Here is a 243,793-nt window from a genome sequence, read left to right as displayed (position 1 = left end):
TTCACTGATTTTTATTCCAGACTTATCTCATGATAGCCTGGAAGACAACTGGTAAGATGCCCAGGTCAAACCCAGTCGCTCCCTGGAGCAAACGGCACCGTAACACCTTTATAACCCCTCCTAGCAAGTACTCGCCCTTACGTTTTGTAGGTTAACTTTGTATTTCAACCCTCTGAAGCAAAACTAGCGAGCTGTTTTACGACCTGCGGTACAGCCCCAAGCCCTGGGCACGGTCCAGCACGTGGGGTGACGTGTCCCATCTGTGAGGAGCTCGGCTCGCTCGGCGTATCGCTTGCACACACGGTACACAACATGACGCTGGGGAGGCAGAGCGCTCGCACTAACCAAACACCTCAAGAGGATGTAACCAGGAATATCTCAGTTGGCATAGGGGATTGGTTGCCAGTAATTAAGAGATCCTACTCGACTGCATGGGGCAGACCAAAAGGGCTAAGCCCTTTAGTAATCGAGAAGATGCTTCCCCAAGGGAAGAGTCCGTGGAACTGCCCAGGCAGCTCCCATTCGCGATTACAAGAGCGGGTGGTAAAAACATGCTCCCCCTTCTCCCAAGGATGCTCGAGGTGGTGCAGTTTCTTTTGTGTCCCTCTCCTTACAAGAAAACCATTTTAAAATAGCAAAGGCTCTCCGGGAGTTGCTCCTTGCCTTGCAGTCCTCCATGTCAGGATATTTAGGACGTAACACAAATCGTAGAGAACACACGTGCGATTGAACAACACGGAACAAACATAAACCTCAGTTGTACTGGTAATACACTCCGGCTTTCCCTCCCGTGCTCCCTTACACGTCCCGCACGTCGTTCTCACCATTTCATGGTCCACGCTTGCTCTGTTAGCAAAAATACATGTATTTCAAAATACAAAGCGCTATAAAACACCACAAGCACTGACAGCCGTCCACCCTTCCTGGCTCCGCTGCGAAAAGGAAGCGCCTTTCCTTCGCAGGGAACGTCTCGAAAAGCCTGGCGTCCGGGGTGCAGCCTCAGGGGCCAGCCATTTACTTGTTTCTCATGCTAGTGCTGGTTTCCGTGTAGCCTCCGGCCTCTTTAGTGATCGCAAAGGCCCTTCCCGCGGAGCGGTGCGGCAGCAGCAGCTTGTAGACTGCCGCCCTGTACTTCTTCGAAATGAGGTTGTAGAGGATGGGGTTGATGGAGGCACTCAGGTAGAAAAGCTGCAGGGCAAAGATGTTAAAGTACTGGGAGAAGAGCATCATCCTGGTGTCCTGAGTGTTTATAAAAATGATCCTGCCAATGTGGAAAGGCAACCAGCAAATTATAAAGGCCAGAATCACCACAGCTACAAGACAAAACAACACGTGCAAGAGTTAAGGAGCGAGTTAACTTATCAAGCATCCAGCAAGCTCTATGTCACGCGGCTGCTTTTGGAGGTTTTACAAATGGGTACGAATGAAATACAGAAATAAATAGCCTTGAGTTGAGAATGGGAACAGCATCAGGTCCAGCAGTGAGCCTTTGGATTAAAAGGCAACTGGCAAAATCGTCTGCTGAACTCCGACAGCTGAGTTTGCCGAGAAGAATGTAAACAGCTGTAACAGCACTGTAACATCTGGGCAGCACGGCCAGGACAGAAAGATTCCCCTCGGCACTGACTGCACTGTCATGCGTGTGATAAGAAAGGGAAAATGAAAACCTGAGCAAGAAGAGGTGTCTTTGAGGAAGCACCGAGCAGGCTGCGCCTTACAGAGGCTGTTCCTGTGCACCTACGTTGCTGTAAAATGCCGCAGGGTCAGAGCTGTGATGTTGCGTGGAGGCTCAGACATCCCATTTCCCACTGAATCTGTACTGTTGCTGTGTGAAGACCCTACTGTGTTAATCTGGCTGCTGATTTTTCCCCCTGAATCTCCCACACATAGCCCTGGACAGTTACAGCTGCAGATACTGCCCGGGTGGATCTCTAGCTTGAGGCACTCCAGCTATTCCTGTGGTCTTGCGAAGCTTCCTAACACAACAGCTTTAAAAGGTGCTTCATCACCTACAAACCTTCTTGCCATGGCCACATAGCTGGAGCAGATGAGGAAGAACCCAGTAAGCCTAAGGTTTAAAGGGTCACCTGTGAGGTAATGTGTTTCTCAGCACTGACTCCTACAAAATAAACTATCGTGTCCACATTTTAAATTATTCATGCTTATAAATGCATGTAAATAAAACAATCACTTGAGGAGGATCCTTCATCTTTCTCAGAGCTTAGAAAAAGCGATATAGCCAAAGCAAGGTTATGCCTGGAATCAATGGTACCTGCTCCTTTGAGATAAGCAAAAATCTTCATATAAATATGTATATATAGGACTATATAGACATATAGAGATTAATGCCTTTCAATTGCTGAAAACGGGAATGGCATCGAGTCCAATTATGAGTCTTTGGATTTGGACGGGTGTGTTTCTGTTGGCCAGCCTTGTGCCTTCTCCAGTGTAAGCACCTTCCTCAGGTAAGCCAGCAAAATGGGCTTAGTTTCTTTACTTTCTGCTACTCTATTTCTGCCCAGCTGATCGCATCCTTGGTACGAGAAAGCTCCCATGTAGATGACAAAACCCTTCCCACTGGTGAGAGAGCAAGTAGGGCATTTTATTTCATGCTCACTGATCGATGATTAGGATAATTTGTGTGTGTGTGTGTGTGTGTGTGTGTGTCAGATCAGTCACTATCTACAAACTTTTCAGTCCCTGGTCGGATTGGGACCCCCAGCTTTCCAGCGCCTAACACTCATTCAACGAACACGAGTAAGAAAATGAATGAAGAGCTAACGGCGCTGCGCATCAGCAGGAAGTGCTTCGGTACAATGCCACTTGTTTGGAAAGAGCCCTGAAGGGTTTAATTCTGGTCTGCAGCCTGCCTGGGCTGTCAGTGGGCTACTCCTGTGGAGGACAGCTTAGAAAATCACACTGCTTTTTTTCAGAGGCAGAAATTTGCCAGCGGGAGGTGGCTGGGACTGCCGGGATGCCAGGTTTTCTGAAGTCGCAGACCACCAAGAGCCTTGTATGCAATCCCGCCTGGTAAAATCTAAAAAAATGGGTATTGCTATGGAGCCAGCGTAGCTGCTGGCTGTCTGGTGTCGGAGAGTGGCACCCCTGGAGTGCATGGCTGGGTACCTGGTCTGTTCTCCTGCATTCCCCCCACCCTGCATGGGGTCCTGTGGATGCTTCTGCCCCATCCCTAAAGATGAGCACGGCCCCAAATCCTTCCCCCCCTCCCCACCTGCTGTGGTGCCCAGATGCTGCTGGTGAGGTGTGCAGGGGCCCTCTGAAACTGAGCAGCCCCAAAAGAAGCAGGTTTACGGCAAAAAATGGGGAAGGTGCTGCTGGAGAGACAGCTCCTGGGCGCCATCGAGGGTCTGTGGGACTCACCCAAGATCTTGACGGTCTGCCGGTGTCCCCGCTCCCTGAGGGCCGCGCTGGGGCCCTGCAGGCGCCCCTTGCTGCGCCACAGCTCCCGTCCGATGAAGCCGTAGAGGACGTTGAGGCAGAGGACGGGCAGGACGAAGTAGGTGGTGGTGACCCAGAACATGGTGGCCAGCAGGCCGGACTCGAGGGCCTGCGGGGTGGGCTTGCACTCGCGGCCGAAGTCGGTGCGGTTGTCGGGCTGCTCGACGCCCACCAGGAAGAAGAAGGGCCCGGCCGAGAGGAGGGCGAAGGCCCAGAGGGCGCCGATGACGGCCTTGACGCGGCGCTTGGTGACCACCACCTTGGCCTTGAGGGGGAAGCAGATGGCGAGGTAGCGCTCCACCGTCAGGGCGGTGATGTGGAGGATGGTGCAGTAGGTGCAGCCCTCGCTCAGGTAGTGCGAGAGGCGGCACAGCAGCTGCCCGAAGATCCACGGCCGCGAGCGCCACAGGCGGTACAGGTCCAAGGGCAGCCCCAGCAGGATGAGCAGGTCGGACACGGCCATGCTGCCCAGGTACAGGTTGGTCGTGGTCTTCATGTCGCGCTGCCCGCAGACGACCAGCACCGTCAGCACGTTGCCCACCACACCGACGGCGAAGAGCCCCGCGCACACCGCCGTCACCGGGATCAGCGCCCGCACCGGCAGCGCCGAGCACAGCCGCTCGTCGCACGGCTGCCCGGGCCACGACGCCTCGCCCTGGCTGCCGTTCCCCCCGCCGCCCCACACGGGGGCCGCCGCCATCTCAGCCCCTCTCCTCCTCCTCCTCCCGCTCCTCCGCCGCCGCTCGGAGCCGCCGGAGCTCGGCCCGCCCCGGCCGCCCGCCCCGCCCGAGCCTCGGAGGGAGGCGGCGGAGGGCGGGCGGCAGCCGCCGGCCCCGGGACCCGGCCTCGGGGGGGGGGTGGTGGTGGTGGTGGTCCCCGAGGGTCCCCGGAGCCGCGGCGTCGTGGTCGGAAGGGGACTCGGGGACAACGACAAAGAATGATGCTTTTTTTATTATTATTATTTTTTTTTCCACAGATTTGAAAGATAACTCTGCTACATCGGTTTTTTTTATGCATTTCCTAGGAGGCTAGACAGTTTTCGTCCCCGTGGAGTCCGACGCTTTACAGTTGCAAAGTGATATGTTTGGTAGTGTATCTATAACGTCTTAAAAAGTTATTTTTTTTATTTATTTTTTTCTTTTTGGAATGTACAGTATATGAGGTAAAATTAAGATTACATTAAAAACCTGTCTTCAATGCAGTAATACGCACTGAGGCTCAAATGGCAAATACGCTAGTAAATGACTATCAAAAATAGGAGCTCATTTGAATTTTACTATGAAAAACATAAGTCACCGCAGATTAACTGCAGTAACAAATCTTACCGCTTTTTAGACATTCAACCGTAAGAAATCTCTGGGCTTATTACACTCAACCTCATTTGTACTGCCAAACATGGCACTTTTAAGAAGGTTTCTAGAAAACACCTGTTATCACTGTAGTCTGTGGGAAGGTATCAGCCTATACATAAAAATGACAAATCGGAAAGGAAATGTAAACATACAGTACAGTTTAAAGACAGATCATCCTCGCCACTTGGAGGCCAAGTTCTTTGCCATTTCTTTTTTTTTAAAAAACAAAACTCAGCAACATTTTTTTTCTACAGCACAGATCATTGGACGTATAAACAATTACAATACATGCCCGTTATAAGAGAAATTCTTCAGAGATCTTCAAAGCACAAGACAGAGGTTCCTTTTTTATTATTATTAAGACTGACAGAAGTGTTTAATACCATTAAAAATGCTAAACTGAACACAACTAGAAGTCATTAATGATCCACTATCTCGTAACTCAAATAAATTAAAAATAGCTAATTACAAAGTGTATAACAAATAACGTAAGTGTGATGAGACAAGAATTTGTTTAAAGATAGGTTCACTACAAGCTTTGTGTCACTGGCAATCATTGACATCTAGCAAGATGTTCAATGGGATACTTGATAAAATTCAGTCTGGTCATTCAAGAACTCACAAATGCAAGCTCACAAAACATTGATGAGTTATGCAATTGCAAAGTGCTCTAATGCAACATTAACTACATGCAATCAACAATTTGGTACAGTATCCAAAGAGACATTACATTAAACATTAGGATCTCAAGAAAAAGCAGCTTTAAGTTTTCTGGTGCAAATTACTACACTTCGTCTCTGATTTGGTGCCCCAAAGAAAGAAAGAAAGATAGAAAAAAGAAAAAGAAGAAAAAGAAGAAAAAAAAAGAAGGCAGTGCTCGATTCTGGTGGATATGGCAAGTGAATGTCAGGGGTAACAGCAAAAATTCAGTAATGAATTTTATCTCAAAGATCTATTAACTAGCCAAAATCAGAGGGCACAGACACCTGTATAAACTGCATCCGATCAAAGGTCAACTTCAGAAATGCATTTTTAAATTTAAGTAACAAATCTAAAAAGTTCTCTCTCGCTCTCCCTTCTGTATTCGTAAGAAGTAAAAGAGGCATTTTTTTTATGAGTAAACATCAAATCCTGGGGGCAAGATAAACCACTTGTGCCATCCCCTCGTAGTCTTTCAAAAACATCTACTTGCAGTGAAGAACTCCACATTTATCAGGTAAGAAGCTTCCTTCGTGCACACTCTTCCATCCAGTTTATTATTTGCTGCCTGAGAAAAGCCCCTTCTGTTTTTCATCATGAATCCTGCTTCCCAAATAATTAAGACAAATGAGGAGGTAGAAATACAGCGCTAAATTGCTTTCACAGCATCAGATTAATATTGTATACAGCACAAGTTTGTTAAGTGTAAGTTTTAAATGCGTTCTACACATTCTTCCCTGTTATGGTAGTAACCCTTAAAAGTGTGGGCCGGGAAACCGTTTTTACACTTGAGTCTACTGATCAAACCCTTTTCGTTAAACACTGCTCGCCCCGTATGAAGTTTGTACTGCAAGAAGGCATATTAAAAAAAGATTGTATTTCTGTGGCTTGCATTCTACTAACATGTGTCAGCCTATACCTACCAGTAAGCTTTTTAAAGTGGCTGAAAAGGTTTGCATCAGTCCCAATGCCGGTGCTAAATGCCTGTTTTTGTAAAAGCAAGAGAACAGAATTATTTTTAGATTATGAGAAAGTAAAATGTAATGGGCAGCATTCTAAAATAAATCTGTTTTCTTCACTTTATTACAAAGTACTGGATGATAACAGCGATCAGAATGGAAAAGATAGCAAAAAGTGCAAGAATGACAGCAGCACACACTTGGTCGCTCTGTGACCATTGTGTCCTTGTGGTTTGCACAGTGTCCTTGTTGGTGCTTGCCGGTGGTTCAGTCCTCTGAGAGATGAATAGCACTGGTGCGCTGTAGGGGCCTATCAGGTCCTGATGACCTACTGCCTCCTGGCACTGGCGAATGGCACATGCACGAAAACGATATTCACAGTTCAGCTGGAGGCCTGTGTATCGGAACGACCAGTCCGGACCCTTGTAAATCTGTTGATAAAGAAAAAGGGATACATCAAGTAAAAATGCCATACGTACACATACATATCTCAATATGCTTTTCTTTAGAGAGACAGGATGAGAGAGCTGGGGTTGTTCAGCCTGGAGAAGAGAAGGCTCCGGGGAGACCTTATAGCAGCCTTCCAGTACCTAAAGGGGGCTACAGGAAAGCCGGGGTGGGACTCTTTGTCAGGGAGTGGAGTGATAGGACAAGGGGGAATGGCTTTAAACTCAAAGAGAGGAGATTTAGATTAGTTATAAAGAATAAATTCTTCACTGTGAGGCACTGGCACAGGCTGCCCAGAGAAGCTGTGGATGCCCCATCCCCGGAGGTGTTCAAGGCCAGGCTGGATGGGGATTTGGGCAACCTGGTCTAGTGGGAGGTGGGCTGGAACTAGGTGATCTTTAAGGCCCCTTCCAATCCAAGCTATTCTGTGATTCCATGGTAAAGGTAACTGTGTTTTCACCCGTGCAAATAAAAACGTACAGAAAAGCTTAAATACCAGACAGTGTCCAGTCTTTTTTGTGAAGCACAGGAAAAGAACCAGAAGTTCTCTTAGGTCATGATAAGGACACACTAACTAAACTCTTACAGAAGCTGCAATGTTGTAAGGTGTTTTTAGTGACTACTTACAATGTAAATACCACACCACTGGATATAATATCTGCTATCATATCACTAGATTTCAGGTAATTAACTACATCATGCTACTTTATTTATTAAGTCTAACTGACCCAACATCGCTGTAGCTGTTATTGCGTGTTTCAACTACTGTAATTTAGCCCAATAAGGCTTCTATCAGGAAAGCTGCAAGGAGCCCTTCCTGTGATTCTTAATTTCATCAGACCCCAAAACACAGATGACTTTTTTTAGGGTGTTCTCTGTGGGTGTCTCAGTTGGCTGGCTAACATGAGGGGGCTTTCAGGTTCAGTTCACAATTCTTCAGCACAGAGTGCCTAATTCAGTTAAATCTAAATGCTGGTTTCTCATTTTAATTAATTTGCAGCTATGCAAAGGCCCTGTAAAAGCTAATAAAATCCCATGCAGGCGCAATTTCTGTTAGTAGATGTATCAACAGGAACTAAGCTATTATGTGGGTAGCCTGGTAGAGTTTGATTTCCCTCTTCAAAACCCTTCATCTTTTTTCTTTCCATTATCTGGATTTATTTAATTGGTAGCAGGATACGGAAATATCACATCAGTTGTTTCGCCCACAGTTATTTTATTGTTATACAGTATTTCACAAGTGTAAACTGCCAACAATTCAATGAAAGAAGCAGGAAATCTGTTCTGATTTTGTTGCGTGAGGAGCTATTGCTGTGCCTGTGGCTACTCGTGGACTCAGCCCTCCGACAGGCTGGCAGCTGAGCATTACTGGAATCTACAACTGGTGATTATTGGAAAAAACCTTTTCTTATCTCAAGAAATTGCTGGCACAGAGACAGGACAGGTCACTGGAAGTGTGGCTTCAAGATTTTGCTAATTTATGTAATATATTTGGCAGTGAGCAATGAGACCACAGATACACATCCTACTCTGAACCGAAGCTGGCCAGCATTGCGGTAGATAACAAAAGAGGCTTTGAGAATGCTAACTGCAACAGGAGGGCTAAAGAACACATTGGGCTGTTGCTTGATGAGGTTGGTCACCTCAAAATAGGGATGAATGTACAGCAAAGTCATTTAATGCCTTCTTTGCCTCTTTAACACCTGTGATGGGCCCCGAGACCTCTGGAGCCTCTGGGTTGGAGGACTGCGACCTGGGGAGTGATAAACTCCCAGCTGATGCTGAACCTGTATGGGATTTGCTGCTCCAACTGAACACCCATAGTCTATGGGCCTGATAGGATTCATTCCAGGGTACTGAAAGAGTTGGCTGATGTTATTGTGAGACCTCTCTCAGGTATTTATCAAGGGCTGAGGCAATCTGGAGAGGCCCCAGCTGACTGGAAGCTAGCAAATATTGTTCCGATTTTCAAGATGGGCAAGAAAGAGGATCCTGATAATCACAGGCCTGTCAGTCTCACTTTGGCACCTGGTAAAAATTATGGAGATTATTCTGGGAGTTCCTGAAAAACACCTGGAAGACAATGCAGGCAGCAGTCAAAGCCAATGTGGGTTAATGAGGGAAAAGTCCTGCCTTACTAACTTCCTATCATTTTATGACAAGGTTACCCACCTAGTGGATGGATGGAGTGAAAGCAGTGGATTTGTTTTTTTTTTTTTTCTTTTCTTTTTTGCGAAGTTTTTGATACTTTCTCTTACTGTATCCTTCTGGACAAAGTGTCTAGTACACAGCTGCCCACATACACAATACAAAGGGTGAACAACTGGCTGATGGGTTTGGCTCAAAAAGTTGTAGTAAATGGGGGTAACGTCAGGCTGGTGGCCAGCCACTGGTGGGGTTCCCAGGGCTCTATTTTGGGGCCAGTTCTCTTCAATGTTTTCAGGAATTACCTGGACACAGGAGTTGAATGCATGCTAGGCAAGTTTGGGGATGATATGAAATTGGGAGGAGCTGCTGACTCCCTTGAGGGTAGGGAGGCCCTACAGAGAGAGATTAATAGGTCACAGTATTGGCAATCACCAACCATATGAAATTTAATAAAAGCAAATACTGGATTCTGCACCTGGGAGGGTGTGATCCTGGTTGTACACATAGGTGAGGGGACAGGTTGCTGGAGTGCAGCCCTGCAGAGAGGCATTTGGGGGTTTTGGTTGATGTTGACTCATATTGAGCTTACCAATGTGCCCCGGCAGCAAAAAGGGCCAGGCGTATCCTGGGGTGCATTAAGCGCAGCACAGCTAACTGGTCAAAAGAAGTGATTGCTCCACTATACTCAGCATTGGTGCAGCCTCACCTCGCGTACTGTGTGCAGTTTTTGGCTCCACAATGTAAGAAGGATCTAAAAATATTAGAATGTGTCCAAAGGAGGGCAAAGATGGAGACAGGACTAGAGGGTATGACTTACAAGAACTGGACTCAATGATCCTTGTAGGTCCCTTCCAACTCAAGATACTCTATGATTCTGTGATACTTGGTTTGGAAGAATATAATAAGATATTTTGGTTTCTCTCTTAGAGAAGAGAGGGGTGACCTCACTGCTGTCTACAACTTCCTCATGAGGGGGAGCAGAGAGGGAAGTGCTGATCTCTTCTCTCTGGTGATTGGCGATAGGATGTGAGGGAATGGCTTGAAGACGTGTCAGAAGAAGTTCCGATGGAATACCAAGGAAAAAGTTCTCACTGAGAGGGTGGTCGGGCACTGGAACAGGCTCTCCAGGGAAGTGGTCACGGCCCCAAGCCTGAAGGTGTTGAAGAAGCATTTGGACAATGCTCTTAGATAGATGATTTAACTCTTAAGTTGCCCTGTGCGGAGTTGGACTCTGATCCACACAGGTCCCTTCCAATTCAAAACATTCTAATGAATCTCTGTTGTACTCTAGCTACAGCCATGCCAGCTGGCATGGGTTACTATTCTCAGCACATTGTCTCCTGGGTTTTGCCTCAAGTTACCGCTTGGCCGGGGTGTTGGAACTAGATGACCTTTAAGATCCCCTCCAACTCAAACCATTCTGTAATTCTATGAACGTATGTCATTCTATTCTAATTCTACCTCAAATTTGTTTGCTGGGGTATTTATAGGATTGTTTCATAACCCCTTTAAGGGCCTGATCGATGTATACAGCTCAAATAGTGGATTCTTAATGCATTTTGTCTGAAACATGTAGGGAGCAACGACACAAGGAACTCAGCTGCCTGATCAGGGAGGAGAAGAGTTAAATTTTTGCAGGGAAATGGTAGTAAGTAGCATCAAATAGATGTCCCTCCATGAGGCAGATCAGTTTTTGTTCACGTCAGATAAAGTTCTCACCACCATGTTTAAGTACCTTAAGGGCTGTTTGCATGGTGTTTACTTATTGACTGCTTCCATACAAATTTCTGCAAACTACTCTTCTCATTTTATTGCAATTTATTGTGCTAACCTCTTCTGGAGATGCAAAAGGAATCATACACCTCGTTCTGTTTTCTTATTTCCAGACTTCAATTGTAACCTTTATTTACTTGTCCAGCTCATTTGCCAATGCACGACGCTAATCAAAGCATGACTTGAATCCATCTCTAGAAGCAAGTTCACTGACTGCACCCTACTTACATACTAACATTGCATTTGCAATTTTAGAGTTACAATAAGGAATATTTACATGGCAACATAACAAACACCTTGGATTACAGGTCAGCTTAGATTGAAAAATGTAATAAATGGACAGCAGTACACTACAATCACAGAATCATCGAGGTTGGAAAAGACGTTCAAGATCATCAAGCCCAACCATCAACCTGACCTACCGAGTCTCATCACTAAACAATGTTCCCTTAGACCACATCCATGTCTGTCAAAAACCTTCAGGGCTGGGGACTCCACCACTTCCCTGGGCAGCCCGTTCCAATGCTTGACCACCTTTCTCTGTGAAGAAAATTTTCCTAACATCCAATCTAAACCTCTCCTGGCACAACTTTGAGACTGTCTCCTCACATCCTGTCACTTGTCACCTGAGAAAAGAGATTGACACTCTCCCTACTGCAACCTCCTTTCAGGTAGTTGTAGAGAGCGATAAGGCCTCCCCTCAGTGTCCTCTTCCCCAGAAGTTACAATATATGAAAATATTAAGGCCTATAATCTACCAAAGCACAGGCAACACTTATTTAATATTGGCCTATAATAAAATTATAACATATCAGAACTAATTGTGCTTCCTTTCTGGAAGGAAACCTGCTTGCTTAATAGTGTGAAACAGAATTTAGAAGCCTAATTCCATGTCAATTATCAGGCAGTTTATAAGGAAGCTAAATAAGCACCGCATAACCCCTTTTAAATGCAGACTAATTTGTAATTTGGTATTTCAAACTGCATCTTTGGATAATCAAAACTGAAATCAACACACACTCTCAACTGCTTGACCCTGGAAGTTAGAGCATGCCATACTACTGAAATCTGCTGGTAAGAAACTAATAACTGAGTTATACAAAAAAACAAGCATTTCTACACCTGAATGTTTACTCTGCATAACTAGGGATCTTTCCTATCTGCAGTTTTCTATAGAGAAGTGTGATTTACAAAGTCAGACCTTTCAAAATATTGCTCAGCTTCTTCAAGAGCTCTTAGTGCAATTATAACTTTTTTTTTTTATAAGTCTTAATTCTGTACCATTTGCTGTTTTTTCTTTTTGCCAGTTCTTCCCATTAGCAGACAACTTCCTCACCACTTGAGGTGTCAAGTTGTATTTAGCAAACATCAGTATTACCCAGAGAGGCTGCAACTTACTGACATATTTATATTATTCATCTCTCTTTTGAGAATAGTTTTAGGAGACACTACCTAATATAATTTAGTAACAAAAAGCTACGTGGCAAGAGTTTGGTAGCAGGGGGGGCTGCAGGGGTGGCCTCTGTGAGAAGGGTCTAGCAACTGCCCCATGTTAGATCAGAGCCAGCTCCAGCCGGCTCCAAAGGGACCTGCTGCTGGCCAGAGCTGAGCCAGGGAGCGATGCTGGGTGGGCCTCTGGGAGAGCAGATTGAAGAAAGAAAAGAAAAAAAACAATGTGGCAGCAACTGGGAGAGAGGAGTGAGACCCAGCCCTGCAGCCCCCCAGGTCAGTGCAGCAGGAGGGCAGGAGGTGCCCCAGGCATGCAGCAGCAGTTCCCCGGCGGCCTGTGGAGAGGCCCCTGGTGGAGCAGGCTGTCCCCCTGCAGCCCATGGGTCCCACATGGAGCAGATCTCCACGCTGCAGCCCGTGGAGGAGCCCCCGGTGGAGCAGGTGGATGTGGCCTGCAGGAGGCTGCGGCCCATGGAGAGCCCCCGCAGGAGCAGGCCCCGGGCCGGAGCTGCAGCCCGTGGAGAGGAGCCCACGCAGGAGCAGGGGGTCTGGGGGGAGCTGCCGCCCGTGGGGGACCCGTGCTGGAGCAGTTTGCTCCTGGGGGATGGACCCCGTGGTACGGAGCCGTGTGGGAGCAGTTCTTGAAGAGCTGCTGCCTGTGGGCAGCCCCCGCAGGCTCAGTTCGGGAAGGACGGCATCCCGTGGGAGGGACCCCACCTGGAACAGGGGCAGAGAGTGACCGTGAGGGAGCAGCGGAGACGAAGCGTCAGGGACTGGCTGCAGCCCCCATTGCCCATTGTTCCCCTGCGCCGCTCAGGGGGAGGAGGTGGAAGAGGGTGGATGGGGGGAAGGAGTTTTTAGCCTGGTTTTAGTCTCTCACTGCTCTAGTCTGTTAGCGATAGGCAATAAATTATATTAATCTCCCAATGTTGAACCTGTTTTGTCTGTGATGATAACTGGCAAGTGATCTCCCTGTCCTTATCTCCACCCTTGAGCCCCTTCTGTTGTATTTTCTCCCTTCTTCCTTTGAGGAAGGGGTGTGAAAGTTCAGCTATGATAGAGCGCAGCTGCCCAGCAAGGTAAAAACACCACACATGGTGACTAACACAGTAATCTTAGATCTAAACTATTTATTGAAAACAATAATTGAAGAAACATACAACAACTTAAATATAGCCTACCTGTTTGAATTCTGAGTCTTTTCCCACCATGACCTGAAGGCAGTAAATAACTGGATCACCCTTCATGGGCTGCAGAACCTCCCATGTGATTTCACACGTATGATCATTTATTCTCTCTATCCTTGGTGCTGAAGGAAGATCACAAAAGGAACAACTAAGCTCCGTTTTTTGTCACTTAACATCACATTATCATGATTTGTATAAAAAAAAGTGCTGTTTTTTGTCTTAGAGAAGCAAGAGATTCATATTCAAATGTATTTTTTCAATGTTTTCTGGAACAAACGATACATTGGTCTCTTGCTAGTTTAAGTAACCTCTGACAAAAAGCAAGTAAAATTTGCTCACCGCAAATGTGTATCTCATGCAAGAAAATGGGCTGCTATGCTTACAATTATTCTAAATGTGTCAGAGAGAATTTTGACCTCAAATTACTCCAACGGCCTGGTCACTCTCTCCTGGTAAGCAAGGATTGTAAGTATAAACCTTCTTATGTCAAAGTACTTATAAATCCCAAGTCCCTCATTTCTGGAGCTAATATTTTAGGCTTTAGGCAATTACATTAAAGGTACACCATCTTACAGTCTCTACCCGCACTGTGAAAACAGCTTAGCATTCTACAGGTAACATAATACCACCACCAAATGTCCATCTTTCTAATTCCCACCCCACTCCACCCACCTTCAAAATAAAACCGAAAACACTGCAAAAGCCAAAAAACCCCACATCTTTACCTTTCAAGGCAGCTGGAACAGATTTGGGAGTAGTGAAAACATATTCTTGAGAAAGGGGACCTTCACCAGCTTCATTACATGCCTGAATACAAAATTTGTATGACGTTGACTCACTGAGTCTTTGTACTTTGTACGTATGACATGGTCCTCTGTATAAGGATACAAACCTGAAAATGGAAAGGGTGGCTTATAATAAATACAGAAAAGGACTTCTGAAGTAGCCAGATTATTGTCTTGTCTTGTAATTTATGTCCATCATTTCCCAGAACCTGATGAGAACCCCCAAAATATTTCAGACTTCAACAGTATTCTGTAATTCTGACACTATAAAACAATGAGCTCATTTTCCAGTGTTAGGCTTTTGTTTCTCATGACTCTGCAATAAAATCTCTTTTTACCACGAAGTACTACAGACTGCTTCTTGGCGAAAATGATCCTAAGCACTTTCAGGCACCCTTCTGTGCTTGAAATGAGAAAGGAGATAGTAGTTCTCTCCCTCCCAATGAACTGCGTGTACTATTTTCCTTCTGCCATCTACTCCCCCAACATCCTTAGCTTTTCAAAATTAGGCAGACTAGATTTTACCTATTTACACTTTAGCAGCTTTCCCTTAATACACTTAAATGGTCATGGGTCCAACCATCTCAGCTTACATCCTGATTTAACATGAGAGAAAGGATCCCTTAAAATAATAATTTGTACTACATGATGGCTTTATTTTCTACTAGAAATAACTGCATGTAAAGACAGCAGAGAAAGAATTCACTCCTTCCAATATCAAATATATAAAATTCACAAGACAGATTAGACTAAATACTATGACAAAATACTTAACAAAATGTGAGAGAAGAGTATGCCGCTATGAAACATTTCATTAAACTCTTCATACTGAACTGTAAACAAAAAGCTATGAAGTTTTTAATCTTGTACTTTGCAGCACAGAACAGTAGAGCCCTTCTGCCTTGCCACATGAGAACAGCTCTTACCTCTATTTAAAATTAAGCAAAGCATATGGAATTTTGCCCTATACTACAATTTCCAAGCACCAGATGACAATAATACTGAGCAGATTAAGGTGACGCCAAAACCAACCTTCCATTCTTATCCTCCATTTGAAGGTGGTACTGAATGGAGTCAGTTAATGCTTTTGCAGTTCCCTCTCCCCACTTCAGCTTGAGAGTCTGAGAACTGTATGCAGCACACTCCAGGCGAGGTGGATCCGGGGGAAGAGGCTTTGTTTTCAGTTTAATGGTGTGGCTGAAAGGACCTGCTCCAAGACTGTTTAGGGCTTGAATTCGTATTCTAGTATTCAAAGAGAAAGAGAATAAATTAACTAGAAATTAGATCTTAGAAAGTAATTGGTTATTTCCACCATTCGCATTCAGGAGAGAATAATGACACTGTACAGACATTACTTTCTATGATGAAGAATTTTCTCAATATTATGCTCTGAAAAGCTCATGAATATGCAGGACTGTCATTCTACTTGCCACATTTTAAGGAGCTGGATTGATTCAAAATAAAATATATTAGCATATTTGCATCATCCACGTTAGGGCAAAGATACAAAAGCTCTATCAGCTACTTCAATAACAGTCCATCTTCCTGATCCTGCAGCAAAGCCTTGTACCAAAATTTTTGATTGCTAAGAGCTACCAGCTTTGTACTTCTCACCCTGGAGAGATGAGGGGAAGAAAAGAAAACCCACCCCCAAAATATGCAGATCCATAGCTTTGGCTATTATATCAGGTGAGTCTGAGGATGGCTACAGGAAAATGTTCACGGCTTTTTAGAACAGAGCAGATTCATGTAAAAATAAAGGGATGGTGGGTGTACAGCTACCTCTCTTAGAAAATGCTGTTTTCACTGGTAACATACCTCCAGGTGTCAGCAAACACACGCCACTTTGGGTCTGCTTGGAAAGGGAGAGGGGTAATGAGAAGTCGAAGGACACATGGCTGAGGGGTTTGTAGACCTTGAGATTCGGGGATAATTTTTATTTTTTTGGGTACTCAATGGAAAACAATGCTACTCTACCGATCTCACAGGTAGCCATAGATAGTAAAGTGTGTCAAATCTCATTTTTCAAAGACTAAGGTTTGCATGTCTAAAATAGTATCTAGGTAACTGGGAAAAGGTAATCACAGTAATTCTATTCTGAAACAATCAGCCACACAATTTCAAAACACTGGGACAGAAATGTGTGTGTAGGTTTGTGGATAAGTATTTCTCCTTCACTATAGTAATATTTAACATTATATTAATTTATTATAGCCCAGAACCAAGGTTAATATCTGCAATTTTTTATTTGCACGAAGAGATGACAGTCCAAGATGTATTCTGTAAAAGCACTTTTATGGGTAGAAGCACAGAAGTACCTCTGCAGTGGAAACTTCTCATTTTTCAGTTTGTTGACACTGAGAGCAACAGCTCTTCAATTTGCCAGCATTATTGCTAAGTAATTATGAGGCACACAAAACATTTTAGTCTTTCAATCAGCGTTAAAAAGAAGTAAAAAATCTTTAACATTAAGGATTCATAAAATTACATACCCAGATGATACCCTAATCATACTGAAATCAGTGTGAGCTTAAACTCTGACTTCAGTAAGACTGACTTTAAGTTTTAACACAGAGGATGCGTGTTTCTAACAGGAATGTAGCATCCCTTCAGGCAGAATTATGGATTTCTACATTAATATCTTTCAGTATCTCTTACGTCAAACGTATGGGATGATTTTGGTAACTGAAATTCTTCAATTAGATTTCGAATTGATTGATAGATTTTCAAACCAATGTTCTTTATGCTGACTGCCACTCAAATACACGGTATTTCTGCAGAAATGACATTGCAAGATATGATGAGCTGTTATTAGATCAGACAATCCAGTCAACAAAGACTGCACATGGTCCTTCCTTGGATGGGTTTTACCTTCACAAACAGATTAGAAACCATCTATCTATAAAGGAACCTGTCCAAAAATGGTTATGAATCTGAACCTGTAACCTGAATTCAATTAAGCTGATGCATTAACAGATGCAACAAATCTACCACAATAACCAAATTAAAATGAAACATTCTTGAAAGAAAATAAAAACAACATAGCTCATCTTTTTATGAAAGTCATCATTACAAAGCTTCTTTTTGCTCCATGGTTAGGTACTAATGCTTCTCTGAGAGTAATGTGGACAATGAAAAACTATATGGAAACAAAGAATCTGCTCTTGTGGGAGAAACAGCAGGCTTCAAGTAGCTTTGCGCAACATACCTGTAGGTTGTATCTGGCTGTAAGCCGTCTATAAAATAGCTCAGAACCTTCCCAACAGTTATTGGTTGCTTATCTCCAAAGTCTATGCTGTAGCCAGTGATTTCAGATCCATGGTCGCAAGGTTTCTCCCAGCTTATAGCAAGGCATGTGGAAGGATAATAGTGCGGACTTTCCACTTCGTCTTCACTTAGTCCCCGAAGACAAGTCACAACTGCAGGTACAGATGCTGGAGTCATACATGCCACTACTTCACTGAAAGGGCCTGCACCCGCAACATTCACTGCCTGCAAATGCAAAGTAGGCCATGTTTTTACAGCAGGGGTGATATCTCCGCTTCCACATTTCACTAACAAGAGTTTTACGTTAGTTTTACATTTTTACCTGAACCCTGCAATAGTATATAGTGGCAGGCGAAAGTCCTTTCATTTCACAGTTGAGCCCAGGCCCACAATAAGAGATCTGCATGCATCCTTCCACACCACCCCATTCCAGTCGGTATTCTGTTACATCAGCTCCGTTACTCACTGGAACCTTTAAAATGGACAAAAAAAGCTAGAAGTTAAATTCACCACACCTGTATTATTTTTTCTATAAATCAACAGGACTGTAGGTAAAGTTTTATTTTGTTTTTTAAACCACAGCGAGGCAGAAAGGTCTAAACTTCACAGGAATGTTACCATCTGATTTCCTCCCTCATTTTTAATTTAATACGATTCAAATAAATCAGACCACATTACCAGCCTTGAGTTATCTATACTTTAAAAACACTATTTATTATTGCTGACTAACGTACACAAAGTAATTGTGATTTTAGTTGCATTAATACAGACATAATCTAGCATGCAGCATTTAGCTTAGAAACCTAAACAGCTGACGGCACGAGATGGTGGTCTTGAGAGGGTACAGTTCAAATCACGTGTACCAGACATGTCAGACTACGACATGAGATTACAGGAAGATATCAGTAGTCAATGAAGTAATAAAGAAAAAACAGCCAAAAAACACCCCCATATTAACAAAAAAAATTTCTTAGATCATGAAGAAAACTGAAAGAAAACGCTGTTGCTGTTTTGGGCTAACTATTCCAAGACAGCCATCTCACTGAGGTGCAAGATGAGGAGTAAGTGCTCCAAAGCATGTCTTTTGCTTTCCCCTTCCTTTGAAAGAGGAATATTCCCTACTTTCAGCATTGGGCTAGTTGAAAATAATTGACTGAATATAAACAGCATTTCAAAGGATAACATTTGATGTGACTGACAGAGACTCCCCTTCCGTTCTCTAATTCACAATGAGAAGTGTTCGGTCAGAGAACTGATGCAGCTGTAGATAGCTGTGCAATATGACAGTGAAGATGGAGACATTTCTCAATGTTACCACTATTGCTGTTGTAGCTGTAGTGGAGTTCACCTTAACAGAAATCAAGGAATCGAAGCCAACAAGTTCAGGGATGACAAACTGGGTGGGAAGTGTTTGATATGCTGAAAGGTACAGCTATCAGAGCAATTTCAGCAAGCAGGATCTGATACAAACCTCACAAAGTTCAACTAATGCAAAGGCAAATTTATAGTCCTGGACCTGGGACAGAACTATACTGAGGCTGAGGAGCAAGCTTACCAAAAAAGAACCTGGATGCAAGCTGAATGTGAGTCAGCAATGTGTGCCTGATGAAGGCTAACTACATACTGGCTGTATTAGCAGAAGAGCAGCAAGAAAGCTAAAAGGAGTAATGATTTCCCTTTGCTCAGCACCTCTGAGGCTACATCCCCAGTACTGTGTCCTATCTTGGGCTCCCCAACACAAGACAGACTTTGACATACTAGAAAAAGCCCAGTGGAGGGCCACCATAAGGGGAGTGCAAAAAAGATAAGGTTTATTTATATTAAGATGATTAGGCTAAGGGAAGATCTTACTGTTAAGATCTTACTTAAATTACTTACTGGGAGGATACAAAGAAGATGCTGCCAATTACTTCTTAAAGGTATACAGTAACAGGACAACAGGCAACAGTCACATCTTGCACTAAAGCACATTTTGACTGGACATAAAAAAAAAATCTACACCAGAATAGTTAGCCCAGAGACAGTTTTGTGAGGCTGCAGAATCTTCTTCCTTGAAGATATGCAAAATGTGACTGGACAAGGCTCTGAGAAACCTGAGCTAAATTTGAAGTTATCTCTGTTTTGAAAAGAGGGTTGAATCAAATGACATCCAGAGGTCCAGTCCTACATTAATTATTCTGCAATTCTATAAAGTCAACATCTAAAATTGGTCATATTAATCTTACCTGAACATTTCTTCAAAAGGGTTTGCCTTGTAGACAATTAAGGAAAGCCCAGCAGGGCTTTGAGATACCCAGTAGGAAGCATAAGCAATAGTTCAATAGTTTAATCTTTTTTTTTCAGTACAGTTCTGTAACTCAGATGATTGACTCCGTCTCAAGCCATTGAAAAGCTGTGTTTAAACAGTATTGCCAGAGAGAATCCTCCTTTTTACAACCTTAATTTTTTATCTATAGCATTTTTTTTAATCAGCCATCTAAATACTATGGGTTTATAGGAAGTCTGTGAGGCTTTTGCTACATTACTACTGATGCAATTATATAAAATTAAATCAGCTTATAAAAACAACGTATGTACAATAATCCATGGATGTATTCGCTCTGAGGAAACATAACTACATTAAAGAAAAAAAATTAAGAAGAGCCTGCATCACTCAGAAATGTAGTGCAGCAGTTGTAGCAAAACTCTTAAACAAAAGAATAAAGTAAGATCTCAAGAATCCACAGACTGCTGTTTTACAACTATTGTATAATGATATGATGAATTACTTTAAAGTTTTACCTACCAAGTACTGCATAATCAGGTAAGCATGTTTAAAAATGTGATTGAAATAGTCTTAAGCTTTTGAAGTTGGACTTAAAAATGCAGAGGAGAATCCTGTTAACACAGTATGTATAACATTGCATTCTTACCTCCCAAGACACCTGGGCACATGCAGCAGATCTGCATGCCACTTGTGGGGGCTTGCACTGATCTGGTGGTCCAGGCGCTGTAAGAATTTCACATTTTTCCGAGTAAGGTCCAAACTATTAAAAAGAGAGTTGATATAACTAACTGGAAATAATAATATTACTGCTTCTTAAATAACAGTTTTCCATAGCACAAGCATGTAACAGCAGCCTGAAACTCTGTATTACTTGATTATAAAATAAATCTCCGTGGACTGTGGATTTATTTCAGTATCTGACTACGCTCCAGAATAGCTGCAATGCTTGTTTCTATAGCAAATGCAATCAGAATAAATTTAGCACTTCAAACTCTCAGGCGAAAGGATTCAGAAGCATTTTCCCCTTCTTTTGAAGTTACGTATCTGCTACACCATAGCAGAACACTATTTGTAACTGCCTATTTGTATTTATCTAAAAGAAAAAAAAAAAAAAAAAGGATTCCAAAAATGCTCTATCTATAAACTGCTCTTTGGGGGATTTAAAAATTAGGTCAGTCCTTTAAAGCCTTAAGCTGCAGACCTCTCCACAATGTCAACTGGTGATGATAGTTTTTATGAAGCAAATGTTATCAAACAAATGCAAGCTGCCTTGCATTGTTTTTAAATCAGGATTTTGGACACATCATGAAATAAAGCTTGTGCTACAGCAACAATTGATTTAAACACAAGAGATATTTTCTCTCTCAACAAGAGAAAATATCCTTCTATCTGAGAAAACACGTACTCAAAAGTTAAACTAAACATTAAAAAAAAACAAACAGAAAATGCCGATTATGTTCTAGAACATGAACAGATATAAAAATAAAGAACAATCCATTTACGGAGATGCATACAGAAAACAGTTCACTACCTTACTTCACATGAGAATATTCAAGTTGCAACAATGCTTTGATGAAGTACTTAGCATTTCCTAACCTTTTCACAATGCTATAATTCAGGTATAAGACATAATTAGCTGTTTTCTCTTCCCGACATCTAAGAATCCCTTTGTTATAAACTGGTGTTTAACTGTTTCCACCCAGCAATAAGCTCCGTGAACCAAATTAATCTACATTAGGAAATCCTCATTTTAAAATCACTTCTAAAATGCTTCTTTTAAAAAAGATGTTCAACATCAATTGCACTTTCTGCAACTAATTTCATTTCAGACTACCTCCTTACCCCAGCCTTGTTAGCTGCTCGCAGTCTGAAGTTGTATATCCTCCCTGGAAGAAGGCTGCCTACTGTGCATTCAACATCAGAGCCTTGGTAAACCTCTCTGTGTTCATCAGTTTCTGTCTGAAACATTTCCAGACCATAACAGGTAATGGGTGAACCACCATCTACTTGAGGTGGTCCTAAAAATAAGAAAGAAAAACTTGTTTAATTTTAACACACAACACATTTTGATCCCTTACACTCAGGAACAGTTGTAACTGAATTACCCCAGCGCAGCTGAATTTCTCTTGCTCTTGGTCTACCCTGTAGCCTTGGAGGCTGGCATGGACCTGGAACGACTGCTGGTGTCTGCACCAGTAAAGAATCAGATGCCTACAAAGGAAAAGGGAGATTAATGAAGTCACCTAGGCCAAAACAAGCACTAGCAATTATTGTAACTTTTTATTTGTTACATATATGTTACATATATGTTACATATCCTTGAATCAGAAATAGGACCTTCCATTTCTTGAACTGTATCCTCAAATACATGAAGATGCTTAACTGACCTGGTAGGTGTTTATTGTAATATTTACATAAAACATTCTGCAGTGATCACACAATAGGCAAAATTAACCTTTGCCTTTGTGTATTTCTACACATGAAAAGGGCTAAATTAAAAGAAAAAAGTTATGTATAAACTCAAACTTACTACAGAAGCCTGAAATATGAATTATTTAGGGTTAACTCATTTTCTTTTCCATTAAACTGTAGTTTAATGGTTTCTAAAACCTCACTCTAAGGGTTGTATACTTCTTCCTGTGCAAGAACCTGTCAGAAAGCAAAGTAGGCAGAAATGACGATCAAATGCCATAAAATACAATTAAGATTTCAACTTTTTCAATTACTTAGTAATATGTACTGTGCAAGTGTGCACAAAAGTACATAGCAACATGCAACAGATAGCATTGTCTGTTTTGGATACAGACAGAAATGAGTCAGACCTGATCACAGGTTATTATCTTCAGTGCGATACAGAACAAATATGCCTGTTTCTGGACTGAAGCTGATAAGCCTTACAGTTTACAACATGGATGCATCTCAGAGTCTCATCTCACAACTCCTGTGTATGTATGTTCCAGTAAGAGTAGACTGGAAAATCTGCTGCTTTTCAGTTCCTTTGAAATGTATTATTGCACTGAGCAACAGATGCTAGATAAAAAGCAGAATGTTTCTCAGGAGGCATATAACCACGGCAAGCTGCAGAAAAGGCTTCATTACAGCTTTATTTACTATTCTTCTGCTGAATTCTGACACCTTCAAAAAGCATTAGGACTTCCTGAAAGTTACCATCTCCTTGATACTCAAATAATACTTATTCTAAACTAATGTGGGGAAGGAGGTTGGCTCTCATTGAAAGTTTCCAAGGACAAATGTGCACTTGTGGCTAGGTAACTGAGAGGTATACTGCCTTCCTCCTTCCCCTGTACAAAAAAAAAAAAGCAAGCTGAGCTATGGCAAGAGGGAAAGCATCATAGCTGTGCCAGCACTGAAGGAATGTGGATTTTTTCTTAAGACTAGGCGGCTATGGACAAGGATATCTTTACAGGAGACTTCCATACGGATGAAGAACACATGAATTTCTTATAGTCTGACTAAGCTGCTTAGTTTACTACACTGATCATGTTAAAAACATTAAATTTACACTGCTGTCTTGAGTTAGGCCTTGAGAAAAGACATTTTTATCAACATGTTGCACAGGAAAAGACACAGAATCTGTTTCAGTAAATAAGAAAAATCACTTGAAGCAAAATATAGCATCAGAAAAGAATTTTCGTATTTATTTCTGTAAGAAGTAGGCAGAAATTTGAACCACTGCACATCAATACTGGGAGTTCTTTGAGGTTCTAAATGGCTATATTGCTAGGCCATTCTGTACAATTACTGCTCTAACAATATTTATTAACTGTTGGATCCGATTTTCGTAAAGAATTGCATTTAAGAAAAATGTTAGCTAATATTACCGTGCTCTGTCCTCCTTCCCCAATGCAATATACTCGTAAGCGATAGGAACAACCAGGATTTAATCGGTCACACAAATGTTCCCTAGCAGCTCCGCTGTATATCGTGTCCCACTTGTTTCCTGAAAGATAAGAGTAAACGTGCAATGAACCAACGTGTAATTTACCACACTTCAGTAGCAGCCACAGCAGGTATCCTAGCTTCACCAAGTGTGTGTTTGTCAGAAAAAATTAAAGGATTGCTTTGTGTTTCCTTGAAAAAGATCAAATTATTTCGCAGATGCTTTCCTATGCAAATTTGTGTAGATCTGCTAAGTAGAATCTCTTCCTTATTTGGTATTCACACTAAATATGAGATAGTTTACTTTTTATAAGGTTATTATTACTGGGCCAGCAAGCACATTTAAACAGCATAACCAAATAAAACTGTAAAGACAGAAAAGCAAAAATTCCCACAGAAAAGAAACTTTCAATTACATCCTGTCTATTCATTTTGCACATTGTCAGTACTGCTTACAATTGATAACGCTTGTTCTTGTATTTTGGAACGGCCCAGCACCATCTGGAACACTGATTTCATTCTTTGCTTTTCAGTTCAATTCCTAAATGAGAAATTCTTCAGCACTTTCTTTCTCTCAAAGAGATGAAGCTGGGAAGCTGGGGCCTTTATATCAAATCTCCAACAATTTAATACATCACAGAATTTAGAGGGCTACAAATGTAACTTAGTGCACAGCTCATTCTATCTGCATGAAAGGCTCAGGTAAGCTCATTTCAACAGTGACTTAATGTGGACATGCTGTAGGCAAACTAAGTATTGAAAAAAACATGAGTGATACCTTTGGCAGGACTACAGTTACAATTTGGGGACAATGCACTCTTAACCTGACACAGCAAGAGAGGTATGAACTTTCATTCTCAGACTGTGCTGCTGAGTACAAGTAAGGTTACTTAACAGGTCTAGATTTTCAAATAATTTAGCTGGATAGCTCTATGCCCAATTTAGATAATTTGTTAATTTCCCCTCTGTATGAAATGACAGAAAAGCAAGCAGCAGAAATGCTTATTCCAGCTCCAGCACTATTCTCATTTAGTAGCAGTAAATGGAACATTAATGTTTTATTCATCTCACACATCCAACAGAGCTAAGTAGCCCTTTCTTGCCCTTACGTATCTGGAACACATCACTTGACTTCCAAAACAGAACACACCTATGTGATAGGTTAAGCACAGAGCATCTCTTTTGCCACAGCTTTATGGTATCTTCTTTCTAACACAGAGAAACAGAATTTCCTGGATGTGGGTTTCAACATCCTTATTTTTTAAAATTACAGTTTCTTGCAATAACATTCCCCATCATAATACATATCTTACTCTTCCCACAATTTATAGCTGAGGTGTCCACACAAAAAAGATCACAGCTGAATGCCAACATATACTCCTAATACTTACCATTTAAGCCTTCAGACATCTCCACAACATATGTATTTATTGCTGCTCCTCCATTGTCTTTTGGCGGATCTATCAAAAATAACAATATTCCAACAAAACAAGGTAAATCAAATTGTTTTGTGGCTTTTGGGGAGAATTAGAAAAAGGTAACATTGACAGCCAACTGGAAACGAGTGCTCTTTTGGACAGTTAGCCATAGCATCCTGCATCCTAGTTCAGACAGCTGCAAATCATTCAAATCCTCCACTATCCAAAGCTGCCAGATCACAACCCTACGATAGTCTACAGATGATGTGTGATGAGGGAATCAGGCACCTGGGAAATGCCACAGCAAACGTTTCGGTTAGTCTGAAGGCAGCCTGATTATGGTTTCAAAAACACAGATCCTAATGGCCCTGCAATTTGGACTGCAGATAGGAAAGTTCTATACTGAACACTTAATCTTGTAAATTTTTAGTTTAGCAGTAGAAATTGATTTCACTGTCCTCCTTGGTACGATATTGAAGGACAAGACAGGAAACTATAGAACTATCTTTGACACATAATTCTACAACTCTTTCTCAGAGCTGACTTAGAGAAGAGCAAAATGAAAATAATGTGGAAAAACAACATTTTTGACAAATATAAAGGCAGCTTTACATTTAAACACAGAAGAGCACTGCTGCATAATGTGTGTGCTTGATGAAATGTTGTTGGCTCTTAGACAAGTGTTACATATCACATCACACCTGCCAAATAAAATGAGACTTGTTATACGGCACACTGCACTTTTTTGGATGGCAGGTAGCAGTCAACTTACCCCAAATGAAAAGCATTTCTTTTCACATAATTATCACTCATGAAAAAAAAAGGAATATTATAGTTCATAATAATTACTGTTACAAGTTCTATATATAAATAAGTATTTTAGACAGCTTTCTATTTACAAATCAGATTATTTATAATACTTCATACATTATATGTTATCCATAATGGAACAAATTTCACACCTGAAATTTTCACCCTGATATAGCAAAGCACTCTGGAAAGATGCAAGACTGAATTTGCTGTGTACTATTCTACAAGTAGCTTTCATATTATTACTGTGAAAGAACACGATATTAAAACACACTATTATACAGAACTAGCTAAGAAGTTTAATTATTGTGACAATAAGTAAAACCTTCACCCATGTGGTTTACTGCTTCTCCTTCTCCTATTTCACAGCATAAGGGTAAAAAAACCCATAAGCTTAAGGAAGTTTCTCAAGATCCCTAATGAATAAAAGTATTTATCCATCAAAAGTAAACACGTTGAAGAGAGAAGTTAAACTTGGACCTTTTCGTTTGAAAAAAAAATAAAATAAAATTCATGGCATCTGCTTTTTGTGCCAGAGTAACATTAACTTCTTAGTACACAAATTAACACTGCAATTTTTTAACAACTGTAGTCCTCTTCTGTAACAGTCCCTATTACAATTCATGTATTATTCTTCCCACATAATTACACTATTACACTGCCACCCTAGGTATTTTGGATCAGCATTTTTCCATGATGGCTCAGCTGACTGAAGTATATTGAAGTAAAATCTGGCCTTTTACATATGAACATAAATAAAAAACAGAGGACTAACTCTAAAAAGAGCTGGACAATGTTCTTACCCCAGACTATTTTAAAACTCTGTGCATGAATTTTTCCTTTCACTGACGGTTTTGAAGGTACCCCAGGCTTGTCTGGGCAAGTAGCATAGTCTACTGTCTCACTTGGACTGCTTTTCCCTTCTGAATTATAGGCAATGACCTGTAAATACATAAAAATTATAATAAACACGGAACAAATGTAATGGCTAGTGGTATGCTGTTCAGTGTAACAGTAAGAGCAAATTAATTTATATGTATATGTACACAAATAGCTAGACAATAAACCACCAGGAGAAATAAATCTATTATGCACCTTCATTTTATAGTTTTTGGTAGTCTCATAGTGAGTCAATGCTGAAATTAAAAACACCTGTGAATTGCAAGAAAAAAATACATTATTAAAAAAACCAAAAAACTAAACTAATAATTGTGAAGCTGGAAGAAAAAAAATTAAATAACCTTTGATATCCTCCACATTTCAAATGTTGGTACATAAAGTTAGGCTTCTACTTAGGGCACATAAGACCAGCCTGACTGTAAAAGGTAATCAGGACACACAGCCCTCTGTGACACTAATGGAATCTGTGGGTGCTCAATATAGCACAAAACACTTCATTCCAAAGTGAAGGACTTGAGAACCCTTTTTTTTTTTTTTTTTTTTAAACAGCCCAACATACTCAGAAACTAGCTATGTTTAAGAACTACTCCTTTTTATTGTGCTGGACCTTTGGATCCTGGTGAGAGCAGCAGCAAAGGCAAATTGTTTCATGGGTTGCATCAGCAAGAATTTAGCCAGTACAAGGAGGGGTGTGATTTTGCCACTTTACTCAGGACTTTTCAGGCTAAACCTGCAACGCTGTGCCTAGTTTTGGTCCTCCCTGTTTGAGATGTTGAGAAACTGGAAAGAGCACAGAAGAGGGGCAAGCATGATGATTACAGGGTTGGAGAACCTGATGTAGGAGGAAAAGGCTGAAGAATTTGGGTTTACTTCGCCTAGAAAATAGAAGTTTCAGTGTGGGGGATCTAATCACAGCCCAATATTTAAAAGGTAATTAAAGAAAATATGAAAATACTCATTTTGCAAGGATATATGATGACAGGACAAAAGACCATGGGCACAAGTGTGTCAGGGAAAATTCCATCTCAATATAAGAAAATAAATTAACCACCACGAGAACAGGCTGTCCAGCAAAGCAGTGGAATTCCCCTTGCTGGAAATACTGAAGTCTCAGCTCAACAGGGCTAGTATAGGGTTGAACAGCCAGATCTAAGGCTCTGCTCTCTAGACAAATTTGGTCCAGGTGATCTCCAAAAGTCCCTTCCAACATAGACTTTTTTCTGTGACTCTAGGGAAACAAATTGCTGCTATTCTTTACATTGTAGTTGCGCAGTTAATTTATTGTGCATCCCCATTTGTTACAAGCAAAAACCTAAGCAACCTAAAAATTATTTTTACTTTTATTTTTATTTAAAAATTGAACAGAATCCAAATGGTAGGAGTAATGTCAGTAGAGTTTGAGAAGAGGAAATGTGAGCTAACATGCTTCTCAGACATTCTCCTGATATGGTTTACAAGATTAACAATCATCTCTGGTTGTTTTTGTGCCCTTACAAATGAAGTTACAAAGGCAGTTGGCATTTACGTATTATAATAAGGTTTCCAATGGTTACAAAGTTTCTTTCAAAAGCCTTAAGGAATATTACTACTAATTAAGTCTTTCTCCTGTATAATAAAAATTAAAGACCTGATTAACACAGTATTTGTTTCTCCTTTATGCCCTATGAATGAGTGAACAGAGACTTCTGTTTACAGTTTTGTTAAGAAAAATATAGTATAAACATTCATATTTTATTTTAATGACAAACTTCGGATGCTAAAGTTAACTGAGCATTTACCAGTGATGTATATTATTAACACGTAGGATTACTTCCAAAGGAAAACTATCATCAAGTCCTGCAAGAGCAAGTTCCAAAGTATCTAGCTGATTTTTATTTGCAATACATATGTAGCCATAACAGTCCTAGCTTGGTGCCGTCCTGAGCATACACTGCATGTTTCAAATTACGTAAGTTATCAATAAAATCCAAATACTCTAAGATTAACGCCTATTGGAACTTTTTCTGCTTCTGAAAAAAAACAGTCATTCAGAAGTGCAAAATATTTGTTATCCTTTCAAAAGGAGTACGTGTATGTTTTAGTGTTAACTCAAAACAAACCAACCCCTGATCTGCTACCTTTCGTACTGCAAAGAGACACTGTTCTTAAGCAGCTCCCAATTCTTCCTTATGAAATAACATTTTAGGTGCATGCAAGACAACAGCTATAGACATATTTTTTCTTATAGACTAGAAATGAGATCATTCTGACTCTGCTTCATACTTGGGGACACACATTAGCTTTATTGCAAAAGCCATGCTACCGTTAAAGAGTGACTGGATCCTCAGCTAGTAAGTTCAGACCCTCAAGATGTATAAGAATGGGTTCAGCACCACTGTAATATGACTTTTTTTTTTAAACTAACTTGGGTTCAGTGCTATGCTAACACTGATAAACTTTTTTTGATCAAAGTTGCTCTTTATCCCAACACTTTGAGACGTGTTTAGTGTCTATATGCAACAAAAAAGCCAAATAAAAAAACAACTGTTAATAACAGCAACTTATGTTAATTACACATTTCAAGATAGCTGCAACTGTTACGCCCTTTCAGAGGTCCCTACTCCTTCTACAGAGATGACTTAGGAAGCAGGCTTTGAACTCTTAGCTTTAAGAGATTGAAATTTTAAGAGAGACTGGCATCAAATTTGGTTTTCCTTTAAATAAGTCAGTAAATCAAATTTCAAGGTACTCTGGTACAAACAACCACCGACCAACCAACCCCCCAAAACAACTACGTGAAAAATCTTACCCTAAATTTGTATTTTGTACTGCGCCTCAAATTCTTCACCGTGTAGGTAAGATCTTCACCATCGTATTTTGGCTTGAAACCATATCCCTGCAAAATTAAACAGGATTACTTAAAACATTGTATTTGTCAACTACATTCTGTAACATCATTCAATATAAATAAATTACTGTGTTTCAGACTATAATTGTTATGGCTCTCTGACAAAGTAATTAAATGTAACTTCATTGTGTAAACACAGGATATTTTATTTCTACCATGTGAATCCGCAAGGAAGCCAAGTATAAAAATAAGGTGGTGGTGATGAGGGCGAGTGAGGAAATGAATTAACCATTCTCCAGTTCTGAAGAGGAGAAAAAACAGCAAAGAAAAATATATAGTGCCATGAGATATTATACCTAACACTTTGAAGGGGTAAAACAAAGGTGCTTATGCTGAAATAACATCTAGGGGGGCCACACTTCATGATGCAATTACTTTGATCCACTCTTGTGAGGCTTAAGTTCACATGCAGAGTCACAAGTTAAAAGTAGTCTAGACATCTTTGCAGGATTAGAGCTTAATCATACCAATAACTATTACCGTTGCAATAGAAAGGAGAAAGTTATGTGCCTTGGTCACTGCAATGACAAGTCTTTAGTTTTGTTTCAGAAAATACAGTTCCTTGTAGAATATTCTAGCAAAAGTAATCACTGTTACACTTAAGTACAACAACGTATCAAACACATTATAGTCTCTTTTCTTATTGAGAGTAGGTATTCCAAACTTACTGAGTTCTCATCCTCCATCTCTAGTATATATGAGATTCCTTCATCTGATGGTGTTCCTGAGGGTTTTGTCCACTGTAGGGATAACCAAGTAACTCCAGCATTAATCAGCAAAGGACTTGCTGGTGTGGTTGGGGCAGTGCCTGAGGTATGATACAGGACTTCTTCACTAAAACCACTGTACGTAAAAACAAACAGTATGTAAACTAACCAGACACAATAATTGACATCTAGAAAAACATCATTCTTACTAAACACAGCTATGACAATTTCTTGAGTATGTGCACAACTGGAAATTCCAAGCAGATGTCTTAACTTGCCCACGAATCTGTCAGTTATAAGCCATTTGAACAAGGTTAACATTCATAATTGAAAGATTCCTGTGTAGGACATAATTACAATGTTTTGCTAATTACATTTGTTTTGATTTTTCATATTAAGTCATTATTCTAAATCAGTAGAGCTCTATGTGCAGCAATATACTCATACCTATTCAAAATCAAAACATGAAGATGTGAAAGTGTATGTGGGAAGATTCCAAAATACACTTTGCTTCCCAGGCAGCAATCTATGCAAATTATTGTGTGCTTCAGGTATGCTCTGAAGTACCAGTTTCTATAGTGATTCAGAAAATAACAGAATAATAGTCTTATTCAATATTAAGTTAATTCAATATTAAGTTATTAAGTTACTTTAAGAGTTGGCAATACGAAAGTCCTATCACAGAACAAATGCAGTAGACTGTACACCGGTCTCTGAACTTTCAACCTTATCTGATGACTCTTAGATAAGCCTCCAAGTGACAAACCTTCTGTAACAAGTTACAGAAAAAGATCTACTGAGAAACAGAGGGATGCAAAAGTCAGTAAATGGGTACAACGCACAGATGGTGTGACATGTATCCATCTAGACTCTAAAAAAACATTCTCAGCTGGCATTTATTTAGAAATTTGCTGTTTCTACCTCAGATCTGAAGAAACGCAGGCTTGAGAGCTTGTCTAATTTTTTTTTAAACTGTATGAAACTAATGTCAAAGATGCAACTTTAATCTAAAAGCTAGACATCATCTAAGTGAGCACCAGGAAGTCTTGAAAACAAAAATCCTCAAGTGTCTTGAACAACAGAACCAGTCAAATATCTTGCGTGTCCAAATCTGACTTCCCTGAAAAATTGCAGTGTGAAGATACCCTGACATCCGTTTCTCTCTTACCCATTTCTCCTGTGAAGCAGGAAATGGAAAAGCGCAAAGCAAAAGAAAACTTAGAATTTGGGGGGAATAATACTTCTTCTTCTTGCCAAAAGTCACAAGCGAGAAAATCTCTGAAATTAAGATGGTACGGTACATATGCTGTACATACTTAAAAAAAAGTTCCAGCGTTACAGTTAGGCTAAGAAAGCATGAAGAGAAGCTAGACATACTAAACCTGTCTCTACTCACAACCAACTATTAAAGCAGTCAACTCACATGCAGATGCAAGGGAAGGGGGTGGGGGGAAGAACACCTTGAAAAGCCTTAATCTCTTTACTTGATAGAATTACTCCAGAACACATTGAAATCAACTAAAAGAGCTCCAGTAATTCTCAAATTTGAACCTCTCTTAACATTTCACTTAGGATACTATAATCTACTATAATACAACAATACTATACCTTTTAAATAGATTTTATTTTTTGTTTGTATTTTTATTTTAGATTTGTTTAGCCACAATTTCATGTTTGGTTAGAACCAAATTTAAAAATATGAGCAACTCAAAGAGAGAATATCCATTCTTGCTGGTAAAATCATTTAGAGAAAATTCAGTCTGCAGATACATAAGGTTCTCAACATATTTCATAAGGAATAAATTGTCACCCTATCCTAGTATATATTATTTCAAGAGACTTAAGTAATACCATAAAGCCAACATAATGCATTGTTATAAGGCTATGAAATACAGATTTAAAAATCTATTCAGCTCAATTAGTTTAAAAAGGGTACTTAACTGGTGACTGTCTTCCACCAGCTTACACCACAGAGGTGCGTAATATGTGCGGATACTCCTAGAGGGTACATTTACACTCAGAAGTAACCAGGGAACAGGAAGAGAACTTGAACACTGGACCCTGCTTAACTGTCAGCTCACTCCCTGTCTGCTTTTGTCAACAGTTCCAATTACATCTCATCAAGACAAGTCCAGGAGTAACTCAGAGAACGGTTCATTCCAGAAATATCTTCCAGAAGGCAGCAACATAAGAAAGACTGCGTTGGAGCACTCTGAAAGTCAGCCTAGCCCACTACAGTGTCCTCAGCCAGTGACCCAAAGCAGGAGCCTAAGGGAAGACACAGAGAACAGGTACTACATGCAACACATTCCCTGGGTGCTCTCCAAAGCCTCCCAACACGTCTCAGAGACCTCCTGAGCCAGCTGTAGTTTTCATGTACTTAGCCTGCAGAAGACTTCCTCTATCCAGCATGAATTACATCCTCAGGTCTGGATCCCTATTTTTAAACTGTCCTTCAACACTGTCGAGGCAGGCATTGTTCCCTCAAACACTCCTTTGTGCCAACTGAAGGACAGACAACACGCATTTCATGCTATAAAAACACCACTCCAGTGAGCCGCAGCACAGTGCTCAAAATATCTCAAACACAAACAAGCGCAAAATAGCAATTTCATGCTCGTGGCTAGAGAAGCCTTGATTTTATGCCACATAGGACCTAAACGTCCAAGTGCTACTACATAGTGTGGACACAGGCAGTCTACTCAAGAGGTATTGAGCCCTAGCAGTGAGAATATTAGCCAGCTTTCTTGCTTCATCCAAAGACCAAGAAGCATTCCCAAGAGATAATGTATCCAGTGGGGTAAGCCCAACCTGAGAAACTATTCCTTTTGTCCTGGTTTTTGAGTTCTTATATCTTCTACTGATGACAGATGCCATTCATTCACAACATACAAACAAAGTTTGGTGCTTTATAACTCCTGAAAAATAGCACTTCTAAACTTCTAAAAATAATGACCACATATCCTAAGCATTTATAAGAAGCTCTAGAAGCTCAAAAAAAATCAATGGTACTGTAATGTCATATTTTGTCCATTTCCCATGGTAACATCAGACTAGTAGACACCTCAGGTAAAGGGACATATATAGAAAATGGGACATGGCAGAGAGCACAATGTAGATACACCTACAGGATGCAGAGTGGGTTCTGCTGGGCTTACCTCCTGCTCCAGCAGAGTTACCACCATCTCTTTATACTGTCATTACTACAACTCTAAATTTAAGGAGGGCTGATCAAGCTCTGGTAAACTGCTAAACCAGCTTCAAGAACTACCTTACATCTGGCACCATGTCAGACCTCACTGGCACCCAGAGCAGCAGACAGCATGGTAAAAGTTACCCTCTGGCCAAACAACATCAGCACACCCGCAGCATTTAACAAACCATTCAATTCTGGCCCACTGGCAGGGTTGCTTCTCTTTCAGCATGACCCTCAGCATTTTAGCAGAAGTGCTTATTACATCAGACACAAAAGCCACAATTCTATTGAACCTGTGAGTCTGTGCAACGTAGCGCTTCACCAAAAATTCCATTACAAGTCAGAGCAGAAGGAAGCAAGCACAAGGTAGCAACCTTCAGTGGAGGTCAGCACGAGGCTACAAATACAAAGGCTGAAGCTAAAAAACCAGCACAGCCTGAGCTGATTTCACGTGAGAGCAGCTGGGCTGCCTGTGCCATGCTCGCGCTCCCCCTTTAGGTACAAAGGGGCACCGTGTACACAGGTCAGAGCAGGCTGTTTGGGAAATTAGGCTAAGTCTGGCAGAAGCAGCTGTGCTATCTGCAGGTGACAGCTGCTCATAAGAGGGGCTGAGATATGTAGCATTTATATGCTAAGTATGTACACATGTAGTGGCTGTAGCCATAATAATGCTTGAACAAAACTGATTGTGCCAGGACTCATTGAACAGCTGAGGTTAGAAAGGATCTCTGGAGGTCCCCTTGTCCAGCCTCCCTCGCTGAAGCAGGGTCAAGTGATTCGCAACGCAAATATAATCTGCAATATGAATAATCCAATCACATGCGGTAAATTAACTATGTAAATGGACAGAAGTCTTATTTCTTTAAATGCCATCATATGCTTTTCCTAAGCAAGCACACATATGCATGCAAATGCATTCCATAGTTATGAATACAACAGTAATATTTACCTCATCCCCATGTCATTTTTGGCTGCTAGCCTAAAGGTGTACCCCATTGCTGGTGATAGTTTAGTAATTCTATACTGCTTCTGTTGGCCATAATAACACTGGCAAAACTCTCCATTTCCTTTTCCCTAAAAAGGAATAAATTAATCACATTATTCACCCTATTAAATATGTGCCCATCAATTAAAGTAACACACAAATGTGAAGCAAACTCATTTTTGAAGTGTAATATAACTCAAGAAACCTTCCCGTAGTGAGGTTTTACATAAAACGTACATGTATTGAATTAGAGGCTTTTAAAATTCCTTTCCATTTTCCCATCTCCAAAGGGCTAGAAAGAAAAAACAGTACAGTTTCTACAGTTCTGCCATCTCTCTCTTGGAATAGCTGTCTGGCTAGGACTGGAACACATTTATGGGAACATTGCTGGCGCACCCCTATTATACAAAATAAAGGCTGTTATAGGACAATGATCTTATCTCATTGCTCTTGAGAGAAGTATTGGTGAAAAAGCCACTGTTAAGGGTGGCAGAATCAGGTAACTAAGAAATATTTGATACAATAAACACCCTAATAAAAAATTAGGGCGATAATCATGTTTTCACACTTGCTTTCAGAAATTATGTATTTGTCACATACCTCTCTCTATACAAGTCAAAATTTTGATACAACTCGATGTGCATTGTCACATACAACTACTTTTGAAAACCACAAAATGAAAAATAGAATAGAATAACTTGCTTACTTCATCCCATTCTAAAAGGTAACTGTGGATTTTAGAACCATTATCGCATGATGCCTGCAACAAGAAAAAAGGGAAATTAGAGCTCTAACTAGACACAAGATCACTCAAGGAAAGACGCATGCATGGATCAAATCATGACAAGACCAGTGGATGGCAAATGATGCTGCCCTTATATGACTGTTTCACTTGCCAAGACAGTACTATTTCTGTTTCTATCTAGTGAATGCTTCTATTTTTTTTTTTCATTTAGACCTTGAGAAAGTATTCTGGCAGCAATGTAAAATACTACAGATATTTTCTAAGCACTTAGATTGCACGTCTGTTCAAATCTCAGTCTTTCCAGACCACTTAATTTGCTTTGCACAAATAAGCCTATGTTCAATAAGAGAGAAAGAAATTGCTTCTACAGTACAGGAGGGGACCAGAACTCAAACCAGTGTCTCTGTTCAAGTTCATTAACTTTATTTACAAAGGCTCCTGGCTTTTCTGGGAATCTTTTTCTCTTCGCTGAAGTCCACATTTAATCCAATATACATACTTCAGTCACGGAAGTGTGGTTGAAACTACTGTTTGACAAAACTTCTGTTTCAATGAACTGGCATTTATTCACAAATCTGAAACTGCTAAAGAGCTTTAAAGATTTTTAAGTAATTCTTACCTTCCACTGCAGAGTAAGAGAATTTTTGGTCCGATTAGTTATCCTGGGCAGATTTGGAGTATCAGGCTCACAACTCATTGTGGTAAAACTCTCTGCTTCTGAAGGACTCCCCCTTACACAATTGCATTCCACTTGGACTCTAGAACGGAAAACAGTCAGTAACATTTTGCTTCAAAATCTATATATGCAATTTCCAAAGAAAACCGAGTATTTAGAATTAAGTTACTGCCTTGCTATCTCTTTATTAATATATTACTGTTACAAATACATAGCTGGTGAAAGATTCTTGGTCAACGAAAGCAATGCAAAAGTAGAGTCCTTTACTTTGGATGTACATCATTACCATCAGTCAGCTTTATTCTCACAATTACATTTGAAATACGTCCATTCTTTGCTGTGCTTTGGTTGGGAAATAATGATAACATCTTGCAGGCTCATTATTTGTTGTAGATGTGTAAGTTGATAACACAAATAATTCTTCTGCAAGTGCTTTCTTGAGAAATGCACAATGAAGCTGTTAATGTATTTTCTGAGAATCTTTTGCATTCCTTCAAGAGCTTGCTGAGTCTGTTCACCCTGTTCACCTTTTAGAAAGGCTGTGCACTAGCTCTCCGTGTACTTCAGAAGAATGAATTGTTTCTTCTCTCTCAAAGAGAAATGGTTTGCTTTTCTCTTAGCTTTTCTCCAAAACAAAATAAAAGATTATTTTCTGGCCTCCTCTGCCCTCCTCCCAGCTGTGTAGCCATACCTCCCTCTTAGGTGAACCCATATATTACTTTCTTCTTACTTAGTTTCTTCTGATTTACCTGTTCCTTTGAAAGAGAGAAAAAAACAAACCACAGAACACCCTTTTCTCTGATCGCTGGTTGCAGAAGGCCTTATATACTGGTTGCATGAACAGTCATAGGAAAACTGGCATTGTAGATTCCATGAACAGGGATAGCAAAATATTTGAACAGTGCTGCATACAGTTGTTTGTCCTTGCATATAGTTGCAAATACATAATTTGTCAGTTTTATCTTCGGAATTTAGCCTTTCTTGTCTTCCTTTTGGGCAATAGTTAGACTGGCAGAATTCTGTTTAATTCCTAGCTCAGGAAGAGCTTATATGGCTAAGTCATCTACTCACATGCTTCCTCTAAAAAGACCAGAAATAAGTAAAAAAGAATCTGAACATAGCCTGGTAGAAAACAACTTATACATGGCAAAAAGACCTAGGCTCTGACCTCTATGCTCCACACATTTTCAACTTAAAACATCATTGGGTAAAGTTCATAAACACTACTTAAAATAAGAACAAAATCACAGGGAAACACTTGCATATGAAAGAGTTTCAAGTCAATTCAACTCTTTCAAGAGTCTTCAAGCTTGAACAGTGGAATTAAACTGAGCTTGGGACATATTTAACAATATATAGGGGGGTCAGATTCACTGGTCTGCTGGAGCAAAGTGAAAGCAGTGTGAAGTGGCCAGTAGAAAGTTCTTGTGCAAGGCACCTCCTTCTTCTATTTGTGAGAAAATGGCATAAGGGAAGCATCATCTGTGCCTGGCTCAAAGAAAAGAAAATGGTCACTGTGTTGGCATGTAAAGTAAAGACCAAGTAAACAAGCAAAGACCACAGAAGTTGGGTGAGGCAGCAACAATCTCTTATGTTTTCCAAAATGGATTGTGTGGTCAAATAAGCCAACAACATTGACTTGAGAATGGCAATATTTCAACTATCATTGTGACTTAAAGGAGGATGTCAAGGGGTAAAGACAGTTTCTGAAGAATTCTGCAATCAAATATATAGACAGAATGAAACTTCGAAAACACTCCCAGTAAATTTAGTGAACAGAAAAGGAAGATACTCACTTTGCATGGTAGTCAGTTGCTGGCCTGAGATCATTTACAGTAACTTTGTTTTCTTCTCCACTGGAAAGAGATATGATTTTGTTAAAGAGATTGTTTCAGAATCACATATGCTAAAATGCAGATGCTTTTATCTTTGAATTTTATGGGCTTCCCTCATTTGGTTTCTGTTGTTTCGCCTCTTTTGTTTTTACAGAAAAATTATCTTCTTTACTCTGTAACAACAGCCGCACATATTGGAGAACATGCATGTGTATGCATGTACATGATTTCAAAAAAAAAGTACTGAATTACTGGATCCTGTAGAAGCATGAATATTTATAAGTCTTCAGCCTTGTAAAAATGATTATCTAAAACTGTAAACGGCTGCATATACCTACTTTTTAGAGCCTAGTAAGCAGAAAAGACACCTAAGTGACACCTATTACTCTGGTGTTAGTGAATCAGCTTATATTAGAAAAGCTCTTTTCCTCTAGCTCTAGGACAGGGATATCCAACTTGTGATTCATGAACTGCTCCTAAGAAATCCATGGAAGGAGACTAACAAATGCTAGCTAAACACTAGAAGATTTATATTTATTAGAGAGCTCTATAATTTTAATGGTAAATTTTACTGTTAAATGTAAAATACTGCTAAAGTAGCAAAAGAAAATGGTTAAAAACCATTGTGTTAGGAATTAAACAGTTTGAAAGTTTAGCTTGTTTTGATGCTACTCAAGTTGTGTTCTGTGGAAATCTGTTTCATATTGTACCACTGCCTCTTGCCAAGAGCATTTCCAGAGAAGGGAAGAATACCCTTACTGGGAGGAGCAGCATGTGCTGAAGTAAATAAATACATGCACAGTTTGTATTTGTTGCTACTTGTACACATCTTACTTCGTGAGAACCTATAATTTCTAGTGCAGCTGACTGAAGTACAGCTAAGTGGTATTAAAGCATACTTCCACAAACATCTAAACATATTCTAACTGTTGGTATAGACCTCAGTAATAAAACAGAACCATTTCTACTGAAAAAGTAACCTGTTTCAGAAAGAGAAGTTGCACAAAATTGCTAATTATTTCAATCTCCAAACACTGGGCAGATTTTTATGAGATTTTTAGCCACGCAATTAACTGCAACACTGAATAAATAAAAGAAAATGAACACCTACATATATACAGTTTTGTATTTTCCATCTTTTCCAGTATTTGAAATCATCACTTCGTAAGTATAAACCTCTGGTATGTTATTCTTGTCAGTGTCTTCTCCGACATCGCTGGATGGAGGTGACCACATAAGCAGTGCTGTTCTTGCCTGAATGTCTGATACCTGTAGAAATGTAACTTTTGAGACTTGTGCCCATTTAAATGCAAATAAAAACATTGCTTTGCCACATAGGGCCAAATAAAGGAGAAGAAAATCACACACCATTAACAGCTCAGAGTATTTATACTGATATATGATCTACTCATTAGTTTTCACAGATGAAATCAAGTTGGAAATGAACATCATGAGAAAGCTGCTATCCTAGGGCACAGGGCTGACTGCAAAGAAACTTCTAAGCAACGAATGCCACCTAGTGGGCTAGAGAGGTTAGGCACTGGAACAGGCTGCCTAGAGAAGTGCCAGTCACCATCCCTGCAGGTATTTAAGAGGTGCTGAGGAACACGGTTTAGTGGTGGACTTGGTATCTTCAGGTGGTGGTCGAACTTGATGACCTTATGGGTCCCTTCCAACCTAAATTATTTCATAATCTATGAAACATGAGATGATGGCAAGCATATATTGTGAAATCGGTTATTTCACTTAATGATAAGATTTCAGGTGGTTGTTTTTTTTGTTGTTGTTGCTTAAATATTTTGACATGACCAGCACTGTGATTTTATTACCTTCATGCTGACTCAGTTTTCATATGACATATATAAAAGCTCAAGAATTTCTCCAAAATGCTGGGCGTTACTGTAACAGGTAAACTCAACAACTTTCTCATTAGATTAGAATTTCTTTGGTCAACTACCCCAGCAAATATTTATTGATCATGATATGAATAGGGATAATCTTGTACTCTGTTAGTAAAGGGAATACTAGAATGTATCTCATAATGTGCACTGAGTTTGGGTGCTCACACAGAAGGCAGGCTCACTAAATGCATATATCTATTTCAACTTCCCAAAGAATTCCTGTGGCAATGCCTGCACAGCCCGCCCTTTGCAGAAAGGCCTGCATCAGAACAGTTGATGTGATAGAAAGGGGTACACAGGTTGTAGGGAACACCACAGTTACCTGCTGTAGTTAGCAGGTTGTAGGGAACACCACTGTTACACAGACATGCAATTAGGGTCACCCCATACTCCTGGAAGAACACATGCTGCAAGGGGCTGGTGAATGCTCTTAATTCTATAGGTGACTGCATGGGTATGTGCATGAGATTACAATTTCTTAGGATTTTTTACTGAAGGATGATGCTTAGAAATTTGTGGGTGTTTATTAATATTGCACATCTACTGTTGTGGTTTGTAAGTTGTGCCTACCTAATATTTCCAATCATTTCAAAAGAATTGACAACACATTATATGAAATGACTAGTTTCACAGTATCACTGTCATATATAGATTTAAAAAAATTTTTTTTTGAGTAATTGCTTTTGGAAATCTATTACTAGAGCATGAGAATCAAAATGCTATTTTCACAACTGGTGTTCTTAACCTGACTGGGTCAACTTCAGGAATGAAGCAGAGGAAATGGCTTATTGGTAACAATTTTCTTCCTAATGTCCAGGCATTATCTTTCATTTTACCAGTTAAGCCTACTTGCCCTAGCCACCGTGGATTTGAACACGAGATCTCCCCTTTTCAGCAATTGTTTCTTATGTATTTGAAGACTTATCATTTGTGTCTCCCCTCACTGGCCTAAATCTCTGATCATTTTCACTCTCCTCCTTGATTACCTCCTCCTGCTCCCTTATCATCAGTGCTTTGTCCAGAACAGTACGTAACACTTCATCTGATGCTTTACTAATGCCAAACTGTCTTAAACACTTCATATTACATTTCTCTTCAAACACCTCAGTATATCTATCTTCTTTTACAGAGGACAAGTCAAAACGGTTGGTATAAATGAGAGCTGGCATTACATCTTATTGGAACATTAAAACATTAGAGGTTTCAGCTGTTCACTACAGAGAGAACAGCAAGGGTGGAACATCAAAGACAACACTGCAGAGTAACAGACAACTGACAGAACTTTGAATAGTAAAATTAAACCTGGAGCTGAGTGGAAATCTGTTATATAGCAACAAAAGTCAACAGAGAACAGGATGAAATGTTCTTTAAGTCTCTGGCTGGAAGAAGAATTATCTTTAGTTATTCCCCCAGGACAATGTTTGCTGGTGAACTCATGTAAGCAAGAACTTCCATAAGATTTCTGACATAATAGATGACAACTGTTAATATTGTTTCATTGTGTTAGAGTTACTGTGTTATGTACCCAGCTAAAAATCAGTGACTATGTAGGTTGTTCTGGTTGTTTTACTCTGTGTAAACAGAGTATGTGACTAAACAATATTACGAAGATCTGAAGCTTTGCTGTGGCCAATTTGTCAAAGCTTAAAAAGCAACAGATAATGTAATTCAACATGCAGAAATGCAAAGTGAAAAGTATTTGCAGAAGCTGGGAATTAAGGACATCCTAAAGGTGCATGGAAAGCTGCAGTGTAATAAAAAAAGCTATAAAAAAATTCTAAATGACACACAAAAAGAGCTAACAGGATTAAAGACAAAAGATATTAAAAAAAGTATGAGGAAAACTCCAAGTCAGGCACTGCTCTACTACTTCTGGATGTAGAAGTTCAAACTATAAAGCATAATGCAGGAAAGCAAGAAGCGTTTAGCAGTTATTTCTGCCCTGTATTTGCAATGCAGCAGAAATCTGTGTCCACTCTATGGAACACTGTAGCTGGACTAGAAAATTAACATCCTGCAGCAAAAGCTCTGGGTCCAGCAGATGGTGCCCAGTGAAACCAAATGGCCTACAACAAACCAGGTGGTCACGTTAAACCAGTGGTTCCCCTTCAGTGATACACACTTGTGTCAAACCAAGCAGTGGCAAGAAGCCAAGCCTAAACTAATAAGCATTGGGGAGTACTGGGGAGTGAACTTCTCATGGAACAAGTGTAAGAGGCACGTACCGGAGCACCTGAGAGAACATGCTCAAAGGCAGAGAAATGAAACACGAGGAGCAACACTTTGCCAGGGACAAATACTGGAAGTAATTTCCAGCCCTATCCAACACCTGAATCCCACTGAAGCTGCTATTTTCCTTCCTGCAACCCCAACGAATCAGGGTGGTGGAGTGTAAGGTCCCCTGAAATATAGCTTGTGTGTGAGGGGTCACTGATCAGACAAAAAGAGAAGCAGTAAGAGTAGGACTGAGCAACGAGTTTTTTTCCTCTGGACCATACAATTTTTGATGCTAAATATTTCTTATGTTCTGGAGCTTTTCAGCCAACTCATATAAGTGTATGAGTATTTTCAACCATTCAGTTGCTAAAAAAAATAAATCACTGTTGCAAGCACATACAACTGAATCTAACTTAAGTCCTTTACAACTCATTTACAAAACATTAGATACTGCTTTTCGGGTTCAACTTGTAGCCGGCAGAATGATTTTTAAAGACAAGACTAGGTCCAGATTATGTCATATATACTTTAGTCAAGAATATTAATAACGGACAAAAGCAAAGTATCAAAAGATTAGTAATGGCTAAAATGAAGATTTCCTATGAAAAAGAATTCCCTGTTGTGTATATCCGCTACGGCAGTCTTAGATTACATCAGCATATACAATTACTCCACCTTCAAGTTATGTATGCATGACAGTCATTACTAATTACTTTACTGAACAAGTAATCATTCTGTATTGTTGTTTATCCTTGGTGATCAATAATATCCCAATACTTGACTTTCTGAACAGCAGCCAGAGCTTTACTGAGGAAAGCAATCACTCAAGTTTCAGAAATTCCCATCAGTTCTCAAGTGCAAAACATTAGCATATTTTCAAATATCACTGTGATATGAGGAGGAAAAAATTATTTTTGAAGAACAAAGATTAAGACCAGAAGAATCCTCTGTTCTTAGGTGACCGATCCAAGACACCGAGGAGTGACTTTTTCAGAAAACTTGGCATTACTTATTACTTCGTATGCTTATTCAGCAGCTGCAATTGATTGTGGCTGCAGCTCTGAGCACTGCACTTCTTCAAAGCAGATTACACCACTTGACTCGGGCCCTAGGCACTGAGGAAATTAAGAGGTGGCATGTCTTCACTAGCAGTGCACCTTACAAAAATAATCTCCTTATTAACCACGTGCCATTTGGGTCAAAAAAAAAAAAAAAGGAGCAGTTTTAATATGTGCAAGCTGGATTGCATTCAGTGACATAAGGTACTTAACTGGTGAGTAAGCTGCATCATGTTCTAAAAGCCCTGAAGCATACACAACATGCATGAGCTACAAAACATGATGTACTCCCAAGGGCTTTACAATGCCATACAACCAGTCCTCAAACTCCGAGAACTCTGAGTCCCTATCCCTTCTTGTCATTAAATACCCAGCCTTCAACTCCATTCTTCACGTTGCTTTTTGCCTTTCCAGGTCCCCTTGTCTTCTCTTCTGCCTCCTTTGCTGTTTGGTTAACAGATGTGATGGCTGGTGCAGCAGACTGCTCGAATGCTGAGGACTCAACACAGTGCCACCTGAGAACCACTCCAATTTACACCTGGGTAGAGAAAGTTCAGTTCCTTCCTAAGTACCGCTGCCACGTACAAAAGGACTGGGAGCCCAGAAAGAGAGATGAAAGAAAACGAAGATACGTTGATAAAAATAAAATACCTAATAGGAGTCTGGAGGCAGCAAAGCTGACGTGCCCTGTACAGCACCAGACTGAAAGAGATGTGGGAATGAGAGCACACCACACAGAACGCTGAGTTTAGATGTGCATGCCTTGGGCCCATGCACCAAGACATGGGACAGCCCAGGAGAGGTCACAGCCTTCAATGACACTCTGGGTATTCTGAAGGAGGATAAAGTGAGCTGAACAGCAACTGCATGATCGCCTTGACCACCACCACAGCCAGTACTCCCTGTGCCAGCACTGAAGTTCAACCAGGAAACAGGAGCTGACGATCCATCGAGAGAATCATGGCTGAATCCCCAAATACAGTGCTTCAAGCAAAGTATTAACCAAAAACCTGTAGAAATATTTCTGATGAGACCTACAAAAAGGTGGTGTTAAAAAATAATCTCCTGGTTCAGTTGTGGGAGGGTGAGGATAATATTTCCTTGGAGAAACTGTGGGAGGCTTGCTTCTGATCATGCAAAGCCTCAGGAGGCAATCCAGTCTCCCTTCCTCTCATCAGATCCCACTCCCCAAAGCTGCAACATCAGCTAGTCTTCCATCCACCTGCAGCCCTGACGGTCCCTGTAAGCCTCTCCAGGTGTTGGAAGTCTGGCTTTTTGCCTTGCGTGCTGTTTGCTCCGTAATAAACTACTACTGCTTAGGCCTGTGATGTTTTCTGAGGTCTGCAAAGACAGCACTTGCAGGCACACAGCTACGTGCAGCGAAATTCAAGAAAGGTCATGGTGGGGAGGAGAAATGGTGAAACATGCTTGCCAATAAGCCATGGATGGTTGGTTGAGTGCTGCAAGTAGAAGAAAGCAAAGGGAAACAGGACAGGTATGTACTGGAGCTATCGCTTTTTTGTATGTCCTCTACAACACAGTAGAAGTCACCACCTGTTGATTATACTTCTCACAGTCTCACTCTAACCACCTAGGATGCTCAGTTGTCACTCCCCACGGCAGTGCAGTCACTGATGACAACCCAGACTTGGATGCCCTGAGCAGGGGCAGAGGACTGTGCATACATCTCCAAGAAAACTGGTCCCCTCACTTCTAGTCAGGATAGAAAGTGTGATCCACATTCTCCTAAAGGCAAGAAAGTCACAGCTGGCACTCTCAAGATTTGAGGGACGCTGAGAATGCCACTGGTTAGCACGTCCCAGTGACAGCACAGTCCTGCAGTAAGTTAACCCTGCAGCAAAATCTGCTCCTGTGCCCATTCTGACGCAACAAGTGGCGAGATTAGCATGTGCTCCTTTGATAGGATAGACTTTCATGACCTGGAGCTAAAAGGGGTCTAAGGCACCAGTCCCTTCAGCTACACAGCCCTGAGCCATTCGCAAAGCAGATCACTTCGTACAGGGAACGGCAAGGACCATACAGAAAAAACACCATGTCACCGTGTTTAAAAAAAAAAAAGAAAGAAAAAAAAGACTATTTTAATCTCGCGCACAATGGGCCAGCATTAGTACTAAGCCTTCACAGCTTCACTTTGAAAAAGGAACATAATTCTTCTAATGCTATTTTGATGCCTATCTTCCTACAGTGCAATGTCCAACAGCAACCCTGGAACCTTGCACAGGTCTCTACTGCTTGATCTAACACTGCGATAGCGATAGGTGTTTAGTACCATGCGTGGAGATGAAATGCACAGCTGGGCAGTGAAATAACAGGCTGCAAAACAAAACCTCTGCTGGCAGGTCTCACGAGTACTTGCTGTCAAAAGGATGATGAGATTTAGGAAAGCTGGATTACACCCAAGCTCCTGGATAAGACTTGATGGTATCAGATGCAGACTTCGGTTCACTTCTCACAGCTATAATCCTTTCTGACCCTTTTTTCTCCCGTTTCTTGAAGTTTGGCCCTAACCACTGGTTCTCCATTCCAGTCTGTACTCATTTACTCCATACCACATGTCTTCCCTTTAGTTCCCATTGAAGTTCTGGTGCCCTTATCTCACAAACCATCTTTCTCAGGCAGTTTCAGCCTCTTGCTACTACTGCCCATTATTCCCACCACTCTCAATCTTACCAAGAGCAAAAATAACAAACAGAAAAGACACTTGTTCTCCCAGTAGATCACATGCACTGTTCTATTTGCTCCTGGTCTCACTTTCCCATCTCGGACTCCTCATCTATTTCAGGATCCCTCAGTCTTGATTGTCCTTTGGACCTGCGCTCCTTGCCAGGAGCTGTCTCTGCTCTTCTCTTCTTTTCTCCACCACACCTTAATCTTCATAAGCTTTCTTTCCAGTCCCACTTTCTTCACCTAAAATTCTTTTTATGACCACTCCACCAACTCTGGTCTCCAAGAACATCCTCTTCAGAGCTACTGAAGTTGACTGTCACAGCTACTATCTGCACCCCAGCAACAGCTAGGATCAGCTTACTCCTATTTCTTCATTTCATTTCTCTCAACCCTTTCTTATGTGATTTGATTCAGACAATTTCCACCTCCATGACAGGGGCACTGAAGATATGTTACCACGTTCTGATGTTTGGACACAGCAGGATCCCAAGCATTTAGGTCTGCCTGCTCAGCACCACAGAATCACAGAATGGCAGAGGTGGGAAGGGACCTCTCGAGGCCACCTGGTCCGACCCTCCTGCTCCAGCAGGGCCCCCCAGCGCAGGGTGCCCAGGACCCCATCCAGGCAGCTTGTGAAGATCTCCCAGGAGGAGACCCCACAGCCTCTCTGGGCAGCCTGGGCCAGTGCTTTATCAGTCTCAGTAAAGAAGTGGTTTAGTGGTAGATTTGGCAGTGCTAGGTTAAGGGTTGGACTTGATGATCTTAGAAGTCTTTTCCAACATAAATGATTCTTTGATTCTAAGTGCTTGCTGATGTTCACAGGGAGCCTTCTGTGTCTCAGTTTGTGACCATTGCCTTTTATTCTGTCACTGGGCACCACTGAAAAGAGCCTGGCTGCAAGAGCTGGGACTGTTTAGCCTAGAGAAGACAAGGCTCGTGGCAGATCTATCTATGAATATAAATACCTGAGGAATGAATGCAATGAAAAGAATTCTGCATAGCAAGTATTAAGACAATTTTAGCTTTGTAAATGTTAATATATTAAAAATGACTTCGGTTATTTGCACTTCAGTGAATGAAAGTTAAGTGAATTTTCATTACTGCTGAAAATTGAAGAATTGAACTTAGAGAAAAGGAGGTATAAATGTATAAAATAGCAACAGATACACTGATTTTATGGAAAGCTGCAATTACTTACCACTGGCTTGGCTATATTAGAAAGAAGTGCTTCAAGTGCTTTTGTTTCTTCATCCTTTTCTTAAAAAACAAAATCAAAGCAAACAAAGTGCCCATGAATCATTGTTCAGTGACTTTACACTGAAATAGCTCTTCAAATTCAACAATTGCATATAGACTACAGTATGTATAAAACACAACACCGTGCCAGCTTGTATTCAGCTAGGACAACATAAAACCAAAAAAGCTCCCAAAGTTGTTGTTCATTTTAAACTAGTCGTAAATCTTTTCTGTGATTTAACAGAATACAAAAAGCGTGGTTATCTTTTATTAATGTGTAATTTTAAACAAACTACTGCTCTGGAGAAGTTAACCTCTTGGCTGAGATATTTCCTATAGATTTCTCTTGGATGGAGTTACAGCCAAGTTACAGTAGTTTAAAATACCTCACTGCACATCAGCTGGAGGACTACCGGTGGCACTGGTGGCCTCCATCAATTACAGGGTGGCAAACCTTAGCTTAACCTTCAGTTTTATCTCAGGGAAAGGATTTCATGTGCTCTGCATCAGATGGAGGTACACCTAAATTTTATAGAGGAATTTTACAGAAAATGTTTTTATGTGTTTTCTCTCGCACAATATAAGAATTTGATCATCTCAGTAGTATTAAGTGCACAGGCTACTCGGTTTTGTAGGTGCAGATGGGCATTTTTAATTCACTTAAAAACTTTCCTTAAACTAAAATGTAAAAGATAGAAATGTGGGTCCCTTCCAACTCGGGATGTTCTACGATTCTATGAAACAAACCCTAAAAAAAAATTAAAACCAAAATAAAACAACAACAACAACAAAAGATTTCTGAGGTAAAATCTATTTACAATTTTATATTTCTGAGATTGTTCATGCCATTAAAACTAACTAAAATGCATTTCTAAATCCTGCTTGTTAGCACAAGTCTAAGTCACAGTACATCATTTTCCAAAAAGCTTTCTAAAATCAAAAAAAAAAAAGAAAAAAAATGGACTTCTCAATTTTTTGTATAAATACTTATAAAGAACTGTTAACATAATTTTTATAATGTATGTAAACAGAACGTTTTGTCACCTGTGTCTTGGTGAAGTCTGCTTATAGATAAATACCAGCTGTCTGAAAGTAAACTGAAGGCAAGACAGATGTCAGAGTGGAACTAGTGACATGTATACATCCAAATTTGGAGCAACAGTTCAATGAGTGTTACCAACTGCTGAATTCAGGTTGTATTATAAAGGTGTCCCTTGCTGCTAAGCTCTCATGCGGTTTTCATAGTTTTGTTCTCTTACAGCCATTGTTCCAACACGAGGTGCAGGCTGGTTGCCTTACCTCCATTCCATGTCTATCACCCAACTTCAAGACTGCCAAAGGATGGTGTTCTATGTACAAATGTTGTGCTCAGCCAGATACTGGACTTGCATATTTTATATATATATATATATATATATATACACACACATACACACGTAAATTATACATATATATACACACAGACACACGATTTTTGTTAACACTTACCTTCTACTTCTGTGTCTGTCTGAGAATTACTTTTTCCTTTACACACAGACTTGCTTTTGGTAGAACCTGTGCTTATGCCAGCTGCGTCCTGTCCTTTTGAAAGTCCATTAGGTTCACTTGTAGGAGAAGGACATTTCTGAGGAGATGATGGAGGACTATTTAATTTATCCTTCTGAGTTCCATGTCGATCTTTTAATTTTTTTTGTAACCTTTCATATGTTTTACTAGACCTTTCATCTCTAAAGTTGGCTCTTCCATGAGCAGGCAGAGTATCTAAATGAAAGTTAAAAAAAAAAAAAAAAAAAAAAGAAATAAATTGTGAAGGACAGAATGTAATTAAAAATCTATTTAAAAATGCCATGTGAGTTAAGTGTGTGCTTCTGTGCAAAATTACATCTATATTCCTATTATAAAACTGAACCATCCAGAAAGTGAACTTATACACAGTAATTGGACATTAACAACCTGTTAGAGGAGAAAGTGTAATCTTTCCTTCCCACATCCTTTTTCCGCTTACACAATTATTCTTAAAAGGTTTCTATATTCTTCCTTAAGCTGTAAGGTGCAGAATAAAGTCAACACACTACTTCATTACATGGGAGGAGACCAGCTCTGATGCTGAATGCAAAAAATACAGAAGTTTTACGTTTTGGAACACAACTAGATTTCTATTACTTTAATGGTGTTTCTGCAGAAATCAACAGGAAAAAAAAAAAAAAAAAGCACACCAAAAGTAAAGTACAACTGAAAGACACCAGAAGACCCAGAAGACAGGAGATAGTATGGCTAGGTCTTGTAAGGGCACTAGACCTGTACATGGTAAGCCGAGGCATTGCTGCAGCATCACCAAAGGCCCACCTCTACGTCAGAACATCGTTTTGGAAAAAAGTCAGTACTACACTAATGAAAAAAATTAAACCGCAGAGTTTTTCTGTCTAATTCAAACATTTTTATCCATTTCATCTTTATGCTTTAGCACAGTTTAATGACTCAATATTTAAAAATGGTATACCACACCAGCTCTTTCCTCAGTGTATTCCTATCCACATACATAATGAAAGCTCTTCCAAAAACACGTATTTCAAAACTAACATAGAATTTGACTTGAGTTTGAGAATTTAAAATTGCATTACTCAGTGAAGAACAGAATTATTTGTTATTCCTTCTGTGCTAGGAATTTACAGAAAGCAAGATGAAATAAAAACTTCCTTGCAAGAAGGACACAATCAAAAAACTGCAGATCTTTTCAGTCTCTGACTTTTTAAATCAGTTTAACTCCCAAAACTTTGGCAGACAGTAGTAGAAAAGCTGTATTTAAAATTTTGATTTTCACTACTATTAGGGAGTTAGGAGCTTTTGTTAGAGAACTACCACACTGTAAGCACGTTTTTCATTTTTTCCCCTTAAATTCAGATTCCTCGTATGGGAGCTGTAGGGTTCGACTTCTGAAAGACACAGCTAAAGTCAGTGGTCCACAACTAAATATGAAACCTGAAGCAAGTATCAAACAAACTAATGCGTTCCTAGTCCTCTACTTCCCTAAACTTAAGAGCATATTAAATATGTACTTAAAAGAAAATGAAAGAATCCCACATTATCACCCATTCTTTTATTATTATTATTATTATTAGTCTGGTAGTTTAGCAGATTATCACTGAACTCATATGTAAAGGGATATAATCTAGCAGCAGAAATCTACAAAAGTCTAAAGTTTTATTCCATTAAGAAGTATCCTTTTTACCTTATGCATTTAATTATCATGTTCCAATCTCTTAATTCAGGAAACTAAAAGCAAAAGCCTCCCATCTACCATCAACTAAGAAATTAATGAGATTGTAAGTACCCAAAAAGCACCTAATAATGTACTGTTATCAAAGTAATGCAAGTAAGAAACAAGGTTTAACTTAATACAGAAATACTAAGAATTCCAGCAAGAACAAGACACTGGTATATTTTTTATCTGACCACTTTGTACATCATGACTATTTAAGTGCAGTGACTACACGGAGGACGTGTTTAGAAGCTTTTAGTAGTATCATAGAACACAGAGAATCTACCCATCTAGAGTGACATGACAGTGCTCTAGTTTCCCTTTCCACAGCTTCTACCTTCTTTCTGTGAGAACTGCAACCTGGTATTATTCTCTAAAAGTCTTTCGAGGTCAGCACCTGCTTTAAAGCAGAAGTTTATGTAAAGAAAAGCAGGTCTAACAGAAAAGTAAATATTTATCTAACAACCCCACCCCTGTTAGTACATGCATACACTATGTCACTAAACAGTATTAAAGGCAGATAGCAATAGTACTTCCAAAGACACTACAGTATTAAGTTTAAGCGGGTAGCACCTGTTGGAATTTATGATTCTATGAATTCAATATGGACATTAGCCTGAACTTGCAGTTTTATGAAAATAGCATACTTTTTTTCATATGCAATATTGAGAACTCCTGTTTCAGGCTTCAAACAGATGGTATCTCAGAACACTGCTCAAGTATGGATTAAAACACTGAATGAGAGTGAAAACCATCAGTTAAATCACCACAAACACTTTCTGCACTGCTTTTGTGGGCAAATCCATAACTGATACACATAAAAAATAATCTGTATATTTAATGGATAACCAAATAGACAAGTCCATTTAATGAAAATAACTTCTGAAATACTAAGCTTCAGCAAAAAGACTGGCATCCTCAAGCTCCCATTGAAACCATAGTTGCGCGTGACTCAGCAAGTACACCAGCATCACAGATTCTGGAAACCAGTACAGCATTCCTTTGATGGAACTTGCAATACTTACTGAACTACTTACCCAGATCACCATACATTTGCGAGGTGTGATACTGCGGAATGTACTGCGTCGCTATGTCACCGGCCCCGGTCACTGGTGAGTACATATGACGTGGTGGAGGGGGTATCATGGCTGGAAGAGGAAGGAAGCCAGGCAGTGGGGGATGAGGTGGCCTGTGTATCACTGCGTGACCGCCAGGATGAAATTCTGGAGCCTGGGGAACCACCACAACCCTTCGAACACCGTTATCCTCAATAACCTGTGTAGTGAGAGACCACACACCAAAAAAGAAAGGCTTAGTAATGAGCAAGAGAACAAATATGTTGGGAGCGACAGTCTGAAAGGTATGTTTCTGTATATACTTAAACAAAACCAGCAATGGCAAAACCCTTAAGTTTGAGAAAAGGGAAAACACAAAAGGGTAGGAAAAAAAAAAGGACAATATAAGGGCTATCTACCTTCCTGTTAAGTGTATCAATTGCAATAAAGTGCTTAATTTCTCAATGTAATGAGGAAAAATACTGTTGCAAAATGTGAGTGCAACATCTTATAAACAACTAGATATATTTACGCCATTAACCTAAGCTTCTCACCAGGGCTCTGTTTCCACCCTCATTCATACCACTTGCATGCTATACTGCTCCTCCGATTTCTTCTACAGTGTAACAACTAGATGGCTCCCTGGAAGTGATTTGATGGGCAGGTGGACCTCACACCACATAAACAGAGAGAAAAAAGGCATAACAGTGCCTGGTCCTTCCAACATCCCCAACTCAGTCCTCCAATGATAACCCGGGAGGCACCTGTCAGCACCAGCAGCCATTGTCTGCATCAAGCTATTGAAGCAAAAAAACTACCAGGATGGTAATCAGCCCTCTCAATACTCCTTTACAACTCAGCATGCTTTAAAATAACTTTTTTTTGTTTGTTTTTCCTCTGTTACAGTACCTTGCAGCCTGAAAGAAGCCACATACTACTGAGAAAACAAGGGTCTTTGTGACAGCCTCTGCCAGACTGAGGCATGCAAAGAGGTTTGTTGTGCACCTGGAGGTGATCTTGGCATGATTTGCGTCAGATTTACTGTAGGATTAATAACCATAGCACCTGGGATGCGGGATGCCAATGAATACATCGTTCTCCACTTCCTAATAAAATGCCCCCAAACAATGCCACAACGAGGGCTGTAATGCAAGTTTCTGGATGTTTATCCAGAAAAGGAGGAGAGCAAGAAAGGAATCTGGAATATCAGGACAATATTCAAAGACAGGGAACAAGGCAACTCTATGACTTAAGTTTTCACTGGTATTTGGAATCAGGTGGAACATGCACATGTAAACCAGTGAGTCATCTGGGGCAACAGGAACAGATTGGGAGATCAAAGCACTTGGTGCCAAGCTGCTCTGACCTGCACTGTTAGAGCTTAATGGTCAAATGCTTGGCTAGATTTAGTCCCACGTCCTGGTGCGAACACTTCCACTATGTCTGTGACAGAAAGCTGCCTGAAGGATCAAACAGTGGTTTTACCATGTTACCGTTGGGGTTGGTGTGCATCTGGAATGGAATCTCTAGTTTAGTCCCGAAATCATCCTGCTAGCTGAACCAATGCAGGGTAAGTGAGGGTGGTCTAGGAAATAGTTTCAAAACTTCCCTACTGTAGTAAAAAAAGAAAACTATGTAGGCACAGTTACATGCTTCTGGTGTAATGTAGAACAAAGATCTTTACAGATAAGCAATAACATTCAGAAGACAAAAGTATGTACAAAATGGAGCTGATCCCACCTTACTTACGTAAATAGCAAGCTAGAAATCAATGTAAATTACTTAAGTGAACACAGCTTCAAAAAAAAATTATATATATACACACAAACCTACCATGTGACTTTAAAAAAAAGTTTCACTATTTTCAGTATACAGAAATTGTCTCTTACTAGGGAAGAGAAATTTTTCAAAGTTGCATACCTGTGCAGCCATAGCTGGTACCTAAAGGCAGGATATATATTAACAGCAGTAAAGTAAAGGAGAACTGCTGCTGTTCAAGGAAATTCTCCAAATGTAGTTTTCATCACTGAAATCCCTTTGGTTTACACAAGGAAATTGCAATTTATTACAAATTTATTTGCAGATAGTTTATATAGGAAGCACCTTCCTTAAAAACAGGCTACTTAGGTTATCAGCAAACCCAAGAAAACAAATAAATTATAAATAAAGTAACTCAGAAATAGACACACACATAGTTCTGGCATAGGCCTCTCTGGTTGTGTGAATCAACCGAACATCACTGGAAAATTCACTACAGGCACTGAATACAGTCAGCTTGGAGAGGATGAATGAAGATGTCTGTGCTTGCTTGCACAGTTCTAGAATTACAGTTCCAAAAGAAAAGGAAGGGAGAAGTAAATCAACTTATGAATTGCTTTTTATGTATGTGATATAAGAAGAATGTACGTGCTTTATTCTGTAGCTATCCCCGATGTCCAACAGAGGACAGTATGCTGTGTCAATGCCAAGCAGAAGTTGAAGCAAGCAGAGGTATAACAGAACTAAATGAAAATGGACAGACAAAATGAGGATGCTGAAGCTGTTCTTCCAGACTGATGGCTTTAGGCTTTTAACTGCCTTCCAATTTCTCTCAAAATGTATCTGAGTTACTGACTTAAAGATATGCTAAGCCTGAAGAAATCATGGAAGTTACATTGGTGGGACTGCAGTAAGTCCAGGGTAACTCTTAGCAACATCGGCATTTTTTTCCTGTTTGCAAGACCGCTATCAAATCCTCTAGCTTGTAACAGGAACTTCCAACACAAACCACAACAGCTGGTATGTTTTGTCAGCAGTAAATACTTCAGAAGCCTTATAAACTACAGGTTTTCCTGGACTATGACATTCCTACTCAGATGAAAACAGCAGACATGAGCTCACTCCACCTGTACTCTCAGCTGGAGAGAGGTGAGGCACCTTTGGTTCAAAAGTCAGAGAGCTGTGCCAGCACAACACTTGCCTGGACTAACAAGCTATGAAAGGCTAACAAGCCTGCCCCAGCAAAACTCGGTCCTTCAGCCTGCCTGCTGCAGGCTGTCCTCAAAGGGAGGATAAAGTGATTTCATAAAAATGATTCAGATTGTCACAGGTCACACGACTTTCTGAATGCTAAGTGCTTCATCTGCTGAAATGAAGTACTCAGGAAACATAGTAAAATTTCACACTTCAATTCAAAATTTCTTTCAGGTCTTTAAAAATGAATTCTAACAGGAATCAAGCCATTTTACTATGATTTGAAGATAAATGGACTCTCAAGATTTTTAATTTATTTCTCTTCTGCCTGTTTCAGAACTCAGCTATGAGAGATACATGAGCCAACTTTCAACAGATCAAAGGTAAAACCACGGAGACGCCATGGATCAGCCTGCCTGCCCTAACAGCCTTTTCTGCTACTAGAGGGCAATATTTCGTGCAGTTTAGATCATTTGTGCTACATCTCCTGGACACTGAGGACTTTTTGGTTGCATTCTGTGTTGTATTCTCTCCCAATGTACACAGTGAATCAGACGTAGACTGGTCTCAATAACAGAATATCATGATAAAGATTTACGTTATGGAGAGTGGCATTCACCTGCTCTAGTTTCCAGGTCTGAGCTACTAACCCCCGTGCTCATTCTATAGTTGGGGAAGAGAAACAGACATCATCTAGAAGGCCCTATATCTCAGCATAATAACAAATACAGGTGAGAGGAATTGTCCTTTTAATGTACTTTAAAGGATGTCCAGGTTATCTGGCTCACATTTAATTTTCAGGCATCTAAATTAGGAATCCCTTAGCAGCAACAAAAGCACAGCCCTACTTCAAGATAAGGCATGGAAACGTGTGTTGTATGGTAACTTATCCCCAGCGGACAGCTGATGTTTTTTCATGTTGTTTGCTACGCTTTTTCTAACTGATCTGTTTTACTCCTTATCTGCAGGGAACTTCCTAGACACAAGCTATGTACGTACATAAAATTACATTGATGCCAAGAGAAAATACCTGCTAACCAAGAATTCAGCACAATGAACTATCTGGGTCATGAGCTTTTTTATGTTCAGAGGGCATCTAGTACATTAGGATCCTGAACTAAATAAGGAAGTGTACCTGTTATTGTCATGCAAGTAGTTAATATATAACTAAATGGGCACACATACTGGCTCCCATCACAGAGATGTTATTGGACACGTCCCATTATTTACCTGTTTGATCACAGTGACTCCGGTTTGCCGGATTCATTTACTAAATCAGCTATTTCAGTTCTACTTCTATAATCTGCATGCACACAAATGAAGTAAGAATCAAAGGGACATACCTGTGGGGCATATCCAGGAGGCACATAAATAGTAGGCACTGAACCATTTGGGGACATCATTGGAACCTGAGCAGGACCTAAATGGGTTAAAAAAAGTAGCCTCAAATTATTAAATGGTGCGGTACTGAAAGTTCAAAGAACATACTGAACTGCAAAGTCTCTGTGAAAAATATACAAGATAACATGGATAAACAAAGGCAATGAACTGTACGGATAAAATTATAGCAAAGGGCACTCTTAGAAACATGAGACATTTAAGAAAAACAGAAACAAAGTAAAAAGTAATTCTCCAGTAGCTATTTCTCCCTTCTCTGTCAGCTCATGGAAGAACTTTTGGCAAAACTTCTTTGCACGTGACAAGTCAAAAGAAGTGTCCCAAAATGAAGAGGCAATAGAATAGACTTTACTACAGAAACAAATGAACAAGCAAACAAAAAAATGGAAACAAAATGCTAAAACCAGACAGTATGCAGTTAAGAGTTGCAAATAAAATTATTTACTAAATTGCTGCTCTGTTACCATGGGCTCAACACCTAAAATGGTCTCAGTACCACAGGAATGGTGGCAAACAGGGCACCAACTTAAAATCTCAGGGGAAAGAAAGCCAGTGTTTTACAAGCCAGTGAGTCTACTCCTACAAATGGTAAGAAGTTATGATACCACGATGATCCTTGTACCAAGAAAACCAGAAAGAACAGAATTCACAGTCACTTAGATAAATATGATGCAGTGAGGATGTGTTAAAGTGGCATTTGTAGATAAAGCACTGCCTGGAAAATCTGGTACCTTCAAAGAGCACAGGGACACTGTTACATGCTTGGGTTTTCAAAAAACTTTTGACGATCTTTCTCAAAGACCCTTTAAGAAGTAATGTTGCCTTTGGTTTAAAAGGGAAGAGGGCTTCTCATGACTAACAACTAACTGGACCAAGGACAGGAAACAAAGACGAAAAGTAAATGATCAGCTTTCAAAGTGGCTAGAGTGACCAAAGAGTACCACAGGCCTGCAAAAATAAATCTGTTCAATGTATTAACATTCCTGGAAAAGGAAATGAATGCCGAGGTGACAAATTCCTGGTATGCACTCAGAGAGCTGCAAAGGATCTCAGAGCACTCAATGACTAGATGATAAAAATGAAGAAGAAATTGTGCTGCTATGTGCAAAGTAACGCACCTGGACAAAACCGACAGAACTATTTATTTACAGCGCTAAGCCACAAATTAGCTGTAAACAGATTATGGAGTTATTACATGTATTTCTAAGGAAAAACCGACTGAGCTGTTCGGTGGGATTCGCAGAAGGAAAGAGAACACAAAATCATCACTCGCAGAACTGAGTACAAGCAGAACACATTACCCCAGGGTCTAAATTTATCCTGGACCTCAGTATCTTGAGCACTAGGTGCAGTGCCTGTCTCCATCCTTAAAAAAAAAAAAAAAAAAGACAACAGAACTAAAGAAGAGGCCATCAAGAGACCAGGATTCTTCCACCTGAAGATGGAGGAAAGGTAAAAGAGCAAGCAGGAGAGAAATAGTAAGAGACCTATAAAAATCACAAACTGCCTAAAAATAGGAAGATGGATCATTTACACTTTCTCATGTACAAGAACCAGAGGTACTAAATTAAATCAACGAATAAAAGGTTTAAAGTGGAAAAAGGAATTTCTCAGGAAATGCACAGCTAAGTTTTGTAACTCACTGCTTTAAGAACATTGCAGAAATGAAAGGTTACGTTCCAAAGCTATTCAACAAATTGAAATAAGTAATTCACTAAGAGCTGTAAAAAAATAATTAAAAAAAATGCTTTTGGTTCAGGAGGCTCAAAAGAGGAAAGTTATTTCTGTGCATTTGACCAGTTCTTATGCTCTCTCCTTTTGTATTTGATACTTGTCTCTATCAGAGCCAGGGCATTTGCATAGGCTACAAGAGGGACTGCATACAGATGTCCTTACATCCCCACATTTATCCAAAACAGGAACAATTCCTAGAGTTTAATTGTTAATGAAATAATGAAACAGGATGTAATCTAACTAGGTTTTGTGGCATGATGATGAGATTGGATACAAACACCCTAGGCTGCATTCTCTAAATTTCCAACTCAGTTTAGACGCTACCAAAAGCATCAACCCAACTCTTAGTGAAGTTTCAACAACACTTCTTCTGAAAGCGTGTTCATAGTTCCACTTTAATGTTTGATACACTGTGTTAAGGTCTGCAAACGAAAAGTACAAAGCAAATGCAAGGTGCGTTTTATCGTACTAGCACATCTCATTCTGATAAGTGTGAACTTGACAGCAAAATAAAGGTAACTATTCCCAAATGCCAAGAGTGGGAGAAAGGAACAAAAAGCATTCTATAAAAAATGAGGCATGTAATCAAACTTGACTCCACGTGCTATAGGGACTCCTTCACAATAGGATAAAAAAGTTTTGAAATATATTACCTAAAAAGAATCACAGCCTTGTTCTTGATGAAGTGTTAACCCGCAACAGTGGTGAGAAAGAAGAATTTTCAAGATGCGGTCTTAATTGAAAGATTAACTGAACCACGTAAAAAGCAAATAAGAGGTCTACAGTAAGCTTTAAGTTGAGAAGTGAACCTTCTTCAAGTTTTTGCTCAGGTGGAACTCAAAAATGTTTCAGTTAAAGTTTTCCCTGAGTACGAGGTGCTGAAAAAGAAGGACAGTCAAATGAAAAGTGGCCAAACAAGCTAAGAAGTGCTTTAGAGTATTATCTTAAAATAAATTCCAAAAGGTCAACAGCAACGGAAGCATATTTATTACAAGTTGTTCTTCAACCAAATAATGGTTTAAATTAATTCTTAAATAAGAGGATGGATTTTACACAGCTTGTATCTTTTTTCTTGTATAGCGTACTTGTGGTTTTCATAATGAATACAAGAAACCAAAGCTTTCATTGAACTCACCATTTTCAACTACATAAGTTTCAGGTAAATTAAGAATCAAGCCCACAATTATTTCAACTTCCATAGCAAACTCATCATGCTGGGAGGATGAAGGAACTCTGACATGAATAGCCTGTTTCTTTGTGAGCTGGTAGGTATTTCTGAGCTTTTTTGTTGGTGCTGTTTTAGATTGTTAAATTTAGACAACATTCTTTGGGTGTTTAAAACAAAAAAATAAGGTCCAGGTAAGTGAACTATACTTCTTTCCAAAGAGCACTCATTGAGTGCTTTAACTTTTTGTCTTAACTAACGAAAAAGCAGCTATCTCCAATCCAGTATAGAGGTTGATCCACAAAGCCATTCTCAGTATAGATTCATAATCTAGCAGTCACATGAAGGCAATATATGAACCTAAATGTACATATCAACTTGGAATGGAGTCAATTTAGCAGTTTGAAAACTTGCATCCTATCTTTAGCATTTTATGGTTCCAGAAAAAATGAAAGTATTTTTAATATTCGAGATTACTTCTGATATATTTCTGATAAGATTTGCAAGTGACTGCAGAATGAGGTTAGATTGAACAGGAATATTTAAGAGAACAGAAAGCACAGGAACAAAAGTTGACAAACTTTATGAAAAATTTTAATGGATACAGGGTCTTCGCAGCAAAGTTATTGGTTTCTTGACAGAAAGCACATTACCAGCTGCAAAACTATGAAGGAAAGTACCATGTATTTAAAGATACAATATTAACACTATATATGGGCAGAAATACATTTTTCCCCCTCCTCCATATGAAAACAAAAAATGTGAAGATCTTGGCTTTAAAGGATTCTCAAGCTCTTAGCTATTGATTGGACCGAAGCAAGACAAGGCCAGTGTTTTACCATGAGAGGTGGCTGGTTAAAAAGCACCAGTGGAGAACAGCCTCTGGAAGTCCTGCTAGACAAATATCTCCTTTTCTCTACTGCATGTAAAGGGAATTTTCTTCCTCCAAGCCACTATGTTGGAAACGTTGATGCTTTTAAGAGGAGGTCTCAAATCTTCTAACATACTTCAGGTAAACAAATTCTCTTGATATAGAAATGAAAAATAATGATAGTGGGAGGAAAAGAAAAACAACAACAACAACGCACCACACAGCTGTTTTATACTTTATTCCTGAGAAATGACTTATCAAATACCACAAAGCTTTATTCAACCCAATGTAACCCAAGATGTTTCGGTGTACTTCCACTTCACCTGCCTGAAATTTGCTACCTCACTGCTACGAAAGGTAAAAGCTGTAAATAAGGATCTTTAAACGAGCGTTTTGTGTTAATTAAAAAAAAAAAAACACACGCATACAATAAAAACCAAGATCCCTCACAAAGACGCCACAAACCTTCGGGCAGGGGTGGAAAGAAGAGGGAAAGAGCGGAGGGCTCCCCCTGCCCCGGGCTGTGTGAAGCCACTGATGGAAGCGGGCCGGAGGGACCGTCTCCATCGCTGAGGGGCCCCGGAGCGCCCTGCCCGCGGGGACCGGCGACATTTGCAGGGCCGCAGCCGCCGGTGCCCTTCCGGGGCACGGCCCGGCCCGGCCCGGCGCTCGGAATGGCCGCCGCCGCCGGGAGCCCCTCGGCCGCCCTGAGGGGAGCTCAGCACGTCCCCGCGCCGCCCGCCCCCTCGTGTCACCCCTTACCGCTCATTTCGGGCCGGGCCGGGCCGAGCCGAGCCGAGCCGAGCCGGGCCGGGCTGGCGGCTGCTCCCCGGCGCGCCGCGGCGGGCGGGCGGGCGGGGCGGCGGCGGCGGGCGGGGCGGCTCGGCACGGCACGGCTCGGCTCGGCTCAGGTGCGCCGCGGCCTGCTGCCGCTGAGGGAAGCGCCGGCCGCTTTTTCCCCTCACGGTTTTACTTTAGAGTTTTAGCAGTCGTTCGGCCTTCCCCTTTTACCTTAACGAGCGCAATTAAGCGGAAAGGGGTCATTACTCGGGCCAAATCCTTCTGTAGGATTTACCTGTCGCTGAACTGCCACCTCGGGAAGGGGGGCGCGCAAAGGGAGCGGGCCGCAAACAAATACTTTTTCCTCAGAAAGCCGCAGCTTTCTGATACTGATTAGTGCTTTGATACTGATCTGTGCGGATACTGCAGCTCCCGAAGGCTGCTATACTTAGCATGAGCCTAATGCGAACGGCGATGAATCACTGCTATCCCCAGGAGGAAATAGCATTCAGGATTTACTGCGGCACATTAGGTTAACTATGTCTCTATAACCGAACACCCACACTTTGACATCACGCAGGCGATGATATGCATCACTGACGCAAGCGCTGACAGGATCAAATACAAAGGCCAGAGCAGCTGAAACAATACAGCGCGCAGCTGACGTAGCAGCGCGCCCGGCCAGCGCTGACACGCTGCGGTAAATCAATAGTCCCAGATGCCACAAATAGTTGCACCACTCTTGCTCTTACATAATGGCCAAGACTTCAAAGTTTTATTTTGGGCTCCCAGCAGCTACAGTTAATTACACAAAAACCATGGTATTGACAACAAACGAGTGGTCTCCATTTGCCTTGTGAGCTCTGCCGGGAAAATAGTTCCAGATTGGTACTTCAGGTTAACGGGCACTAAAAAGTGTCACAAGGAACCAGGTGCTTTGCTTTTAGTAGGTGCAGTGCAATCAAAGCAAGGAATAACAAAAGAGAAAAGCAAACACAGAGCTTACTGCTAGGCCTGAGCTGGGCAAGAGGCGCAAGAAGGAACTGGGAGCACTGCAAGGACAGGGGCAGTCAGAAGACTTGAGTTTTCAGTGCTGTCAATTTAACATATTCCTTATGCTCTAAATTCATCCTGACAAAACAGTCCCTTCCCCCATCCATCTGTCTACTTTTGTCATCAAGGCTGGGGAACAGCCGCTGACAAAGCAGGAACAGCGATTTAAATATATTAATTGGCTACTAAAATCTTATCAGTAGGCTGGAAAACGCATGGAAAAACAAGGTAAAATGTTCATGTAATTTTGTTCGAAAGCAGGGGAAAAACATCAGTTTCATTCACGCAGACTTTGGAATAATGGATAAGAGCTGAAAGCCATAAAGCCTAACTACAGTGTTTCTACAGATTCCATCCTAATGAGATCCTGATCTTTCCCATGAAACCATACATATGTATTCAGAAAAAAAGGACACAAAATCCCTTCTCACAGGCAAACGTGCGGAGATGACAGATTCCCATAGCACTTCATCATTAATACAGCTATCAGTTTTCTTTTATAATGGCCTCACATATATTCAAAGGACAAAGGTAACAATGGTTTCTGTGTTCAAATATTAAACGTACCTTCATTCCAGCTGTATCTAAACAATGACCACTGTGCAATTTTGTGATTAAAAAAAAAGATTGCAAACTCATGCCTTTGAATGGTGCAAACTTCTCATCAAGAACTTACACGTGGGAGCTTGCAGAAGGATGATTTTAGTCTTTCTAGATACTCCGATAATAGAAAGTTTTTATACATTCTTTGTGAAGCTACTGAGGAGCACAGCAATCAACTCCATCCTACTTCTGTTTAAGAAATAAGTAACAATGAATCAAAGATGCTAATGTGGAAATACAATACAGATTTTTACTGTGCAGCCTAGATTATTAAATTGTTCAGCTTGCTTTGCTGTTTTAGGTTTAGACTAAGGGCAATTACTTAATAACTGTGGAAGAGTTATGTCAAAAAAATATGTTCTCTCTCCCTTGTAGTCTTCCAATTTAAATATCAGGTGAACCATAAGTCATTGCATTTCAAAGGGAGTCAAATGCGATATACCATCCTTAACACAAAGAAGCTTTGATGAAAATGTTTTTATTCTTAGCAGTAAGAATAATTTGCACTAACTGCACGGCGTATTTGCTCAGCTTTTTCTCAAAGAGAGTAATTTCCTAGCATTTATGCTGAGCAATATTGATCTGCAACTTCTTCAGACTAATATTTAATATCTGTACATAATGCTTAGTCATTTTCCATTTGATTCACATGATTCAGGATAAACCACAATTTAATCATCTAACAGTTGTTACCACTAGAATTTGTGCATTTTTAATCATTTTAAGCTGTTTGCACTGCAGACCAGTAAGTAAAAAAAAATAATAAAATAAGTTAAGCGCTACTATTGAAAACTGGTTGTAGCTAAGAGGTGAACAGCACAAGTGAGTCTCGACAGCCAGCAGTTGCTGGCTTGCAGACAGCAGCTTCTAGAAAAGAGCACTTTGGTTTGCAGAAGAGATTGTGGAAGGCACAGGCATTAACTTCAACCTCTTTTCCTCTCAGGCTGGTTGTGCCAAAAATTAAATTATGTAGTATAATTACTTGTAAAGGCCTTTTTGGCACCATTATATTCAAGTTATTACACTAATGGGTTATTTTTTCTGTACATACTTACCTGGCTACACTGATTTCAAACTAGAGGGCAAAATTATCTGGCATATTCTGCTGTTTCAGAATGGGCACTCAGAGAAGCCCCTTCTACTTCTTACGAAGTTCTTAATATTCCCACCTCCAAGTTATGTGTGTATATATGAGTGCATATCATGTGTTTGTATACATATTTACAAACACATATCTGCATACAGATAGTGCCTAAGAAAACCAACAGCATACGTACAAATGCTGAACCAATTTTACCAAATTCTAGAGTAGAGTATTTCAAAACTTTGGATGAAAATACACAGAAGAATCTGTGGATATAATCAAATTCTGTTTGTGCAACCCGTGATTATTAGAATACACGCACTGACAGAAACTTAAGCAAGAAATCAACACCAGAAAAGGTTGCCAAAAGAATATTCAGTGCCCAGCTCCAACTTTGATTTCTATCCAAGACAGACAACTCTGAAGACATACTTTTGGAGTCTCGGGAATCTACTAACAACGTGCACTTTCATTTGAAAACCTCTGAATTGTTTAGGCTTCGAGGAAATTACTAGACAAACACAGTGCATATTCAGGTGTTCTATTTAAAACAAAAACTAGCAGAACAAAAACTGTGGCGATAACACAATTCTAACATCTGAAATTCTTCTAGTATCAAAAATAAATACCACACACATCTATCTGTAAAGGGACCTGTCTGGGAGTGTTCATTCCTAACTGAAACAGACTAAAACTAAGTTAGCAGGACATGAGATATCTCAGCTTCCCATTGTGGTAAAGAAGAGAGAATCCAGTAATCCATTATTCTGCATGATTTAGCAGAAAGAGGGAAAACTAGGGAAATGTAGAATGACATTAGCTTCACAGCTACAGTTCTGGGGTCAGGCTATCTGGGGCAAAACAGGCCTAAATCACGTTATAAGCAAAGGTAAGAAATTAATGGTAACTATACTGATCTGAAAACCAAAATGAAACAACACAACAGCTCTGTCCCACTGAAATTTTGCTCTTGAATGTAAATCTTGCATTAGCTAATCTTGCTGCTGTGGTCAGATGAAAAGGTCTTCTGTAAAACAATGCAAAAAAAATAATGTCAACAGAGTTCAGTCCTACAAAGACTTCCTTTCTGTTCACACTCACCACATAAAATTATTTTTATGCCTAAATCACATATGTTTACTTGACTCCACCAACATAAAGACTCTACCAATAATCCAGTTCCAGAAGAAAATGTTCAGATACAGGCTTCTGAACTCCAAAATAAATTCTGAAATAACATTTTATTACATAGTTCTGTTTCAAACCATGAGGGAAGAAAACACTCCCCGAAGCTGACAATTTGAAAGGAGACATTTGGTAATGCAAAGTCCTTCTGTCATGGTACAAACTGTAGGGAACAAGCCTCAAGCAGACAAATTGCACAATAATGGCATATGACAAAAATGAGACATAAGACCGAGCTGAAAACATCTGATGTTACACACCTTACACTTTGCAACGTTTACAGCAAACATTTGGCTTCAGAGGGGTGATTCACCGGCTGCCTTGGAGGACAACTCTGTGCTTTTGCACATTTATCAGGGAGCCACCTCATAGCAAACGACACAAATCATCAAGCACAGACCGTGCGTCCCCGAGCAGATACTTGGTTCAGCAGAGTCTATCGAGTTTTCTGAGAGGAGATTCCTACTGTCAGAAAAAAAAAAAAAAAAGTCTTCCTGCTCAGTTAGTCGGTGAGCTGATTTCTGTGCTGTGTGCTAACCCCCAGCTTGTTCCAGTCTGGGAGAGTGCCAAGGACACCAGACCACGGAATAACCTGCCTTGCAAACACTGTCACCTCTGCTGAAGGTGGGCCACCAGGAAACCAAAGTGCAGCACACTAAGCTCCTGTTCATGCTACGGACACAGTGAACTCCTCTGATCAAGTTGCTAGATGGAAAATACAAAGCCAGCCTTTGAAAGGGGAACAAGAACCCAGAACTTCACCCAAATGTACAGGAATCCCTATGGAATCCCCATTACATCAATCTAGAAAGGCACACTGCCTTCCTAAGTAGTTTCCCTCTAGAACGGTTTTTTTTTGGGGGGGTGGGTGGGGGTGAAGATGCCCATTTCCAAAAGAAGACACGGAGAGAAGCCTAAACTCAGGACATCCCATAGCCTAATGGCCAGGGGACTCTGCTGGAATTGGGAGCTACAGGTTCAGGTTCTGCTGAACTCTGTAGGGCTAAAAACATCAGATCTCTATTCTGGGTGAGTGCTTTAACCAATTTTATGCTGCTACTGTTTGCATTTTAGGATAAACCAAAATACAGCGGATAATTTGAGATACAGCTTGAGTAAACAAATAACCTATCTTGCTTCTTGGAGAGAGGCAACCTTTACATACTGTCTGTATATTGTCTCTGCTCCAGTAGGTCTTTGATATCTGGTTTCTGCCTGTCCCCCTGCAGCCTCATGTTTTGTACAATTACAAGGTCATAGGGAATTCCGTGGTCAAAACAGAAGCAACGGACTCTATGCGCTTGCTAGGATTAGGCTGTGATTCAGTGGGTGACCCGTGCTGCACTGGGACTTCTGAAGTGAGAAACTTCTAAAATTAATACTAATGTAGAACCCAAACACCCTGAACGTACCCCCTTATGACGACAGTCCACTATGCACGCATCCTTTTGTCCATCTATTCAACAATAAAAAGACAAGCCTATGAACGCAGATACAACGGGGGATGCTCTGAAAAGAGTGGAAATAAATGACTCAAAAACTACAGATCTTGAAAATTCTGTATAACATAGCAGCTGGCATAGTAAGTACTTAAAACATTGAGATTAAGACTTCTGATTTTGCTAATGACTTAAGGTCAACAGGCGAGAATTTCCATGTTCAAAAGGCTTTGCAGCAATTTGGTCCCAAATTAAATAACCCCAATTTACGGTATATATTAAAAAACAAACAAACAAACAAACAAAAAACACTAATGTTCTCAAGTTAGACTTGGCAACATAGAATGGCACTACGCTTACTACCAACACCTGTGGCCTCTTCTGTAGTGGAATGTTTCTACCATTTCATACAGATCACAACATACCTCAAATAGTTGCCACTGCAAATCTTACATTTTACTGTTGATAGTGACAATGAAGTGTTTATAGGGTCTGGCTTAGTTAACAAAAATCATCACAGCCTAACTAATGAAGTCGTTTTTATCTTTTAAACTTGTTTCAGCATTTGAAATCTACAATTTTTTTTAATGTCTTATGTGACAAAGGCCCCTTCATTCTGCACAATGAACTCTCCACAGATCCCTTCAACAAGGAATTATTTTCTCCATATCTCAAACAAGTTACCAGACAGGGAAAGCATGTAAGCACAAACATTAAAAGTGTCCATGACAAAGATTGTTGTTGATAGAAAGCTTTCATCAAGGTTAATAAATATGTATTATCAGAAAGAAAACGTCTGCTAAAGCAGTAAGCAGGGACCAGACAAAGATAAGCTTATGCTGTTGCAGTGTTCTCCTCAAACTCAATTTGCTCTGTAACCAAATACTTTTTACAAAGTGAAATACCTACTGCTTTGGCAGCCAAACTGAACTCAGAGCCAGAAGGAACTATGTAAGGAATCTACTTACCTGTGCCAAACAAGAGGTAAGGGATGAAGCAAATAAGTTGGCTCAGACACATCGAAAATTGTCATTCCAAGCCAGATGAAAGGGAAAAAGGACACACTTGTACAGTGGAGCTCCTGACCAAACGTTATGTATGGATCAATATATCCCTCTTCTAAGGAGAGGAGACAAGAAAATTGCTTAATAGCTGGAAAGTAAATGTATCCTTTGTGCCAAAACCTTTTTATTGCTTCCCTACCGTCTGGGTGTAGATCTACTTTTTCTGTTGCTGGACCATCAGGGCTAAAGGACTGAAAAAGACTTCATGAATCAAGTCCATTCACCTGCAATTGCAGCTTCATTCCTCTTCCCTATTATCATGCATCAGGATCCATCACAGATGGATTGTACATAAAAGCATCAAGACCAATCTTATAAAAAGCCAGTTCTTTCACCCATATGTCTCCCACTGGGGTACTATTCTAGAGCACCACTCTCCTATGTAGCCAGGAGGTTTCTTGTAATTAGCTAAAATGTATTCATAGCCATTTGACATCCACTTGGCTCTCAATAAGCTCTAGCATTAATTTTATTATTTTTTTTAAACCCCTCATGTTTACCTATCTATTCCTAACAAAACTCATTTTTAGCCCAACAAGCCAAGCTCTTCCAGCATCCTTTCATAAAACAGACTTCTCATTCTTATGAATATCTTAATCTCTCTTTTCTACAACAGCTGGAATCAGTTTCATTTCATCTTTTGTAAACATGAACGATCAAAATACAGTTAAGGTCTCAGCAGAATCCTGTAAAATCCAACTAAACATCCCAAGCTGTACTAGCTATGTCTGCTCTGATGCATTTTATGATCACAGTAACCTTTACAGATACATTACACTGGAGATATACTTATCTTGTGAACCAAATAGCTTGCCTGCTTCCTCCTCCTCCTTATAAAATTGCAAATGATGAGATTCCCGTTTATAATTTATTTATCTTATGCAAGACCTTACACTGTATATAACTGCATTTCATCCAGTTCAGGGGTACCATTCAAACAACACTCCTTTAAACAGTTGATGCACATTCTTGATCTTTTACCACTTCTGGAATATAGATTCCCTAGGCCACTGCAGTTCCCTGGTTCATCAGCTTAGCTGAAATGCCAAGTATTTCTAGAATTATCTTGATAGCTGAAAGATACCTGAGTGCCTTAGTTACTGAGTGGTTAAGAAGGGATAGATTTATATTATAGGCTTGCTGTGTATCACGCTTCAGCATTTGATCCTTTCCTATTTCCTCCACAATTTAGAACCTTAAAACAAACAAACAAACAAACAAAACCAACACACTACATGACTAAGGTTATATTGAATCTGCTGAAGCTCTGTAGAGCTACAGGTCAAAACCATTCTGTATTATGCTTTGAATTTTGCTCTACGGGGATGGGAAACACACAGGTATCTGGTCTCAAGACTGTCATTCTTCACATCTGTGTTTTCTGGTCCTTTTATTTGCTTTCTACTGGGCTCCACATCTCCAAAAGCCACGTCCTACATAGACACAGCCTTACCTGGCATTCAGCCTCTTTTTCCACGTGGCATCTTCCCAGGCACTTCAGACCTTTATCTAGTTCTGTGAAGCTACACAGAATTGTTTACCTGCCAATCTACTACTTGTCCACACACAGCAGCACAACACCACCATACAACAGGAAGATCCAGAAACCTGCATTTATATGCTTCTGAGAAAACCCAGAACCCAACACCCTTCCATTTATGCTGTCACCAAGATGAGACTAGATTCTTTCCCATAAGAAATAAATAACAGACGTGCTTTTCAGATAAGAGGTTGAGGCTCAGTAACTGAAAAACTATGATAGCATATTGAAACTTTATGAACGTAATGCACGCTTGGAAAGCTATTATGGCCAAATCGGTGCTCTGGAAGGTATTTTCAATGTTAGAAGATGAACTGGGGAAAAAACCTACAGATAAAGCTGTGTGGGTATATGAGTAAGATTCCTGGTCTAGTATGTGTCATATATTCTGCTTGAAAGGAACACAAGAACACTTGAGAGTGTATATAGCTATAACTAAGAGAAAAGATGGGGTATTTCCAAGGTACCTTTTCTTCCTTTTTTATGCAATATTTTTATTAAGAATTGGAAAGGTGCAGCAAACATAAAAACACACCTTTAACAAATATGCTATTGAAAAGACTACATATATATAATGTCAGATTTACAGCTTGTGTAGAAAGGCACTGTTCTAATGCACATAGGCTAGCAGTCCATAGTAAAAAACAATCAAACCATCAATCAATCTCAAAACCTCAGTGCTTGCAAGTACTGTTGTATCTGTATCTATTTGCAGTACAAATATGGGAGTGGAAGTTAAGCTCACACTAGGCAGTCTTCTGCATCTTTGTTCAGCGTTTGTTAACAGCTGATGAGTTAGATGACTCTTCAGTTTTAACTGAGCTTAAGTGATTGATAAGATTAAACTTCTTTTATCCAACAAAATGGTTCTGTGCTTGATCACCAAACAGGAAACAATAAATGGAAAGTTTAAGAAAAAGTAAGAAAAAATGCCAACTGAAGTATGTTTGTTATTTTCTAAATCCACCTGTTACTTAGGAGTTTTACTGAGATGTCTCTTCTCTGCAAAAACCAAAAAGCCCAGCTCTGTCAAAATGGCTGAGGATGTAACACAGCAGAGCACTTCACTTTAAGACAGTCCCTTGAAAGACAGCATTTAGCACTTCTGAGAAAAGAGAGAAAGAGTAAAAGGCTGACAATTCTCTGTAGACCCATCTCTTTCTCCTTCCCTCTGTTGTCTCCAACTTTAATTCTGATTCCGAGAAGAAAGGAACGCAGTATCAATAAGGTACAGCTCCTTGACCTAACAGTTCTTTCCCTAGTTTGGGACTTTCTCTCAGCCCACGGTCCTGTTGTGGTTTTTATTAAGCACAGTCCTTCTACTTCAAGTGACCTGCCTGTATTTCATAAGATTTTTCTACAATTGTTGCGATGCATTGTTACGAAATGGTCATGATGACAACCTTCGCTATCTTATTCCCAGTAACTTACTTGTATTTTATTGAAACTACAACTACATATTAAATCCTCCTATGAATCATCTATGAAGTAATAATACACCCTATAGGTTTGGCATTTATAGGTCTTATTCCAGCTCTCTTCCCCCAGCCTCTATTTCCCTATTTTGGAGGCACAAGCAGACAGAACCATCTTGAAGGCAGAAAAGCTGCTATACCTGAATACTCTCCATTTAGGTACTTCTGAAATATTTACATCTAGCAGTACCTCCTTGACCTGAAAGATCTGGAGGAAACATAGTAATAAAATTCTTGTTAAGAAGCACAGGCTGTTCTGCTTAGGTAGGACCCACTTTTTTTCTTTTTTAAAGAGGGTGGGGAACAGACAAAATACAACTTTCATAAGTCATTGCAACTGAGATATAACAATGTAATAACTAAAAGTTTTACAAAGCCCATAGGAAATTTGAAAATGGGGTTTTGTATCACTGGAGAGTGTAATATATGTAATAAGCCATCTTTTCTCAACAAAATATTGGGCTGTAAGAAAGTTCTTTCCTCAGCTTCTTCAGAAGTTACATCCATCTCACCTATGAATAAAACAGTCAAGATTATCCAAGGGAAATTAATATACACAGTATGAAGATGGGCCATATGTCCAGCACCAAAGGGAAAGCAAGAGTGAAACGGACGGAGAAAAGGCTACTGGAAAAAACAAATTGAGAACAGGCACAGAAAGTAAATCATACACTCACAGAATAGTTGATTCATCAAAAAGAGTAGAGGGTGTAATCAGTCGCTCCAGTAGCTTGACCACCATTAACTTGAGAAACTTCTGTAAGTTACTGGGTGCTGCACAGTCACTTGAAAAAAATCTGAGGCTGTTTAGATGGTGTCCTAGAGCACCTGCTCCAGAAAACTGCATTTTTTCAAGTTGCAGTGTGACAAAAGCCTTTTCTTTGAAAAAAAAAAAAAGAACAACAGCACTTTGAATAGCTGTATTTACTAACAGTGAATCTGGCCTTTCAAACTTTATTTGAAGACCCATGTAATTACACTGTTTCTTAATGGCTTTAAGTGGCTGAATAGACATGCTTGTAATTGGTCTTTAATTCACGTTACACAGTAGCTATTTATATTTGTGCACAGCTAGCCTATGTGCTTGTAATGGCCTTGTTACCTTCCTCCCTATCTTCCTTCCCCTCATTTGGATAATAAACTGCTTCAGATGTAAAACAGATTGCTGCACGAATGTCTACAAAAGGAATAAAGCAAAGGGAAGTTGTATCACCATGATTTCGATGAAGTTCAAACGTGTCACGATCATGTAAGCCATGCAAGCTGACAAAACCTCAGTCATCTCAACAGTCAAAAAAGACTGCAACTATCATCATCTAACTATTAATAACGCATGCACAGCCATATCTGTCGGGCCATGTGCTGCTGATTCATCCATTAGGGAAAAAAAAGCAAAACTATGAACAGAATAATAAAAAAAATCCCTGGATTCGAAGTTGCAACATTCACATGGGTATTACATTCTGGCAACAAAACAGTATGTGGACCCAAGCAGATAAAGCAGTTGCACAGGTGAAAATAAAGGGAAGTAAAGGGAAACCAACCTCCAGGTCTCCTTCTACAGGTACTCTCTCTACAGAACAACTTTTAGCATCAGAGGAGAAAGAGAAAGCATAGAGGCAGGACAATGCTGGCATCTTGCAGGCATCAGCAGAAGCCTGCTTGGCCTTGAGGAGGTCTGGAAAAATACCAGCTGGGAGAGCAGCTCCCCAGGCCTGGAGATGTTGCTTTCCTTCGTGGCCTGCCACCCTTCACAGCTACCGTGTGCCTGACCAGGAGATAAGGCGACCAAGACTACTCTTTGGAGTACCAACAGAACAACAGTAAATCAAACTCAATTGGAAGTTATTTCTTAGTTAACTTGAGGCCTTTGATAGAAGCCTGAACACTTTCACAGCTGCAGCTATACTTCAAGGATGTAGCAAAACAGCTTGGATCTCAAAGGGTGGAACTATAAAGAAACACCCTGGGGTCTCATCTAACAATTTGTAGGATTTCAAACAGATGAGACACCAGGCTGTATTCCTACTGTACATATGGTTAAAGAAGATCTAACAAACACAGTGCTTAGGCACAAAGTTGTAGCCTTTTCATTTTTACGGAACGCAGTAAAAAGACAGTTTAAATACACTGCTTCTTAGTTTCTATAAAGCACAAATTGTTTTTAAAGAATTAATCAGATAAGGAAATGGAGTAATGTTTTTCTATATGGGGGCAGTGGCTGATTCACCACAAGGCTGCGCTGCCATCGCGAGGGACATCAACAGGCTGGAGAAATGGGCTGACAGGAACCTCCTGAAGGCCAACATAGGGAAGTGCAGAGCCCTGCGCCTGGGGAGGAGCGACCCCAGGCACCAGGACAGGCTGGGGGCACCCAGCTGGGAAGAAGCTCTGCAGCAAAGGACCTGGGGGTCCTGGTGGACACCAAGGTCAGCGTGAGCCAGCAATGAGTCCTTGCTACTAAGGAGGCTGATGGTATTCTGGGTTACATTAGGCAAAGCATCACCAGCAGGTCAAGAGAGGTGATCCTTCCCCTCTGCTCAGCACCAGTGAGGCCACACTTGGAGTGCTGGGTCCACTCTGGGCCCCCAGTACAAGAGAGACATGGACATGCTGGAGGGAGCCCAGCAGAGGGCCACCCAGGTGAGGAAGGGCCTGGAGCACCTCTCCTGTGAGCAGAGGCTGGGAGAGCTGGGACTGCTCAGCCTGGAGAAGAGGAGGCTCAGGGGGATCTCACCCAGGGCTGTGAATCCCCGCAGGCAGGGGGCAAAGAGGCCGCAGCCAGGCTCTTGTCAGGGGTGCCCAGCGCCAGGCCAGGGGCAGTGGGCACCAAGGGGCAGGCAGGAGGCTCCCTCTGAGCACCAGGCAGCACTTGTGTGCTGGGCGGGCGGCTGAGCACTGGCCCAGGCTGCCCAGAGAGGCTGTGGGGTCTCCTCCTGGGAGAGCGGCACAAGGCGCCTGGACGGGGTCCTGGGCACCCTGCGCTGGGGGGCACTGCTGGAGCTGGGCTTGGGACAGGTGACTTACAGAAGTCCCTCTCCAGCCACAACTATTCTGACATGCTGTGATAAAGTAAAAAAAATAGCTATTTTCATGAAATTTTATGATTTTATTCAACCAGATTTCATCCAATTAAGATTCAATGTTATGAGCATAAGTTACTCTAAATAGCATTGTCAATTAAGATCCTAATAAGAAAAATGCTTTTTTTTTTTTTTCAAAATTCTTTGCCTTTATCCCTGATTTAGTTCAAACAGCTAATCAACTTTCTTCTTACGTTAGAAACTAACAAGAGATCCTGTATCAACTTACCCCTCCTTTTGTTTCATGAAGCAAGAAGTACAAGGCTACTTCTTTTCCATCAGTAAACAGTCAGAGAAGAAATCTGATGACCTGATTACAGAGCCAGGGGACTTAATCTTCTCAGACACAGACCCATCAAGCTTAACATCCTTTGCACAGGACTCATCCAAGTGGTTCCAGACTCACACTGCCCACACTAGCAGCTAAATCTCAGGAGCATGAGTTAATGATTTACAAGCTTGTGGGCAACACATTGCTGACTGCGGTCATGGGAACCGACTTTCAGGTGCATTCTCCAGTTGCAACCAAAGGCCTCAACTCCATCCCAACATGTACCTCCATTTACGATGTGAGATGTTAGATGCTCATGGAAATGGATGAGCTCAAACAGCTTAAAGGCAAAAAGTTCAGGGCAAAGACATTCATTGTGGGTACAACTTTGAAACAATGCACTCAAGTGAGATGCTTTCAGGATGTAGCCTGTCTTTTTTCAGTTTCTAACAGCCAGGCTTTAGCTCCAGAATGGAGACATGTCATTTAAGTATCTGGACCTGTGTGTCTGCATGCAAGTTAGGACCTTACACTCCTATTATAGCAAGTGGAGATCTACTTAGTGCAGACAGTGGAGCCTGAAGAGCTATTCAGTTCAAACTGATGTCAGCTGAAAAGCACTGACTGCACTGTAGCTAGTGACTAAACCTTCACTACTTATAATGGGAGCTTAGATCCAAGGCCACATATAGAAACACATTTAGACACCTAAAATTAGATGTCTTAAGAAAGCAGCTGAAGCACTGATATTTCCAACAAATGTATCCAGAACCTTCCTATAGTCAGGCTGGGTCTAGTTTATTGAAAGGAGGGAATAAAGGAGGAAATTGGAGAAGATACAAGGAAAGTTTAACAGATCGGAATATATAGGAAAATGGAACATGAAAAGGACAAACAGACTGAACACTTTATGATGAATATAGTAAATCACAAACTCATTCACATTTCAAAACGTGTGAAAGACAATATAGAATAATGCCTAACAGAAGAATGAGAAAGTAACAAACCATTGAAAAAACAAAGCATTAGAAGGCATTATAAACTTGTTTTATCCGTACAAAGATATTAGATATATTTGAAGAACATTTCAAATGGAAATCAATGATAGAAAAATTAAGTTTTCCCTAAAACACTTTGCAACAAATATGATTAAACATCCGAATTAATGTTTTCCCATTTTAACCTGGTTTTTCATTTCCTACTGCAGATGGTGATAAAAACAAGTCTGATTTGCTTTTGATCAAACTTTTGCCAAGTTTAGTTTATTCAGGGAATGGCACGCTTTAGAAATCTCGTATTTATAAACCTAACGAAATGGGCACAACAGTAATGCTAGCTGCTCTAGCTTTTCGCAGCACGGTCAAGTGAGCTTTTCCAGCAACAGCTTCTTGGAGGGTCCCTGACTGCCTCTTTAAGAGCTGGGGGAGACTGGGGCCACGAAGTCCCGCTCGCTTATCAGCCTTAGTGAAGGAGAAGGTCAGGCAGTTCCCAGAGAAGGGGGAGTCTTGGGGCCGCTCTTAGAGCCGATTGAAATAACAGACTTCTGAATTGCTATGGCTTATTCTGACCTTGTTTTACGCTTCTTTGCCGGTTTTGTTGTGTTAAACTGAATTTTGAGAGATGGTCCTCTCTCAATTTTGCCCTATTGCTAAAGAGGACTACGGAATCAAGTAGACACCTAAGCTAGTTTTAATTCATCATACTACTAGTAAGAGAAAAGCTACAACAGCACGGTTTCAGGGCAAATTTTCCCTGCCAATGATATTCAAACTAAGAAGCAGATTTCTCCTATGTGCCAAAGCCAGTACCTGAGCATTCGACATATGCTAGAGCAAGGACTTGAATTCATCTTTGTTTCTTTACTTTATCAGAAGGGGATTTCCCATATTTCCATCCAACCTCCATGCTAATCTACCTGTACAAGGCAGAAGAGTGCATCTGTTCCTCAAAATTTGCAAGGGCATTCATGCAGTCTGATTATCACTCTAAGTTATAAAAAAGCCAGTTCCCTACTTACAATTATTATGTCATATTGTGTCCAAGTCAAGGAACCATATCCATGTTTCATGGTCATTTTCTTTCCTTAGCATCTTCTTTTAACACAGAAGAGCATCAAGTCTCCTCTGCAGTCATACTTGTGCATGATTGACTGGTACCAATGTTATTTTTAGTTTGACTGTAGGCACCTGAAAATGCAATTACCTATACAAATTTTAGAAATGGTTTCATATTTAAGGCCATTTCCAAACAAAGATGCCTTCAATTTAAGTGACTCCTAGACTCAGCTTTGAAAGTCCTCAGCCAAGAGTTAGATGGCTTTAAGTCATTGTAGTTTGCTGTGACCTCATACTTTCAGTTGACTTGTTTTAGCTTTTTTCAATGCTTTTATAAAGCCCTCCATATATTTGCGACAGAAATTAACATATACAAGAGGATGTGATCTAAGTATCCATATCCAGTTTCAGCCTTGCATATTATGTTTAGTCTTCTACACAGCACTCACATGGAAGCAATGGATAGAAATCAACTTGAGATGATATATCATTTAGGGGTTTTTGTTTTGTTGAAATGAGTTGATGTATACAACCTTACATCTGTAGCCTTCAGAAGGCTACAATGTAGAAAAGCAGTAAAACATCTTTGAAGAGGAAAAGCACAGCAAATACAGTTACCTGTGTCATCACATAATATCCCAGTACCAAGAAACCAGGACTAGGTAAATGGAAACTGATGAAAAATTACTTCCCTCTTGGGCTACAGAAAGGAGGTATCAGATTCCTTGGGTGGCTCCAGTAACCGTTCTTAATGGGAGCAGAAACACTGAGCACTAAAAACCAAAAAACACTCATATGGGTTAACTTGTATGGGTTCACCCAGACTCGCAAGTTATCTAAAATACTAGAGATGCTCAAGAAGAGAATTCTTAATATTTTTTGCTAATTTGCTCCATTAATACAGATCTATGTGAATGTATGTGAAGCATACGTGAATCTACACGACGTATGTGAAGCATGGGCTGGACTGTGTGGAACTTCAAGTTGGTGATGGCAAAATTGAGAGCCTCTGGGTAAGGATTAAGGGACGAACAAATAAAGGGGATGTCGTTGTGGGAGTCTATTACAGACCACCTGGCCAGGACAACAACGCCGAAGAATTATTCTTTGCAGAACTACGAGATGCCTCGAGATCAACTCCCCTTGTCCTTATGGGGGATTTCAACTTACCAGACGTCAACTGGGATCACCACACGGCTGACACGAGCAAGTCCAGGAGGTTCATAAAGCACCTAGATGATAACTTCTTGGTGCAGGTGCTAAGGGAGCCAACTAGGAAAGGCGCCCTCCTAGATCTGTTGCTGGAGAACAGAGAGGGTCTTGTGGGAGACGTGGCAATTGGCGGCCGTCTCAGTCATAGTGACCACGAAGTGGTTGAGTTTAGAATTTATGGTGACAGAAGGAAAACTGTCACCAAAACTTCAGCCCTGGATATGGGGAAAGCAGACTTAAGGCTGCTCAGGGAACTAGTCAGCAAGGTCCCCTGGAAAACTGCTTTTGAAGGCATTGGCGTCCATCAGTGCTGGTCAATCTTTAAGCACTGCCTCCTAAAAGCACAAGATCAGGCGATTCCAAAATATCGGAAATCAGACAAGCGGGGCAGAAGGCCGGCCTGACTGACCAGGGTTCTTCTACTGGAGCTTAGGCGAAAAAAAGGAAGTGTACAGCTGCTGGAAGGAGGGTCAGGTGATGAGGAAGGAATACAGGGACACTGTTCATGTTTGTAGGGAGAAAATTTGTGTGGCCAAAGCCCAACTAGAGTTGAAGCTGGCCATGTCTGTGAGAGATGATAAAGGTTTTTTTAGATACGTGAACAGAAAAAGGAGAACCAAAGAAAACATAGGACCGATACTTGATGGGGAAGGTCTCCTCACAGACAATGACATAGGCAAAGCAGAGACATTTAATGCCTTCTTCACCTCTGTCTTCAACACTGATGATGGGCTTCGGGACCCGGGGTACCCTGAGCTGGAGGACCATGACGGTGGGAATGACAAACTCCCAACCAGCCCTGAACGTGTGCGGGATTTGCTGCTCCACCTGGATCCATACAAGTCCATGGGTCTGGATGGGATTCATCCCAGGGTGCTTAAAGAGCTGGCTGACGTCATCGCGGGACCTCTCTCAATTACTTTTCAATGATCTTGGGAATCTGGTGAGGTCCCATTGGACTGGAAGCTGGCAAACGTTGTCCCAATTTTCAAGAAGGGTAAGAAAGAAGACCCTAGCAATTACAGGCCTGTCAGTCTCACGTCAGTGCCTGGTAAAATTATGGAGAGGATGATCCTTGAAGTTACTGAAGCGCACCTGGAGGACAATGCAGTCATTGGTCCCAGCCAGCATGGGTTCATGAGGGGTAGGTCCTGCCTAACAAATTTGATTTCTTTTTATGATAAGATCATCCATCTAGTCAATAAAGGAAAACCAGCTGATGTGATCTTTTTGGACTTCAGCAAAGCTTTTGACATGGTTTCCCATAGGATCCTATTGGACAAAATGTCCAGCATACAACTTAACAAAACCATCATACGATGGGCGAGCAATTGGCTGACAGGCAGGGCTCAAAGGGTTGTGGTAAATGGGGCCACATCTGGCTGGCGGATGGTCACTAGTGGGGTCCCTCAAGGCTCCATTTTAGGGCCAGTCCTCTTCAATGTTTTTATAAACGATTTGGATGTAGGACTAGAAGGTGTTTTGAGCAAATCTGCCGACGACCAAACTTGGAGGAGTTGTGCACTCGGATGAGGGTGGAAAGGCCTTGCAGAGAGATCTGGACAGATTGGAGAGCTGGGCAATCACCAACCACATGAAGTTTAACAAAAGCAAGTGCCGGGTCCTGCACCTGGGACAGGGCAACCCTGGCTATACGTACAGACTGGGCGACGAGACGCTGGAGAGCAGCCCTGCAGAGAGGGATCTGGGGGTTGTGGTTGATAGCAAGTTGAATATGAGCCAGCAGTGTGCCCTGGCAGCCAGGACGGCCAACCGTACCCTGGGATGCATCAAGCACGGCATTGCTAGTTGGTCGAGGGAAGTGATTGTCCCACTCTACTCTGCGCTGCTGCGGCCTCACCTCGAGTACTGTGTGCAGTTCTGGGCACCACTGTACAAAAAGGACATTGAACTGTTGGAGAGTGTCCAGAGGAGGGCAACGAAGATGGTGAAGGGCCTAGAGGGGAAGACTTATGAGGAGCGGCTGAGGTCACTGGGCCTGTTCAGCCTGGAGAAGAGGAGGCTGAGGGGGGACCTCATCGCAGTCTACAACTTCCTCGCGAGGGGGAGTGGAGAAGAAGGGGACCTATTTTCCGTTATCACCAGTGACAGGACCCGCCGGAACGGTGTTAAGCTGAGGCAGGGGAAGTTTAGGCTGGACATCAGGAGGAGGTTCTTCACAGAGAGGGTGGTCGCACTCTGGAACAGGCTCCCCAGGGAAGTAGTCACTGCACCAAGCCTGTCTGAATTTAAGAAGCAATTGGACTGTGCACTTAGTCACATGGTCTAAACTTTTGGGCAGACCTGTGCGGTGCCAGGAGTTGGATTTGATGATCCTTATGGGTCCCTTCCAACTCAGGATATTCTATGATTCTATGATCTATGGATTTAAATAAATATTGTCTTATTCTTCAACTTTGTCCACTGCTAAAGCTGACATTGAGTAATTTAACAAACAAGATACAATATATCTAGAGGTGATATCACCCTTAAAGACAACATGGGGTTACCTGGCACTACTGCAGTGCCAGGTAACCTCGCGCATTCTCAGATCACCAGAGAATGACAGCATGTACTTCCTTCGATGCACACAGTGGGTTTAGGGTTTGGTAATAAGCTCTGGTCTTCTCGTGAAAGCAGCAACTTCCAATGACCACTAGCAACTAGGAAAGTCCCTTCTGAGGGGTTTGTGACAACTTGTACAGAATTTATGACCAGATCAACATTGGTGTTTAACCACCTCAAATAATAAATTAATCTTACATAAAACTCAACAGCTAAGCACCAGGTGTTACTTAGAACAAAAAAAAGTCTATTTTTTTGTTGTCATGGTTCAAATGTACTTAGACAGGAGTTGCATTTATTTTAAAATGTTCACCTTGGTTGCTTTAATGCTATCTGAAAACAACCAAAACCACATATCAGACCCGGCAGCAGGTAACAACTTTATTCATGTAGCATTCTGGATAATGGGCAGGTATGCTCTTCCAAAGCTGAAAATAAATTTTAGAATGAAATAAAGTTTGTGCTTCACTACTGTAATCTTAGAATTGATATGATTTTCCTCTTTCCCTCTTGACTTAGTTCTAAACACTTTTAACAAGCATTTTATTCTTTAAAGGGGAAAAAAAAAGAGGTTAAGATTGCTTAACTTCTATCCCAGAGATAAACCTTAAAACTGATACTTCATTTCAAAACATGAAGTATTTATGACTCACACTAATTTACATACCTTTTCTTATTTTATTATGAAAATGCCAATTTTCCTTTGCAGAGACATATATAACATGGTCTCTCATTATGTCAAGTAACATTTAATAGCCCTTAGCTGCAACTTGGGACTGTTATAAAATGTGCTCGAGATGAGTCATCTTCATTCACTTATTCTGCAATAGGAAGAATTCATGAATGAATGATCTGCAGTAATTCACTTCTACAAAGACAGCCCATTCATTTATTTCAAACCTGGCTTTCTGAATCACTGCAATGTAGCTGATTATTTCACTTTAACAGAAGACAAAATTTTGCTTAAGGAAAGTTTCCACAGAAGTCTGAATATTTCCAGTATGTGCGAACAGTTTCACAGATCTAAAAGAGCTCTTCTGAAAATAAGCACTTTGGTCTAACATATGGATACACAGGCAGATACCTTCCTGTCTCTCTAGCAAGAAAATCGCACTGTCTTTAGAAAGCAACCCTGACAAATGGTTTAAATTGAAGTTGTGTTAAAAGAGTGGGCGGAAGTCATTGCTATCAGACAAACCACTAGACAGCCAAACAATATTTTATTAAATCACAAGTTGGCCCTTGGTACAGAGAAATGCTCATTTAAAGTTGCAATTAAGTCAAAATATACACAACGGAAAAGCAACTAAGACCTAAGCTGTCAACTGCAGAAATACAAAATAAGCATGCTTGTTATTTTATAAAAATATGCATGCAGTACATCAAGAAAAAATACACAGTCATCAAAACTCTGTCAAAGTAAAGGAAAGAGATTAACCAAGGAGGAAAGATCCCTCAGCAACCACTGCTCTTTTGTCAAACCTACAGATTTTAAACTAGGAAATAAAATGTCCTTTTCATCACATCTTAACTGCCATGGAAGAGGCACAAGCTAAGATGCCACTTCTCACCTACAGTTCCAAAACATTCAAGGCTTTATAGATCACCTATGTGAGTTATACCTGCAAACAGCCAGCAAGTCAGTACAGAGACCTGAGTATAAATGTACTATTTTCTTCAGAAGCTTAGCTTTCAGAGAAAGCACGGTGTGCTCCTCTATTAATTGGTACTTTTCATTACTTCATTGATTCAAGGACAGCTCTAAAATACTCACTTTATTCACACTTATTCACACCTCTCCTTTCTCCTGGAAAGACAATGACTCTTGCTGTTTTCAGGCTGAGTACTTTTACCCTATGTACAGAGCATCCAAAGTAAGGCTAGTACTCTTTAGAAATAAAAGAACTATGACAGGAACAGCACAAAGACTGATGGATGGAGCACCTCAATTTTTCCAACAGACAGAGATATGGTGCAAGAAGTATATAAAATGGTTAGATTTATAAAGAATCCACACTGGCTTCAGCAGATACTGCAATCTCAACATGAAATGACCAGCAATAAAGCACAAGGGACAGAGATCTAGAATCACTGAAGGAACCGTGACTTACCAAGTCACCCACATTACCGCATCTGTGGATCTGTATTTCTGCTGGGGATCCATCCACAAGCAGCTCAAAACCTCTCAACCTCCTTTCTTATGTTTTTGTACTATACTTACATAATCTCAATTTAAGCATATGATGATGCAAATTGCCTTCACAGAACCTGAAACCATTTCAATCTTTGCTCAATGCATAACATGCCAAAGTCTTAGTATCCTTTGTAATCTCACATTTTTTCTCCCTTTCCTTAGGTACTTTCAATAAGATTTTACTCTACAGAGAACCTAACCACATATTTGTAAGGCAACACTTTGCTAAATATAGTTTAGAATACAGACTTTGAAAAGTAGTACTTGAAAATTTTCCATTCCTTAAAAAAAAAAAAAAAGTTAATGTTCAACATTAATCTGAAGTCCTTGTTATCTGTAGGATATTGAACATCCTACCAAATACTAAGTAAATGAAGCTCCCAAACCAGTTCATTCTAGAAAGCAAACATCAGAAACTAAGAGAGATTTGTTTGGTGGTCACTTACCATTCTACCACAAATAAAGAAGTGTTGGAAATCATTCATGTAGCTTTACAAGTATCATTTTGAAGGGGATAAGGGAATATTTTTAACAAAATATTACGTGCATTTCATGGAAAAAGCCCTATGCTTGTACTAATAATGCTTTTCTTCAGGTGGATTCTGAGCGTGATACAAGACAACGACATTAATTACATCAATATGCAATGTACTTGTTATACGTAATCGCAGTATTTCCGTGAGCAGTGTGCTGTCTTTGCAGAGTAATATGCAGATACACATTTTTAATGTATGTATTACAACGTCTTTTTACATAGTACATCACAGAGAGCAGAAAATGTGCTGTTTGTTGAGACTGAAGTCAATACAGTCAGACAAGAGAATAAAGATGGGCAAAGCCTGACAGGGAAACAAACTGGAAAACAGTATTATTTCACATTCTGATGACTAAATCAACTTGCTACTAATAGCTTCTCCACTCAGTTTCAGACATCTTTGTTTCTCCATGCCTTTTTCTTAAATAAGCATTTCTGCATGTTTATAATGCTTCCCCAAATTGTACTCATTACGTATTTCCGCAACTTTAACTTTGATTTGACCTAATAATTTAGTGCATACAGCGAAGAAAATAAGAACAGGGAACTGATGTGAGGTTTCCTTCTTTAGAGTCAGCACAATAGTCTCTTGTAGCTGTAACCCATTTTGCAGACTGGGCATCCATTTTGCAGCAAAGTCAAGGGCAAACTGTGTTTGAGAAGTTGTGTCAGAGCAAGAAGGACCATCAATACCAAATTACTCTCTACAGTGTGCACTACATTCACTACAATCATTCACTTTACAGAAATCTGTGCACAGAAGCTGTTGGGAAAGTAGGCATTCCTCATTAGTGCAATACATACCATGAAAAAGTACAGCATCACTTTCTAAAGGAGTTTCTTCTTTAAGCTGGAGACCCAACATGTTATAAATGTAAGAAAGATCTATTGACATAGCCCTTATAACACAGGGACATCTCAGAGCGGCAAAAACAGACCAGAAAAGCTATATTCATGTGAACATGTCTAACTGATGCTGTTCTAAGATTATGGAACGTACAAACAAAAAAAACCTCTAACTTATGATCTCTGTTTTATTACCAACTATAAGCCATGTTTTCATATACTGGAAAGGAGAAGGACAAGGAGAATGCCCATATAACAAGTGGTTTGCAAAAGTTGCAGGACTTTCCAGTAAAGTTGTAAAAACCATATCTGAGTTTACTCTTAATGAGTACCAGTAAGAATTGTCTATCTAATAAATATTCACTCTCATATTTAAAGCGCAGATAAATCAACAGTTGAATAAAATCACAATAGCAAGCTGCCTATTTAGAAAGCAAGAGGAATCAGGCAAAGATAAAAGCAGTATCATGAAAGGTTAGAACTCTATTTGTAAAGATATGATAGCAGTATTTTCGCAGTTCATCACACACACTTTCTACTTTCAAAATTACCATGCAAGGAAAATGACAAATCAATTTTTCTCCTCACTAAGCCCATCTGATAAATCAAAATTAAACCCACAAAAATGCAAGGTATGCCACTCCTCAATGTTGTGTGCAATAGAAGTTAAATACAATTTTTATCTTTTTTTTTTTTTTTTTTTTAAAAAAGCACCTTAAATTGCAGGACAAAATTACTATGTTGCTCATAGATATTGCAAAGCAACTATTACAGATACATTTCAAATAACGAAGTATAGAACTGTGAGCTGCAATACTGACCGACTTGTGGCTGAAATGAAGCAACAAGAATGTGCAACTGGCACAGAGTTCAGAAAAATGGCACTAATGAACATGTAAACTTTAAGAATTGTCAATGTAAAACTAATTACAGTTCAAGGCCTCCTTTTAATCAGTTCACTTGTAGCCCAAGGACGTGCCTATGACACTGGAAATAGACCTTTTGTCTCAGACTGAAAAGATGGGGAAAAGGAGCTGGAACTTCAACTTCCCAGGACAGTATCTGCTGGAGCTGAGCCAACGTTCAGGAAAAAAAAGGTAGGATTCATTGGCCCAGCAGATAACAAGCAAAAAGAAAAAACAAAAAAACAACAATCCACTATCTGAATCTGTGGATACTCTTTTATAACACAGTAAAATGGTATTCTAAACAAGAGCAATATCTGAGTTCTCTTTTCTTGCAGCTGCAGATGGGCTCGACTTGTAGGTATTTTCATTCAGAATAGAAAACAGCATCCAAACTGACCATTGCGTATGGGGACACTATGCTTAGATGAAGTGTTTGTATTTTGCAGCTGGATCTTGCTAGAACTCAGGAAGGACACCAAGTGATGTCCCTAGAGATCCCTAGGTGTCCTAGAAAACTAGCAATGGGATAACAGACAGTTACTGCTGGGATGGGCAAAACGATGTCCATATGATAGCAACAATTGAAAATACAAACTGAAACCAAATTAAGAACTGTAACTTTTGATTTGAGGTCTATGCAATAAACGAGCTTAGTCAAAAGTTGCTACAATAGTACTTGCCTGTTTGGTCTGCAGACTGTAAATGTCGTGTTCCTGCCCTCTCTGGCCACCCCAACAAGGGAATTTAATTTTAACTAATACAGATAAAAAGTACGTTCCTTATGGTACCGAAATGTAAATCCAATGATGCCTAGGCACATAATCTTTTAGGTCTTTAAGCAGCTTTTGTATTTAAAATTATTTTCTCTCAGTCTTTTACCTTCAACACCAGAAATTACCTTTTATTTATCCTGATGCAGAATCAGGAAATATTAAAAAAAAATTATCCATTTTACCTGTAATGCACTGAAACTGTCCATCTTCTCTTCTTATTGTAAATGCTTCCCCTGGATTAACTTGCACAAGAATAACCTTAAAAATAAAAGAGTGTTCACAACCATTACACAGGAATACGTTACAGAAATCTGTTATGTGCAAAAAAAAGTTTTACTGGGAAAAACACTTTTTTTTTCTGGTTGTTAAATACATTTTCCATTTCACATTGTTTGCTGCCTTCATCCCCACAGAAAAGTACACGTACAGATATTTTTAAACGTATTTTTCCAAAGAACCTAGGAGAGAATAAAAATGGGTAAAACAGTACCTGTACAAATTTTATTTCCTGGACTGCTTAATATAATTAAAATACTATTTCTACAGCTTAAATTACTCCAACAAACCACATTAACTTCAACATAAATCAAACCCTTACATAAAGTTTCAGAAGAAGCCTAGAACTCAGTGTTTGTATTTTAAACATAACTGCTTGGCAGTTTTCAACACAAGGGAAATATTGTGCAACTTCCTTCTTTTCATGATCCAAGCATGTTTGCACATTCAGTAATTATAAAACATTGTTAGAAGTAATAAGAAAGTGCACCAGATGCACAGCATGAAACAGTATGTATAATTTAATCCGCAGAAAGCTGTTTATCCTAGTTGTCTTTTTGTGTTCGGTGTTTTTTCTTGTAGTTTTGTTGTTTTGTTTTTAGACCAAGCAAAGTAGAATTGATAGAAAAGCACATTCAGCTGAAAAACTGCAAAAAGTTGACATAAACCAAAGCAGAAGCCCATTACCATTTTAGACTTCTGCATTCTCCTTAGAAACCTACCTTTCTGAAATAAAAAGTTTGTAACCATGAAGAACCCAGCTAAAATTATAAACAAAAGAAAATAAAGAAGAGCAGGTGCATTTTATAATTTCCTTTCTGGGCACATCTTCAGTCTCACTTGCATGTGCCTAAATACAGTAGGTGTCTCCCTCCTGATGTGAATCAGAGGTAGATCTCTATATAACTATTCAAGATTTTGGCCAAAAAATTTACTCTGTTAGTCTGCTAAAGTATAATTGGGCTTGTCGCTGCTTCTTTACAAAGAAAACAGGAAACTTCATTGCTACTCATTTTAGGAATACTGAATCTTCCTCTTTTGTTTAATTTTGCCTTTTGCTCTGCCTTTACATGTTCAGGCTCCCTTTTTTGTGCCCAAAATAGTGAGGAAAAGGCAGGAATCATATGAATTCCTCCTCCTGTTAGAACAAATTTACAAATTCCTTGAAAGATGACAAGTTTTACTCAAACATATCTGCAAATTTCATGAGATTTGATGGATGTTTACATTTTCAAACTTGGGTCTACGGGGTTCAATACCAGTTTAGCTCAGTTTTGGTCATGCACGTCAGAAATACTACCTTGAATTGTTTCATGTTACTAGAGTAAGATCTCTTTTCAGAAGCTTTCAGCTCTTTGAGGAAAACAACAATGAACTGTATCACTATTTATATTTTATCATGTTGAGAAATTTTCCTGATTATCTAAACTGTGTCAGAATATAAAACTCAGTAACAGTTAGCATTTAACTTACCCTAAACTTAGAAACAAGATTTTAGAAGTGAGCTTCAAATGAAGCTTGTATCTCTTCCAAAAATATTCTATTACAGAGTTTATTGAAAGGGTTTGTAGTTAGTATTTTAGCATGTGGATACCACCTTCAGACCAGGATGGAGGGAAATGTGAGTGATGAGTTCTAATGTCTTTTTCAGACCTCCCAAGCAGATGCAACTTTTTGAAGACACATATTTCATTGACTTACTTTCTCCTCTTTGCTACAATTGAAAGTTTTAGCTTGAAATTTAGCCTGGAAGTACTTAAAGCTTTGCAGAGGCATATAAGAATCCCTGTCCATCCACATGTACGGAAAAGTAGCCAGATTTGCATAAGTGCTTTGGGTGATTTAGGATGCCCTGACTTCTGGAAGCAGCCATCCTGGCTGCAGCTGGCAAGTGACGTGGCAGTCTACAAGTGTCACCTCAGTGTGCTTGGTGTCCACAGTATGAACTACGAGAAGCAGGAAAAGTTGTAAAGGTCTCAAGTTTTAGGGCAACAGCTGGAATTATTTATTCCCTTGATTACTTTGAAGTAAGATGGAAGAGGGGATGACTAAAATTACTCCATTGTTCCCATTTCTTCAGTGCTGATGCCTGGCTGAGGTTGGTGGCCTAGGTAATGATGCTGCTTTGGGAACCTGCTATTCCTCCTCTTCCAGAGGCCTGCCCCAACTGCAGCAAGTAGGCCACGTGCCTCTCGATATTCTTTTGGAGTGTTTTCTCCTGTGTGAAAACCTTTGTTGTTGGCTTCACAGCACCTCAGAAGATAAAGGCTCAACACTCCAGCCATGGCGTAATGCAGGGAGAGTGAGCACTGGTCAGCACTGGCTGTGCCATGTTGCAATGGGTCTACTGACGAAGACCAGCACTGCTTTCACACTCGTGTTGTCTGTGGGTTTTCCATGTCTCTGAGGGCATCTGAATCCCAACCAAGAGGGTGGTGAGCGTGGCTGACCTAATGCACATTAATTAGATGCTCAGGTCTCAGGAAGAGGAAATAGAGCTTTTTTATTTTTTTTCCCAATGGACTATTAGTCTGCTTGTACTCATTTGACTGGCTCCCACTTTCAGCCTTGCTTTTATGTTGTACATTCCCATTTATATTTTACAACTGTTCCAATATAGGCTGTATTTTGTTGCTAAGCATGCCAAAAGAGTCTGAATCAGGGCTGTAGCAATCTCAGAAGTTTCAAAAACCACCGGTTTCAAAAGCCTTTGTTCTGGAGTGAAGTGTGTCAATGTGACCAGTCCTACTTCTCTGCCTCATTGCTGCTGAAGCCCGGGGGTCATCACTGCTTTAAGAAGGATATTTTTGACACTCTCTCACCTCCTGAGTAGATACAACTTGTATGAAGAAAAATTAAAGCTATTCCTATTTACAGAGAGACTGGTACGCTTCTGGTCAGAGGATATACTACCAAAGAGAGACAATCACTCCTAGGGATTCACTCTTACGTAATAAAAGTCTGCTGCACATCATCAGAGATGCAAGAAAATCTCTCTAATGGAAAAGGTAATATGGATCTTTCACAGCATCACGGTAGGCAAATAAAACTTACACGCTGCTACTATTTATAGGTCTTTCACCTCATTCTCGAAGACTTTGCAGAGGCTTGCACGTCTCCTTGCCCAATGTGCTACCTCATCAACCCAGTGGTGTTAAGAAAATTGAGGCTCTCGTCTTTCACAGTGAACGTTCTCGATCTCAATCTCCTTCTTCTGCAACATTGTTGTTGGCTGGGACTTAATGAAATGCTTTGGAAAACTTTAATGGTTGAGTCTCTTTTCTTGTGCCTCATTCTTTTTGTGACAAATCCTGTTGCTTTATTTGAAAGCTCTGCTATCTGAAAGGCTAAACTTTCTATCAAAATCTAAAACCCCGCTATCCAAAAGCCAATATGCATTATTCTATCCACATTTCTGCTGCCCTCTCTTCTCAAGTAACTACAATAATCTGAAAAAACTTGTCATGTGCCAGTCTCAGTGGGAGGCACGTTCTACACAGTCTTCAAATGCCATTTCTCTTACTAAATCAACAAAACACTAATTAAGGACTTCACAAGCTTAAAAGAATAATGGGAGCTTAAGCCACTGAGTCCTTGATACAGGCTCTACGACCCTACAAACATATTTAAAGCACCACCAACTATAAAAGATAATGAAATTTAGAAATGTAATTTCTCAAAGCTAACACAACTTTGACAACATATTTTTGACTCGAGAATATGTTAAAGTATTACTACTAAGAAATGGAGTATTAGGTCAACTAATTTTGTGTCATTTTCACTAGGACTCTAAATTGTTTCCATTAAGCAGCTATTTAATAATGATCCACATGACCTCAGTACAGTTCCTGATAAAAAAAAAACCAACAGTACAGAATACCTTTTCTGGGGAGATTAGCATACAAGTTGAAAATACACAAGTGGAGCTACACATTTATCCTCAAAACCATTATTGCATACATAAAACAAAATGGCCAGCTCACATGGCTAAAGCTTGAAATATCTGTAGCATCAGTGGCCAAAGTCTATCACGGAGTTTAAGCAGTGAAATTTCATACTTTTCAATGGTACTTAATTCCTTCTACAAAGGACATTTTAGAAGACAAACTCAAATCAAATGAACAACATACTAAGCTTTTTAGTGGTTTAATTAAATTGGTATGGATTACAGAGGTTTCTTCTTAATGCGATATTAAAAGCAAAATCCATCCTGAAAACACAGAAAGGTATTGCAAAAAGAAATAGTATCTATTAAAACCCCTCTTTTAGCATGGAATATTTGACTTCTTTTTTTTTTCTCTCCTGGAGTTTAAAGCATTCACTTCACTGCCCATCCATCCACTGTCAGTTCAAGATACATAGCCTGGACTGGCATAGACCAGCTTCCCAACAGAACTCAATTGTGCCACATATTAGAGAGCTCAATATGGTTTTCCTGAAATCACTGCTAAGCTCAGGCAGCTGCTCAAGCCAAATAAGAGCATAAGAAATGTCCTCATGGTCTGGGTCAGTGGCCCAGGTCAGCAGTCCATTCTAGCACTTTATCTCTAATATATCAATTATAGACGCTATTTAGGAAGGGCAAAGGAGCCTGGGCAGTTTCTGCAGTCCATCTTACTCACTGTCCATGAGTTTGCCTAAACTCTTGGAGTCTGCTCACACTGTCTGCCTCCATAACCTCCAACAGCAGTGAATTCCTGAAATTCACCTTTTAACCATTTCAAACCAGTTTTCAACTAGTTAAGTGTCTTTAGTTCCTGTACTATGGGATTTGCTGAACAACAGTTCATTCCACCTACCTCCTTCATTATTTTGAGATTTAGCAATTTCCTTCTTTTATCCCCAGTCTCTGCAAACTGAGGGATCCCAGTATTTGTCATCTCTAAGACAGCTGCTTCGTCCTCTTGACCACATCAACGGTACCTAAAAACCACATCTGTACTAGCAAAGAGAGCAGTGCTCAGGAACATTCCCAGGTGCTGGAAAAGTCACCTGCAAAGATGAACTACGCTGTAGTAAGTCTTGATCACCATTTGGGTTGATGCCAGCAAGCACTCTCCCAGATGATGCTGCAAACTGTTCCAGGGACCACTTTCAACAGGCAGTTTGCAGACAGATACTCTTTCTGGAGGAAAAAAAAATAGTTTACTGGAACAGACTCGTTCCATGACATTTAGCCTCAGTTTCTGGGAACATTCCTGAGCACACTTGAATTACTAATACATAAACACTGCCTGACAGGAGCCTGGAGAAACATTACAATGCTTGCTTATTTGAAGGACTAGTTAAGGGACATCCTCTTTATCAGCTTTGATAAATCTATTCCTCATCTAAATCAATTTGAGCTGTCTTATTTGACAAATCCACTCTTATAATACAATAATTCTATATAATTTTTTTTACAATTTTTATCTCCCCAAAGAAACCCAAATTAAAATATAATTTTATTGTAGCAAAACTAGTATGATTGAGACCTACAGAGACATGCAACACAGAGTTTGACACACTATCAACAGATGTACCAATAACTTAACAATAATTTCATCTGAAGATCTCATATATGATTTAGCGTTACTAAACCAGTGTGAGATGGGATGAGAAAGCATTCAGATCTTGTATCTAAAGAATCAAAGGCAGTACGAATGCTCAAAGAGCAGCCTGCTCAATGTTCCCTAGTTTTTATTCAGTTAGCTTTTAACTATCGGCAGGAGAAACTTCGGATGCTTCTGCAGACTGCACTAGAAAGGCAGTTGAATGCTTTTTCAAGTCTTTAGCTTATTTTTAACACCGAAGAAATACTTTTGATAAAAATGGCTGAAGTCAGAAAAAAATAAGACTAAGGATACAAACAACAAAAGATGGGTGGGAGACTTGTGCAGGCAGAGCTGCAGCTACCTGGGCTCAGAGCTGCTCCAATTTAAGGCCAAACATTAATGCTCACCTCCAGAAAGATCTAGAAGTAACTTTTGTCAGCACAACATGGAGGCTGAAGACGACAAAATAAGCTTCTTGGAGGTATTCTCACCGCCAATATGATCACAGCAATGGCTTTTAAAGGCAGAATAGTAATCATACAAAATGTAACCAATTCCTACCTTACTAGCCTTTGTCTTTATGGATACTAAATACTTTCTTAAAAACCTAATGGTTTGCTCATGGCAGACGAATATGCAGGTTAACGTTATTTCTTTATTGGAGCAGAGTGGGGGGCAGAAGAGAATTTACAATACAGATCTAGCTAACCCTGTTTGGAATATGCTGGTTTGCAGACTAATTAAATATGGCCCAAAAGCCCATTAATTCCACTGAAACAGCAATTTAAAATGACCCTTCCTTCCATCAGTAAGATGCACACTTCTTCAAGCCTCTCTACTTTTCCTTCCATCCTGCTACGTGAAGCAGTGCTGTGTTAGCAGTTTGCCAAATTTCCAGACAACTTCATCAGGCTGACAGGAAGGAAAGGTAGCACAAGACTCGTGGCATCACAAATGTGTATTTACATCACTGCATGTAGGGAAAAGTTTTCCCCATGTTCTCAGCCACAAAGAAAAAGTGACGAACCATAGGCTCGGTTAGTGGCTGGTCACTGAAGAGAGGACATGCCTGTCTTCCACCACAGGGTTAGCAAGCAAGACTGAAATAAATCCTATAGAAGTCATTGTGAAGCATCAGCAGCAAACTAGGATTAAACCTTGGTGAAGACCTTGCGTGACGTGAAAGACGTGCAGAGCAGGAAGACAAAAAACTTTAGACTTAATTCATAGGTGTGTTACTCCACTGTTTTAAGGCAACATCTATCCGTAGCAGAAACTACAAACACAATTAGAAGTCCAAATTGTTTCTGTCCCTATGGAGGAAAAAAAGAAGTCAGTCACACATTCCAGTAGGTAAAACGTGAAATAAGTCAATGGTAAATTGGTTTATTAGGTAAAAACTTACCTAATAAAACTACTTAGTAAAAGATGTCTAATAGCAAGTTTTACACATTTTTCTTCTTTTGCTCACCATCATAGACATTCAAAGGCAGCTCTCTATAGAACTCTGTCTAAAAAGGCAAGGCTCCCTTCACAAATATACACACACATGGCAAATACACACATGTGCATGACACGGCCAGCCAGAAGTATATTGCTCAAAGGAAATCAACAGTCACAGGCAAAACAGTGCCTCACAAATATTCTGCTGCTTCTACCAAATACATACATGCAGTTGATTTGTGGAAGGAGATAGAATTTATTTGAAACAACTACATGTACAAAACATTATTGCTAATATATCATATATCCAGAGGAAATATTTTTAATTTACTGTTTAGATTCTAGAAGTCTAAACTTAGGTGGAAGTTAAAAAAAACTGTGTCTAGAAGCATACCAATAGTCTTTCACACAGGTACAAAAGAAAAGAAAATCCAAAATTAAGACAGTTGCTAGCCTTCTCCTCAACCCTGCTGCATAAAGATACAAAGACCTACCTAATTAGTAGAAATGCTTACAGACCAGATTTGAACAAGATTTATGAAAAAGCATCTAGTTTACCTTACTGCTTGAGGACAATTCTCTCTATTATAAATTATAAGGCCACAGTTTAAATGCATGTATTTATAAAAGGACAGGACTGAAATAGTCATAACTCTTACGAGCCGACACAAATATTAAGAGATTCGATACAGACAGTCAAATTTTGGTTACAAGTTCAATACTCACAGCCACATTTCAAATTTGTTGTATTAAATTATGTTGTCCAAATAAGTGCTTTTATGCTTACAAGCTTCACTGTCTGTATGAAAAGTTATTAGCTACTGAATATACAACACCATTAAAAAAATATATATTTACTTTTCTGAATACCTGCTGGTTTATTTCTAACCAGCGAAGTCTTACCTGGAAGATCAAAACTATCATTTTAGAGTTACTGGGATACAATACAAGTACTTTCATATTTGCATTAAAGAAAAATCTATAGATGTCAAGCTCTTTACATCTCTCAAAGATACGTTTGTTCTCAAATGCATCCTTCAGTATCAAGAAGTATCAGTCTTTTGAAAGGGAAAAGAAAAATGTTAAGTTTGCTAAGCTTTTTAATACTGACCAAGGCTAAAGAAACCAACATAATATACACTAAATATACACTAAATACTTTGTGTCATGTGAAGTTGTGGGATAAGCACAAGTGAGAACCAGAGTTCTTTTCTCTCTGCAGGCTACCACTGCCACAAAGACAAGAAAACCAAAAGAATCAGGCTGACTATCAGTGTAAAGAAATATTTGTAGTCCTTCCCTTTCCCCAGCCACTCACACCTCCCACTAAAGGGGAGGGGAACTGAATAAGTTCCCTGGTATCTTTGTCCAAAAGGAGTTAGTTGCGCTTCGTGAATTTACATATTTTTACAGAATGAGAGAGATTTGGGACAAGTTTTCCAACCAAGTTAAAAGCCTCTGAATATATTTAAGAAAAATACTAATAGATCTACAGTGAAATATACCAACCAAAAATGCAATCCTTCAGCAGCAAAACCAATTTGTATTCTGGCACACAAACTAAAATAATGAAAAATATGGTGAAGCTACAAATGCAAGGAGAAAGCAGGAAAAAAGCTAGGATATAATACGTTAATTTCATCCATAAAAATCTAAAATCTGAAAACCTAAAATCACGTATAATATGAAGAGACAAGAGTATGCCAGATTACAGCTGTGGTTAAGGCACATTTCAATGAAATATGTAGTGAGAGTGCTCCTGTACAACAAGAAGGGTTACAAACTGGAGCAAAGTAGTACTACTGAAAAGCAGAGTTCTGGTTTTCTCTCTGTTTTTGAGGTTTGTTTGCATCTTTTTGGATGTCCCCCCACAACAAACAAAAAAACATCCTGGAAACCAAGAAGGTAAAGTGTCTCAAAACATTTCACTGGACCTCTGAAAACGCAACCTAAAAGCAACCACGATCCACTTCTGTATGAGCAGAAATAATGTTCTTTTCTGAAGGGGGTTTATTAGGAAAGCTGCAAGAGCCTCAGGCATGATTTTTTTGGCTTGGCTTCTTTTTAATCTGAAAACATCTGTATTTAGCATTATTATGGTTATAGGTGCTGAGTCAGTAGCAAATGTTTGTCAGCAAAAATCATAAACAATACTAAAATTGTATCTTTAAACAGTAGTAGAATACAGCAATGTTAAAAATGACAGCAGTGGTTTGTCTAAAAAAATACTGCAACTGAAATTAGCTTAGCAGTACTGATGAGCAGTATTTTCAGCCACACGGACAAAGGTTTATTCATTTCTGAACATTTCGCAGATTTAGGAAAAAACTGTAGCTAATTCTGACTTCAATTTTTTTTTTTTTTTTAAATCCCCAACTAAGGCTGTTTAAAGGGTGGTACAGTCTCGCCTTTTATAAGATGTATGCTGTACCTTTAACAGCCTGCCTGCAACAAGATTATAAAAGGGTGTATTTCTGGAAAAGGAAAATAAAACACAATCCCCAACTTCCAGGCAGAGCCACATTTATGCTCTGTCATTAGCGCACAATCACAATTTTCTCCCCTAACCGCTCCAATCAAGACGTTAATTAGCGCCACGCTTCAATCCAGCATCCCGTTTCAAAAGCCTTAGCACTTGGACTTACTGTTGCTCGCATCCTTTTATTTCTCTCATTCAACTGGTGCTACCCCAGTGACAAAGGACGAAGGAAGATTCAAGTCACCACTCCGGATGCTCCAGCCCGGTCCATTCACTACACGCGGAGGCAATCTTCGGTGATGTGCTGGGCGCTGCCCCCCCTTAGCAGGGCACCTTACCCTGACCGCCACCGAGGATCTCCCTTTACCTTGCTCTCTAGCATCCACGGAGCATGCGGAGGCAGGATGCGAAAGGTAGGATCAATTAACGGTATAGTCAGCGATACCTACCTCAAGCCTTCCTTCCTATCAAATTAGCCAACGTACAGTGAGCTTCCTGCTGTACACGAATGTATCATGTCACTATAGCAACTAAATCAACAAATAGCTGCTGCAGCATCTGCTTCTGGATCATCTCACGTCAGTCAACAGGAGGCTCGGGCTTAAGAGAACAAAGCTCCCAAATATATTCTCTTAGAAGCGTGTTTTTGGGTTAGCCTCCCGATTCCCAGCTAGGGTACACCAGCTAGGAACGAACCCGCTTCTGACTTTATACTTGGATATGTGATGCAGCTTGTGAGCGAAGAAGCCTGAAAGGAGGCGGGTAGGGAACACTTTAGAAGAGAGTGAAAAATACAGCAAAGAAGTAATCAACCGGATTTTATTGTGCTTGTTCTGTAACACTCTGTTACTCCATGCGTTGCATTTATTTGCTACATTAGGAGGCATGAAAAGAAAAAACCAGGTTTCCCAATTTTGCTTTAAAATTTCCTATTTACATACATCTGCACATCTGCCTTGAGTAATACTGTCAACAGAAATACCTTTTATTAGGTATTAATATTTAAGATGTTGCAGGTGCTGACAAAGATGTTTTCCCCTCTATTAGTCTCCACTAAAGAGTGGAACTGAACTGAAAACATCCAATATTAATTTCTGATAATTTAGCATCTGCTGACTATAATCCCAACCATAGCAGGGGTCCACTGGTATGCTCTCACCTGCAGAAAGACAGCTAGGTAGGGGAAAACGCTCAACCCTCCCTCCCTGTAATTTGAGAAATTACTTCAAATACTAGATAAAACTTTAAGCATAACCTTACACAAAAGTCCTAGTCCATAAGCAGAAATGAAAGATGAAAGTGCATCGCAACAACCTGGTACCTGGAATGTGAGAACGTTAGATTACCAACTGGATGTTGCCTGAGGTGTAGAAAATTAAAAAAAATTTGGACAGTAATGTCCAAACTTTATATAAAGGGGCTCAAGCCTACAGTCCAGTTAAAACAAAGACGTAAATTTCCAATAGTCCAAGTTCAAGTCACATTCCCAATGTTTCATCAGCAAAAAATTCTTTAACAAGTAAAAGTTTTCCAGGCTCAAGAGAAATTTCATATCCAATATCATTTCATTACTGAAAATATTTATTTTTTGTTTTAAAAGGGGCTGTTTTCATTCTAAGTACAAGGAAAATTTTGTTACAAGGAAAATTACGTCTCCTTTGGTTCCTTAGAGCATGGTCCAAAGAAAAGGGAAAACTGGACATAAGGTCAGGATAACTCTATGACAGTTCTGATGTTGACTTCTTGTGATTTGTGGATTTGTGGCTTCATCTATGCCATGTCTTCATGTCCCTAAAAGTTACTGAACAAAGAGCACTGCAATACTTCAGGGTTGTTATTCATTAGCAGCACAGGAATTGACAGATGGAATCACATCTGTGGTCCAGCCAAGGTGATCTCAGTTACAAACGTAGCACAAGTCACTTTTCCATTGATTATGTTCAAAATATGCTGTCCCTATAACGATGCTAATGAGGCTAAGGACGACTCTTTTCCAGGATGAAACCCACTAACGTTTAGAAAACTGATTAAATGGAAAAATGCAAAAGAGCTATTTAATAGGTATTACAGACAGCATAAGAATATAAATTAAGAAAAAACACCAACAACTGATAAAAAGCTGGATTAAAACAGTGTCTTAAGCCTTTGGCAATTCAAAACAATTCCAAGAATTTCATGCTTGTCAGGAATATCTAACTCTGTCTTAAAGTCATCTTTCATAAATTTCTCTAGCTCCATCTTTTTTTTTTAGACTTTCTCCTTTCCCATTTATGCTGGCTAATAACAAATAAAGAGTTCTGAAAACTTTGAGTTCTGTGCTATATCATGTCAATTCATGGCTAAAGACACAACATATCTGTGGTATCTATACGGAAAAGTAACACTAGAATTTTGCCCTAAGTCCTCGTCTGTTTTTATTATGAATGATAGAAGAAAACAGGCTTCTGATCCTTATTTACAAATGTCCTACAGATATTTTTCATTACCCACGTGACATTATTCAATGTCCTTAATAATAAAGTTCTAAAATCTTACTGTTGTCCACCAAGGTTATTTGAGCAAATTTCAATTTATGGATTTCACACAACTGAACAGTTCTCTACCCTAGCATCTGCTAAGATTGACTGATAACCTAGAGGAATCCATCTGCTCTACATATGGAGATTAACACTTCCTAATGAAAAAAACAGGAAAGTAAAGATTATTAACAAATCTTGATTTGGGGGACTATGGAGGAAATCCGTAGAACTCATACATCCCCCGTCACCTCTTCCACACAAAGAGCAGAGCCTTCTTCATGTGAAAGACGAGCTGAAAACTGATCACAGGATACAAAAAAAAAGATGGTTTGGAGAGCTGAAGCCTTGTTTTGTAAAAATAGAAAGTCTTCTGAGAAGAACCAGTAAAAAGATAAACGTTGAAATCTGCATCTTATGTCACCAACAAACACGTACAAGACTTGTTAGTGTCTATGTATAACAGTGTCAGTGTATGTTCTACAAGTGCCTTTGTCTCTTGCTTTATTGTGGAAAAATATTTACATTTTTTATCTACTTTGTCTCTGTTTTGTCTCTTCTCTTCTGCATTCCACGATTCTCAAAGCTTGGCTAAGCAAAGTTTTATTTGTCTCGTTTACAGCAAACCCAGTTTGTTTCATTAGCATAGAAACAGGCTGTGGTTAGTGGATAGCGCACAGAAGATTTGCTACTTAAAATAATCCAACTGTAATATCTTTAAATCATGAAAAATAAAAATGTAAGGGTAACAGAAGTGTTTCAAAGGATCTGGATAATGAAACCGACACACATTTTGTTTCAAAGTTTTAAGCTAATCCTTGTTTACAGGGAATTAGAAAGAAACTGTGTTAGGGGCAGTCTCTGAACTCTGGAAATTTCTGAGGCATCTGGTCCTGGCCAGTGGTTAGAAACATCAACCTCTGTAAATAAAAACTAGAAGACTTGAAGCAGATTATTTTTATTTCACCACGGTTTGTTGAAGTCCGCTGGACTAGAGCTTCACAATGCTAAGCAAAACTGGATGAGGGACAGAGCTCATATTATACGAAGTGGTAAGGGCTAAGCTTCCGGCTAGTACTTAATATACTGGGGATAGACAGTCTCCTCAATAGGCACTTTCCATAAATCTGCTTTATTTGCAACAATTTGAAGCAGAATCAGGGAACAAACTTCCATTTAAGTTGTACCCAGATGGATTAAAAAGGTAGAAGACTGCCAATTTCATTTTGGAAAACTAATTTAACAGAGATTCTTGTCTTAAGTGAAAGTGACAAAAAAAACAACCATCTTCCTGTTGCTCAAGAAGCTACAGATATATAGATGTTTAAGTGCTTAGAAAAATCAAAAAATTCTTGTGTTATAATTCCTGTACTTTGACTGCAAGCTGTACCAGCAGTTGCCATGTAAAGTACTCCGCCAAATACATGTTATTCGGTGTTCCCTTGGGCAAAAGCCTACTTTTTTTAAAAACCCCCAGTCTCTCTCAATCTGTTGTGTTGATCTTAATGGTGGGAAGATCTTAATTTGCTGGTTAGCACACATTTGAAACAAGCTCAACTATTGTACCATCATTATCGAGTTGCTAGTATTTTGCCTCCATACAATACCTAACAATCAATAAAAAAAAAAATCCTACAAACATTATAAAAGCTAGCAGAGATTAAGAAATGGAGGTAAACAGTTCAAAACTATTCAAGTGATGATGCAAGTCAATGGCATTCTTCACCCAAAATAATTTCTTTGTCCAGATATTACTGACATGTCTGAAGACATGTACAACCGGTTTGGCATTTATGAGAAACAATATACAAGATTATAAAGCAGTCATAATCAACCTTTGGCCTAACAGCTGAACACATTATTTCAGAAAGGTCATAAAGCTACGACTGATTCTCCCTACGTAGGCTGAGGCAGAGCCTTTTCAGCACGTATCCTGACCTCCTTCAGCCTTCTGAAGCACAAAACGGGAAACATGCTCTACTTCTCCCCCTTGCAACCAAGAAGTTACATCACCATTGGGTTACTGGTGGAGATGCTCACCAAGTACGCAGTAGCTGTGCTGATTCTGGCTGTGAATTCTATATTCTGTAATTTATATCCGAGTTACTTCAATCAATATTAAATGATGGGAGAGAAGATATGACCTTCTCCTTTTCTCCATATCTCGACAAAGACATTTTAGGTTACAGAACTCAACTGAACAACAACTAAGAATTTGAATTAAAGTATAAATATCCTTTAAAAAACAATTCCTCTCCTGCAATGCAATTGTAAAATTAAGGGAAAAAAATAAACAAACAAGATGAAACAGAGTATGGACATTCGTTTTCTAAGGAGTTTACAAAATTTGAAAATTATGTAAGTCATTGGTTAATGAAGTATATGGACTAGAAGAGAATTCTGTATTTCCCAACGTTACTGATGACAGCTCAGATTCCTATTTGGTGGTACAGGAATAAGGTGAAAGCCCACAGGATTAAAGACTGCTATTTAAGGTAGAAATGTTAAATCCAGACCACAACATGAAGTGCCAAAAGAAGAACTATACTCTAAAGTTATTCAAAATAGGATTTCCTCAAAAAAAAAAGTATAGTATGAGTTTCACTATCCAGCTTCTGAAGTAGCTTTTTTTTTTTTATTATTTCCCTCTCCCAAAAGTGCTCCCCATACATACAGTTTTGTGCAGATTTGTGTATCAAAACACTGTGTGACAACACCAACCAGAGTTAGAAAAGAAATTGAAGGCTCTGGCCTTCAATTCTCAGGTTGGGAAGGCTTGGTCAGTCCTGGACCAAGGGGTCAGTGGGAGGAATCACCACAGCCCGTAGTCCTTTCCTATGTCTTTTCTCCTCTACTTTCAAAAAGAAAGGAAGAGAAATTAGAGCCAAAGGCCATTTTTATTATGGTGCATAAACCCCAATCTACTTCCTTCCACTTCTTCCTGAAGAATGTAATTCTGTCTGCTCTATAAAATGTATAATTCTGGAATATGCAGAAGGTTAGATGGACTTTGCCCAGTTAAAAATTGAGAAATGTCTTAATCACCAGGAAAAAGAGGCTCTACCTAGCAAGGGATGTACTTCAGATGACTTGTTTGCAAAGAGTCTAATTCTCACATATTTTAAGAGTTGAATTTCTGCAGTTAAAAATAACTTTGCAAAGCAGTTGCATTTTTTTCTACAATTTACGAAGAGATTACAATATCCATCTTCTGAGAGGGAGCCTGAAGAACCCGATGTAAGCAGTAAGGGCAACTTTGTAGGATGCTGGTTTGACTCCGGTTTACCTGACGCCAAGTGTCCCATGGCACAAAGAGGAGCCATCAACATGCCCGAGTCCAGGAGAGGAATACAAGTCTTACTGATAGAGGAGCACAGACTCAGGAACTGGGTCCACTTGCAACAGACCTCAGAGAGGAACTGGCCTACCTCAATGCTTGCAGCTCCAGGCAACTTGCACCTTCTCATCTCATTAAAAGAAGCACACAGATCTTTAGTCACCTTCCTAAAATAAGGAAGAAATCATCTTCCAGACATGCTTACTACTCCCCGTTGGCTGTATTAGCAAGAAAGAATGACTAATGCTGACTTTGAGTCTGATTTTCCCATGTCATCCAAATCTCCCAAATGTCAGCTTCTAGAAGAGATTCATTCCACAGGGGGAACCCCTGCCCCAAGTACCTTGGGAGGAATCTAACCGTATCAGAGACCAAAACTGACTCAGGATTCACAGCATGCAAATTAAATCAGACATTTAGAGAGTAAGAGGAGGACTATTCAAAGAAGTTTTATGAGGTTATTTCATTCCATGAATTTTCATGCTGAACACAAGTAGGGAGACTTGGACTACATAGCCTTCACTCCTGTTCCCACTTTCTTTTTTTCAGTAAATACTAAAATAAATATATTTGGAAGCAAATTTAAATTGTGTAGTAAATCAAATGCTACTTTTTGCTTGCTACCCAAGAGCAGCACAGTATTCATACATAACTAAACCCAAAAGAGTTTTCAATCCTCTCACTTGCTCCTGAGAATGACAGCCTCTTCTTGGAAATGTAAAGCAAAATTTTAGTGCATTTGCAATCAAAGATGAAGCTTAAATACGCAAGAGAAAAATCTGTTCTCAAAGACAACAAGAAGTCTATGCTTAACTGAGACAAAACTTCACTCTTCCTGACCAAAAGCATACGAGCAAGTCAGACACAGCAAGGATACAGTAACCTTGAGGCATCAAAACTTACATCCTCACAGCCTTTTTTTTTTTTTTTTTTAATCATAACCAGCAACAACTTCTATGGAAAATACTTTTTTGTATATGGAATGTCCCATACAAGTTTGATTATGTATTTTCCAGTGATGACTGCTACACAAAAGTACTAATCAACACTGGAAAAAAATGAAGCCTGATAATCAGCTTCCACATGCTGGAGCTGCAGCATTATATGCAGAAGAGTTCCAATGATTTCAGTGAACATAATTCTGTTGCATTTCAATGCTATGAAGTCACTGAAGGATGGAAGAATAATTGTCAACTAAAACAAGCTTTAATGAACCCCCCCTCTAAGTTAGACTTATCTGCCAATTCAATGGAAACAAAGGGGATGTAAAAAAAAAAAAAAAGACAGAAGCAGCCACACAGGTTCTCTGTGAAATCAAAACAAAGATAAAGGAAAGGAAAACAAAACAATATGGAAAGCTGTGAAAACAGTTATAACATTGTATGTTGTTAAACAACTTTTAACACAGATTTTTTCTTATAGAGGAAAAAGATCATGAAACATATGCAGTTCTAGGCTTGATTTTCAGCAGCAAGGCAAAAACAAAGCAAGCTGGAACTTGATAATGTACCATATGCTTTCCAGAAACAGAAGCATCAGACCTAAAACTGAAGAAAAGCATTTAGTAACCTAGTTCAGATCTTCGTTACATTTCTTCTGTAACTCCACATATGCAAACAAGTAATTAAAAGGCCAAAAAAAGAGGATTCTTAGAATTACTTGTTTTTATAGCTATTACTCTGCTGAAGACTGTGTTAAAAGGTTAATGTAACTTCAAGATCAAAAGTCTTAACGCCTGAAGAAAATCATTTCAGAAGTAACTTGTGGATTTAATGCTAAATACCTACTTCAGTTCAAAGAATTTGCACTTTAACTCACATGCTGTGTATATACACACACAACATATATATCACACATAAACACAGTGGGATTTTAGAAATCCCACTAAGCATCTAAACACCTGAATAAAGTTTGGAAGGTAAGTGACCAGCTTCACAGGCTGGAAGTACTACTTTATGACTATGTCTTGCTGAGAAATAAAGCTGACTGAAGGTGAGGCACTTCATGTCCCATTCCCCAAAGAAAAGGGAACAGCACCCTGCGTAGCCTATTACCTGTTAACTATCTGTGGTTTTGGTAATAAAGGACATCAAATTTATACAGGGATGTCTCACTGCAACTATTATTTTTAGTGGGAAGATGCGAAGAAGGCCCAGAACTCCAGGGTTGCTGCAAACTTGTGTCAGCAATTTACTGCTTTGCCTTGGAAGTGCACTGGGTGCAGTAGAAACTTTCCAGAACAATTTAACTTCAATCTAATATTAAGAAAACAACATCTGTTAAAGAAAGTTTGAACTCTTTTCTCCCTGTTCTCCTCTGTAATTAATTTACCTCCCCCAATGAACCAGGACTGCCTGTATCTTTCCTGTCCAACCTCAATACGCAGTAAACCTCACTGCAGTAGTTACCCTTACATGAAAAATCCCTAAGCACTTCTGTCCTCATACCATGCTTTCTCAGTGTCACTTGGATTTTCTCAACTCCTTATGGGTCTTCCCCATACTTCATCCCCATCCTTACTCATCACCAAGATTTAAGGAGTGCATTACATGTTAAACACAGTGGTGAGGAGGAGCAAAAATCAGTGTGTAATAGAGAGGAAGGAGCTAATGGGCTCAGTCTCCGCTCTTCCTTTTCCCCAGTTTCATCCTATGAAATTAATAGCAGCTTCTGTGGGACACAAAAAGAAGTGGTCTCCCACAGCAGCACAGAATAGCATGCAAATGTCAACACAGAAGTTGCAATATCCAAATTAAACTCCCCACGTTTTCTGCCTGTACATGCACATTACTCCAACTTTGTGAATTGTTTTGTTTTAAAATGTGGTGGAAAGTTACAGCTTCAACCTGATCAAACACTTTCTACTATTTGAAGCATATGACCTTTCATCTTAACATGTTCAAATATTTGTACTGCTATTTCAAAGTTCTGCTAGCAGTTTAAACTTAAGTATTTGAAATAGACCTTGAAGATATGAACTGTTCTAGAAAAGTACCTAGCAGCCTGTGTCTTTTTGGTAACTCGGTTATAGTTACTACTGCATCCAGTCGCATGACATTCAACACCATTCAGTGCCGGGTCCTGCACTCGGGTCATAACAACCCCACATGGTGGTACAGGCTTGGGGAAGGGTGGCTGGAAAGCTGCCCGGCAGAAAAGGACCTCGGGGTGTTGGTTGACAGCTGGCTGAACATGAGCCAGCAGTGTGCTCAGGTGGCCAAGAGGGCCAATGGCACCTTGGCCTGCATCAGTAGTGTAGCCTGCAGGATGAGGGAAGTGACTGTCCCGTTGTACGGAGCACTGGTGGGACAGCACACTGAGTACTCTGTTCAGTTTCAGGTCCCTCACAAGAACAATACTGAGTTGCTGGAATGTGTTCAGAGACTAGCAACAGAGCTGGTGAAGGGACTAGAAAACAAGAGTTACAAGAAGTGGCTGAGGAAAGTGTGGTTATTTAATCTGGAGAAGAGGAGGCTGAGGGGAGAACCCATTGCTCCCTACCAACTACTTGAAAGAAGGTTGTTGGTCTCTTTTCTTAGGTGACAAATGGAAGGAATCAGCCTCAACGTGTGCAAGGGAAAGTCCAGATTGGATATTAAGAAGAATTTCTTCATGGAAGGGCTGGTCAAGCTTTGGAAAGGGCTGCCCAGGAAAGCATTAGAGTCTCCATCCCTGGAACTGTTCAGATGTGTGGACGAGGTACTAAGGGACATGGTTTCATGATGGCACTCAGTAGGTCAGCTTGATGGTTGGACTTGGTGATCTTGAAGGTCTTTTCCAACCTCAAGATTCTACAATTCTACTGTGTTTTAAGTTGCATATACTGCATAATTAACTACTGTAAGATTTAACTTTACATATGATGCAAAGACAGTGGGGGTTCACCTTTTCACAGCTGAACAAGAAGTTACAAGTTTTAAGATACAGCCAACATTTAACATAGGAAATACCAACATATAAACAAAAATATTAAAATTAGTATTTTTCTAGTAGGTTTTCAGTACTTTTTCAGCCAGGAATGACTACTACCAATTAGAAAAATTAGTCCAACCCACAACCCATGAAAACAAAAACATTTATATACACAAAGTACAACTCTGAATTTTAATTGTGGGGGCTCATTTAAGTTCCACCAGCAGTGTAGATCATGTTGTAGGTTATGCAATCCAACATGACGATGTTGTTACAAAAGGAACTGGAGATAGATGCAGTTTTTGTAGTTTAAGCAAGTAACACCTATAGAATATCTGTATTATAGCTAAGGAAGTAAGAGACAGTTTCAAAAAGATGAGCAACTCCATTGTGAAGACTACAGCCTTCACACTTCTTATAACCTCAGAGTTGTAAAAACAACAAAAAAAACAAACTAGTATCCAGGTTGAAATATTTTTCAAAACTCAGAGTTAGTGTTTTGTACTTGAATACATACTACTTTCACTAGAGTACCATAACATTGTTATGCATGTATTATAAGATGCTTGTAATTACATAGTGGTCTGGCTGCCATTCCTCTGAAGTAAGTCTTAACTGGGCAACCTTGACAGAGGAAGTAGTACCTTTAATTCTGGATTGCCTGTGTTTTAGATACAGAAACCATTTTCTGGCTGCCATTCCTCTGAAGTAAGTCTTAACTGGGCAACCTTGACAGAGGAAGTAGTACCTTTAATTCTGGATTGCCTGTGTTTTAGATACAGAAACCATTTTCTACTTAGTGATGACTTTTACATCACCAGATGTAAAAAGGGTTTCCAGTAAAGTTTCCTGCCACTGAATAAGTGCATCTGTAAATTCTTCATGAGTCATGTATCAGATGCAAAGGAAGGACAGAAAACGAGTCATAACTTTCACTAGTCATTGTGGAACAAAGACAGAAGGCAACACTGTGGTATAACTGTTGGTTATGAAAAGACAAAAATGACTTTATTGATCATAGAAAGTCTGCCCAATACTTTCTGAAAATCTTTTAAAAAACAAGAAAACCCAAAACACTAGCACTATCAGTTCCACTTTAGACAGTATTCTTAATGAACAACTTTTTTTAAAACAAAAAACACCTACAGCATGTATGTTTTTCCTTTAAGATTAACAGAAACCCCCACAACTTCATCCTTTGAAGAAATTCTTTGCTTGTTTTCCAGTTTTAATCTTGCTTAGTAGGAGAAAAAGGAGCAGCATTTTAATGAAAAACTATCCCCAAAAGAACATTTAGGCACATATGACTCGAAATTCTACCCCATTACAGAGGAAGTCTGACAGCACAGCTTCCTAGCGTTATTTTTGGAGAAGGCAGAACAAGCACCTCAGCCACTATTATCTTTGAAAGGTCATGGTGATTAGGGGAGGTTCCCAAGGACTGGAAGAAACAAATGTCACTGCAATCTTAAAAAAAAAAAAAAAAAAAAAAAAGGGCAAGGAGCAGGATCCAGGGAGCTACAGGGGCTGGTCAACATCACTTTAATCCCTGGAAAGATGAGGGAACAAGTCTTCCTAGAAGCCATTTCTAAACACACCATGGATTAAAAAAAAGGTGATTGGGGGTAGCCAGCATTGACTCACAAAGGGGAAGTCAAGCCTGACAGATCTGTATAGTCTTCTACAATGAAATTACTAGCTTCGTGGATGAAGGGAGAGCAGTAGATATTATTTATCATGACTTCAGCATGGGTTTTTGACACTGTCTCATATAACATCCTCATACGAAAGCTGATGAATTACAGATTAAACAGGCAGTGAGGTGGACTGAGAACTGGCTGCACTGCCAGCCTCAAAGGGTTGTAGAGCAGCAGTGCAAAGTCCAGCAGCAGGCCTTTCGTTAGTTGTCTACCTCAGCAGCTGGTACCGAGGCAGATACTGCTTACTATCTTCAATGAAGACCTGGATGATGGGACAGAGTACACCATCAGCAAGTTTGCAAATAGTACAAAGTCAGGAGGAATGGCTGATGCACCAGATGGCTGCACTGACATCCAGAGAGACCTTGACAAGCAGAAGAAATGGACCAGCAGGCATCCTGAAGTTCAACTGTGGGAAATGCAAAGTCCTGCCCCTGGAGAAGGACAATCCCATGCAACAGTACACACCATCAGCTTACTGACTGGAAAGTAGCTTTACAGAAAAGGACCTGAGGTTCCCAATGGACAGGTTGAATGTGAGCCAGCAATGCACCCTCATGGCAAACGATGCCAACAGCTTCCTGTGCTGCATAAGGTAGAACACTGCCAACAGGTCAAGGAAGGTGATCCTTCCCCAGTCAGACGTGGTACTAGGCCCAGTCCGTGGCTCCCCAGTATGAGAGAGACATGGAGGTATTGGAGAGTCCAGCAAAGGGCTACAAAGATGACGAAAGGACTGGAGCATTTGACATGTGAGAAGAGGCTGAGAGCACTAGGATTGTTCAGCCTGGAGAAGAGGAGGCTCACGGGAGGATCTTGTTATTAGTATGTATGAATACCTGAGAGAGGTAATAAACAAAAGTCTTCTCAACAGTGAAATCTAACTTCTAAATCTATCCTCTTAAACTAAAAGAGGACAGATTTAGACTAGACATTAGGAGGAAATTCTTCACTGTAAGGGTAGCAAAGCACTGGAACAGGTTGCCAAGTTGTGGAAGCCACATCCCTGGAAGTGCTCAAGGCCAGGCTGGACGTGGCCTTGGCCAACCTGATCTAGTGGGTGGCATCCCTGTCTATGGCAGGGGGGTTGGAGTTAGATGATCTTTAAGGTTCCTTCCATCCCGAGCCATTCTATGATGTGTATGAATACCTGAAAGGTGCAAATAAACAAAACAGTCTTCTCAGCAGTGCCCAGTGAAAGGACAAAAGAGTGATCAGAAATCAAAATAAGAGCTTCCACTGAAATTTAAGAAATTATGTCACTGGTCCCCAGTATTCAACCGCCCTCACTAACTGCCAGAAAGGCTGTGGAGTCCCTTATGCTCATGGATGTATAAAACCCAACTGGGCATGGTCCTGCATGACCTGTTCTAGTTGACCCTGCTTTGAGTAAGGGGAGGTTTGACTACATGAGCTCCAGAGTTTGCTTCCAGCCTCAAGTAATCTGCTATACATCTATGAGAAGTTTTGAATAGTAGTATAAAGACTATTTACATATGGGTAAAGAAAAGAAATGGTGGTGGAATGCTTAACTTTATGTAGGCATGTTTTATTCTCTTGTTTGCAAGGCTTTAAAATTGAACTTTTCAAGGCAGATCATGCAAGAAAACAGTAACAGTTCTTTCCTTACATGTTACAGATTACTACTTCTAAAATTCAGTATTTGAAAGCAGAATTGGGAGAGAAAGCAAGACTGAGTATTGCCTCTTCCCTTTGTTCTGGAGTTTTCTGTCTGTGCATTTATTAAATGGGACTTATCAGCTTTCTCTGTAAATAAGATTCTACAATGTAAAGATATTACCACAGCCCAAAAACAATTTTGGGAACTGCTGCAATCCCTGCTCCAGTCTCATTTTAGATCTCTTCTGTATTTTTACCCTACAAAACAATTCCCCTCGTAATTTCTTCTTCTGCATAAAGATCAAGCACAGGAACAGCAGACTAAGAGCCTTTCCTGTATCATCAAATCCAGTCTCCTGCTGTAACAGGCAGTGATCTCAATTTGTTCAGATACTCCAAGACATTTAGGTTTTGTTTGTTTGTTTTATCCCTTTTCTCCCCTTGGAAGCTGTTCCAGAATCATGCTTCTCTTGGGCCTAAAATATTCTCGAGTTAAAGATATAGAAAATATATGTTTTTGCTAACACTTTTTTTTTTTTAATTTTATCTCCCTCTGGAGCTGACACTTCTCAAGTCTTCCAAAACCACATTTGTAAATTTTTTTCTTAGCCATCAGCTTGACCATTTCTGCCTATCAAAATATAAGAAGTGTCCAGGCAGACACTAAGAAACAAAAGCAAGTCCCAGCATTCAAAATACTCAGGTGTAAGGAAGAAAGTCAGTCTAGAGGCCAAAGTTGTTAGCATATGTGTCTGAGCTAATAAGCTCTATCATAAGGGGAGGCTTATTAAGCTCAACAAGGTCACGTGGCAATGTAAATATATAGCTTCTAAATTAAGACTCAGGCATTGCTGGACAGCTTGGAAGCTGTCTAGTCCCACCTTTCTATGAAAATGTTCTTCAGAAGACAGGTTTTCTGCTTCATGCTCCTAACAAATCTCTTCTCTGCAAAAGCTCTATCTTCACCTCAACCTCTAAAATACATGTATGACCAGAGTTGCACAGAAATAGCAGGGTATCTTTTACAGTGTCAATATGTCAATGACGCTGTTGGAAGAAGGAAAAAAGATACTGAAGTTTTCTTACCTGTTGTGCTCCATCACCACTAACAATAGGGGAAGTTAGAAGAGGGATTTCACTACTTATAATCGAAGTGGTATCCAGTAATGGTGGGTGTTCTGCCATCATTGATGGTTCACAAATTCACAAGATCACCTGCAAAGAAAAAGTTATTTAAATGGTTATACTATATACATATTTCTGAATAGTTACCCTTCAAAAATAGTCTTTTTTTTTAAATTAAAGTTACACACACCTTTAAAAAGTATGTTTCCACAATATTCCAGCAATTATGCAAACTGGAAGATGTTTCATGAACTATGATAAACAGTGCTTACAGTGGGTAGGTTTAGACCCCCTCTAGTGGCTAGACCTTAGAAGAGCCATCAAAGCCTTTTGAGTCAAGAAACTTTTTTTTTTAAACTTTGATTATAAAAGAAGATTTTTGTCGAAGTTTGACCGTCACTGGTTACAAAATGATTGTTGGAAAGATATGAAGATATTGAAGATATTGCCTTAGAACTTCGATATATAGTGTTCTTGTTTATGTGAAAGTGGTAGCTAAGAACAGGGACAGCAGCACTACTATTTTTTAAATCACCAACCTACTTTTTCTAGTATTACATCAAACAAGACACTTCTTTTAGGGACAACTGATATGTCCAAGTGAGAAAAATGAATTAAAAAGTTTCTGCACAATCTTACTATCTGTACTTAAAAAAAATAAACTAACCCTGGAATTAAAGCAATGTTGTTTTGATAAACAGTGGGCAACCCTTTAATAGCTTTACCAGTAGCTAAAACTTGCAAGAAAAAACAAACACAAACAAGAGGTCAATGAAAGCAGTGATCCACTTCAACTCTGATGAGTGTCAAGTAACAGAGAAACACCCAGCTGAATTTTGCTTTCTGTTAGCATCTGTGACATCAACCAGCCATAGTATATTATGTATTGGTGTGGTATGAAGAATTAAGACCAGAAAAGCTAAAAGTTACAATTTTTTCATGCAGGAAGTATGTGTGATTAATCTAATAAACTGCTTCTGAAATTCTACTTCATTTTAAAGTTAAAAAAAACTTTCAAAAAACTAAATCAGATTACACTGATTTAGTGTACTGGTCTTAACTCTGCCCCAGCCGGGTGCAGTACACCTAGCTATTGAAAGAAAAAAAAAAGAATTAGATCAACAAGAATTAAGAAATCGATATTTCTCAACAAAACAAAGACAGATGGAAAGAATTCACTAGAGGTGAATGATATATTCAGAATTCCCATGTTAGTTACATTTTGCATCTGAAAACAGTGTTTATCATCAAATATATACATAATGGTTAAACTGAGAAAAAGCTTATACTATTTCTAGAGTAGAACTGCCTCCCTTAGCAAGTATCTACAGTTCTCTGGTGAAAACAGGTAGGTACAATTTTAAAGTTAAACAGTCAGTTATGTTGCTGGCTTTCAAAGTTCTGCCTTGAGATTTTCTGGCTAATGAAACTCTCCACAAACGCTTCTAAATTTCCAACACAAATATACCATCTGTTCATAAACACAGATGCTTGCTAGTTACAGTATGTAAGTTACTTTAAATGAAGAGATACCCAATAAAATTCAAGGGATAATACCAGCATAATGACTTCAGCACTAAGTTCTAGAGATGTTATTTGATTGAAGAGCTGCTCTTACAGCTTACTACACAGAAGGCGTCTCTAAAATTGTCTCTACCCCAGCCTTTTTACTGCTTTTACATGTTTGCTCCTCTAAGGCAGATGATGTTATACACTTGCCATGGGCTGAAATCTGTGATACTGTGCTGTCAGTACAAGAATACTGATGCAAATCAGAGTTTGCGTTTTCTGGAAAACGCATTAACAAAGCACTATAAACTTGTCATACAGCTGTGCACACACAGTGCCATTAAGCTGTTCCCATGCTGAAGGTTGTCCTACTATAAAGCTGTGAACTTGGGAAAAAAAAGCATTCTGATTTTTTTTATTTTATTTACTTTCCTGATATACTCTGCAAAGATTAAAGTTAGAAAAAAAAAACCTATAGGTTAAAAGACTTTGAAACTGTGATTACTTAAGAATTCATCACCATTTATATCAAGTCATTTATAGCTGCTTAGCCAGACTAATTAGTCTCCCAAGCAATGAGGACAGTTTTATATTCCTACCTTACTTTAAAGGCTTTCCCACTCATCAAAAATTCCTCCAGGCTACAGTCAGTCCCCGCCACTTCTGCAGGTGGCAGAAGGCTGATGAAAGTTATTTGGATCATCTTTCAAGCTGGCAAGTTCGATGGTACGCTTCCCAGGATATTATCCAATGACCATTTAATGTAAAGTGAACACACAGCCTAGAAGCATGGTTAGAATCAAGGCATCCCTTCTCCCATGATTATAGATATAAACAGGCTTGCTCTTGTGCCATCTCTTAATCTTACAGGAGTGCAAAATACATGGAAATACCTACCCATAGTGTCACAGACAAAAGTAATTAAAATACTTGAAACTAAGAGCACGTGCTTCTAGACTTATCCAAGCTTGAATTTCCCCAGGTCTAAATAGAATAAAGTTCATTCTTCCCAAACTACCTTGCAAATGCCTCTTAAATAAGAGAGCACTGACCTCCTTCATCACACGCACAATGATTTTTTGACTGATTTCATAACTTACATACTCAGTGCTAGCACCATTTATTGAGCAAAAATCAAAACATATCTATCAAATTGGACATCAATGAGAATTAACCCAGACCAACTCAGATTATGACAGCTAATGACCACTTCTGGACATATAATAATATTTGGTCTCAGATTCATTGATTGATGTCCTCACGGGTGCTCAACAATTTGATTCATATAAAACAAGTTCCTACAGGCACGGAGCACTTAGGATGGTAGTGCACAGACTTCAATGCTTTACCCGGGACATGGATAAGTTCCATGTCTGGATCCAAGCGTTTGATTTATTCTGGAGATGAAGCACTGCTGCTCATTGATAAGCCCTGACAGGAGGTACCAGGTAGTGTTATTCCTGACACCCCCTACAACAATAATAAAAGTACTACCTGTCAGGCTGTGTAATCCATCTAGAAAGAGAAGTAAATCAATGCTTTCCTGACAATACAATATTAGTTTTCTCTGCAATGCCTCTGAACTAGCCTTGAAGACTACAGACAAACCCAACACCAGTGTGGGCCCATGCTACATGTACCATTAAAAACCTTCTCCCCATCAGTGGTCAACAGGCAGCAATCTGTACAAGTCAGTGTGCATAACCTTGTCAGTCAGTTAGATGTGGCGTGCCCACCACTTGCAGGTGTTTTTTTCTTTTGCTATGAGGACAAATAAGAATAGACAGAAATTTGAAAAAGAAGTATTGTGTAGCAGAGGAGATGTCATAAAAGAAACAAAAGGTTAGCGTCAAAATAAGCAGAAACGCTCAACAAGCGTATCTCAGATACAAAAGCAATTATATCACATTTGATGTAAAGGTATCAAATCAGAGCTTTTAAATCAGCAGAACCAGCTAGCTGGCATTCACAACTTCTGGAAGAAGAGAGAGATCTAACTAGATCTTTGAAACAGACTTCCAGATAACTCTAGTCTTGGGAAAGTCTCAGAGGTCTGGAAAAAAAACAGAAGCCTTCCATTAAACACTCTACTGTAAGAGGGCAAATGGGACAATATACTCATGTTAGCCAATAGTGATCCAAGACCAAACAAGTTCACAGTCAAGACTGGATGTTATTTGTAAAGAATTAAAAGATAAGTATGATTGATGAAATAAATCTTATCCAATTAACTTGATGAGAATCTTCTGGTGAAGTGTGGCTGACAAAGGGACTGATAAGAGCACTGCTATAACAATCAGACCTTTTCTGGCATTTATGCATTTTTCTTGAACAAAATCACTACATGGATTAAAACTGGAATGACAGCCCTCGAATATTATTGGTAAATGCAGAATTATAGAGCGGGTGAGTTTCAGATAGGAAGGGAAGGTATTCGTTCTTGGCTTGTCATTGTAGAATGTGTCTTTAACTCAGCTCTTAGGAAAGAGTCAGAAGGAAGTCTGGAAATGACAAACCGTAACAGTGATAAGAGAGTAAGTCATTTTACTACGCTAAAATGGCATGAATACGTGAAAAAGCTAGACACAACAAAAGGTTTTAATACATAAAGGTAAAGCTATTCTTTCTAAAAAAAAAAAAACCTCAATCCTGTGAAGGGTCGATTCTAAGAAGGACAGGATAATTAAAAGTAGGCAGCTAGAAAAACAAAAGCTCCCCAAAAGGCTATTAACATGAGTTATATCAACAGGTTAACCTCATTTAGCAATGAGGTCTTGAAGAAGACACAAGAAAAGCAGCCTGCATTCAGACAACAAGGTAAGGCTGCATCCTACAGTCTGCAGAGCCACTACAAACAGTTCACTGGTCTTGTCAAGGTTTCCTGCACCACTAACGAATAGTAGGGAAGGGGTAAAATAATGAAGTGAGATAAGTCTAAGGACTTAAGGCCAACTAACTGCACCATTCTTGAGGACATATTAGAAAGAGACCGGACCAGGAAGGTGACACCTTAGATGAACAGGTAGTTAATACTGATGCTACGCATAGAAAAAGCTGAGGCAATTTTCTGTCAGCAGCGCATTAAAGGCACAGCTATTTAGAAATCTATACTGACTCATGCACAGCAACAACTGCTGCATGAATAGCTATCTCCTTTTTTGTCTTGGTACTGAATATATTGAATTAGTAGTAGACATTCAAAGTGTAACACAGGATTGCTAATTCAGCTGACACTGTTCTTGCAAAATCCGTGCTGAGGCTGTTCTAGGATTCAAGGAAGATGCAAGGTCTGAGTTTTCAACCAAGCTGGGTAGGTTAATGCTTTGTACAAGACTTCAACAGCAAACTGTTCCCTGCTACCCCAAATTGAACTATTAGCATTTTCCTTGTCTTACAAATTTGAAGACTGTGAAGGAGATTTTTCTGAAGGCTACCAGAACTGAAACAATGAAGGGCATCTATACTTACTGTATATGACTTGTTTAGAGGCTCTGGGGTGATACCTGAGGAACCATTATGGAACTGATTGCGCTAACAAGCCAAAACAACATTAAGGCTCAAAGACTTAAGTTCCATTCAATAGTTCAGTAGGCAAAGTATGCCTTCCTGAACTGTAATCACAATTTAACTCAGTCCTTAGATACCTTCAGATTTGGTCCATTAATGTTTCTGTGGCATTACTTTTATGTTCTGAAGATGAACACAACTCTGCTTATTACTCATTCATTAAGGGTTAAGGAATATTGCAAGGTTGAGATCACCAGGCAGCGCGTTTCCTCTGCTCTTGAAAAAGATCAGCATTTCCATCTCCAAGAGTCTAGCAGCTGATCTTAACAACAGCCTCTGAAAGCACATCAGCATTCAATCAGCTGGATCACCGAGGTAAAAGAACATGAGTCAGCAGCACGCATCCTCATGGCACGCTGGGCTGCAATAGCAGAAGCACTGCTGGTGGGCTGAGCGAGGTAGGTGATGGTTCCCAACCACTCAGCACTTACAAGGTGGCATTTGGAATACCATGTCCAGCTGTGCTTTTCCCAATTACCTCCTCAGTAGAAGAAGCACATGACAGACCAGGAGAAGCGACAAGAACAAGAGAAGACAAGGGGTCAGCTACCTGCTGGATTCCACTACCTGAAGGGTGGTTACTCAAAGCCCAAATCAAACTCTTTCTGGAGGTGCATGACGGAAGTCAAAGAAGTGATGGAGAACTGCAGCACTGGAAATTGTATCTGGCTGTAAGGTAAAAGGCACAGTCAGAGGGAGACCTGTGTAGTGCTGGCACAGGTTGACCTGAGATGGAGCAAAATATTAATCTTGCAGATCTATATAATCTGTATATATCTATAATCTATATATAGATCTATATAATATTCATCTTGCAGATGAAATAGGGTGTACACATCCCAGGGGGTGCACAAGAAAGTAGTTTTTGTACCATTAATAAAAGATATTTAAATAGTGTTTTTTCATCTTTATCTCATTCTAATTGTTTTTATAATGTACATATTAGTACAACAGTACACGTATATAATTTATGAATAACTAGAACACCCATTCAGGGTGCATGTTCAAAAAAATCTTGACAGGGGTGCAGTCAAGAAGCTTAGAGACCATTGCTGTAGCAAGTCAAAACCTGACCACACAAGGTCCTGATGAGAAGGTGAAGTACACAGTCTCCAAAGGCCCTTTCTAGAGTCCTATTTTTCTATAAACACCAAAGTATAAGACAATCAAAATATGGCATGCAATGCTGAAGTTACATGGTTTTCAGTAGATCAGAACCAAAGAGCCACCCTCCAGTGGTTTCTCTGGTGCCTACTGATGGGGAAATTTGCGTTGCTGCAATTTTCCTCTTTTGTGATTACAGAGCAGTACCTACCTACCTGCTTGCTGCCACAACAATCACAGCAACTTTATGCTCTTTGACATCCTAATTCTGTCAAATCTATTGACCAAAAGATACAGCTATTATTGCAGGGGACTGCACGCAAGGGCCATGATCCTATAGAGCATGAGGACAGAAGGTGAGCAGGGAAAAGACTGAAGTGCCTAACACAGAAAGGTGCAGCAGAAGGAACAGGCTCGATGAAATCAACACTAAATGTTTCCAAATCACATGCTGATTTTAAATAAGAAGCGACAAAATCAGGGCCATTCCAAGACTTTGTTGTCGGAGCAGTTTCATACGTGCTTCAGCCTGTTTCACGTTACAGCTGCCAATTCGAGGTTGCCATGAGGTGTGTTTTCCCAGTGGGCTTCGGCAGAGCAGGTGTGCATTCCTTCCTCACCTGGGTTCTTCTGCAGCTACGCTCCCCCCAGGAGCCACAGGCACGAAGAACTTCCAGTAAGGAGGAAAATCTGCTCTGCACAGGAGACAACGCTTGCTAGGCTTTGTCAGAGACCAAGGACTGAACTTCCAGAACCATAAAGGCCATAAAAACCTCCCCCAGCCCCAGTGAAAGAAACACGGCGATCTTGCCTTCTCCAACATGAAGGCAGCAGGGCACTTTAAAAATAAGTATCTTGGAAAAGAGCCGAAGTAATAAAGCCCTGTTATTTAGGTTAGAGCCTCACATCCGAGTGACTGTTCTTTTAAAGAAGATGCAAGCTACTATTTAAACTCTTCCAGTGCTTTATGCATTTGGAAGTACTCACCATATCCGTTCTTTAGTGCCTACTAGGAGATATGTTCATTCTTTATCATTTCCTACAGTCCTTAAAAGATATCACCTGCCTGCCAGTTTGAAACTTGTAAGAATTGCTATCCTCCCAATCTTTCCAATCAGCAAACCATTTCAGAAGTCATCAGATAGGGTTAACAAATACAAGAGCCTAAGATGTACAAACATGCTAAAATGGGGGAAATTCTGAAAACAAAGTACACCAATACATCCCTGGGGTGAAGAGGAAAGAACAAAGCGTATGTGACAGATGTTAGTCATGTCACTTAATGCACTGCTGGATAAAGTTCAGATACAGGGATGTTGCTGGTATAGAAACATATTAGAATAAAATTACCCAATGATCCATAAAGTTGCACCTGAGCTATTAAAGTTATGAAACAAACTGAATAGTTTGTTTTTAAGAAACAGAAGCTATCAGAATTGTTTTAATTTCTTCTGCCCGGTAGAGTTGCAATATTTTCTAGTCACATGTCTCCAGACATGGCAATTGTGGTATACCAGGATATACTTTTTTTTCCCCAGTTTTGAATTGATAATTTAATTAATACTCAATTTATTTAAAAATATGTACTTCGCTTTTCATTTTTTCCTGTTCTAGAAAAGCAATTTCTGGAAAACTTGATAAAACATTTTGTAACAGAACAGAGAGAGTTGTGGGTTTTTTTGCTCAAATTATAGTGAAATTGTCAGAAGAAAAACATTTTGTGAAACATGTCTACCTCCTTTTAAGTGATGTGAAACTGAACGGCTATTCCCTTCAGTCTTGATGTTTAAAATACTACAGCTGCAAACAGGCAGATACAGAACAATTATAAAAAGTGTAGTTTTGTAAAGTGAATCAACAACGTCAAACTGACGATCACGGGAAACTGCAAATCAGAACAGTTGAAAATGAAAATACATTGTGAAGTGTTTTAATAAGCAATGGAATACCCCAAAGGAAAAAAAGAATCTATGGGAATACTCCACCCATAGCTCACAAGTGGTGCCACATAGATTCACTAAAAGCAATTCCCAAAGGAATGCCAGAAATCAAACACACATCTCTGTTCATACTGTTGTTGCTGGAAGGCATACACAAAGTTGTACAATGAACACAATACAATTACAGTGAAAATACTGATTTGTGAGCAAATGCCAGTTGTACTTGAATAGCCAAAACAGCCACTGGCTCCAACTCCCTCCCAACAGTTACTGCCTGTTCTCATCAAAGCAGGAATGACAAAGCCACGCAGAACAGGTATAAACCTTAGTGCTGCAGGAGTTAAATATATTATAATAAATCAACACCTACTTCAGGTTACCTTCATGCTCCAGGTTGTGAACTGCAATGATTTAGGAGCAGCTTCAGGTGCAGTTCATGCATTCATGTCATGTGTTCTATAACCTATATGAGAACGCACGGTAGATACTTGGAAACACTCCAGCTGTTCAAGTTTAATGCATTTCTGTTTATGAGCTAGCGGTTTTTGAACCTGAGCCAAACAGGCTCAGCTCTTATTAGCATCTAATGTAGAAAACTAAAGTTTTGAAGGTGAGGACTACATAAAGAAGAACTAGACACTGATAAATCAGTCACCTGGAAAGGGACAAGATGTTTGTGGACACTTACCACTTCTCACCTAGTCTGGCACTTAGATTATGAAATGCTTGAGTGTGTTTATCAAGAGCAATGCAGTGGAGACTACCCAAAAGCACCACATTCTGGGTTTAAATGTTACAATTATTAGATTCTTATTAAACCATCCACAGCCCATATCTGGATGAACTACATATGACATGAAGTTACTGCAAAAGGAGAATTCAGTACTTTCCAACAATTTGTCCCTCCTTTCTTGAAAGAAAAAGAAGCTGAAACTGGCTGTGTAACTTCTGGGAAGTGATAACTACAGCTGTATCACAAAACAGGGAATTAATCTGTTCCTTATACTCAGAGCTAATTTGACAGCATGCATTTTAAATCAACGAGTGAATTGTCAGCACCAGAGGGCTGACTTGCCCCTAGTCTTTACCAGATTCCCTGTTGCACCTCGCTTGTGAGCTGGAGCACAGCCTCCTCTGTCTTGCAGGATCAGCTGCCTTTCAGATATTCTTGGGAAGGATTCTCAAAAAGAAACGAGATTGTAAGTTGTGCAGCGTGCAGATTGTAAGTTGAACACAGTTCAAAGAAATCGAATGCAGTTCAACTTTATTTATGGTACACTGGTCTAAACTACGTGGCTGTTTTATTACTTTTACGCTACTCTTCTCAAAAACTTCTTTGAACTCTCCTAGTTTTACTTCTAAACCAGCTAAATTAGGTTCTCCTAAGATTCTGCCAGGACTGGATTTCCTTTGGTTTATTTTCTGAAGATCAGACGGGTTCAAAAATATCTTGGCCTTTCCCAGTTAAACAGAAATGAAGGCAAAAGTAATGGTTAAGTACATGCTTATTTTTTAAGAAAACAAGCGCGTTCAATGCCAAGAACCAACCTACTTCCTCATTTGTTATCAACTCCATTTTTCTGGTAGCCATGAGCAGCGAGGCCAAGTTTTCAAGTAAGTTTTCATATAGTTCTTTTAAGGCAAACTAAAATCATGCATTTCCTTTTATTAAGGTGAGGTGACTGGTCAGTGAGACAAATTTATTGCAGAGACAGCTGCCAGTCTCGGAGCTACAATGAGGGCACAATTCAAGAACAACAAGCAGCAGTTTTTAAAGAACTCTTACGAAACAGCTTTTTCCTGCTTGTTCTGAAAAAATGAAAACTATGCTATCCAAACACAAGATGACACAGGATCAGAACCCACAACTCTAATAATTTAAAATAACCGTGCACTGATTTTTTTTGGAAAACCTGCAGGTCTCTGCTTCTATAAGGAACAGGATAATAACAAAGAGCATGACAAGCCAAGACAGGCATGTGGAAACTACTTCTCAAGAGTAAGAATACACCAAAAAAAGGTGTTGAGCCTTGACAAGCACATCTGAAAGATGTTCTTTTATGAGGACAAACTGCTCTAAGTCAGCTCTGCTCAATAACACTAGCAGCTCCCACTTGCACCACTACAAGCAACTGGCCAAGAGTACAGCAAATTAAAGCTATCCTCCAGTTTGTTACTCTTCAAAAAGTTGCTCCATTTTAAGGTAGATCAGTTGCCTGATCCATTTCACTACACATACATGCAAATGAATGCCAAGCACAGGAATAAGCGGGCAGAGAGGAACTGCTTCTTGCAGCATCAATGTGTAGCACTTGTGAAGCTACTGACTATGATATGAGAAAGTCCATGGGCAGCCACCCTGGCAGGTGCTTCACTTCCCCAGTATTAAACTCAGCCACAACAGTGCTGAGACAGCTACTTGGATGCCACAAAACTAAAGCAGGGTGCTCCAGCTGAATGTGACTCTTGACAATTAAACATGCAATTCATGAAAAGTTCTCCAATGGAGGAGTCTCCACAACTACAGAAGGGGAAGACCATCAAAACAGGAGCATGTACTGGGGCTTGTTTCTCAGATGATGCCAGCACTCCCTGCTCCCAAGCTCCACCTCACCCACCGAGGAAAGTTTAACCCCCCAAAACCCCATGGGACCAACCAGTTTGATTGCCCAACCAGTCAGAGGACAAAACTGTTCTCGGCTTCCTACTGTACACGCGGAGTTGCAACACTGAATGGCTGACAATCCATTAACAAAAAGAAACCCACAAAACTAGACATTATTCCGGCCGCATCTAGGACTAAACATTGTCAGCTGTCACTACTCACTTCTGCAGCTACTTTCAGTCCTCATTTCTCAGGACTTTGTTTCAATGTCTTCACACTAGACTAAGTGGGTGGAGAGAGAGTGCTCTGAAAGAATGGTCTTCTCTGTTTACTTTTTAATAGATTCTATAGGATTGGGTAACTCTTGTAGCTTATATTTACAGCTAGTGCAGGAAGCCCCCAAACAGTCTACGAATAGACATACTAAAATATTCGTGAATTGTTAGCACCCCAGCCCTCTCTCATTGCCAAGACATTGCAAGTCACCTGGTTTTGCTTTGGGTTGCCTTATGCTGGTACAGACATTCAATTTTTGCTTACAGATTAGTTTTCAGTTACAGGCAAACTTTTTGCACATGCATTACAACTTGATTCAGTGCCACCATCTACAAGGTGCCTGCCTGCTCCAAAACAAAGCTCATCTCCTGATGTTTTTGTGGCTTATGTCTCAGTTTCCTTCTGTCAGATCACCTAGAGGATGCAGTTTCTCCACTTAAAAGAACAACAAACACTGAACAACAAAACATTACAGCCTGCAAGTTGGAGAGGATGGATTTATTTTGTAATCAGTGGAGTAAGATACAGTACTGAGTATACTACATCAACTAGAGGAAAATAGGAGGTTGGCAGTAGCCCATGCTTGTAGGATCTTATACGAAGTACAGCTTGGGCTTTAATTACCACAGTCACTGGATTTGCACTTTGGGAAAACTCGATAGCATTTACACAGAAGTATTTACATATGTAAATTATACATTTTTGTTTGTTTTACTTTACAGTAGATGTAAAAGAAGTTCTGGATCTGTGAAGTTCATTTTCCTCTGGAGTTATTCAGGATCAAACAGCATTAAGAATTGAGCTTCACAGTTCTAAATGCAACCAATGGATAAAAATCAAAGCGCATTCAAAAAGAACTATCATGCAGAAGGTAAAGTTAGCATTCTTGTGCCATGTACTCCTTTTCCCCCCAGTTACTGAATCAAGTTACTACCCACAGCATAAATCCTGCTCGACCTTGTCACTTGCCCCGCAGACAGCCTTTCCCAGACTTCGATACGTAGTTATTTGCAATCATGGAGTGTATCAGTTCAGTTTTGTGATTTTTCACAGCTGTGAAACAGTTGGGGTTTTTTTTGACACTATATTATAGAAGCCCATATGCTGCCAGGAAGTAGAAGGACTTGTTTTAGTGTTTCTGGAAAGCAGAAGAGATTTATCACATCTTAGAAAGTGCCTGTCTTCTCTCTTCCTAAAGGCCTGTAAGAATGATGTTTAGTGGTTAAACTGGGATGGAAAACTTGAAGATGTTTTGACAGTTCTTTATGCCCGAAGTAATTAAGTAATCAAGTTGAATATTTTTCCATTACCTATAAATGATGGTTTGCAACTCTTTAATTTTGTCCTAAATGCTTCAGAGCAGTTCTGGAAGCAAAGTTGAGCTGGGGCAGGGTAAACATATTAACATATCCTGCACTCCTGTTTAACTACTGCCCCAGCTCCTGCTGGGACTGTGTTTGGCACACAAGATACCAAACTGAAAGACAGAGTACCAATGTTAACTTTGGTGATGTTCTGACTGTGGAACAGTACAATTATAGGGCCCAGGCACCCCAGAAAGACAAAAGTTTCTTGGGGACCACAAACATAAAAAGGGTGAAGTATGTCCATTCTGACTCCATTTGAGAGGCACTGTGAAGACACTGCCAAAGAATGTGCCATTAAAATTTTAATAGAGGGTTTGGAAAGCACATGGATATTCCATTCCTGAAGTTCTGTAACAGTAAACAGAAAAACATTCTATACCAATATATCTGTGAAAAGTAATAACACAATCCTTTACACAGTCATCCAGCATGAAAATACTAGCTACAAATAATATTTCATTATTGACAAAATGTCATAGCAAATTCTATTTCCATTTACATTTTGTTAAAGCCCTCTATGACAGCTTATCAAAAAAGTCATCAGCTTTTCACTGGTTACAGGCTCAGGAGTACATGAAGGAAGAACAGCTGGAACAGGACCAGATCTTGGGGGCGTGGGTCAGACTTCAAAAATATTTGTCCAACCTGAAACTAAACGTAGATTGACTGGAACAATTAAAGATGACAACCTGCCAGAAACATGTGGCGCTATTAGGTGTTACATGCACTTTCTAAGCATCCTTCTACCCTGTCAGCCCTACAAAATACAGCCCCCCAGGATGACAATCCAAAACACTACCGAACATAAACAAAACCAGGAAGCTTTACAGATAGACAAGAAAAATGTTAATAGTGTTTCTGTACTGACATCCAGTGAACACGGGCATTAAGGAAGCTCAAAGTTTACTGTATAATGGCAAAATACAAGCAAAAATGCTCATCTCTGTAGCTCAGGAAACATTGGCCCCACAAGCAAAACAAACATTGTTTGTGTTTACTGTACAGAAAAAGCAGCAGTGTACGCATTCCAAACTATTATCACTTCCCTGAGATACAAGCACTATCTTTTAGCTAAGCTAAAGAGTTGACAGTGAGTCAAATCTATTTTTACTAGATATGGTCTTACAGGAAAAGCAAAGGCTCAATTCAGCTCCTGCACCACAAACTGCACATGAGTTGAATCTTGCTACAAATTGCCTGGGAATTTCCTCAAGTCAATAGTCTTAAAGAAATGGATGATAACATATAGAGGTGTTATTGACAGATATAACTGAGAAAATCTGATTTGTATTTTAGATCACAGAAATACACCAATGAAACATGACACTTTACCTGTAGACATTTTAGCAGAGATTGAACTAGAAATCTCATAACAATTAGAGGCTGGAGGTCAATGAAAGGTACAGAGATGCTGGAGGGAAGATGAGAATTCCTCGGGTTCCGCAAGGCACCACCACCAAACATCACTGGCTGCAGACAACGCTGCCTAGGAAGCAGGCCTGCAGCATCACAAAAACTGTCCTCTCCAGTACCTGTCTGCTGGGGAATGAGCAGGCTGTATCTTTGCCAGTTGCACCCACCCACAGTGGGGTGGGGGAATGGGGTTAGATTATAGGATTCACCACTTTGACAGAGGTATCAATAGACAAGCAGAACACCAGCACCTCATACCTCCAAGCACTCAATACTTCTCAAGACCAACACATTTACAATAGCACGCACTATTTCAGAACTGACCTGCCAGCAAGTTAAATGAGCTAGTTGCCTAAGAGCATTTAGATGGTATAACCATTTAGGAAAAAGTATTGACCGAGCTGAAAAATTGTACCTCTCCTGAAGTCAGGCCTGAAGGGTTTTGCTACCCAATAAGTGCTAAGACAGAACACTGAAGCAGCACGTTCGGTGAAGTAGTTAAAGTTGCAATAACAATTAGGAAGGATCTCCATTAGGTATCCTGAGCCAGAACAATCATCATCATAACACTGAGTTAGCTGATGTAGGTCCAAATTCAAGCTAAATTAAATGGCCACAAGGCAAAGAATAACAAACAAAAGCATCAAGATCCACAGAACTCACAGCCCAAAGCAAATGAGTTATTAGTCTGAATCATAACTCAAGTTTCTGCAGCTCCATTACATTATTACCTATAAAAATAAAAAGCCTTTGAGTTAAGTCCACAAAGTAGTGGAAACTCCAAGTCTGAAAATGGTAGAAACACCACTAAGATTGAAATCTGGTAACTTCAGCATTGTACGTAATGACCTGAGCCTCAAGCAACTCTTACACCTAGAGTTTGTCATACAGCAAAAAAGCCTCAGGTCTTCACCTGCTTTGAAAAACCTGAGGCACTCAGCCGATTCCGGTTAATATTATCACCTAGAGTAGTCAGTCCAGGAGTCTGCTCGAAGCAGAATGCTCTCATCCTGACCAAGTGACCCGAGCAACTCACTGCTGAGTGCTGGCCTTTCTGAGGACCGAACTGTCTCTCTCAACTGAGGCTTCATCAGCCAAAATTGGCACATGATGGTCCTCACGTAACCGATTCTTTCCAAACTTGATTTGCACCATTCCCACTCCCCCAACACTTAGTAGGAATGCCAGCTATTAAGAACCCTCTCCAATTTGCAACCTTGAGCACCATACATACTCAGCTAGCTCCAGTGTGCCCAGCCTTCTCCCCACCTGAAAGCTCACTACTTCTCCATTCGTCACGTGGTCGAACTTCACGATTGTTTAAGTCTATTTCCTTAAAAAGAAACGTGGAAAAACAGATTTAATTGATTACAGTTTGCGAATTTTGAGGGCTGCTGAGTGTCTGTGATTCACGCTATTTCACGACACGGAATATAAACGCTCCCATGCATGCAGATTCACATCACGGCTACAGACACATTTCTGTATACCCAGGCTGCACTAAGCCAAAGTTGCCCATTGCCATAACAACAAAACAGCTTCTTTCCAGCTGAAAGCTTAGAAGCTATAGGTCCCGGTGCTGCTAAGACCAAAGCTACCAAATGCTCCACGGCAAGAAATTCACGAGTCTTTGTGACAATTTATGAGATGTATGGCCAGCTATGTATTTGATTAAATAGAGTTAAATTCTGAAAGGAAAGATGGTTTTGCAGGAATTACTTGGTGACGTGCAATGCTCGGAACTAACACCTGCTGTTCCAGGCAGCTAATAAACCGCCTGATAAAAATAATTTGACAAAAATAATTTGACAAAGTTAAGCAATTTTCTGAGGCTCCCGGGGATGCCCCCCGCAGCAGGACCGGCTCCCCCCCCCCATTGTTTTTCCCTATTTCTCCCCTCGGCTCCGCGCAGCCCGAGCCCGCCGCAAAGTTTCGATTTTGTTTTCGCTCGCTTTCGCTCCCCAGCTGCCGGGAAGCGACGCAAAGTTTCCGTGGGGCTTCGCACCAACCTCGGGGAGGGAGCCGGGGGGGGGGTGGTGCAGGGAGCCGTCCCGGGGAGGGCAACGCGCACGTTTTGGGGCAGAAAAAGGCACGCCCGGCACCCCCAGCACGGCGCTCCCAGGAGCCGCCGCCTCCCTCCACGCCTGCCCCCGGTCCCCCCCGGGGGAAGGGGGTGTGGGGGGAAGAAGGAAGGCGGAAAGTTTCGCCCCCGAGGGGCGCAGCCACTCACCGCCATGGCCCCGCCGGCTGCCCCGGCTAACGGCTCGCTGTCCGCCGCCGGCGGAGGGCAGCTCCCGATGGCGCAGCTCGGGCAGGGGCGGCGCCGCTCAGCCGGTTGGCTTCCCCCACCCCTTCGCCCGCCCACTCCGGGGTACCTGCGGCTCGCCCACAGCCGCCCTGCCCGCCGTCCCCGCACCTGTCAGCGCCTCCCGCCGCCGCCGCCGCCGGGGGTGGTGCCGCCGCCGCCGCCGCCGCCCCGCGGGCTCAGCGCTCGCCGCCGCCTCGCCCGGCGGAGCGCGGCCGCCATCTTGGTGGAGGGCGGGGAGGGGCCGCGAGGGGGCACTTGGCTCCGGCGCGCATTGCGCCTGCGCGGGGGCGGTGGGGCCGCTAGGGTGGGGACGGGGAGGGGCGGGGCCATGATGGGGGCGGGGCCTGAGGGTGGAGGTGTGGGGACAGGGTGGGGTCAGCCCTGAGCTGGGTCCGCATTCACGCAACCGTTAAGGTTGGAAAAGCCCTTCAGGATGAGCTGGTCCAACCATCCCCCTACCACCACTATCAGCCAGTAAACCACGTCCCCAAGCACCACGTCCAACCTCTCCTTGAACACCCCCAGGGACGGTGACTCCACCACCTCCCTGGGCAACCCGTCCCAGTGCCTGACTGCTCTTTCTGAGAAGAAATGTCTCGTCATTTCCAACCTGAACCTCCCCTGGTGCAACTTGAGGCTATTCCCTGTAGTCCTGTCACTAGTTATTCAGGTTCAGTCTCAGCCTTTCCTTCTGGGGTGGGGGAAAGGACAGGTATCTCTGCCCAAATACACCCCATATCCACCATCCCCTCTGCCAGGAAAAACCACATTTTTTCCACTCACTTTGTAGGGAGGACCCACCTTCCCTCAACACCTGCAATGCTCAGCCAGTGTCCTGAATGCTAATTCGTGATTATCTTTCGCTTAATGTTTGTCCTTTCAACCGTTATGGATCGAAATGATTTTCCTACAGTGTTGGGCTTAATGATCTTCTGCAGCAGTGGACTGAACAGAATGAGATGCTTTATAAAGTGGTTTTGTTAATTTGCCTTAAAGTTCTCTGTTATTAAGTTAATAAGTTGTTATTTCTCTTGCATTTCATCAGTGCTGAAATTTTATAGCTTAATGGCTTTTATAGCTTAACGGCACACAGAAGATAGCCCAAGGGTGCACCAACCGAAGTTTGCTGCTGTGAGCAAAATCCTGGTTGCTCGCTGCAGGTGCCTCTTCCAAAACTCATAATTTCACCAGTGAAACAGCAGCCTAGGCTGTGCCTCGTCGAATCTCCGAAACTAGAGAGACTTGGGCCTGATCAGCGTTTGGATGAGCTACCTCGTTAGGTGCTGCAGAAAGCGCTGCTGGTGATTCATCCGGTGGCATTCGTCTGTCTATGAGTCAGGGCTGAACAAATGCCACTGCACAGCGTTTGCGGGTAGTGTTGTCCAGCTGCACAGAACTGGAGATCTTTGCCAATTGTAGCTGCTGGGAGATCACTCCGTTTCCGATCTTACCCTGGTTTCAATGCAGGTCTCCCGAATTAGCCAGCGGTTTCGGTGGACCACTCGTAGGCAGGCACCGATCGTCTGGCATTGCTCATCAGTGGTGGGGGAGCCAGGAACAGCAGCATCATGGTCCTGAGCATTACCGTACGCAGCCACAGGTCCTGGCTTTGTGCCACACGATTTTGAATGGGGGCAATGCATCACCAACTGCACGTGCACCACTGCCTGAGCACCCTGGGACAAAGCATCCCTCACTTCTTCCCCTGGCTTCCCCGGGATGCTGCTCCCTCACCTCCCTTGCAGGTGAAGTTAAGTAATCTGTGCAATTTTTCAGGTGTATGGAGGAAAGGGAATTTACAGCAGGGAAAGGGAAAAGCTGAGAGTGTTTTGGGCTCTTCTCCCTATCCAGACACTGGTCCAGATGGTGTGTAAGTTTGCATTGCATAACACAGTCTGCTTCCTTCCTTTTTAGGTCATGGATATTTAAATACCTGTATATAAAATTCCATTTTCTGCTGGAAGAACAATTAAAGTCACCTGAAAATCATTCCAAATAATATTAAAAGTAGGCGGAAGGAATGGGGGAACTAATATAGGGACCTCCTTATCTCTTTTTATGGACTTATGTGAATAAATGGATTTTTCTAAATCAAAACTAAATCAGATTGGAATTATTTGCTAGTCTAAATTGCATATACAGATCTCAGCTACTTCCAGATGATTGACCAAACTCCCTTGCTTTCATCCAATGCAGAACTTCCCAGAAGAAGCCATGGAGACCTAGTTTCTTTATAGTATAGTACCAGATAGACATCCAAGTGGTAATGATGAACATTTCTGAAATTGATATTGAAACCCAGAAGAGGAGAGGGGAGAAGGCAAATCCATCAGAGGAACATTTCGCAATGTAATCCCTTAAGATATATTCTTGTTTGTATAGTAATGACCCCCTTCTGTGGCTGTCATTTCTTCAGTCAAACAACAGTACTATCTTTAGGGAATTCTGAAGAATTGGTGTAATCATTTCACATTTTCATAGTTGTGTTAACTCAGAAAAAATAAGTGACAATTCATTGTTTGCAATCAGGATTGGGCAACTCATGCTAATTTTAAAATCTAAGTCACTTGAACCAGTTTTCCAATTCCCTCCATTCTTGCAGGGAATGGGAAAAACCTCAAATTCTGAAGTTAAAATATTGTGGCTGAGGATGGAGGGGTTACCATGTCTCCTCAACACAGCACCCCAGTCCCTAGTGGGAGACCTGTCTTTACACCTCAGGTGACCTGCAGTACCTATGCCAGGAACAAGAACTGGGACCGGCTTTGGTCATGGCAGCTCTGCTGTTGCCAAATGGAGATCCTCCAGCCTGCAAAGGTGGTAGTTGAAAAATGGAGATCAACAGGTTTATCATCCAAACTTCAGTTGAAAACTGTACTGAGAACATTTACCACTGTCTCATGGACCATGAAGATGGCAGTTTGGATTACAGACTGTGAAAAGCATGAGGTCAGTAGCTCTGCTATCTTCTACCAGACAAGTAGCATGTATGTAATGCAGAACTATTAAAGAAGTACAGTCAGTGTTTATTTTCAAACATGGGTAACTAATACATGAATATAGCTCCACCAAAATAAATGAACTGTAAGTTCTGAGCAGCTTTATGAGGAGAATGAAGTTTAATTTTGATGTATTGGTTTAAAAAAAAAAAAAGAAAAAAAAAAAGCAGGAAATGTAATTATTACAACATTGAATTACCACTTTGTGTCTTTTCAGGTATCCTGTATCTTCACCTGAGCTGCATAATAGTCATCCTATTTGACCAGGTCTCTTCCAAAGAAGCTGCCGATCAGTATGAATTATTTGTTGGTCTCTGATTTGTCTGAAAGGAGTTGAACTGTAAAAATCCCTCTTTATTGTTGCAATGATGTATGGAAATAAAATATTGATGTTTAATGCTAGGCATGATTCATAAAATACATGTTTGTAGGGAAAAAAAAAAAAAAAAAAGGAGCCTGAGATTTCATTGATATGATCAGCTGGGTTTTTACATAATTTGGCAAACTAGTAGAATGAAAACACATTGAGCAATGGCATATAATAAAATGTTTATCATGTCTGTAACTGTTTTTCTGACTTTTATCAAAATAGGAAAAAGACACAAATCCACACATCTTTGGCTTCTTTACCTGCTTTTCATGACAAAGATGATTAAAACAATCATTCTCTGACAGGATTAAACCAGCTGAAAAGTTAGAATTATGGTACCAAAATGAATGGGAGGATTAAATGGATAAAAATGCTAATCCAGTCATAGACAAGAAAATTCAACCATTCAATTTTGGCATTACAGAAGTAGCTCTAACACAGTATCAAGAATTTTGAGGAAACTGCAGTTTGTTTAATTCAGAGGGTGGGTGGAATATGCCATTTCCCCATTACTGATTCATCTCCTTTTCTGGAAGAGGAGCCACTGATTTTAACAGGATTACTTACAAAATTGTGTGTTGTTCAACAAGAACAAGCATGGCAGATTGCTTCCTTAAGATGTTCAGGTGCAAAAACAAACCAAACTCCATGCGAAAGAATTAATTAGTCAAAAAATTTTCAAAATTTGTGCCAAGATTAAGACTTCAAAAACATTAGCTGGAGCCCAGCTGACAGAGTGGTTTAATTGCGTGGCATTTCATTGGGTGTATTTGCCAACTGGGAAAGCAAAATGAAGTCAGGGATTACAAGCACAGGAAGAGGAACTACATGGTTTAGACCTCGAGTTCATTTACCTCACTTTATTAAAATAGAGGAATATGTATGGCACAGAACTACTAGTTATAATATTACTTTTTAAACTCTAGACAAAAACCCTGCATACAAATGGTGAAATACTCCAGAGGTATTCACCTTGGGATTCTTGAAGTTGATTCTTGTAAGTCATTAGTTGTTTCTGCATAAACATATCGAGATGGGCCACGAGTTGAACTGTGATTTTCCCATCGTGAATTGAAGCTTTCATTTCATATTACAGAAATCCTTGAAACTATACTTAAAGCAGTGGTTGTAGGCACCAACAAAGTGCTATTTATTGGCTTCATCACTTTCGAAAACCGCTGATGTTTGTTTTGGCTTTGTGCACTGAGATATTTCTGAACTGCCTTTAGTGATCTCTTAGTAAACTAACAGATGGTTTGTGATAGATAAAGCTGAATAATCAGGCAGTCCTGGTTGTAATGAAAATGTTCACCAGAAACATACTTTGAATTTGTGCTTCCACTCTGCTTGGAGTGGATTTGAACTTATTTTCTGGCCTTCCTTTTCAGATCATGATTAAAAGTTAAGCATCAAAAAATCAACTGGATGAAAGCAGAAAGACACAATTCATGTGCTAAATTTGTAGTGCCTAGGTTACTAGTCTTTATTTATATAGGAGCTTTTTCCTTCTTGAATATTCAGGAATTTCATACCTGAGTTTAATTTTTTCTAGTAGATTTGCTCTCAGGATAAACTGTAGTTTTCATCTGACCAGATGGACCACTGAGAGCCAAGCATGGACTGTCAGGAAGATTGCTTTTCTTTCGGTGAAACAGCTATACCTGGCAGCATTTAGGATGGGTTGACCGTATTTTGGACTTTTTGATCTAGTCCAGTAGCAAGGAGGTTACCTTTCTGATTTAAGCAGCTCTGCCTCTAACTCGAGGAGTTTTGAGACACACAAGATTTCCATTATCTCATTCTGAAATGCTGGCTTTGGAGTTTTTGCTGTGACTCTTTTTTTCCAGCCTTTTGAAATACCAGGCCCATGTTGTGCTTGCAGACAAAGAAGTTGAAGAAAGTTTTCATCAACCTTTTCACATAAGGGTGTATTTCAAACTTGTTCAGTAAAAAGGCCTTGCAGTGCAAGTCCTTGTCTGGCAAGATAACAGCCCGAGTTCAGTGTGCTCATGGAATACTAATTAGTCTCTTCATTCAGATTTTCCTGTTTTCTTTTTTTTTTCTTTTTTTTTCTTTTTTCTTTTTTTTTTTTTTTCCGAGAAGGCTGAATATTTAGCATGTCGCCAACATTCTCTGTGGTTTTCTGGAAGAATTTAACTGCTTCATGGTGGCTAGGAGAAAGCTGGTTCCTCTCGTATTTTTTTTTCAAGTCTTTTTCTTCCAAATGAAGTATCCAGACGGTGTGAAAGCATCATCCGTGTGTTTAGACAAACACTGTTTGCACCTCTAAACTCTGCAATGGTGGAAATCGAGTGTACTTCACCAGCTTCAGAATAATGGAGCCACTGAAAATCTTCAGACCAGGATGAGCACAAAGAACAGTCTTGTTTTCTGAAGTTATGTGCAGGAAAAAGCTCAAGCCATGGCTGATGAGGTGTCTCAGAAATGTTAACAGTGTCAAGCAACTGGCAATTGGTTCCTGTGGCAGGAAATAGCAAAGGCAGCTCAGTGCTACGAGCAGTAGAAGCTGGCCTTATTGTTGTTGGAATTGTAGTTTCCTCCTTCTTAATCGTCTGTGTTGTAAGTGAGTTTGCTTCAGCCCCCGGAGAATACATATTCTGCTTTTGCGTGGTCTCTGCTCCTCTGGTAGGAATGGTACTGGCTAACGCACACACAGCTCTTGAGCAAGCTAAAACACTTAGCTGGCCGCTTGGTTTATGCAACTGCATTTGTTGCAGAAAAGTTTGGAACATAGCAGGATGAAGACGAGGAATAGCCTACGCCATGAAGGACTATTAAAAACAAAGACACCACCTCTGGCTGAGGGAGTCTCAGAGCCACAAATTGATAGGGGCTGGGAAAATATTGGGGAGAAGTCTCACTGTGCAGTTGCCCATTGCATTGCTTCTGGCCATTGCTGGAGACAGGATGCTGGGCTTTGGTCTGCCCCACTATGCCTGCTTTCATCTGTCTGCTTTAATATTTTCTCTGTGCACAATGTTTTTAACAAAGAATATGCAATAAATTAAATTATTTTGTGTTAGTCTGTAAGGAAAAACTACCCACTTGAAATCAAAGGCCCCAGACAGGGTTTTGTACAGTTCTGTGTGTTGATATAATTGGTGACGAACATTAGTATATGTGAGACATGAGTAGAAAACATAAGTACCTGTTAAGGTCTTAGATTCTTGGCAAGAAAAATTGCTCAGTGAAGTCAAATCCTTTTGTTCTCCTTGAAGCATCTCTGTGGTTCTGGCTGATTCTGTTTTAACACTGCAAACTGTTTAATTCTGCTTTAATTTTCTCCAGAGTAACCTGTGATCTTTCCAGGCACTTCAAGCAGAGACGGTGGTTAAACCTTGTGTGTGGCTGATTCGGAATACTACTGCAGATACCTCTTTTCAGCCCAGAAGACTATTGACTGTAGAAGTTTACATATTCTTACAAGCAAATATACAACTGACAAATGTTCCCTATAAGGTAATAACAATAAGAATGAAAAGAAACAAAAATAAGTAGTCTGAACTTCTATTTGATATTTTTCAGCTTGAGCTCTCTGAATCCAAGCAATGAGTACGTTCAGAGATCATAACTCAAGAACATTTCTTGTACACTGACCTTCCAAACGATTAGTCTTGCGTTTTGTCTTTTTATATTTTTTTTTGGAAGGACCTCTCTTTGGAAGGGAGGATCACACAGCTTGAAACATTGCTGGCGGCATGAAAAGAGAGAATAATATTTCTTCTGCATGGTGTTTGGTCTGGTAGGAATCACTTCTTGTCTGTTCCAGGGTAGATGAGCACCACTCCAAAGGCCCTGGCAATTGAGAAGGGTCTGGGGACAGAATCGACATAGTCAGCGTGACCCACTGTCCTCAGCTCAGTGTCACGGTGAGAAGATCTGCCACTGTCTCACTCTGGATTGTGCAAACAATACTTGCCTGTATTTGCAGAATTTTATCTGTCTGGTGAAATGTTAATTTGGGGTTTTCTGGTACATGGCATGAAATACACCTTTTTTTTCTATTCCAGATTCTAGTCACAGTGTGGCCTGTCATCAAAGACATGGCTGAGTCTTGTTCCTCTTTTCCTCCAAGATATTGCAGAATTGGCTCTTCAGCCTCAGATCTATCACAGAATTTTCCCTGTTTGTATCCTTGTTGTACCTTTGGTTTAGATGCTATTCCTTTATTTTACTTTCAATGCAGTGCAGCTCTCCTCATGTTTTTTTGTTTGTTTGTTGTTTTTTCCTGTTCTATGTTTTTTCTTCTTTCTGACAGTAAATGAAAATGGGTAGAGACTGAGTCTACCCAAGTAGGCTAGAGTCAGAGATAAAGGTCTTTTACCATCTTTCTTTCAGCTGGCACTTGCTGACTGAAGATACAGAAGTATGTGATATATAAATCTCTTCTTGATGCCTTCTGTGTATCTGTAGGGATTCAGCTCCTTTGGGACTTTTACTTGATTCACTCTTCAACTTAAGATTATTTTTTTTAAATTTCTTTTTGCTGCTGGCACAACAGCATGTTCATTAATCACTCAGACCCCAAGGTGCTCGAAAGAAATGGTCTTTATCTGGTGACACAGTTCCAACAGCTTTTGCCCAACAGAACATGTGCTTTTCCAGAGCTCCTCCCGGGATATTTTTGTGTGTCTGGAAAGAAAGCCCACTGAAAGGTATAACTGACTGCTACAGGGAGAACAGTTTGGCTGCAAGATAAGGAAAGCAGTCTAGACAGATCTGTCTCAGCACACAGGATGAGATTATTTTGCCTATCTGAAGTTCTGTTCTAATTGTTTAGTGCATGTTTATATTTTTGGTGATGACATCCTATTCCTTCAAGGATTTTTATGAGAAGTAATCAGACTCGTCTAGCCTCACAACCTCCTACAAATCATAGTTTGCTTGGGATGTTAGGTCTTGTGTTCAGAGGTGCTAGCCTCACTAAAGATGTTTTCTTTAGGTGGATGAAAAAAAAATCATATTCCTGTTAGAGAATTTTAATGTGCAATAGCTGAGGAATTTACCTTCATTCCAGTATCAGGTGTTTTGACATTTCAAGCTGCAGGGGCTTTTAATGCATGGTGCATGTCAAAAAGATGTGGGGCTACACCTGGAATGCTAAAGGCTAACGTGGACAATATTGTGATACTATGTGGTTGCAGAATCAATCAGTGCCTCTCTTGGGATAGATTTACACATACCACAGGGGTAGTCCCCAAATACCTGCAAGACTAGACTTGTGGGCTGTTAAACAGAGTACCCACAATATAGTCTGTCAAGCGCCTTTTTCACTTTCCCAGGCATATTTTTGTTGCCTACAGACAGTCTGCCAAAGAATCTTGTGTTAGTTGATGGGACGACTGTGTCCAGAAGCATTTTAGAAAACCTTGTTGGAAAGTGATATAGATAGAGTCACTGCATTGAACTCTTGATCCTGTCTGAGATAAGAATACAGCAGAAAAAGGTTTAGAGGAAGCAACAAAAGTATTCTATATGAGGCAGAGACAAAAGGCCAGGTTACTAGATGATGTGAAGAAACTCGCAAGGGATGATACAGTAGGTATATGCAAAATTTTCCTTAGATTCTCCAAAGCCATAAGCTCAAGGGAGTTCCTAGAGAGGTTAATATGGCAGTACACTTAAAACTGATGAGATGTTTCTCTCCAAAAAGCACACAGACTTTCAGAACTCATTATTCAGGCAAAAGGTTTAGGAGAAGTCAAATAATTAAAAAAATAATAAATCTGCTGCTACCACAAACAGACAACAACATGCAAGAGGTTATAAAACTTCATGTTCCAGGATGAAAGTCAGCCACTTCCTATTTCGGGTCAGGAAGACACTTCCCCTGGAGGTATGCTATTAAGGATTGTCCATTACAGGATTTTTAGCTTTAGATCTCAATCCAAGTACTATCAGCAGCAGTGTCAGACTAGATGAACCACTGTTTGGTAACTGCTGGTCTACTCTATTCTGAATTTAACACCCATTTTCATATGTCTCAGACTGTGCTGCCCTATTTTTTTTTTCATTTTTTTCTCATGAAGGAACATCAGAAATAAGAGGAAATCATTTCCCTGCTGATCTAGCTACTATCTTGTTTAATTTGAATTTTGTGTTTGGAGGAGATGGTTTTCTTTTCCCTGAAATACTGTAAGCAAAATTCTGCTTACCATGGGTAACAAAAGCCAAATTGAAACAACAGTCCCTAATTTATTGTCGGAATCCCTGTATATTTCAGGGCTATAAAACGCTCCTATGTTTTTGCCATGGTGCTTATCGTGAGTGAGCAAGCTGCTAGTTAATGATGCTCCCTGACTCACCTTCCTGTCCACTCCGACTTGGGAAGATGGACAGTGGATGTGACGCTGACAGAAGGGACAGCAGCAAGTGAACACACCCTGATAAGCCATTAGGAGAGAGCATCAAACAGTCAGTGCAGAAAGCCGAAAAATGCAATTACTTCTCCAAAATATGAGAAAGTCTGCTGTCGTTTTACTCAACATCACCTCAATCAACTCAAAGTTGCTTCAGCCATTTTTTTAAGCAGTAAAATATTAAGTGTGATCAGTCTTTCACAGATACTAATTTCTGATCTGCTTAAAAGGATGAAGAAATATGAAAGCTATGTTTTGTGTACTGAAATACTTGGAAGATTCCTGTTCAGAGAGGAAGGCCTCCTCTTCTTGATCCTCTGCACCAGACTACCTGTAGCTGCCATCGCTATGTTAACACACATGTATTTTGGGCTGCACCACAAAGCTTGAATCATGAAAGTTGAGGTCTGTGGCGTAGAAAAACGCTTTTGTACACCAGTAAAGCTGTTTCTCTGGCTGGTAAATGTATATGGGATGTTATCTTTTAGTTTATTAGGTAGATTAATTACAGGGTTGTAGCTATAGTCCCACAGTTAAACCACAGGAGTCTTACTTATTTTTCACTCTCTCTCTCAGTACTCTCCATAGTTAAATCTCACTCTTAGAGAGAATTTATTTTTCATGTGCAACTTTAAAATGAACTCTCCTGAACCATTATGCTACTTGGAGAGTAGCATCTATTAAAAAATATAGATATATTCCTATGGTTTTATGCAGTCAATAACTCAAAATAGCTTGTGCCTACCACAGCACAGCTATCATGAACTTAGTCATTCCCACAGAGGGTCTTTGTTATGTTTGAAAAATACCAATTTTGAAATCAAAGGATCTGGTTCTTATTTGCATGATTGTGCCAAGAGGCCTTATAGTGGTTGCAAAAGACATTGCACAGACCTCCTAGTCTCCAGTGCCGAGGCATGAGACTTTAACAGCATTGCCCTGCTCAGACTTCCCACAGTGTATGACCCTTCTTCTGGCACCGATGCAGCAGAGCCCTGTTGGATGGCACCACCCCATTGTCTGTGGGTCTTTTATGAAATACTTGAGCTAGATTTTCCTGGTAGTGCCATTGATTTAAATTCTTAAATTTATCTCATCTCCTTGTTACTATCCGGTTGACTGTTTCCTTGAGGTGTCTGGCTACATCATGATTTGCATATGTATATATGCAAATACATATATGCACATATGTATTTGTGTTCATAGAGCCATAGAATCACAGAACCATAGAATATTCTGCATTGGAAGGGACCCACAAGGATCTTCTAGTCCAGCTCCTGGCCCCACAAAGGACCACTCAAAAATCAGACCATGTGTCTGAGAGCATTGTCCAAACACTTCTTGAACTCCAACAGGCTCAGTGCCATGACCACTGCCCTGGGAAGCCTGTCCCAGTGCCCGACCACCCTCTGGATGCAGAACCTTTTCCTCATATCCAGTCTGAACCTTTCCTGACACATCTTCACGCTGTTTCCTTGGGTCCTATCTGTTTACTCCTGTTACTCTGATTGCTGAATAAAGATGCCTTGCTTTACACTCAAAAGAAAAAGCTTCTTACCCGGTTTGTACGCATTGGGTTCCCTCTCATTTCCAAGCAGTGTCACTTCAATACAGAGTAACATTTTTCCAAAAAGTGCTGAACCAGCTCAATAGCCATAAGACAATCTCCATCTCCCAGTAGATGTGTGCACTGCTCCAGCAGCAATTTATTAGTAGAGATGCCACTAATCTTCAGACCCCTGGAGCAGGACTGTCCAGCCTCTACCTCAATGATACATACTTAGGCCTACATGAAATTACATCTGTAATTTCTGAGAAGAGCATAGACATAATTAAACATTTTTTGGGTCTCTTGCCCACATGCTAACATGATATTTGTTATGGGGTGCTGCCTGCTTTTATCCCAGCATTTGCTACGTGAATGCAGTTGCATCAAGATGAGATACACCTAAGAAAGACCTGTTTTCTCACTGACTTTTCTCACTGACAGGGGACTTGGACCAAGTATCTGATTTGTAGAAGAGCAGTCAGATGGTCGGCAGTCAGATGAATTACAGTTGAAATGGCAACAGATACATAACTGGACCCTGTAAAGGCTTTCACACAGGGACCACAAAGCCTGCCTGCATCTGGTGCTCTTCTGCCTCTTCTTCAGAGTATATAAACACTTATGAATATCATAGGAGACCAAAAGACTTTTGTTTTCATATATTAGGTATTCCTTGCTATAAGGAAAAAAAATTTCAGAGAAGAAATGATTTAATCTGGCTTTCAGCTTAATATCTGTTTATATAGTGATAATTTCCATCTCCTCTATATTGTCTTTCAGCTGTAATATTGTCTTCACTTGGCAGCCAACTTATTGAAGTCATTTGCCACAGAAGGTTTCGAAACATATTATTTATGGCTCCAGCCTGTCACCCTCAGACAATATTCTGAGATGATGTAATGCAGCTGCTCACAGCATTTCTATGTCTCTACACTTTGCTAGTGTTTTTTTGTACTTTGTTTGGTCTTCAAAAATATAAAAGCCATTACTTATTTTATCTTCTGTTAGATTTCTGTGAAAAGATGCATAAAACTAATAGAAATGATCCTCTATGTTTGGTTTTGAAGTTTCTAGATTAATTACTTCCTATAGTGCAATAGGGTTAAGTAAGTTCTGATCAATTTAACTTGAGTATGTGAGCTAACTCCATGCTTCTTTGTCTTTGTTATACCTGGATTTGGTATTTCAAAGTGCTTTTGAGACTATTTTCATTGTTAGGAAGAGAAGTGACATTTTTTTTAGAATTTTTGAATGAGTGAGTTCACAGTTAGCATGACATATGAGACTCATTTCCTCATTTGTTACTATTTTAAACATATACTTATCCTCCCACTTGTTCCTGAAAAAGTTCTGTTTCTTGTAGATTCTCCACCTAAAAAAAATAAAAAAATAAAAAACACAACAAAACTATAAACACTAAAGTAGCTCCTCAGCCTAGCAGACAGTGGGTAGTTCCTTTGAATAATGAATAGGAATGGCTGCAAGCCTGTGAAGGTCATGTCTTTGTGGACATTTTGATAGGTCTCCCTTTAGCAATGCTACGTTCCATCTACCAGCCAGCTACTCTAGGTTTCCTCTGTAGTCAGTGGAGAGGAATGAGCACTTCCTGGGCACATTTCATCTGCCTGGAAGATAAAAGTCTAGAAGAGGCTGATGGGTTGCATTCTGACTGCAAATGGAAAGTCAGGAGTCCTCCAAAAGGGAATTCCTTTCATTCCCTCGTCCTGACATTAGTCTCTGTCTGGTTCTTGGCATAGCTCAAAACTTCTCAGAGCTGCAGTGCCTACCCACAGCTCTGAGACTTTGGTATGGTACCCAGAAGTGACCAGAGTGCAATATCCAAATGTCCTACCCAGGAAAAGATGTTCACCTTGCAAGGAACTGTTACAGGGCTGCATTGACTGGTTTCATGGTTTCCTCTTTCACCACTAGCTTTGCACCAGTGGTATGCTCAAACGCAGAGATGGCCTTGTGCTTAGACTATTTGCAAACATTTGCATGCATTACACTGGATGGAAGTACAGTGGTTTTTGGCCCACCTGCCAGTACTTTTTCATGTTAGTACTATTTCATGATCTCTTGGTCTTCAGAGATTTGCATTTGTAAAAACTCTTACCCTGGATTTAGTCAATCTTATAAAAGTGTAAGCAGCAGAAGTATATAAAGAATAAGAAGTAATGGAGTAATGATAAATAATGATACTGATTTGTAGAGTGCTATTTAATGCAAACTTGTCAAGTGTATCTTCTCCTAGAGATTTAATGAAGACCGAAGTCATTTGAGATGACCACGTAATTGAAAGGAAAATGTTCTCTTCTCTTGTGGTCAGTGATGTATTGACATGGTTGGTTGTGGCAAATTAAGTTGCAACTAAAATTTTGTTTCCTTCATCATGTTTGCTGGGAGGCCAGAAGAGAATATTTTAAATGCATGTCCTCATTTTAACTTTAACTGTGTTGCTTTGATTTCTATTACTTGTGTTTTGTAAAACCATTAGTGGTTTTTTTTTTTTCTTATTTGCCTTTAATCTCTGGTATACTCCCAGCCTGAATTAAATCCACCATACTTTATTCATCTTACTTTATATGTAAATCATTACTGTTTTCTCCATTTGTCTTTTAAAGAGAGTATCTGGAAAATAGTATTTAACCTCCACAGAAAGCTATATCCTAAACAGAGAACTGTTTTCTCTTTTACAGATGAAATAGCTAGTCTCCAGTTGCTCTAGTGTGAATATAGTTATACAGTCCTCCCAGCAATTTTTTGCTGACAGAAACAATCATAGGTAAAATAGTAGTTTTGGTTCCCATGAATTTCTAAAATAGGACAGTGATATTTTTCTTTTTCTTTCACAGCTCTTATAGAGGAAAATTTATCCCAGCAGAAAACAAAAAATCAAGATTCGATGCCCCTTCTACACTTTCTGAAGGACTACTTCCACTCATAGTCTCCCCACATATTGATTTTACAGTCCAAGTTCTCTTAGTGATAAATACACTTGACAGAGCTATTTGGCTGAAGCATAGTAATTAACAGGCAGGATGGTATTCCTAAGATTTAGCAACTGGTTAATTAAATATTATTGTCCACTAGCTAATTCATACGTTTTACTATAAACTCCGATTTTTCTAATTTGTCTTTTCCTTGTTCTATCTAAAATTTAATTAAAGCAGTCTGGTTTGAGTATAAACGGGAGATAAAGACAAGTTATGAGCAATGCAGGAGTGCAAGCTAAGCTCAGCTGCACCACGTGGATTGCACAGAGCGTGGTCAAGACTCCCTGGTGATTCTCCTGTCTTACTGCAGAGAGAAAGGTTTGGAAATTTTTCCAACCTTGTGCTTTGCTAGTCTGCAGGAGAGCTGCTCAAGAAGTGAACAGAAGCATCAATATTGACAGCAGTTTTGGCTTTAGCTATAAAATAGCCTCAACTCTTTAAAATTATTTTCATCCCCGGTAGTTTAGAGCAGTCAATTTGTATTCCAGTTGCAGAGACTTTCAGGTAAGAAATTGAAAGCAGAGGGGATAGAGTTACAGAACCCAAGTGGACACCGGTGGACACCAAGCTGAACATGAGACAGCAACATGCCCTTGCTGCAAATAAGGCTGATGGTATCCTGGGCTGCATTAGGGAAAGCATCACCAGCAGATCGAGAGGTGATCCTTCCCCTCTGCTCAGCACCAGTGAGGCCACGCTTGGAGTGCTGGGTCCAGTTCTGGGCCCCTAGTACAAGAGAGACATGGACATGTTGGAGAGAGCCCTGCAAAGAGCCACTCAGGTGAGGAAGGGCCTGGAGCACCTCTCCTGTGAGCAGAGGCTGGGAGAGCTGGGACTGCTCAGCCTGGAGAAGAGGAGGCTCAGGGGGATCTCACCCAGGGCTGTGAATCCCCGCAGGCAGGGGGCAAAGAGGCCACAGCCAGGCTCTTTTCAGGGGTGCCCAGCGCCAGGCCAGGGGCAGTGGGCACCAAGGGGCAGGCAGGAGGCTCCCTCTGAGCACCAGGCAGCACTTGTGTGCTGGGCTGAGCACTGGCCCAGGCTGCCCAGAGAGGCTGTGGGGTCTCCTCCTGGGAGAGCGGCACAAGGCGCCTGGACAGGGTCCTGGGCACCCTGCGCTGGGGGGCCCTGCTGGAGCAGGGCTTGGGGACGGTGGCTTCCAGTGCCCCCTGACAGCCTCAGCCATTTTGTGATCCTGTGCAGTGTGGACACGTGGACAACAGCTTAGGCTTCCTGTACAATTAATGGAGGCGAACAGGCCCCAGTGCTAGTTTCTTACTCTGAATTGTCCTCATGAATGGTTTTCTCCTTTTCACTGACTGCTGAGGGAGCCTAGAAGGCTGGTTGTCTAATTTAGCCACCTAAGTCAGATACTGGAAATTGCTAAGACAGGAATGTTGACACAATAATGGATTTTTTCTTGTGAATTTGCCTGTGAGACGTGCTGGCCAGTAACTACTGACAGTAGTGTTGATAAGGAATCGTCAAGCTTAATGTGGGAAATCAGCGCTGACATCTCGATGCCACCAAATTATTGGATACTGAATTCACTGGAATTGGTATTTCAGCCCAGTGGGCAAAGTGCAGCAAGACACACACCCATCCCATCCCATCCCATCCCATCCCATCCCATCCCACCCCACCCCACCCCACCCCACCCCATCCTTCCTGACAGGGTGCTCTCAGCCAGCACTTCAGACCACATAGAGAAAACATGCTCAGATCCACGGTTTCAGTTTACCCAGCTCACACAGAAGGAATTCAATTATGTCCATTATTGCAGGGAAACACAGACGTGGATGGAAGATGTTACTAAGAAATGAACATGGAAAGTAATTTGTCTTTTTCATGTCAAAATCTGTATGACAGTGATACTCTCTTAATTGAAAGCTGTGTTCTCCTGCAAAAGAAAAAGAAAGTCTGTCTTTTCTACCCAGCAAAGTTCATTATGGTTGCTAGAGAAAACAGACTTTGAAGAGACTTCAGTAAATATACTATTCTTGCTGGTAGTTTCCCCTGAATCTCTCACAATATAATTAAATGCTGGTCTGTGTAATTGATTACTGCTAGCTGTTACCTGGACATGTCCTGATATTTTCCTGAAGACCAGAGGGCGCACACATTCTGGATTTACCAGAATTTTCAACTCAGAGGAAGAGAGCTTGCCAAATGGTTTGGGTAGACCTGAGGGCATGTTTGGGCTGTGCATAATGTTCAAAATCCCTGCCTTAGGCCTGCCTTGCTGGATACGTGTGTATGGACCAGTATAATGACATGAGGAGACACAAACTTGAGTCCCAGCAGCAGAGCACCTGCAGCTGTGTGGTTTTACCTCTAAGGTATCTTGCCCTTATTTTTGGAAGCTACATTGCTGGTGCAGCTACCCTGTTTCTGGGCCCAGATCTGGTATTTTCAGGGTTGGTTTGGTAATCCCAGTGCCAGAATCTTCTGTGTTCGTACCCGCATTGTATAGAATTATTATCCCTGGGATTTTAATGTAAAACTGTCGGATAGGAGCTAAGAGGAAGTGGTACATCAGGATCAAAGTGATGCCTTGTTCCTCCTCGATGGAAACAATCTTTAACAGAGTTATTCAGTAACATGTATTTGCATTTATCATACGGGAACTTGCTTGCAGATCTTGCCAAAATGAGTAAAGAAAGAATAAGACAGCTGGCACAAAAAGGTACACAGCAGATGGTCTCCACACTCTTCTGAACCTTTACACTTGAGTCACCCTTTAATCCTACTGAAGCCACCGAAGCCCTGCCTGCTCTGTTAAAGCAAATATATCTGAGTAAGAGGGATCAGCTACTGAGTGAGGCTTTCTTTCCCTCACTCGACATCTGTACCTGTCAGGGCTGTTTTGGTCGTGCTAGCGAGGCGAGATCAAAGCAGCACCTTCCCTCTGTCCCCGGGAGACTGGCTGCCGAGGGGTTCTTTTTTAAAGTCCTTTTTCCCTGAAGGTGACTTGTATGACTCAGCCAGGCCCAGAAAAGGGAGAGTGTGTGGGTGTGAGAGGTTTACACAAGATTATTACACTCTCTCAATATTCTGTATTTCTTGTCATTCATCTGTAGTTTCAGAGAATCCAGAAATTAACCTTGGACAAGAAACAAAGCACCGCTCTTAAAGGTACTACAGATTGCTGGTGTCTTTTCTTTCATCTTCTGAGGCACTTTTCTGGAAATATAGTTAAGTGACTGGCTACAAAAAAAAACAAACATTTGAGATGTGATTTATTCAAAGAGGACAGTTTGAGCCACTCCCTTGGAGCACAGCACACAGAAGTTTGTCATGTTTGGCTTGTCCTGAAGGGAAAAGAAGAAAATATTTTCATTTTCTGGCTGGGGAGAACCCACCTCAAGATGCTGTTACCGTATTCTAGGGAGTGGGGACCATGTGGTTTGCTCAGGAGTCTTTGGAAGGGTCATCAGAATATACTGCTCAAAATTAGAGGCAGGGTAGCCACTGGGAACACGGTGAGCAGCAGCTTCTGAAAGGAGGAGACAGAGATATGAATTAGGTCATCTGGCAAGACCAGTGTAGGTAGAAAGAGAGAGAAATAAAGTTGGAGTAGAGACACAGCAGAGTTCCCTGAAGGGGAGGGACCTCTGGGATGTCTTAGCAACTTCACTCACAATTTGGAAGCATTTGTTGAACAAAAGAATAATGTCATGCAGCCAGCACCAAGAGATGGGACAAGGGACAGGTTTTGCCCTGTGCACTTTTCCATAAAGGAGGAAAGGGGAAAAAGCTTCAAACCCTTGGCCAGTTGTTCAGTGATACGGTGAATGCCAGGGATACTGAGCTAAAGGGGAAAGTCAGCTGGGAAATGATTGTGGAGAAACAGCCTGGAGCATGGAGCGATGGGGAAGCCATGTGAAAGAAAAAAGGGTTAGAGCATGGAAGGGGTACGAAGACACAGGTGAGAGAATATAAGAGGAGGGGTGAATATAAGAGAGAACAAAAAGGGACTTAAGAGACAGTTATTTATTTTCCAAAAGGGACAAGAGTAGAAAGAATAAGAGCAGAATTGGTAGCGGTGAAGAAAGAGGCTAAATTCAGAAACAGAGCTAGTAGAAGAAAAAGGATTTTATCAGAAAAGTAGGGTTAAAGGAGAATGTTCTTGGAGGTCAAAGAGTCAGTAAATTTAGTGAAGTTTTAAACAGAAAAATGGGAGAGGAAAATAAGAAGATACAGAAAGAAAAATTAATAAGCAAAGGAAGGTAAAAGAGAAAAGAAGAACAAAGTCAAGGAAGATAATTTTTTATGCTTTAGAAAGCTTCATTCTGACCTATTTTGGTATAAAATATCCTTACTATGTATTGGACAGACAGTACCAGGGGAACTCAGGGAGGACTGAGGACTGAGGAAACCAATCTGCGGTGGTGGAAGACAGTGGAAGACAGTGGTGCTGGATGAAGCTCCACGATGGGAAAGGAAGATGTTGGCTATGGATGGGCAGTCCCAGCCAGTGAGTATCTGTGACCTTGGCAAGTTTTTGCAAGGCCTTTTATGAGCCCTGTCTAGCAATACAGGGCCCAGGTTTTGGTTTTCAGGTGCAAAAACAGTGTCAAAGCATTTCTAGAAACCCAGTGAAGTCAAGTCACTCTGCCTGGTATTTCATGGGTACATGTCCTCATTCATGAAAGAGGGATGAAGCGTATAGGCTTACCATGATGGTATTGCATGGGCCATGGAGAGGGAAAAAGAAAGGAGAAAGGGTACAATAATAGGTTAACTTACATTGAAAGAGGCGTCTGCACACCTCCAAAGTACAAGTGTTTCTCTAGCCCCAGGCACCTTGGTAATGCTCCACCGGCCTCACTCCAGTATACATGTCTTTCTTGTGCTGGGGACCCTGCAATCACACACAGTATTCCACATGTGGTTTTGCAGCAAAGGCACAGGATTTGGGACTTACGTGTGTAAGAACAACACAAATCTGAAGGTTACACAGTGCAAATATTCAAAAAACTCGGTAGCTACACAGTTATTAAGCTTTCAAGATTTGGCATTTCCATTTTAGCATAATTGCATTGAGTGTGGTAGCTCATATCCAAGAAAAACACTTTTCTTATACTCTGAAAGCATGCAGTTTAAAAACAATGCCCATATACGAAGTAATTTCTCTCATTTGATATTAAACTGCTTCCTTTATTTCTGAAATCCAGAGGGCTGTTCTGAAGAAAAGGAAGTTTTGCTATATCACATGGGTGATACTGTGGAGATTGAAATAGCAAAGTACACCAGCCAAAATTAGCACAGCTTTGCATTCAGATATGCTGCCACTTATTTACTCTTTCACTATGAAATAATACAGCTTAGTGTCAGATATTCATGGTTCACCCGCCTTCGATCAAACGAAGCCCTCTTACTTGAGGCAAAAGAAAGGTCTATTAAACACAGACACAGACAACAGATGGCTCAGGATATTTGTCTTCTTCTAGGATAATGTTAGAGTGTGGAGCCAAAACTTGGTTCAGAGGCTGCCCTGAGGCCCCTTGGGGTTACGTTTTTTTAGAAAACAGCCAATAACCCTCGCTTCCAGAACTACAGAACTCATTTCCCTGACTCATCTTTCCGATAACATTCACATCATCATTTTGAAAAACAAGCAAACCCAACGACCAAATCCAAACAATTTCCTTGAAGCTGCATTGAGAGGCTGAGCTTTTATTTTGCCTACTAGCTATACAGTGACAGCCAGATTTACTGGTGGGGGGGACCTCAGGGAGGGAGGAATGCACATCAGATAAAATCGTGATACGTGTTGCATTATAGAAGTCGTATCTGTGTACCCTTAAGGAAACCAGCCATGTTAACCCTGCTATTATCACAGGGAACTTTTGCACCGCATTACCAAATGCATACCATTTGCATTCCAAATACCCATTACATAAATATTTGTCATGCTTGCTTGTTTTGCTATGAGCTTTGCAGGCTCATTAGGGCTGTGCCTCATGATACAGATGCTGGGCTCATTTAGTTGTGATCAGTTCCCCTTCCCTCTGACTTCCCCCATGACTTTTTGCTGTAGCTTCTCTGTACTTCAGTTCACTATTCTTAAAATAGGAGCAAGGGCTCTATCTGGCCAAGGAAAAAGCAATTAAGCTTTAGGAGGATATTATATGGAATCATAGACCCATAGGACAATAGGTGTCCATGCCCATGGCATGGGGGAGGAGTTAGATAGTCTTTAAGATCCTTTCCAACCTAAACCATTCTATAATTCTTTGAATTTGGAGCTCAAGAAGTGAGGGACAAGAAGCACCACCAACATAAGGAGATAGCAAAGGTATTACTTTTTTAGTCTCAGGGTCTTTCTCAAAATATTTTAAGATCAAGATATTTTCAGTAAATGGCAAAGTAATTGGAGGTGACTTTTTTCCTTTTCAGAAATTTTCAGTGAGGCTGTGCTATTTCCATAGTGTTTAATTCATAACCAAGTCGATTCCACACTGAAGGAAATTTCAGATAAAAGTTTGTCTATTTTCTCAATGCCTATTTTTTTATTATGCTTCAGAATGGGTTTCTTGGAATATAATGGTTTTGCAGACAGCATGAGCATTATGTCAGTGTTGGCAGCAAGAGATCATATCATTATTCCTCGGAAGGTATTTTTTAAGGCTGTTTGTGTTCCCTTGTGGTACACCTTCACTCCCCACCTACACCTGCTGCTGTGTCTGCTCTGAGGGATGGAAAGATTGATTTTGTCTAATTTTACCACCCACTCTGAAGCTGTTGGCTCAGAACGTCTGCTGAGACTCTTCCCTTCAAGCCAGATTTTGTGAATGGCAAAGCTTACTAAAAGTCAGGTTCTTAAATGCTGAGCCTTTTCTTTGTACAACATTCCTTGTAGAAAAGTAAACCAATCACCCTTTGAACTTCCCATGAGCATGGCAGTGGCATGTAAGTTTTATTTCCTTTTCCTCTCTGCTTCTATCCCTTCACACATGCAACACACACACATACTCAGTGTTATAATTCTTATCCCTTCTCTGAGCTGTGAAATTGTTGACAATTGAGAAAAGCCAACAATCAAATTATTATCACAGAAATCTGACTTGAAACCCACCAAAATGTAGTTTCAGGTGCTTAGCAAATCCCAACAGTTTGCATTAGGGACCCACATTTCATAATTTAAAGTCTTTCCAAAGTAAAACCTTAGGGGCAGGAGAATGGCTGTGGGATTTATCAGCAACCAGGTCCTTTTCTGTTTCTCTAGATGTCCTGTTGTGCTTCCCTAGAGGCATGCACAACGCTGAGCAAAAATAACATTTGAGCTGAGCAGGAGCTGCCTCTGTGCAACCTGGGGAGAGCTCCCTGTGCCTTGCAGGGCCCTGGGGCAGCTGCCTTGGCTTCTGAGTGGCACCACACAGAGCCCCTCTCCATCAGTTTTCTGGGGAGCTGCCAGATCTAAATACCCCTGGAACTGAATGAGAAGGGAAACAAGCAAATATTCAAGTGTTTTATGTTGTGAGGGTGAATGAGGCTTGCCTTTCCTGAACTAAATTTGATCCAGCACTAGACAAGTTTGTTAAAAGTGTCACAGGATGTTTAAAGGGCAAGCATTAGTCACATTGGTGCAGAGCAGTGCAATGAGGTGAATATGAGACTTGATTCATAACCTGGATGAACAGAAGATACTTTTCAATGGGAAAGTAAAAGGGGCAGCTCTAACATGAAAGAGTCCACAACACTTAACAGCTGTTCCTCTCCTGCAAAGAAATCCTTTTGCAGTACATGGAAATGAATTGAGATGACGGTGCCCATCATCATGTGAAATAACTTGTGACTCAGTGTTGGCAGTCACCTCGGTCATGGACAGAGTCTTCAAACAGACATTTTCTGCTTTACAGAAATCTGAAAGCATAAGAAGTTTGGAAAGATGAATAAAAGACTCTACAGATCAATTTGCTTTGCAGAGGAAGACTTAATGCTAAAGCTGCTACCCTGAATGAGAGATGACAAATAAAAATGTCTTGTTTCAAAACTGTAGTGAGAAAAATGCAGCAGCCTTGCCCTGTGCTTTGACCAGTTCTGCAATGAATGGTGACATTTGACTGGCTCCTCACTGTGAAGGGAAATTTAACACAACTCTGCTGGCGTCTTAAAGGTCAACTGTCCCTCTCTGACATTCCCTTCTTTAGTAGGAGAGTTGGCATCACTGCATGTGGGAACAGTCAGGGTCTGCTCAGGGTCTTCTCCTAAACAGCCCTCAGTATTGTGCACAGCTGCACGAGTCCATTAACGCGTGCCTCTCAAATGTCCATCGTTTTCATTTAAAGACCATTTAAAGACCAAGTATACTTTCAGCCCATGCAAATATGCTTACCCTCTCTTTTTTTTTTTTTTGATGTGGAAAATTCTTTGCATCAGAAATATACTGGGTTGAAGAAGAGCTCACGGGATCATAGGAATGTTGGTTGCAAACGGCTCTAGTTTGACCTCTGACTTGAAGCAGGGATATCATCAATGCTGGGTCACATCACCCATGGCTTTGTACAGCACAGTCTTGAAAACCTTCAAGGCTGGAGATGCTTCAGTGTCTCTAAGTCGTTGCTCCAGTGCTGCACTACCCTTCCAATGCAGAAACTTTTTAGGCCAAAGTCAAGAAATCCCATAGCAATCGGTTTCCTGTTTTAATGACATTTTTTCCTTTGTTAAATGTCTGGAGTCCTCCATTTGGGAAACACTCAGCTGACCAGTGTGAGTTGGTGCTGCCTTTCAACAGTATAAATTGCAAACCTTGTATAAACTCTAGACTGCAAATAAAGCCTGCAAGGATTTGCAGCAAACAAATTAGCTGCGCAATGGCATCATTAAACAAATAAGGAGAACTTCAGTTTGATTTTCATTGCATAAATAGGTGAGAGTCCCCGAAAGGGAGCACTGAGTGACTCACAGAGTCAATTCACAGTGTGGAAAGCTTAGGACTGCTCCAGTTTTTGTTGTGGAGGAGAGGCATCTCACTCCTTGTCTCTTTCCCAGGCCTTTCACTTTGCCAGTGTTTCACTGCAGAGCTGAAACGTGGTTCTTCAGTTATCTAACCAGGACCCCTAGACTAAGTTCCCTCCCGCCTTCTTGCTGCAGAAAGGGAAGACACCTGCTGAAGTCCTCCCCCTCTGCCACGGGTCGCCTTAGCTCCTCTGGCTGAGAGGCAGGGCAGCTCACCCCCAACCACTTTCACTTGGGATGGGACCTTTGGCTGCTGTTCCTCACCAGCAGATCCCGAGTAGTTATCTGGGGTAGAGGAAGGGGATGGAGCAGCGTGTGTTACTCCTCCTCATGCTCCTCTGCAGGTACCTGGAGGTAGGCTAGCCACCAGGCACCTGGCTGACATATGGCAACATCACTGATGTCCTCTATATGCATGGCTATATGCGTGATTTTAGCCTGTCAGCCTGAACTATGATGTTTTATGACTTACTGGGGCAGCCTTTGGGAAGAAGTCAGCTAGGTGGCATTACTTGCCATGGGGGTGGGTGAGGGGCATGTAGCGGTCTCAGGGCTCACCCGCTGCGCCGTGGCATGGGGAGCTGCAGGCAGCTCTGCTGCGTGCTGGGCTCTGTCAGATTTACAGAAGCGTGCTTCGTTTCTTGCCCGAGGTGGCAGTGAAATGTTGCTCGCACTCTTTACCAGCTGAAATTCAAGAGGGCTCTGCGTTTCAGCGGTGAGTGAAAGGGTCTCTTTGTGCAGCTTATCTGCCAGCTTGCAAAGCACTGTTGAGTTTTTCACCACGTGTGATGGCTATGTACTGCAAACCAGTCATCTGGCATGGTCAATGGGTGCTTAAATTCAAAAGCACCCTTCATACTTCACCTGGTCTGGGAAAAAAAACACACCACGCACACACAAGAATGCCCATAAAGCAATCTAGTACCACTACATGAAGCATAAATCCTCCCTGTTTGAGGTGCAAAAATCTCATCAAGCTTTACTTATTGCTTTCCTGCATCTACACAGTCACTTCTGCTTCTTCATCAGGGGAGGAAGTGTCAAACTACTTCCTCAGCCTGATGCTGCCTGGCATGTGTTTGCAGCCCCTCTCTACATAGGAAATGGTGCAAAATTCATCTTCTGATGTGATTTCAGACTCGTGTTTTTGCACACACAAGTTTTGTGAGCCTTACTGTTCGTAAAAAGCAGCGAGGCCCGTGATTATTTAGCTATCAGAGAGTTCAAGCCTTTCAATTTTCCCCATAGCTTGTGCTTTAATGCTCTGTTGATGAGCCATGCCTGCTCCGGGAGCTGTGTGCCCAATTTCTGTTGACTTTAATGAAAAATGTACGGGGTATCTGAGACAGAAGTAATTTCATAATAACATTTTCCTTTCTGCCCCATATTGCTGGATTCTATAGCATCTGTTTAATAAGCTTCTTTTTCCCACTGGAGATTCTGCTCAATCCACAGCAGACCGATGACTACAAGACAGATAACTTTTTTCATCTGAAACATTTTAGCTGAATATTTGGGTCACTGAGAATGAGGGCCCAGCCACGACTCTCCTTTAAAGCTGTCCACCTGCCTCCAGTAGATACTTCGCACTATCCAGTTCACGGTCACCACCTAGAAAAGTCATGCAGATGGGACTTGGGGACAAAGTCCTGCGAGGAGCAATTATTCCAGAGTTTGGTGGGCAGCTGGCCACTATTTCAATAAAGACTTCATCTGGAACTTCTTGTGGTTTTTTTTTTTTTTAATTATTACTATTTTTGTTTGTTTGTATTTATTTTGTTTTGCTTTGTGAGGTTTTTGTTTGTTTCTTCATTTTGTTATTTCACCCATTTCTGAACCCAATAGTGCTGTTGTCCATTTCCAGTCATGCACGAACCTGGACATCAAGGTTTAAGGGTGTTTGGTTGATTGTTCAGGCTCATTTCTGTTTTCCTTGGGTTCTACCCTTCCTCCAAAGAAACCTTGTGTCCTCAGGAAGCCTCAACATGTTATGCTGGCCTTCCTCCAGAGCAATGAGTGTGTAACATAACAGGAATATAACTGCTCCTTGGGGACTGACCTCCACTAGTCCAGCTGTTGCTTCCCTGAGGTGGCAGCTTTTTGGGGGTTAGTGTCAGAGAAACTAAGCAGTTCCTTCCTCCTTCACCTCCCCCATGTGTCTTCCAGTGGAAGAAGATGTCTACACGGTGTCAGAAGGCTTCTCAAAGGTAGGTGTTTGCTGCTCTGGTAGTGAAGCAGTTTGTTTTTCAGTAAAGGTTTCACTGACGCTCACAATGAACAAAAGTTGAGTTAGGAGACTTTCCTTCATATATAGCAAATCAATTGCTTTTTAAATTGGATTTATTTTGTATTGAAGTGCCATTTCTAAGGGTGAGCAGCTGACAAAGCCTTTTCAACCTACGTGACTAATCCAAACCCTGCCTACATCTGTTGTGACTGAACGTTTTACCAAGCCATGGTTGCTCAGTGACTTATCTTAAAAGAGCGTAGGTGATTCAGTTGAAATGCTAGCGACCTCGTGGCAAAAAGTAATGCCACGGTTGGCCTCAATAAAGTGAATTACAGTGGAGGTGGATGTATCTTCTGGAGTGAGTCCTCCAAGTGAGAGCTGCAGGTAGCCTGCCAGAGCAACCCGGTGGAAATATTTGCTGCCAATATTAAAACCAGACCACATAGACCAGGAGATGATGGTATCCAGTGCCTTCTGTGCATGCTGCATTCAGGCAAAGCAATGAGAAGAAATAGCCACTTCTGAATGGCTTACATTGGGCAGGGCAGGACCAGCGACTGCACAGGGATGAGTTTGTGTCCTACTTCTGCCCCATTCAAGATTGAGCAGGCAGTTTGGGGTCTTCCATCAGAGATGTGAAGCAATGGGAAACGCAGGCCTTTCCAGCATCTGTACCACCAGCGTGCCGGATGACTCAGAACACCGAGACGTATTTTGTTGTGTAAGTTTGGAATTTGTCTTTCCTTAGAAAAATAATTAACTTTAAAATGATAGATTTTTTTTTAACCTATGGGAAAACTGATGTCTTTATTGAATGCTTCATGATTTGCTCTGTCATGGGTGCTTCTGCACCTTCTGTCCACAGCAAGTAGTTTCCAAAGCTTCATTGAGGCTTAGCTCACCACCTTGATCTCACAATGCTTTGATGCTGAAATATTTCTCAGTATATCTGAACTGTGCCTCAGCCTAAAACATTGTCACCACTTACATTCAAGTCTTTAGATGTCTGAGTTTTGGAAGTTAATGACAATCTTTCTATTGAGATCTTCTGGTCTTGAGATCTAGGCCAAGCCCAGCTACAGCCCTGAATTAGGGTGCTCAAGGCAAGAGTGCGTGGGACACTTTTTTGACACAGGAACTTCCTAATGGGTTTGGACATTAGTGATAAAATAATGACTATAGGATTTATCTTGAGATTTGTTGTTGCTGAGAAGAATGTTTATCTAATTGCTGTCAGGCGGACCCTTGGTATGAAGGGGCAGAGACTTGAATCTCCCCTTTGCTGGCATCCTAAATGTTTAGCACTCCCATTGTTATTTTTAAATTTATTTTGTAACCAAAGCAAAGGCATTGATTTTCCTCAATCATTTTTCTGACTAAGCACGGGGCTCTGTTATCTCTGAGCCAAGGAAGCATTCTGGACAGCACAATGATTCATAGGTGTTACAGGGAAAAAAAAAAAAGGAGAAAAAAAAAGGCCTAAAGTGAGCAAATTAAGTTAAATTCACAAGAATCAGACTCAGCTAGCTACTCCATATCACTAAGATGTTGATGTTTTGCTCCATGTTACTGAATTGATGGATCCCAAGTTTAAGCCTTCTGCATGCTCCTAATGATGTCCTTCTTCCAAACCAGAACCATAGATGCCTTTTTTTGTGATGGTTTCTGGTAGAGTTGGTGGGCAGAAGATGTTGAAAGTGTGGAAATGACTGTGAGGCTCAATGCTGTGTTTGAGATCCTGTTTTTTTTAATAAGCTGAACAGAAAATGGAGACTATCTACGCACCCTAAAGGCTTGATATCCACCTTTAAACGAATGTCTCAGTTTTGTGGTTCAGGCTACTTTCTGACATTGTGATCTCAAGAATGGCTATTTAGTAATTGGATTGCTAATTTAGAAATTGTAATAAGTAGCATAATGGGGTTTCTTTATTATCATGACCACCTAGGACCAGATGTGTTCCTTGTGTTACTTGATTTTAATTGACTTCACATTAGTAACATGGCTCATGTGAATTTGCCCCAGGCTCTCATAATCTAACTTGGGTATAATTGCTGTGACACTCAAAGGATGTGGCAGGAGAATAACATTGATTTCCACTAGATACTCAGGGGAAGATGTCAAGGAGGTGGCAGGACACCATTATAGTGTAGGAAACAAAGTGTGCTGGCTGTTTGGGTAGCATGGCCACTGGCACTGGGCTGAGCATGTAGGAAAAGAAGAAAAGGGCTCCACGCATAAACCACTGTACATTGAGGCACGTGTACCTGAAGATACTGATTTTGTAATGCAGAGTCAAATGCAGCAATCTGGGGATGAATTTGCTGTGGTAGAATATAGCATACTGCTTCCTGCACAGTGTGCAGTAGGGGAAAGCATCTTCTTCACATTACCTCACACTCCATGGGCAGTGCAGAGCCCTCTTTTCAAGTTGCCTCTGACCTGGTGTTCACCAGGTTTTGCAGCAGAAATTAATTCCTGTGTTGCTTCAGATGAGCCAGCTACAACTTCCTCCTCTATTTTAAAGGTCACCAGAGTGCTGAAAGCCAGCTATAATTCTGAGAGAAGTGTGTGGTAGCTCCTGGTCTATGAATGCCCTCTTGTTTCCTGCATATCCCTCAGCAGAGGCCATATCCTGAGATCTGTAGCCACTTAGGATGCCCGCAGGCTAGGTGTCAAACGTCTGTTCCACCTCTACAGCTGAATCATTATAGGGCACATAGTCAGAGGTTTGTAATATGTCACAGAAGTAATTAGAAATTTCTTCCACTTCTAACACACTTGCTGTTTCATTTTTGGATGGATAAAACAACCACCAGGGATTCCAGCTTGCAGGGGAGCAGATAGGCATTGGTACCCAGACTTCCCCTCCTGTTTTCCAGGAGCAGCTTCAGCCACACCTGGTCACAGAGCAGTTCCCAGGAAACCACCCAGAGTGAGGAGTCATCAGGACCAGTAAAACAGAAAATCTTTCATCCAACTGACCTGTTTTTCCTTTTCTTGGAAGGACTCTGACAGCTTATGTGTCAAATATGTCCTCACTTTCCAGACAAACCCTTATATGCCAGTCCCCGTGTCCTGCCTACTAAAGGCAGAGAGAAGCATCCCTGAGTGTCTCCACCTTCCACGTGCAGATCCAGGCCTCATCACAATGTGCTTTGCTCTATATACAGTTCAGCAAATATCACAGCTTAGCTAGAGAGCCAAGCATATGCAGCACTTCTAAAGGTTATCGGTTTAAAGGTTATCAGGCTTAAAAAGTTCAGCACTTCTGAGATGGTTGCTTAATGCAGATATAGAAGAACTACCTTTAAACCTGGATTATATTTTTCCTCTGAATCCATGTGTGTTATTGTGATGTTTGATAATAATAATTTAATTCACAAGAGTTTGCTGAACAGCTTTTACACAGGAAAAATCTCAGTAATGCAACTGGAAAATGTAGAAGGAATTTGCTTGGGGTTGTCTAAACCTAGGGGGGAATGAGTCCCCCTTGTCAGGGAGGAGAGGCTGAGCTGGGATGGAGTCTGAGGAACTGGAGAACTGAATTTATTCTTTCTGCTGCCAACAGCCATATGGGAGAAGAAGTAGCAGTGATAGCTCTATAGGCATCCCATGTCGCCTAGCAATAACCTCACATCTGCACATACCTCTTTAAACTTCAGGAATAGCAAGGCTGTTTTTCCGGTGCTTAGCTAATAAAAGCAAAAAGGACAGCAGGATCATGACTGTTTGATACTCCCTGCAGTTTGCTGTCCTGGACAATTTTTTTTTTTTGACCCTTCAAAAGCTTGCTCTGTGGCCCACCCCTGACCAATGCAATAGGTGTATTGATTAGCATGGATTTACTCCACATGTGTTTGCACCTGGACAGAATAACCTATGTGACTGTTCAAAATGAGGGTTGACTGGCTAGATAGCAGCTCTTCAGAAGAGGACCTGGGGTCCTAGTGGACTCCAAGTGGAATATGTCAGCGGGATCCCTTTGCAGGGCAGCGCGTTGAACCACATAGCAGGAGTGCATAGCCTGCAGGCCAAGCACAGAGACCAGTCCCCTCTCCCTGGCACTGGTGACATTGCATATTGATTACTGCATCCAATTTAAGGACCCCCAGGGCAAGAAAGACATTGAAAAGCTGGAGCAAGTCCTGCTGAGGGCCATTAAGAGAGGCAGCAGGCTGGAGCACAGGACGTAGGAGCAGGATGGGATTAAACAGGACGAGAGGAGGCTAAGGCAGGATCTAATCGCTGTTTTCCTAACCCGAAAGGGAATTATGCAGAAGATGGAGCCAGACAGTTCCCTGGGTACATGGAGATGGATGAAAAATTATGAGTTGATGCAAAGGAAATTCTGATTAGACAAGGAAAAAAAATCAGTGAGGGAAGTCAAACACTAAACCAGGTTACTCAGAAAGCCCGCAAAATCTCTGTGTCTGGAGACACTCAACACTTGACTAGACAAGGCCCTGAGCAAGCTGATCCAACTTTCAAGAGAGCCCTCGGGGGTGAGAAGAGAAGAGGTTAGCCTAGGTGACCTCAGGAGGCCCTTTCAGACTAAGTTCTTGTATGAGTATATGATTTTTTTTTCCTTTCAAATGTCCTGGACTCACTCTTCTACGCTGTGTTATGGATCAGTGTATATTCAGGCAAGCTGAGTGCAAGCCCTTGGAAAGTAACATTCCCAGAGCATAAGAGAGAATAGGTCCCATTCATTTCCATAAGAAGCTCCCCAGTGTGCCGAAGAAGAGGGAGCTTATGTCATCCTCTCCCCCATCCACAGCCTCGTTGCTGTCAGCTCTCTAGCACAGTCTAACACTTATATGCTGTGTCTTGTACTTATTTATTCTAGAAAGGTCACTTCAGACGTCGTATCTGGGTTCTGGGAGGTCCAGGCATGACTCAATCTTCCAGCTTAGCTGATGTAGGTAGCAAGAAGCCAACTGCATTGCTCATGTTAACACATCCAGTGTGAGTCAGGAGCTTGGCTTAACACTGTGACTGCAAGATCCTGGCTGCAAGACCTTTACTCTACGACCTGATGCCTTCTTTTTGGTTTGAACTGACCCCAGTCCTGACTTGGTGCTTTCAGAAACCAACCATAGCACTGTGACCTCTAATATAATAGACCAGAATGATCCCAGGGCGTTCCTGGATGACAAGACTGCAAATGTGAAGGCCTGGCAAATTCACTGCCAACTGCAAGTGCTGGTGTGAGGCGAGGAGCGCCATCCCAAATACTACATTCACTGGAATTTCCAGATAAATTTTTTGCCTATTTTCCATTTGCAGTCCTCCTACTATGCTTCACGATGGACCAGGTATTCTCTTAGCACTACCCCTCATGCCTTGCGAGACCCAACACTTGTTTGCACAGCCTTGTGGAATGACTTTGTTCCTTTGGGTCATTACCTGAGGACATTTGAATTCTATAGTCACGAACTGTTTCAGGACAAATTGATGTTTATATCTGTGATATTTAACCTGAAACTCTGTCCTTTCCTCAAGGCAACCCACAATTTTGAGGTAGACTAGTGTTGTGATATCATTTGTCCAAGCTTGGAGCTTTTGAAATCAGGCTTTATATTTCCAGTGTTTGGAGAAACTTGCACGGCCAAGATTTTCCCATGACCCTCTTTGTTTCTGTGCAAGCCCTCAGGAAAGAGGGATTGCTTTGCAGTACTAATTAGGGATAAGTTCAGGGTTACATGGAGAAGCACAGCTGCTACAAACCAACACTGGCATGGATGAGGTTGAGAAGTCACTCAACTGGAATGGTCCCCGTGTTTAGCAAGTGGTTTTGCTCTATCCAAAGTGGACCCATAAGCTGATAAGCAGTTAGGACAGCCTTGCTTTGAGCTTTGTTTTACAATCCAAACCCACAATAATGGTCACATGCAGTTTCTGTTTCTTCCAGATTAGTAAAGTTTTGAAAAATAAAAAATATACAGGTTGATATGATGAGCATGAAACCAGGAGCTGTTTTATTTCTTTACAATTTTTGTTTTAAAATTTACTGTGAGAAGGGATGACCTTCCACCACATCTTCCAAAGCCACCATTTACTAACTTTAGTTGACTTTTAACCAGGTCATGTTCTCCAGCTCCCCCACTTCAGTCATCCTCTCTCTGCACGGGCTGCTGTCTTCTTCTCTCATGAATGGCCGATCCCCCCGATGATTAAACAACAAATATCATTCTCTCATACATTGTATAATTGCTGTGCAGCAATAGAAAGAATAGAATAAAGTGGAAATATGACTCAGAGCTTGGCAGGCTGTGGATAAGGGGGGTATACAAGAAATGATGAACATGTTGGGGATTTCTGCGCAGAAATTCAATTTTTAAGTACACACTTAGCTGATACAATTAATTAAAAGATAAAGTGCTTAAGTACTTGACTAATCTAACCGGGACAAGGGAATAAAGAAGTTTATACTTCTCTAACAGTTTGCAAGTCAAAATAGCAGAATCTACCACTATAGATAAATGTCTTGGCAGAAATCCTGTGATAACCCTGATTCCTAAGGCTGTCAGCTCTTTTCCTTTCTATAGCACAGAGTCAGCTGATCCCTCTGATATTTTTAATCCAAATCTATTTTTAATTCATTCTTCTTTCATTTCTAAGACCTACCAGTCACATTTTTCCTCAGGTATATATATGCATAATTCCCATTAGTTTTAATGGCAGTGGTAAAGCATGGAACTGAGAACAACATGGTCCTATTTAATTTTTTATTTTTATTTTTTAATGAAGCTATACAGTGAGACAACTGTGTCTAGATGAGGCTTCCAAAATAGTGTTTTGTTCATGGATTTTTATTCTCAAAGTTAAAAACCTCTTTTATGAAACGAGGAGACAACTTCTGGTGGGAGCATTTCTCTTACAGGCTGACTTATTACTAAAGAAATGAGCACTTGTCTCAGATATTTTTTCCCAGCCTGCATAAAGCAAAAATGCCTCAAAGGAAGCAGCTGTAGGTCATTTTCCTTTCCACAGAACCACAACAAGAGCTGGTGCCTTTGTAGCGCTGGATGAGAGTTAAGCCAGTGACAGTCCCAGGGCAACAATAACTGAGAAGATGAGGACAATGGGTTCAAACTAAGAAAAAACATGCTGCTGACAAACTCTAAATAGATCAAATTGTAGCAGAGATGCTGTGGGAGTCTGTAAAGAGTCAGATTAAGTAGCAGCAAGACTCATCTAGAAAAAACTGGAATGGCAATCTTCATCTGCTATCTTAATGTCATGCGCATGTGAAAAGCTACTTGCTGTTTGGGTAGCTAGAGTGCTGGGAGATGTCTCCTTCCTCTGCCATTTCCCTGGATGCTGTGAGTTTAAGCTTGAAAACTTTGTTGGGAGTGACTGCTCAGCTCATTCAAATGCTTTGCATGTGCCCATATGTAAGTCCCTTGCACCAAGCCAATGGTTTGCAGGGTGGTGTGGAGCTGAGTGCAATGCCTTCCTGGATTTTCTGTGAATCCCAGCCTAAACTTCTTGTGTCTTTGGTAGTTCCAGTATGGAAAACTCCTTCAGCAGCACCCAGGGGCAGGTGGGTGTGCTTGGTCATGGTTGTGCTTCTGGTGCCCTGAAAGAGTTGACTGCACTCACATTTATTGATATAACTTGTATGTACTTCTCCTGAAATCTCCATACACTCCATGCTCTCATATTTCTTGTGTTATATCTCTTTCATGTGGTATAGTGACCCTGGCGTGGACCCAATGCCCTGAATTACCCTTGGAGCATGTGGTCTCCCCAGGCAATCTGGTGAACATCTGCAACTCATATTTACTGTGAAACTAAGGGTGAAGAGGGGACTCCCATGCCAAGTGGCTGCAGAGCTGGAATTAAAACGGAAAACACAATAAGTAGAATGAAAAGTAAACTATCAGGAATGTAAACAGAGATTTCAGCCATGTGATGAAGTTTTGCATGCGGTGTTCTCTGAGCAAGTTGTCATGTGATACGGAGAGTAAAGTCGAGATTGTACCGAAGGCTTCTTAATTTCTGTTGGACCAGCAAGATGAACGTGTCTGGATCTTCCTGGTAAGGGAATCCTACTTCAAACCCACTTGTGTCACAGAAGATAGTGTGAAAATGTGTTTTGCATTGTTTATACTGAGGTTTAGTGCTTGGAAAAGGCTCGGTATTGCATTTTCTAGCCACTGAATCTGTCTGAAGGAGGTGCCTTTTATTGCTCCTCCAGCTCCAAGAACATTTCCGTAATCTTTTGGCACTGGGCTGGCATTGCTGTTGCTGTAGCATTTGCAAGGACTCTGAAAAATATTGAAACACTAGCAGGGAATATGCACTCCCTGTATTAACAGTGACTTCAAGAGAAATGGTCTGAGTGCTGGATTTGTATTCATCATGTGTCTCTGAAAGGCAGGTTGCTCTTACACTGAGGTCTGGGAGAGTGGCATGATGGAGGGAGGCATTTAACTTGTTGTTATTGAGAACAGCCTGCTACATACCTTTGTCCTAGGAAACCAGATAGAAGAAAAGAGTTTTGGTTTAGGGGAATTGTGTGATTTATAGTCGTAGTTGTTTCCTTTTTCTTTGCATAAGCCCTCTTGAGGTGCACTATAAAAAGCACAGGGAAAGTCAATTTTTATCGGAGAGTATTTGGAACAGGACTGTATACGGGAAGGAGCAGTTACTAACATCTGTATGGACGTGGCCAAAGTTTTCTAGGATGTTATGAATTGCCAGTCATTTCCATTTGGAATAAAGGAATCAGATGGGTGGGGGAGACAACAGTAGAATTGCTGCTTGTGACTACAGAATCCCACGAGATCATGTGGTGAAGGAAGTGGCCGAGGTTGCACAGACATCAAAGGGGCAGGAGTCTTTCTTTCCCTGCAGTTTTTGGTGTTTCAGCACTGGCTCATATAAATGTTGGCAGGACTGCAGTGGGAACAAGTCTTTGACAGTGTTACAAGCGGCATCTTTTAGATTTTTTTTTCATTACAAGCATGACATTTTCCAGTTAATATGTAGTGACTGAAGAACTTTTCAGTATACAGAGATTTATGTGTCTTCTTCCTGAATTATAAACACTTATATTTAGTTTCACTGTAGTGTATTACAAACTATGTTTTAATGGTCTTGACATATCCAGATTGGTCTCTATGGTAGGCTTTCTCTTCCTCATTACTTACCTGTTAGTCAGTGCTTGATTTAGTCACGATTTTTGCCAAAATTGATTTTAGGTATCTCCAAATTGCTGGTAAAGATTCCGCAAAAATCCTCGCTCTTTTCAGAGTAATGTGTGTCTGTGCTCTCTCCCCAATATTATTTCTTTTCTGTCTTTCTGGGGGAAGATTCTAAGCAGCTTTACAATGGGATACAAACATACTTATTAATCCTAGCCTTAATTTAATTATTGAGGATCTGATTCTGAAAACATCAAAAGGAAAAAAGAGAAGCTTCATGTCATGGCCTAGAATTTTCCTCCAGAGACCTAAATAAATTAGTATGGACATCTTAAGTTTGTACATTAGAAATAAAATGGAATAGCCAAAAGCACTGTTTTTCTTCCCTGCAAAAGAGTTTGATCTCCGAGTTAATGTACAAGAAGGCCAATTCCAGTCTAGTCCTCAGGAGGCTCTCAGAGAATGTTTTCAAACCTCAGAGAGATGAAATGGGGGGAACAAAGTGAGAAAAATAGATATTAAAAATGAAAAGAGAATTATTTCCTAGGCTGACATCTTCTGAGATAATACGGTGTATGATACCTACTGGTATTAACACCTACAATTTTGTAATTTCATTTGTTAATCTTGTTAACATGCTATTTTCCTTCTACTTCAGTTAATTAAAAAAGACACATCTGACCTGACAATGGTGTCCATGGTGCTTGTAATCACACTTTCCTAAATCCTGACACACTGTTGTTTGTTATCACATTTTCTTGGGTTTCCTGTTGTTTTTCAAGCCATTTTTCAGAGTTGAATAAGGGCTGATAGGAGATGACATGCCAAACAAGGTTATGTGAGTTTTTGCTTTGAAAGCAACAGTAGTGAGAAAGCCATCATTTGGTAAGATTACTGGGCAAGGTTTCCAGATAAGCGTTTAACTGACTAAATACAGGCTGATGGAGAACAAAGCTGTCTGCAAATGTATAGAGCAAGCCAGAGCTGTAATCTCTCTCAAAAAGCAAGGAAAATCATTCCACTGGTCTTCTTTTCCTTTAATTCAACACAGTGAGAAGTGGCTTTCCAATTTGGGTCCTGGTATAGTTGCTTGCATCACTGTTTATAAAACAAATCAAGCAAAAAGTAAAGGAAAGGACCTCTTTGTTAACCCTCACAGCTTTGCAGTTTTTTCCTTGACTGATTACAAAGTTCTTTCCATATACTAATTAATCACGTTAAAAGGCCACACATGCTGATATATTCTGTCAATTTTCAATGCCAAATATCTTTGCTGCCAACAGGCAAGAAGAAGTTAATGAATGGAAGAGATTATATATGGAAATAATTCAGCTGGTAAAATGATGAGCAAGTAAAAATGAGACCGACTAAATGGAGCTAAAAAGAAAGAAAGAAATTAGTAGGTTTAGATGATGTCCAAAAGACTTCTGTTGAAGTCATGACTAAAGTACTTTTATTATACACTGAATAGGTCCTCACCTGAAGCAAAATTAAACTTCAGTTAATTAAGACAGAAGGACTTCTTATTAGTGTTATGGAAACTACCAACATGAAATTTGTGAGGGGTCTGGAGAACAAGTCTTACGAGGAGTGGCGGAGGGAGCTGGGATTGTTCAGCCTGGAGAAGAGGAGGCTCAGGGGCGACCTTATCGCACTCTACAGGTACCTTAAAGGAGGCTGTAGCGAGGTGGGGGTTGGTCTGTTCTCCCACGTGCCTGGTGACAGGGCAAGGGGGAATGGGCTAAAGTTGCGCCAGGGGAGGTTTAGGCTGGATATTAGGAAAAACTTCTTTACTGAAAGGGTTGTTAGGCATTGGAACAGGCTGCCCAGGGAAGTGGTTGAGTCACCATCCCTGGAGGTCTTTAAAAGACATTTAGATGTAGTGATTAGTGATATGGTTTAGTGGAGGACTTGTTAGTGTTAGGTCAGAGGTTGGACTAGGTGATCTTGGAGGTCTCTTCCAACCTAGATGATTCTGTGATTCTGTGAAATCTGCTTAAACTACACAGTGAAAGACAACGTAAGAGGGTGTTTTGACTCTTGGTCAATATCTGACATGTCCTGAAAAACCACAGAACTATTGAGCAATAGGGTAATTTGGGTTGGAAGGGAGTCTATAGAGGTCCTCTTGTCCAACTCTTCACTCAAAGCACATCCAGTTATAGCTTGTTGTTCAGGGCCTTGTCCAGCTGAGTTTTGAGTATCTCCAGAAATGCTGATGCCACTACCTCTCCGATAGCTGTTCCAGTATTTGACCATCCTCATGGTGAAAGGAATGTTTCCTAAAACCTGATCAGAATTTCTATTTTTGCAATTTGTATCCATAGCCTCTTATCCTGTTGCTATACCCCTCAGAGAAGAGTTTGGTTGTCTTCTCTGCATCATACTGTTATGTATCTGTGGTCAGCAGTGAGATCCTCTAAACCTCCTTTTCTTCAGACAGAACAAATCCAGCTCCCCCTGCCACTCCTCATGTATCTGTGTGCTTCTTCTGAATGTTTGCTTTCTCAGTTGGCTATAGCATAACTTGCACTGTCTAAACTCAGCTGGAATGAATCTGAGTCATCCAAGAGAGAGGGAATCCTTCTGATTCCAAGTCACCAAAAGAGAGGAGAAGGTTGATGGGCTTTGTCCATAATTTGAGGCTTCTGGTCAAAAAGCGTTTCATAAGTCCCAGGGTAAAAAATAAAACATTAAAAAAAAAAAAAAATTGACCCAGAAGTATGTTCTGCTTCATGGTAGCAACAGAAGAGACAACTTTGAACAGTCTGCAGGGATTCATTCAAACTAGATTTGTCTGGCACTGAAGGCTTCTGCCTAGTCTCTAGTGGAATTCCACACTCTTGGATCATTTGGTTGGTTCCAAAGAGTTGAGATAGCCAGTGGTGAAATGGTTAACCTGAAAAAGAAATTCTAGTAAACAGGCTTTGTGTTAACAGCACTAAGAGTTTGTGACTCTTGGACAGCTGTTGTTTCCATCTGTATAGAGATGTTGTATTCAGAAAGCTGCACCTCCAACCCTAAGGACCTTTCTTTTCCAATGACAACACAAGTTCCTTGGACTATGGTGAGGTATTAAGCAGCTTTTGATAGGAAGGGACCACAAAGTATCTGCTGATTGACGACTAGTGGCATCAAAGAGAATTAAACTCACGTAACTTCTGAAAAAGCTGAATAAAAATTTGTAATGGGAAGAATGGATTAGGAAAACAAATCACAGTAATTCCTTTTGAACATGATAATTTTCTCATAAATAGAAAACAAACTGCAGAACTGAAATCAGTGGCTTGCCTTACAGAGATCTGTTCTAACAAATGACTATGTACACTTTTTTCTGTTATGTGACCAGACTGCTTTTATGGTAGAAGGATTTTGAAACGAGGAAATGGTCACTAATCAAAATACCCCATGGTCATTGCAACAGAGCTGCTGCAGATCCAAGGAACAAGGGGATGTTGATCCGCCTAGAGGTGAGGTAATGGGGTTAGGCAATAGCCAGACTATGCAGGGTATTTTCTTAAAGGGACGACTAATACACCAACTATGGCTTTTCCCTCTCGATCTTTCAGTCCCTGGAAAGTGACATATGTGATAACGCAAGATGGTGGGAATGTGGCACCAAAGACAGATTTACCTGGGACTCCAAAGAGTGGCTCAGAGCTCTGCAGGAGGAACCTGGGTTCAGGCAGATGTCCAAGAATCACTCAAGACAGGGTTGTGTGAGTTGTTCGCATGCAGATACCTGGTACAAATTAACGTGGATCCTCTCAGCAGTGGTTTATTGTATTTAAGGTAGGCAGGGACTATCAGTTTATACAACAATACAGATCACCAGGGACTGAGATGTTTCAAGATCCACAATGAACTCAATTCAAAACTTTCCCCCAAACAAATGATTGACTAAAATTTCCAGGAAATTTCCTTTGCTGCACAGGAAAATTCCATAGAGGACATTGTGGTCCAATCTGTTTAGAGGTGCAGTGTCCTTGCTCTTCAGAGAATTTCAGAGGAACTCAGCAAAGCAACTAGTTTACATATGATGTCACTTTTTAAAAAATGGTTACCTGATCTCAATTTAATGTACTTTTTTTCAGTCACAATGAGCACTGACCATCCTTGCACACCATGTCTTACCTGGGCTTGCATGGGAATGGGGAAAAGGAAGTAATAGGGAAAGAGATTCTCCTTTTTTGAAGTGGGTGAGATACAGCAAGGGTGATTTAGAAGGAGAAAATCTGACACAAAGAGAGAACTGCTTGTGCCTCCGTTCTCGGTGGAGTTTTGAGTCATTCATGCAGTGCAGTAGCTAGGGAGCCTGAATGACTCATACATTGCTAACTATGGAGAAAAAAATATATATATTTTCTGAAACATTCAAGCATTACTCACATTTTCACTTAGTATCAGCTGATTCTAGTAGCCTTATTCCACCTTTTGGGAGCTGCAAGTTAGTACGCTGGGTTATATAAAAGATAGACTGGGCTCAAGTTCCCTGTAAAGTGATGAACTATATCTGGCATCAGGCACCTTGTCTAAATTATGAAGTATTTTGCATGCCCCTCAGTTCAGCATGGAAGTTACTATCTTTAACAGAGAGGACCTGGGAAAATCATGAAACTCTCATTGCAGCTGACTTCAATAGAACTTGATAACTGTCTTAAATTTATGTTGCAACTCTCTCATCTTAAAGGCTTCTCAGATGTTTGTCTAACTGTTGAACAGAGCACATCCCCAGGGATTTCTTACCCATCGCTGAACTGGTGTGGTTCCTAGGATCTTTGGTGCTCAAAATCGTGGAACTGTAGGAAAAAAAGTGAGCCTTGTCCAAGCTGAATGAGCCCAGCTCTCTCAGCCTCTCCTGGTCCACGATGTGCTCCAGCCCCTGTACAGCTTGGTGGCCCTCCCCTGGGATTGCTCCAGTGTGCCTGTGCCCTTCAGTATTGGGGAGCCCAAAACCAGACACAGCACATGGTCCAGAGGTGGTACCACAAGTGTTGAGTAGAGGACAGTGATCAATTCCCTTGATGTGCAGGTGACACTTGCTAATTCAGCCCAGTGTACGTTTGGGCTTTGCCATAAGGACAGATGCTGCCTATGAGCAATGACCTGACGTGGGTAGTGTAAATGCACAGCATGGCTGCACAGTGCTAAGGTGACCTGGAGACATTTTAGGACTTCTGTATATGTTCACAAAGTCCATAATTTCAGCCGATTTGTGGAAGACTGTGTAGATTATCATAGATCCCTGGAGAAAGACCAGAAGTTCCCCATTTTTTAGAGGATACTGAGTCACTTCAGTTTTAAAGAAAAGTGAAATGAGATGTATCCTTTTTGCAAATACTTCTGAGATCTATGGGAAAGTGCTGCGTAAGAGTTAGAAGTTGTTTTACATAAGCTTTCTGTGAATGTTTGTGTGAAGCAGGTCCCTGGTACAAAATTCTGCCCCAAAGCAAATTTCAACATTTGTGCTGCATTATTCTAGAAACTTTCTGTTATAATATATCACTGTGGCCAAGAGCTTAGTATGAATCAGAAGAAGACTCAATATTTTTCAGGATAATGGGAATATCTAGTTTTAGTAGCAAGGAGTACAAGATAAATAAAGACTTTGTGAATTCTGGAAAGGTTGAGGTTCCTTAGTAAGAGGTATGTTTGTGCACCAAATAAACAGGAGTGGAGGAGCCGTTTCTGTTAGATGGAGTATTTCCACAACTGTCTGATGCAATTTCATGTTCCTTCATCTGAAGTCCATGACAGCCCTTCCCAGAGACAAGACATTGACCTCATACTGGAAAGGTCCAAGATTTCTAGTGCTGAGAGGATGAAATATTTCGCCAGAGAACACGGAGAGCCTTCCAGTGCATCCCCGTGACTCTGTCCTCTACCCGGGAAGGCAGAAACATTTTCCTGCAGTTGGATGGGGAAGAATCAGAGGTGTTCAGCTGCTGAAATCCAGAGAAACATAGGATTTATCTTTTCTGGAGGCTTATCAGAGCACTCAGGGATGGACATGGACACAACACGCTCTGGCCCTGCAGTGTACTAGGATGTCAGATGTCAGTCACCCAGGGTTAAAACTACAGTTAAGCCCATTTCTAACTTGTGATGCATTTATTTAAACATCCACCCTTTTCTTAATAAACCAATACATTTATTGAATTCAATTAATTGTTCTGAATGGGTTGGACTCCCAAAATCGGGATTACATTTATTGAAGTCAACAGGTGTCTGTGGGGTAACACAGAGCTCCATCCTCAATGTGGTGATACTCAGTGTTCAAGGACCTTCACTGGGGAGATGTGGGCATCCCCAGGGTTTAGTCAAGCATGTTCTGGAGTGTGCATGAATCAAATAGAGACAGATGTTTGTTTGCTCACAAGAAATATGTAGGTTAATTCCATAAGGGAGTGTATGTATCTTTATCTGATTGCACTTCAGGGGTAATTTGAGTGGAACAACTTCAATGGGAATTGTGGGAAGCACTGAACAGTCAGGTTACTCAGTTTCTTGTGGATTGAGAGGTTTAATATTAGCCAATGCAGTTGGAAACTGTTAGTGAAGAAATAAGGCAATGCTATTGCAAAATGTCTTTAAGATTTTGAAAGGTAAATGTTAGGAAATGAATCAAGAGCAGGACAGGAAATGACATTATGTTACTAAGTAATGGGTAGTTAACTGTGAATGCAGGATGGAGTTATGGTCCACCCATCTCAGAGGTAGAAGACAAACAGAGAAGGGTGGAAAGGACAATCAGGAGTGTAAATTGGTTTAATGACTAAGAGAAACAAATTGGACCAGGAGTCTTCATCTAGGAAAATAGCCAGTAGAAAGTCTGTAGAGACCTGTATATCCCATTGGGGTCTGCTGGGTTTGGAGTGCCATAAAGAAGGTGAGTAAAGTAGAAGTTATTCACTATTTCTCACATTATAATAGATAGAGGGGCTCCAGCAATCAGCAGGTTTGGCACAAGCAAAAGACTTTTTTTTTTTTTTAATTTTTATTTTTTCACAGAGTACCTATAAAATTTTGGAACTGATTGCTGTGGTAATTGTGAAGGTGGAAACCCTAGGGAGACTGAAGCCAGACTGAACAAATTAGATCTGACTGATCGTTAAGCATGGTATTGGAGATACAATCTCTTGCTTGCCAAGTCACCCAACCCCTCCTTTAGCAGAAGGCACCAAGAAGACAGGTCACTTGTACATGCACCATACCTGCTGTTCTTCCTGTCTCTTCCCTGCTTACCACCATAGTTCTTGGGGCACCTGCCTTTGAGGAAGGCAGAGTTATGCATTTTTTCTTGTGTTTTGGGATCCTTACTTCCCACAGTGTTGGACTTCTTTGGAGAGCGTGTTCCTGACAGCATTAGTAAGACGCTTTGGAGCTGAGCTGGGCATTGCCTGTAACACACGGGGAAGAGGAGCTAGTGGGCAGAGCAGGGAGATGCTGGCCGTCCCTGCTGGCAGAGAAACCCTGGCTGGGATGCTCCAAAGCCATAAGGAAAGACAAAGCAGTTTGTCTCTGCTTGGGCAGAGCTGGAAATGCTGGGATCTGAAAAGCTGAGGTGGCATTGTGGTGAACTCAATGTGGGGGACACCTGGGGGCTACCTGGGAGGTGGCCATGTCCACCAAGGCTGTGACCAAATGCTACCAGGCACACACTGCAGGGGAAGGACGCTTGTCACTCCCAGAGCCTCCATCACATCAAACCTCAGGTTTAGAGTGGAAACTCTGGAGCAAACACTGCCACCTCCTATTACTCTGTGTGTGACAATGAGATACCACAATGAGGTCCTCCCTGGTGGGTCCCCAGGAGCTACTGTAACCCTCTGCACCTTATATGTTCAGAAGATATCAGCCTCGTCAGGGAATTAACACCGCTGGTTTCACTCTGCTGCTCTGCTGCATGAATAATCATGGAGAAAATTCGCATTCGTTCAACTGAGTGTGGGAATGTTTAAATTATAAAACTTGCTTTCATTTAATTAAGGGGGGGGGGGAGGGGGGAACAACAACAACAACAACAAAATCATTCATGTTAGATAGTCTAAGGTCCTTAATTTACTTTAAATGAAAAGGTTGCTGTCAGTTTACATTCAGGCTAGAAAGATGAATAATTTGTTTGATCACTTGAGAAGCAGAGGATCGTGTTGCCCGGTGGTTTGTTATTATATTTCAGCAATAGTGTCCTTCTTGTCTGAGGTTAACGAGAGTTACAGAACTGACAAAGCACCATGCTGCTGTACTTCTGGCTTTATCTCCTTTGATAGCTACTGCTGGAGCGGAAGCATCCTTACAATGAGACATAAAAATATGCAGGAACCATCAAGAAAAAAACCCTTTCTCTTGCTCCTCTGTAAATCCAATTTACATGTAAGTGAATTGACTATATTTCTTAAAATAATAATAACAAAAAAAAAAGGGAGAAACTCGGGAACTTGCAGTATCAAATTTTATTGAAATGGCAGCCTTTTGACCAAAGAAAGGCCTTTGGGAGATATTTGCATTTTTCTGTTCACAGAAGAATGGAGTCTCCCTAACACAGAGCGCATTTCTTCCCCTTCCCTTACTGAACTGTGCAGTATAGGTCACTCCACGCTCCCATCCCTCAATCGGATGATGCTGAAATTAAAGATCCCAGCTGGAGCATCTCTGGGTTCCTCGGGTGTGTTTGTGGTTTGCGCAGGTCTGGAAGAAGAAGTGTCAGGGTAATGGGACATCACTGGGGCAGCGCAGCTGCTGGGGATGGTGTGGTGAGGGTGCGTGGTGGCAGGGGACATTGCTGATGCCCAGGGATGGGGACAGCTCTATCCTTGCACCCCCTCTGGGTAGGATTTGCCCATCAGCTCCCTTCACACTGAGCAGAAATGCACTTGTAGGCCGTGGGTCCTCTCATCCTAAGGAAAGCAACTAAATGAGTTCAGAATCATTCTCCCCCAGAAGTGCTGCCTGACTCTCAGGAGAGCTGGGGGTGACCACCCCGTGCCCTGTTTGCTCAGGCGGAGAGCCAGGTCCTGCCCGCTGGGTTGTGTACTGGTGCAGCATGCCCTGATTTGGGGTGAAGCAGCCTTTCCCCTGCATATTGCCTAGCCAGATTGGGAAGAACAACAGAGCCAATGGGCTACAAAACATGGGCAAACCCAGATATTCACCTGCCCTTACTGTCAAAGCACCTTGTTGACCACTCCAAGGGCCCTTCACACCCAGGAGGCAATAAACCCACACGTCACTGTGGCCTCTCCCTGTGGCCTCCATCCCAGTATGCAAACAAAAGTCAGTCTGGGAAAGGTCACAGGTTTCTTGGGTTTCTCCACAGGATCTGTGCTTGGCTGCTCCCTCTGCCCAGCCTCCTCACACCTCTGAGATGTTGAAATAAAATAGTGTGTCTTCGTTTCTGATGGGGACCAATGATTTCTGGAAAACATGTGGAAATTCTTGGCAGCTTCCTGATTGCAAATAGTCATTGTGGGTTTGGGAGGGATTTGTTCTTCAGTCCTGGATGTTTTATTAACTAGAAGAGAATTTAGGTCAAAGCTTCAGACTTTGGACAAATCTGGGTTTGTGTCCACTGCCATGTATAAAGGTAGCAGGTCCTTTATTGCTGATGTGGGCATGAGCTCAAGATGCCTCCCCCACTATGTTCTCCTTCATGGCACATCCTCTTCTGTTCATCTCCTCAAGTGGATCTGCTCCACCCTGGGAAAGTCCTTGACTAATAGAGCACCTACTCATCAGGCCTAAACACCAGACCAGGAATTTGTCATGGGACCATGAGGTCCTTTGTTCATGCATTTGTTTAAAAAGTGATCCATCCCAAATCCCAGAAGGCTGAGACCACCACACTGTGCCCCCATTAATACGTCTGGCTTCTCAGATGTAATTCGTCACACCTAATTCAGACAGCTGAGAGTCTGGTGCCTGGCATCCTGGGCTCCTTTTAGAGCTGGCTGGTATCAACAGGTCTGTCTAGAGAGTGGTTAATGTGACATGTTGTATGTCATACCTTAAGGCTGTACTCTGGAGGGATCTATTTCGCCTCATTGATTAGAAGTTGAATTTATGGTGACCAACTCAGACACCCAACCTCCAGATTCTTTAAATAGAGTAAATTTATCCCTCTGCTCCTGTTCCTATACTATCTCCTTGGTATATACGTCATCCATCTGTAGTGTCCTGACTTGCTAACTGCTGAGCGTTTCCCACTACAGACTTTATTTTTATTTGTATTTTTAAAGCAGCCTCTACAGAAGCTACTTCAGCCTGATGCTGACCCTGGGGGCTGCTACAAACCAAGCTGCAGTTTAGCTGAAAGGGGACAGCAAGGTCTAGCTGCTGCTGTATGTGGCCCAAAGGTGCCTTACTTAGTGCACACCAAAACACTGTCTGGTGCAGCTTGTGAGCTCCTCTTACTGTGTGAACATCTGAAATGCAGCAGTAGGCATTTTCTCACAGCTCGTGGTCTTATTCTGGGGCTTCCTCCTCTGGGCAGCAATATCAGGACCATTACGCAGCACTAACACATCAGCCCTTTTATTCAAAAAGGGTGGTGACAGTCCAGCCATGATTTTCTGAGCTCATTACCCAAGAGGTATTACACAAACACGGGGAGCATCACTCACGCACAGGTAGACCATCAGGCATTTCCCACACTTCAGTCAGCTCTTCTCTGTCTGGCATGTTTTTTCCTGACTTCATACTTTTGCTTTTAACTTAAAGTTCATTGCTCTCAGTCTCAATTTGCGTTTCAGTGTAGTCATCTAAGAAATAGCACAAAACAAGGCTGGAAGTTAGGAGGAGGTGTTTGGTGACCAGGTGAACAAAGAATAACTCAGGCTTTCCACTGAGGAGGTGGTGCGAAAGAGCAAACCACCCTCGAGGACAGTGCATGGAAGGAATAAAATAACGTGGTTGCCTGAGATAGCCCAGACATCCTTTGAGGCCCTGTGATTCACATGACATTTGTTCCTTATTTTCAGCTTCTCAAACGTCCCTAATCCTGCTGTTATTATTTTTAGCTTGCTTTGCTGAAGAAACAAGGCTGATGTGATGAGGCCGCCTGTCTGCCTGTTGTCCCTTCTCCCAAAACTTTCTGGCCTCTTTCAGCCCAGTCTGGTGAATGATCCTACACATGCCATGGAGATGTTCCTGGGGATAATGGGAAATGTGAAACCTGAAGCAGCACATGCTCTCACCTGCCGGAGGATATCCCAAAGGATACGGGGTGGCCGGGGTATTGCCATGCAATGGTAATGGGACATTTCTGTGGAAAACCAACTCTGCAAACCCCAGCTCTGCAGCTCAGTGAGCATCATCTGCATTCATAATCCTAGGTAGCTCTCCCAGTGACGGATTCAGCTGTCGGCATTTTGCCAGTTAGCTGCCTCCTGATGTGAGCTGCTTCAGATGTGGGTTTGATGTGGCTACTGGAGCTGTGCGTGTCTGTATGTATACCGCACACCTACCCATGCATGAAAGGACAGCAAGGTCTTTGAGGACCAGCCCAGGAGCACAGAGTGATCAGTCCCAGCTTCGGATTTCACGATTTGATCCGTTGTCCACCTTCCCACACTGCCGAGGCAGCGCTGGAGCACGCAGGCAAACGCTGCAGCCTGGCCAGGAATAGAAACGCGTGCTTAGGTTTGTCTGCTGGGGCTGCCTAGCCTGTAACAGGAATGAGAAATTCTGCTTTGCAGGCATGAACCTGCTCCGTGTTATGGTCTCACAGCTCTGAACACTTCCAAGGCTGCCTTACCTGTAAGCTGAATGATCAGGACAAAGATACATTTCCTTTCCTGCAGGGCATTTCCTTCTCTCCCAGGTCTCTCCGCACCACATCACACACACCATTTTGCAGGTACAAAAGGATGTAATCCCACCCAGGTGCTCCCAAGACACCCCTCCAGTGACTGGCAGCTGCTGAAAGACCCCCTCTCTTCATTTTCAAGGTTTTCTCCACTTCTATCAGGATCCTGCTCTGCAAATATCATGCGCAGCGTTTTGTTGCCTAAATTTCAATTGCAGCCACACGATCTGTTCGTCCATGAGCAAAAGGCTTCCCCCGTGTCAGAATATGAATTGCAGCCATGAATTCACCCTTGGCTAAATCGCGTGTTTATTCCAGCTGTGAACTCTGCTCCTGCAGGGAGGGAATCATTACTGACATCAATTCCCTGTGAGGGGAGGGCCTCAGGAGGGAGCAGCACAAACACGACAGAAAAAAGCAAGCCTGACATGCTTGTTATGAATAAAATACCCAGCCCAGCTTTAATCACGGCTCAGAACAGCACAGGAGGCCTGGTTTATGAGGCATAGTACATACACTTTTTTGCTCCCCAAGAGGAGTTTTATTTTAGGTAATAAAAATGAGGAGAAAGCACTGGAAAGTCAGGGGAAAGTGGAAGGACCCTTTGCACAAGAGTCCCTTCGTGTCTGTGTGGCGTGGAGTAGAGAAGCTGTTTTTTTGCAGTTTCCCTGTGTCCCAGTCTGCCCACTGGCCTCCCGTGGTGGCACCCCAGGGACACGTCCCTCTGCCCCTTATCCTGCTCCAGCTGCTGCACTCAGACCCCCACACACATCCATGGACCATGAACAGGGTCCATCAACTGGGAGGATAATTAAAAATGGCTTTTAATGAAGAAACGGAACAGTTTGTGCTGATCAGGGCAGGGAATGGCCAGACAAACATAGTGACCAGCCCTGGTTTGTGTGCACATAGACCCTTTTATCCCCTTATCCCTCTATTTTCCCATGCTTGTTCCTCCCTAGGTGGCCTTGATCCCGCTATCCCCACCTTTGATTCTTCCCATAAACATCCTACAAAAAGTGTCATGCAGTCCCCAAATGCCCTTCCCCTGCACCCCACAGTGTGCCCCATGCCCTCCTCAGGCTTGGGGTGACACAGAGAGCTTCTCCCATGGGCTGCTGGTGACGGGTGTCCTTCCCCTAGCCCATGGGGATGAGGCTGCCTGGGGGGGCTGTTTTAAGGTTGGTGTCTCCCAGGGGTCTCTGGGTCTCCCCCAACTGCTGTGGTGCCTCTGGGCTCCCTCTGTGGGTGGAGATGGCCCTCTGATGGCTCCGATGGCCACCACTGGTGGCTCTGGTGATGGGCTTGGGGGGAGTGGGGCAGGGGGCGATTGGCCAGAAATCACTTTGGGTTACTGGGGTCTAGCAAGGAGCATATGTCACTTACAACACTTCCCAATGTCTCTTCCCCAAAACAACCATATCTGGGTGATGGTGAAGGTGTGGGACACCTTCAAACAGCTCATTCACCCCTGCCATTCCTCAACAATTGAGAGGGATACATCCCTTTCTGGTTTTGCTTCCACATTAGCATTGGTTTTATGGTAATCTCTTATCTTTTGTTGAATATAAAACAATAAAAGGCTTTGGAAATGACTTCAGTAACCAAGCTCTTCTTTTATTTTCAGATTTAATGTAGCAACTATTAATTGCTTTGAGTCCAAAAAAAAAGAAAAAGATTTTTCCAAAACTGTGTAATAGCATGAAGCACAAACACTTTTATGTTTTCAGTGTATTATTTGGTAGGTTTCTGGTGAGTAGGATTTTCCTCAGACTCACGACTGGGTTGTGGTGAGATAATACAGAGCTGGAGCAGAGCCTCGGGTCGGCGGCAGCCAAATAACGACATCTTTCAGAGCTCACTTGGCAGCACTGGCCGGCCCCAAGTCCTTTCTTATCAACAGAGAGAGCTGGAGCAAGACTTTGAGGAGTGTCTGAAGTCAAAACCTGGAGGTGAATTAAAAGCCACCTCTACTGACCTCTGTGCGGTGCCATCAGCTCGCCTGGATTCCAGGATAATATCAGGGGGCTCTTACTGGTCTTCATATCTGATACCTCCATGGTCCCAGAGGTAGGTGAGGGTGGGAGCAGGAGCAAGGGGGAAGGCAAGGAGGTTTTCCTCGGAGCATACCACACTGCTCTGGCCACCTGCTACCAGCTGTGCACCTCTATCAGTACTGCTGGAGCAGCGTCCCCCATCCCTGTTTGATCACAAATCCAGTAGCACTAGGGAACTTCCTCCTACAGATCTGGAAGGAACCAAAAATGCTTTTATCCCCTCCATCCCGCTTGCCTGGCCCCAGACCTGCTGGCTGGAAGGGCACCGTCTCTGCCATCTCACTTCACTGCCTTAGTATCTGCCCCTCGTGTTGGCAAGAGCAATGATGGGACCTGCTCAAAACCCCCCTGAATTTCTCATTCATCTCCAGTAGACCTCAGCCCAAGTGGGCAGGGATCCAGTGATCCATGGCCAGCTTTGCAGATGTGGGAGATCACTTCAATGGCCTAACGGTGCCACTAAGCTCCATGCATCCGTACTAGGGCTCACATTTATTAAAGGTGCTATTAAATGGCCTGATGGATATTGGGGGGCAGCCAGCACCTCTGGCAGTAAGAAAACTCTTAACCAGATGTCTAAATCTGAATGCTGGCAGCCCTGAAGACAGGTCCTCTTTCACCATGTCTTCCCTACTACATGGCTGCTGTAGGGCACCAGCAGGGCAATGCCACCCTGCAGTGACCACAGGGATGGTGCCACAGCACACATGGTGGTCTCTAATCCCTGTAAATATTTCTTCAAAGAGATCAGTTGTTCTTGCATTCCTGCTGGTACTGCTCCGTGTAAGGCTTCTTGCGGGTGCTCCAGAAATCAGCATCCCACCTGCATGCCAACTCCCTGCCTCCTCTTCTCAATAGCATGCCCTGTTGTAGTGGAAGACAACAGGGATCTGTTTTTTTTTTTTTCATCTCAAATTAGCTGTGCAAATTCATATGAACATTTAGTTCTTTAAACATCCAGTACTAATATTCCCTTTGTTTACACTCGGATCTATTCCTGGCCTTATTTCAGAAATTAATCACCGCACACATAGCACCCTTCTCCTCCAGCTTCATACACAGGGAAATCCTGTCCCATACCATCAGGGCTTCCTATATCTTCACTTTGCCTTTTTTACACGGCAAGTCTGTGCCTGTATTACTGAAATGAACTCTTCCAATTTCCAGCGATGGGAGCTGAAGCAGGTGAGCAGGTTCAGGGCTCTGCTTCCCACCCCTGCCCTTTCGCAACGCGCCTTCCCCGTGCATAAGCCCGAGTTACCAAAGCAACTCCGGGGGCTGACGGCTCCTGCTACTTGACACTGAGTGTTTGCTGCAGCCTCTCTTAACACCACAGCACACAGAGAAAACTCTCTCCTGCCTGGTGTAAAAAGAGAATTGTGTTGGATTAGCAGTGCTGTGAGAGATGGGGCTGCTCTCAAGCTCAGGGGACCATGCCAAAGGCATCGCACGGTGCCACACCGAGCAGGGGGCCAGGGATTTGCCCCGCCTGGCTCTTTTCTCTTGCAACATTCCCTTGACAAATTGCTTCTCAAGCAAGTGATCTGTAAAATGGGGATAATCTTGCCTCCCGTTGACGGTAGAGAGCAAGAGGTGAATGTTTTTAATGTTTGCAGGAACACCAGTCACGTGGTGGTACCTCCCAGCTGGGCACGGCAAGCCTGTGCATCTGAAAGACCCAGTAATGCTTTCCCCCACATTTTCATCCCTGGAAGTCCCTGGGAATACCCAGAGCTTTGCTCTTGGTCTCAGTGCTCAGCAGGACCCTCCTCTCTGATTCAGTACAGCCGCCTGTGACTCAGCTCTGAAAGACAGTATTTTTCCACTGATAATTTTGATAAGTATAACCTTAAACTGGGCTACATTACAGATGAGAACCCAAGAACACTTTTTAATCTCCTGTTATTTACTTGCAACAACATCACGGTGCTGCACAGTGTACATGATATTCCCTGATTATATAATTACAGCACTCTCCATATACTGTGCTTTCTTAATTCATTGTGTTCAACATTCACCTTTTAGCGAGACGGGCTTTAATTTTCACATGCACATTACTCAATCTGAGACTAAACATGGAAATTGGAAACATGACTCCTGGTACAGCAGCCAAATCATGCCGGCCATCTATCTGCTGGGTTTTCCCAACAGGATCTGTGGGTGACCAGGTCAGGAAGAAGCCTGCCACCCCCTCCCCACGACAGGATGGTCATGGATGGTCAGGATGCTGGTGCTGTGTGCACCCAGTGCTGAAGCTGCTTGTTGAAGCTCAGTGGTAGATCTGAGGCTGCTATTTACCAGGTTGCAGTGGATCTGCCTGGGGAAAATCCCTTGAAACAACAAGCAGCATCACCCCCAGAGCCTCCTCTGGTGGCACAAGTGGGGCCAGCTGTGTCTGGGCTGGCCAGGGAGGTGACCCAGAAAGTTTGCTGCAAATTTCAAGGAAATTACCTCTGCTGAGCATCACTGAATAAGCAACATCCCCACATGTTGCATATGATTAACTTACCCCAAACTTTCTCAAAGCTCTAAACTTGTATTTCATTCGGTATCTGTCGGGTTTCCAGCCCTGCCTTAGCTCTCTCCTGACAGTTACCAACACAAAGATTTGTCCCTGATCTATTTCTCTCTGTGCCACCAACCCCTGCAGGGAGGATGCCAGTAATTTTCCAGGCTTGCCCCCACACATTCGGCCCACAATGACTGCTGCTGTGTCACTGAGGGGGCCACTGAAATAATAAAGGTAAGCAAACAACGCCCAGGCTGATCAACAAACGCTGTTACGGGTGCCTTATGCTCGCAGAGCAGATCCTACAAAGCTTTGGGTTTTCTTTTGTTTTCTTCCCTTCTTCAATTTCTTATCTTCATACTTACCAACATGCAAATGCAACAGGGAAATTTAGGAAATCTGTTACTAAGGCAACTGATTAGGTGATGATGCAAGTTACCTTATTATTTGAAAGTCAGGGTGCCCTGCATTGCAATCAGCTTCCACCAAAGGGGAGAAGGAAAGTTTTTGGTAACAGTTACTCACTCAAAGGCAGCATGGCCCTAAAAAGGACTTGTCTTGAGAATAAACCATGTGCCAGAAGCCAGTGAAATCCTGGAAAGTGAGTGGAGGCAAAATCTCATCACTTTCATGCAGGCAGGGCTGGGGAGAGGGCAACTCAGTAGATGTCCTGCAGTCTGTAGGAAAAAGCACTCGTGTACTGAAAGTAATTAACTAGACATCCACTTGCAATTATAATTAATTATAAACAAGAGAAATCAGAGCAGCAAAGATGCAGGGTTTTTTACCTAAATGTTGTACCTAAATGCAAGGACACAGATGACATTGGACCAAGGACTGTGGTTCCACAAAGTGGTTCACTTGGTCTAACTTTGTTTTCAAGAGCCACCTCAGTACCCAGCAGCTGGAACGGGTGCCCTGTCCATCATGGCTCAAGAGCCAGGTGGAGGTGCCAAGGGAAGCCCACTGTGCTCCCCTGCTGCCACAGGGCACTTATGTAGGCTGGGGATAACATGCCCCCACATCCCCTTACCCAGCACAATGGCTGCCAGCAATAAGGAAAGGCATTTTCCTGGAGAAACCACCAGCTTTGTTCCCTGCTCCCAGTCCCTTCTGCCTCCCTCTTCTTTCTGAGTACACAGATGAAGGCCACCATCACCACCTGAGTGCTTCCTCCTCCACCCACCCACATGTCCTTCACCCCAGCCACAGAAATCCCTGGGACCATGACAAGCATGCAGCTTTGGCTTCTCTCCATGTACCTGTTTGGGTCCCCATAGTACCAGGAGCAGACTTTGCCTGAAGTCCCCCAAAGTACATATACTGAAGTTGTCATTGCTAGCACTGCTCCCAACCAAGGAGCAGGTTGTAAATAGCAAGGTGGAAGACTGAAACGCCTCTCTAGCCAAGCTGAGAATGAAAATTGCATTCATTTCTTAAGGCTTCTCAGCCTTGGTGGGTGACAGCCCAGGGGATGGGGATCCAGTCAGCCCCCAGCAAGAGTGATACCTCCTGCCTCTTTCTCCATGTCCATCCTCAGTACTTTAAGTTCCTTTGCAGCCTGCAACCCCAGTGTTTGAGCCCAGGTGTCTGCTGCCGATGTGTCACTGACCTTCCTCACCAGAGGAGTCACCTCAGGTGTGCTGGTGGCTCTGGGACCCTGCTCGATCCAATGCTGCCTGCAGCCAGGCCACCTCTGCCAGCTGTGAGTTTCCACTGTGAATTTCCACGAGCCTCCACACAGATCTGGCTCCTTCCTGCATGCTGGGAGAAATGCCCTGGACTTGTTATTTTTGGCCTGTTTTTAATGTTTTTCTTAATAGGTCCACATGCTGCTTGTCTGCTCACAGACAAGTTGTGGTTATTGTTTCTTGGGTCCCATAAATGGTGCTGAAAGAGTCAATAAAAGTCAGCAGATACGGATCTGGAGTGTGAGGTGTTGTCAGGAGCTGCCAGCCCTGGCTGCTGGGGCTTTGGTGTCCATATGGTGCTGTGCAAAACCAGACTTGCTTGCAGCTGTGTGCACGGTGTCAGGCTGGAAAACACGGACATTGTGTGCCCCACCAAAAATGTTGGAGGTAATGTCCAAAAATAACATGGAGAAATACCTTCTGAGGGACCTGGCTGGACCTGCTGATAGTGCCCTCATTGCCTTGTTACCTGGTGGCTCTCCAGACCCAGACAAATGTTCCAAGGATCCCACAGCAACCCACAAATCCTTATTCTCATTCCTCATTTCCCCAGAGCCATGCCGCAGGCAGGCCATCAGCACTGGGGATTTCTGCTGCTGTGGCCAATCTGGGCTGCACTGCCATGCGCAGGGCAGGTGAAAACATCTTGCTGTTCCTGCAGGATGGATGGTCCTGCAAGTGATACCACAATCCAGGATGAGCTGCTCTTTCTGGGGATCACAGCTGGCCTGTGAAGCCAAGAGACACCATTCCTCCTTCTCTGTTGGGAGGATGATACGCAAAACTCCCCAAAAAGGCACAGAGGTCTGGATACAGCTTGAGGTCTTAGGCAACACATCCTGGCTTAAAATTTAATTTGCTTCTGAGCCTTTTCGTTTCAGGGGAAGGCAGAGCCTCTGGTGCAATCCCCTGTGCCCAGGTCCTTAGGGGATGCAGTGACCTGGGTGCCGTGATGCTCGTGCCCCCAGCTCTGGGGCTGGGCTGGCACCAACCCTCTGCCACGGCCTGCTCTGGGGTGTGCATGTGGGCAGCCGTTTGCACTCTGCATTGATTTCCCAGTGGGCCGGGGGAGAAAAATGAAAAGTAAAATTAAATTGCAAAGCTGCATCTGCTCTGTGGGAAATGCTCAGGTAATATGAATAGCGAAGGAGGGAAGGAAACCCCCTACCACTTTCTAAATACAGCCAGCAAGTGACTACAATGCTGGTAAGGCTAAAATGATCATCACCCTCCTCTGGAGGAATTCATGCACTTACATTAGGCTCAGTTTTCTATTTCCTTTTCTTTTTTGGGGGGTTAAATGCATTGTCTTGGAACATGCTGTTACAAAAGGACTTAGGGACCAGATTTTAACACTCCTCGAGCCCCCTTTCCCTGCTCCTCTCGCACCATATCCCCGGCTGTCCCACAGCCTCATGCTCCCCCTTCTTGTAGACATCACCCAGAGGCTTCATGGCATGTTTTGGCAGAGCTGAGCAGGAGCCACGGTACTGGGTGGGTGTACGTCCAGTTGTAGGCAGGTTGCTGGGGTTTGCTTGGGATGTATTTCTGTGGTGGCTTTCCCCTAGGGCCATCCTCGGTGGATAATACGGATGTCCTGACGTGTGACAGGAGGGCAGCCAAGTCACGTCTTCCCTCTGTGCTCCCCCAAGTGGGAAACAGCCTAGGCACAAGAAGTGGTTCAGTGCAAGTCTCCCCAAAACAGGGAGGGCTGTAAGGGACTTCCTCGCCTCTCCTGGCCCAGCTCAGAACTGCTGCCCTCGTGTAACCTCCCTCAGCAAGCTGTTGCCTCTACTTTTAGCTGCAGAGAAGGGTTCCCTCCTAAAACCACTCTTTTTTTTTCTTTCCTAGAGGCAAACATGACTGGACCCTTGTGCATGTTTTCTGGGAAATGTTGGCTTTGGTTCAGCTCAAACAGGCTCTGCAGTTGCCTCGACAGAGCATCCCAAGGAGAGGGAGCTCTCTGTAGGGCCCAATTTGTCTTTCCCCCTTTATATACTTATTTTCCTGATTGTAATATACTTTGGCAGCCAAAAGGAATTGAAGGATGTTTTTAGGTTGAAAACTTTTAACTTTTTTTTTTTGTAACATTTATTTATTTATTGCAATAATTATACGTTAATTATGATGTCTGCTTCCAACTTTTGTTGCTCCTGTAACAGCTTCCTTGTACAGATGAGGTCATGTCAAAGCTCACCCTGAAGGGTACTGCAAAATGTGCTGTTTTAGGATTTTTGATGTGCATTTTTAAAGTGCTCAGGTGAACTGCGGGGCAAACAACAGAAATTCACTGTCATTTCAATATCTGCCAAGGAGAAAGTGCCGAGCCCTTTACAAGCCCTTCCACCCACCTCGGTCTCTTCTGTCATTTTATTTGTTCTTCTGGTTTTTAATCCAGGAGTTGGTATTTGCACTGGAGTGTTGTTTCAAAGCATTGTACGATATTGTGAGTGTTTTATGTGAGAGGAAGTTAAATAAATACAATTACTCAGATGTAGTCCATGAAGTTTGACCAAAAGCATGATCCTGCTTCTGCTTTTGGCAGTGCAAATCAGGTGGTAACATCCTCATCAGCTCCAAGATGCAGACCCATGGTAGCGCTGCATTAATTTGTTTCCTTGGATCAGGAGGCAAAAGCGAGAATTGCCTGGGGACTCTCAGAAGTAAAGCTTCACCTACACTGTGGTAATCTGGACTTCCAATTAGGACGAGAGTGATTTGCCTTGCAAAACCTGAACTCTGATTCTGCACAGCAAGCACAGCATTACTGACATGAAGAAGCACTGGGGCTGGGAAGCACATCCCCCCACCAGGTTCAGAGCCACCCACAGACTTGGTGTGTGTGCAGACCATCCCCTTCTCCACATCACTGAGAGATACCAAGGAGGATGCTTATGGAAAGTAAGTGGGAAAACACCCAAGCACAGCCAGGAAGTGATTTTGACATTTGGAGGTACATCGGTATAAGGAAGGAGCAAACCCCAGTCTGGACCCATCCCGGCCAAGTGGTGTCCCGATACCTGCACGCCGTGGCAGCATGCTCATCCATCACAGGCAGTGGTGCCAAATCCCATTTTCCAGGCCATCTATCTCACCAGTCACTGTAAAACATTATATAACTCAGCTCCACTTGATATTCAGCCTGCATCACACCTCCACGAGGCTTCAGCCAAAGGTCTGGGCAGATTTTGCAAAATCAGACCCAGCCTGTTAAAGGGTGCCTCCTGGTTTCACTGTTGGGGCTGACCGTGTGGTGCTACCCAGCCCTGCATCGCCGCCCCTTCCTCACATACACCCTGCAAGGACTGCCAATGAAGAGGAAGAGAAATCTCCTGAGGGTGAGCCACCTCCGTGTAGATACCCTACTGCAACACACCTGGAAGCCTTCGGTGCACCAGACTTCCACCCAAATCCCACAGCATCTCTTAGGACTTCTGCACAGCCCTTGAGGTCTCTTTTTTTTTTTTTTTTTTTTTTTTTTTTTACATCAACTTTCCCTAGAATATCAACTCACATTAATTCCTGGTTCTTCATGTGACCCACAGTCCTCAGCACAGCATCACCCAAAAAGACCATGCAGAGCTCTACAGCGCCCTATTATCTTTTCTCCACATTTTCTTATTTGGATATTTTGTGAGAGGTGGAGGACTGATTTAAGAGGGGATAGTCCAAGAGGTAAGAAATACCAGCCATACCAGGCCAAAGGTCCATCTAAGCAGGACTTCCAATGGTCTCTGTTGACACACAGGAAGAAGTGTAAAACAAGAGTGGGAGGAGAGCACCCCTGGCTCTCATGCAGCTTCCAAAAGGCAGAAGCAGCTTAGCTGGAGGCCACAGCTAGCCTATTGCATTTAATAACCACGCAAGAACAAAAAAAGTAAGAATAATCACAAGTCATCATTCCCCTGTGTGCAAATTGCACTCCTGCATTTTTCTAACATGCCACCATGTAGGTGCAAACACTAAAGCTGAAAAAAAATGCTGAAAGTAAACCCTTTGAAAAAAAAAAAAAAAGAGAGAAAAAATAAATATGTATTGTGCTGCTAATGTAATTCTCCCCTGGGGGAGCAGCTGGGCGAGGGGACAAGCCACACCTGGTGCATGTGAGCGGCTTTGCCAATGAGCTGGTAGACGGCACTCAGCTCTGATGGAGATGAGGGTCACAGCCCATCCTGCATGGAATTTAGATGTGGCTCCTGCTCACAGATCTTTCCTGTGTGCTCTCTGCTAACATTTAATATCTGTACGGCTCATGCTAACAAACACATGGAAGCCCTTGCCACTCACTATAGGCTAACTCTGCATTTAAATATTTGGGGAGAGCAAATATCACATTATGTGTTTTGGATAAGAAAAATTGTTCCTTGCCTTGAGTTGGTGAGACAAATGACTAGCTGGGATGAATCACAAATGTTACAGTCCAATACATAATTCCAGATTGTGTGGTGCTGTGGCACATGGCTATGTTCACTGATTTGATGGCTTATTTAACTAATCAGCACAGCAGGAGTGGTTCGTTTCGACTATTCCAATAAATGAGAGCTCTGTAATTTGCACATGCAGCTGTAATAGTTGTAATGTTTCATTCCTGCTGCGCTGCTTAGTTACATAAACCATCTAGTCAGAATCAATACTTATTTACTGTACCTAATCAACACAGCCTGAATTACAAACATCCCGAATTTGCATGTAGGCTGAGCCTCCGGGCTGTCCCTCAGGTACCAGCATCTGAGGGTTTCTTAATCTGTTCAAAAGGGCAGCAGAAAATCTTGTAAAAATCAGCTGAATAACAAACAGCCCTCGTGAAGGCTTTGTTAGCTCTTTTCATGTGAAACACGCCGATTTGACATTCAGAACCAGAGGCTGCTGGAAACCACAGAGGAAAGCTGTGAGAGCAGCCTCTCCTCCATGGCACAGACCTTGACTAGCAATTTCCAGGCAGCTTTCGATCACCGAAGGGGGGTCCGGAGCTCATAACGAAGCCCCGTGGCATCCAGAAGCCCCTGGGGTGGATGTGGGCTGGTGCCACATCGGGCTGGGATATCGCAGTGGGTGAGCAGAGCTCCCAGGGGAAGCCTGATTTAGAAACAATCGATCATGTTCATTTCCTACCTGGTACCTCATATACAGTGTCACGGTGTCCCTAAGGCTCAGAGGGTTGGCCATGGGTAATGCTGCTCCTCTTCATAAGCCTGAGCTCTTGCAGAGCGACAGCATGGCTGTCACTTTTTATACCTTTCTGGCAGGATCTGCCTGCCTTGCCATCAAAATGCACTCCTCTAAAGATTAGAATATCACCATACCCTGTGTCCATTTGAAAAGAAACATGACAGTTTCATTTCCCAAGATAATTTCACCCTCACATAAAATGTAACAGAGGGGAGAGGGGAGAAACTGGAGAGGAAAAGGACTTCATCCTCAGAAAGATGGGGCTTTGAACTCCCAGGTTCAAAACTTCTCAAACAGCTTTGACTAATCATTTCTGGTTTTATTTCAATTCTAAACCTTTTTTTTTTTTTTTTTTTTTTCCCTGGAGGAATGTGCAGCCAGTTTGTCACAAACATGTTTAATCAGAGCAGATGGAAGGCAAAAGCTGGTGGTTGCTGTGAGCTCATGTTCCTTCACATGGTACATCTAGGGTCATCTTCCAGAACTGGCTCCAGGCTTCATGGTCTGCACAAAATTGAATTTTGCTGCCCAAAGGAGGCAGATGAAGTGAGTTTTCCTGGGGATGCAGGTGTCATATCCTTGCTGCCATGGCTTGGGAGAAGACTTTGTCTCTGTTGGAGAGCTCCTGGTGCCCCAGCATAGCCCCTGCCTCCTTTGGGAGCAGCAGTCTGAGGAGCTCTGCTCTTTAGGATGCCCAGAGCTCAATGCCTCAGTGTTTAAGCTGGACACTAAGCACAGACACCCAGTCCCATTTTCAATGCCCAAAGTGCCTTAGATATTTTCTTGGGATGGCAGATGGGGCAGCAACTAGAGGTAGGTCTGGTTTATTGGGGCATCTCAAACATATTGAGCCCCAGCTTGTAAAACAAGAATAAAAAGAAGGCCTTTCCTGGCATGGAAATTATTAGATGTTGCTTCCCTGTATTTGTAGTAAAGCATTTGAGATATATGGAAGGGGCACATGGACACAAAAAGATTGCATGAAAGTAATTAGTGTTCCTATTCTCCCTGGAGCAAAGCACCCACTCTCTGCTCCTGTGCTGCACAGTGTTGTGGAGCAAAACACCCCAGCACCAAATACCTTGGGAACCGCAGCCCTGTGGGCATCAGCTGGCTTTATGAAGCTGTTCTTTTTTTTCCAGCAGAGGTAGAGGACATTACGACTGCCATACCAGGCTGCACCTCCAGGCTTAGCAGGGTAACACAACAGAGACCTCAAATGTCTTTACCTGGCAAGCCCAGCGTGAAGGCTGTGAATGGGGCTGTCCCAATAGGCCTGAAATGTGCACTCACAAGGCAAGTGCAAGACCTCAGTGAGCAAATGTGAGTATTGTTTAGGAACAATTTTAAGATCAGTATGCAGAATAAGACATCCTAGGATTCATTTTTTTGCTGTTATTGTTTTTTTTAATAAATGCACAGCGTTGGATGTATCCTCCAAAACCCAAGAGAGACCCCTCCAAAGCTGGCAGCATTGTTACCAATAATTACACCGTGCCACTTGGCTGCAGCATGGTTTTCAAAGGATCCCAAAACCTGAAATGCCTCCTTGCTGGTCTTCATGTGATGTTAAAGAAAAAAAAGAATAATTGCAGCAATTCTCAGATCTTGGCTTGCTCTAGTACCCACGGTGTTTAAACCCTGCGATCAAAAGAAACAGATTTGACATGAGCTTGGACAGAGACTGCATCAGCAGCTGTTCTTTTATCTGTCCAGGATGGCCTCTGCCTGGTTTTGAGGAAAAACTCTTGGCAGGTTAAGAAAATTGAACCCCACTGTCACTCTGGGCTTTGAGAATGTGCAGGCAGTTTTGCTGCTGTGAAAATGTATTTCCCAGTATCAGTGCATGGATAGGAATAGGTGTTTTCTCAGTACATGAGCAGGGTGGCAAAGTGCTGGTCCTGAGCTGCAGTGTGCCCTTTCATTCCTCCCTATTCTCCTTATTTACTGAAGATTTTGTACATTTGCCTGTTTTGCCAAGCTGAGAATCCCCCCAGGCCAGTACAACTTGTTTAAAATGCTTCATGGTCGCTGATGCATTTGCACTTTGAGTTGGGCCCAATGCACTTGTACTTTGTAGTTGTTTCTTTGTTGTTGGCTCTCTGCTCATGAAATCTGTATATTGAGGAGCTCCTCACTGCGCTCAGGTTGTATATGGAAGCTGAGGGAATAATGCAATTGTATACCTCTACATTTTTTGTTTCAGTCAAAACGTGTTTTTGATCCTCATCTATTCTGCATCCTTGAACATTTCAAGGGATGGAGTTGACGTGGATGTGCTGGTATCACCCCCAGCTGTGTTAACAGCCTTGGACTATGCTGGGTGCAGCTAAGACAGCGATCTCAGAATATTTCCAACAAGGCATGACAGAACAATATGAAAATTAGCAGAAAAAGCCAGACGAGGTCTGACTGTTTCACCATTGCTTCTGATGAATGCCCGTAACCAAAGACTTACCACAGGGGAATGCGGCTGGATAAAGCTGTGGTTCAAACTAAGAGAAATTCATCGAAGAGTCAAAAAAAATCAGTTTTTGATAGAATGCAGTAAAGGTCTGCTAGACATAGTGAAGGAAAGGTTTACATTTTTCTAAAATCCCCAGATCTTCTTAATCTGTTTGCATCCCTTCCCTCTGTAAATCCTCAAGCTCTTTTCCTGATTATCATTACCACGCTTATCACAAAGGGGAAGGGGAATAGTACACTTGACCAAAATTCCCAACACAGCCCATATTCCCTGCTGGGCATCACATGCTCTCTGGCTCCAGCCCTAGAGGAGGCATCCCATGGAGATGAAGCAAATGTGAACCATGATTAAATTTAAAAAGGGTGTCCTATGCAATAGATAAGAAAGAAAGAAAAAAGTGAGACTAGGCCTAACCAGCACTGGCAAAGCAATCATCAAAGCCCTGGTTTTAAAATGTTATTTATTATGCCTAATACTATAAAGAAAGAGAGATTATTAGAGAGATGAGTCATGAAGAGACGTCAGGTAATCTAACATCCCTTTAGATGAAGGGAACCCCAAGTTGTGCAGCATCAAACTGGCCTCCCATCAGCCTGCATGCCCCTTCCGGAAAAGTTTATCCCATTTCTGTTATTCAAGCTACTAGAGGATTTTCTTACAGGAAAACATCTCTGTTCATAATTTCTAGGGTGTTCACATGAGAGCTTGTTGCTGCCCTGTTAGATAAAGGCAAGGCGACAGGGACAATGCAAACACTGGTACCACGTGGCAGCTGCCCACAGGCTCCTATGATGCAATGACCCAGCTGGGTCTGTCCTGAAGCTGTGGGAGATGTGCAGTGTGGCACAGCCCTGAAGACCAGCCCATATGCACAGGCACATGCTTATTTGCGCACCAACTCCTCCACGTGCAAAGTCTTTCCATCGGGATCAACACTGGCGCCATCTCTGGTGGGCTTCCCATCGTGGTGATGAGCTCCGCAGCAAGGAGCTGGTGGGGCCAAGCTGCCGTGGCTGTGGTGGCTGGGCTGGATGGAGCAGCCCCACCAGCTGTCCCACAGCCACATCAGCAGCAGAGCCCCCATCACCCCACATCCCTAAGGCATGCTCTGGCTGTACCCAGCTTCAGCACGGACCAGCCCTGGCCTGCTTTCCCCAGATTTTGGGTTGGGAGATGGCTAAGCACGGCAATTCCAAACTCCCTTATCACAAAATACATGGTTTTAGATGTATTTGTATCCCCATGTATATTCTGTTTGCTGGGCAAGCACATACAAACACCACTTTGGACACAGACCATGGAAAAAGCAAGAAGTGCTGAAAAATAAACCTAGGAAAAATCAAAGCATTTAACAATGTTTTCGTCATGGGTTTGTTTGTTGTTTTGGTTTTACACTTTTTTTTTTTTCCACAATAAAGGCTATTATGTTACCCTGGCATGCTGATCCCAGTTTTTAAATAGCTGTTTTCCCTCCGACAGAGGAGAAATGCTATCAGTCATTTAGTTTTCTGAAAGACACTCCCTTCACTTTTATCTCGCATTTCTGCCAATAACAGTATATATACTTATATTTATTTCTGTTTCTATCCATGACAGATGAGAAAGCAATTCTGGCATGAATATACTTGTTCGCATGCTGATTCCCATCTGCCTGAATAAAATTTCCTCTCCAGACATCTGTCTACTGATCCATCCAACTACTCATCCATCCACACAAGTAGAAAACCCCATAACAATATCTGAAAAGAAAAAAAAAAGCCAAAAAAAAGGGGCACAGTTGCAACTGTAATAAACTGTAAGTAATAGAGAACACTATTTTTAGACTTTTTGACAACATATCACTCTCTGATTTATGCTGTACTGCCAGTGTGTTTATGATAGGAGAACTATATGAAGAAAACTGTTGTTGGCTGAGTAGTTTACAGAATGCAATTTGTCTTAGTGTTGCTGCTTAACTTCTGAAATATTAAGAAACAGTCAAAAAGAATAACTTGGAGAGGAATTCTGCTGAAATCTTTCATCTGGTGTACTTTTTCAAGCAGGTGTATTAAATGGCAGGAAGAGAGTTCAGCAACAGCTTTCTAACATAAGTCATGCAGCTAAGAAACCTAAGTGCTTTAAGATGAAGTTTTTGTCCATGAATAAAATAGTAGTCTTTTCAGTACTCTTACAGCCTGGTGACTGCAGCTGAAAGAGGCTGAACTTTCCCCAGGAAGACTCTTCCACTTTTAGGCTTGTATGTCTAGGACACTAATTCAGTATATGGGGAAGATGTATATATAGATTGCCTTTTGAATCTTAGAATCACAGAATCACAGAATGGTTTGGGTTGGAAGGGACCTTAAAGATCATCTAATTCCATGGCCCCTGCCATGGGCAGGGACATCTCCCACCAGACCAGGTTGCCCAAAGCCCCATCCAGCCTGGCCTTGAACACCTCCAGGGATGGGACATCTACAGCTTCTCTGGGCAACCTGTGCGAGTGCCTCACCACCCTCTGAGTGAAGAATTTCCTTCTAACATCTAGTCTAAATCTACCCTCTTTTAGTTTAAAATTGCTACCCCTTGTCCTATCACTCCTCTCCCTGACAAAGAGTCCCTCCCCAGCTTTCCTGCAGGCTTCCTTTAGGTACTGGGAGGCAGCTGTAAGGTCTCCCCGGAGCCTTCTCTTCTCCATGCTGAACAACCCCAGCTCTCTCAGCCCGTCCTTACTGAAGAAGTGCTCCTCCTCTCCATTCATCTGGTGGCCATATCTTCCCTTTGGTGTCACTGAACTACCTTGAAGCATACACTTTGAAAAGGAGATGGCTCTGTCCAGCAGTCTGGGCTCTTCCATCGTTACTGAAATTTGTTGTGTTTTCAAATATTGTTACTGATTTCTTATCTTATCACAAACTTGTAACAGAGAAGAAGATGAAAACGTGGCCTGAGTGACAGAAAAGAGTATCCTGAAGATGAGATCTACCACTTGAGATGTATTTTCCTCAGGATGTGTGTCATTAGGATAAACATTGTGTGGGCAAACATTAGAGGGAAGAGCTCTGCAGTAATGCTCAACTGGATTATCTGGTTAAATCTTCCAGCTGCAGCTTCAGCGATCTAAGTCTGGCAAACGAATATATCCAAGGAAGAATATTTAAATAAGACTCTGTCCACTGACTACTTCATGTGGTGTTGACACCGCAGTTCAGTAGATCTTACTGTGAAGATATTAAAGATACATCTCTTCTTGCCACTTGACCCACATTTACATTTGCTTGACTGGTTGCAATAAAATAAGGGATACTCCAAGAACACTTGATATCTAATAATTGATGATCACAATAAACAAACAAACAAACAAACAAACAGTCTGTTCTTATAGCATTTTTCACTGTCTTCCCTATCTTCCTGTGTGCATCATTTCTTAAACAGACTTCCTCCAAAATTATGACTAAAATGTAATGGCATTACATACCCTGATCAGGACTTTGCACCTTTTGCCACCTCCCTGTAGTTCCAGCATCTCTCCAGCTCCTTCATTCAGTTCTGGAAACCTCTTTCCTTTGCGTTGTTGCTGCTTCTCCCTTGGATCCAGTAGAAACTGAGAGGAGGTGTGCGAGGAACAGCAGGTGAGGGAGCTTGCTGCTGGGAATTTGCTCCTTCATCAGTTTCTCTGAAACCTCTGCTGGAAGGCTCTTGGCCCTTTCAAGCACAGAAACATTTTCAAGTGTAAGCCCCAATAGATAGGATCTCCTACCTTTTTTAATCAGACCTGATGGGGACCAAATTCAGCATGGGGACAAGCCACAACACAACCCTGGGCTTGTGCTGCTCCCTTGTCCTAATGGTGACCTGGGATAATTTCCATGATTTATTCTTGATAAAACAAAGCCATTGAGTTATTGACATCTCCATTACAAGGAAGTGTTATATTTCTTGGGATGCTCTGGCTTGGGCCTTCTCACTAGTTTAGGGAGGACGGCTCATATATCGAAGCTCTGACACCACATGAATACACACAGGAGGGAAAGAAGAAAAACCCATATGTGAATAGACTTCAGCCTCTTTGGTTATAATATTAAGATCGTAGCACATTTCAAGATATGTGACTTATGTTGCCACTGTGGATGAAATAATCTTACAGGGGAGTGCAATTTATTCTCTAAATTAGAAGAAAAGTGAAGCTAGGATATAGAAATAGAATATGGGGAGCTAAGACAAAGAAATTTAGTTCCCTGGCAATTCCCAACATTTCCAGGGTAACTTAGGGCATACACATCACAAAACCCGGCAGTCAGTAAACAACAGACATTTTGCATTTCATTCCATGCCTTTCAGCTTCCAATAGCAATGATGAACTGTGGCCAAAGTAGTTTGGGAATTTATGGTCAATCAGGGTTATTGGGCCTTGGCCTTAGGTCAGCAGGTCTCTAGGAGGTCATTCATCTCTATGAAATGCTCCGTGTCTCTTTTATTGCTGTTTAAATGATGAGCAACTGTGAATTACAAGAGTGGCATTGCTATATATCAAGCAGCATAAGGTTGGTAAATCTGAAATAAATTAATGGAGGCAAGTGGAGCACTAATTGCAAGTTTGTTCCCCTTCACCTGTACTTTGCTGTTTCTGTTGCAGAGCTAGAGGCTGGGCTGACTTGAAATCAATCATGAAAGAAAGTTTGCAATGTTTTTTATAGTAAAGGAAGAGATGCTGGAAAATACAATACACAATTATCTTCTGCAGTGCAATTTATTAAACATGGTCTGTAGCCTCTTATGTCTGTGATATGCTTCATATTGGCAGCATGAAGGGGGGTGAGGCATAAAAATAGGAGAAAAACAATGAAAGGGAGTGTATTTTTACATAGTTCTCATTTTCAGCAAGAGAGAAAATAAAACATGAAATGAATCAGGTTTTAATAGATTATACACTGTATATATATTTAATAGATTATACACTATAAGTGGCAAGTCAAACTGTTCCAAGAATTCTTAAGTTTATTTTAAAATGACAATGGCCAAAGTATCATTTACAACAAGATTCAAAGGGGAAAAACAAAACAAAACAGGAAAAAGAGAAGGGAAGGGAAGGGAAGGGAAGGGAAGGGAAGGGAAGGGAAGGGAAGGGAAGGAAATCAGAAAGAGAAAGAGAAACAAAAAGAAAAACAAAAAACAAAACCAAAAAGAAACAGAAAAAGTGAAAGAAACAGAAAAAGTCAAACAGAAAAAGAAACAGAAACAAAAAGAAACAGAAAAAGTGAAAGAAACAGAAACAGAAAAGAAAAAGAAACAGAAACAGAAACAGAAACAGAAACAGAAACAGAAACAGAAAAAGAAAAAGAAAAAGAAAAAGAAAAAGAAAAAGAAAAAGAAAAAGAAAAAGAAAAAGAAAAAGAAAAAGAAAGACAGAGAAAGAAAAAGAAGAAGCAGTGTTGCTGTGAGCCACCAATGTTGTTTATCAAAATGAAAAGTCCAATACACCTCTCATGAAAAAGCCAATGTAGCACTGGATCTGCAATGTACCTATAACCCTAAACTGAGAAATCACTATGAAATTTCCCTACTCTGGGTATAGAAACTTGCCCGAGTTAACTCTCTGCAGCGCGCTTTTCCCCATGGTGTGTGCACACTGAGCTGTAGGCACGGAGCAGTTTTGGTGACTAAGTTACCACTGACCTCTGCTGGGAGGAATCACGTACATTCAGCTTCGTGTCACGGGTCCTGTGTTGCTGACATGTGATGGAGATGCCTCTGGCAATGGTAAACGTGTATATTATATACGTGTACATACATCTAATTTATGCATGCCTATGTGCAGGAGCATGCATCTTCCATCCTTGTTGACACTGGAATTTCCCACATGACCAAGCTGTACGAAAGAGTAAATCCATCCCAGTACTTCTAAAAAGAAATTTTCTTTGCAATGAGGAAGACTTAAACCTCTTAAAGAGAAGGATCCCTACCAGTTTCCTGTAGGATATAACATCACATGCATGTAAACATACAATGTTCAGATATCTTTGGGTTCCTAAGAGCTGAAGGGTGAGGACGGGGTTCTAAAGACCTGGCTTGTGACCGATGTGACTGAAAAGCAAGGATGCTTGTGATGACTGGTGCATCTTCCAGGTGGCTTTTAATGAACAGGTTGCACATGCTCCGAGCATGAGCAGTACAGTGTCAGACAAGTAAAGGTTGAAACTGGCAATGTACAAAATACATGAGAAAGAGAGAGAGGAAAGAAATCAGTGCAAACAAAAGAATTCAAAGAAAAAAGTCGCTCCATGGAATTACCATCTTTCCTGTGTGAGTGAGGCCAGCACCGAACCATTGTGTAACTAAAGAAAAAAGACCTCTCTCTCCATGATATCCAGTGTAGGCATGTCCCATTGGTGGCTCAGAGAAGAAGACAAGCTGAAAGCAGTCCATTGGAGAAAGTATTTAGAGGGGAAGAGTCAGAGCTTATAAACTGAATTAATTTGTTCACTTATAATGAGTGGCATGAAATAATTACTGTAGAGTCGAAAACAGATCAGATGAACCTGCAGTGGAGTAGCAAGGGAAGTTCAAGATGCCATGTGAAATTCTGGTCAGTAATAGCTCGGATCAAAAGTGGTACTGGCCACACAATTAACAGCACGCAGGACAGGCCTACACCTGGAATTTGCTTTGTCCGTGAAGTGAAGTCAGTTTATAATGGAGCAACAAATCATTGAGATTGAACAAAGAATGTAGACAAACAGGATTTATTCCCGTATTGAAATATTCTAGCAGCATTCCAGCTATCCATCTCTTGCAGGAATTTATTGCCATGAGAACAGAAGATGAATCAGGTTTTAAGACTGAAGATAGCAATGAAAAGACTGATCTTGATTATATTAAAGAAGAAATGACAAGATTTAATGAGACAAGATTTAGTGTGGCTGAAGGAGAGAAAAGAGTCCAGACTACAAGTCAGAGGAAGGAAAATGGGGTTGTCCACAGTGATAGATGATGCAGAAAAGGCCAAAGGGAAAAGATCTGGGTTTCATCTTAAAGAGCTTGCAATGGGGTAGCGGATGGCATACAAAAGCCAATGTCAAAGTAATGAAATGCAAAGCTGAGAAGGAGAAGATGAGCTGGGTTTGTGGCTCAGCCAGACAAACAGCATCTCTGTTGCACGTGCACTTGCAGCCCAGAATATTGGACGATGAGCTGTTGACTGCAGGGTTTTACATAGAATGGAATTGTTTTGTACAAGACAATGGTTTTGTATAAGACCATCCTGCCAATTCCTTACCCACCAAGTGGTCTGTCTGTCAGATCCATGTCTCTCCCCTTTAGAGACAGGGATGTTGTGCGGGCCAGTACCAAATGCTTTGCTCAAGTCCAGGTGGATGACATGAGTTGCTCACAGCCAGGTAAGGAGGCTGTATCTAGGAGACCTAGGAGAACCGTTAATATATTGATATATTGTCTAAATCTCTAACTGGGATGTCCCTTTGACCAGGCACACACATACCCCCAAGCAATGATAAAAGGGGGTTTCAATTTTTCCCTATGACAGTACTTAACACACATTTGTCAGGATGTCTCTCAAAAAGTTATTGAAATGGTCACTTTCTATATTTTATGTGGCCCAGTTAAGACACTTCTGAGTATTATTAAATGCTCGCAATTATCATATTGCGAAGAACACACAGGGGAAGGTAGATACAAGAATGTACAATTATTTTTTTTAATATATATATATTTCAGTGCAGCTGGAAGATCTTTAATCAAAGAAAAAGATCAAATCTACTCCACGAAGGTCAGTAGATCTGCTGCTGGCTCATACACAATAAGGATGAGCTGCTACATCACAGGAAAGATTTGAGACTCCTAGTAATCTGGTCAAGTTAGCATGATTTGCTCTTGGCTTTGCCAGAACTGAATAATAACCTGACTGAAAGGATGTTTTGAAGATACAATGTTTTTAACCATGTTTACTAATGCATATAAAAGATAAGATGGTATCTCACATCATCAGTGTAGCAGAAATCAATGAGCTTACGTTTCATCGCTGTGATACCTGCTAGCACCAAAACACAGGACACGATTATTACTTTCCCCTGAACTAAAATCAGTGTTGCCATTTCCACAGTGATGTCCTTTGAGGAGCAGAGGAATGATTCTCAGGGTATTGAGGTCTTAATCTCTGTTTTTTCTTTTCTTGCAGATTTTTTCTATCTCCGCCTGGACATCTGTCCAGGTGGAGATCAGTGATGAGTGCTGTTCCCCAGGGGTCAGTATTGGGACTGGCACTATTTAATGTCTTTGTTGGTGACTAGGACAGTGGGATTGAGTGCACCCTCACTGAGTTTGCTGATGACACCAACCTGAGTGGTGAGGTCAACACACTGGAGGGAAGGGATGTCATCCAGAGGGACCTGGGCCTGTGCCAACCCCATGAGATTCAACAAGGCCAAGTGCAAGGTTCTGCACCTGGGCTGGGGCAAATCCAAGCACAAACACAGGTTGGGCAGAGAATGGATTGAGAGCAGTCCTGAGGAGAAGGACCTGAGGGTGTTGGTTGATGAGAAGCTCAACATGAGCAGGCAATATGTGCCTGCAGCCCAGAAACCACCCGTATCCTGGGCTGCATCAAAAGAAGTGTGGCCAGCAGGGTGAGGGAGGTGATTCTCCCCCTCTGCTCTGCTCTTCTGAGACCCCACCTGGAGTGCTGCCATCAGATCTGGCGGCCCCAGCACAAGAAGGACATGGACATATTCAAGCGAGTCCAGAGGAGGGCCATGAGGATGATCAGAGGGCTGGAGGGAGGAGACAGGCTGAGGGAGCTGGGGTTGTTCAGCATGGAGAAGAGAAGGCACTGGGGAGACCTTACAGCGGCCTTCCAGTACATGTAGGGGGCCTACAGGAAAGCTGGAGAGGGACTCTTTGTCAGGAGGTGTAGTGATAGGACAGGGAAAAATGGCTTTAAACTAAAGGAGGGGAGATATAGATTAGATATTTGAAAGAAATTATTCACTCAGAGGGTGGTGAGGCTCTGGCACAGGTTGCCCAGAGAAGCTGTAGATGCCCCATCCCTGGAGGTGCTCAAGGCCAGGCTGGATGGGGCTTTGGGCAACCTGGTCTGGTGGGAGGTGTCCCTGCCCATGGCAGGGGGTTGGAACTGGGTGATCGTTAAGGTCCCTTCCAACCCAAACCCTTCTGTGATTCTATGGTTCAAACTCTGGGAGAATGTACAGTTGCCACTAGAGAATTAGAGAATATATGAGAGGAGAAAATAGAGAAATGAGCGGAGAAATCAGGAGGCAAGAAAAATGTGTAAACATGGGGGAGACAGGATGGTACTGCCATTAAAGGAGGGGGGTAAGGAACATGGTATTTTTTTCTACGCTAGCAATTTGGAAGATCTGACAATGTCTTCACTTTGAATGTTTTTTAGCTATGGAGATGTAACTTAACGAGGGAAGCTGTAAGAAAAAAGAATAACAACAATAAAGGGCCAGAGTTAAAAGCAAGAACAACTACAACAACAACAAACACCGCAACAACAATACAGCTGGTTAGAATGTACCTCTCAATACAGCGGGAATTAGCCCCCTTTTTAGACAACAAATGTGAAGGCATCAGTTGGGAAACAGTACTAGTCAGCCATGGAGATAAATCCTGGGCTAATGGAAATTTACATGAGATTGTACCCGCACACAGGGCCATTAGCCATCCTCCGACTGGGAGGCAGTGGAAAAGATAACTGTGGCAAGTCCCATGTGAAAAACGAAAACCACATCCTCTGTGCTGTGCAGTGAGAAAAGGTAGTTGGTTATTTCTGCTTCCTGTGGGCTGCATGGTTGGTTTTTTTTTTTTTTTTTTTTTTTTTTTAAAGCAGCTCAACCTTTGACATCATCTAGGAGCCTGCAATGGCCAGCCACCACTGCAAGGGCCCCAGCACAAGGAAGATGTGGACCTGTTAGAGCGGGTCCAGAGGAGGGCCATGAGGATGATCAGAGAGCTGGAGCACCTCTCTTATGAATAAAGGCTGAGAGAGTTGTGGTTGTTCAGCCTGGAGAAGAGAAGGCTCCAGGAACACCTCATTTCAGCATTTCAATACTTAAAGGTGCCTTATAAAAAGGATGGAGAAGGGCTCTATAAGCGAGTAAATAATAATAGGACACGGGGGATGGTCTTAAAGTAAAAGAGGGGAGATTTAGGTTAGAGATTAGGAGGAAATTCAGAGGGTGGTGAGGCACTGGCACAGGTTGCCCAGAGAAGCTGTGGATGCCCCATCCCTGGAGGTGTTCAAGGCCAGGCTGGATGGGACTTTGAGCAACCTGATCTAGTGGGTGGCATCCCTGTCTATGGCAGGGGGCTTTGAGTTAGGTGATCTCTAAGGTCCCTTCCAATCCAAGCCATTCTATGAGTCTATGATTCCCACTGCCACCTCCTGGTTGGTGACATGGGTCTATGTCCATGTGGCAGGATAGTGTCAACCTCAGCTTTCACATCTAAATTTAGTCTACTCTTCAACATCTTGATATTGGTTTAAATTATTCTTTACTTATCCAAAGGGGAAAGAAAAACAAACAAACAAACAAAAAAACACTCACTTTAATTCTCCCAGTGCTTCAAATTCCTATGTTAATTCTTTAGCCCATCCAAAAGACTTTGAAGGGCTCTGGGGCATGGTCACAGAGGCAGCTATATGCAAGCTTTTGTCTGTCCTTACACAAACCAGCCTGTGGTACTTCTTGCCCACACACACTTTTGTCATATCCCATATAAAAGACATATTTAGGGAGCTTTGCTTGGCCACTGAGGCCTGCCCCAAGTGGTCTCTCCAGTGCTTGGGGGCTCCTAAGGACTTACAAGATTCCTGACAAGACAGGAATGGATTTGCCATGGGAGCTTGTCAGAGTCGTAACTCAGCCATACAGAAGGTCACTGTAGGAAAGCTATTTTGCCAAGAACTGAGGTGCGCATAAAGATCTCCCACCAGATTTTGACTGTGCTGAACACAGAGAGGAGCAAAGATGCCCGATGGGCATGTGTTAGAAGCTGAAACACCGAACTAATCCCAGATGTTGGGTGGTAATTGTGGAGCAAGGTAACTAGCACAAAGAGCTGGGACTAAATGTCAGCACAAAGCTTAAGGCATAAAACCTTAACAACATATTACCGTGCAGCCAATATTAGGTTTAATAACAAATACTGCAGAGTTAGGAGCAACCTCCAGGATGACAGGGCTAGCATTGCAAAAGTTAATTTGGATTTTTAAGATTTATTTATTTGATTACCTGGAACAAAATATGGGTAAACACCAAAAGAGCTTTGTACAGGCAGAGGTGTAAGTTGTACTCATCAATATTAAAGTAAGCAATTACCTATAAAGACATAATATCAGTGATTTGTTTCAGTGGCTGATATATAAAGCGTGACTATATTGCTATTACATGCTCATCTTATAAAATGACTAGGGAAGGATCATGGATAGTAGAGTGCCAAAACTCTGCCTGGTCTTCATTTTATGGGGTAACAGCTTAATTTACCAATCTGGTGGATTTCAATTTCGGAAGGAAGCAAGTATAAAAGTACTTGACCGAGTGAATTCTGGGTTGATTTGAGGTCCTGCTGCTATCTGTTAAACTCTACTGGAAACTGAGAGGCAGAAGTCACAGTCTGCAAATTTCTTTGTGATTTAAACATCTGTGGTGGGGTCTAGATCTAGCTTAGGACTCCTCTATATAGATATCCATGTGCAGTAGTCAGCTGGTACCATTTGGTCCCATGACACCTATGGAGACTATGACACATGTGCATGCCAGGCAGCTATGACACAGTAATTACAGGAGACACATATCCTGGTAAGCTGGGCAGGATATCCCCCACCATTTAAAATGACACCAGGTTGACACACAACAAATGACCATAGGGATGTACAGACAACTGAAACCAGCTCCATGCCGATACAGACAGAGGAGGCTAGGGAGCCACTGGGCTGAATGCTGTCATTGGTGAGCCTCTGCTTGTATCCATCATACCTAGTGACATTTGGGATGCCCTTGTGTATCCCTTGGTCATGTCTATCAGCCTCATGCTAACGCTGAAGGGCCTCTAAATGGCATTAGGTACCCATGTGGGGGTGACTAATAATGAGCCTTGAATCACCATTGCTGGAAATTTAGACCTTGGGTCCAAAACCTGTAGCACCCGGCAGACACAGCAGGGGAAGCTCTGACTGTTTTGGCTGGCTGGTATCATATCTTCCCACCTTTCTGCTGTTGCACAAGAGCATTTTTCAGGGCATCTCTGGACAGAGTCCCCATTCACTGAGAACTTATCTGGGATAATTTTCGGGAAGAAGGAGCTGATAAAGCCAGGCCAATACCTGCTAATGCTGTCCCAGGAGAGTGTGATACTCAACACTGATGGTCATCCTGAAGGACCAACCTTCTTGAAAAGTGGTGTGAGTTTTGAGTCCTTGCTGTGAATTTCGTTTCTCTTTATCTTTCCGGGTGCATTGACATTTCCAAGCCTTGCATTGTGCAAGGTCTCTGATTGACAGCAACCACCTCTCCGTTTATCCTTTCTCTGGAGTGCCAGGGAGTAGAAATGTAAGAGCTCAGACCTCCACTCTCAGATGTCACTATGCATCAACATCAACCCATCACCATGGAATTACTCTAACACTGCAGGAGCTGCAAGAGCCCAGCAGCCTTCTGACAAGACTGGCAGATATTTTTAATTGTTTGAAAGCATCACTTTAACAGCCTTAAATCACTCAGAGCTGGCACAGGACCATATTTGTTCACAAATCCCAGAGGGCTCCCTCTGCATTTTAATGTGCAGTTTGAGTGTATGCGATTTTCTGGTACGCTGCATTTTTAGCAAGAAGATAGGCTTCTTTTGTATTGGCTCAGGAAGGTGAAAGTTTATCATTTAAAGAGCTCAGTGATGTCATCTGTACCGAGGGATTTACTTTTATGAGCTCACTCTGTCTGCTGCTGTGTGACAGCTGCATTTTAAAACTTGCATTGCTTTATTGAAAAATCATTTAGAAACACCAAACTGCGTACTGTGGTTAACTGTATAAAGGCTATTTAAATGCCTAAGTGATGGAGCAGGATTTGCTTCATTTTTCTTTGCAATTCTGCAAAGCTTCTCATATTTCATGTTCAGTTCTACCTGTAAATATCTGAAGCAGTCATTGACCTCTGTGGAGCTACGCTGAGTTTATATAGGTGCACCAAGGCAAAATTATTCATACTTGCAGGACCTTTCTTCCAGCTGAAAGTCTCCAAAGACTAATAAAAGGCACCAGCAGATTAAGAACATGGCTATTACTGTTACTGCTGCTGCTGTAAGTAATACAGCTATTCATTGTGGCTCAGAGTTGCACAAGAGAGGTGGTGGAGAGTTTTCACAGTGCAGAATAGCAACAGGGATTGTCCAAAGTAGGCTGCCAGTACAACAGGGCAGCTTCTTCTCTCCTTTAGACATCTACATTGTAATCAGTACTTTAACCCAAACCTTCCCTAGATGTCACTGGCTACTACTATTCAGGGTCTCTTACTTCACGCTGAGACCAAGTGGTGCAACATGGTTCACCCTTCCTAAAAGAGTGATTAAGCACTAAAAGAGGGGAGATTTAGGCTAAAGGTTAGGAGGACATTCAGATGGTGGTGAGGCACTGGCACAGGTTGCCCAGAGCAGCTGTGGATGCCCCATCCCTGGAGGTGTTCAAGGCCAGGCTGGATGGGGCTTTGGGCAACCTGGTCTGGTGGGAGGTGTCCCTGCCCATGGCAGGGGGTTTGGACTGGGTGATCTTTAAGGTCCCTTCCAACCCAAGCCATTCTACGATTCCTGGTACAAGTCCATGTGGTTGCAGACAAACTGTCTCCTGGCCAGCCCATGCAGTGCCCTGAACTCATGTGTTGCCTGAGATTGTCAACATGGACCAAAACCTACCAGGAAGCAGCAGTCTGGCAGTATGAATGAACATGTGCTGGTGTCCTCAGCCTCACCAGCTTTAGTTTTCAGAACAGACAAAGCCAGGAAGGTCAAAGCCTATTTTCCTCTCTTCTTGGATTTCCCAAAGCTTTAGCCTTTAATTTTTAGCTCAAGGGAGAGAAGCATCAATACTTGGGATGAGGGAGTTCCACCCCACACCCCCAAAGTGGGTGACTCCTTGTACCTCGAGCAGAGAAGGAGCAGGGTTCCCTTGCTAGAGAGTTAGGAGCATAAAAGCAATCTGTCTGCAAAGAGGACAAAAGTGATCCTTTGTCTCGGAGTTTTCCTCAGAGTTTTCCTCATGAGTCACTCATGCTACTGTTGACTCATTTCTTAGTGATGGAGAACAAGGGAGAAAAACAACAGTTTCTGGAACCTGCATTTCCCTTTACTAGACTGCATGTAGGTTTTACCCTATTGAAAGCAGAAACAGGAGGCTTCTGGACATTTGGGTTAAATCAAGGGGTTGTTGAGACCCCAGTGTGGGACCCCCACTAATACCTGCAGAATATCAATTGCAGAAGGAGCTGCTTCATATCACTCATTTCAGTCTTCTTGTCAGCTATTACTCATTTGTCTTTTTGTGTCATATGCACAATATGCCTTGGGAAAATATTCAGACAGGCTCAGTGCTGATGATTCTTTAAGTTGTTAACATCCCACAGTTATAAATAAAGCATCATGACAAGAACTAATATTCGGGCAAAACTTTTAGACTAGTGTCTCTTGGACTCTGCTGCCCTCTCTACCTCTTTCATATGCAACACTTCCCCCGTGACTGTAAGCCAGTCATAGTGAGACTGACCTAAGTTAAACTTTCTATACAGTTTCTCTAAATGCAGCATGCATCTTCCTCTCTGCCACTGCATGGCTTTGATTCCTGGATATCAGCAATAAGATCTTTTCTCTGTCTCCCTTTCTCTCTCTTTCTCGTCCCCTTTCTTTCCTTTTGCTCATGTCTTTGTCAACTCCTGTTTCTCTCTCTCTTTCTCTTTCTCTCTCTTTTTTTTTTTTTTCCATTCCAGTATGTGTGTTGTTTTTTTCCTTCCCTTTGTTGCCCTCTTTCATTCCTTGGATCTATGCTCTCTCCCCAGTTTTCTGTGGCTGGAGAAGTGAGAAGTATACATGAAGCCAGCAATCAGCACCAAAACACAGTTATAACCATACCCCTAGGAAAAGCATCCAGCTTCCAGCCTCCATTCCCATACAAAGATGTTACTCACCAAGGTTATAATTTTATCAACGTAACCCTGCCTTGGTCCTCCTCACCCAGGCTGGATCTTTGCTCCCAGTGGTAGCTGTGAAGAACCAGGGTCTTCCTCACCAGCTCCGTGTCCCTTTCCATAGTAGGCCAGGCCCTTTGCAAGCTGTGGTGTTCAGCAGTGGGATCAGTGACCTCCACCTCTGGCACCCATTTCTCATCAGTCAGAAATGTGAAAAGAGTGTTGTCCCACAGGAGAAGTCTCAGCTTGGCACCAAAAGCTGTCTCATGCTGTGATGAGTTATCCCATAAAAAAGTTTCTGTTTCTAATTTCTTCCCTATTTCCACTTCTTCTCACTACTGGTTTTCCCGGTCTTGCTTCCTTTCCCTGCTTCTCTCTCATGACATTGTTTCTTACAGTTTCAGCAATTCATCAAGTTAATAAAAAACAGCAGTCTTATTGTAGTCAGTAGATTCAGAGATGATTCATTTATAGGAACCGTGATTTGCTCTGGTCCAGTCCTTGCATCACAATACTCAGCCTCTTCCTCCAAACTGGGAGAGATCTAGGGTAAATGGTGTTGCAGACTGAAGAGCAAACATTTTTAGTAAGTCCTTCAAGCTGGGGGTCACGGACTGACCAGCTCTTGGTTAGTACTGCTAGTGAAGAGGAAGAAAAAGAGATGCACATACATGAGGATAATATGTCAGTTACCCTTCTCTAAAGAAAGATCACAGCAGGTAGTCCAGGAAGAAGGAGCTGGAAGCTGCAGGGAACTTTGTATTGTGGGCCCTCCATAATCAGACCTGAAACTCATCCCCTTTTACCTTATTATTGACAATGCTGCCCCCAAAAGTGAGCATGTGGTAACAAATCAAAAGCAAAGGACTCCTGCATCATGTTGAAAAGCCTGTGGGAAATCTATAACAGGAGCAACATCAGAAGTGCAAAATGTGAGACCACTTAATCTTTGAGTATTGCTAGATAAAAGGGAGCCAGGCCAAGCCAAAAAGTTGATTATCTGCTTCTCAGAGAGTCTGTTATGTCAGTCCCAGCTCCATTTTGGAGGGCTCCAGGTGGCTCTCTCCAGGTTGTTCTGAATGTTAACATGGATGTGAGCTGGTCCAGACTGCTTGGCCTCTTTTGTCCATCAGCGTAGGCACTGCTGTAACCATTCATAACAAGAGCAGATATGTGGCCCTCCTCTGTTGTAAACAACAAATTATTTCACTTGGGCTGAAACACTTTGTGCAGTCCTGAACATGCATGTGCAGGAAGAGGCAATCAGCCTCAAGTGGGTGCACAGAAGAATGACATGAGTATGTGACATAGAGTATGTGACATGCTTATCTTAGCAATAAACCAAAACAAAAATGTTTCCACTCAATAATACGTCTTTCAAATAAATCTCAGTTGGGAAAAAAAAAAAAAAAAAAAAGAAAAAAAAAAAACAGCTATGGAAGATACAGGAGAGTGTCAATGCTTGAACAAAGCATCTATGATTGCATTTAGACAGGAAACTGGAAAACTGTTTCTTGCCATCATCTGGAAAAAGGTTTTCAAAGAAATATTTTATTTTAGTCATTTAAGTGCTTTTCAGGTGCCTCTGATCGCTTTGTGTACCTGGACATATGGTGTTGTTGCTGCTGGCAGCAGAGCAGCACCATTTCCCAGGAGATATCTTCTAGTGCTGTGCCCCTGTGGTTTTCATGAGCAAGAACTGAGAGATTTAAGATGGAGTTTGTTTTGCTCAAGAGTAGCAATCTCTAAAATATATTAAAAAAAAAAAAAAAAAAGGCTGAGAATCACCCTGAGCTGCTCTTAAAGTCATTGTGGTCAACTCTGTGTTAGGGTGGAATAAACCAGCACTGGGAAATGCTCACCTCCTTCTGCTGATTATATGGGGAACCAAGAGGGACTTGTGCATTTATCTCACAGGCATCTGAAACCCAGAAACTACTTCTGGTAGCATCACAGTGCTTATGGAAGACGTCCTCTGAATTACAGCCAAACAGAGATAGCACCTCTGGTTTTCCACTGCTCATCTCATTAGGAAACCACCGGCATTTGTAAGCACCAGAAACACAGACAACCCTTGGGCCTCCATCTCGCAGGATGACTCACAGAGGAGGTGGAGACATCCTGGCTGATGCTAGAGCCATGAAGTTCTGACCTAATATCTGTCCCTTGCAGCTGACATCTGCGCAGGAAACCCCAATAGTGCTGGGGAGGCTGGGCTGGTGGAGCAGACTCCGTGCTGCAGGCAGCAAACTTGGAGAGAGGGGAAGGTGTCCTCTGCAAAAACTAAGCTAAATGCACCTGGAGGCAGAGACTTTGCTTGAGGAAGTTCTTGCAACAGAGCAGTTTGGGGAAACGTCAAAGAAGTGGAAGTAGTTTCTCACAAAAGTACATCACAAGTGCAGGGGGGAATATTTCTGCCTTATTGTATTTTATGGGAAGAAACGAAGCCAAGTCTAATGTACTGCAGTGTTTTCAGAAAATATAGGGGGGATTTCTTCACGGCCCCCCTGCCTGGGACATGTCTCCAGCCGAGTCGATCTGAGGTGATCATCTCACCCCAGGGTTTTGTAGCTCACCATAGACAGATGTGCCTACAATGCTTCAAATGCACATCGTCACAATGTGACCTCTTTATATTTCTCTGAACTGTGCTGCACTACGATTTCTATCACTGTGGTTTACAGGGTGGAAATCCCTGTTTGTTAAGTCAGCGTTTTGCTTATTGCCACACAGTTCTGGTTCAAACTTTGGGCTTTGCCTCCGTATCCATCACAGGTTCATTCTACACCACAACATAATACTGAAATATTGAGGTCTAAATAATCTGACTAGTTTTAAATTGTCTGGCCTGGCCTGGAAAGCACCTGGCTGTACCAGGACATTGCTCCACGCACATGAATTCAACCTTGATATAGTTATGGTCGTCATACTCACTTCTTCCCCTACTCAGAATTACTTTTTTATCTGTCTCCTCCCATAGAAATCAACATATTTATTAACATCCTTTCCTGTATTTTGTGTTTTTAGGCACTTCCAGATACCCTGCTTGGATTTTGAAAATACAGCATCGGTGCAGTTTGCATCTGATTTTATACTTTTCTACATTTGCCAGAGGCAGCTGGGCAATCCCACAGTGTATGAGCAAAAGTCCCCAGAGCTGCAGAACAATCTGACTGTGTTCTGTTACCACCTCTGCTTATGGCACATCTTTTCTGAAATAATAAAATTTGATTGCTTCTTACACATTTGTGTATGGGAAGAAGATATAATACTGTCTTCTACTGGAGGGAGATTATATTGGCCTTCAAATCAATTTCAATTCCTCATGAGTCTTCAATATAATTTTATTTCATCTTTATTTTTGGCTATTACATTTTCATCTCTTCATTCTACTTTAAAAATTGGAATTCTCTTGATGCCTTCCACATTGATAAATTAGTTGTAATTGGGAACATTGCTCTTGATGGGAGAGAGAGGGGGAGGTTTTAGGTAAAAAGTCCTAAATATTTTAACAGAATCCCTTTACTTTCTTCAGTGCTGTTTTGAAGGGTTTGAATTTTTGCTAGATCTCCCTTTCTTCTTTGCATATGTTGAAGCACTCACGAACCCAGCCAGAGTGCAGCACTATCCAATGGAGTTTGCACATAACTTCTCAAAATCTAATGCTCAGCCTCACTGCTTTTATGCTCTTGCTTACTCATGCTGGTGGTACATGCAGGGAACACAGATATCTGCATTTTGGGTTGTGATGTCCACATTTGGTGACGATGTTTCATGACAACTTTCTGATTCCCTCTGGATGTGTAATCCCCCCCCCCCAATAGCACATTTAATCTGAGTGACAGCAGATTTGCTTATTTTTCTTACATACTGTAGTCTCTTGGAAGGATCTATGGATCCCAGCAGTCTGCACACCATAGGGCAATAAATACCAAACCAGTGTCAGGCCATAAATCTGCTGTTTATTTCACAGCCGTCAGTAGAGATTTTTGAAATCTTTTCCACGTGGTTTTCATACGTGTGAAAAACAGATGGCTTGTCAACTTCTTTAAAAAGAAGACAGCATGTTGAAAGCTTTACTTATCACCTCAGGCCAAAGTGGGGCTTACAGTCAAGTTGGAAGCAGAAATTCTCTCATAATAAGGATGTTGAGCAAAATTTAGCAAAATGTTGGACAAGAGATTTAGGGTGGTTTTGTTGATTTTTTATTCCCAGAGAGGAAAGAGTTTCACCAGTGCACCATGAATGCCAATACACCAGTTAATGAACAAAGTTTCACTATTGTATACATCAGATCTGCATTGTAATTTGGTGGTAGAGGAGGGAGGGCTGGCTAGTTCTGAAGCTTATATTTTGGTAAAATCCGTTACTGGAATATTAATGGAATATGGTTATAAAAGACATTCACCTTGAAAAGTTTGGCACTGATTATCAGATACTTATTCATTGACTTCACAAATTAATATCTATGGGCACGTATATAAGTATCTAAATATATAAATATACAAAAAATAAATGTGAGAGTGTGAGTGTGCCTGCATGTGTAACTAAATAAATGTGTACCAAAAACTTAAGAATATGAATGCACTCCAAAGGCAAGTATATTATGGGACCATGTGATGGCTATGAAAATGCCCATTACAAACCAAATGCCCATTACAAACCAAAAAATAAACATCTTTAAATGTACTGAAAAATTAAGAAAGTTCTCACCTATGAGGCACAGTCCAAGCAAGTTGGGAACACTCCTGTGTGACTTTAAAGGCTCATTCCTGGAAGATTAGTTCAAAGTAAATGAATTTCTGAAATGGAGATATTGCCATGCCATGACGATCTTTTCCTGGCAGAGGTTTCATAAGTTCCTTGCTTTTACTTGATGTTTTCTGAGAAAGTCTTTGGCACCATTCGCCTTACTGTTGGTTTCTCTTTGCCCCGTGACCCCAGTTCCCTATGAAACTTGAAGCTGGATGCACCCTAAAGTCAGTTTTAGTCACGCTTAGCTAAAAGAGTTCCCTCTGGTTCCCCATCCATTTGGCTGCCAAAGTGTCACACACATTTTTTGGGGTGGGGCAGGAGAGACAGGCAGATGTCAGGGTATCCTTGGCCCTCCAAGCTGCCCAGGGGTACAAGAATGATGGTCATCCTTACCCCTTCTCTTCTGACCAGGTATAGACCCTCTGCCAATGTCTTGGTTGGTCTCCAAAGCTATGTCATCTCATCAGCTCAGTGGTTAGATGGCATATAAACAGTATGGGTGGAAACAGCAAGGTGTACTGGCCAAAGAGAGGACATGGGAGAGGGGGTATTTTGGTTTGGGAGTTCCCTTTTATAGGTGTGTGTCTCTACATTGATATTACTGGTTTGGTTAGATGAGTAGCTGTGTGTGTGCCACTCTTGGTTTAGAATCTGAGGTAAGAGGACATGATCATCTAAAGGCTTTCATGAAGAGATTCAGTGTTTTTTAAAGGTGCTTACTGCTGGCTGATTCAAGGGAAAAAGTCTTACTTGGGGAGTGGTGTTTGGAAAGGCTCATTTAAATGCTGTCTTGCTTCAGCATACTGCTCTTTGCTCATGGCTTTGGAATACTCAGGGTAATTTAGGGGGAGACAACAATAACACTTTTTGCTTCTTGCCAGTGTAAAGTGCATCTGTGGAACTGGTATCTGAGGAAAGTCTGTCATTTCTACATTTATCATCTCCCATAGCACAACTCCAAGAAGAACTTCTTGTCCCTATTGACAGGCTGGCTGCCCACGTCATGTGCTTGTGTGGTGCTGAGCTTTGCTGACTGTGAGTCAGGTCTGCAGGATCCCCCCTGAAAGACATGGCGCTCAAGCTTTAGATCAGATAGTCAGAAAATAGCAAAAAGCACCACAGGCCGTGTTCATAGACCTTGAGGTCATCTTGCTCCTTGCAAGCCTGTAGATAGGTTCTCCCTGTGAGACCACAGCCTGCTATTTGAGCTGCAATGGCCCTGAAAAGTAAATGGTAAAATGAGAGATCCTGAGACTGGAGAAGGTCTGCAGGTGGGCTTAAGCTGCATTGTCTTTGAGTGTTGGCTTGAACGTCCCATTCCTCTGAGGATGGTGCAATGTGCTCTCCTATGCCAGTCCCAACTGGACCTGCCCATCTGCTCTTATGCTTCCCCATACTGCATAGCCTAGCTAGCTCCATAGCCCAGCTAGCTCAAACATAAATCACTACTTAAGTGTAATCAGGAATTTGCAGATGGAACAGAAAGGTCCACAAATATGGCCAGCCAGAGTGTGTGCTTCAAATCTGGGACCACAGGCTGCCCAAGTGAGTGTACATCTGTGAAGGGCTGGTGTAGCAGCACCGAGCTGTGTTCTCCACACACCACCTCCACCTTCTGGAGGAGCTGCATTTGCCTGTTCTGCTGCTATCAGTTTTATATAGGGAATTCTCCATGCTTACCATCAGTCCAAACCTAGTGCCATGCAGACTGGCTAGGTTCAATGTCTTCAACAGCAAAGTTCAGTGAGATTCAAAATGAAGAAGAGAGAAAGAAAAAAAAATAAAAAAGAAAAAAAAAAGGAAGAAAGAAAAAAAAATCAATGTGATAGTACTGTTTTTAGAGTATGTTCACATTTCTGACTTGGGTTTAAATCTTGTCTTCTAGTGGTGAGGGACCACCAGAAGAGACAACTCCAACTGGAGTAATAAAGGCCTTCAGAACATGTATGATGACTCTTGGGCTGGATCATTTTTCCCATTCTCTCTGGGTTTGTCCTTGTAGCTGCCAAGAAAAAAAGCTAACACACAGCATGCAAGCAGTATCTCAGCAATGAGCAAAGCACCCTTAAAATATCTTTTTTCTTGAAACTCTGGCAAGGGACTAGTTGCAAAGAGAAACTGAACACAAGCAAGGCTGTCTCTTCCATGGAGGGCTTGTTGGGGCAGGCCTTAGCAGGGCCTGGAGCCAGCCTGCCAGGGATGGCCAAGCTCTCTGCTTCCACGTGCTTTGTACCAGAAGCATTTCATGACCAGGCCATATCCACATCAAAAAGGTGATGAATGAGATGGCAGTGGTTTTCATGGGCAGGGCTCAGCCCCAGCTTTGTGGTCTTTGTTATCAACTTCTATATGCCAGCACTTGAAACAAAGCCCTCAAAAACAGATATGGAGACTTGCAGTGGTAGGTCACCAGAAATTACTTCCAGCGCAGAAAGCTGGCGATAAGATAAAAAAAAAACACCTGTACCAAGTGCAGATCCCCACCTCAGTTGATTTCCTTTACAAAAATTGTGTACGTTATGAAACATAGCTCCACTGTGAGTGAACCTTCCCCAGTTCACATGCCATGGCTGCTCAGAGGAAGGCATAACACCAGCAAACATGTTTGCTCCATGTCTGGAAATGGGGACACCCAACCTGACGAGTCAATCTGCCCACTACCAGCCCCAGCATGCAAGGCCTACCTAAGGTGATACAGGTGGCAGACACTAAAGTGCAGAGCTTTATTTCTCAGCTTCAGAAATGAAGGGTCTAATTTTGCTCATGTGAGCAGGAATGTGACTTGACTGACCAGGCTTTGGCCCCAGCCTTAGGCAGCTTTGTGCTTTCAGCTGTAAAATCAAAGGGAGGGGAAGTGGTGGTGGAAATCAGGCCAGATTCTCTGAGAGGCCAAAAGGGAATTTGGGACAAAGGAAGCTATTTAATTCCTTTGGCATCCTTAAGCTTTTGACCAGTGGATAAACAGATGTAACTACACAACATCAGCTGCATGCAATTAAATATATTGCTTATATTTGCAGATGTCTAGAAAGATTCCTGTATGTCCACAGCACAATGTTGTGAGAGGTAGGGGATTACAGAGCTAGATGGGGACAGTCATGTTGTGTGTCAGGTCATGGTCAGTGCTGGCCAGAAAGCTGCAGCACCTTGAACGATACTGAGCTCTCTCAGGGAATTTGAGTTTGCGCTTTTAATACAGCCCTTGAAAGAGGGTGTTGTTCGAACTGGCTCAGATACCATGCAGGAAATAAAAATATTAGTACACAAATGGACTAATGTGAAATAACATCTGACTCTTCCTGACTGTGACTAAACTTGGCTGTTTTAGATGGAACTTATTTCCACTCCTGTCAGCTGGAGGGGCAGCAGGTCATTTCTATCTTGGGACCATGAGAAGCAGCAGCAGCTCAAAGACGGGGAAAAAATCTGACACCTGGTCTGCTGCCAACAGACAATGTGCTGTTACACAGAGGAATATGAAGCTTGGAAGGGGATGCTGAGAAGCAAAGTGTGTACCTCTTTCTCCAGACACTCTTAGGAGCTCAAGCAAAATACAAGCCTTGGTAACAGTATATATGTTGAGGAGGGCAGAAGATATATCATGAAAATGAAAATTATGTGAGATAATGCATTGCTTGTAATAATACATTACATATATTTATATAAAAAGCAGCGTTATGGATATTAAATATACTGAATATGACACAATAAATACATATTCCATTTATTTATATATATTATTATACTATTCATAATTTGTAATGTTTATGATATAATTTAGATATAATTTAGACTACTATATATAGTACATTGGTTATAATAAAGTTCTCCAGCCCATACTAGAAACAAAACAAAACAAACAACAACAATAACAAAAAAAAAAAACAGGTTGCTCAACAATTCTCTTCCAATTCACACCAGTCTTCCCTGAAAGGCTTTTGTTCACCATTGGCTAGTTGAAGAGTAATATTTATCCCAAACATTGTTTTTTTCTTCTGATTTGTGCCACTTCCATTTTTTTTTATGCATGTGGAAAGATCTTTTATAAAATGGCAAGGAGCAGAGTTATCCTTTGGGAGGGCATAGGGTCACATTTGGAAAACAGAAGAGGCAGGATGCAGAGGCATGTCTGTAGTCCACGAAAACATGATGCTTCCCTATGCACTGTGACACTGCTCCATCAGGAAAACATGCAAACCAGGGTGAAAATGCAAATGTGAAGAAAGGTATTTCACTGTGCTGAGGGTCAAGTGGTTCCGGATGCAGGAAGATTTACTTTAGAAAATCTCTTTGTCCCTGGTGTAGCTTTGGACTGAAAAATTGCCCTTGCCTAGAAATACCAGGGCTTCCATGAATGACAGGAAAACATGTATATGAAGCTACCACATTTACAATTGTTTAGGGGTACCAGTCACTTAAAGACTTCTATTTCTATACTTAAATCTCTTTCAAGCTCAAAAATTTACCGTTGGTTTAACTTTTAAGGCACATAGCTATTTGTAGATTTTTGTCTCCTGGAAAATCAAGGAACTGTGCCAAAATACTTTGGAAGAGTAGGTGGTCCCTTGAGGAATCCAGAAGCATTGCTAGGAATTTAACTGTCAGGAGCTTTATTTTTCATAATAAACATGGTGCGTGGTTTTGTTCTTTGTTGTTGTTGTTGTCGTTGCTCTTTTCTTTTTCTTTTACTACATGGTCTTCAGTTCAGTGAGCAGAAACATACAAGGGTACCAAATAGAGAAATGAGAGCAAATGTGAGAGTGTGGCATGTTATGCAAGTATTTCTAAAGTTGTAGGTGAGGATCTCTAACACAGATGATCTTCAATCCTTTTGCAAGTAAATAATATTAAGAAAATCTGTTAATATATCCACACCCCAGATTTTGATTCATGTTCCCAACTATTTCCTTGGTGAAGATGACAACAGCATGCTCTCATACCTCCAAAGACATTTCTGTCTTGTGAAATGTTAGCCCACTTACACAAACTCAATCTCCGTGTCTTCATCTTTCTCCCCCTGCACTTCAAAGAGATTCCTCGTTAGCTGTGCAATCAATACAAAACATAACTTCAGCAACTAGTAAATCTAGTTTATTGAAACATGGTTTTGACACAAGTGAGATATATCTATCCTTCAGATGCAAAACTATTCACTAATAGGGTGCATTTGGATAGACACAGACACAAACACGTTGGTGAGATTAGGCTGAAGATAACCATCTCTAGTTATTTTCCATTCCCTTGTAGCATTTAAGGTGTAGAGTATCTTGCCAGAGGCTCCAAGATTGTCACTTGTCCCTGCTCAGGCTTACTCCTGACAGGGGAAAAACGCAGAAAAAGAGGTTGCCCTCTTTCCTTCTAATTATTTGCCCACTATCTTTTTGCACAGGCTACCATCTTGATCCCACTGACATTGCAGACCTTGCGTATTACTCTTTATTCCTTCAATAGCATGGGACCCAGCACTGCAGGAATTCATATGGCTTCATTACATCAGCTTCAAGATGTGTCGCTGGACACATAAGCCAATCTGAGCTATTGAAATAAGGATTTGGAAAATGAACGTTGGTGAAAATTTCGTGATAAAGCTTTGTGCTTACGTCAAAGACAGCATAAAATGACTAAAACACATTGACTCTTCAATTGAACATAACCCTTAGATAGCCAAGAAAAACAAGATTTTCCTAAAGCCATGTCAAGTACTTTTCCACCTGACCAGCAATGACACGTTTTCTGCAAATTTGAGACAGAGCTGAAAATAGCTAGTTGCAGTTATTTTTGCTTGGGAGTAATAATGCTCAGTTTACCAAGAGCTTTCTCCAACAAGGTTCAGAGCATTGAGAAAGCACTTTCACTGGCAGAAGCCTTCCTTTGGGAGGATTTCACAGGAAGAGAAGGCTTTCAGCCTTGTCTGCAAGTTTTCATGAGACAATTGCTTTCCTGGGAAACATGACAAGCCATGACAAGCCTTTTTTTTTTTTTAATTATTATTAAAAAATGAGGTACAATTAAAAAGAAATCTCAATGCGGTCAGAGTTTGGACCCTGTTTTCACTTAATTGCAACTGGTATGATTTGTAGGAAATATGCTACAAATTATTCACGGACTTAAAAATGCAGACAGCCATTTCATGAGATTTCCCAAAGTACGCATAGGAGTAACTTGTCATTGCCTAAATAATTTTAGTTTGCTTCTGGATCCCTACATGAGGATGAGCTGCCAAACCTGCAGCCCTCCAGCTCCGTGCCAGCAAACGTCCTGCCAGTAGTCATCATTCATAGCATCCAATACCCACACTGTTTGCTGGAAGCCATTATCTCACTTGATAATCAGTGAAATGTTAAACAAAATACCTCAGTGGCCAGATCAGAGAGGAAAATCTGGAAATGGTAATGCCTTCTAAACAGGCTGTGCCAGCACTGGGTCCCATTTAGTTCTTCGCCTGATTTACAAAGTCAGCCTCAGCAGAAAGTATTAGTGATACTTTACATTTCTATTATGTGTAAACCTTTGGCCAGTGTTTGTAAAGAGACCTTGCAGAGGAGTGTGAAGCTGTTGGGTGACACAGCACCTGAGATAGGCACCTCTGCATGTGCAGAGAAATGGAGAGCAAAGAGACACTAAGATACTCAGGTGAGCGTTTTCCCTTTAAATCACTGGTTGGGTATCGTGAAATTAAATAAATGGACTCTAGTAGCAAGGCACATTCCTTTCCTTCCCTTGTCATGGGGAAGGTGGGCGCTAGAGCTGCATCTACAGTGCTCAACAGACAAGGACCAGGGATCACACCCAGGCACCTAACCTCTGACCAGACATGCCACCGAGCTCCTGCCTTGGTTTTAGCCAACCCCATGAGGTCTTTCCCAGACACTAGTGGTCCAGAGGGGCCTGGCACAGAGCAGCGTGGCTACAGGGTGGCCATCGTCATGCAGCCTCTTTCATTTAATAGCATGGACCCAGTCTAGATGCTCCAGCAGGAATGTGCGTATGTGATTCTGCAGTTCTGCACCAGCTACCTGCGGTATAAACTTCTGATTCTTGCTTTGAAATTTTCAGCAGCAAAGTAGTAGAGCACAGGGTCAAGGCAGCTGTTCATGGCAGCAAGGCAGAGCGTGACCACCAGTGCTTTGTGCACGGACAGGTTGTTCTGGCTCCAGCTGCCGAGCATCAGGTGGACCGTCCTCAGTATGTGGTACGGCAGGAAACACAGGAGGAAGAGGATAAGAGTGATGATGATGGTTGACAGTGCCTTCTTGTGAGAGACCGTCTTCTTGCGCTGAGGAGTCCTGGACTTGAGCAGTGCCCTGATGGCAAAGACATAGCAGATGATAATCGTGCAAAAGGGCAGGATGAAGCCCACAACGAGGACAATGCTGTTCATCATGAGGAGAATATCTGTGCTTCCAGGGTGGAGGTCCAAGCATTTGTCTGGGTTACTGTACCCAGCGATTTGTTTGCAAAACAGAGGGCTGGAGGCTGCCAGAACAAAGACCCATATCACTGCACAGGTTATCTTGGCATACTTCATGTTGGTTACTTTCCAGCGCTTGAATGGGTAGACAATGGCGGTGAAACGAACCACGCTGAGCACGGTGAGAAAATAAATGCTGCAATACATGTTCACGTACAAGGCGTAAGTCATAATCCTGCAGACAATATCGCCAAATATCCAATGCGATCCCAACAGGTAATAGGAGGCCCGAAAGGGCAAAGTGCTCACAAACATAAGATCTGAAACAGCCAAGTTCTGCATGTAAATGTTTACTGAGGTCTTCCTCTGGGAAGGCTGGAAGAAAACATATATGGAGAGGCTATTTCCAACAGCACCCAGGAAGAAGATAAAGAGGTACATGACAGGATAAATGGCTTGCTTGAAGGCATCAATGGTACAGTTGAATGAGCAGCTATTTGAGTTGTTTAGCATTGTCTCGGAAATTTTCATAGTCTGGAGTAGTCTCTGTCTTCCTGCCAAAGTAGAAAGAAGTGGAGTGAGTTCAGGGTTGCAGCCTCTGCAGGGACTTCAGTGCTGGGGTAGTTTCACAGGGCAGAAGTTACAAGATGCAGTGGAAAATAAAGGTTCCTTAATGAGTAATCTCTTGCGATGCTCCTGTAAATGATCTCAAGATGTAAAAATCTCAAGATATAAAGCACCAAGTAAGCTCTAAATGGTTTCAGTATTACAGCATCTGTTTGTTATCTCAAACTATGAAAATGCTGGCTCTTGAAGGTGAATGTTATGCCTACATTTTGATGGCAATTCCCTGATCTTCTCTATGCAAAATAACCTGACTTACCACCAGCCATTTTGTAGCAGGGAGGTTTTGAGTCCCCAGTTACCTCCCAAGGAAACATCAAAAGAGAAATCACTGTCCGCTTTTAAGTTTGTGCTTCAAATTAGGATAAAAAGTCAAAATTTGTCTAGTTCCAATTCACCAATTGGAACTAGACAAATTTTTCTGGTATGTTATCTGCTGTTGAAAGCGTGTCACTGAGCTTTCCTGAGCAATACCAAGGGCATATTGACATACTTCAATATGTGTCAATTATGGACGTTTCGACCTGAAACACTGAGTAAATGTTGTGCTAGTCATGCATGGTTCCTTTTTTAACTCCTTCCTCCTTATTTCTTCTTTCCTCTAATTGGTTTCCAAGGTCTCTTTTTGTGGGGCCTTTGCTTCATTTACTGCTTTTTCAACCTTTTTTGTGCTCATTTCCTCTAAATCAGACACTCATCTATGCACACTTCCAGGACTGCCTGCATTAGCAGTCCTAATGAAAATGGCCTGCGAAAAAACAAGCTGTGTTCATAGAGAGTGACATTTTCCCCCTCCATGAGGCTATATTTCAATCAAATCAAAATCTCTGATCACTAAATCACTCTAAATAATATATATTTCTCATTAGAGGCTATTTCCTTGCTAAACTTCTCGTTTCTTCTCCCAGCAAACCTGCAGCTAGTAGTATTTGAAAATGAAGTCTCTAGTCTTGTTACTTGTTTAACAGTGGGACAGCAATCCCCTCTCTGCATCTACCAGCACATCCCAGAAATGAAGCTCTGGAAATTTTTACCCTAAGAAAGAGAATTATATGAGATTTCCAACTGCATTAAGAAGGACGTTTTAATTTGCTCCAGAGGGAGTGATAATGGGCCAATGGCACATGATTGTGCATTGTATTTTAATTTGGACCTCACAAGCTTCATGATTTTAAATGAAATTATTTGCATTCCTGGAGTCTCCCTAGGGGGAAGAGTGGGATCTAGACTTGGGAGCCCTTGTCTGCCACTTGCCCACTAGAGTACTGGCAATGCTGCTGTGAATGGGCCGTGATTTGTGAACCCTTAGCCTTTTCCCATGGTGTGGGAGCCTGTGCTATGCTGAGGGCAGCCCATGACATCTTCAGGGCTGTGTCTGGATCCCTTAATACAGCAACCAGATGTGCCCTAGCAGTCACCTTTTATTGGTTCCACTGTGAGATGGAGCATGGGAAATGGGACCTCTTCAGGCTGGGCTCCTGTGGAACAGGGCTTACCCTCCCTGTGGCAAGATGGGACCGTGGCAGCTTAGGGAATGAGGACATTTCACTCACAGTGAATTTGTGTCCATCCCTGCAGTGACTGCAATCATCCCTCTAGAAAACAAAGACAATATCTAGGAAGCTTAGGAGCACTGAAGACTGGAACGGGGCAAACTGAAAATTAGTGCTCAGCAAAGCCTCTGGAAACAAGTGCTCCTAGAGGAAATCTCATCCAAGAGCCTCTTCCACAGTGGAGGGGATAGACAAGGTACAGTCCCTAACAAATCTTTTGTGGTCTGAGGAGTTTTGAATGATTTTGGTTGACTCTGAAAAGTTGCTTACTGTCTGACACTGAAGTTTTCTGTGTGGGATCAGGAACCAGCTTTTCTCCTTGCTTCTTCTTTTTTTTTTTTTCTAATGGAAGTTGGTCCCATTTTGCAGGGAAACATTGCATCCGTATGTATTACAAAGGAAAGAGACCTGTTGATTGTGTTTTGCTATGACTCAAGCATCTGTGCCTTTAGAAACCTCGAAACACAACAAAACATCTATCAGTGAATAAACCTGCCACTTGTAGAAGCATCCCTGTTGTGTGGGCCACCAAGCCCTTCTGTGAGATAAAGGAGTAGAATGAGGAGGAAGAACTTGGAGCATGGTCAAATTCAAAGCCCTGATCAGCACCATGAGTAATGAAAGTCCTGTTGATGAAAAGCCCTTGGGTACCTGTGCTCTGGGGAAAGCACTACGGGCACCACAGGCACAGAACCTGAATCACCATTGGTCAAGCTCTTCAGGTGAGGTTATCCAGCTAACAACTACCATTACAGATATTTTGTGCTCCTTATCTCTCCTGCCATCTGAAGACCTTCAAGAAACCAGATGTGTATGTGTAATTGAGGAAACTCCGCATTCTTGCATCTGGCAAGCGAGCCAGTACTCAGACTCCTCTCCAAATTATACAAGTAAAACCTTAAGGTGTTATGGGCTGTCTAAGAGAAAAAGATTGGGGACCAGTAGCCTGAAATGCGTTAACCACCATGGTGCCTGCCTTCTGCAAATGGCCAGGAATGACCCTTGCAATTATCATATGCAGATGCTCCTATTAATTGTGTTTTAACACACAGATCAGTGTCGAACAGAAGATGTGCAGTGAAAGACATATTCCACGCAGGACTATCTCAAGCAACCACAGAGGAGGAGAGAATTTTAATCCCGTCCTTGAAGCCAAGAGGTGTTCACCAGCCAGCTAAGGCCAGGAGATGGCTCCTTGATACACAGAAAGAATGACATGTCTGAGGAAAGGCAACAAACTTTTTCACAGAGCATCCAGACTGTCTCCTGGGTCAGGAACAAACAGCAGGGGTTTCAGGTGAGAGGGGATCTATACGGTCCCCAAAAAGACTTCCAAAGGGAGATTGATAGCTCAGTCTAATATCCTTCTGAGAAAAAAAGAGGGAGAGAAAGGGACAGTCTGCAATGAGAGTCTTTCTTCAGTGGTGCTTGAAGACTTCTCTGCTGGAAACTCACTGGGAGGAGTTTTTTCTATATGTGACTTTCTCTGATGGAAGCTACCAAGAAGAAGGAGCTGATGCACATCCCAAAGTTCTACCTTGGCAGGAGAGGGAGCACATCCACTGATCAAGGAAAAGGGAGGCTTTTCTGAAGTAACTGCTGTGTAAGTAGATTAGATGTTGAGTTTGGGCGGTCTTATTTTTTAATTTCTTCTCCTCCGAGAAGTCTTCTAGAAACATTTACAGCTTGATTATTATGGATATCATAAAGGAATATTGACCTTTTATTATAAATCATATATATACAAAATTATATTTTTTTTATTATGAATAAAAATGCTGCCTTTTATTTTAGCCTGGCTTGAGTGTGATTTAAGATTATGTGGCAATAAGAAAGTGAATCTAACACTCTCAAGAAACATGGGTACACAAGCCAGGTGGGGAACTGACAGAGCAAAAGAAAGAGGAGACTAATCCTGATTGAAGGAGATACTAAACTAATAAAAGTGTCCCAAAACTATCAGATTTTAAGTTGGGGATGCAGATAGGAGTCTTCACAGACTTGGGGTGTTTCAGCACGTGGATAAGACTGTAGAGAGGAGAGATCTAGGATGTAAGGAAATGAGGGATCTTTCGGGATAAAGGCAAGCCGTACAGAAAGGATAGGTTGCTCCATACCCAGAGTGAAGCCGGTGTGCTGGCACTGCAGACTGAAAGGTTTTCAGAGGAATAATTGATTAGAAGCAACAGAAGAGCTGACGGGGCATGGGAGAGCAAGTGGGCTGGACTGACAAGAGCTGCAAGAGCAGTGCTGCTGACATCCAGTGCGCTGCTGAAAAGGCCAGGAGGGAGAAAGCAAAAAAAAAAAAAAAAAAAGCTGTAAAGCACAGCTGCAATAACAGCAATAACCAGGGAAGGCAAATCCAACTGCCCGTAAAGGCTGGCACATGCTATATTGAGGGAGTGAGAAAAAGCAAACCTTACATGTAATTCTGCACCAAAGCTCAAAGCCTAGGATAAGACAGGGGGGCTGGAAGGTATGGCATGAAACAGCAGCCCTGGTGCAACAGGCACCTCAGAGACCTGCTGGGGAGAGGATAATCAATGGGAGCCTGTGTTGCCATGCTACCGGCTTTATGGTAATGATAGTGTAGGATGTACAGGTGGAGGAGTGGCACTGTGCAGGAAGGACTGTGTAACTAGCAATAGCATAAAAATATTATCGCTACAGAGGAGCGCTACGAAGTCCTTGTGGGCAGACATCCCATCCTATGATAATAAAAATATAGTACTAGGACTGCACTACCAAGCTCCTCATCACGATGATGATAGTCATCAGAAAATGTTAAGTGAGATTAGAAAAGCTGAAAGCAGGTATTATTAGCAGGGGATTTCAGATGCCTTTGTACAGATGTGATGCTGCATCAGAATAAGATACAGAGATGATATCTGTATACAACAAATGCCCAGTTCCCAGGATAATTAGTCCCACAATCCACAATACAAGATGTTATTCTGCATTTGATCTTTAGTGCTGCATGGGTCCTAGTTAAAGCAGTTTTGGATGGAGAGAGCCTTGTACTAGCAATCACAGTAGAGCCTGGTTCCAGAACCAAGCATTCTACAGAATTTGGGGGGGGGCATTAAAAAAAAAGAATAAAAGAAAGACACAGAAAATTCAACAAAACCTGTTAGGTCAGAGGAGCTAGATACACTTGACGTTATGTGTGCAGGAAATATTAAGCTGGCTAGATAAGTAAGAAGCCAATAATTAGTGAGGTCCAGGTGGCATTCATGTGAGTATCCCAAAGGATCTCAAATGTGGCACTGCTGGCCTAAGCACATAACCCACCGTTACAACCAAGCATGGTGCCGGGGGACCAGTGTGTCACCACTAAAGCTCTTCACCTACAAGAAAGGCTTGAGAGAGGAACTCGAAGGCTGTGAGTTGGTGGTCTCGATCCTGCCCTACTCGCCTGCTGAAGGGCTCTAAGGATGGATGAAGGGGGGCATTTTATACGTGCATATGCATATTTACGCATTTACACAGTTGGATTTCTCAAAGCTTTTGACAAAGCTCTGCACTAAATGTTTCTAAGTTGCCAGAGAGCTGGAAGGTATGTTCTCCTACGGGCTGAAAGCTGGCTAAAGGGTAAGAAGCAAAGTGTGGGGCTTAACAAATCTGTAACACAGTCCTCTAGAGTTCAGTAGTCAGACCAGACTTGTGGAAGATTTTAAGAGTGAGGACTGAAAAATCCGGATCTCTTCAGTACGTACAGGAGGACAGGGTCAAGGTCTGCAGATTTTCAGAGGTGGAGGATAGTGTGAATGCACTGTTATTCACAGGGTCCCACAGTACTGGGACTTGTGGTGCTCAGCAGGGCTGTTGGGAGTCTGCTTTCAGGCAGGTAGAAGAGGGTGTTCCTCTGTGCAGTAACGAGCAGGCAGCACTGGCAGCCTGGGCTCTCCCCAGTTCTAGTGGGGAGCTATACCATGAGCAGACAGACAAGTCAGCAAGCATCTCAGCTGACAATGGGAACAGTTTCTGTGCTTGCCCGGACAGAAGGACACGCTCCTTTTGGGGAGGTGTGATGGAGGGGACTGCTGCTAAATGTATAAATGTGGAACTCTCTATTTCCAAATTGAAAAAGACCAAGTAAAAGCTCAAAATCTGCTGCCTTGAGATCTACTACTGAGATCTCTGTAATGCAGAGAACTACCAAAGAACATATTTTCAATAAGATGTTCTGCATATGTATTTATGAATAAGGATTTCAGGCTATTCATTCAAAATATATATCTTTGTAATGCTAAGAGATATATAGACCTGGTTGTATTACAGGAAGAAGAGGTGCTCTGTGAATCTATCACAGTATCCCTTTTGTCTGCAGAAGACCCCAGACACCGTAGTCTCATCATATTCATTATCTGAACAGGAAGGCAGTTGTGGTATTACTGCTATATAGAAGCAACAGAAGTTCTAATATTCCTTAAAGTTCATGTTGGCTTTCTTTCTAGTATTCACTTTGTGTTTCAGGAGCAGCATTACCAAGAATAAATGTAACAGAATGTAATATTTGGAATTAACACTGAATTCAATTTGCCAAAACATATGGCATTTTATTAACCTTTCTACATGCAAGAATCTGACCTCTAGCCCTTTTTATTTTAAAAGTTGGCCATAGACTAAATCTATATTTGTCATCTAGTTAAAAAAACAGACTTACTTAATCAGATCCACTACTTGACTGCTATCTTCCATCTGGAAACAGTCCTAGTTACATAAATCTACTTTTCTTTTTTTCTGCCAAAGAAAATTCAGAAGCCCTGTGTTATCACAGAGAAATTTAGTTAACAATCACTGCTACTAGCAAATTCAAAGTTTACTGCAAGTAAGACGAAGGTCGTGTTTTAGTAGTTTGTATTTGAGTTATTGCAACCCTTTTTATCTACATCAGAAAAAGCAGACAAATCTTGTCTTACCTCAGCTTGTGTGCCTTCTGGTGTGCTCAGTATTTCCTTCTGCTTGCTGTTGTTAACAACTTTCAGTTTTGTTAGTGGAAAGGAAAAAAAAAAAACTCACAAAAACTTAAAGCAAAATTCAAATGCTATTTATGCAGAAGCCACAGAAGGGCAATGAGTAGTAGGAAAGGGAAGTAAATCCTGATGAACAGACCTTATGGTTTCTTAAGAGAGAAATGGTCTCAGCTCAAGGAGTGGTGCTAGCAATCACATGGCAATGTTTCATATCTTTCACCCAATGGAAGGGGCCCTGCAGCTTACGTGGTATCTGGAAGCTCTTTGAATATCTGTATTTGGCTCACACTTAAATACATGCAACTTTGGGAAATCAGGATTCCTTGAAATATTAGAAGATATTTCTGTATATGTTTCACATGGATAAGAGTAGTTCTTGGAATTATGGAGAGGCCATATACCCACTTTATCTCCCAGGCTTCTTATGCAGAAAGATCATGATGAGCAAAACCATAAGCAGGCATCTAGGAGTTCATGAGAAATCTAATTCAGCTCGCAGTCTAAAGACAAGTTTATGGAGCAGAGGAACTAATTTTCCCTGAATGTAGATAAGAACTGAATACATCACTATTTTAGGCCATGAACAAGAGACTGGAGTGAATGACTTGCTGTCCCTTAACATTTTACCACTTCTCGGTGGAGCTACAGTAACTGCACAGTTGGGTGCTCCTGGACAACTGCAATGCTGAAATAGAGTTCTTTAAACAAAGCTTGTTAATTCTTTATAACTGCTTGTTTCTCTCTCCTCTGTGTCGTCAACACACAGGTAGACCAGACACACCTCTAGGTGCTGTGTTTTACTTCATAAACATCAGGAAACGCAATCAGGAATTCACACAGAGCTGCTTACCACAGCTCAGCAGGCGGGGAGTCTCCCAACAAACCTTCTCACCACCTACATTTATAGTCTTTTACATCCCAAATTGCTTTAGGTCATCCCATTTGTAATCTTTCCTCCATTGGCCACTTGCATATGATTCTCATTTATCACAAGGACTCTTCACTCTGGCTGTACACATGGGCTTTGGAACAGGTGAAATAGGCTTCTGGGTGTGCTCCCTATGTGGGGTCGTAGTGGGCAACGTGCAGTGGCTGTGAGGATCAGTGCCACCAAAACTCACAAATCCCACAGAGGGGGTACATATAGCTTTCAAGTGGCTCCGTGGGCTTCTTTTAGCGTGGACCTGAAGGAGGACATGAAAAAACAGCATACCAAGGAACTAGACTAACATCTTCAGTCTCTGGGGTGAACTCAACGTCCATGAGTAGTGGCTTTGAACATTTGCCTATATTTGCATTGACATTGCAAAGTAAGTTTAAAAAGACCCCTGGTAGAAGTCAATGTCAAGTGAACTTTCAAGGTGTGGTGGCTGAATTAGGACCCAAATGAAACCACTCCACTTAGAGTGATCCACTCTAAGTTAGGGCCTAACTTAGACTTGCCAGCTCTTGTGGCACCAAGGGTTGTGGAAGGCATCCTCTTCTAGCTGTGGTCATGCTGGCTGCTTTGCTTATTGTCTCGGCCCAAGGTCTGCCAACAGTGGCTCACATGTGTGCTCCCAAACCCACTTTGGCCATAAAGACAGGTGCTGTAGATACCTGAAACAGGAGGTTTTAGCTCACTCAGCCTCTTTTGACCAAAGCAGGGTAGGAAATGACCCTGTGGGCAGCTTTCAGGGGCAGAGCCCTTTAGGAGGAAGCTATGATGGGCAGCAAGAGGCAGCATGGGGAATGACTGCTTCAGACAGCAAGACCATGGCCGGAGGAGAGTTATGGGCCCGGAGTTATCTCACGAGATGCGCCATCCACTGAGACTGCATCTTAACTGTATCTTATCTGCAAGTGGCAGAGGCAGTGCAGAAGCAGTCTGATAGCATCTCTATCACGTGGTTCACGATGATAATCATGCTGGGACTGATAGGCAGGCTGTTCCCAGATACACAGGGTCGGAGACTGAAACGTAAAAAAGTTAGACATTGATCACGTTCTTTTCCTGAATGTGTTTTGAGACTGACTCTTTTGCCGTATGATATGGTTATCTTCATTGCCTGCAAGACTTCCTATATTCACATTCTAGTACACCCTGCTTTCTGGACAGACCTTTTCCCTTCCTTTTATAAAGTAATTCTGCATTTTGCTTTTACCCTCAGTTTGAATGGATGGGGTTGGCTGCCAGCTCACCCTGCACCTGACGAGCTAGATCCGGAGTGACTGCTTGGGATTTTTTATATACAGTCAGTGGATGACTCAGCTTCCGAGGAGAGTTTATTACATTTCTTACTGATAAAAACTTCAGCAATTCTGGAGAAGCCATCTCAGAATATCATGAAAAGACTCATTACAAGACTCTGTGCGCACATCACACTCAACAGTTCACAACCCTGCATCTCGAGTTTCTGCATCTTGAGTTCCACAAAACTCACAGAGGATTCAGGACGCAGTAGAGTGCAAGCCACCCATATGGGTTGCAGTTACACACCGTCCTGCCTCTGTTTCTCTTCCCTTTTTACATTTATGGCTCCACAAAAGCACAGTTTCAGGACGGGGTGACTCATTCTTTTTAATTCCCGTTCTATACAGACCTGCCTCCCCTCCAGCCCTGCACAGGCACATTGCCCATGGAGGGCACCACTCCCTCCAGCCCACAGTGGTGAGCAAAGCCACCACTGAAGGCTCTGCATTGCCGTTGCATGGAGAAACTTACCTTTCAGACTTGAGATAAGCATTCCAGGCCAGTTAAAAGCAAACATTTAGATTCTCCTTCTCCTGTTCAGCATTTTCTGTAGGCTAGTTGGAGCGTCCTTGTGGGCTAAGCACTACCTGGTGGCAACCAGTCGAGCAGTCTACCTCCCATGCCTTGTCCCATGGACATCCTAAACACATATCATGCTACCACATGCTCCAAAGGGCCAGGCCTTCCCCCATACCTGTGCTGTATTTCTGGAGAGCTGGGAGTTCTCTGTGGAAAAAAAAAAAAAAAAAAGTGCTTAAGGCATTTTTAGGGAGCTCTGCACAGGGGGTTTCTGGCCTGGGTAGAGCTGCTGCTCCTGTTTTAAACAACAAAAGAGCAGATGTCTCCTTCTAAAATAAGTCTCTAGGCACATCGGACAAATTGCCATCTTTACTTTTCCCACTGACTAGAGAGGAATGCTACATTTTGTCTCCTAATGTCACATGATCTGCTGTTGTGGATGGTCCATCACCTGGTGCATCTCTCTATCCCTGCAGTCTCACCGGGCAGGTAGTTGTCTGCTTCACACTGCAGCAAAGGGGGCCGAGAGCTGCCTGACACCCACCTGGGCAAATCTGTGTGTCTGACACGGATGCATAGCCCAACAGCTATCAAGCTGATGCGCAAGTTCATCAGCCAGTGCTCAAGGGGCACGAAGGCATTTGCACATCAGCCCCGCTGCCATGGGAACCATGCATGTGAGATGTGGCAATCTCCAGCTTTGGGGCAGCTATCAAGTGACCCAAGCAAGCCAAGTGAAGAAGTCCGCATATTTTTTCTCCTGTTCAGTCAGTGTTTTGCTTTCTGCAGGCACAAACTTCCAGTGGCATAGTTTCACTTCTGCATGACAAGAGATTTTTGATAAAAATTGATCTGTCAAGCAAGCAGGAGGAATTACCTCCATCGAAGATTTTAGCACTGCATGTCTTCAGCACAGCAGCTTAGCCTACTAACACATATCTCTTTCCAGAGACTAAAATCAGAAAGCCTGCATTCATTTTCTCTGCAATCCAGGAATAAAACACTATCAAATGCTGGTAGCTCATCTGCTGACAGCCGTAAGGCTTGATAGATGGGAAGATGAAAGTGACTGCTGCATGAAGAAAGGGGAAGTAGGGGCAATTTTAACAGAAATAATTCAGAAAGGAAAAGCACAGGAGGTTTTCAAGCTGTTTCTTTTGCAACAGTAGTAATTACATCTTTTTTAATTGCCTCTAGTTATCTTGTTACTGTTTGCTATTCCTCTTTAATATACTGATGAGGGCAGAAGAATGTTAATATTTATCTGGAATAGCAAAAGACACCTAATATTGTTTTTATATAAAATAAGCTGTCCTTTCACAGAATCATAGAATATCCCTGGTTGGAAGGGAACCACAAGGGTCATCAAGTCCAACTCCTTGCTCCACACAGGACCACCCAAAAATCAGACCATGCGTCTGACAGGATTGTCCAAACACTTCTTGAACTCCAGCAGGCCTGGTGCCATGACCATTGCCCCGGGGAGCCTGTCCCAGTGCCTGACCTCCCTCTGGGTGAAGAACCTTTCCCTAACACCCAGCCTGACCCTCCCCTGTCCCAGCTCCATGCCGTTCCCTCGGGTCCTGTCGCTGTCCCCAGAGAGCAGAGCTCAGCGCCTGCCCCTCCGCTCCCCTCGTGAGGGAGCTGCAGGCCGCCATGAGGCCTCCCCTCAGCCTACTCTGCTCTGGGCTGAACAAACCCAGGGACCTCAGCCCCTTCTCATACACCTTGCCCTCTAGATCCTTCACCATCTTTGCAATCCTCCTTTGGGCACTCTCTAATAGTTTTATGTCGTTCTGAAATGTGGTATGAGCTACCAAAACCGGATATGTTTTTTGCCCACCCCTCCAAGGGTGACTGTGGGCCTTGGGAAGAATTGTTGGTTTTCAAAACTGTGGATTGATGGTGACTGGGAGCATTAGTGCATTTCCTGGACAATTATCAATCTAATCTTTGACTCTGAAAAGGCTGAACTACAGCAGGACAAAACACCAAACACTTTCTAAGGCCTTCTTCTAAAGCCCATTGAAGTCTTCAGAAAGAAAAGGTTTTGTTTTGTTTTGTTTTGTTTTTGATCAAAACCTACATAAGATAGCCTCAGAAACTTTGAAAGGAAAAAAGACCTGGCGATCTCCACCAGTCGCCTTGATGCTGCAGTGACTTTCTGCTTGCATTATGTGTTTTGAATAATTGTACAGTCAGCAACTGCAACCTCTATTAGTTCTGGTTGTTTTTTGTGTGGGTGTGGATGTGTATTAGATATTACAGAATTGCACATTGATTGGATAAGGAAAGTGCAGAATCTGAAGGACTTGCCAACGACTAGTTATCTCTATCTTAAATATGGTCTCCCAAAGACTTGCTGTTTATATATCGTGGCACATGTACACAATATTACAGTAAGTTCCCTACTCAGAAAGCTCTTTGTTTTGGTCTGTGTTTATCTCATATTAAGTGTTCTGTTGATCCTGTGCTATTCTGCTGAACTCTCCCTTCATACAAATATAGAAACCACATGCAAAACAAGCTTCCTTTAATGTATTTTTTCTGACTGTTTTATAATAACCATGACACAACAACTGGATAAAAAACACCAACGATGTTCCAAAGTCAGAATGATCAGGTTTTAGTGCTCTGCATCTTATATTCAGTGGTTAAATGCCACTGTTAAATATAGCCTGCAATTCTTTCCACATAAACTCCAACTAAAAACAAATGCACTTTCGTATCAGTGTAGTCGCTGCTAATACTTAACCTCATGAAGTTCAACAAGAGGAAGTGCAAAGTGCTGCACCTGGAGAGGAACAAGTCAGCTGGAAAGCAGCTTGGCAGAAAAGGACCTGGGGGTCCTGGTGGACACCAAGCTCAATGTGAGCCAGCAATGTGACCTTGATGCTAGGGAGGTTAATGGTGTCCTGGGCTACAGTACGCAAAGTACTGCGAGCAGGTCAAGGAAGGTGATCCTTCCGCTCTGCTCAGCACCGGTGAGGCCACACCTGGAGTGCTGGGTCCATTTCTGGCCCCCCAGTACAAGAGAGACGTGGAAATACTGGAGAGAGCACAGCAGAGGGCCACCCAAATGACAAAGGGCCTGGAGCACCTCTCCTGTGAGCAGAGGCCAGGAGAGCTGGGACTGCTCAGCCTGGAGAAGAGGAGGCTCAGGGGGATCTCACCCAGGGCTGTGAATCCCCGCAGACAGGGGGCAAAGAGGCCGCAGCCAGGCTCTTGTCAGGGGTGCCCAGCGCCAGGCCAGGGGCAGTGGGCACCAAGGGGCAGGCAGGAGGCTCCCTCTGAGCACCAGGCAGCACTTGTGTGCTGGGCGGGCGGCTGAGCACTGGCCCAGGCTGCCCAGAGAGGCTGTGGGGTCTCCTCTTGGGAGACACAAGTCCCTTGCTCTTTCCATCTGACATTGACCGCATGTGTCTGCCAGAGGTGATTCTCCCTGGAGTACATAGGATGTTCTTCCTTCAGGCACCACCTGTACCTGACATAAAACGTAAGTTTAAATTTTTGTCCTGGGTCTGGATTTTAATGATGCTTCTTTAGGTAAAACTGGCTTTGGATCTCAGTGGCAACATTTTCTATTCTACAGGCTTTGTGAAGTAGTTTAGAGCTTTGGATGCTTACTAAACTGTATTTTAAAATACCATATAAAGATGGACTGACTATATATGTGATTTTGAAGGAGATAATAATGTGACCTTTAGTCTCATTTTTTTTTGTCAGAATTTTAGGAAAATATCTAATTGTTTATAAATGATTGGTCATCAGTTGTGAAAAGTGTCCATTTACAAATGAAATTTCCAGCCTTGTATTATATATTTCTTTGGGAATTAGTTTGCAACTAGTGTCTCCCCAGATAAAAATGAGAATTAATTTAAGCTCATCTCTGTTACTGACTACATGCTTTTGTGAAATGATGTAGCAAAATCCTCTTTACTGGCACATACTGGCTGAGTCAGGCTGGAGGCGGTGGTGGCAAGGGTGGGAGAGGGCAGGGGGAATTTCTGCAGCACCGGGTTCCTCCACCCTCGTAGGACAGGAATCATTCAGCACTATGGGTAGTCTGTCACCCACACATCCCACACCACCGTGCTCTGGAAAGCTGCCCAGACTGAGCTGATTAATGCCATCTTTGGTCTTTATGTTCAATGTTTTAGTCTCAACTCTGGGTTTCTTTGCAGAAGTCAAGTGAAGCCCGGGCCATGATGCTGCCCCACATGCCTGGGTACCAAGCCTGGGGGGTACCTCAGCACCCATCTTTGGGGTGGTTTGTCACCAGTTGATCTTGTTCACCAGTCCCACTTATGTTTGGGACTAGCCTGGAAAGGTTTGAGCAGCCTGAGGTGGGCTGGCTACAAAAATGGTTGATGGTCAGTCAAGCTTGCATGGGGTTTTACAGCAAAACCAGGAGATAGCTCACTATGTCTTTTATAAACCGCCTGCTGTTTTGCTTTTAGAGTCCTCAGTGCAATGAGGACAGGCTGGGCAAAGGCTAACTGCTCTTTTTCTGCAGAAAGAAATTAAACGCAAATACATGATTTAATTCAGTTTTGTTTGGCAGAGGTGTTTCTGCCGGTTTGTTATTGTTGCTACAAGACCAAAGCTGTAATTCTCTTTAAATCTGGAGCATGACACCAGAGAAAAATTAGCACAATGCTTTTAGTTTTATGTAACATTCCTAATACCCAGCGACCAAGTGCTTTAGAAGAGAATAAACAAAATGAAGTAAGCTGTTTGTTCAGCATGTTCCAGCACCCATCCATCTGCTTCCCTTTGTACTCGCAGTCCTGCAGCCACAACTTTTCTCATCCACTACTGTCAAAAATGTGACTCATTCTTCACATAATAGACTGGGGAAGAAGTAGAGAAGTTTTTATACATAATAAAGCTTTCTCTTGCCCAGGATCTCCTGCATCAGCTTATTTTACTTCTCATTAAAATGAATGACACAATGAAAATGTACTTTTTGTAGCTCTAGTTATCTGCAGTAAGAGTCACTATCTATGCCACAATTAGCTCTGCTTGACTCTTCTCACAACCAGGCAAATGAAGCTTTGGTATAGCTAATTTTAAGACAAGGAATTTGTTCAATTCCCAGACCAGGAGGGTACTAAGGGTTAGTAAAGTTTACAAGTAGTGAATTTTGTGGATAGAGGGGAATTCTCTTCTCTCCCCAGGCTCTGATAACACACTTTCCTGGATGTGACCAGGCATGGATGTCCAGCTGTGGAGGCAAGGGCTTGAATCTGAATGCCTTTGAAATCAGAAGCCACTCTACAGTGGGGACACAGGTCAAAACTTCTGTCTCTGTCATGTTTTTAATCTGCATTGCATCAGTATAAAAACTATATATCCCCAGGCAGATGAAGTGTTTTCCATGGGAAGGGGCCGTGCATTCTGCCCTGTTGGTGGCATCTTCAGTAACTTCCATGGAGTTGTGCTGTACTCTGCTTACAGGAAGACTGATACTGAATTCCCATGCTAAGGCTGTGTTTTCCTGGAGCAATAGCGCAGATCTCTCTGCTCTTGCTTTACACATGCTAGACTGGTTTTAACAACACTTCTCCTGGCTGATAGACAAGAAGCAAAACACACAGCAGGCCGTCAGCAGATTTCCAATTCAGATGAAATCTCACAGCTTTTTTTTTCACACAAATCTCTCACTTTCCCATGAGACCTTCCTATGAATCAAGCAAGCATTGCTGCTGCAAGAAACTAGCATGAGTTAGACCAATTTCCCCATGAGGAGAACATCACTTGCCAAGCAGGTGGCGGGAAGAGATACAGCAAGCCCAGAGGGTGACCTGGTCTGCTGGGAACCCCTGTCCCATACAGGTGGCACATGTGGCACTGTGCTGGGGAGAGGAAGGCTCCTACCGGTGTAGCTGATCTCCAGTCAGTTGGGGGATATCTCTGACAAGGAGATTGATCCTTTGCATTTCTCAGTGCTGAGAAATTTAATGTTTCTTAGTTGCTGCAAACACTGGTATTCATGCACAGGGCAGGAGTGGGACTACAGCCTGTCAACTCTGATTGAGATGCCCATAAACTTTGCCAGGTTATTTGGTGACACTGAAGTTATTACAGAAAGTCACAGGCTTATGTAAAGAGGAAACAAGACAAAGTTAATATGCTTTAAAATCACAGCAGCTATTTACCTTCTGGATCTTAACGTGACTTGACAGAACTGCATGATGCAGTCTCCAAAAAAATATCACTCTGTGGAAAGCTCCAAAGAACATTGCCTTTAATATGCCTTTTGCACTTCATTTGCTCTACTCTACGCATTAATTTCCTAGGCATCTTTTAAGCGAATTCAGTCAGATAGTAAGTATAATTCCTAGGAGCTACCTAAATTACTTTTCTCCAATTTGTTTGAGCACTTATATCATTTTAGCATCATTACGTGATAATTTAAACCTTTCCTTTCGCTACTAATCAAATGCAATTCTAGAAAATAACCCAAATGTTCTAATTTAACAATAGTATCATGTCTTTACTTTCTTTTTTTTAATAATCAAGGATGGTCACTATAACCTCTGAAGGTAATAGAAAAGTTTCCACATATCGGTATAGCAGTGCCATTTTCTTATGTCAAGCAGACTTACTAGGTCTTAGAATTCACTGCTTGCGTCTCTGCAAAGCTTAAATGCTTCAGTAGGGTCAGCAGCTTTATGTACAGCATCCTCTGCATACACCCTTAGAAAACTCCACAGGCCCATATGTATGCATATGGGTCTCATACAGACAAAATGCTCCCTTTCCCTGGTACCCTGTCTGTGACAGGGACCAGCCAGGGGCACCTGTGGAGCAGTTCAATAAAAAAAAAAAAAAGTCAAGTATGTAGTGATGCTTCCCCAGAATAATCTTTCAGCTGTCAATACCTCTTGCTTAAGGGTTTGCTGTGGGAGATTCAATAACCCTTGATGTTTTTTTCTTCGGTGAATTTGCCCATGCCAGCCCCTGACAGCCACAACATCTTGCACAGAAGAGTTCCTCTGCTGAACTGCTTATCATAGAAAACATATGCTGCTGAATCAGATTGTGTGCATTAAAGATGTACAAAAGTATAGTAGAGTTACGTGAGTGAAAAGCATATCATTTCATCTCTCTTGAACTTTTGAACTTTTCTTTACTCCCTAGTTTTGTACTGAAAAAGAGCAGAAAAAAATGTTTCTTCCTATGTAGGAAGAAAGGACTGGCTGATGTGGAATGAGGATCTATCTAGGCCAGCATCCTATCTCCACATGTGGCTAACAGAGGAGACTAGGAACAAAGCAAACTTGGCACTTCCCCTTAGTATTCTGCCACCTTGCATCTATTTTAGCAAAGACAATTCCTTTTGTGTATTCTGAATCTGGCTCCCATTTATCTCTACTGATGACCCTTCAATCCTATACAGAAAAAAGTGGTGCATTTGGAAGACAGCATACAGCTTTCTGGCATTACCATCGGTGACAATTTTCCTTTTATTTCCAGACTGGATGTGTGTGTTCACCCTTCCCAGGCAATCCATGGTTTTGCAGACATTTGCCACATCCCCATATCATCCCCATATCACATACCCCATATCATTCCTTTCCCAGGCTGAAGAACCCAAGCCTACACATTCATTCCTTGTATGGGAAAGGCGTTGCACACTTTGGTCATTTTTAACCCTGAAACTCATCCAATTTAATACCCACTGAGCAGGGGAGCTCAATACACCACAGAATATTAAAAACACTTCTGCATTATAGATTTACACAGTGGCATAGTAACGTTTGTAGGATATTACACAGTAGCATAACAAATATTATTTAATTATTAATATTATTAATATTTGTTATTAATAGAATAATTGTTCATTTACTTCGACCCTTTCTCTCCTGATTATTCACACAAGGATCTTCTATTCTACCCTCCAGCTGTTAAATTGCTTTAAAAGGTCCCCTTGGCAAGAGACCTTCTTTGATTTCCTTTGAGCATTCAGGTATGCTGAATCCATGTCTCCTTTATTCATGTTTTTTTGTTCAGAGAACTCTAATATTAATTTGAGTGATACAATTTCCCATGCAAAAGTTCTTCCTTGCTATGTCAAGTTTATGCATAGATCCACTAATTCTCAATGTTTCTTTAACAGAGTTACTAGTAATTTGCCCAGTATACACGTCAGGTTTCCTAATTAGTGGTTCCATTTTTCTCATTAATCGTCTTCCAGTCCTTTGGTACTAAGACAGCTGTAAGTGCAAAGTTACACTTAACAGTGAGAAATTTGGTGATTTCTACCTGGAGCTCCTTTGATGCTCTTCAGATAAAAATGATCAAAAAATGGGGACTTGTTAATTCTGTCTGCTTGTTCCATGACATTTTTAGTTCAAATCGAGACATGTCCTCTGATAAACCCTCTGCAAGAAGAGCTATTCAGTCTCTTCCTCAGCAGAGAGATCCAAAAAGTACAAATAAATATGTGTGTTTTTTTTCCTGCCTGTGGCTATTTTCCCCCACATCTTTCACACATTGATCATTGAGTTACACCAACTCACCCCTAATGGCAGTGGTGGCAGCAGGCTTCGTGCTGAGGAGAGTGTAAGGCACACAAGGCCCCAGGGGATGTCTGAGGGGGTTTCTGGGCCCTGAAGCTCTCGGGACAGTCCTGTTCATCATCTTATCAGTGATCTGGATACAGTATCGTGTGCAGTTCTGGGCTCCACAATCCAAAAAGGGTATTAAGGTCCTCGAAAGCATCCAGAGGAGGGCAACAAAGCTGGTAAGAGGGCTGGAGGGCACGTCCTGTGAGGAGAGGTCCCTTCCAACTGTTCTGTTTGGTTCTGTTCTGTTCTGTTCTATTCTATACTATTCTAAACAATCCTCTGAAAGGCTTTGCATTCTGTGTTTTTAGGGTTTACTAAAAGCTTTTATGCCTTATTTTATATATATATATAAATAATTTCCAGTGTTTGGATTTTTGAGGGATTTAGGAGGAGGTTTTTTTGGCCTGCCTTACTGCATTTTTGCACGTAGGCACAACTTAACGGATCTGTCCATTCACCCTATTTGGTCACAACTTCAGCTTCCCGAAGGAAGCTTTCTTGGTCTTAATTGCATGCCTTTCAATGATGTTTATCTATGCTGTCTTCCTTTTGTGCCTTCCCAAATCTTTTTTGATTAGCAGAAGACATTTTCTTTGTTGCTCCAGTATGGTATCCTTGAGTGGTCCCAACGTTGTGTACAGTGACTCAGTTCTGCCCTTTTAAACACCATCTTAATAAACATCCTTACTTTTGTGTACTCCCCCTTTGTAAAATTTAACAGCTCTAAGTGAACCTCACTCATTTCCTTGGGCTTTTTTGCTTCAGTCAATCCTGCAAATGTAAATCCAAGCAACTCATGGTCACTACTATAAAATGGCTCTTCCATGGTAACAGTGACTGTACATTAATGTTGTTTCTTCTTGAAGTCCTGTGCAACCTGCTCCAGCTGACCCTGTTTTGAGCAGGGGGTTTGCACTAAGCAATATCCACAGATTCCTGTCAGCTACATCTATTCTGTGATTCTATAATGTAATACTATAGTAATAACATACTACTACATAATAGCAAACATTCTAGAAAATAATGTAATATGAATAAAGTCATATTTGCAATATGTTAATATAATATGATACACTAATATTGTATTTTTCTTTCAGAAACCTGGAATTGCAACCCACAAAGATTAACATGTAATTAACACAAGTAGAGTTTTCTCTAACATAGAGCAGAGCTCCATCAGCATAGGTGTCTACATCGTTCATGGATACTTTAGGCCCAATATTACCATGTGTCATCAGGTTTCTGGTACACCTATTACATTGATATCCTCATTCTAATTTTCCACTTCGATTTCTCTGTCCCATTTTCCAGACTTCATCTGTTTTTCCACATTTTCTGTTTGAATATTGCAATAGTCTGTCCTATCTTTTACTCAGTATTATCCATCACTAGTGGATACTACATCTCAAATCATGTACACTTCCTTTTAAATACTGATCCGTGACCTTCTTAAGTCGAAGTGTCAACAGCACGATTACTTTATGGTTTATATCAGGTCCATCTGTCTGGTATACACCCCCTTTACTATAGAAGTATCCTTTATAGTCAATGAATTTTTATGCCTCCCCTTTATATCATTTTCTCCAGCAATTATTGGAATTACATCTCTGCCTCTTTCTAGTCTTTCACCAGGTGCCAGGAGCATTTTGGACAGAGAGCTTCCAGCTTCCTACTCAACATGGGTCACAAGTACCTCCAGTATTTCATAGAAGCTGATTCAGACACCTTTTGAGGTTCACCTGGCAAGCATGTCACTGCTATGACCTCACCTGTTTACATAAGTGATGATCAAACTGCCCACTGCTACAGCTGTTCCTCCCTATGACAGGTATCTCTGCCTCTGGAGGGCTGGCTTCTATGCAAGCAGCCTAATTCTGAGATATTTGGAGAAGGGTAGGGGAGCAGCTACTTCCTTCTGGGTAGGAAAGGAAATAGAGCAGTATCGGAGCACTCCTGGATAAAGATTCAAATTCTTGTGGTTTCCACCTTAAGGTAAAAATTTTTCAGTATTAAGTTAGTCCTGAAGGATTTGATTAAGGACTTAATTAAGGATTTAATTCCTTAACGTAAAGACATAGGGTTTAATTTAAACCTGAAAGGTAGATTTTGATGCAGGAGAATCTATTCCTATTGAAGCAGCAGGAGACTACTTAGTGTGTGCTGGAAATTAAATGCTTTTCTAGGAGAGGTTAAAAATCCATGGAAAAAGGCAGATAGCCACTAGGAAATTTTAAGAGAGGTGATTTCTGAAAGGTTACAAGGAGTCTTTAAGAAGCTCAGGAAGATGCAAGAGGAAAAAAGGGCAGATATTTTTCAAACAGTATAGGATGATTAATTCAGGTATGTCTAGTGCTGTAGCTGGAAGGGCTCAGAAGACCGGCAGAGATCTCTTCCAGTGGACTTACTAATCAATAGGTAAATACAGGCCGAACAGCAAAGTACATAGATCAATGCTAAGACCTGAACTGACAGAGCTGAGGAATTCTCTTGTACGAATTATGGTTTATTCACAGCAATGATGTCCACTTATATGTGAAAACATTTGGAAAAGGATTAATAAATTGAGGACTGCAATAGAAAGAGGTGGACTGCTGCTAACACAGCTATGAAAGAATACTGAGATTTCAATGACTTATTTCTTCAGGGCCTACGGTGGTAAAGCTGGGCGTGGTGAAACCTTGGATGCTATCATTCAGAATAGTACCTGGGAGAGGATAAGGCTTCTGGTGCCCAGGGTAATTCAGAAGGAGGAAGAATTAGGCTCCTTTGAAGGTTGTCTTAGGTATCTTGGGTTGTCTTCTGCCCAGGGAGATTGTGGAGTCTTCTTCTCTGGAGATATTCAAGGCCCATCTGGACGCCTACCTGGGCAACCTGCTCTAGGGAACCTGCTTTGGCAGGGGGGTTGGACCTGGTGATCTCTGGAGGTCCCTTCCAACCCCTACAATTCTGTGATTCTGTGATTCTGGATATGAGCATCTGATTGCAGCACTGGTAAAATTCTGTCCCTAGCAGGACAAGACCCAAGGCATGTAAATCATTGCTGGTGAGCTCTTAAATCAAGACACAAAGAAAAGAATAGTTCTGTTACTAGATTTCGTCCAGCTGTGGGAAGGTAATCAAAGAAGGCCTGCGACAGATAGATAGAAGTAAGAAAATAGCAGCTGAGCAGAAAGTCTAGAAGGGAAGGATGACTGCAGTGCAGCAAGAGAAAGGAGACCCCAACAAAACAGGGTGCACAGTAGGGAGAAAAACAAAGGAAGAGTCATCGGAGATCGAGGAAATGGTCCCTTTGTGTTTACTGCAAGGCACGTGCTGAATGCTGACCAGGACTGGGTACACTGGGAGAATCCAGTGAACAAAGAAATATCCTCAGCAGCTGAGACTGCAGGGGAATGGCAGCAGGGTCATCTGAGTACTGTGCCCCTGAAACCCATCCCTGGGATCTTCTCAAGTACGGTGACAAGGAGGTTCTAACAGCACTTACCAGTGGCTCTGAGCATCTAAGATTTGAGACAGGCAGTAAACACTAGTAGCATTTACAGTAGAAAAGAAATACAAACCTTAGATAGTATTTACTGGGAAAAACTTCCCATTGGTAAATTTAAAAATAGAGACCCCTGGGAAGAGCAAGAGTCTATGAAACAGTTATTCTGAGAAATATGGTCCATAATAACAGGGAAATAATGCATGCCCAGAGATGTTCTCACATACCATAAATGTTCCCAGATTGTTAAATGGTTTGAACAGCTGATAAACAGCAGATTTCTCAAGTAAATAAAAAATGACATCATGAGAAAATAGGCATCCAAATTGAGAGAAAGGGTCATTGGCAGGAAGATACAGAAAAATATACTAATGATTGCCTACCAAACAAAGGTGCCAACACTAATCATAAGAAACCAGGCATTCCTATTCTTAGTATAAAGAATAAATTCTTAGTATCTGTTCCAAGGAGCCCATTACAAAGAACTTACCAAACCACCCTCTCTTAGGCAATGCATGCATGATTCAACTGTGACAGGGGTTGAAGCATTTCCCACTAAAGTCAAAAGAGAGGAAAGCTATATGGAGATTTCTGGGAAAAGAGAGACTGCCAAAGGAGCTACTTCTGTAGGAGACATTACTGATTTGTACTTCAAATGGAGTGGACTGAATGAATTAGTCAGTGAGTCCATACTCCCTTTTGCCCTTTGTGCAATGAGTATGTGGGGAACACCGTCAGGACTATGACCATGATTTGATTCCATCACAACGGAGAAAACAATACCAGAATAACGATAAACAACATTTCAGTTAATATACAGGGTGCTTGTTTACATTTTGTTTGTGGTGACCCACAAATGGTTGCCTGTTGGCATAGGACGGTGCTTGGAGGCTAAAGAATTATTTGCCTGAGCCAAGGTAACCTATGGAGGTGAGGTGACCAGAGTATCCCAGTGACACTAGCAAGGAAAGCACAAAGGAAAGTGATTGCCAATCTCACAGTCCACCTGTCTTTGGCTCTCCGGTCTGAAAAACCAACTACTTTATTTATGTAACCTTCATTTTGAGCCCAGAGCAAGGCTTGAACTGACACTTCTGTGTCTTTCGCGTATGACTGCACCTCTGTCAGGGGATGAAGTGAGATTTCACTAATCAAGGTACGTGCACAAACCCCAGTTTACAGTACGACTTTCTTAAGTACGTAAAATATTGAAAAACTCTCAAAAGGAGCTGAAGGACCTGCCTGGTTTATTTTAGAGTGCAACTGACTGTGAGGAGCTGGGACACCTATGCTAAACCAAATCTTTATCTGCTGAAATCCACCTGGATGTTTTTTGTTTGAAGGCTGGTTGTCCTTAGCAACTTCTTAGCAAAAGCAAAAAAAAAGCCTTCAGGAAGTGGCTTAATGACTTTGATCTAAGCAATCAGAAAGCAAAAACTCTACAGATGTCTGGTGTATGCATTGCCAAATAGGAAAGGGTCTCTTTTCAAGGCAAAATTACTTACCGATGCAGTAACAGAGGTTGTTTGAAGTGAATTGATATGCATTCATTCCCAGTACATATGAATACTGTGGCCTCTCCAGTGAGAAAACCATGAAAGTGAATAAAATGTAAGGATATTAATTTTGAAATAAGTTTGGGCTTTTGTCTCATGATGATCATATGCCAAAAGAAAGTAATATTTGAGACTTTGTAGACCTTGCCTCTACAGTCTTCTGGTGGAAAAAACTTCTCCTAAGAGGTCGTGTTCATAAGGGTAAAGAAAACAGTGCTGGAAAACATTTTTTAAAAATGTAAAATGCATCTATTTAGGGAAGTATCTAGAAGTGCTTTCACTTACAGTGTTTCCTTCCCACACTCTCATACTGGTAACAGCATTGCCTACCTGAAATGTCCAGGAAGACAAGGACTGCAGAATACATGAGTGTTAGTTAAGGCAAAGGAACACAGATTCTTAAATGCAGTATTTTCTTTTTAAATGTACTTGTTTCTGGTCATTAACTCAATGGGTAAATTACATGGCACCTAAAATAGTCCTTCCAGTATTCTATCGCAAGTAATTGCTATTCCATGTCCAGCATGTCAGCTCCCAAACCATCACAAGACTTCAGGACAATGTTGCAAAGGTTTGTTATGTGTTTGCACTCTCTCCTTGCCAGTCCTAATGAAGAGTGATGGGCTTTGCTGATTTTATCATGGGTGAGAGGTTATATGTCAAGGATGATCTGAGAGGTGACAGATTCTTGTCTGTCAGAAGGGACAGAGTCTTTGAGCCAGTGCTTTCTTCTAATGTCAAAAAAGCCTAAGAGTGCTGCAGCCCACTGAACAAAATAGGCCAGCAGCGCCAGAGTGCTCTAAAGAAATGGGACTTTGGAGTAGCAGCAGTTCAGCTTGAAAGGGCCAAAAATTTGGACAGTGGTCTTTTACAGTGCTCCTTGCATTTCAGGTTCAAGAATATCTCTATGTCGATGGAGGACTAAATTCTGAAAACCAAGTCTCCATGATGATTTGAGCATAGAACTGAAGGCAGGTTTATGGTTTCAGGGTATGTGTTTTACTGTCTTCTGCAGTTTTATGAACCAGCAAAATAAACATACAGACAGTCTGCATTAAGAAGTACTTCAACACCCTCTACAGGAACCAGAAACTGAAAATAAAATGATTTCTACCTGCATTTAACTCTGGTGGATTGAACTGATAGACTCAAATTCGTATGGATTACTCAGGCAGTTCTGAGAACTCTCTTTCTCCTGACCTCATCGATATGTACATTATATCCTAGCAACTCTTACATGTTTTGTTTTGTTTTGTTTTTCTCAAAACAGATGTTGACTTGAAGAATACAAACTTCCCTCACCTTTTCACTGATTGTATATTTCTTCTTTCTTGGTTCTAAGAGTAGATTGTAACTACCATGCAGTCTCTGAAGAACTTTATAATATAAATGTTTGAAAGCAAATTTAGTCCAAGCAGTCCATGCTATTTCCAAAATTCAAGTGTGCCTTTTGTCTTATCATCTACTAACACCATTGACAAAGGGTAGGTACAACTTCTGAGTAAAATTCCAGTCTCTAATGTATTTTGGAAGTACCGAGAAGGGCTTAGTCCGTATTGTGTCTCAGCATACAAGATCATTGTTTTCACCTAGGTGACTTGCTCAAAGAAGAGAGGACAAGAGCAGATAACACAAAATTCAGATCCAAATCAGCAGTGCATACCGGGGACTTTCTCTGGCATAGAGTAAAGCCCTGAATGCCTTCTTCTGTGGAAGGAGCTTACGAGCATGAGACCAAAACTGCACAACTCAGGAGCACCCACAGACACTACAGACTACTCTCCTAGACTACAGGAAAGAGAGAATGACTTTTCCTGGGTATTTATACATGGGTGTGAGGAAAGAGTGGGATGGGATGTGGGAATCAGTATTCAAGATGCAAGACACACATAATCAAGCACCATGAATTTTATCTTCGCTAAAAGCAAAACCTAATTCTGCTGCCAGGCTTAACACCTCTGCTCACCTTACTCTTGGAGATTATGGGCAAAGCTGGGGGTTTCATAAGCAGTCTCGTGAGAAAGTCACATATTGCTGTCCTACAGAAGCCACACAAGCATCTTATGTAAATGCAGCCAGAATGCCTCCACATCCAGCCACAGTACCCACGAGCTTAAATATCTCCTGTAAAACTGGATAATTTGTTACCCACATGTCTCATCCCCCTTCTTGTCACTGGCTTTAATAGCTCTTCTCAACAGATTTCATGTAATGTGAGCCACAGGGTGGCAAAGCATCTATTAGAGAGACCTGTTCATAGTGAAGCATCGGTTCATCTTTGAAAAGGTCAGCCTTCTCCCTTGTGTGTTTGGAAAAATGAGCAATCATGTTATAAAAATACTAAAAATACCTGAAAAATGACTTGGAATCATTTCTCTAAGATGTGTCAATGCCGCTTTCAAAGTGAGTTGGTCTTGTGTGAATAGGGTGAGCTGAATTTCAGACATGCTGGTTCTTGCTCTACCTCTTAATGAGTTCTTTGGATGCCTACTTGTCATATAATTTTGCCATTTGCTATTTGATTAAGGATGTGTTTTTTAACCATTCCAGTAATTTATTGAGTTCTGTGTGAGCTGTGGGTGTGAGTACTCTTTGATCTCTATTTGTATGCACACAGTTTGCTAAAATCCCTGCCGGTTCCTGCTAAAGGAAGAAAGCAAGTTGCTACCTGTACAGTGGTTCCTATGACACTTTGCAGTCACCTGGATTAAACCAGCCTCTTTTGTTTACTGAGGTAGCTTTGGGAAGAAAATGTGCTTCAATGAAGCAGTGTCCAGTTCGAACTCAGAAATTCCTTTTATGTATATGAATATTCTTTCTGCATATAATATATGTAAGAAGAGAGATCACGGACTCCTGATACATCACACGATTCAAGCATGGGGGTCTTTTTAAGGGGTGTGACTGTAAGATGGCAGAAGACTATTTTCCCCATGCTGCATGAAGAATATTCAGGGACACACACTTGCCATTTTATTTACAGGGTCTCCAGCTAATGATGAAAGCTATTTTAGGAGGAAAAAAAAAAAGGCCCACAGGGCAGAGAGGAAAAGTGAAAACTCTCTGACTGACCACCTGGGAAGAGCAGACCCAGATGAGCATCCTCCTGGTTTTCTCTAAACTGAAAAGCTCCAAAATGAAAGGTAAGAAAGGAGGGAAATAAGGTGTGAATCTCACACCAGTGGTGGCTGCTTCCTGTGAAAACCCATCATAACAACAATATCTGGGTTTGCAGGTGCAAAGCCATGAAAAAACCATGAAAAATGACAAGAGCATGAGGACAACAAGGGAAAAAACACTGCTTTAGAAGCTCTGGAAAATGCTGCCTAAGCTACTTTGGAGAGAGGTTGCAGAGCTGTGAGTAAAAGGCAAGCTGCAGGCCTGCAAATAGCAGGCCCTCAGCATTACCAAGGCTGAGGCATTGAGGCGTAATGCCCATCCCAGAGATGGGGCAGAAAAGCCTCGGGTCCAGACCATGGAGACCCACTGCAGCAATGTCACCTCTCCCCTGAGCCACCCAGGCTGCTGCTGTCTGCTGAAACAAATCTCAGCATCAAGACGCTGAGTCACAGACAGATGTTTTCAGTGCAGGGTTGCCAATGTGGAATGAGCTCCAGAAGGAAATCAAAATGATGCAAACCATAATTAACCTTCAGGTGTGCTGCAAAATCCTCCTTCTTGTTTCAGTGGTCCCACTTGAAAGGCCAGAAAATCCCAGTTCTACTGAGGGCACTCGGGGTACTGAGTGGTTTTTGGATGACACATGATATAAAAAACCCTGTGACAGAGAAAGATTTTGACTGGCAAAGCAATATAATCATAAATCTGTTAGCCAGGGTAGGTAGACCAACAGAAAAGTTGTTCCACAATTTACAAAGCAACATAACCCTTGTATTAGAAATGTTATTAAAAATAATAGATCTTTAGAGCTAACAGCACCTTTTCCTGGGTCTTTGCATGATGCATCTGAAATTAAAAGCTATCAGTTCTTCTTGAAACAGCTGGAACATGGGAAAACTGATTTCAGTTCATAACCAGAGGCATCAGTCCTTCAGGAAGAACAAACTGACATTAGGCAGTAAAGAGGTTTGAAACAACTGCAGGGACATATAAAGATAAATTTCACTGCATCAGTTACATGTGAAAGGGCACTCCAAAACCTGCTTTGTAGGGAGGTGAACCAAGCAGCATCCCTGATCTCATCCAAATACGTGAGTTGGGATGCCTTGGTACAGACAGGCTCCGTTCTGCTCTTACAGTGTCTGTTACTACAGGGCCATGCTGCAGAGTGGAGAAAAGACTCCAGGCTACAGAAAAGTTGGAATAATGTCATCAATCTTCTTTCATATTTTATGTAAGCCAGCATGTTCCATACAACAATAATAAAGCATAAACTAGATATTAAAAAATAGTATTAAAAAAAAAATCTGCAGAAAACATCCTAAGCCATGAAGTCAAGAGTGAGATAAATAATAGCAGTTGTCAAAAGTTAGCAGAAGGGGATGCAAAACTCAGGAGCGAGACACTGGCGCCATCTAGAAGAGGAACAGAACATGCACCGAGCAAGAGTTAACTGGGAGCATAAAACGCAGCCCAGCCTGGTTTGCAGAGTGCAAAAGACACTTCTGCTTCTCACGCACTGGATTTTTATGAATTGCAAGACCACTTTTCAATGAGGAGGATTCTCTACATTTCCAAGCCTCGGTGATACTAAAATAAAATACTTACAAGTGTTTTTATCCTGTTTTTATTCATATTTTTTCATATCACGATCTCGTTACTGAGACATCTTCCTCTCCATGGATACTACTTTCAAAATCTTATTTTAATGGCTTCATATATAAACCAGTGAAACAGGTACTTATCAAGACCCAGTTTTCCATCCCTTTCAGCTAACTTTTTTTTGTCCCCAAGGCACCACCAAGATGTGGGGACTCTGAGGGCTGAGGTGGGCAGCCATTGCTCAGCCTTTCATGAGGGCTACAGGGAGGCATTGCGGGTGGCTGGCTCCGTCCCACTGTGGCGTGACAGAAGTGCCCAAAGCTACTACAGGGGGTGTGACTGTGGCTTCCTGCTGGGAAGGCTTTGGAAGGGAAAAACAATGTGTGTTGTTTCTTTTTTTTTCTTTCTCTGCTACATGCAATAGGCCATTTGAGTAGGATGAGAAACCATTTCCAAATGGGAGAGCAAAGGTGAAAGAACTGCACTGGTCTTGCTGGTGTTTTGAAAGTAACTCTTCATGATGCCCTTATTGCAGTGTGGGATTCATGAATGTTTTGAACATTATGAAACCTTGTATTCTAACACAACAGTCAACACTCAGGGGCGTATCAGCCATGTGGAGTCTCTCTGTTACTTAGGAGAGAGATACTGCACAACATTCATGCAACAAGGAGATACTGCAGCTGCAGCTTGTGCTGGCTGCTCACAGAGTAATGCAGAAGAAAGACCAGACCAGGTGAGCAACAACTCAGACTAACCTGACCATCAGGAACTAGAGGATCAGCTCTAAGGGGTACACTGTTAGCCGAGAACACCTGAGACTGCCATGTCTTGAAAATATCTGAGCTGTGGTTCTACAAACACATCCCCAGTTTTGCCATCATCTCTTCTCCTTCATGTGTCATTTTGTTAGACAAGAGAACTGACTGCTCTCCACAGCTCCACCATAAATGAACTACCCTGTCTTTCTAATAAAAAGGACTAGTCAAGGGCATGAGACGTCCACAGATGCCCTCTCTCAGGAAAAGATCTTCACTAAGGTTTCAAGTACCTCTGATATCCACTTGGGTTCAAACAACTCTTGTTTTGACTATTTTTCTTTTGTGTGCTTGAATCAACTAATTTCATACCTTTGGTAGGAATTCTCCAGCGTGTTTCAACAGGACTAGACAGGCCAAGATTTCTGAGCTCAAAACCTGCCTGTACATCTATATTGCTCTGACAGGGTTTGTTCCACCAAAATTAACTCCAAAATGGGAAGAGAAAACATAAGTTTTATAATCCATCGTTCTGATATTAAGCAGCCAGACAAGATGATCCTAAACAGGGAGACCTTTCACAGGACTATTTAATGGAGGGCTTATTTGTGATCTGTGTGCCTGATTCATGGGGGGAAGCCAGCAAACCTCATGACAGAAGTATGATGCTCAAATAGGGCCACACTGTAGGGTTATATAGGGTCATAGAGTTAAGTGGCAAAACCACCGGGGCAGTTTTAGCAGTAATATGGGAAAAACTGTGTAAAAGTATGAAAAGTGCATCTTCCTCTTGTTGTGGTCAAGTTACTGACTTGATAAGGCTGTCGTTTTGAGCTACACATTGGTGACCACATGAGTTGGTCACTGCTGTGATGCAAACAGTGCAGCTCAAGAGGCCAAAGTGGCTGAGAACTTATTTCACAGAATCACAGAATCACCGAACTGTTGGGGTTGGAAGGGACCTCAAGAGATCATCACGTCCTACCCCCCTGCCAAAGCAGGTTCCCTAGAGCAGGTTGCCCAGGTAGGCATCCAGACAGGCCTTGAATATCTCCAGAGAAGGAGACTCTACAACCTCCCTGGGCAGCCTGTCCCAGTGCTCTGTCACCCTCACTGTGAAGAAGTTCTTTCGCATGTTGGTGCGGAACTTCCTGTGATCCATTTTGTGGTCATTGCCCCTTGTCCTGTTGCCACAAACCACTGAAAGAGGTTGGCCAAATCCCTCTGTCTCCCACACTTAAGGTATTTGTAAACATTGATGAGATCCCCTCTCAGTCTTCTCTTCTCAAGGCTGAACAGGCCCAGGTCTCTCAGTCTTTCCTCATAGGGAAGATGCTACAGGCCCCGTATCATCTTTGTGGCCCTCTGCTGGACTCTTTCAAAAGTTTTTCAACAAATTTCACTTGTAAGGGAAATATTAAGGATTTGTCTTTGAAACAGAGGAAGGCGTCTATCAGACAAAAGGCAAGAAAGCTTTGCGATATGCCAATTTCTCAATGTGGATGGATTTTGAGAGAAATCACGTTTGATGCTGTGTTATAAGGAGGCTGCGATAAAACATTTGAGAGTCAGGGTGGCTGCTCCACCAGCAGCTCTGTTGAGATATGTGTAAGGTCACTGGGACCTTACAAGGTCTTGGTCTAGTAATGCTGTAATGACATAGATATGAATTAACTGATGTTTGATGAGGGGGACACAGAAACAGAATCTACTGCAAATTAAATGATTTAGGCTTTAAAAGGCAATGGCTGAGGAATGTTTTTGGAGAGCTCATCACGTCTTCATCTGCTGTTTCTCTTTTGTCCAGAAAAGCAGGTTGTGAGCAAGAAGAACATAGGAAGTTAATCCAAAGTTGTTCTTTGTGATTTTTTTTTTCCATTTTATCAATTATAAACATTACCTCTTGATTTCTACTTAACTAAGCTTATTACTTCAGTGTTACATTCTTATGGTGAATGATCCAAACCATTCCTAGCTAAAATAAAATGACCACCGTTTACTGGGGCTATATATAAACTCAGTCTAATCAGACCAAAGTCTGTGCCTGTGACTCTAAAAGCAGTGAGATTAAATTAAAATCCAAAAGTGGTCACCAGACATTCTGGCCTCTAAATTTTCAAAACATTCTGACTCGAGTGGAGATTTCAGTATGGAAAACCTGAAGTGTAGGAAAGTTGGCAGTCATGCTTGATTCTACCTCTGAACTTTGGAGGCTGGCATGCTTTTTTCCCTAAGGTAAGTGTAAGTAATAGCACTCATGGCATGACACAAAGCCCACAGGACCAATGTTTTAATGAAGTCAGGATTTTCTTTGGATGAGAAACCTACAAGCAAAGCCAAAAGGCTGCAAGAAAAACTACTGCAAGTGGAAGGTAATTTATCTGAACCAGAGTCCCACCACAGTGGTCGCAGTGCTACCCTGCAGATGTAGCTTCAAATAGGAGCCAAGACGGTTCCTCACTGCCAAGATGGTTCCTCACTGCCAAGATGGTTCCTCACTGCCAAGATGGTTCTTCACTGCCAAGATGGCTTCCTAATGGAGATTCTTGTTAAGAGCTATTCTCAAGAGCCCCTCGCACTGGGATGAGGTAGCCGAGTGAAGGGAAGGTCCCTAATGTGGCTCAGGGGAATGAAAATCCAGACTGGGGGAAGTGAAAAGGGCCTAGAGGAAAGAAGTCCTAGGGCAGGAGCACCTGGACTAATGGAAACTGCAAGCTCACCTGATGAATGAGGCGAGGGAAGGAGAAGATATCTGTGCAGATAAGATGACTGAATGCTGCTGTGGAGAAGGACAGTCTGCCCTTTCTAGCTGAGAGCATCCTGCAAGGTCCCGGCCTGCTTGCCTACACCAGGCCCTGCATAAGACTCACAAAGTGCATTTTCCTGGGCCTGTCCTGAGCGCTGCGTGCTGGTACATCTACACAGAACTACAACCAAAGGCAATGACAGCTCCCTTTTAATCCACATATAATGCACATTTGAAATCAAAACTGACAGATTTTAGCAGAATTAGCAGACTCAGG

At 41.7% G+C, this 243,793-nt stretch overlaps 3 protein-coding genes across 7 annotated transcripts; all 3 read right to left on the bottom strand.

Moving 5' to 3' along the window:
- Positions 1 to 1,001: 1,001 nt before the first annotated feature.
- Positions 1,002 to 4,159, bottom strand: MLNR (motilin receptor). The gene is made up of 2 exons (XM_035553340.1): positions 3,382 to 4,159; positions 1,002 to 1,313 (listed from the first exon to the last, which is right to left on the bottom strand). Exons 1-2 carry the CDS (start codon positions 4,157 to 4,159, stop codon positions 1,015 to 1,017), a joined length of 1,077 nt encoding a protein of 358 aa, XP_035409233.1. The 3' UTR covers positions 1,002 to 1,014.
- Positions 4,160 to 4,392: 233 nt separating this feature from the next.
- FNDC3A (fibronectin type III domain containing 3A) lies at positions 4,393 to 124,304 on the bottom strand. 5 transcript variants are annotated; one of them, XM_035553295.2, is made up of 27 exons: positions 124,002 to 124,070; positions 123,006 to 123,104; positions 107,952 to 108,080; positions 84,231 to 84,306; positions 55,560 to 55,636; positions 51,247 to 51,484; positions 48,439 to 48,711; positions 46,913 to 46,971; positions 38,962 to 39,119; positions 37,812 to 37,871; positions 35,959 to 36,097; positions 35,301 to 35,354; positions 34,559 to 34,683; positions 30,375 to 30,549; positions 29,608 to 29,694; positions 26,723 to 26,861; positions 25,083 to 25,151; positions 23,634 to 23,752; positions 21,897 to 22,002; positions 21,634 to 21,809; positions 20,438 to 20,551; positions 17,848 to 17,997; positions 17,467 to 17,750; positions 15,291 to 15,500; positions 14,199 to 14,365; positions 13,468 to 13,595; positions 4,393 to 6,900 (listed from the first exon to the last, which is right to left on the bottom strand). In XM_035553295.2, the coding sequence occupies exons 3-27, from the start codon at positions 108,051 to 108,053 to the stop codon at positions 6,586 to 6,588; spliced, it is 3,600 nt and encodes a 1,199-aa protein (XP_035409188.1). In that variant the 5' UTR covers positions 108,054 to 108,080; positions 123,006 to 123,104; positions 124,002 to 124,070; the 3' UTR covers positions 4,393 to 6,585. The 5 variants fall into 5 exon arrangements, with proteins under 5 accessions (XP_035409188.1, XP_035409189.1, XP_035409186.1 ...); XM_035553296.2 differs by having other exon boundaries at positions 123,041 to 123,104; positions 124,002 to 124,069; XM_035553293.2 differs by lacking the exons at positions 123,006 to 123,104; positions 124,002 to 124,070 and adding an exon at positions 124,188 to 124,304.
- Positions 124,305 to 211,370: 87,066 nt separating this feature from the next.
- Positions 211,371 to 221,704, bottom strand: CYSLTR2 (cysteinyl leukotriene receptor 2). Its single transcript, XM_035553399.1, has 2 exons — positions 221,627 to 221,704; positions 211,371 to 212,323 (listed from the first exon to the last, which is right to left on the bottom strand). Exons 1-2 carry the CDS (start codon positions 221,670 to 221,672, stop codon positions 211,371 to 211,373), a joined length of 999 nt encoding a protein of 332 aa, XP_035409292.1. The 5' UTR covers positions 221,673 to 221,704.
- Positions 221,705 to 243,793: the final 22,089 nt, after the last annotated feature.

The sequence above is a fragment of the Cygnus atratus genome, chromosome 1 (assembly GCF_013377495.2).
Source record: "Cygnus atratus isolate AKBS03 ecotype Queensland, Australia chromosome 1, CAtr_DNAZoo_HiC_assembly, whole genome shotgun sequence".
Lineage (NCBI taxonomy): Eukaryota > Metazoa > Chordata > Aves > Anseriformes > Anatidae > Cygnus > Cygnus atratus.
The sequence above is the reverse complement of the archived record's forward strand: the minus strand, read 5'-3'. Positions and strand labels throughout refer to the sequence as shown.

Excerpts from the sequence above, each read along its gene's own strand:
- MLNR (XM_035553340.1), bottom strand. The coding sequence starts at position 4,159 with ATGGCGGCGGCCCCCGTGTGGGGCGGCGGGGGGAACGGCAGCCAGGGC. Across the intron at positions 1,314-3,381 it reads GCAGACCGTCAAGATCTTGG|CTGTGGTGATTCTGGCCTTT; the intron begins GTGAGTCCCACA and ends TTTGTCTTGTAG.
- FNDC3A (XM_035553293.2), bottom strand. The coding sequence starts at position 108,053 with ATGATGGCAGAACACCCACCATTACTGGATACCACTTCGATTATAAGT. Across the intron at positions 23,753-25,082 it reads GATGTCTGAAGGCTTAAATG|GAAACAAGTGGGACACGATA; the intron begins GTAAGTATTAGG and ends CTTATCTTTCAG. Across the intron at positions 13,596-14,198 it reads TGTTCCAGCTGCCTTGAAAG|CACCAAGGATAGAGAGAATA; the intron begins GTAAAGATGTGG and ends ATCTTCCTTCAG.
- CYSLTR2 (XM_035553399.1), bottom strand. The coding sequence starts at position 221,672 with ATGTTTGCTTTTAACTGGCCTGGAATGCTTATCTCAAGTCTGAAAG. Across the intron at positions 212,324-221,626 it reads GCTTATCTCAAGTCTGAAAG|GAAGACAGAGACTACTCCAG; the intron begins GTAAGTTTCTCC and ends CTACTTTGGCAG.